Here is a 265674-nt window from a genome sequence, read left to right as displayed (position 1 = left end):
TGCACACCACATGCACCTGAGGAGACACATGCTCACACCACACACACCTGGGGAGACACACTCATACCACACACACCTGGGGAGACACACGCTCACCACACACACCTGGGGAGACACAAGTGTACAACACACACGCTGGGGAGATACACACTCACACCACACACACCTGGGGAGACACACGTGCACACCACACACACCTGGGGAGACACACTCATACCACACACACCTGGGGAGACACACGCTAGCCACACACACCTGGGAGACACACACTAACTACACACATCTGGGGAGACACACACTAACCACACACATCTGGGGAGACACACACACCACACACACCAGGGGAGACACGCTCACACCACACACACCTGGGGAGACACGCTCACACCACACACACCTGGGGAGACACACTCATACCACACACACCTGGGGAGACACACGCTCACCACACACACCTGGGGACCACCCACCTGCTGCCCTTCCCTCAGGGAGGAAGCGTGGGGCTCAGTGACAGATGTGCTGTGCTGACTCTGCCTCCCGGGGGTGAGGCCCCCGGACCCTCGCCCACCATTCAGGAGCAACACGACCCTGACATCCAGGGTCAGAGGCTCCGACTGACACCTGCTAGGCCACTTAGCCAAGTGCCAAAGGCCAGAGCCCCGGCCCACCCCGAAGCCCACCCTGGCCGAGCTGGGCCTGCTGCACCTCACTTCTCAGGGCAGAGTGGAAAAGAAAAGCAAAGCACAGAGAGAGGCCAGTGACAAGCGGGCTGTCCCGAGTGTGTCCTGGGGCCGGCTGCTGGGGGACGGGGCCCCTGCAGCTTCCCAGGGACAGACAAGCAGCCGGTGACCCTGCTGGATGCTCTCTGCAGGGCCGAGTGCCCTCCGTCAGAGGAGCCAGGGGCCTGGCACAAACTGCTAATCCTTCTGTCACGACTCTGCCACTGGGATGACTTCTGTGACCTCAAGAGGGGAGACAAGGAGGCCACAGGCGCTGGGCACAGGTCTCTGGCTCTGCAGTGCCGTCCACAGGTACCACAGGGACCTGCGAGTTCACCGGTCACTCACCCAGGCACAAAGGGCAAAAACAGGCACCTGCCCTGTGATCTGAATCAACCCATCATGAAACCAAGCTGCCAGAAGCCACCAAGCAGGCGCCAGACACAGCAGTGAGTGACGCCTTCTAGAAGGGGGCGGGGCCAGGGGCACTGGCTGCATGCAGGGTGCCGTGTCGGGGATGGGGAGAGGCACGGTGTGAACACAGGGGCCACACAAGCAGATCTGGCCAGGGAACACTGGGACCCTGACACACACATGGAGGTGGCTGTCTTTCCTGGCTTCTCTCGAGTGATGCCTGCCCCGGCAGAGTGCCTCCTGCTGCCAGGAGACCCCTGGGAGCACACGTGAGGTGAGGGACCCGGCTGCTGTGTGGGTGGACACACGGGGAGACAGAAGCATCGCTGCAGCTCCTGAGATGACCTGGCCTCCCGGGAAAGTGCTCACCCTCGGCTGGAGAGAATGACAGCCGGGCAGGCAGGTCTGTCCCGACCGAGCCACGAGCAGCCCAGCCAGGGACCCAGAGCCGGGAATTGTGGGGAACCGTGCTGAGGGACCCACCGCAGCGCTGCCGCTGGCCGGGGCGGGCTCAGGGCCCCCGTTCACGTCCACGCTCCTCTCCCGCTTGGTCTCCTCCAGGTCTGTCACCGTGCCGGGGCCTTTCTTCTTCTTCAGCTTGGCCAGAATGGAGGACTCCCGCTCGGGGAACGGCGGCATCTCCTCCAAGACCGTTGCCTTGTGGGAAACAAGACTGGTCAACCCCGCACAGAGCCCCACCTCCCAGCAGCCGGCGAGGGAGGACCACTGCGGGCAGTTTCCCAAAGGAGGCCGAGGCAGCGGCCCCACCCACCAGGATGTCGGTGCTGGCCACAGTGCTGAGACGCAGGTACTCCACGGCCCGCTGCTGCAGCTCCACATCAGCGTTCCGCAGCTGGCTGTCGCTGCGCAGCACGTCCTGGATGGTGGCCTTGACCTCCGGGAAGAGGTTCACGAACTTGATGTAGGTGGACAGCAGCAGCGCTCGCGTGGGGACACTGCACAGGTGGAACTTGGAGTGCAGCAGGCTGAACTGGATCAGGGGGCTGGGCAGGCAGAGAACACGGGCGGTGTCACCTCACCCTCCTCCGAGCTGCCAGGCACCACATGGCATGGAGGCCACGCACTGTCTACAACTGGGGGCTTCTACACCAGGCACGGAGGCCACGCACTGTCTACAATGGGGGGGGGGGGCTTCTACACCAGGCACGGAGGCCACGCACTGTCTACAACTGGGGGCTTCTACACCAGGCACGGAGGCCACGCACTGTCTACAATGGGGGGCTTCTACACCAGGAGCACGGAGGCCACGCACTGTCTACAATGGGGGGCTTCTACACCAGGAGCACGGAGGCCACGCACTGTCTACAATGGGGGCTTCTACACCAGGAACACGGAGGCCACGCACTGTCTACAATGGGGGGGGGGGCTTCTACACCAGGAACACAGAGGCTGCACGCTGTCTACGATGGGGGGGGGGGGGGTTCTGCACCAGGAGCCTCTTTGCGGCACATGTGTCTGGCTCCAGCTCAGATTCCATCCTCCCCCTGGCAATCTTAGCCATGCAATCCCACCTGCACTCCCAACCACAAGGAAAACACAAAGATGTGAATCCCAAAGGAGAAGTGGTGTTGGGACTCACACAGCCACCAGCACGTGAGACAGGCTGGCCAGGGGCGCCGGCAGCACAGCCCCTGGGCCCGAGGGCCCTTACCTGGATCTTGGGTCCCCAGCGATCAGGTTTCCAAACTCCCCCAGGATGTAGCCGCCCACTTTGACCAGGTTCTCATGGCACGCCGGGGCCTGCAGAGCCTGGAAACCATAGCCCCGTGAGCTGGGGCAGGAGCTCCACACGGCACAGGGGCAGGGACAGGGGCAGCCACAGAGGCCACCACAGCGACCGGACAGACATACAGAGCTCAGACCACCTTCCTATAGGGTGTACTCGGAGAGAGGACTCACTCCCCAAGCTCCCAACAGCCTGACGCTAGAGTGCGGGACCCAGGCCGCCACGCAGGCCCACTGCAAGGCGTGGGGAGCACCTACAGCGCCTCGCCAGCGGCTGGGGGACCAGGGTGGGAAGAAGCGGAGGACGAGCCGACGTCCAGAGCACAGTGGAGTGGGAAGGGAGGCGAGCGGTGGCCTCCTGCACCCAGCCCCCGGTTCTTGGAGGCCGGCGCGGCACGGGCCTCACCTCAAACACGGTCTTGGCAGCGTAGCCCTGCACATCGTCGCGGTTGATGACGATCTGGATGACGCGGTACCACACCTCCTCGCTCACGTAGTCGCCCGCGATGCGGATCAGGTTCAGGATGGTGTCCACATACCACGTGTAGTCCACCGCGTACTTCTCGGCCAGGATGGCCACCTTCAGCACCTGCGGGGGTGGGCAGGTCAGGGCAGGTGCCTGCGGACCCCCAGCGTCCAGCGGCTGGCATCCAGCCGGGCCTTCAGGACCATGTCTCGGCAGGGGTCTGGAGGCGTGCAGACAGCAGACACGCCTCACTGGTGCGACGGGGCGCGCACAGCAGGAAAGGCCACAATGGCAAAGGATGACACAGCCGTACCTGACACCACCTCCTCCTGAGCCCCACGGGGGCCTGGCCTCCAGCCACCCCTACAGCACACACAGATCTGAGGCCACGCCTACTTCTGGCCCCCACGGCACAGCACACACTCTGACACGCCTGGCACATCCCAGCACTGAATGAAACTCACCAAGCACTGTCACGTGCCATTCACACGGAAGTAAGACTTGAAAACCTCCATGACTAATCAACAACACATCACTCTAAAGCGGTCAGGTGCAGACAACCGCCCAGCTGTTGAGACGCCAGCACCGGAGGCCGGGGCTCAGTCCCACCGCCGGATCCTGTTCATGCAGCACGGGATGGCTCAGGATGGGGTCCCTGCCATCCACGCGTGAGACCACCTGGCTAGGTCCCTGGTCCCCGGCTTTGGCCTGGCTCAGCCCTGGCTGTTGTCGGCATTTGGGGACTGAACTGGTGAAAAGGAGCACCCTTTGCCTCTCAAATAACAAAACCCTTTAAAAATACCCCCGGGACAACCAGCCCCAGAGCCAACTCTGCCCACCACAGGCCTCCACCCCACACCCCACCTGTCCTGGAGCCTCCTGCTTTGGGCGCAGCCCAGCCCCTGGCTCCAAGTCCCATCCTTCCCAATGCACCCCTCCTGCAGCGTGAGAGTCGCCTCCTGCTCCCGCTGGAGCTCAGCCGATGTGGCCACGAGGCCCTGGGCACCAAGGCCCTCACTCCCGCAGTGACCCGAGGCCGAGTCCCACCCGGCCTTTCCCAGTCAAAGGCTCTCACACTGGCGTCCAAGGAGACAAATGAGGCGATGCTTCTCCCATAGTGGACAGGGGCTGCGGCTCCGGCAGCACTGACCACTCTTAAACCAGAATGGCACAGCAGGCTCCCCACTGACAGCCCAGCGTCCACCATCAGAACCGGGGAGCCCGCGGGGGAGCTGGCGCCATGCTGCACACGCCTGCCCTGCCTTTCAGACCCCACCTCGCTCAGTCTTCACCTTGAGCTGCCAGGCGTGTGCACCTGCTCCACAGACGGGAACGGCACAGGGCACAGAGCGCACACACAAACCACGGCTCACAGCCTCTGGGTCGCCAGAGACAAGGAAGACCCCAGGCCGCGACTGCGACAGACACACCCGGCGTCCACCACGGCAGCCCCATTCGGACCCAAGTGGCGCCCAGGACAGCTGCCGGGAGGGAACCCGAAGTTACGCTGGAGACTGACAACGCTGCTTAAGGAACTCAGCACACACACGGCTGCGGCCCGCCTGGCCCAGGCCACTCACGATCTCCTCTCGGATGGAGTAGTCGGCCGTCTCCAGGTAGCTCAGCATCTCGGCCACGATCTGCTGGGCGTTGCTGCGGTCACACATGGCGTACAGCAGGTCCACGGCTCGCTGCCGCACACTCACATCCCGCTCCGTCTGGGGACAAGGGCAGAGTCAAGGGCGCAGGAGCAGAGCACGACTCAGAGGACACGCCCCCTGAGGGACGTCGCCGACTGCCCCTACGCCCCCCGCCAGTCTAGACCCTCCTGACTCACCACCTCCTCCAGGAGCCCAGCAAGCTCTGGTCACCCCGAGGCCCTGCCCTCGATTTACTTGCCCCTCTCACTCTGTGCACTTGGACCAAATGGTCCGGACAGCCGAGACTCTGTGTCCCACCATTACTTCCCTCAAGGGCCAGTGCTTCTGCCGCCCCAGCCCTGGCTCTGCTAGTGGTGGGGGGAGGGTCTCTGCACTATGTGGTCACAGAGCTGGTCCCAGGGCAGGCTCCAGGCCCCACCCAGGTCATTGTGACCAGATCCCCCCCCGTCCCAGGAGCACCTGCTCGGCGGTGGGACCCAGAGGCTCACTAGTGAGCCCTGTCCAGTGTCTGACCTAGGAGGGACCAGAAACACAGCAGAACCAGAGCAGGGAGAGCTCAGATCAGCAAGAAGCTGAACCACAAAGCCGCCGTGTGGCCCGCAGACACCAGCCGGCCCAGCAGCTAACAGGCTGGCGCTAAGGCCCTGAGGTGCCCTGGGCGCTGTCCACCGGGGACAAGCCCTGGGGAGGGAGCACGGGACTCAGCTGGCTTCTTCCAAGCCCGAGACCGCAGTCCTCGGGCAGGAACAGGAAATGCTCGAGAAAGCACACTTCCCTCTGGAAAGGGGGAGTCTTCTTGGACAGGGGCAAAATATTTCCTTTCCACCAAAAACCACCACCTTCCTCCCTGAAGCACCTGCTGGGGCCGGCCATGCCACAGCAGGGCCCCGCAGGGCGAGCCCGGCACCCACGCTTGCCTTGAGGGCGGTGATGACGGTCTCGATGTGCGTCTTGACGGCCTCATGGGAGAACTCGGAGCTGGCCAGCGTGCACATGCTCTCCAGGGCCAGGTAGCGCAGGTTGGTCTCGCGGTGCTGCAGGAACTGGCCCAGCTGGTTGCAGGCACGGACGAGCAGGTTTGGCTCACTGAAAGGGGACAGTGTGATGGGAAGGAATTCCTCAGGCCTCCCACACAGCACCCGTAAACTCCAGGGGCCACCACTCCTCTGTCCAGTGCCAACACGAGCCATGCACGGCAGCTTTCCCAGGCCTATCTGGTGATGGGACAGGAACCTGCAGAAGCCAACTGCTGCTTCTGTCACACCGTGGCCTGTGTGACCGGAGCTGGAGGCGGCCAGCCTGGTGCCCAGCCCGACAGAAGGGTCTCACGGTGAGCAGGCAGGCGGCAGGAAGTCCTCGACGCCACAGATGTAGGTCAGGCCTCAGAGACTCTTCCTCCGCATGACCTGGCTCCTCCTGAGCTGACCTCAGAAGGTCACGGGAGGGGCCCGAGTTCCCACCAGCGCCCCGCTGATGCTCCTGGGAAAGCCGCAGAGGACGGCCAATGCTCGGGCCCTGCCCCACGAGGGAGACGGAGATGGAGCTCCAGGCTCCTGGTTTCAGCCTGGCCCAGCCCCAGCCATTGCGGGATCTGGGGAACGAACCAGCAGGGGCAAGATCTCTCTGTCTCTCTCTCTAGCTCTGCCTTCCAAATAAACAAATAAATCTTTAAAAAAAAAAAGTTAATGGAAAAATCTAAAAGATTTGTGTATTTTGGAGCAAGAAACTTTGAAACTCACACATAGCTTTTTCATAAAATCATTTTCTGCGAACTTTTTAGACCTTCTACAAGCAGAAGAGGCTTCGACGCTGGATATGAAATTTCTGCAGCTCCCAAGCGTGCCGACAGTAACCCTGAGTTCAGTCACCTGTCGGCTGGCTCTGAAGGCGCTGCCTCCCACAGCCTGCACGCAGGCCACGCTTGGGAACCAGCGGAAGGGCAGGAGGCAGCCCCAGTGAGTCCAGGACGCCTCTCTGCTGTGAGACACGGCTGGCTGCACACTGCCTGCGACCTCCAGCCGACGGTGGGCCCAGCCCCTGCAGGGCACAAGCTGGGGCAGCAGGACAAGGCCCCGCAAGGCAACTGGAGGGGAAGTTCTGACTAGAGGGGGAGTTCTGAGACCAGAGGGGGCACAGAAGCCGGGGGGGGGGGGGGGAGGTACAGAGAGACAGAGACCGGGGGGGGGGGCAGTGTCTCCCAGGGCGGGCAAGGGGCTGGGGGAGGGCAGGTGCACAGCCCCACCTGTCATGGTGGATGATGAGGCTGATGGCCTCGAACAGCACGGCGTTCTTGGCATTCGAGTGTTGCACCTTCTTGGACTTGGGCGGCTCCTGGGCTTTGTTCAGGATGCTCTCCAGGCCCTCGGTCAGGCGGCCACGCACTGCAGGGTCTTCTGGGCGGGACAGAGAGTTGCTGGCGGGCGCTCAGTCCCTGCCTGCCCTGCCAGCTGGCCACACAGCTCGGGGCTGAGGGCTCTCCCCACACGCTGCGTACTTTGTGAGCTTTCGGAAGAAACCACTCACACTGCACACGGGGTGGGCACTTACACTGGGCGGACAAGCGTGGACACTAGGAGCGGGCGAGTGTGGACACGGGGGTGGACGAGCTTGGACACTGGGGGTGGATAAGCATGGACACTGGAGGTGGATAAGCATGGACACTGGGATAGACAAGCATGGACACTGGGAGCGGGCGAGCGTGGACACTGGGATAGACAAGCATGGACACTGGGAGCGGGCGAGCGTGGACACGGGGGGTGGACGAGCCTGGACACTGGGGGTGGATAAGCATGGACACTGGGATAGACAAGCATGGACACTGGGATAGACAAGCATGGACACTGGGAGCGGGCGAGCGTGGACACGGGAGTGGACGAGCCTGGACACTGGAGGTAGATAAGCATGGATACTGGGATAGACAAGCATGGACACTGAGGGCGGGCAAGCGTGGACACTGGGGGCGGACGAGCATGGATGCTGGGGGCAGAAAGCGTGGACACTGGGGGCGGGCGAGTGTGGGCACTAGGGGCAGATGAGCGTGGACACTGCAATTGAAGCCCTTAGTGACCATTCGGTCAGTGTGGACGACAGAACTCTCTGTCCATAAAACCAAGAGAAATGAGACCTGAGAGACCTGGGCAAGACAGAAATGCTTGCGGGAAAGGGGACGTCACCCCACACTAGCTACCAAAGACCTGGGCAGCTTGCACACTGGGACACAAAGGAAAAACTGCTCAAACAGAGAAAGGAAAAGGACCAGAAAAGAGGGGGCGGGGGGAAGGAAAGCAGGAGTGCAGGGCAGAGGCACAGTCCGCGGACTCCACTTCCGCGCCCAGCTCGGCCGGCGCTGAGGGGCTCCACACCTGACCCCACGCACAGGGCTGCCCAGCAATAGGCCGGAATCGGCACCACAGCAGTCAGGGGGCTGGGGATCAGGGGCCGCACAGGACGCGCCCAGGGGCTGCGGCCCAGGGCGAGGCGGGGGGCCGGGAGGCGGAGGACCCGGGGGCAGGGGGGACTGGGAGCCGGGGGGCCAGGAGGTGGGGGACTGGGAGGCGGGGGGCTAGGAGCCAGGGGACCTGGAGGCGGGGGACCGGGGGGGGGTGCCAGGAGGTTGAGGGGCCTCTCCATCAGCGCTTCTCCTTCAGGGCAAGAAGGCGTTTATTCAGTACAGAAAGTCCCGCGGCCTGGACAGACGCCGGACACAAAAGGGAACCAAGTCAGAGGGGCAGAGGCCAGACGGCAGAGGAGGCGGCACATATTCGTCAGCCGGGAATCCTGCTGCTGCTGGCCCAGCTGAGCCCTCAAGGGACATCCTAGGATGAAGCGCGAACACAGAAACCCCTGCCTGTGTACGGTGGGGTCAGAGGTCACAGAGGCCGTGTGCGGCCGTGTACAGCAAGGTCACAGGTCACAGAGGTTCCAATGCTGGGATGAAGGACCTCCTGGCTTCAGGTTTTACCGTAAAAGATTATTTCCGAAAACCTGCACGGACCTGACACCGGACGAAACCCAAATCCTAAGCAAACTGAACACAGCACCGCCGACACAGACGGAGTCTGCAGCCCGAGGCCCCTCACCTGGGGGCGGGTAGCACTGCAGCAGCCGCAGCAGCTTGACCGACAGCCAGGGCGCCGGGACGAAGTAGTAGGTGTAGTCCTGCAGGTCGGCGGACGCCGACGTCACGATCTGGAAGACAAGGGCGGCTGAGCCGGCGGCCTCGCCCGCGGCCCTGCAGAGCTGGCTTCCATTTTCCAGAGACGAAGCTGCAGGGCCACCCCGGGTCCCCAGCGAGGCGGGGGCTGCCACCACGCTCTGGTACACAAGCTGGCCGGGACCGGTCAGCACCAACAGCTGAGTAGCAACCATCCCAGGCACAAGACGCTGCGGTGCCTGAACTCGGAACTGCAGACTTCCCTCGTGTGCTGAAAACGCAGGAAACATGGAAGCTCCTGGCCCTCGGGGGTGAGGAGGGCGCCTGCAGAATCCAGCATTCTGGCCGCCCCGTGTCCCTCAGCCCCCAGACACACCACTGCGGCCAGAGAGCACAGCCCCGGTCCCCAGCTCCCTCTCTGGCCCAGTGGGTGCTGACACGGCTGCCTCAGTAAGCTGGTAAATGACTCTGGTACAACGGAGCTTTCCCAACACAAACCAGTCTCTTGCCCATCTCCGCTTCGGTGCCTCCGCCACAGAGCGATGCATGGCCCCTCCAGCCCCTCCAGCCATGGGAAACCCACTCAGGAGACGCCCCCTGCAGTGAGGACAACTCCAGCAAGGACTGTGCGGGGCAGAGGAAGACAACGGTGAGGCCGGCGCCATGGTGCAGGTCAAGCTACAGCCTGCAATGCCTGCATCCCATATGGGCACTGGTTCAAGTCCCGGCTGCTCCACTTCCAATCCAGCTCCCTGCCAATGTGCCTGGAAAAGCAGCAGACAATGGTCCAAGTGCTTGGGCCCCTGCCATTCACAGGGGAGACCTGGATGGAGCTCCTGGCTTCAGCCTGAACCAGCCCTGGCCCCAGAGGCCATTTGGGGAGTGGACCAGCGGATGGAAGATCTCTCTCCCTACCCTCTCTCTCCATCTATGTAACTCTGCCTTTCAAATAAATAAATCATTTTTACAAATATTTATTTATTTGAGAGATAGAGCTACAAAGGGAGAAACAGAGATCTTCCATCTGCTGGTTCACTCCCCAAATGGCCACAATGGCCAGAGCTGAGCCGATCCAAAGCCAGGAGCCAGGAGCTTCTTCCAGGTCTCCCACGTGAGTGCAGGGGCCCAAGGACTTGGGCCATCGCCTGCAGCTTTCCCAGGCACATTGGCAGGGAGCTGGATCAGATGTGGAGCAGTCAGGACTCGAACCAGCACCCATATGGGATGCCAGCACTGTAGGCAGCGGCTTTACCCACTATACCACAGCACTGGTGCTAAGAAACAATCTTTAAAAAGAACATGATGAGGGCCGGCACACCAGGTTCTAGTCCTGGTCGGGGCACCGGATTCTGTCCCGGTCGCTCCTCTTCCAGTCCAGCTCTCTGCTGTGGCCCGAGAGGGCAGTGGAGGATGGCCCAAGTGCTTAGGCCCTGCACCTGCATAGGAGACCAGGAGGAAGCACCTGGCTCCCGGCTTCAGATCGGCACAGCACACCGGCCGTAGCGGCCATTTGGGGGGTGAACCAATGGAAGGAAGACCTTTCTGTCTCTCTCTCTCACTAACTCTGCCTGTCAAAAAAAAAAAAGGCCGGCGCCGTGGCTTAACAGGCTAATCCTCTGCCTTGCGGCGCCGGCACACCAGGTTCTAGTCCCAGTCGGGGCGCCGGATTCTATCCCGGTTGCCCCTCTTCCAGGCCAACTCTCTGCTATGGCCCCGGAAGGCAGTGGAGGATGGCCCAAGTCCTTGGGCCCTGCACCCACATGGGAGACCAGGAGAAGCACCTGGCTCCTGGCTTCGGATCAGCGAGATGCGCCGGCCACAGCGGCCATTGGAGGGTGAACCAACGGCAAAAAGGAAGACCTTTCACTCTCTCTCTCTCTCTCACTATCCACTCTGCCTGTCAAAAAAAAAAAAAAAAACATGATGAAAAACACAGAAAGTAATTGATAAATCGAGTCCATAATTAGAAATTTTCCCACAAAGACAATTCCAAGTTTAAATGGTTTTACTGTTCATGAGAAAATGTGCAGCCAACCAGACCTCGACCTAGAAGGGAACTTCCCGAGTGACAGACAAAACCAGCGGCAGCACATTCTGCAGCCAGCAGCGAGGCGGGAGACAGAACCGCGCCGGCAAAGGAAGACGGGGCTGGCTTCAGGCGCTGCAGTGGACCAGGGAGTCAACCCGAGGAGCCCCACATGCGACCACCGACCAACAGGACAGCGTCGGAGCGCTGCCAGCTCCAGCCAGGAGCAGCCGGTGTCCCCTGACGAGCGGGCTCCGCCAGGCGGGCCTGGGAAACTGGACTTCCACAGGCAGAAGGAAGCTGGGCTCTCACCAGACTCCACGCACAAAATGAGCTTGGGCTGGGTCCAGCACCACGCACGGCTGCAGCCCCACGCGAGACACCTGCACGTCCAGGCTTCCCGCAGTACTGTCCACAGCAGCCAGAGCGGCCGTGAGTAGACGAATAACAAAGACAGTGGCTCCCACACAGCGGACTCCCGTCCAGCCACAACGAAGCCAGGGTGCAACAACACAGCCACCTGCAGGCGCTGCCTGAGGTGAGGGGACACAGGCACAGGGACAGAGGCCTCACAGGGCAGAGCGGGGGATTCCAGGGGGCAGGGCGGACAGTGGGGAGCGCTTGGCCAAGGAGCCCAGGTCACAGTCAGGAGGGGACACACACTGCTGCCTGCCACAGCCAGTGACGGCCAGAGGTGACAGTGACGTCCACGTCACAGTGAGTGGCCAGAGGTGAGGGTGATGTCCAATGTCACAGTGAGTGGCCAGAGGTGACGGTGGTGTCCACATCACCGTGAGTGACCACAGGTGACAGTGACGTCCATGTCACAGGGAGTGGCCAGAGGGGACAGTGACATCCACTTCACCATGAGTGACCACAGGTGACAGTGACGTCCACTGAACAGTGACCAGAGGTGACAGTGACGTCCATGTCACAGTGAGTGACCAGGGGTGACAGTGAAGTCCACTGGACTGCAGTGATGAGAGGGTTTCTGATGCTCTCAGAGTCTGTGTGTGAGGCGGTGGACGTGCCGGCCACGCTAAGAAGCCACACAGCGTGCACAGCACCACGACCACGCCGTGTACTGCATATGCACACACAGTGTGTGTCCACCAGGAAGGAATACATAAAAGAGAGAGACAGAGAGAAAGGTCTTCCTTTTGCCGTTGGTTCACCTTCCAATGGCCGCCGTGGCCGGCGCGCTGCGGCCGGCGCACCGCACTGATCCGATGGCAGGAGCCAGGTGCTTATCCTGGTCTCCCACGGGGTGCAGGGCCCAAGTACTTGGGCCATCCTCCACTGCACTCCCTGGCCACAGCAGAGAGCTGGCCTGGAAGAGGAGCAACCGGGACAGAATCCAGTGCCCCAACCGGGACTAGAACCTGATGTGCCGGCGCCACTAGGCGGAGGATTAGCCTATTGAGCCGCGGCACCAGCCTAGACTCTGTCTTTCTAATACATAAATAAATCTTTGATAAAAATTTCTTTAAAAAGAGTGGCAGAGAGACAGACAGACAGACAGACACAGACACAGAGACACAGAAAGGTTTTCCCAAGTGCTGGTTTACTCCCCAAATGCCCACAACAGCTGGGGCTGGCTCAGGCAGAAGCCAGGAGCCCAAACTCTACCCAGGGCCCACGCACTTGAGCCAGCATCTGCCGCCACCCAGGGTGCACATTCACAAGAAGCTGGGTCCGCAGCAGAGCAGCCAGGACTCACGCTGGCTGCCGGCACTGCGGGCAGCAGGTTAACCACTGAGTCACGAGGCCCGCCCCAGAAGAAGGACTGTAGTGAATCAGAGATCTGGAAGTGAGACTTAAAACACAAGGGAGGGCCAACGCTGTTGCGCAGTGGATAAAGCTACGCGTACATCAATAAACCAATGCACACTTTACCAATGCACACGGCACCAATGTATACGGCACCAGTGCACACGGCACCGATGCACACAGCACCAATGTATACGGCACCAGTGCACACGGCACCGATGCACACAGCACCAATGTATACGGCACCAGTGCACACGGCACCAATGCACACAGCACCAATGTATACGGCACCAGTGCACACAGCACCGATGCACACGGCACCAATGCATACTTTACCAGTGCACACGGCACCGATGCACATGGCACCAATGCATACTTTACCAGTGCACACGGCACCAATGCACACGGCACCAATGCACACAGCACTAGCCATTAGGAAAACACAAGTCAAAGCCACAGTGAGGACCTGGGGTTGCAGCACAGGGAAGCCACCTCTTACAATGCCTGCATCCCAGAGCGGAACCCTGGTCAAGATCCAGCTGCTCTGTTCGGATACAGCTCCCTGCTACTGCAGCTGGGACGCAGGACAATACGGTCAAAGTGCTTGGGCCCTGCCACCCGTGAGGGAAACCAAGAGGGAGCTCTGGATCCTGGTTTCAGCCTGGCCAAGCGCTGGCTGATGCAGCCATCTGGGGAGTGAACCAGCGGATGAGACATCTCCCACCCCCAATCTCTCTTTTCAAATAAAAAATATATATATATATATAGGTGCTACTTAGTGAAATTAAACACAATCAAGGGGCTGGAGCTGTGGCACAGTGGGTAAAGCCGCCGCCTGCAGTGCCAGCATCCCATATGGGCACTGGCTTGAGTCCCGGCTGCTCCACTTCTGATCCAGTTCTCTGCTATGGCCTGGGAAAGCAGTGGAGGATGGCCCAAGTCCTTGGGCCCCTGCACCCATGTGGGAGACCCAAAAGAAGCTCCTGGCTCCTGGCTTCGGATTGACGCAGCTCTGGCCATTGCAGCCTATTGGGGAGTGAACCAGCGGATGGAAGACCTCTCCCTCTCTCTCTCTCTCTCTCTCTCTCTGAATCTCCCTCTATCTCTATGTAACTCTGACTTTCAAATAAAAATAAATCTTTAAAAAAAATAAACAATTGAAAGAAAAAGGCCTGAGCTGTCACCTGCAGCACCGGTGTCCCATGTGACCACCAGGCTCAAGTCCCACCTGCTCCACTCCCAATCCAGCTCCCTGCTCGTGTGTCTTGGGAAGCAGAGAAGATGCCCAAGTGCCTGGACCCCTGAAAGCCACATGGGAGACGCAGACAGGGTTCCAGACCCATGGCTTCAGCCTGGCCCAGCCCCAGCCATCGCAGCCATTCAGGGAGTGGACCAGCAGGTAGAAGATTCTCGCTCGCTCGCTCGCTGTCTCCTCTTTTCTCTAACAGCATGTTTACAAATGGAAAGAGACTGATTTAGATGAAAGACAGTCCCTATGGAACTCCAGTAGATGGCTGGGGCGGGAAACAGGCTGAGGGCCTGCTCCTCGTCTGACAGCACTCAGCAGGGAGACAGCCTGCACCTGCGCAGAGGGAGCAGCGCCCAGGGGACGAGGCAGTCTGGCCCCGCACCCTGAGCCGGCCCAGGCGGGCCGAGGGTCTAAGGTGGGGCCTCCAGAGATGTACAAACAGAACACGGAAGCATTGCCACTGCAGAAGGCCACCAAGCCCACTCACAACTGCAGCCGCCTGCCAGACAGCCACACTAAGAGCACAAAACACCAGGTCACAGACAAGGTAACACAGCTAAGACTGAACCATAGGGGCCGGCACTGTGGTGCAGTGGGTAAGGCCACCGCCTGCAGTGCCGGCATCCCATATGGGCACCAATTCAAGTGCCAGCTGCTCCACTTCCTATCCAGCTCTCTGCTGTGGCCTGGGAAAGCAGTGGAGGATGGCCCAAGAGCTTGGGCCCCTGCTCCTGTGTGGGAGACCCAGCAGAAACTCCTGGCTCCTGGCTTCGGATTGGCACAGCTCCGGCCACTGCAGCCATCTCGGGAGTGAATCAGCGAATGGAAGACCTCTCTCTCTCTCTCTCTCTCTGCCTCTCCTACTCTCTCTGTGTAACTCTGACTTTCAAATAAAAAAATAAATCTTTAAAAAGAAAAAGAAGTGAGGGTGAGAGTGACGGGGGGGGGGGGAGGGACAGTGAGCTCCCATCTCTAGTTCCCTCCCAAACACTCCCAGTGGCCAGGCCAGGACTGGGCCAGGGCAAAGCCAGGGACCAGGAACTCAACTGAGGCTTGCAGATGGGAGGCAGGAGCCCAACCATCGCAGCATCGCTGCCGGCAGCACGCTGGAGTCAGGAATGCAGACACCGTAAAGGGGACACGGGCAGCTTAGCACAAAGCTAAACATCAGGATTCACGAAGCAGGCCAAGGACCCTACCTTCTACAGTCTCATGTTAATTAAGCAGAAAACAGCTAGGAGAAAAGCCCACCGCACCCGTCCCGTGCCCACTCACCCGGCTCAGCCTGGAGACGGCCAGCGACACGGAGGCCTTGAACTCCTCCGGGTTCTTCTGCGCCAGGGTGGTTATCAGGCTCGTGGCAGCCGTGACCACGCCCTGAGGGGAAACAAACGACAGACGCTGTCAGCCCAGCCAACTTCTTGACGCCGCCACACATTTGAAGCCTGTTCTACACGAAGACCAACAGCCCAGCCGTCCCCGGGCCGCCTCAGCCCGCGAGCGGCCCCGACAGGCCCACTGCAGCGGCGCTCAGCATGCTGCACACAGGCTTCCTTTCTCCAGCCTCTCTGAAAACTGGGAGACACAGGGTGCACTTGGTGCAGCTGTCCAGGTGCTGCTGTGGACGCCTGCACCCCGTGTCAGAGCCTGGCTGCAGTTCTGGCTCCAGCCCCAACTCCGGTGTCCTGCTAACGCAGACGCCAGGAGGCAGGCGGGTGATGGGTCGGTGACGCCTGCCCCCCCACGTAGGAGGCCCAGATTGCACTGCAGGCTCCTGGCTTCAGCCCGGCCTAGCACTGGCGGTTGTGAACATTTGGCAAATGAACCAGTGGTGGAAGATTTCTATCTCTCTGCCTTTCAAATAAACAAATAATTATGGCCGGCGCTGCAGCTCACTAGGCTAATCCTCTGCCTGTGGCACCGGCACACCGGGTTCTAGTCCCGGTCAAGGCGCCGGATTCTGTCCCGGTTGCTCCTCTTCCAGGCCAGCTCTCTGCTGTGGCCCAGGAGTGCAGTGGAGGATGGCCCAAGTGCTTGGGCCCTGCACCCCATGGAAGACCAGGAGAAGCACCTGGCTCCTGGCTTTGGATCAGCACGGTGCGCCGGCTGCAGCGCGCCGGCCATGGCAGCCACTGGAGGGTGAACCAATGGATAAAGGAAGACCTTTCTCTCTGTCTCTCTCTCTCACTGTCCACTCTTCCTGTCAAAAAAAAAATAATAATAATTACAAGATTTTAAAAACAGAGCAACAGGGTCGGCGCCACGACTCAGTGGGTTAATCCTCCACCTGCAGTGCCAGCATTCCATATAGGCACCGGTTCGAGTCCCAGCTGCTCCACTTCCGATCTAGCTCTCTGCTGTGGCCTGGGAAAGCAGTGTAAGATGGCCCAGGTGCTTGGGCCCTGCACCCACGTGGGAGACCTGGAAGAGGCTCCTGGCTTCAGATTGGTGCAGCTCCGGCTGTTGCAGTCATTTGGGGAGTGAACCAGCAGATGGAAGACCTCTCTCTCCCTCTCTCTCTCTCTCTCTCTGTAACTCTACTTCTCAAATAAATAAAAAAAATCTTAAAAAAAAAAAAAAAAGAGCAAGCCGGGAGATGTCGCCCTGCCCAGTCCCTGCCGCTGTGCAGGTGGCGGCCCCTACAGGTGAAGTCCAGGACAGCAGCCCCTCCACGGCCAGATTCCGACCGCCCTATGCAAACAGCGTCTGTGGAGTCCTCTGATCCTTACATCCGGAAGGGGGTCTGTAAAATACAGCAGCTGGAAACATCCGCTCTCCCTGGCCTTGCTGCGAAGTGGTCCCAGCACGCAAGACCCTTCCCCACAGAGCTCCAAGGGCGGGGGCTGGGAGCCCAGGGCCTCCGTCATTCCTGGTTAATATGGACCTCAGACACACAGAGGAGACAGGCAGAACGGTACTTATCAGCTCTGTACCCCGGTGCCCAGCGCAGCCACTCCTGAGCTGAGCAGCGCCCAGAGGGAGCCCCGGGGACCCTGGCACAGGCTCCTCAGCTCCCGGGGCACCATGGGAATGGCCTCGCTGCACGTTCTCACAGGCAAGCTGAGTGCTAACAAGTCTCTCCCTGTCCTCAGAGAACGTCTACGAAGTGAGGACACCTGTGGCACGCGGTTCCCTCACAGCAGAGTTGCCCAAGCTGGGTCCTAACCGAGAGTCCTAACCAGGGAGGCCTGGTGCCTGCACTCAGCAGCCAGCTTCTCACAGCAAAGGGTCCTCACCCCCCGGCCACAGCTGGCTGCAGCCAACCAGGGCAGCCCCTCAGTGGCCTGCAGCCCCAGCCTGCCCCGGGGCTCTCCCAGACTCCAGCAGCGCCCTCTACCTGCTCTGTCCTGCTCTGTCACCGGGACGCAACTCTCAGGGCCCAGGACAACACACAGCCTCCCTCTTGGCCGGCGCAGCCCCCTGCTCCACAGACACCCAAATGACTGACCTTGACGCACCAGGTGCTGCCCACACCTCCCTGCCCGCTCCACAAAGCCCCTGGGGCTCTCGCGGTGCTGCCTGACAGGCCCGACAGCCTGCCCAGCCCAGGGTCTCACTGCTGGCAGACACTCAGGCACGCAGCCGACGGCCCCTGGCAACATCTCACCCCGTGGGTGGGGCCTGACCCTGGAGACCCCACGCTGCTCGTCCTCACCCCATCGGGGCCCCTCTGTGAGGTGGTGCTCTCCTCCTCTCCTCGGCCCCCTGTCCTGGCCCAGCCCATTTCAGATCTAATAAGCAGGGGTCATGACATGGGACGGCCCAGGTGGCCGCCGCACCACAGCAAATGCCAAGCATCATGGGTAATGCTCTTCTCAAGCACATGTCACAAAGTGGGGGCCGGCGCTGTGGTGCAGCTGCAGTCCCGACTGCTCCACTTCCATTCCAGCTCCCTGCTGTGGCCTGGGAAAGCAGTGGAGGATGGCCCAAGTGCTTGGGCCCCTGCACCCGCCTGGGAGGCCAGGAAGAAGTTCCTGGCTCCCGGCTTTGGTTGGCCCAACCCCAGCCACTGCAGCCACTTGGGAAGTGAACCAGCGGATGGAAGACCTCTCTCTGTTTCTCTACCTCTTTCTCTGTAACTCTTTCAAATAAATAAATCTTTAAAAACAAAAAGAATATGAAGAAAAAAAGTTTGTGGAAAATGGTATTAAAACATAAGTTTGCTTTGGTGCAAAAACATTGTGAATTCTATGCAGACCAGGGGTCTTCAAACAGTTCACGGAAATGCAAAACTACAAAAGACCTGCACACGGAGTTCACAACGTTTTGCACAAAATACTTGTAACTTAACTTTTAACTCCATTTTCCACGAATGTTTGAAGCCCACTCACACTTAATTTCTGAGGTGGGACTCTCTTGGGAGAGCAGGGGACTGGCCAGCACACGCCGCCCACCCACTCAGCAGTGACACATGGCTACCTGCTTCTCTCCTCTCGCTTGTCCCACAGACCCCGGGCAGGACAGGCCACCCTGACACACCCAGCGACCGGCCACCCAGGTTCACGGCCTCACAGGGTCCCTCCCACAGCACGTGTCACCTGCAGCCCATCACTCACTGAAAGTCTGTCTGCCGTGGCTGGTTGTGCAGAGTGACCACATGTGCAGCAAGACCGCATGTGGGGGCTCCGAGCTGCACACAGGACACGCCACCACAGCCCTAAAGCAGAGGGCCGAGGGGGCACTGCCTGCCACACGCCGGCCTTGGTCTCCGCTCCCCACAAGGCTCAGGTAAAGGACAGCCGGGGCAACCCCTGTTCCTTCCGCCTGGAGAGGCCTTGCCCCCGGCACAGGTGCAGAGTCTCAGGCTGTGCTGCACAGGCCGCAGTCCTGACAGGGCCCATGTGGGCCCCCAGCACCCAACAGCCAGCTCACTGTGCACCTGTGTGGGCCCCCAGCACCCCACGGCCAACTGCACTGTGCACCCCGTGTGGGCACCAGCACCCCAAGGCCCACTGCACTGTGCACCCTCTGTGGGCACCAGCACCCCACGGCCCATTGCACACTGTGGCCCAGCACTCCATGGCCCACTTGCACTGTGCACCCTGTGGGCCCCAGCACCCCATGGCCCACTGCACTGTGCACCCTGTGGGCCCCAGCACCCCACAGCCCACTGCACTGTGCACCCTGTGGGCCCCAGCACCCCACGGCCCACTGCACCCTGTGGCCCAGCACCCCATGGTCCAGTGCACGGTGCACCCTGTGTCCAGCACCCCTCGGCCTAGTGCACCCTGTGGCCCAGCACCCCACGACCCAGTGCACCCTGTGGCCCAGCACCCCACGGACCAGTGCACGGTGCACCCTATGGCCCAGCACCCCACGGCTCAGTGCACCCTGTGGCCCAGCACCCACGGCCCAGTGCACGGTGCACCCTGTGGCCAGCACCCCACGGCCCAGTGCACCCTGTGGCCCAGCACTCCACGGCTCAGTGCACCCTGTGGCCCAGCACCCCACGGCCCAGTGCATGGTGCACCCTGTGGCCCAGCACCCCTCGGCCCAGTGCACCCTGTGGCCCAGCACCCCACAGCCCACTGCACTGTGCACCCTGTGGGCCCCAGCACCCCACAGCCCACTGCACTCTGTGGCCCAGCACCCCATGGTCCAGTGCACGGTGCACCCTGTGGCCCAGCACCCCACGGCCCAGTGCACGGTGCACCCTGTGGCCCAGCACCCCACGGCCCACTGCACCCTGTGGCCCAGCACCCCACGGCCCACTGCACCCTGTGGCCCAGCACCCCATGGCCCAGTGCACGGTGCACCCTGTGGCCAGCACCCCTTGGCCCAGTGCACCCTGTGGCCAGCACCCCTCGGCCCAGTGCACCCTGTGGCCCAGCACCCCACGGCCCACTGCACCCTGTGGCCCAGCACCCCACGGCCCACTGCACCCTGTGGCCCAGCACCCCATGGCCCAGTGCACGGTGCACCCTGTGGCCAGCACCCCTTGGCCCAGTGCACCCTGTGGCCAGCACCCCTCGGCCCAGTGCACCCTGTGGCCCAGCACCCCACGGCCCAGTGCACCCTGTGGCCCAGCACCCCACAGCTCAATGCACCCTGTGGCCCAGCACCCCACGGCCCAGTGCACGGTGCACCCTGTGGCCCAGCACCCCACGGCCCATTGCACTGTGCACCCTATGGCCCAGCACCCCATGGCCCAGTGCACCCTATGGGCCCCAGCACCCCTTGGCCCAGTGCACGGTGCACCCCACGGCCCGGTGTACCCCGGCTGCTCGCACAGTGCTAGCTTACAACGGCTCCCTGGGGGTGAGGATGGAACTGAGCCTAGATTTACCAGATGCTGGTCATTGAGGAGGTGGACCACGCGGGACGTCCAGTCGCCCATGGGAACGAGATCGGGGGAGGTCCGGTACAGGCGCAGCAGACACAGGGCGGCGCTCTGCTTCACGCTGTCCATTGTGTCCCTGAAAGACAGACATCGCGGCCACTCAGCAACAGCCGTCACCAGGGAGCAAGCGGGGCCTCACAGGCAGGAGGTGGGGACAAACCCAGAGCGAGGTCACCGCAGGCCTGACCCCAAAGCAGAGGCGCGGGGCTCACAGCAGCCTGGGAATCTGCAGGCAAAGGCTTTACCACCAACGTCCGCACCCTACGGTGGCCCACGCCCACGCCCTTCCAGCTGCTGACGGCGGGCCTGGCCAGGGGGCTCTCCCAGGCCAAGATCCAACAGAGGAGCATCGAGGGGGGACAACACCAGGCACCCCCGTGACACAGGAGTCAGAGCCACTGCCACCCCCAGGAGTGTGCACACACAGTCTCCTCACAATCCCCTCATCCCCAGGAGTGTGCACACACAGTCTCCTCACACGTCCCCTCCACCCTGGAGTGTGCACACATAGTCTCCTCACACGTCCCCTCCACCCTGGAGTGTGCACACACACACAGTCTCCTCACACGTCCCCTCCACCCAGGAGTGTGCACACACAGTCTCCTCACACATCCCCTCCACCCCAGGAGTGTGCACACACAGTCTCCTCACACGTCCCCTCCACCCAGGAGTGTGCACACACACAGTCTCCTCACACGTCCCCTCCTCCCAGGAGTGTGCACACACAGTATCCTCACACGTCCCCTCCACCCAGGAGTGTGCACACACACAGTCTCCTCACACGTCCCCTCCTCCCAGGAGTGTGCACACACACACAGTCTCCTCACACGTCCCCTCCTCCCCTGGAGTGTGCACACACACAGTCTCCTCACACGTCCCCTCCTCCCAGGAGTGTGCACACACAGTCTCCTCACACGTCCCCTCCTCCCCTGGAGTGTGCACACATAGTCTCCTCACACGTCCCCTCCACCCTGGAGTGTGCACACACAGTCTCCTCACACATCCCCTCATCCCCAGGAGTGTGCACACACAGTCTCCTCACACGTCCCCTCCTCCCAGGAGTGTGCACACACAGTATCCTCACACGTCCCCTCCACCCAGGAGTGTGCACACACACAGTCTCCTCACACGTCCCCTCCACCCAGGAGTGTGCACACACACAGTCTCCTCACACGTCCCCTCCTCCCAGGAGTGTGCACACACACAGTCTCCTCACACGTCCCCTCCACCCAGGAGTGTGCACACACACACAGTCTCCTCACACGTCCCCTCCTCCCAGGAGTGCGCACACACAGTCTCCTCACACGTCCCCTCCACCCCAGGAGTGTGCACACACAGTCTCCTCACACGTCCCCTCCACCCAGGAGTGTGCACACACATAGTCTCCTCACACGTCCCCTCCTCCCAGGAGTGTGCACACACAGTCTCCTCACACGTCCCCTCCTCCCAGGAGTGTGCACACACAGTCTCCTCACACATCCCCTCCTCCCCTGGAGTGTGCACACACAGTCTCCTCACACGTCCCCTCCACCCAGGAGTGTGCACACACAGTCTCCTCACACGTCCCCTCCACCCAGGAGTGTGCACACACAGTCTCCTCACACGTCCCTCCTCCCAGGAGTGTGCACACACAGTCTCCTCACACGTCCCCTCACCCAGGAGTGTGCACACACAGTCTCCTCACACGTCCCCTCCACCCAGGAGTGTGCACACACAGTCTCCTCACACGTCCCCTCCTCCCAGGAGTGTGCACACACAGTCTCCTCACACGTCCCCTCCACCCAGGAGTGTGCACACACAGTCTCCTCACACGTCCCCTCCTCCCAGGAGTGTGCACACACAGTCTCCTCACCACGTCCCCTCCTCCCCTGGAGTGTGCACACACAGTCTCCTCACACATCCCCTCCACCCCAGGAGTGTGCACACACAGTCTCCTCACACGTCCCCTCCACCCAGGAGTGTGCACACACACAGTCTCCTCACACGTCCCCTCCACCAGGAGTGTGACACACACACACAGTCTCCTCACACGTCCCCTCCTCCCAGGAGTGTGCACACACAGTCTCCTCACACGTCCCCTCCTCCCCTGGAGTGTGCACACACACAGTATCCTCACACATCCCCTCCACCAGGAGTGTGCACACACAGTCTCCTCACACGTCCCCTCCTCCCAGGAGTGTGCACACACAGTCTCCTCACATGTCCCCTCCTCCCAGGAGTGTGCACACACAGTATCCTCACACGTCCCCTCCACCCAGGAGTGTGCACACACACACAGTGTCCTCACACGTCCCCTCCTCCCAGGAGTGTGCACACACAGTCTCCTCACATGTCCCCTCCTCCAGGAGTGTGCACACACAGTATCCTCACACGTCCCCTCCACCCAGGAGTGTGCACACACACACAGTCTCCTCACACGTCCCCTCCTCCCAGGAGTGTGCACACACAGTATCCTCACACGTCCCCTCCACCCAGGAGTGTGCACACACAGTCTCCTCACACGTCCCCTCCTCCCCTGGAGTGTGCACACACAGTCTCTCACACGTCCCCTCCTCCCCAGGAGTGTGCACACACAGTCTCCTCACATGTCCCCTCCTCCCAGGAGTGTGCACACACAGTCTCCTCACACGTCCCCTCCTCCCCTGGAGTGTGCACACACACAGTCTCCTCACACGTCCCTCCACCCCAGAGTGTGCACACACAGTCTCCTCACACGTCCCCTCCTCCCAGGAGTGTGCACACACAGTATCCTCACACGTCCCCTCCACCCAGGAGTGTGCACACACACAGTCTCCTCGCACGTCCCTCCACCCCAGGAGTGTGCACACACACACAGTCTCCTCACACGTCCCCTCCTCCCAGGAGTGTGCACACACGCACAGTCTCCTCACACGTCCCCTCCTCCCCTGGAGTGTGCACACACAGTCTCCTCACACGTCCCCTCCTCCCAGGAGTGTGCACACACAGTCTCCTCACACGTCCCCTCCTCCCAGGAGTGTGCACACACAGTCTCCTCACACGTCCCCTCCATCCAGGAGTATGCACACACAGTCTCCTCACACGTCCCCTCCACCCAGGAGTGTGCACACACAGTCTCCTCACACGTCCCCTCCACCCAGGAGTGTGCACACACAGTCTCCTCACACGTCCCCTCCTCCCCTGGTGTGCACACACACAGTCTCCTCACACGTCCCCTCCTCCCCAGGAGTGTGCACACAGCACAGTCTCCTCATGCAATTTCCCCGTTTCTACCCCCGCCCATGCCTCCACATCAGTCCAACCGTCATATTCCCTCCACCTTGGCGGTCTTATTCAGAGCACCCTTGTGTCTCAGATGCACAGCAGAGGCCACCAGCTGCCCACGGTTGCCCCAGCCCTGCCAGCCTACTGCTGACTGCCCACCTCCGTCTGGGCTCCGCGTGTGGACTGCTCGCTGTCAACCTGGCTCCTCCACCCCCCTCTCAGATGAAACGCCCCCACCCCACCTGCAGCTTCACTTCCAGGCCCCGCCCCTCCTGGGTGACTGGCAGGGGCTGTGGCGCCCACGGTGCCAGCAGCACCTCAGGGGATCCACAGAGGCCCAGACCCTGCCCAAGGCCCTCTTGGGGGCAACTTGAGCGAGCTGAGATCCTTGGACCAGACCTGTTTGTCCAAAACCTTCCGCCACCTTCACTCCAGCCCATCTCGCCACCTGAGGGCTGTGTCTGCCCACCTTCCCAGTCTGACGACCCTGCCGCCGGCCCACAGCCATCCTGCTCCCCTCTTCTGAGTCCAGGGTGTCGCTGTGCACAGGCACCTGGGACCCACAGGGCGGCCCGGGCTGTTCATGTTCCTGGTGAGCGGGCCTGGGCTTCGCTCTGGGTCAGAGGCGGGGGGCTCTCTGGCGCCCACCTCCTACAAGCAGCACCCGGGAAGGGCAGTACAGAACTGAGCTGAACTGAGGGCACCTGGAACTTCTTCCTGGGCACCGACAGCGAGCCCGGCTGTTGGGAACAGGCTTCCTCTTTCATCCATCTCCAAATCGCAAGTGGTGTTGGGCAGGAGAGCCCGAATGGACTTCCCTAAACTTGTACTTCTTGCTCCAGCCTCACCGGAGATGGGAGATTCAAATATTTATAAACCATGCAGTCACACACTGGCCCACAGAACACGAGAGCACGCCGCCAGCCAGTCACCCACACGTACCCGGCCACGAGGATCTTGGGGATCTCCCCGGCAAAGGCCTCGGCCATCTCTCGGCTGCCCACGTTGGCGATGCAGTGCAGGGCCAGGCCCATGAAGGTGGGGTTCCTGCTGGCCAGGTCGTTCTTGATGGCGTTGTTGATCAGGCGGATGAGCTCGCTGTTGGAGTTGACCAGCACGGAGATGAAGAGGTAGCCCTGTGTTCCCAGACATGAGGACAGAAAGCTCGTGACCACCAGAGCGAGCTGTGCGCTCCATGCAGCTGGGAGCTCCACACAGCTGTGCGCTCCACGCAGCTGGGAGCATCGCCACACTGAGGGGGGAGGAGGAGGAGGAGGAGGAGGAGGAGGAGGAGGAGGAGGAGGAGGAGGAGGAGGAGGAGGATGGGGGGGAGGCAGGAGGAGAAAGAGGAGGAGGAGTCCCAGGTCCGCGACAGGACAGCACTGCTCTGGGACAAGCTGGCTTTGATGTCCTTAGAGACCAGACCCCCACCACTGCTCAGCCCAAACCCACATCACCCAGTGACAAACTGGGATTCCCAGAAACCCTGCCTACTGCTGTCTGCCCTCTGAACCTGTGTCCCCAGAGTCACCCCACCTGCACGGTCACTGCCACCCCCTCGCATGCAGCAGCCTAGAACGGAGCCCGGCTCACTGACTGCTCTGCCACGTGGTCTCCTCCATGAGCAGCCTGTCAGATACATCTGCTGTGTCCACTCCGCGCTTCCCACCCATCGCCTGGCCACAGTCCAACAGGCCCACCCTCCTCCCTCGGGTCCCCCCTCACACTGCAATTCTACATCAATGCCGCTGTCCCCACTGCACAAGGGCGCGACCCCATCAGCCTTCAGTTACTGTCTAAGGGTCTCCAGGGCAGGCCTCTCGGTGCACTGCGGGACAGACAGCAACGCCACCAGTCCCGAGTACCACAGGGACTCGCTCCAGGGCTCCATCTGAGGGGCGCCAGCCCTCTGTAGCATGGCCGGGCACCTGCACAGCCCACACACGCCCTCCCAGCCAGCACAGTGCAAGCGCTACACAGACCTGCACGCCGCGCTGCCGGGCGGTGACGGCAAAGGGACTCTGCGGTGCTTGCCACAGGTGCGACTGCTTTTCCCAGGGTCTCCAGCCCCACACCCATGGACGCAGGGACCGACTGTACTGTACACCCTGAGGCACCTGAGTGTGCTGTAACCTCTGTGAGTTCAAGTTCTTCACAAATACGAAAACGTGACTTCATCACGTGGAAGACACGGAAGTAACAGGACTACAAGAGAACACGGCCGGCCAAGACTGCCAGCCCTGAGAAAGCTCCGGAAACATAAGCTGGCTGGGGTGAGGGCTGGAGCCGGGGGGCAACCTAACCTGGCACATGTTTCAGAAACAAACTGCCTGTGACCACGGAAGGGTGGACACACGAGGCACCCACGAGAGGTGGCTCCACGCCGCCCCAGTCCACATTCATCAGAGAGGAGGCTGCACAGTAAGTGGCCGCCCCAGCGGCCCCCGCGAGACACTCACGATCTGCTTCTCCGTGTATCTGTTTGAACTGAGCAGGTTCACGGCCTCCATGTGTCCAAAGTCAATGTCGTGACCAAGGAGAAAGATGAAGAGCAACTTGCAGACGTACTTTTTCTTACTGTAGCCGTCGAGAGCCTTGTCACCTGCAGAAGCGGAACAGATCGGAGCAGGCACAGGGCCCCGTCACACAGCTGCAGACAGGGAGCTGACCGCCACACGACTTCCAAACCAGTGCTGCACCGAGCACAAACCTGGCGCTTCCTTCTTAAAACCAGAAACCACAACACTTGGCACGGAGAGTTCTGCCTCCCAGACAACCCTGGGCCAAGGCAGTCCGCGGAGCCAGCCCGGCCTCCCTCACGCCTTCCGCAATCCCGCCTGCAGCCAAGGAATTTGCAAATCCGGCCGTGAACCAACATCTTTTCTTTTTTAAAGATTTACTCGTTCGTGTATTTTTTTGAAGGCATAGAGGGGGGAAAACAAAGAGATCTTCCAGCTGCTGGTTCACTCCCCAAATTGCCGTAACAGCTGGGGCTGGGCCAGGTCAACGCCAGGAGCCCAAGACTCCATCCAGGTCTCCCACATGGGGGGCAGAGACCCAAGCACGTGGGCCATCCTCTGCTGCTTTCCCAGGAACATTAGCAGAGAGCTGGATTGGAAGTGGAGCAGCCGAGACTCAAAAAGACACTCGGATATGGGAGGCTGAGCCCACCGCACCACACGCCTGCCACAAACAACATCTTTTTTTATTTTTTATTTTTTAAGTTTTTGTATTTACTTCGAAAGTCAGAGTCAGAGGGAGAGGCCGATCAGAGCCAGGAGCTTTTTCTGGGTCTCTCACGTGGGTGCAGGGGCCCAAGCACCTGGACCGTCTTCCACTGCTTTCCTAGGCCATAGCAGGGAGCTAGATCAGACCTGGAGCAGCCGGGACTTGAACCGGTGTCCACGTGGGATGCTGGCACTGCAGGTGGCAGCTTCACCCACTTCGCCACAGTGCTGGCCCTGCCACATCTTTTAAATACATTTATTAATTACAGCAGACAACCTACCCTAGACTATCTTCCATGTCAACAATTCAGGACAAGTCATGGGAAAGGAGGGGCATCTGCCTCCCCCCGACCACAGCAGGCCCGAGACCCCCGAGGCAGACTCATACGTCCCATTCCACAGAGGATGCTCGGCACTGCTGTCCCAAACACCAGGGGCCCGTGTCACCCCAAAACGCGGGCATCACACCCAGGGCAGTGGTCTGAGCTGGCTAGATCTCACAGTGACGCTGCTGTCCCCGCAGGAGCCTCCGGCCACAGCAGACACAGACGGGAGACGATGCCAGCCCCAGGCCTGCGGAGGGCTGGGCACCCATGCCTGCAGGACAGGTGCTTCTGGGTACCCATGACTCATCAGCCGGCCAGAGGGCCCCGCGCCCTGAGGACCCCCGAGAGCCCTCCTGCTTTCAGCAGCAACAACCCTGGGACCCAGAAGACCCCGCACACACCTGCTCCACGGACCCGCTCTTCTGCTTGCCGTGCCCCAGAGCCAATGCTGCCACTGACGGCAGGGTGTGCGGCACAGCAGGAACCCTCCCCGGGGGGCTCTGCATAGAGCCCCTCCCAGCATGCACCACACAGGGCTTCTCCCTCAGCCTGGACCTCCCACAGCCTCTCCCTACCCTGCACCCCTCCCACGGGAACTGCTCCGGGAACCACTGTCGTCAGTGCTGAGCCGACCCCGTGTCACACAGGTGAGCTGAAGTACGGGCACGGTGATGCTGACACCGTTCCTGGCTCCTGTGAGGTCAGGGCGGGCGGGGTCGGCACCCACCGAGCCTCCGGGGAGAAAGGCCCAGCTCGGCCGCAGGGCCTGCCCAAGGCCTCCGCCACTTCTCCAGCGGCCTCCGCCTGGACCTTACCCTTCAGCACGGTCAAGGCCGACACAGGCTGCTGTGCAAGGCCGAGCTCGCCGCCCCTCACGAGCACAAACTGTCTTCCAGAGGCTACAGTCCACTCAACGTCCGCTCCAGCTAGAATCTGCAGAAACCAAACTGACCCAACACCACGGCTGGGGCGGAGCTCAGTAAACCCACACAGACTGCCGTCAGCAGTTTCTTGGAGACAACAAAAACAAAGGTAGGAAAATAATAAACGAGACTGAATCAAAATTTAAAAGGTTTGTACGGAGCCAACACTGTGGCACAGTGGGTTAAGCAGCCACAGCCTGTGACACTGGCATCCCATACAGGTACCAGTTCAAGTCCCAGCTGCTCTGCTTCCGATCCAGCTCCTGCCAAAGCACCTGGGAAGGCAGCGGAACACGGCCCAAGTCCTCGGGCCCCTGCACCCACATGGGAGACCCAGAAGAAGCTCCTGGCTCCTGGCTCCTGGCTTCAGCCTGACCCAACCCGGGCCATTGTGGCCATCTGGGATTGAACTAGCAGATGGAAGAGCTCTCACTCTTCCTCTCTCTCTGTAGCTCTGTCTTTAATAAATAAATAAATCCTTAAAAATATAATTTCAAAATTTAAAAAATACAAGCAAGCAAATGAGGGCAGCAGAACCGACTCTGATGGGAGATGGACGAGCAGCCAATGGCGCAGAGCTCAACTGCCCACCCGCAGGAGGGCGCAGAGCAGACCCCACCAGCACCACCTCACACCTCTGGACGACCACGAGACCTACCAAGGGGCCTCTGGCCTGGCACCCGCAGCGCCCACGTCTCACACTGGAGCACCGGGTACTGGGCTCCACGTCCAGCTCCGGCACCATGCCCAGCTCCGGCTCCTACAGGCCTGGGAGCAGGGTGAGGGCTCCTGCTGCCCATGTGGGAGCTGCTGAGTCCCTGACTCCCAGCTTCAGCCCAGGCCCTCACGAAGCCCTCGCCAACTTAGATGTGGGCAGTGAGCCACAGACGGGGGAGGGGCACGTGCACGCTCCCCGTCTCTGCATCTCTGTCGCCCACCTCCCCCTAAAATAAGGAATAACAGTAACGAGCACAGGTGAGGATGTGAGAAACTGGAGCCCACGTGCCTGCTGGTGGGGACGCAAAGGGCACAGCCACGGGCACCAGCACAGCCGGGCCTCACACGTTAACACAAAAGCACTGCACGACCCAGCAATCCCACTGCCGTGTGTCCTCAGAACTTCCGCTCCCACACCCACGCTCAGCACACACACCGCGGGACCCGGATCCACGCTGAGACAGCGACAAGTCCTCAGCACCTTATTATTATCAACTTATTCAGGAAGTCAGGAAAGGAGGGCGCGCCAGCCCCGCAGACTTTCAGGGTGTATTAGCAGGCAGCTGGGACTTGAAGCGGCTCTCTGACATGAGCTGCCGGCCTCACAGGCGGCCACCACGCTGGCCCCAAATCTTCAGGACCTTCTGTTACGGCAAAGGGGTCTGATACAAAACGACAAGTAGGGGCTGGCGGGAGAGGTTAAGCCTCTGCCCACGGTGCCAGCACCTCACATGGGTGCTGGTCCGAGTCCTGCAGCTCCACTTCCTGTCCAGCTCCCTGCTGATGGCCTGGGAAAGGCAGTGGAAGACGACCAGGTTGGGGACCTAGCATGGAGCTCCTGGCTCCTGGCTTCAGCCTGGCCCGGCGCTGGCCATTGCAGCTCTCTGGGGAGTGACCCAGAGGACAGAAGAGCTCTCCCTCTCCCCTCTCGCTCTGTTCCTGACTTCTAAAACAAACCCATAAATCTTTAAAAACATGGAAGCTCACATCCTCACAACGGCCATGCACCCCAGGCGGCCGTGGTCGACGCCCGAGCACTGGTCTGGATCCGGAGGGGGCGCAGCCCCACACTCCCCCAGCTCAGCCGCTGTGGGAAGGGGGATTGAGAGGGGCCGGGACCCTGACAGCAGCTCACTAGATGAGAACTGAACTTCAGACGGTGCTGAAAAGCTGGCCCCTTGCTGCATGACGCCACACGCCACACTTCATGGAGAAGTTATACACACCGACCTTTGAACTTTGACCTGATGTTCGCCAGCTCCTTGTTGATCCTCTTTATCTCCGCCTCTTTGCTTTTGCCTGAAACAGAGCACAAATCACGTTTAGTTCACCTCCAGGGGGCGCCCCCTTGCTGGTAAGATACACACGGCGCAAGGCACAGACGGCACAGCCGCTGCTCTGAGGAGCGAGAGGCAGGGCTCCGGCTCAGCCGCTGGCTTTAAGAAGGAAAAGGAGGCCAAGGGAAGGAGAGCAGCAGCCTTTCTCCAGCCAGGGCCAGGGGCGCAGAGGCCACGGCAGAACCCAGGGCCCCGACTCTGCCCGCCTGGAATGCCCAGCTCAGGGCCAATCCACGGCACTCTCGGGCAGCCGCCCGAGCATGGGACGGGCCCACAGCACCTTTTCCTAACTCCACTGTTCTGGAACTGGAAGGCAAGCAAAATGTTTTCCATGGGGCCGGCATTGTGGCGCAGCGGGTAAAGCGGATGCCTGCGACACCAGCAGCCCAGGTGGGCACTGGTTCGAGTCCCGGCTGCTCCACTTCCCATCCAGCTCCCTACTAACGGCCTGGGGAAGCAGAGGAAGATGGCCCAAGTGTTTGGGCCCCTGCACCCACGTGGGAGACCAGAAGAGGTTCCTGGCTTCAGCCTGGCCCGGGGTAGCTGCTGCGGTCATCTGGGGAGTCCATCAGCAGATGGAAGACCCCTCTCCCTCTCTCCCTCTCTCTCTCTGTTTTTAAAACCTTTAAAAGCAAGTACTTTCCACAGTAATTCGTCATCATGGGGCACACGCTTGGCCCAGCAGGTAAGAAGTTCATGTTCCACACTCGAGCTCCTGCGGCCGATTCCTGCTCGAGCTCTGGACTGCAGCTCCTGCTAACGCGCCTGGGAGGCTGTGGTGATGGCTCCTGCCAGTCATGCAGGAGACCTGGGCTGAGCCCTGGCTCCCAGCCTCAGTCCAGCCCTGGCTGCTGCAGGCCTCTGGGAGGAGAGCTAGTGCGCGTCTCTCTCTCTCTCCCGCCCTCCCTCCGCATCTCAAATCAACAAACAAGTCGCAGAGCAGGTTAACTCACTGCGTGTGACACTGCCATCCCATATCAGTACCTGAGACCCAGCTATGCCATTTCCAACCCAGCCCCCTGCTAATGAGCCTGGGAAGGCAGAAGATGTCCTAAGTGTATGGGCCCCTGCACCCACGTGGGAGATACAGACGGAGTTCCTGGGCATTGGCTTAGGCCTGGCCCAGACCTAGCTGTTGTGAACTAGCAGTTGGGGAGTGAACCAGCAGGTGGAAGATGGCCCTCTCTCCACCTGTCCCTCTCTCTTTAGCTCTGCCTTTCAAATAAGTAAATAAATAAATCCACACAGCAGGCTCATAGAGTGACAATCACTTTAAGTAACACTCTGACCTCAGAATCAGCTCTTAAGGCTTCCTGGTCTGGCTGAAAAGCCTGTGAGAGCATTTCAGGCATGGAAAGCCAAGACACTGTGGCAAAAAAATGTTCTACATGAAGGCTCTCTGTGAGAGACCCCAGCAGAAAGAAGGGGCCCTGAAAGAAGGAGGTATTTTCTCTAAAGGGAGGAGAGAACTTCCATCTTGCTTAGGGCCTTGTCCAAATATTGACAGTTTGTGGACTCAAAAGGCTTCCATAGCCTGGGTAGCTCATGTCAAGAGCCTCAGGTGGTCACTGACATCATACGTAAGAGTGTAAGTTGTTAAAGTAACAACAGGAGTCACTGTGCACTAACTCCCCATGCAGGACCTCTGTCCTCAATGAGCTGTATTATGAGAGTTAACTGTGAAACTTGTTCTCAAACAGTCTGTGTGTGTGTGCTGGTGTGTGTGTGTATGTGCAAATTGTTGAAATCCTTACTTAGTATACAGTTGGTCTTCTGTATACAAAGTTAATTGAAAATGAATCTTAATGGAGAATGGGACTGAGAGGGGAGAGGGAGGAGGAAGTATGGCAGTATGGGTGGGAGGGGCGGTATGGTGGGAAGAATAACTGTAGTCCTAAAGTTGTGAGAGAAAGAAAGAAAGAAGAAAAAATTAAAATGTTTAAATTCTCTTTAAAAAAATAAATAAATAAAAGCTGGGGCCAGCACTGTGGCATTAAACATTAAGCCTTGGCCCACAGCGCCGGCATCCCACATGGGCGTCAGTCCGCGTCCCAGCTGCTCTGCTTCTGATCCAGCTCCCTACTGGGAAAGCAGTAGATGATGGCCCAGGCCCTTGGGCCCCTGCACCCGCATGGGAGACCCAGAAGAAGCTCCTGGCTCCGGATCAGCATAGCTCTGGCCGTTGTGGTCATTTGGGGAGTGAACCAGCAGATGGAAGACATCTCTCTCTCTCTCTCTCTCTCTCTCTCTCTCTTCCTCTCTCTCCCTAATTCTGACTTTCAAATAAATAAATAAAATCTTCAAAAAAATAAAAATGGTTATCAGCTACTCATAATTTCCTCCTAAAACTGACATTCACTGCACAGACGATGAAAACAGTTAGCCAGCACCCCATGAGCTCGGGTAAATCCTCTTCTGTGACATCCACACAGTGCACGAGGAGGAGGAATCTCTGACGTGGGAGAGACACGCCTCTGCTCCACACTGCGTCTGGTGGCAAATCCTCCCACCACCCGTGTGGAGCAGTCAGGCCACTGCAGGCCACCTCCTCCTGGGCCAAGGCTCTTACTGGAGGCCACAGCTTTTTTTCTAAAGTTTATTCTTTGTTTCAAAGGCAGACAGAGAACTTCCATCGCTGGTTCATGCCCCAGATGCCCTGGCAGAGCCAGGCCAGAGCCAGGCCAGAGCCAGAAGCCTGGAATTCAATCTGGGCCTCCCCTGTGGGTGGCGGACGCCCAGCCAGGACTCTGACAGGGACACAGGTGGCCCGAGCAGCACCTTAACCGCTGCACTGAGCGCCCATCCAGGAATCTGCAAACCTGACAGTCACGGCACGCAGAAACATCCCCACGCGGTGACAGGAGACTGCCGGGGGCACGGCACGCAGAAACACCCCCCACGCGGTGACAGGAGACTGCCGGGGGCACGGCACGCAGAAACACCCCCCACGCGGTGACAGGAGACTGCCGGGGGCACGGCACGCAGAAACACCCCCCACGCGGTGACAGGAGACTGCCAGGGGCACGGCACGCAGAAACACCCCCCACATGGTGACAGGAGACTGCCGGGGGCACGGCACGCAGAAACACCCCCCACGCGGTGACAGGAGACTGCCGGGAGCACGGCACGCGTTAAGAGCACCTAAGAGCTATTTTTCTTTTGAAGATCTATTTATGTATTTATTTGAAAGGCAAAGATACAGAGAGGCAGAGGCAGAGGTAGGGAGAGGTAGAGAGAGGGAGAGAGAGAGGGAGAGAGAGAGGGAGAGAGAGAGGGAGAGAGGGAGGGAGAGAGGGAGGGAGGGAGGGAGGGAGAGAGAGAGGTCTTCCATCTGCTGGTTCACTCCCCAAATGGCCACAACGGCTGGAGCTGCGCTGATCCAAAGCCAGGAGCCTCCTCTGGGTCTCCCATGTGGGTGCAGGGGCCCAACGACTTGGGCCATCTTCTACTGCTTTTGCTAGATGGGAAGTGGAACAGCCGGGACTTGAACCGGTGCCCATATGGCACGCCACAGCGGCAGCCCCTAAAGCTGACTACTGAAGGCATCCTCTCAAGCAAGTCCCTGGGTGAAGAGTCACTGCAGCATTGCGTTCTCCCAGAGACCCAGCCCTGCAGGGCCCAAGTCCAGCCCTGAGCTGCTGAACTCCACACCGCCCTCGAGGGCACCCCCAGAACACCAGTCTCTCACCACACAGCTGCTAACACACGGGGCTAATACTTGCTGAGCTGTCCAACATACCCTAGAAAACTCCAGACACAACGGGTGGTCAGGACAGGAAAAGTAAGGACCTGTGTGGACCTGGGCCACACGACAACACTGCCCTCTTCCCGGGGCAGGGGCGGGGGCGGGGGCGGTGAGGTGAAGGTTCCGCCAGCACAGGGCACAGCGGGCGCGGGGTGAACGCCAGCAGCCCACGCCCCCGCAGGCTAAGGGCAAACTCGTTCTCGGAAGCGTCTGAGAGCAGCATCCGCGCTGAGTGGGACTCTGGGTCTAGACCAGGGCCACGAGAGCGGCATCGTGCAAGCTCCTGCAGCCACGCACAGCCTCGCTGAGACGGGCAAAACTCGCCGTGCAGACAGCCTGCATGCCCCCGCATGTGCGTGACCCACCTGTGCCACGTGTGCCAATGTGCTTTTCACCAAGCCACGGCCATCTGGCAAACGGGCCTTTGAAGGTGGCCTGCGGCCTCGCTCACCAACCCAAACACCAGGGGGAGGTCGCTCTGAATGGGGGGAACCGTGCCTTCCAAGGTCAGAAAGGCTCGGGGGCAGGCGTCTGGACCCCACTTGACGCCACCTCCCACGCTGCGGTGCCTGGGCTTGGTTCAGCTCCACTCCCGACCCAGCTTCCTGCCACAGTGCACCCTGGAAGGCGGCAGTGCTGGCCCAGGTCCTCGGAGCCCTGCCAGCCCCACGGGCGTCCGCGCAGGGTTCCTGGTTCCCGGTTTCAGCCTGGCCTCGCCGAGCCGTTGTGGCTGTCTGGGGAGTGAACCAGCAGACAGAAGATCTCTCTGCACGTCTCCTCCAACCTGCCCCTTAATTCTGCCTTTCAAATAAATAAATAAGTCTTTAAAAAAAATCTCTCTCCTGCCATCTCTTTTTCAAACAAACAAAAAAATACATAAACATAAATACAATTTTTAAACGGTCATAGCTAAAGAACAACAAAAACACTGGGGGGAGGGGTGGAAATAACATTAAAGAAGTTAATAAGCCAGCGCCACGGCTCACTTGGTTAATCCTCCACCTGTGGCGCCAGCACCCCGGGTTCTAGTCCTGGTTGGGGCACCGGTTCTGTCCCGGTTGCCCCTCTTCCAGGCCAGCTCTCTGCTGTGGCCCGGGAAGGCAGTGGAGGATGGCCCAAGTGCTTGGGTCCTGCACCCGCATGGGAGACCAGGAGAAGCACCTGGCTCCTGCCATCGGATCGGCGCAGCGCACCAGCCGCAGCGGCCATTTGGGGGGTGAACCAACAGAAGGAGGACCTTTCTCTCTCTCTCTCTCTCTCTCTCTCTCTCTCTCTCTCTAATTCTGCCTGTCAAAAAAAAAAAAGTTAATCAATTTTCATAAACGAAATCTATAGATTTCATCCAAGACTTGTAAATCACCAAATAAAACTAAAGTAAAATGACCTTTTAATAAATTTTATTTATTATTTGAGAGACAGCTACCATCTGCTGATTTACTCCCCAGAGGCCCACAGAAGCCAGGGCTGGGCCAGGAACTTAACCAGGTCCCCCGTGTGGGTGACAGGGCCCCAAGAGCTGGAGTCCCCACTGCTGCGACCCAGGGCGAGCCCCTGCAGGAAGCTGGTGTCGCAGCCAGAGCTGGAAGTGGAATGCAGGTGCCCCCGCATGGCAGGCAGTGTCTGAACACCAGCTCCTTCAAACCGTGCCGCCGAGTCAGAGACCACGACCAGAGAAACAGGCAGGGAACTGCTCGCTGCTGGGAAGAGCAGAGGCGGGACGCTGTGGCTCCTCACTCACAGCTTTTGTTGTTAATTGGCTAACTCATAACACGAACCCACACATGCACAGGGAGACACATACATGTACACACACGCACACAGGGAGACACACAAGCACACACAGGGAGACACACATGCACACACAGAGACACACACATGCACACAGGGAGACACACGCACACAGGGAGACACACATGCACACAGGGAGACACACATAGGGAGACACACGCACACAGGGAAACACATGCACACACACAGAGACACACGCACACGCACACACACAGGGAGACACGCACACACATGCACACAGGGAGACACACGCACACAGGGAGACACCCATGTACACAGGGAGACACACATGTACACACACAAAGGGAGACATGCACACATGCACACAGGGAGACACGCATGTACACAGGGAGACACATACATGCACACAGGGAGACACACATGTACACAGGGAGACACATACATGCACACAGGGAGACACATGCACACACAGAGACACAGGGAGACACACACATGTACACACACAAAGGGAGACACGCACACATGCACACAGGGAGACACACACATGCGCACACACACATATTCTTTTTTAAAAAAAAGATTTATTTTATTATTTGAAAGACAGAGAGGTCTTCCATCCTCCAGTTCATTCCCCAAATGCCCGCAACAGCCGGGGCTGGGCCAGGCCGAAGAAGCCAGGAGCTTCGTCCAGGTCTCCCATATGGGTGCAGGGGCCCAAGCACTCAGGCAGTCTTCTACTGCTTTCCCAGGCCACAGCAGAGAGCTGGGTCGGAAGTGGAGCAGCTGGGACTAGAACCTGTGGCCATATGAGATGCCGGCATCACTGTCAGCAACTTAACCCACTGCACCAGAGCGCCAGCCCCCACGCATCATCTTACAATTTCATTTCTGTGCCCTTTTTCAAGTGCCCCGGACACACAGGCACACACTCTACTTATTAGGGGCAGGACGGGCTTCCCACAAGAGCGAGCTTGGAGCCGGGCACCTGAGGCCAGGGCCCCACAGCTGTCTCTCCCTCACAGAGGGAACCAGCGCGGCCCAAGGCCCCGGCACCTGAGCAGAGAACGCGGCGGGGTACGAGGTGAAGGGCGTGGCGGGCCCAGGTGCTCAGGGGGCTGCGCCCTGACTGTCCAGGAGAACTGCGGCACACAAAAACAAAGTACGAAAACACAGGGCGAATTCCCCGGGAAGGGACCACCAGACAGAAGGAGACGTCTCGGGCGAGGACGAGAGCCCCTGGGAATGAAGCCTCAGGGAGCAGAGCCGCCCGGGGACCCCAGGAAACTCAAGACAGCAGGTACAGCTCCAGGAAGTCAGACGCGGCGAATAATCTGTGAGCAACACAAGAGCAAACAGAACAGAAGACAAAAAGGAAGAAACCGCGGAAGCCACACGGCAACAGAGATGCAGCCTGCGGAGAGGACAGACACAGCCCGGCACCACACTCCACCAGAGGCTGCAGCCGGGCCATGGCACAGCAGCACACCCACACCCACCCTCACAAAACCCCTGGACGCCAGGGGAAAGCGCAGAGACCGCGAGGGAAGGAACCCTGAGACCAGGGTTGTAGATCCCGCAAAACCCACCTCCAGGCATAAACGCCACAGACCAACTCCGCCCACACGTGGGAGGCCAGGGAAGAAGGCAGCACTGCTCCCAGACGCCTGCAGGGCACCGCAGGGAGCGCGCGGCCAGGCCCCAGCTGTGTCATCCCCTTGCTCGAGATCCCCGCGTGGACGAAGGTGGCGGGGAAGGGCCAGCAGGGCGGTTACAGACAGCTGGGTGGGAGGGGCCACAGGACCTGGCAGGCCTAGGAACGTCCCAGAGGCAAGAGGCGTCCCCAGGACACAGACCACAGGTCCCTGGCTGTGTCCTGCTCAGGGGGGCCTGGTCACCCTAGGCCTGTGGGCAGCTCACCCCGCTCAGCCCTCCCAGGATACCCGGATGTGCTGGGGCCCCGCTCCTCCTCCCTCTGCACACAGTGCTGCGAGGGCTCACAGCTCTGAGCCACGCACAGCAGGATCCAGCAAGGTAGCGTCACAGGGTGCAAACGCCTGGTAACCCAAAAAGACCCCAACTCCTGCGTCCAAAATGACCACCTGGCTGCTCTCCTGCCGAGAATGCTAAGGGACAACTTATCCTGAAAACCGGCCACAGAGCCACCTGCCTTTCCCACAAGAACCGTAACCCTGGGAACAGGTCACACACGAGGGGAGGGTCTGCACCAAAGCAGAAAACAAACAAAAAAGGACGACGTTACGGAACTACAAGATCGCCACTTTGCAACCGCGATGCATTAATGAAGTGGGCAGGGACTAGGGACAGCGCCTCGTCTCACGGGGCAAAACCAGGGCAGGTGTGGGCCGGGGCGAAGCCCCCACCTGGGAGCTCCTCACCCTGTACCAGAGCGCCTGGTCCGAACCCCAGCTCCCAGCCCCAGGTTCCTCTAAATGGGCACCCTGGGAGGCTGCGGGTGACGGCTCCCACCCACCTGGGAGACCCGGACCCAGCTCCAGGCTCCTGGCTCCAGCCCGAGCCAACCCTGCCTGCTGCAGGCATTTGGGGGAGTAAACCAGCATATGGGAGGTCTGTCTCTGCCTGTTTCTCTGCTTTTCAAGTAAAAACCAAAAGGAAAGTCAACCAGACACAAAACAGCCAAGGGAAGCAGCCCCACAGACCCTGCAGCAGCTGCCGGACAGCAAAGGAGCCTGGGAAGACACCACCACCCCCAGGAGCCGGCGTCCCAACGCCTGGGGCGTCAGCAGACACAGAGGGAAGAAGGGAGGTGCAGAGGCAGGCCGGCCGACCGCGTGCAGGACGCAGCCCTGGCAGGAGACACCATCAAGGCCACCAGGAGCCTGCTGGGGGTGTCAGGTGGGATGGGCGGGCCGGGGCCCACAATCGGCAAGGAGCTGGGGGCAATGAGCTGGAGATCTCCCCACTCTTCCTGTCCACAGGGGCGGGCGCTGCGCACAGCAGGTTCAGCTGCAGTCTGCGACGCAAGCATCACTCAGAGTCCCTGCCGCTGCCCCGCTTCTGACCCGGCTACCTGCTGATGCCCCGGGACAGCAGCAGCTGTCCAGAGCTCCAGGCTCCTGGCCTTGCCCCGGCTCCACCCAGGCCAACAGGCAAGCAGAGACCCAGAGCTCCAGGCTCCTGGCCTTGGCCCAGCTCCGCCCAGGCCGTCGCAGCCATTGCGGGAGTGAACCAGCAGCTGGAAGAGCCCTCTCCGTCACTCTGCCTTTCCAATAAATAAAATTTCTGTCTCTAAGCCTGCACTCACCCCCCACCCCACCCCGCACACCACTCCAGGGCGCCCACTTCCTCATGAAGCTGAGCTCCGCAGATAACCTCCCCACCAAGCCCGCCCACACCCCACCCTGTCTGCCGTCCCACCAGGGCGCCACCCCTGCCTTCTCTGCGGCCTCAGGGGGCCACCGCACCCAGGGGAGGGCTCGCCCCGCCCTCCTTGAATGAACCTTCCGCCTCTGCTTCAAATCCCTCCCTCACGCAGCAAGGTCTGGACTGAAAGCCGGGAGCACCGTCCTACAGCCCTGTCGGTGGGGGCTGGACACAGCAAGTCCAGCCTGCGGCACGGCGGCCTGAGGCAGCCACCAGCCCTCACCCGTCCCTCAGGCTGTGCTCTGGAGACCCCACGCCTGCTTCACTTCACAGAGTCGGCTGCCTGGAGGCCAAGGACGCCCAACTCCAGAAGGGCTCCCGTGGAGGCTGGGTGGTCCCACACCGGACCACAGCTGCCCAGCAGAGAGGCCGGCTGTCGTCCAGCTGCTCCCCATCCCCCCGTACAAAATATGTGCAAAGGATGGCTTGGCGCCCCCCACCCCGTGTGCCCGGCCCGGCCCTGCCCCAGTGCCCAGGCCCATCCACTCACGCCCATCCACTGACCGCCAGGCTGTCACTCCCCTAGACATCTGCCCTGGACATCGGCTCCTGGACTGTCCAGCAGGACCGGATGGCAGAGGGCCTACAGGCCAATCCGCAACCGCGTCTGGAACTGCAGGAATGCGAGTCCTGCCCTGGTTCACGTCCCCATCCCCCACGATGGCTGCCGATCTGAGTTAGCGCTGTCCAGCTCAGCAGGTGACCCGGGGTGACTGCAGGGATGGTCTGCAATGGCAGACCTCAGGTAAGGGGGCTTCCAACTACCAGCGACAAATGGCCAAGCAAGGAACCTGAGAGAGCCCCACAACCGGCCACCGTCACCTCCCCAGCCTCCCCAAGCACCCCTCCCTTCAGAACCTGGGGCGCACGAAGTCTGCCCTGCCCCAGGAGCGCTCCCGACTCTGGCGCACTCACTGTCCACCGCCAAGCAGCCCGGGCCCAGCTTTCACCGTAACACGCCCTCCCCCGCCAAGCAACACGCCGCTGGAGGCACCGTTCTGCACCTGTGCGGGACAGGCCCAGGGCCCCCACTCAACTTCCTGGCACAGCACAGGCTCGCCAAGGGCTGCGGCTGCCCTGTCCAGCTAGGACCAAACCCCTTCACCAGAGAATGAGCGTCAGGCCAGGGGAGGGGCTCCCCGATGTGCCTGAGTTCAGAGAGGGTAAAGCCCCGGCCCCACACACAGCCGGCGCTGGCCCCACACACTGCTGGTCACTGGTCCCACACACTGCTGGTCGCTGGCCCCACACACTGCTGGTCGCTGGCCCCACACACAGCTGGTCACTGGTCCCACACACACTGCTGGTCACTGACCCCACACACTGCTGGTCACTGGTCCCACACACTGCTGGTCACTGGTCCCACACACACTGCTGGTCACTGGTCCCACACACACTGCTGGTCACTGGTCCCACACACAGCAGGTCACTGGTCCCACACACACTGCTGGTCACTGGTCCCACACACAGCAGGTCACTGGTCCCACACACACTGCTGGTCACTGGTCCCACACACTGCTGGTCACTGGTCCCACACACACTGCTGGTCACTGGTCCCACACACAGCTGGTCACTGGTCCCACACACAGCTGGTCACTGGTCCCACACACTGCTGGTCACTGGTCCCACACACTGCTGGTCACTGGTCCCACACACAGCAGGTCACTGGTCCCACACACTGCTGGTCACTGGTCCCACACACACTGCTGGTCACTGGTCCCACACACTGCTGGTCACTGACCCCACACACTGCTGGTCACTGGTCCCACACATAGCAGGTCACTGGTCCCACACACACTGCTGGTCACTGGTCCCACACACTGCTGGTCACTGGTCCCACACACAGCAGGTCACTGGTCCCACACACAGCTGGTCACTGGTCCCACACACTGCTGGTCACTGGTCCCACACACACTGCTGGTCACTGACCCCACACACTGCTGGTCACTGACCCCACACACAGCTGGTCACTGGTCCCACACACACTGCTGGTCACTGGTCCCACACACTGCTGGTCACTGGTCCCACACACACTGCTGGTCACTGACCCCACACACACTGCTGGTCTCTGGCCCCACACACACAGCTGGTCACTGGTCCCACACACACTGCAGGTCACTGGTCCCACACACTGCTGGTCACTGGTCCCACACACACTGCTGGTCTCTGGCCCCACACACACAGCTGGTCACTGGTCCCACACACACTGCAGGTCACTGGTCCCACACACTGCTGGTCACTGACCCCACACACACTGCTGGTCACTGGTCCCACACACTGCTGGTCACTGGTCCCACACACACTGCTGGTCACTGACCCCACACACAGCTGGTCACTGGTCCCACACACACTGCTGGTCACTGGCCCCACACACAGCTGGTCACTGGTCCCACACACTGCTGGTCACTGGTCCCACACACTGCTGGTCACTGGCCCCACACACAGCAGGTCACTGGTCCCACACACAGCTGGTCACTGGTCCCACACACAGCTGGTCACTGGTCCCACACACTGCTGGTCACTGGTCCCACACACTGCTGGTCACTGACCCCACACACTGCTGGTCACTGGTCCCACACACTGCTGGTCACTGGTCCCACACACTGCTGGTCACTGGTCCCACACACACTGCTGGTCACTGGTCCCACACACACTGCTGGTCACTGACCCCACACACTGCTGGTCACTGGCCCCACACACTGCTGGTCACTGGTCCCACACACAGCAGGTCACTGGCCCCACACACTGCTGGTCACTGGCCCCACACACTGCTGGTCACTGGTCCCACACACAGCTGGTCACTGGTCCCACACACACAGCTGGTCACTGGTCCCACACACTGCTGGTCACTGGTCCCACACACAGCTGGTCACTGACCCCACACACAGCTGGTCACTGACCCCACACACTGCTGGTCACTGGTCCCACACACTGCTGGTCACTGGTCCCACACACTGCTGGTCACTGGTCCCACACACACTGCTGGTCACTGGTCCCACACACAGCTGGTCACTGGTCCCACACACAGCTGGTCACTGGTCCCACACACTGCTGGTCACTGGTCCCACACACACTGCTGGTCACTGGTCCCACACACAGCTGGTCACTGGTCCCACACACTGCTGGTCACTGACCCCACACACAGCAGGTCACTGGTCCCACACACAGCAGGTCACTGGTCCCACACACTGCTGGTCACTGGTCCCACACACACTGCTGGTCACTGGTCCCACACACTGCTGGTCACTGACCCCACACACTGCTGGTCACTGGTCCCACACACACTGCTGGTCACTGGTCCCACACACAGCTGGTCACTGGTCCCACACACAGCTGGTCACTGGTCCCACACACTGCTGGTCACTGGTCCCACACACACTGCTGGTCACTGACCCCACACACTGCTGGTCACTGACCCCACACACTGCTGGTCACTGACCCCACACACTGCAGGTCACTGGCCCCACACACTGCTGGTCACTGGTCCCACACACTGCTGGTCACTGGTCCCACACACTGCTGGTCACTGGTCCCACACACAGCAGGTCACTGGTCCCACACACACTGCTGGTCACTGACCCCACACACTGCTGGTCACTGGTCCCACACACTGCTGGTCTCTGGCCCCACACACACTGCAGGTCGCCGGTCCCACACACACTGCAGGTCGCTGGCCCCACACACAGCTGGTCTCTGGCCCCACACACACTGCAGGTCGCCGGTCCCACACACACTGCTGGTCTCTGGCCCCACACACACTGCAGGTCGCCGGTCCCACACACACTGCAGGTCGCTGGCCCCACACACAGCTGGTCACTGGCCCCACACACACTGCAGGTCGCTGGCCCCACACACAGCTGGTCACTGGCCCCACACACACTGCAGGTCGCCGGTCCCACACACACTGCAGGTCACTGGTCCCATCTGAAGCATGGCAAGCCCCATCCCACACTTCCACCCACGGTTCCACAGCCAACTTGGGTGCTGTAGACGAGGCCAGGGAGTGACCTGGACCATCTGTGGCCACTGAGCAAGAGCAAGTTACACACTGCACTCAGTAAGAAGCTTCCCCACGGGCTTTGAAATCAACTCCTGGACTTTCAGAATCACAGCCTGGTCGGGGCTAGCGCCATGGCTCACTAGGTTAACCCTCCGCCTGCGGCACCGGCATCCCATATGGGAGCTGGGTTCTAGTCCCGGTTGCCCCTTTTCCAGTCCAGCTCTCTGCTGTGGCCCGGGAGGGCAGTGAGGATGGCCCAAGTCCTTGGGCCCTGCACCCGCATGGGAGACCAGGAGGAAGCACCTGGCTCCTGGCTTCAGATCGGCACAGTGCTGGCCATAGCAGCCATTTGGGGGGTGAACCAACGGAAGGAAGACCTTTGTCTCTCTGTCTATCTCTGTCAAAAAAACAACAAAAAAAGGAATCATGGCCTGGTCACCCCCGGGGACATCCTGGTGTTTAAAGATCTCCCCTGGCTTGTGGGCGGAGCCCTTTGGCTATGGGCCCTGGTATTCTGGAAATCCAAAGCCAACAGCACAGGAGTCCGTATAAAATAACAAACTACAAAAACTTGCAACTCGCTGAAACGCACGGCAGGACTCTCTCTAAACAAAGAGCTTCAGCCTTGTAGAGAACTATTTCTCAAGTAGGCAAAACACAAAAGTGACCAAACAAAAGTCTATTTTTGAAGGGAAGCACTGCTGCTAAAATTATACGGTTATGTGGTCAGCGAGTGCTCAGAGGGACAACGGGACCCACCACGCGGCAGGGCCACATCGCTCCTCCCCACCACAGGCCTCCAGGGACGGCCTGACACTCTCCTTACAACTGCGTGGAAAGGATGGACTCCCAGTACAAACTGAAACCAACGACACCAAGGAACATTAAAGGCTGTTCCCCTGGGGGCAGCCAGGATGCGGCTGCAAGCCACGGCAGGCAACACCAGAACGCCACAGGAGCGCCAGTTCAAGTCCCGGCTGCTCCACTTCCCATCCAGCTCCCTGCTAATGCACCTGGGAAAACAGCAGAAGACGGCCCAAGTGCTCGGACCCCTGCACCCACGTGGGAGACCGGGATGGAGCTCCTGGTTCAGGCCTGACCATCGCGGCCATCTCAGGCGGGAGCCGGCAGGCCAAGGCCCTCTTCCTCTCTGTCCCTGTTCTGAGACGCTCCGGCAGACGAGGCCGTGCTCCCCGCTGACGGCAGCAGCCGGGGTAGATGCCCACGCACTCACCCAGAACGTGCAACCCAGTCACTCTTGGTAGATGCGCAGATGGCCCACCACTGCCACGACTTCATCTCAGAACACTGTCGTCTTCCCAGAAACGCCCCGCGCAGGGCAGCCAGGTGGACGCCCCACACCCCACACCGCGCTGCTGGCTCATGGCCGTCACTCGGCTTCTGGCCTGGCTTCCGGCTGACGCACACCCTGGGAGGGAGCACTGAGGGCTCCATCGCTGGAGTCCCTGCCACCCACACGGAGGCCCAGGTGCAGCCCTGGGACCCGGGCCAGCCCTGGCTGCTGCAGGCACTGGGGACACACCAGGGAAGGGAGCTCTGGCGCTCACCTTTCAACAGAACAGACCTCACACCCAGGCGGCGCTCCAGTGCTCGGCCCCAGCCCCGGGCGCCTCCTGGCTGCCCAGACGCGTGGAGTGGCACCAAGGGGTGTGTGCTCCAGTCTCAGCACCATCTTTCAGACCACGTCCCTGTCTACACTGCCAGTGACAGCACACCACATCCCTGTCTACACTGCCAGTGACGGCACACCACGTCCCTGTCTACACTGCCAGTGACAGCACACCACATCCCTGTCTACACCGCCCAGTGAGAGCACACCACATCCCTGTCTACACTGCCAGTGACGGCACACCACATCCCTGTCTACACTGCCAGTGACGGCACACCACGTCCCTGTCTACACTGCCAGTGACAGCACACCACATCCCTGTCTACACCGCCCAGTGAGAGCACACCACATCCCTGTCTACACTGCCCTGTGACAGCACACCACATCCCTGTCTACACCTCCCAGTGACGGCACACCACGTCCCTGTCTACACTGCCCAGTGAGAGTACACCACGTCCCTGTCTACACTGCCTAGTAGTAGCACACCACGTCCCTGTCTACACTGCCCTGTGACAGCACACCACATCCCTGTCTACACCTCCCACTGAGGGCACACCACGTCCCTGTCTACACCTCCCAGTGATGGCACACCACATCCCTGTCTACACTGCCCAGTGAGAGCACACCACGTCCCTGTCTACACTGCCTAGTAATAGCACACCATGTCCCTGTCTACACTGCCCTGTGACAGCACACCACATCCCTGTCTACACCTCCCACTGAGGGCACACCACGTCCCTGTCTACACCTCCCAGTGATGGCACACCACATCCCTGTCTACACTGCCCAGTGAGAGCATACCACATTCCTGTCTACACTGCCTAGTAATAGCACACCACATCCCTGTCTACACTGCCAGTGACGGCACATCACGTCCCTGTCTACACCTCCCAGTGATGGCACACCACATCCCTGTCTACACCTCCCACTGAGGGCACACCACGTCCCTGTCTACACTGCGAGTGACAGCACACCATGTCCCTGTCTATACTGCCCAGTGAGAGCATACCCGTTCCTGTCTACACTGCCTAGTAATAGCACACCACGTCCCTGTCTACACTGCCCTATGACAGCACACCACATCCCTGTCTATACCTCCCAATGAGGGCACACCACATCCCTGTCTACACCTCCCAATAAGGGCACACCACATCCCTGTCTACACCGCCCAGTGAGAGCACACCACGTCCCTGTCTATACTGCTCAGTGAGAGCACACCACGTCCCTGTCTACACTGCCCTATGACAGCACACCACATCCCTGTCTACACCGCCCAGTGAGAGCACACCACGTCCCTGTCTATACTGCTCAGTGAGAGCACACCACGTCCCTGTCTACACTGCCCAGCCATCATGGGAACACAGCGTGCTGCTCAAGACCACCTGGTCCATAACCAAAACTTTATTCAAAGGCTGACAGCAAGACGGGAATACCGTCTCATTTAATAGATCATATATCGCCAGCACCGTGGCTCACTAGGCTAATCCTCTGCTTGTGGCACCGGCCGTAGCGGCCATTTGGGGGGTGAACCAACGGAAGGAAGACCTTTCTCTCTCTCTCTGTCCACTCTGCCTGTCAAAAAAAAAAAAAATAGATCATATATCCTCACAGGATATAAATTCCTCGTGAAACCAAACACAATCGCGTTTTCTTGGTCGGCCCCTCCAATTACTGAACCACCGACGAGGGTTTCTAATGAAAGTGCCGGTCAGGAAGTCGTCGGGTCACTGCAGGCGGCCTGCTCTGAATGCCACCTGCACACTTTCCGTCCGCAAAGTGAGAATCTGGACTTCGCGCCGCCGTGTCCTTCCCGAGGCTTCTCTCCCCCTCCAGGGACAGTACACGCATCTCTCCCAAGCAGGAGGCTGAGTCAGAAGCAGGGCAGCCACGGCTCAAACTGGCACCCTGGCCCCGGACACAGGTGTCCCAAGCGGCAGCTGACCCAGTGTGCCACACCCAGCCAGTGGCGACCACGTCCTTCTGCTGCCTTACGGGAAATGTCAGGGTAATGTCTTAAAATCATTCTTTTTTTTTTTCCATTTTATTTGAAATGCAAAAGAGAGACTGAGCTATCCAGTGGTTCACTCCCCGAATGCCTGCAACAGGCAGGGCTAGAACAAACCGAAGCCAGGAGCCCAGAACTCCAGCCTGGTCTCCCACCCGGTGGCAGGCACCCTGCACGTGGGCCATCACTGCTGCTCCCCCGAGCGCTCGTGAGCAGGAAGCTGGGTCAGAAGTGGATCCGGGACGCAAACCCAGGGACCCCACCACGGATGCAGGCGTCCCACGCGGCACCACAGGCCCATCACCTTTCTGCTTTAATATCTCCATTTGTTCATTTGAGACCAAGAGAGCTCCCACCCACTGGTTCACCCCCAAAATATCCACAGTAGCAGGGGCTGGGCCACAGTGAGGCCGGGAGCCAGGAATTCAACCTGGGTCTCCACGTGGTGGCAGGAGCCTGACTACCCGAGTTCCTGATGCCTCCCAGTCTACACTGCCAGGAAGCTGGGGTCAAACCAGGCCCTCCAACGTGGGGTGCGAGGTCCTAACCACCAGGCTGCTTGTCTCCCTCCTTCCATGCAGGCACGCACAGAGCCAAGCCTCCTCCTGAGCCCTGCTTTCACAGTGCCCTGCAGGTTCTGGTAGGTCCTGGCATTTTCATTGGCCTGCAAGCAGCTTTTAAATTTCCCTGTGTTTTCTTCTTTGGCTACTGAGAAAGGTCTATAATTTCCACATATTTATGAATTTCCCAAATTTGCCCTCTTGTCCCTGTCTTCTCATCCCATTAGGGCTAGAGAACAACTTTGTATCATCGACCTTTTTAATTTTTAAATATTTATTTAAAAACCAAAGTGACAGAGATACTGGTTCACTCCTCAAATTAACGCAGTGGCCAGGGCTGGACCAGGCTAAAGCCAGGAGCCTGGAATTCTATCTGGGTCTCCAATATGCATGGCAGGGACCCACAGACTTGGGCCATGACCAGCTGATTTCCAGGTGCATTGGCAAGGAGGCAGGTGGGACACAGAGCAGCCAGGACTTGAACTGACACTCCAGTACTAGACACCAGCATCACAGGTGGCGACTAAACCAGCTGTGCCCTGACGCTGGCCCCAAATAATTTTTGAAAAAGTAAAATAAAGAGTTTCCTCCGGATGGCCCAGGTGCTCGGGCCCTGCACCCACATGGGAGACTCAGAAGAAGCTCCTGGCTCCGGACTGGTGCAGCTCTGGCCGCTGCAGTCATTTGGAGAGTGAACCAGCGGATGGAAGACCTCTCTCTCTGGCTCTGCCTCTATCTGTAACTCTTTCAGATAAATAAAATAAATCTTTAAAAAAAAAAAAAAGTTTCCTCCATTCACTCAAGGGTCCTGACGCTCAGTTAGCGTCCGGGCCCGCCTCCGTGCCGTGTTCTCGGCGTCTTCCGCCTCGGTTTCTCTATGCCCCATCACCGTCTTCTATCTTAGACAAGCATTTTTTAGTGCACTGTGTTAGATCCCTTGGTATTTCCTTTTTGTTGTATTGTTTTCTTAGTGGTTGTCTGGGAGTTGAAATTAGCAACCTAATTTGAAACAACCACTTGGGTTACTAAAAACTTAGGTCTGGGCCAGCGCCGTGGCTCAACAGGCTAATCCTCTGCCTTGCGGCGCCGGCACACCAGGTTCTAGTCCCGCTCGGGGCACCGGATTCTATCCCGGTTGCCCCTCTTCCAGGCCAGCTCTCTGCTATGGCCAGGGAGTGCAGTGGAGGATGGCCCAAGTGCTTGGGCCCTGCACCCCATGGGAGACCAGGAGAAGCACCTGGCTCCTGCCATCGGATCAGCGCGGTGCGCCGGCTGCAGCGCGGCGGCCGCGGCGGCCATTGGAGAGTGAACCAACGGCAAAGGAAAGCCTTTCTCTCTGTCTCTCTCTCTCACTGTCCACTCTGCCTGTCCAAAAAAAAAAAACTTGGGTCTGCACTGTGGCACAGTAGACTGAGCCACACGAGTACCCCATACGAATGCTGGTTCAAGTTCCAGCTGCTCCTCCTCCAACCAGTTCCCTGCTAATGCACCTGGGAACTCAGCGGAAGATGGCCCACATGGGAGACTAGGATGGAGCTCCTGGCTCCTGGCTTCGGCCTGGCCTAGCCCCAGCATTGAGGCCATCTGGGGAGTGACCTGGCTTTCTCTCTCTCTCTCTCCCTCTGTGTGTGTGTGTGTGTGTGTGTGTGAGAGAGAGAGAGAGAGAGAGATTCTGCTTTTCAATTAAACAAGTACATCTTTTTAAAACATTTTTTAAAGAAATTCAGCTCTGGGTAGTTCTGTGCCCCCCTCCTCCCTCGTGCCACCGTCAGACAAAGCACATCTCTATTTACAGGCCCATCAGCACCATTACTTTTTTTTTTTTTTTTTTTAAACAGGCAGAGTTAAGACAGTGAGAGAGAGACAGAGAGAAAGGTCCTCCTTTTTCCATTGGTTCACCCCCCACGTGGCCGCCACAGCGCACCGCGCTGATCCGAAGCCAAGAGCCAGGTGCTTCCCCTGGTCTCCCATGCAGGTGCAGGGCCCAAGCACTTGGGCCATCCTCCACTGCCTTCCCGGGCCATAGCAGAGAGCTGGACTGGAAGAGGGGCAACCGGGACAGAACCGGCGCTCCAACTGGGACTGGAACCCGGGGTGCCGGCGCTGCGTCTCACTAGGCTAATCCGCCTGCAGTGCCGGCCCTCAATTACTTTTAATATCTCAGTTATTTAACTAGGTTCCGGATGAAAAATGCAGAACACAGACAGGTGAGGATAAATCCATCTGTCAGAGCACAATCACCGCAGGTGGCCCTGCAGCTGAGCGAGCTCAAGGCCCCAGCACCCATCAGGCCACGCTCTCCTCTGTGGACACCTCACCTTCTGTGTCCGCTCCCCAGACAGGTGTGACCCGGAGGTTTCCGGATTTCATTTTTCAGGGAAGTGTCAATGACAAGCTTCTTTTTTTAAAAGATTTATTTATTAATGTGAAAGGCAAAAATACAGAGAGAGAAGGAGACAGAAAGTTCTTCCATCCACTGGTCCACTCCCCAAATGGCCCCAACAGCCAGGGCTGGGTCAGGCCAAAGCCAGGAGCCAGAAGCTTCTTCCGGGTCTCCCACGTGGGTGCAGGGGCCCAAGCACTTGGGCTGTCTTCCACTGCTTTCCCAGGCCACAGAAGAGCTGGATCAGAAGTGGTACAGGGACTCAAAACAGCGCCCATATGGGATACCGGCACTGCAGGCAGTGGCTTTACTAGCTACAGTGCCAGCATCGGCATACAGAATTCGTGTTTTTTTTTTTTTTTAAGATTTATGTATTTACTTGAAAGTAAGAGCTACAGAGAGAGAGAGACAGAGACAGAGAGAGAGGAAGGTCTTCCATCCGCTGGTTCACTCCCCAGTTGGCCTCAACGGTTGGAGCTGCACCGATCTGAAGCCAGGAGCCAGGAGCTTCTTCCGGGTCTCCCAAGTGGGTGCAGGGGCCCAAGGACCTGGGCCATCTTCTACTGCTTTCCCAGGCCACAGCAGAGACTGGATTGAAAGTAGAGCAGCCCGTACTCAAACCAGCGCCTATATGGGATGCCAGCACTGCAGGCGGTGGCTTTACCCACTGCGCCACAGCGCCGGCCTCGGCACACAGAATTCTAACTGGAGCCCTCTTCCTTGTACACTTTGTCTGCGTCGGCCCGTGGGGGTCACACAGCCGACCCATTTTCCTCCTGGTGCCTGCAGGAGTGGCATTCCCTCTGCGCCTGTCTTGCCACAGCTTCATCTCCTTGAGTTCGGCCTCGGGGTCACGACCTTGGACGTGCAGACTGGCGTCCTGTGGTCTTCCTCTCTGCTCACTCCGTGGGGTCCCAGGGTCTCTGGGAGGCTGCTCGCCTTCCTCCCCGTGTCCCTCCCGCTCCCCGGGCAGTGCTCTCAGCTGACACACGTCCAGAGGCCGCCTCAGGTCGGAGCCCAATCAATGCTCTGTTTCTACATTTTTCAACTCCAAAATGTCTACCTCGCTTTCTTATCTTTACAATTTCTACCTCTTTACTAACGTCCCGATGTGTGAGGTACTGTGCCCCACTTTTCTTTACGCTCTACAGTTTTCTCCAGCCGCTGGAACACCAACAGTCACTTCAAGTTTCTGTTGAGGTGGCGCTTGGCACAGCGGGCAGACGGAATGGGACGCCCACATCCCAGATGGGAGCGCCAGCACAGGTCCTAACACTGATGCCAGCTCCTTGCCAACGCGCACCCTGCGAGGCAGCAGTGACGGCTCAAGTAGTCAGGCCCCTGCACCCACGTAGGAGACCCGGAAGAAGCTCCTGGCTCCCGGCTTCGGCCTGGCCCAGCCCCAGCCGCTGCAGCCATTTGGGGAGTGAACCAGCAGAATGAAGATCTCTCCCTTGCTCTGGTTCGCTCGCTCTCGCGCTCACTCTCCGCTCTCCGGAAGTTCAGCACCTGTATTCTCTCTGGGGCAGTCTCTGTGGATGACCTCCTGTGTGTGAGCCACGCTGTCCCATTGCTTGTATCTGCTCATTTCCAGCTGAAGTCCGGTGTTGAGGTGACACAACGTGGCAGCTGTGGCAACGCCTCCCCTCCCCGGGGCTGTCGCTGGGGCTGTTCAGTGACTTCTCTGGACTAGTACTGCGAGGCCTGCACCCCTGCACGCACAGCTGTGAGCCCGGCCAGGGACGCCCCCAGACACGGCCCTGGACCGTGCACTGGCCAAGGCATAGCCTGGCACTCAGGCAGGCAGCTGGCCTTGACCCTGACCTCTGATGTGCACAGGCCCTAACAGGTCCTTCCCAGGCACACATGTCCCAGTGCACGGGCAACCACCAGGCACACACGTCCCAGTGCCCGGGGAACCACCAGGCACACACGTCCCAGTGCCCGGGCAACCACCAGGCACACACGTCCCAGTGCCAGGGCAACCACCAGGCACACACGTCCCAGTGCCCCGGCAACCACCAGGCACACACGTCCCAGTGCCCGGGGGCCCACTAGGGCTCTTCAAAGCCTGCTGGAGGCGGCTCACTCCTCAGTGTCCCTGTATGTTCCGGCTTGTGTGCCGCCGACACCCCCTCTCCACCCCCCGCACCAGAACCAACTCAAGTGCTGACATAAAACAGTGCCACTGACTGTTTCCCACCAAAGCCCAAAAGACAGGGCTTCCCCGCGAACAGCCGAGTGAGGGCAGGGGACAGCACACTGCTCCCGAGAGCTGCGGCCACACAGCCACAGTGCTCCAGGGAGCCACACGCTCCTGGCTTTCCCAGCCACCTGGGGGTCATCCTGGCGGTTTCTTCTTTTTAATTAATTTATTTTATTTATTTGAAAGGCAAAGAGACAGAAACAGAAGACAGAGATCTCCCATTCACAGGTTCACTCCCCAAACGCCCACAACAACCAGGGCTGGGCAACAGAGGGCTGCCCGCCTTGGATCCATCTGCAGGCGACCGCCCGCCCACTCACGGGGAGACCCGGCGGAGTTCCTTCCCAGCCCTCTGGAGAGTGAACCAACAGAAGGAAGATCGCGCTCTCTCTCTCACCCTCTGCCTTTCAAATAAATAAATAATCTTTCTTTAAAAAAAGTCACGGTTCATCCGTGCCCTGCCTCCACTGTCCCCTGGCTGAGCCCCCATGGAGCCCAGGGCCTCATACATGTCATCGCTGCTCTAGAGCCCTGTTCCCAAGGCTGACCCTGCTCAGCCCACGGCGCTGCCGAGGGCCCAATGTCGGGAGCTTGGTCCTGGGGGTGGGGCTCTCGAAGAGGCAGGACCCAGTGTTAGGTCATGGGGGGCCACTCCCTGGCCCCTCCCTCCCTCAAGTGCCCCCGCCACTGTGGTGAAGCCTGGGCCAGGGCCAAGCCGACACAGGTGCCGCAGCCCGGAGGCCGTGCCAGCCTCAGGGCCTTCATCACGGTGGCACAAAGCCCACCTCCCCTTGGCCCCGACACTGCCTCCTCTGGCGCACTTGTCCAACGTGCCAGACTTAGCTCCATCTACAAACCACGCCCCACACCCCATCACTGCTGCAGAACCCAGGACGGCGGCACCCGTCTGCGTTCCCACAGGGCGAGGGGAAGCAGCCAGCTCGCAGAGCGGCTCAGCCCTGGGCTCACGTTGCGAGCGGCGTTCCCACCGCACTCCTGTCAGTGCGCCCTCCAGGCACAGCCTGCACTCACATCTGCGTGGCCAGCTTCTCCCGTGGGTGCTGAGCAGCCGCACCTCCCACCCCGGCCTCCTCCACCCGTCTTCCACACACAAGCCATTCCTTCACTTACTTAAAAGGAAGAGGGAAGGAGAAAGAAAGAGATCGTCCGTGTGCTGGCTCACTCCCCTGATGGCCACTGCAGCCAGGAAGTGGCCCGGGAGGCCGTAACTGGAGCTGCAGCGACAGAGAGGGGAAGAACGAGTATTTCCAACAGAGAGGGGAAGAACGAGTATTTCCGACAGAGAGGGGAAGAACGAGTATTTCCGACAGAGAGGGGAAGAACGAGTATTTCCGACAGAGAGGGGAAGAACGAGTATTTCCCGAGACAGACGGCAGCTGACAGGTGAAAACCGCACCCTGCTGAGCCCAGAAGCTCCAGCCCAGGCACAGGGACGTGGGAGCCATCGTGAACCACACTGCCTGAAACAGGAAACAAAGCAAACGAGCAGACGCAGCCGACACCGCACAGAGAAGCAGGCTGACGACGCAGCAGCCTCACTGCAGAGCAACGCAAGCCCGGGACGAGGCCCGGGGAAGCAGAGATCTCCGGGACGGACCCAGTGCCTCTCAATGCCTCCCCGGACCACGGCAGCATCCCTTGCCTCCTGTGCTGCGGACTAGAACAGATCGATGGGGCTGGCGCGATGCAGCAGCAGGTTAAGCCACCATGTGCAGCACCGACATCTCACATGGGCGCCAGTTAACAGTGCCAGCTGCTCCACTTCCGATCCAGCTCCCTGCTGTGGCCCGGGAAAGCAGTGAGAGATGGCCCAAAGCCCCTGCATCCACGTAGGAGACCCGGATGAAGCCGTGGCTCCTGGTTCTGGGCTTCAGCCTGGTGCAGCCCCAGCCATTGCAGCCATTTGGGGAGTGAACCAGCAAATGGAAGATCGATCGATCGATTTCTCTCTCTCTTGAAAAAAAGAGAACAGATTTACTTCTTGGGGTCCTGGAGGCCGGGAAGGTGCAAACTCCCACGGCAGAAGTGGCAGGGCCGTGAGCATGGAGGGGCCAGACTCTCCGTCCCTCAGGAACTCACTCCAGAAGTGACAGCGTGACCCACCCCACCCGACCAGGATCTGGGGGACTCTGCAGACCCCAGCAGACAACACCCATCTGAGCTGTCCAGGCTTCGACACCGGCCCCCACCACTCCTTCGCAATACGGAGCCAGAAAAACCTGACAAAAAGCAAAAACAGCCTGGATCAGACCATTGCTATGCTCCACGCCTCCAAGAATTCCAACAGGCCACACACGTCTGCTTTCACACCCGCCTCTCCACCCTCAACTCCTGCTCTGAGCCGCCCCATCACACACCTGCACTCCCACCTGGCGGCTCTGCCCCCGTTCCTGGGTCGCCTCCCCAGCTGCCTCACCCGACCACCTCCCCAACGTTGCAAACACCTTCCACAGCCGCTAGCGCTCTTCTCAGCGTTCTGTCTCCATGACGGACACACGCACACGCATGCGTTCTCCTCCACGGGGCAGCCTCCGAGTCCCCAGTGCCACAAAACCACAACAGGCTCTTAATGCACGCGCTGAGCTGAAGAATAAATTTACTGTGGATGCCACAACACCAGCCACACTAAACCCTTTTGAAAACTTATTATGGGGCCGACATTGCGGTAGCCACCTGCATTGCCAGCATCCCATATGGGCACCGGTTTGAGTCCCAGCTGCTCCACTTCCGATCCAGCTCTCTGCTATGGCCTGGGAAAGCAGTAGAAGATGACCCAAGTGCATGGGCCCCTGCACCCGCGTGGGAGACCCAGAGGAAGCTCCTGGCTTCGGATCAGCCCATTATGGCCGTTTGGGGAGTAAATCAGCAGAGAAGACCCTTCTCCCTCTGTGCCTCTACCTCTCTTTAATTCTGCCTTTCAAACAAATAAATGGATCTTTCAAAATAAATAAATAAATAAAGACTGGGGCCAGCGTTGTGGCACAGCAGGTTGAAGCCCTGGCCTAGGCGCCAGCAACCCATATGGGCTCTGGTTCTAGTCCCAGCTGCTCCTCTTCCAATCCAGCTCTCTGCTGATGGCCTGGGAAAGCAGTGGAAGATGGCCCTAGTCCTTGGGCCCCTGCACCCTTATAGGAGACCCGGAGGAAACTCCTGGCTCCTGGCTTTGGATCAGCACAGCTCCAGCCGCTGTGGCCATCTGGGGAGTGAACCAGTAGATGGAAAACCTCTCTCTCTCTGCCTCTCTGTAACTCTGCCTTTCAAATAAATAAAATAAAATATTTATCTTATTTATTTGAAAGGCAAAGTTACACAGAGAGAAAGGAGAGGCAGAGAGAGAGAGAGAGAGAGAGGGGGGTCTTCCATCTGCTGGTTCACTCCCCAGCTGGCCAAAACAGCCAGAGCTGCACCGATCATAAGCCAGGAGCCAGGAGATTCCTCTGGGTCTCCCACGCGGATGCAGGGGCCCAAGGACCTGGGTCATCTTCCACTGCTTTCCCAGGTCATAGCAGAGAGCTGGATCAGAAGCGGAGCAGCTGGGACTAGAACCAGAGCCCATATGGGATGCTGGCACTGCAGGCGGCGGTTTTACCAGCTACACCACAGCATCAGCCCCAAAAAAATCTTTTTTAAAAAAAAGACAGAGTTTGGGGCCGGCGCCATGGCTCACTAGGTTAATCCTCCGCCTGCAGCACCGGCATCCCATATGGGTGCCAGGTTCTACTCCCGGCTGCTCCTCTTCCAGTCCAGCTCTCTGCTGTGGCCCGGGAGGGCAGTGAGGATGGCCCAGGTCCTTGGGCCCTGCACCCGCATGGGAGACCAGGAGGAAGCACCTGGCTCCTGACTTCAGATCGGCACAGTGCTGGCCATAGCAGCCATTTGGGGGGTAAACCAATGGAAGGAAGACCTTTCTCTCTCTCTCTCTCTCTCTCTCTCTCTCTCTCTCTCACTAACTCTGCCTGTCAAAAAAAAAAAAGGCAGAGTTATAGAAAAGGGGAGACAGACACCACTCAGCATCACACCCTGTATTGCCACCAAAATGGATTTTAAAGGTAAAAACAAAACTCCACAAGGCAAACAAAAGCCAGGCCATCCTGGTTTGGTATTGGTTTCTCCAAACCTTGGGGTGTGTGGATAAAAGCAAAGATGAAAAATTCCTTGAGGGGCCGGCGCCATGGTGCAGTAGGTTCATCCTCTGCCTGCAGCACCAGCATCCCATGTGGGCGCCAGTTCTAGTCCCAGCTGCTCCCCTTCCGATCCAGCTCTCTGCTGTGGCCTGGGAAAGCATTGGAGGATGGCCCAAGTGCTTGGGCCCCTGCACTCACCTGGGAGACCGGGAAGAGGCTCTTGGCTCTTTGCTTGGGATCGGCACAGCTCCAGCCGTTGCAGCCATCTGGGGAGTGAACCAGCGGAAGGAAGACCTCTCTCTCTGTCTCTCCCTCTCTCTGTCTATAACTCTACCTCTCAAATAAATAAATAAAAATCTTTAAAAAGAAAAAAGAAAAAGAAAAATTCCCTGAATGTGAGAGGGATAAGAGGGATACAGAGAAAACCATCACCATTCTCAGTGCCTAACTCTCAGGCAAAAATGAAGACACCAGGCTCCCAACAGGGCCTCGTTTGCAAAGGTAAAGAAAGTGGAGCGGAGCCAGGACCTGACCCAAAGCCGGGCTCCAAGTTTCTTCCCAAACACACGCGCGGCAAAGCTCCAGTCACATGGTCTCCTGAGTGGGCACGCAGGGCCAGGGGGCACAGGCACACAGAGGTCGGGGGCACGGTACAGAGGACAGGGGGCACACAGAGGTCGGGGGGCACGGGCACACAGAGGTCAGGGGGCACGGGCACACAGAGGTCGGGGGGCATGGGTACACAGAGGCCATGGGGGCACAGGCACACAGTGGCGGGGAGGCACACAGAGCCCATGGGGGTACAGGCACACAGAGGTCGGGGGGCATGGGCACACAGAGGTCAGGGGGGCATGGGCACACAGAGGTCAGGGGGGCACAGGCACAGAGGACAGGGGGCACACAGAGGTCAGGGGGCACACAGAGATCATTGGGGCACAAGCACACAGAGGTTAGGGGGATGGGCACACAGTGGCGGGGGGGCACACAGAGGACGGGGGGCACGGGCACACAGTGGTGGGGAGGCACACAGTGGCCAGGGGGCACAAAGGGGCCTCCAGCTCTGCCAGGCGCCCTCTCCTCTGGGCACAGAGCAATGTGGGCACAACACTGCCCCTGAAAACCCTGCAGCACCCCACACCACCACTGCCCCCCCAGCCACGGAAGCCGTCACGATGAGGCCTGCAGACGCGCGTGGGCCTGGTCCTGCCCTCTGCCAGCACAGCTGGAGGGCAAGCACAAGCAGCAGCAGGCCCAGAGGGGGCTGCAGGGGCAGCCCAGGGACCCCGTCCACACGTGCCCCCCCACCCCGCACTCTTCTCCAGCCCAGCCCAGAGCTCACACAGTGCCCTCTCTGTGCCATGGCCCAGCCCCAGAGCCCCGCCTCTGGCCTTATCACGGCCTCACTCCTGCTCCACACGCCACCCCGGCCCCCACCCACCCTGGGGTTCTCACTGCAGCCAGCGCCAGGGAACTCACTTCCACAGTCTACACCCCAGACAACACGCGGCCGGCTAGAGGCTGCCTGTCTCTGCTTGTTCAGTGAGTGTCATTCGAGTTATTCTCCTTTAACCGGGGAAAAGTTGTTTAATTTATTCCACGTGGCACTGGGGGCTGACAGAAGCCATCCAACTTTCTGAATCCCAAACCCAACTCACAGTTAGAAATTAACCCTCAGTGTTGAGTCAGCCCGGACCTGGCGCCCGCAAGGCCAGAGGTGGGACAGCCACATGCCAGGCCCTCTGGGGAGGGGGCTCCGTCTTTCCTACACACAGGCGCGCTCGCTGCAGAAGCCACACGCCCACGTGAGGTTGCTCTCCGACATTCGGACGGTCACCTCCCTCTGCCACCCCCACAACCCCCACCCCCGGCCAGGGAGCTCCTGTCTCTCCAGCACCTGCCAGGAAGGACAGCGCCCGTGCTGCAAACAGCCCCTGCGTGAGCCAGGGACGCACACCCCCTTCTCCAAACCCCAGCACCGCAAGTAACAGGCTTGACCTCCCCCACCACAGTCCCGAGGCGGGGGAGGGCACCACGGACCGGCACTCAGGACGCCAAGAAAGCCGCTGCGTCCCTGCCCCGCTTCCAGTCCGATGTGCCCAGGAGGCAGGGGTGACGGCTCAGGAACCTGGGTCCCTGCCGCTCACATGAGGGACCCAGAGTCCCGGCTCCAGGCTTCGGCCTGGCCCAACCCTGGCTGCCTCGGGCATCTGGGAAGTGAACCAGCAGGTGGAAGATCTCCCTCCCTCCCTCTGTCTCTCTCTCTCACTCACTCTATACTTAAATAAATTAAACCGGTGGAGGGGGGGAACCCTGAGGCCAAATCATTCCCAACCTGGAAACCGTACAGACCTTAAAGCTTACAGCTCTCGGGATTCAAGCGAGGGGAGGGCGGCCCCACGCTCCACACTGACCAGGCTGCCAGGACCCCAGCTCAGGAGCACGCCGACTCAAGCCCACGCACATCAGTGCAAAACCTTGCCCAATGCCCCCACTGCAGCAGACGGCAACCTTCTTTCCCACACATGGCCTCCCGGCCAGGCAGCAGCGTGTAACCCACTGGTGGGGGCGCAGGGAGGCTCCGGCACCTGGGGAACACTCGTGTGCCAGGCAGCAGGGCTCCCGCCCTTCGGAGAAGCCGAACAGAAAACCTCTGTGAGGGGCGTGTTCCGAGAAGCAGCAACCTGGAGGCCCACCCCGCGCACGGCTCCGGCTCCCATCCTGAGAGCACAGACGAGGCGTGAGTGCCAAGGAAACCGTGCCGGCAGGGCGGGCGTTTCGGAGGCTGGCGGCCTGGTCTGTGGCCGAGAGGGCGAGATGCGCCCCAACAAGGAAGCCTCTGCGGACTCCACGGTGGTTTGCTTTGCTTTTTTTTTTTTTTTTTTTTTTCAAGATTTATTTATTTATCTGGAAGACAGAATTACAGAGAGCCAAGGGGAGAGAAAAGGGGGCGGGGGAGGGAGGTCTTCTATCTGCTGGTTCAGTTCCCAAATGGTCGTAAAGGCCGGAGCTGGGCTGACCTGAAGCCAGGAGCTTCCTCCAGGTCTCCCACGCGGGTGCAGGGGCCCAGGCACTTGGCCATCTTCTACTGCTTTCCCAGGCCACAGCAGGGAGCTGGATGGGAAGCAGAGCAGCCGGGACTCGAACCAGCGCCCATAAGGGGTGACGGCACTACAGGCCACGGCTTTACCTGCTCTGCCATAGCGCCGGCCCGGCTCATCTGCTTTTCACTTCCACACAGGAAAATCAAGAATCAACTTCATGTTTACTTTTTATGGATGTTTAAGCAAAATCTAAGTTTTTGTGTTCAGTTTCAGTGTCCACTTTATAATTCAGAGCCACTAGAAGTTCTATGAACAAATAAATTCTTTTAAACTTCAGTCACGGGTTCCAGTTTCAAAAACTTAACAGAAATGAAGGAGCCACGTCCTGTACCCTTGAGGACAGAGGCGGAGAGGCCTGGGCCGCTGCCCACCAGCCCTGTCCCCACACCCTGCTGCACACCGGGCCCTGTCCCCCACACCCTGCTGCACACCGGGCCCTGTCCCCACAACCTGCTGTACACCGGCCCTGTCCCCCACACCCTGCTGTACACCAGCCCTGTCCCCACACCCTGCTGTACACCGGCCCTGTCCCCACACCCTGCTGTACACCGGGCCCTGTCCCCACACCCTGCTGCACACCGGGCCCTGTCCCCACAACCTGCTGTACACCGGCCCTGTCCCCACAACCTGCTGCACACCGGGCCCTGTCCCCACACCCTGCTGCACACCGGGCCCTGTCCCCACAACCTGCTGTACACCGGCCCTGTCCCCACAACCTGCTGCACACCGGGCCCTGTCCCCACACCCTGCTGCACACCGGGCCCTGTCCCCACAACCTGCTGTACACCGGCCCTGTCCCCCACACCCTGCTGTACACCAGCCCTGTCCCCACACCCTGCTGTACACCAGCCCTGTCCCCACACCCTGCTGTACACCGGCCCTGTCCCCACAACCTGCTGCACACCGGGCCCTGTCCCCACACCCTGCTGCACACCAGCCCTGTCCCCCACACCCTGCTGTACACCGGCCCTGTCCCCACACCCTGCTGCACACCGGCCCTGTCCCCCACACCCTGCTGTACACCGGCCCTGTCCCCACAACCTGCTGTACACTGGCCCTGTCCCCACAACCTGCTGTACACCGGGCCCTGTCCCCACACCCTGCTGTACACCGGCCCTGTCCCCACAACCTGCTGTACACCGGCCCTGTCCCCACACCCTGCTGCACACCGGCCCTGTCCCTACACCCTGCTGTACACCGGCCCTGTCCCCCACACCCTGCTGTACACCGGCCCTGTCCCCACACCCTGCTGCACACCGGGCCCTGTCCCCACAACCTGCTGCACACCAGCCCTGGCCCCCACACCCTGCTGGTGGCACTCCCCACCCTCTCCCCTCACCCCGTACCTAAGGTTCACAGCTAACAGCTCCGGGCACAGGTTCGGTGCCCAGGTTCAGCCCCGCACACAAGTGAGCAGCGCTTCCTGTCTAGCTGCACACTGGTGTCTCACAAGGCCTCTGACCCATTCCAGCACCGTCACCAGGACTCTCCTAGGGTTGGGTCACGTCTGGGTGAAGCCACGGTGCGCTGCGAACACTGAGCGGAGCACACCTAACCTCTGAAGCACCCAGCTCAGCGCACAGCAGGCTGCAGTCGGCATGCGACCCCAGGGCGGGGCTGACTCACAGCCGCCCACGGCTGCAGCGCCAGCCTGCAAAGCACACATCGCGTCTGCAAACTGCCAACTCCGAAGCCTTAAGTCGGATCCCTGCACACTGGCGGCTGCTTCCCCAACACCATCGCGCTGGCACGCCCAGCGGGCGCAGTGCGTGTGGTCCTGCTACACTCGGCTCTCCTCACACGCGTCACCTCGCAAAGGCATAGGGAAGTCCAGGAACACCTGCCTGGTTTTCCCAATGTCGGCACTTTCTTCTCTTTTTTTCTTGGAATCCTCTGCTTGAACGTGATGCCCCTCTACAGAACCATGTGCAGTGAAAAGCCAATCACAAAAAGTCACAGGGCAGGCACTTGGCTTAGCTATCAAGAGACCGGGTGAGGGGCGGGAACTTTGGCACAGGGGTAAAGCCCCCCAACGCGTGCTGGCGTCTCCCAGCAGGGTGCCTGGTGCAGTCCGGGCTACTCCTAGGCACACCTGGGAGGCAGCAGGTGACGGCTCCAGTCCTTGGGTCCCTGCGACCCAGGCGGGAAACCTGACTGGAGCTCCTGACTCCTGACCCCCGCCCGGCCCAGTCCGGACTCCTGCAGGCACCTGGGGATGACCCCATGGATATCTGGGGCTTATCCTGTGTCTGTCTCTTTTTCTCTCTGCGTTTCAAATAAAAATAAATATATAAACTTTCGTTAAGGTTGAGGCCAGCGCTGTGGTGTAGCAGGTAAAGCCACTGCCTGCGGCATCCCATAGGAGCACCGGTTCAAGTCCTGGCTACTCCACTTCCAATCCAGCTCTCTGCTATGGCCTGGGAAAGCAGCAGAGGACGGATCAAATCCTTGGGGCCCTGCACCCACGTGGGAGAAGCTCCTGGGAAGCTCCTGGCTCCTGGCTTCAGCCTGGCCCAGCTCTGGCCATTGTGGCCATTTGGGGAATGAACCAGCAGGTAGAAGACCTCTCTCTCTCTCTCTCTCTCTCTACCTCTCTGTAACTCTGCTTTTCAAATAAATAAATAAATCTTTCAAAAAAATTTTTGCTAAGGTCATACAACTCCATGTATATGACAAGCGTGAGGTGAGAACAGATCAGCGGCCGCCGGGCAGCAGTGGCAGGTGCGGCTTTCAGGGGTAGCAGAGGCAGCTCTGTGTCCTGACTCGGGGGGCCACACAGAGCCACCTGTACTAACACCGCATGGAACTACCACACACGTGTGCACACATGCAACGGTGAGCGTACACGTGTGCACACATGCACACAAGACTAGAGGAATCTGAACAGACCAGTGGTTTGCACCAATGTCAGTTTCCTGCTGTTGAATCCATCCCGCAGTTACACAAGACGACCACAGGAAAGGTGGGTGAAGGATGCCAGAACCTCCCTGCTTTTTTTGCAACTTCCTGAGAATCTTCAATTATTTCAAAATAAAGAATTATTTATAGAGGCTGGTGTGGTGGCACAACAGGTTAAGTCTCCGCCTGCAGCGCCGGCTTCCCATATGGGCGCCAGGTCGAGTCCCAGCTGCTCCACTTCCCATCCAGCCCTCTGCTGTGGCCTGGGAAAGCAGTGGAAGATGGCCAAGTGCTTGGGCCCCTGCACCCGCGTGGGAGACCTGGAGGAAGCTCCTGGCCCAGCCCTGCCCACTGCAGTCATCTGGGGAGTGATCCAGTGGATGGAAGACCTCTCTCTCTGTCTCTTCCTATGTTAACTCAAATGAATAAATCTTTTTTAACAAAAAGGAAAAAAAGAATTATTTTAAAACTGGGATTAAATAAAAAGACTACAACTTTCTGTAAGCGGTCATTAAGAAAGGCAGGACAGGAGTGGGTGCTTGGTGCAACGGTTAAGACACCACTTGGGACACTGGTACCCTCCGCCCCGTGTGTGGGTTCAAGTCCCAGCTCCACTTCCAATGCCAGCGTCCTGCTCGTGGGCACCATGGGAGGCAACAGGGGGCGGCCCAAGCACTGGGGCCCCTCCCACCCACGTGGGAGATTTGGATGGAGCCCCCCCCGCTGCCGGTTTCAGAATGACCCGGCCCGGTGGCTGCAGGCACATGGGGTGAACCAGTGGATGGAGGTCAACCTTCCCCTCCCCACTGTGTCTTAAATGAACACTTAGAATCTTTAAAAAGAAAGAAAACTGGCCGGTGCCGCAGCTCACTAGGCTAATCCTCTGCTTGCGGCGCCGGCACACCGGGTTCTAGTCCCAATCGGGCCGCCGGATTCTATCCCAGTTGCCCCTCTTCCAGGCCAGCTCTCTGCTATGGCCCGGGAAGGCAGTGGAGGATGGCCCAAGTGCTTGGGCCCCTGCACCCACATGGGAGACCAGGAAAAGCACCTGGCTCCTGGCTTTGGATAGGTGCAGCGTGCCAGCCATGGCGGCCATTTAGGGGGTGAACCAACAGAAGGAAGACCTTTCTGTCTCTTTCTCACTGTCTAACTCTGCCTGTCAAAAAGGGAGGGAGGAAGGGAGGGAGGAAGACAACCATGAAAGTCCCACACGCGGTCACATCAGGCGAGTCCAGCGGCCCCTCAGGTGCAGCAGACCAGAGAGGATCGAGCGAGTTCACCGGCCCCTGAGCCCCGGGAGCTGCAGCCCGAGTGGCACACGCCAGGGCCCCTCTCGGGCCTGGGTGGACGCACTGCTGCCCATGCCACACCAGGCAGCCCAGCTCCCGTGCCCACCGGCTGCGTCCCCACTGCCCTGGGGCTGCACTGGGCCGAGGGTCACAGGGGACACTGCAGAAAGCAGTCCAAAAGGCAAGGGAGCCGCCAATGAGCTTCAGTGACTCCAGGCCAAACGCTCCACTCACCCCACAGTGTCCACTCACCCCCCACGGCATCCACTCACCCCACGGCGTCCACTCACCCCACGGCGTCCACTCACCCCACCGTGGCATCCACTCACCTCCACCACAGCATCCATTCACCTGACCATGGAGTCCACTCACCCCCACATGACATCTACTCGCCCCCATATGGCGTCCACTCACCCCACCGTGGCGTCCACTTGCCTCCCCTCTGGCCCCTGGCTCTGCATCACTGACCCCCACCATGGGAAACAGGATCCACACAAAATGAGCAGTGACCCCTCACCTGACACACGGGGCGGAGTCAGGCGGGCTCTGGCCCTGGCTCATGCTGCGAAGGCTCCTCCCACATCCTGGCTCCTGACTGAACGCCCTTTGGACAAAGCCAGCCCAGGACCTCCCCCAGCGAGGGCTTCCCAGCCAGGCCGCTCACGCAGGGCCCAGCACCCAGGATGGAGCCGCGTGGTGCAGGGACCCTGCCCCCGGGGAGGCCTCTGCCCGTCTGCCGGCAGTCCTCCCGAGGGAAGAGCGATCCCACCCTGGGGTCTCTTCCACAGGGACCCGGCCCCCATCTGCTGGCAGCCGCCCCCCCAGGGGTCCCACCCTGGGGTCTCTTCCACAGGGACCCGGCCCCCATCTGCTGGTGGCAGCCCCCCCAGGGGTCCCACCCTGGGGTCTCTTCCACAGGGACCCGGCCCCCATCTGCTGGCAGCCGCCCCCCCAGGGGTCCCACCCTGGGGTCTCTTCCACAGGGACCCGGCCCCCATCTGCTGGTGGCAGCCCCCCCAGGGGTCCCACCCTGGGGTCTCTTCCACAGGGACCTGGCCCCCATCTGCTGGTGGCAGCCCCCCCAGGGGTCCCACCCTGGGGTCTCTTCCACAGGGACCCGGCCCCCATCTGCCGGCAGCCCCCCCCCAGGGGTCCCATTCTAGGGTCTCTTCCACAGGGACCCGGCCCCCGTCTGCCAGCAGCCCCCCCCCAGGGGTCCCACCCTGGAGTCTCTTCCACAGGGACCTGGCCCCCATCTGACGGCAGCCCCCGCCAGGGGTCCCATCCTGGGGTCTCTTCCACAGGGACCCGGCCCCCGTCTGCCAGCCGCCCCCCCAGGGGTCCCATTCTGGGGTCTCTTCCACAGGGACCCGGCCCCCGTCTGCCAGCCGCCCCCCCAGGGGTCCCACCCGGGGGTCTCTTCAGTGCTGCCCCTCGGCCGACACCTGTCAACGTGCAGACCCAGTTCCGGTCATCACAGCACGGATGACCGGGCCCCGGACGTCAAGCCTGGTCTACGCAGCCAGCCAGCCAGGGCTCACCCAGGACTCAGCTCCGCCGCGCGATTCTCCCAGGGGGCGAGGCCTCCTCCCTCCCAGGGTCCCTCCCGGGCAGCACACACCTGCCCCTGCCCCTGTCCCAGCGGTGGCTCCGGGGCGGGGCGGGGCCGGCCTCCGCTGCCCCCAGGGGTGAGGGTCACGCTGCGCACGGACGCGCTTCCACCGCCCCGCGCCAAGTCAGAGCCAGGGGCCGCCCCCGGCCCCCCCGCCCCGAGGGGCACCCTGAGGCCGAGCCCGGCCCCCCCGGGGGCTGAGTCAGTGGAGCCGCAGCGGGCGAGCGCGCCAGCCGCAGGACCCCAGGCTTCGGGAAGCCGCGCACTCTGGAAAGCGCTGGGTTAAAAGCTCCATGACTACAGGAGCGAGATGACATCATGCCGGGAGGGGCGCCGGCCAGAACCCCCGGCCCCCCGCCCCGCGCCGGCGCCCGCCCCTCCCCGCCCGCCAGCCCTGCACCCCCAGGCTCCCGCCGCGGCCCCGGCCGCCGCCCCCGGCCCCGGGTCTCGCCCAGCCCACCCCCCGCCACAGGCCCGGCCCCGCGCCCGCGGCCACTCACAGTTGCGGATGTCGGAGATGAAGACCGCCAGGCCCCGCATCCCGTCCCCCTTGGACACGGCCGGCATCTTCGGGCCTGGGAGCGGCCTCGGCGGGCGGGCCCGGGAGCAGCAGCGCGGGGCGCGGGCGCCGTGACCGCCGCCGAGCAGCAGCCGCCTCAGGCTCCGAGCGCCGCTGGCTGCGCGGCCGCGCGCACGCACGCACGACGCTCGCGCCGGCGCGCGCGCGCAGGGCGCGAGGACGAGCACGTCGGGCGGCCCGGGGCGCCCCCTGGCGGCGGAGGCCGTGCAGGCGGCGGGGGTTCGCGGCCCGGGGCCGGCGCTCACGGGGTTGCCTCCTGGGGAGGGCCTGGCTCTAGGCTGGGCCGGCTCCGCTGTTGCGGTGGTGCCTGCTGGCGGGGGTCGCTGGCCCTGGGTGCGGGCCTCCCGTGGCGCCTCGCTCCCAGGTCTCCATTTCTCTATGAGTTGTGAATGCATTAACGCGGACAATGGCCCGGCCCGGCCCCAGGAGGGGCCCAGATCCTGTCGCTGGTGGAGCCGGCCCCTGGCGGAAGCTGGGGCCATGGGCTGCGGCTTCAACCTTTGGCTGTTCCTGGCCCCAGTGAGGAAATCCTCCCCCCGCCCGGGATCCTGAGATTGTAGGATTAGCTCGCCCCTCCCAGGCCTCAGGGGGCCAGGGCCCAGGGCTCCTGCCGCTTCTGAGCTGGGAGCAGGGGGACACACACCATCCCCGACCCAGCCTCTCCCTTTAGAAACAAGCCCCTGTCCCCCGACCAGTGGCAGCGTTGGGGAGGCCCCAGGGAGTCCATGGAGGGGGGGCAGACTGTCCTTCCCAGGGGCTGCGCAGGACCTGTGCCCAGACCCACCAGGGAGGCCTCTGTCCCCGCCCCAGCCCACCCGAACCTGCCTGCAGGAGGACCAAGCAGCCCCCAGGGGTGGGAAGCCAGGCCCACCTGCAGGGGAGGGGCTGAGAGACTGGTGGGGTGCAGATCCGCAGGGTGCAGAGGGCACACACAGGTGAGCCAGCCTCCCAGGCCGAGGAGGGGAGGCTCATGGGGCCCCCACGGCCACACCAGCACCCCTCATGGCGAGGGGACATTTCTCCTTTATCCCGTCCCCTCCAGCAGGACACCTCTGTGCCGTGACCCAAGAAGCACCAGGGCCCTGGACCCAGGCCGTGTCTGTGCCGAGTGAGGGGTCCCGGGCTGTGCTTGGTGGGCTCCCGGCCCCGGGGGCCTGACGCATGACCGTCCCCAGGACCCAGACAGGTGTCCCTCCTGGCCCCTCACAGGACAGGGCGCCGTGGGCAAGCCTGCCCCGGCTTCTCCCAGGAGGGACTGGAACTGGGCAGTGTGGCCTCGGGGGTCCCTGCAGGCATGCCCCTGCCTGGGGGGGTGGAGCGGGACAAAAGCAGGCGTGTGACCCTTCACCCTCCCCTGGCTTCTTCCCAGCCCAGCCCCGGCCGCTCCTCAGCCTCTGGCCGCGGGCAGTGCTTGGAAATGTTTCGTCAGTCCCAGGAATCGGTGGCTGTGGAGCTGCTCCCACCGGTGGGGGAGGGGCTGGGAGCCTGACAGGGTGCTGGGTGCACAGGTGAGCCAGCCTCCCAGGCCGAGGGCTCTGCACAGGCGGGTCACCGCCTCACCCTGCCCCGGCTGAACCTGCTCAGGCCCCCCGTCGGCCATACACATGACCCGGGGTCTCCTTGCCATCGTCTCTATAGTGGGCCACTTGTGCCAACCCTTCCAGGAAGCTTGGTTGGCGACGTGGCCTGGGTGTAGCCAGGGCCCGGAGCCCCTGAGTGGCAGGCCTCAGGGACCCCGTCGTCACCTGGGAAAGCCAGGCTCTAGGAACTGAGCGTCCCCTGCCGTGGACAGTGCACAGGGCGTGAGGAATCTTCCAGAACACTGGTGGACTACATGGGGGTGCCCGAGGAGGGAATGGCGAGCTCACAGCCTCGCCCGTCTCAGGGTGGACGGAAGCGGTCTGTGACTACAGATCTCATTTCCCAAACCACACACAGCTGGCTGCCGACTGTTGCGAAACAGCCGCGAGGCTGGGTTTACGGGAAAGCGGGGAGGCTGGTGGGCCTGAACTAGAATGGGGTAAACGGGATAAGCTGGGAACTCCACCCTCACCTCCCAAGAGCCGCACCACCACCACCAGGGCTGCAGGAAGTGGGGCTTACGGGCAAAGCCTGTAGAACGTGAGCAGGTGGATTCCGGGAGAACAGGCCCAGGACAGCGACTCCGTCCTCCAGGCACCCAGCGGGCCGCGGGGTCGGGGAGCCAGTTCTGGCAGCCGAGTGTCCAGCCTGACCCCGCAGGGCTCGGGGTGGCCCTGGGCAGAGGGCCTCGAGGTCTGAAGCTGCCCCGGAGCAGGCGAAGGAGCCCGTCCACTAGCCCTTGGGCACGAGGACCAGGGTCCCCCCAGAGCAGCGTCTCCCCGGGACCAGGGCCTCCATGGGCTCTTGGGGGCCATGCTCGGGCTGGCGGCGGTGTAGTGGCAGAAGCAAAAGCCCTGCTTTCCAAGGAGCAGGATGGTTAGGGCCCCCTGGGGCCCACAGAAGGGCGCCGTGGGGGCTGCCGCAGTCCAGGCCCGGGTGGGTGGGTGTTTGGCACAGGAGCGAAGCCCTCACTGGGACATCTGCGTCCCCTGTCAGTGTCTGGATTTGAGTCCCGGCTCTGCCCCCAGTCCCAGCTCCCCCCAGCACCCTGGGCGGCAGTGGTGCTGGCTGAAGTACCTGGATCCCTGCCACCCACATGGGGAGACCAGGCTCCTAGACTCCATCTGGCCCAGCTCTGGCTGTTGTGGCCATTTGGGGAGTGAACCACTGACAGAAGATCTCTCTCTCTCTCTCTCTCTCTCTCTCTCTCTCTCTCTCTCTCTCGTGCAGCCAGCCTGGAGCAGCGGGCCCGGGGAGGGCCGTGGCCATGGTGCCGGCCATTTCCCCAGGCCTCAGCACGCAGCTCGGGCTTCCTTCTCACCTGTGTGAGGTGGAGGAAGGCTGCTCCACAGAGAACCTGGGGGCACTGTGACCTGGGGTGACCTGCGTGGGACACTCACTCCCTGGATCTGAGCGCCTGGGCTGAGCCCCAGCTGCTCCACTTCCTGCTAACACCCACCCGGGAGACGGCAGGCGCTGGCTCAGGGGCTTGGGCCCCTGCCGCCTATAAAGCAGACTAGGATGGAGTTCTGGGCTCCTGGCTTCAGCCTGGTTCAGTAAAACCAGCAGACGGAAGCCCTCTCAGGCCCGGCGCTGTGGCTCAGTGGTTTAATCCTCCGCCTGCAGTGCTGGCATCCCAAATGGGCGCTGGTTCAAATCCTGGCTGTTCTTCTTCCCATCCAGCTCTCTGCTATGGCCTGGGAAAGCAGTAGAAGATGGCCCTAGTGCTTGGGCCCCTGCACCCATGTGGGAGACCCAGAGGAGGCTCCTGGCTCCTGGCTTTGGATCAGCGCAGCTCCAGCCATTGCGGCCATCTGAGGAGTGAACCAGCAGATGGGAGACCTCTCTCTCGCTCTCTTTCTCTCCTTCTCCCTCTCCCTCTTACTGTCAGTAAGTCTACCTCTCAAATAAATAAATAAAATCTTAAAAAAAAAACCCTCTGTCTCTCTGCCCTTCAAATAAAATGAAAATAAGTAAATACAATTTAAAAAATTTAAATAATAGTGAATTAAATGAGAAGAATTTTATCCTCCATTGTAGAACATTCTCCAGTCCACAGTGCCAGGCTGCTGGGGGCCCTATGTCACTCACACAACCCGTTCTGTGTCTCTCACACCGACGTATGTCACTCACATGTGACCTGTTGTATGTCACACGTGACCCGTTCTGTGTCACTCACACGCGACCTGTTCTGGGTCACTCACGTGCGACGTGTCATTCATGCGTGACCTGTTCTCTGGGTTCGGGACAGACCTACCTGTTCTTATTTGCAGCCAGCTCAAAGGGAAAAGGGGAACAGATGGAAAACAAGCAAGCTCTTCACACAACTCCCATCTGGGGGCCACCAACACTTCCACTCACGTGCCACTGGCCAGAGCGTCGGAATCTGGACAGATCCAGCTGCGAGGACTGGGAAGGGCGGTCTCCAGCTGGTAGCCTTGCGCCCCCAAAACGCGGGGCATCCTGGTGTGGGAGGGGAGCAGAGCAATGGCAGCAGCCTCTTCCATGCCCGACAGGACGCCAGGCGCCTGGCTGCACGGCTCGGCGGTGGGGCTGTGGTCACGCGGCACCCCTCAGCGGCCACACTCACCCACATGCTACGAGGGCCTGAGGGTGGCACGGCCCGCGGGCACTCTGCCCTGACCTGCGGGCACCGGCCGCTCGGAGTGAAGGCTACACTGCCCAGGCTCCTCGCAGCTCAGCACAGGCAGGTGACCGCCGAGCAGGAAGGAGGTGCAGTCGTGTCCCGGCTCGGCCACAAAAGCAACAGAAATGTAACCCCTCCCCATGCTGCAGGCCCCCGCGGCCCCCTCCCCGGCGTCTTCTCGCTGTGTCTTCACATGGGCGCCCCTCCATGTGCCTCGTCCCCATCTCTGGCCTAAGGGCTCCAGTCCTACAGGCTCCTAATGGCCTTGTCGGAACCGCTACATCTGCCACGACCCTAGCTCCAGACAAGGTCCCACCGTGGGGTACTGCGGCGAGAGCGACAACATAGGACTTGGGGTTTTTTAAGAAAATATTTTTTATTTGAAAGGCAGAGTGACAGAAACAGTTATTTTTTTAGAGAGAGAGAGACAGAGAGAAAGGTTTTGGTTCACCCCCCAAATGGCCGCTACGGCCAGAGCTATGCCGATCTGAAAGCAGGAGCCAGGAGCTTCTTCCGGGTCTCCCACACGGGTTGCAGGTGCCCAAGCACTTGGGCCATCCTCCACTGCCTTCCCGGGCCACAGCAGAGAGACGGACTGGAAGAGGAGCAGCCAGGACCAGAACTTGGTGCCCATCTGGGATGCTGGCGCCGCAGGCGGAGGATTAGCCAAGTGAGCCATGGTGCGGGCCCCAGAAGCAGTTATTTTAAAAAGGATTATTTATTTATTTATTTTGAAAGTCGGAGTTGGCGGGGGGGGGGGGGGGCAGGGAGGGATCTTCCGTCTGTTGGTTCGCTCCCCAGCGGCCCACATTACCCATAGCTGGGCCGCCCTCTGCTGCCTTCCCAGGAGCGGGAACAGGGAGCTGGGGGGGGGGGGGGGGGGCGGAGCTGCCGGGCCTCTGACCTGGGGTGGTGCTGTGTGCTGCACCACACAGCTGCCTGCTGGCTCTCAGGAGGTGACCTGCACACACCTGGGGACAGGATCTTGAATCCCAAGTGGGTCCACCACTGCCCTGGAACAAGGTCTGGAGAGCTGCGCTCCTCGTAGACCTCGGGGCTGAGCCGCTGCCGCTGCTGCTGGGGGCTCTGTCACACCCTAGACCCAGACCACGCCTAACCACGGCCATGCCTGAGGGTACAAAATGAACCCCACCAATGCCACAGGAGGGCCCGGGGGTCTGGGTGTGCCACGGTGTCCCCATATCAGTCCACACCAAGTCCTCCCTCAGGGGCCTCACAGGGGCTTAGCAGCACGCCTGAGCTTCAGTGAGTGGCCACAGCCAAGGACGCCGGGCGGCCACAGACACCAGCCAGGGGAGGGGGCGGGAGGGGGCGGTGATCACCGTGCCCCTCCCCTGTGCTCGCAGAGCAGGGGCCCTGGACCTCCAGACCCCCTGAGATACTTGCTGCAAACTGGCCTGGGGCTTGGACAGCCAGCCCAGCGTCGCCCAGTGGGCAGGCAGCCAGGCTGGGCAGACAGAACAGACTCCACCATTAAGATTGACCTGAGGCCGGTGCTGCAGCTCACTAGGCTAATCCTCCACCTGCGGCACCGGCACCCCAGTTTCTAGTCCTGGTCGGAGCGCCGGATTCTGTGCCGGTCGCTCCTCTTCCAGTCCAGCTCTCTGCTGTGGCCCAAGAGGGCAGTGGAGGATGGCCCAAGTGCTTGGGCCCTGCACCCGCATGGGAGACCAGGAGGAAGCACCTGGCTCCTGGCTTCGGATCGGTGCAGCACTGGCCATAGTGGCCATTTGGGGGGTGAACCAACAGAAGGAAGACCTTTCTCTCTGTCTCTCTCTCCCTCTCTCTCTCTCTGTCTAATTCTGCCTGTCAAAAAAAAGAAAAGAAAATTATGGGATAGATACACTCAGAACACCACCCATGCTCGGTGAAATGAGCCGGTCCCAGACACCCAGACCCCGTGTGTCCCCCCTGACGGAGGGCCCAGCATCCCGAGATGGGGCGTGCAGACCCCGTGTGTCCCCCTGACGGAGGGCCCAGCATCCCGAGATGGGGCGTGCAGACCCCGTGTGTCCCCCTGACGGAGGGCCCAGCATCCCGAGATGGGGCGTGCAGACCCCGTGTGTCCCCCTGACGGAGGGCCCAGCATCCCGAGATGGGGCGTGCAGACCCCGTGTGTCCCCCTGACGGAGGGCCCAGCATCCCGAGATGGGGCGTGCAGACCCCGTGTGTCCCCCTGACGGAGGGCCCAGCATCCCGAGATGGGGCGTGCAGACCCCGTGTGTCCCCCTGACGGAGGGCCCAGCATCCCGAGATGGGGCGTGCAGACCCCGTGTGTCCCCCTGACGGAGGGCCCAGCATCCCGAGATGGGGCGTGCAGACCCCGTGTGTCCCCCTGACGGAGGGCCCAGCATCCCGAGATGGGGCGTGCAGACCCCGTGTGTCCCCCTGACGGAGGGCCCAGCATCCCGAGATGGGGCGTGCAGACCCCGTGTGTCCCCCTGACGGAGGGCCCAGCATCCCGAGATGGGGCGTGCAGACCCCGTGTGTCCCCCTGACGGAGGGCCCAGCATCCCGAGATGGGGCGTGCAGACCCCGTGTGTCCCCCTGACGGAGGGCCCAGCATCCTTCGGGAGAGAAGCGGACTCTGTGCCCCACCCTGCATACAGCACTTTACTCAGTGGGCGGGCTTTCTCATCTCTAAGGAAACCGACAGAAGATCCTGGGAGGCGGAAAGGGGGAGGGAAGGGGGAGGGGGGAGGGGGAGGAGGGGGGAGCGTGGGTGGGTGCCACCGTGTTCCTAAATCTGTGTATGTGAAATACGTGAAACCTGTGTAACTTAAGTAAAATTAAAACAAGAAAAGACGGATGGAAACACATCTCCCTCCCCTTCCTCGGGTGAGGCCCCACCCTACATCCGGGATGGCGGCATCCTGGGACCCTCAACTTTTGGAGAGACCTCTTTCCAGATAAGGCCGCATTCATGGCCCCTCCGGCCCACTGGGGGTGGGAAGCTCCCGCTCGCGGGCTGTGCGAGGCCAGCGGCACCATCTGGCCTGGTGGGGCTTGGAATCCGGTAAGTCTACAGCAGGCTAGTTTTTAAGCTGACAATTTTGTGTGGCCCACACATGACGTCATCGAGGCCTGCAGCCACACAGGCCCCCCATTGTCAGGTGTCTCGTGTTGGTCAGGGGACAAGGAGAAGCAGGAGACCCCCGGCAGGTGCCAGAGGCTCAGGCCACTGCCCAGGCCTCAGACCAGGCGGCCGCCGGCCCAGCAGCCCGCCGAGGGGCGGGGGGGGGGGCACGTGGGAGGCAAACTGCTGTGCTGGCGCTGGAGCCGTATCCAGAAGCTTCCGTGCGCGTGAGCAGGCCTGCTTCCCCTCGTCGCCGGGATTTGCTGACCCTGCGTTCAGAGAGGATCCGGGCGCGCGTCCCTCCCTGGGCTTCCTGCCTCCGGTCCCAGCGCTCCAAGCCCAGGGATGACAGCACGGGCTCTGCAGGAGTGGCCGTGTCCTGCCCGCTGCTGACCGGGAACAAGGCCTTCCACAGGACACAGTCACGAGGTTGCCACTGGCCGGAAGGCCTGGCCTGTGCTGACTCGGCAATGAGGGGCAGGGAGGCGGAGGGGCCCGGCCCCACCCAGGGAAGACTCCAACTCAGCCCCCAGGGCCTGCAGCACCAAGGCCTCCAGCCCCAGGCGCGGTCACTCGGGGGCTCCCTGGGGGCCGTCCCCGGGGGCAGCCTCAGAGGGGACCCTCAGCTGTCCAAGTGTGGGCAGGGTGGGGCTCGATTGGCAGCTAGAGGCTCATCTCCACACACGGTCCCCACCCCCCACCCCCGCGCCTGCTGGGGACAAGACAGTCAGACCCAGGGCCCTGGCGTGCTGCCTGGGCCTCCCTGGGCACCCCCAGCCCCGCCTCACTGGGAGGGCTGGGGACGGGGCTCAGGGCTGGCCCGACACTCGGGTGGGGGCCTCACTCGGGTTTCCTTTCAGTTTATTTTTTATTTTTATTTTTTTTTTACAGACAGAGTGGATAGTGAGAGAGAGACAGAGAAAGGTCTTCCTTTTTGCCGTTGGTTCACCCTCCAATGGCCGCTGCAGCCGGCGCATTGTGCTGATCCGAAGCCAGGAGCCAGGTGCTTCTCCTGGTCTCCCATGCAGGTGCAGGGCCCAAGAACTTGGGCCATCCTCCACTGCCTTCCCGGGCCATAGCAGAGAGCTGGCCTGGAAGAGGGGCAACTGGGATAGAATCCAGCGCCCCGACGGGGACTAGAACCCGGTGTGCCGGCGCCACATGGCGGAGGATTAGCCTGTTAAGCCACAGCGCCGGCCTTCCTTTCAGTTTAAACGGGATTTGATTGAGGTTTACATCAGAAACCAGGCTCCTGGAGCCACTAAGTTGCTTCGCACACCAACCTCACCCCTCCCTCGGAGCCGTCGCAGCCATCGTGACTGGGCCCTCCTGGTCAGTGGAGGACTTTCAACATCCAGGCTGAGTCCACACATGGGATAGTTTACTTACGCTTCCCGTTCAGCTCCCTGCCCATGCACCTGGGGCAGCGCAGTGGTGGCCCAGGGGCTCGGGCCCCTGCACCATGAGGGAGACCCGGATGGAGCTCCTGGCTCCAGGGAGACCCAGATGGAGCTCCTGGCTCCGGCCGCTGTGGACACTCGGGGGTGAACCGGTGAGCGGGAGATCTCTATTTCTCCTTCTCTACCTTTTGCACAAATAAATCAATTTTTAAAAATATTTTTAAAATTACACAACTCAACAACTCATCTGCTTAACAGATGAAAATTTTAACTGTGGTAAACCAGGTTCTCTTGCATGTTTCAGGAAAATCAGACGCCAAAGGCTTCCGGCTTCGCCAGCTCAGAAACGCTAAGGTTTCCGTCCTGGTTCCTGTTCAGAGCCCCGCCTCACATCTTCCTGTGCCACCCAGTGGGGTCGGCCTCCAGCCCAGGTCCTGGGTCCCTCAGCACAGCCAGGCCAGCAGGGACGCTGGCCATTGACAGGGTCCGGCACTGCCCAGGGGGCCTCTGCGGAGAGCACCAACCCTGCCCCCTGCTCTGCTGTGCCAGGGGTCTGCACCCCGGAATGCTGCAGTTCCGTAGCTCAGCGGGCTCCTAGGGTGGCTAAGCGACCTTTGACCTGAGTGGCACTGCTAGGCCCGCAGGGCGCTGAGAGGGTGCGGCCACTGCACCCTCCCCAAGGCCTCAGCCAGCCACCCAGGGCGCGCCAAGCTGGCTGGGTGCGGGAAGGCACGCGGCTGGCATGAAGCTTCCCGCACCCACCCAGTTCCCAGCCCGGGGAAGAGAAAGGAGGAAATGTGCGGCTCAGGGAGAAGAGCAGAAATGGGGAAGTCGCCGCGCAGTGCGGTCGGCCCATTGTGCACCGCCCTGCGGGTTTTCTGCAGAAAGCTGCTGGAATGGGGGGGGGGGGCAGAGACGCCCAAGTCACCACCCATCCCCGCCTGGGGCCTGGGGCCTGGGGTGTCCCTGCCGCCCATCCCCGCCTGGGGCCTGGGGCCTGGGGGTGTCCCTGCCGCCCCTCCTCGCCTGGGGCCTGGGGTGTCCCTGCCGCCCCTCCCCGCCTGGGGGCTGGGGTGTCCCTGCCGCCCCTCCCCGCCTGGGGCCTGGGGTGTCCCTGCCGCCCCTCCCCGCCTGGGGGCTGGGGCCTGGGGTGTCCCTGCCGCCCCTCCCCGCCTGGGGCCTGGGGTGTCCCTGCCGCCCATCCCCGCCTGGGGGCCTGGGGTGTCCCTGCCGCCCATCCCCGCCTGGGGCCTGGGGCCTGGGGTGTCCCTGCCGCCCATCCCCGCCTGGGGCCTGGGGGCTGGGGGTGTCCCTGCCGCCCCTCCTCGCCTGGGGCCTGGGGGCTGGGGTGTCCCTGCCGCCCATCCCCGCCTGGGGCCTGGGGCCTGGGGTGTCCCTGCCGCCCATCCCCGCCTGGGGCCTGGGGGCTGGGGTGTCCCTGCCGCCCATCCCCGCCTGGGGCCTGGGGGCTGGGGGTGTCCCTGCCGCCCATCCCCGCCTGGGGCCTGGGGGCTGGGGGTGTCCCTGCCGCCCATCCCCGCCTGGGGCCTGGGGTGTCCCTGCCGCCCATCCCCGCCTGGGGGCCTGGGGTGTCCCTGCCGCCCATCCCCGCCTGGGGCCTGGGGCCTGGGGTGTCCCTGCCGCCCATCCCCGCCTGGGGCCTGGGGGCTGGGGGTGTCCCTGCCGCCCCTCCTCGCCTGGGGCCTGGGGGCTGGGGTGTCCCTGCCGCCCATCCCCGCCTGGGGCCTGGGGCCTGGGGTGTCCCTGCCGCCCATCCCCGCCTGGGGCCTGGGGGCTGGGGTGTCCCTGCCGCCCATCCCCGCCTGGGGCCTGGGGCCTGGGGGTGTCCCTGCCGCCCCTCCCCGCCTGGGGCCTGGGGGCTGGGGCCCCTGCCGCCGGCATCTGCAAGCCCTAGCGGTCACCGGGCCGGGGACGCGCCCACCAGGGAGCGGCGCGGGCGGGGCCGAGGGAGGCGATTCCCGCGCCCGTCAGGGAGGACAGCGCGGGGGGGACGGTCACACTCCGGACTCCCGCGCCTCGGCCCCCGGGCCCCGCGCCTGCCCGGAGCGTGCACCTGCGGCGCGCACCTGCCCCGCCCCGCCCCGCCCCAGCGTGCCTTGCGCCGCGGAGGGGCGGAAGCAGGCGTGGCGCGGCCGGGAGAGAGCGGCGGGACGGCGGGCGGGACTTCCGGCGAGCGCGGAGCGGCTTCCGGTCGTGCGCGAGGGGGTCCGGCCGGCCTCCCTGACATGAAGGTGAGCCCTGCGGCGGCCGGCGTCTGCTGCTCCCGCGGCTCAGTTTCCCCGCGGCGACGTGGGCGCGCTGGGCGGCCGGGCCCCGCCAGGGGCGCAGCGCGCGTGAGAGCCCGAGTGTGCAGGTGTGTGCGGGAGCGTGAGAGTGCGTGCGTGAGGGAGAGTGTGTGTGTGTGAGAGGGAGATGAGTGTGTGACAGCGAGTGTGTGAGGGGAGCGCGAGTGTGACAGTGTGTGAGTGTGTGAGCAGCTGTGAGCGAGGTGAGTGTGACAGCGAGTGAGTGTGAGGGAGATGAGTGTGTGAGGGGGAGCACGAGTGTGTGAGGGAGATGAGTGTGTGAGGGAGATGAGTGTGTGAGGGGGAGCACGAGTGTGTGAGGGAGATGAGTGTGTGAGGGGGAGCACGAGTGTGTGAGGGAGGTGAGTGTGTCAGCGAGTGAGTGTGTGAGCAGCTTGAGTGACAGCGAGTGTGTGAGGGGGGTGAGTGTGGGGGGAGCGTGAGAGTCTGTGAGGGAGTGTGTGTGATTTTGTGAGTGAGCCTGAGTGTGGGAGCAGGTGTGAGGGAGAGGAAGGAGTGAGCCGATGAGGGACAGCACGCGTGTGAGGGAGGGTGTGAGAGTGAGCAACGTGGTGAGGGCGTGTGCGTGTGTGAGCAGGTGAGAGGGAGTGAGTGAGCAGATGTGAGTGAGTGTGCGAGCAGGTGTGAGCAGATGTGATGAGTGTGAGAGGGAGTGAGTGTGCGAGCAGATGTGAGGGAGTGAGTGTGAGCAGATGTGATGAGTGTGAGAGGGAGTGAGTGTGTGAGCAGATGTGATGAGTGTGAGAGGGAGTGCGTGTGAGCAGGTATGATGAGTGTGAGAGGGAGTGAGTGTGAGCAGGTGTGAGGGAGAGGAAGGAGTGAGCCAATGAGGGACAGCACGCATGTGAGGGAGGGAGTGTGTGTGAGTGAGCAGATGTGAGGAGTGGGAGAGGGAGGGAGTGTGCGAGCAGGTGTGAGCAGATGTGATGAGTGGGAGAGGGAGTGCGTGTGAGCAGGTGTGATGAGTGGGAGAGGGAGTGCGTGTGAGCAGGTGTGATGAGTGGGAGAGGGAGTGCATGTGAGCAGGTGTGATGAATGGGAGAGGGAGTGTGTGTGAGCAGGTGTGATGAGTGGGAGAGGGAGTGAGTGTGAGCAGGTGTGAGCAGGTGTGATGAGTGGGAGAGGGAGTGAGTGTGAGCAGGTGTGATGAGTGGGAGAGGGAGTGAGTGTGAGCAGGTGTGATGAGTAGGAGAGGGAGTGAGTGTGAGCAGGTGTGAGCAGATGTGAGAGGGAGTGAGTGTGCGAGCAGGTGTGATGAGTGGGAGAGGGAGTGAGTGTGCGAGCAGGTGTGAGGGAGGGAGCGTGTGTGAGTGAGCAGATGTGAGGAGTGGGCGTCAGGGACGGTGCGAGTGAGCACAGGCGGCCCGTGTGAGTGCTCATGCGGGTGAGCGGGAGCGTGTGTGTGCACAGTGTAGAATGACCGGGTGAGAGCCGGCGTGCCTGGCCCCGTGCCCGGAGCGCGTGCGAGCGCGAATGCGGAGCCCTGAGGGAGGCAGTGTGAGTGTGTGCTGAGGTGGCGGCTGGGGGTGGCAGCGTGGTGGCTGCCGGGGCACGGGGGCACGCGCAGCCAGGTGGGCGCTGTCCTTCCGCCTGCACGCCCCCTGCCGCTCCGCTCCAGGACCGGTGGGGCCCGCCCACCCCCCAGACTGGGTCGGGGGCCTGCGGGCTGCCGACCGCACGGCCCTTGAGCCATCCGTGGCTGTCCCGTGTCCGTTGTGCTGTGGAATCGGTGTCGCGCCGTGGCCAGAGCCGGTGCCCAGGCTCGTGGCAAGAAGTGCGTGAGCACAGCCCGGCACACCGCGTGTCGTGACCGTCCTGCCTCTCACGGCGCCTCCGTGTTCCCGTGTACACGCACCCCTCACTGCAGGCACACGCTAGCTCCCAAAGCTCAGGTGGAAACCCCTGGACTTAAGAACCGCATTTCTGATGACAGGAGAGTCAGCGCAGGGACCCAGCCGGTGGCCTGGGACACTTCCGGCCGTGTTTCTCACTGTGGTGCCGAAGGGTGCCGCTGGGAAAGCCCGCTCTGAGCAGGGCGTTGGTGCGCTGCGGTCAGGCTGGCCCTGGACAGCACACGTCTGCACAGCCCAGGTGCTGGACTGTGGTGAGGGCGTTTCTCCCTGTGGCTCCATGAGAACGCGACAGCCCCTCTGTGACTTGTCCCCCATGAGACCAGGCTCCTGAGCTGCGGGACTCGGCCCTGGAAGGGTGGGAGCAGAGGGGACCTTCCAAGACCCCTGTGGGTGGCCAGAGTGGGGTCCACGCCCGGTCGCAACACTAGCCCCTCCGCTCAAAGGAGGGGCCTGGTGTCGGGAGGAACGTGCTTTGAAGCCAGAGCAGGGGCTGTGGGAGCCCACGGAGCTGTGCCACGGGAACAGCGTGCTGAGTTCATACTCCCAGCCTGGGGCAGCACGACCACCCCTCACACATCACACACGTGTCACCTCCCCGCCCCCAGCCTGGGCCGTTTCACAGCAGTCAGCGTGGCCCAGTGCCCAGGTTCCAAGTGCTCATCCCAGAGCTGGCCGGCCAGGTGCAGGTGCTCAGTGGGCAGCAGGCCTAGTCTTGTGCCCCAGCAGCCAGACAGAGGCTGGCGAGCCTGGCTCCCTCCTCCACATGTAGCCGTCTGGGGCTGGGGTCAGTACAGAGAAGAGAGGCTGGTGGGGCTGGGGGCCAGGGGCAGAGGGCAGCAATCTGGGCCTAGGTCTCGTGTCCGCGTTGGCCCTCTGCCGCTGCCCTGGCTGTGTGACCACTCACGGGCTTCACCCCCCAGCTCCGTGGGTCGCCTCCGGGGTCGGGGAGCTTCCTGGTTAGCTCCAGGGCTGTGTTCTTACTGCCCCCACGTGTGTTTCAGGTGCCAAAGCATGAGTGCTGCCCAGGGGAACAGAGGGGGTGAAAGCAAGTGCCTGGCTAGGGGATCGCCCCGTGGGAGGGGCCCTGCCATGGTCTAGAAGCTCCTCACAGGATACTGGGGTTCCTGGAGCCTCCTGAACCCAGGCCGTGGTGTCCTGAGCGCTGCCCGCCCGCTGTGCAGTGGGCTGTGTGGCCCCCTCGACGGGTCTGGAGCAGCACACGCTATAAGGCCTGGGACCAGGGGCCGGGCTGCCTCGCAGTCAAGGACAGGCAGCCCCGCTGTGCCGGGCTGAGGCTCCGAGGCGGAGGACGGGCGGAGGGAGCTTGGGGAGGAGGGGCCGCTGGCACCCGATAGTGAGCTGTATGACTGACAGCAGTCCGGGTGAAGCAGAAGGCGACATGACCTAGGCCACCTGCTCATTCACATTGCAGTTAGCTCCATGCGCACTTCTGCCTGTGGGTTACACACAGGTGTATGGGACCAGGCTGTGTGTGTGTGTGTGTTTTAAAGATTTATTGACTTACTTGAAAGTCAGAGTTACACAGAGGAAGAGAGGCAGAGAGAGGTCTTCCAACAGATGGTTCACTCCCCAGTTGGCCGCAATGGCCGGAGCTATGCCGATCCGAAGCCAGGAGCCAGGAGCTTCTGGGTCTCCCACGCGGGTGCAGGGGCCCCTGCTTCTGCTGCTTTCCCAGGCCATAGCAGACAGCTGGATATGGGATGCCGGCACTGCAGGCGTTGGCTTTACCCACTATGCCACAGTAGCGTTTTTATGGTTGAGTCAGCAGTGCTCGCCAGCGCCATAGTGTCTGTCTGCTGAGGGTCAGAGGTGCCAGGCCAGTGAGCACCCTCGCTCTCCTACACATGTGAGGACCTCCAGCCCCGCAGAGGGCAGCTTGCAAAGGAAAGGAAGTGGGGGGGCACAGCAGGATCCTTGTATTTCTGCTTCCCGACTCGACTTCCTGCCTCTAGCCCGAGTGGAGACGCTGTCTAAACCAGTGGCTGTCCTCTGAGCTGGTGCAGCCGAGCTGCTTACTTCTGGGGCTCTGGGAATCTGTCCTCTCTCTTCTTGTCCCCTTATTGTTGTAGTGGGATGTTCTCATCTTTCTTTTTTAAGTTTTTTTTTTAATTTATTTTATCTTATTTTAGTTTGAGAGGCAGAGTTACAGAGTCAGAGAGAGAGGTCTTCCATCTGCTGGTTCACTCCCCAAATGGCCCCAATGGCCAGAGCTGGGCCAATCCGAAGCCAGGAGCCTGGAGCTTCACCCGGGTCTCCCGGGCAGACAAGAGGCCCGAGCACTTGGGCCGTCTTCCACTGCTTCCCCAGGCCATCAGCGGGGAGCTGGATGGGAAGTGGAGCAGCCAGGACTCGAATCAGCGCCCACATGGGATGAGGTGCCGCAGGCGGAGGGTTAGCCTGCTACGCCACAGTGCTGGCCCCGGGATGTCTTTACATTGGCTTGTCTTATTGTAAGATTTCCCTACTTATTTTCAGTAGTTGATATTCCAGATGCTTTTTCTGGTTTGTTGCCTTTCATTCCTTAAGTGGAAGCCGCACGTTTTTGCGTGGCGTTTTATCGTAATCTCTCCTGAGGCTCCTCCTCCACGAGGCTACGTGCTTCCTTCAGATCCTTCCGTGGCTCTGTTGTACACGTACGCCCTACTGTGACCCAGGGTTTCCTTGGTTTCAGGGGCAGAGTGGGGGCGCCATTTCCTACGTGGCCGCCTGTGGTCAGGGCAGCCTTGGGCAGCTGGGAGGAGGGCTCTGTGGCTGGCACTGGGGAAAGCCCTGTCTGGGTGCTTGGAGGAACTGGCGGCGCAGCCGGGGTGGCCAGCGCAGCCCACGAGCACCTGGGCGCCACGGCCTGTCTCCTGTGCTCTGCCCTCTGCAGCCCCTGAAGCCTAGGGCTGGACTCCGCTGACAGCCCGCCATGCAGCTGCTCCTGCTCGTCCTCTGGCTCGCTCTGGCGTGCGGCTCTGTTCACACCACCCTGTCGAAGTCGGACGCCAAAAAAGCCGCCTTGAAGACGCTGAATGAGAAGGTAGGGGTCACCCCCCACATTCCTCCCTCTGCCTTGGGGAGAGAGGGGGGCTGTGGCAGCCGAGACCTCTGAGTGAGGGGGTCTGTGGCAGCCGAGACCCCTGGGGTGGGGGCCAGGGCTGTGGCAGCCGAGACCCCTGGGGTGGGGGGCAGGGCTGTGGCAGCCGAGATCCCTGGGGTGGGGGGCAGGGCTGTGGCAGCGAGACCCCTGGGGTGGGGGGCAGGGCTGTGGCAGCGAGACCCCTGGGGTGGGGGGCAGGGCTGTGGCAGCCGAGACCCCTGGGGTGGGGGGCAGGGCTGTGGCAGTGAGACCCCTGGGGTGGGGGGCAGGGCTGTGGCAGCGAGACCCCTGGGGTGGGGGGCAGGGCTGTGGCAGCTGAGACCTTGGAGTTGGGGGGGGGCTGTGGCAGCCAAGACCTCTGTGTGAGGCTCTGGACTTGGTTTTGAGGGTAGGCAGGCTCACCCTGGCGTCCCCGCCTGCCCGCTAGGCCATCTCCTGTGACAACGCCTGTATCTTCCTGCTGCTGTCCTGGTCTTTAGCATGCTCAGCCGTGAGCCGCCTCTGACGTGGCCTTTGTGCTATTCTGGGAACAGTCCCAAGGACGTAAATTCGCGGTGGTTCCCCAGCACACCCCTCAGCCCTGTCAGTCGCCCTGCTGCTGGCCAGACCAACCTACTATCGCAGGCCCATTTCTGAGACCCTGTCCTGGACAGATGGGCCCTCTCTCCATCCGCCCTGGGGCAGGCGGGCACCTCCGTCTGTCTCAGAGCCTGTGGGGCCAGGCTAGGGCATGGGCAGAGTCAAAGGGAGGCTGAACTGAGCGTGGACAGGACAGGCGGGGCAAGGTGTGGGTTCGCCTGCCACGTGGGACGCCTGCCTCCTAGTCAGAGCGCTGGTTGGAGTCCCAGCTCCTCTGCTTCTGATCCAGCTTCCCGCTGATGCATCTAAGAAAGGCAGCAAGTGACGGCCAAGGCTTGGGTCTCTGCCACCCACCTGAGACCCAGGTGGGGTTTGGCTGCTGGCTTTGGAGTCGATGTGAACCCGTAGAAAGACAATCGCTCCCTCTCTCTCTCCCTCCCTCCCTCCCTCCATCCCTCCATCTCCCTCTGTTGCTCTGCCTTTCAAATAAATAAATCTCCCCCCCCCCAAAAAAAAAGGAAGAAAAACAGGCGAATGAAGAATACACGGGGAGCTTCCAGGAGCAGAGGTGGGGAGGGGTGCGCTCACAGGGCACCAGAGGGCCCACACTGAGGGCCTGGCGTGCGCTCATCCCTCCAGCAAGGGGTGGCTCTGAGGTGCCCACGTGAGTACACAGTGGCCTGAGCTGGGTGCAGGGAGCTATCCTAGGTCCATGCCACCCCAGAGAAGGGTGGGAAGGGCCCCTCCCAGCTGTGGCCGTCTGCTCACTGCTGGCCAGAACCCAGAACTGTGCTGCCCGCGGGGACCCCTGGCTGGCAGTGTGGTGTTGATCCTGGGACAGACCCTGGCTGGAAAGAGAGGACTCGTGCTGCCACCACGGGGGATGCTGCACTGCCCGCCGAGATGGACCCCTGACGGCCTCCTTCGTTGCCCGTTTTGTTTTCTCAGACGCAGTTGTCAGACAGGCCCGTCCAGGATCGGGGTCTGGTGGTGACGGACCCCAAAGCGGAGGACGTGGTTCTTGAACATCGCAGCTACTGTGCAGCCAAGGCCAGGGAGAGACACTTTGCCGGCGATGTCCTGGGCTACGTCACGCCAGTAAGTAGAGCTGTCTGGGAGTGGGGGCCCACGGCTCCCACGCTGACTCCTCCTGGCTGAACAGTGACAGGAGCCTGTGTTCCACCTCCCGGCTGTTGCTCGGCCTCGGCTGCGGTGAGGGCGCCGCCGTCCTGGAGGCGGCAGCGTGGAGGGCACTGGGAGTCTGTGCTCTGCGCAGCTGCAGACGATCCTGTCGGTGCCCCCGAGGCGGGAGCTGGGCTCGCAGGCCTGAAGCAGCGTGTGTGCACTGGCTCGTGGCCAGGGTTCCAGGCTGTAGGCCGCAGTCCCGTGAGCTCTCCAGAGCGGGAGGGAGACGTCAGCCCGGACAAGAGCTGGCTGCAGGGCCGGCCTGGGGCGGCAGCACGTGGTGAGGCGGGTCCGCTCACCTGCTCACTGTCTGCTCCTCTTCCCTCTGCCAGTGGAACAGCCATGGCTACGAGATTGCCAAGGTCTTTGGGAGCAAGTTCACGCTCATCTCTCCAGTCTGGCTGCAGCTGAAGAGACGGGGCCGCGAGATGTTCGAGGTCACGGGCCTCCACGACATGGACCCAGGTTCCCACCCTCCCCGCTTGTCTGTGCGTCCTGAGAACTAGAAGAGTGTGATGGAGTGCAGGCTGGTGTGCAGGGGGGAGGGGAGAGGGGCAGGGCTGTCTGGAGGAGGTGGCCTGTGGTGCAGGCTGGTGTGCAGGGGGGAGGGAAGAGGGGCAGGGCTGTCTGGAGGAGGTGGCCTGTGGTGCAGGCTGGTGTGCAGGGGGGAGGGAAGAGGGGCAGGGCTGTCTGGAGGAGATGGCCTGTGGTGCAGGCTGGTGTGCAGGGGGGAGGGAAGAGGGGCAGGGCTGTCTGGAGGAGATGGCCTGTGGTGCAGGCTGGTGTGCAGGGGGAAGGGAAGAGGGGCAGGGCTGTCTGGAGGAGGTGGCCTGTGGTGCAGGCTGGTGTGCAGGGGGGAGGGAAGAGGGGCAGGGCTGTCTGGAGATGGGGCCTGTGGTGCAGGCTGGTGTGCAGGGGGGAGGGAAGAGGGGCAGGGCTGTCTGGAGGAGGTGGCCTGTGGTGCAGGCTGGTGTGCAGGGGGGAGGGAAGAGGGGCAGGGCTGTCTGGAGGAGGTGGCCTGTGGTGCAGGCTGGTGTGCAGGGGGGAGGGAAGAGGGGCAGGGCTGTCTGGAGGAGGTGGCCTGTGGTGCAGGCTGGTGTGCAGGGGGGAGGGAAGAGGGGCAGGGCTGTCTGGAGAGGTGGCCTGTGGTGCAGGCTGGTGTGCAGGGTGGGAGGGAAGAGGGGCAGGGCTGTCTGGAGGAGGTGGCCTGTGGTGCAGGCTGGTGTGCAGGGGGGAGGGAAGAGGGGCAGGGCTGTCTGGAGAGGTGGCCTGTGGTGCAGGCTGGTGTGCAGGGTGGGAGGGAAGAGGGGCAGGGCTGTCTGGAGGAGGTGGCCTGTGGTGCAGGCTGGTGTGCAGGGTGGGAGGGAAGAGGGGCAGGGCTGTCTGGAGGAGGTGGCCTGTGGTGCAGGCTGGTGTGCAGGGGGGAGGGAAGAGGGGCAGGGCTGTCTGGAGGAGGTGGCCTGTGATGCAGGCTGGTGTGCAGGGGGGAGGGAAGAGGGGCAGGGCTGTCTGGAGATGGGGCCTGTGGTGCAGGCTGGTGTGCAGGGGGGAGGGAAGAGGGGCAGGGCTGTCTGGAGGAGGTGGCCTGTGGTGCAGGCTGGTGTGCAGGGGGGAGGGAAGAGGGGCAGGGCTGTCTGGAGGAGGTGGCCTGTGGTGCAGGCTGGTGTGCAGGGGGGAGGGAAGAGGGGCAGGGCTGTCTGGAGGAGGTGGCCTGTGGTGCAGGCTGGTGTGCAGGGTGGGAGGGAAGAGGGGCAGGGCTGTCTGGAGGAGGTGGCCTGTGGTGCAGGCTGGTGTGCAGGGGGGAGGGAAGAGGGGCAGGGCTGTCTGGAGAGGTGGCCTGTGGTGCAGGCTGGTGTGCAGGGGGGAGGGAAGAGGGGCAGGGCTGTCTGGAGGAGGTGGCTCCTGAGGTGGCCACCACGCTGGGACCGTCAGCAAGGACACATCGGTGCCTGTGGGAGGTGAGGGTGTGACACAGAAGGTCAGGGCCTGGGGCCTGCGCTGTGGCCTAGTTGGTAAACCGCCAGCGACACCAGCATCCCATATGGGCCGTAGTTCACGTCCCCGCTGCTCCACTTCCCATCTACCTCCCTGCTAATGGCCTGGGAAAGCAGCGGGAGATGGCCCATGTGTTTGGACCCCTGCACGCGTGTGGGAGACCCGGATGGAGCTCCTGGCTCCTGACTTCAGCCTGGCCCAGCCCTGGCTGTTGCAGACGTCTATGGAGTGAGCCAGCAGATGGAAGATCTGTGTCTCCCCCTGTCTCTCTGTAACTCTAACTTTCAAAATAAATAAATTGATTTTAAAAATGGGGGTCCTGGTGGGTGCTGGTGCCTTTAGCTCAGAGACAGCCTGACACTCCCTGGGCCCTTGGGTAGTGGCTCGGTACACAGCAGTCTGACCTCTGGTTGGCTGTGGGCTCTGAGTTGTCCCAGGATAGGGAGAGTAGGTTCAGAGCTGCTCTCTGCGGCAGGGGGAGCTGGGTGCAGAGCTGCCGCTCCGCTACCCAGGGCAAAGTGGGTCCTACCCAGCTCCCCTCCCCTCAGTTCCCATCGTGGGTGCCATGTCCTCCTCGGGGCTGGAGGGTGTGGCTGGGTCTCCTGGCTGAGCACTGACCTGTGCTGACGGTCCCCTCATGCCCACAGGGTGGATGCGAGCCATCAGGAAGCATGCCAAGGGCCTGCGCATCGGTGAGTCCAGCGGGCCTGGTAGCTGCGGCCGGAGCCCCAGCCACACAGCGTCGGGGCCCACGCTGGCACAGTTCCTCTGTGGGTGAACAGGTGGGCCCTTGGGGACCTGGCGTGACCCTCTTATCCAGACTGTGTTGCCTTCACTGCCCACAGTCCAGCTGGAGTCCTGGGCTCTCCCACCTCCAGGGCCGTGGTCCAAGACCAGCACCTCCTTGGCCAGTGGCTCTGCCTGCCCTGTCTTCTCCCACACACCCAACAAGTGCTGTTGAGGTTCCCGGGACCAGTCCTTGAGGGTGATGCTGACCCTTCCCCAGCCTTGCGCCTAACAGCTCATGGCTGCTGAGGGAGGGACATGTGTCCCAGGGCAGTAAGAGCCTCGGGGACAGCAGAGTGGGAATGGAGGGTGCAGGGTGAGGGAAGCTCTCCCAGGAGGCTCGGGAGCAGCCACAGGCTGAACTGCTGCTGTGGGGGGTCCAGGCTGGAGTGCGGGTGGCCCAGCAGGCAGGCACAGAGGCCTCTGCAGGCCCGGAGTGGATCTGTAGCTGGGGCGACGGCGCTGTTGGGTCAGAGGGAGACCACTCCATGGGAGCCAGGCAGCCAGGAGCTGACCCTGCGGCTGGGCCCCCAGGGGAAGGGAGGCTGGTATGGGTGCGAGGGGCGTCACCATATCCTCGCTCCTCTTAGGCACACGGCTGCCTCAGTGGCTTCCCCTGCCCAGCACTGGCCTGACTGCTTTGGGGGCCCATGAGACACCCTTGGGGAATCCAGCCAGAGGCGCCCCTCGGTCTTGCAGTCACAGACTGTGTCCCCTGCAGTGCCTCGGCTTCTGTTTGAGGACTGGACCTACGACGACTTCCGCAACGTCTTAGACAGTGAGGATGAGGTGGAGGAGCTCAGCAAGACTGTGGTGCAGGTGGCAAAGGTGAGGCCTGGGGCTGCCCAGCCCCTCAACACTCTGGGAGCTCTGTGAGCACAGTCCCCCGGCCCCACCTCCTCCCCGGTCCTGCCTCCCAGGCCCCGCCTCCCCAGGCCCCGCCTTCCCACACCATCTCCCACCCAGGCCCCACCTCCACAGACCCCTCCCCTCTTCCCAGGCCCTACGTTCCCCACACCATCTTCCATCCCTGCCCCTTTCCTCCTCCCAGGCCCCACCTCCCCTCCTCCCAGGCCGAGTCCCCCCTCCCTGGCTGGGGTTCCCGCAAGGCACCAGTGGCTCCTTGCCTGGCTTCCTGCTCAAGCACGTTGCTTGACCATAGGGATCCTCTGGGGACCAGGGGGTGTCTCTTGCTGCCCTCCTGGGGTCCCCACCCCTGCTGGCTGCCAGTCTGGGCTGTGGGGGTAAGGAAGAGGGGTGATCAGTCCCTCTGCCCCTGCCTCCCGTGGGACCCCTGTGCTGCACCTTTCTGAGAGCCGCCTCTGGGCGCACAGTGTGGGCTTGGGTGTGGCTTCATGAGTGACTAGGCTGTGGCCTTGCCAGGTGGGCAGGGGCAGGGCTGCGTCTCCCTCATCCCTCCTGGGTCCCTGGGCCCCCCTCCCACATGCTCCCGTTTCTTTTTTTTAAGTTAATTTCTTTATTTGAAAGGCACTTAGAGAGAGGCAGAGGCAGAGGGAGAGAGGCAGAGAGAGGTCTTCCATCCACTGGTTCACTCTCCAGATGGCTGCAACGGCTAGAACTGCACCGATCCAAAGCCAGGAGCCAGAAGCTTCTTCCAGGTCTCCCATGCGTGTGCAGGGGCCCGAGGACTTGGGCCATCTTTCACTGCCTTCCCAGGCCACAGCAGAGAGCTGGATCAGAAATGGAGCGGCTGGGACTTGAACCAGCGCCCATGTGGGATGCCGGCACTGCAGGTGGCAGCTTTACCTGCTGTGTCACAGCACCGGCCCCTCCTGTTTGTTTTAGAACCAGCATTTTGACGGCTTTGTGGTGGAGGTCTGGAGCCAGCTGCTGAGCCAGAAGCATGGGTAAGTTGGCTGCGGTGGGCGGGTGGGGCTGCTCCTGCTTCCTGGGTGCTGGCAGAGCCAGAGGAAGACCGAGGGGAGAGGGAGTCTGGGTCTTTTGCCAGCAGTCTCTGCATCCGGAGTGGGGCAGGTCCGGCTCTGACCCCATGGCCAAGCTGGCCCCGAGGCTTTTCCCGGTGGTAAAGGGAATGCCAGGAGACGGCGGCCCAGACAGCATGACAGAGGCCAAGCTCGGGCCCAAGCAGAAGTTCCCCCTGACCGTGAGGTGCCGTCCTGGGATGTGGAGAAGGGACCAGCTAAGCATGGCCAGCACCTGTGGTGTGGACGGCCAGGCCACAGAGTGGCTGCCCAGGCCCACGGGCTTTGCAGCAGTCCACTGGGAGGTGGCCTCATAGCTCCTCACTGTCATAGCTGCAGTAGCCACTAGGACACCTGTGGGCTCCCACTGCCCGGCGCAGGGTGGGAGGGAGCACACTGGGACACCTGCGGGCTCCCACTGCCCGGCGCAGGGTGGGAGGGAGCACACTGGGACACCTGCGGGCTCCCACTGCCCGGGGCAGGGTGGGAGGGAGCACACTGGGACACCTGCGGGCTCCCACTGCCCGGCGCAGGGTGGGAGGGAGCACACTGGGACACCTGCGGGCTCCCACTGCCCGGGGCAGGGTGGGAGGGAGCACACTGGGAGACCTGCGGGCTCCCACTGCCCGGCGCAGGGTGGGAGGGAGCACACTGGGACACCTGCGGGCTCCCACTGCCCGGGGCAGGGTGGGAGGGAGCACACTGGGACACCTGCGGGCTCCCACTGCCCGGGGCAGGGTGGGAGGGAGCACACTGGGACACCTGCGGGCTCCCACTGCCCGGGGCAGGGTGGGAGGGAGCACACTGGGACACCTGCGGGCTCCCACTGCCCGGGGCAGGGTGGGAGGGAGCACACTGGGACACCTGCGGGCTCCCACTGCCCGGGGCAGGGTGGGAGGGAGCAGTGCAAGTGCTGACAGCCCCTCCCGATCCAGCACAGCCCTCCTTGGGCCACCTTCCCTGGTTCTGCCCCACAGATGGTGTAGGAGGGGCTCCAGAGGGCCTATTCATCCTAGACCCACCTACGAGGGGCTGGTGTAGCCAACACAGCGCGTGTCCAGGGCAGCCCTTCAGCCTCCTGAGCCAGCCACGGTTGTAATCTGTTGTTGACCGACCCCTTCCCTTTCTTTTTTTCTAAAAAAAGATTTATTATTTATGTGAGAGGTAGAGTCACAGAGAGAGAGACAGACAGAGGGAGGGGTCTTCCATCCAATGGTTCACTCCCCAAATGAGCGCAACACCCAGAGCTGGGCCAATCAAAGCCAGGAGCCAGGAGCTTCTTCCAGGTCTCCCACGTGGGTGCAGGGGCCCAAGGACTTGGGCCGTCATCCACTGCTTTCCCAGGCCACAGCAGAGAGCTGGATTGGAAGAGGAGTGTCAGGGACACGAACTGTATGGAATAACAGCACTGCAGGCGGGGGCTTAGCCTACTGCGCCACAGTGCCACCCCTGACCCCTTCCCTTTCTTGCCTCAGGGAATTCCAGGGGTGTTTTAAGGCCCAGCCCTGAGCAGCTGAGCCCCCCTCCTTCCATGCACCCCGAGCTGGGGTCTTGGGCGCCCACGTCCCTTCCATGTGGCTGCTGCAGGTGCGGGAGCTGCAGGTCTCCCTCTGCCCACGTGGCGGCAGCGTCCCCTCACGGAGAGGGGTGGGTGGAGCTGGGAAGAGGTGAAAGGAGGGCCCTGCTCGTGGTGGGAAAGTCTAGCCGCAAGCCCCAGGGCCCAGGCTGCCCAAGGCATAGCTGCCCCCACGCCCACGCTGAGTGCTGCGGAGAGTGTGGCATCCAGACCAAGGCAGGGGACACCTCTGAGGTGCTGCCTGGAGCCCTGCTCCTCGGCCTCAACCAGGCCCCGCCTGCTCCACACTGGTGTTCTGGGGGCCCCTCCTCCATCACTTCTCCCTGGGAGGGCCGATGGGAGGGCAGCAGACGGAGGACAGCCGGACTGAGTGGAGGGAGGACAGGATGGACACTGCAGTGGGTGAGGGTGCCCTGAGCCCAGAGGGCCTCCGTCTGCAGGACCTCTGGGCACCCCCAAGCCTTGCGCTGGACCCTTGCTGTGCAGTGGCCAGGGCCCTGACCTGGCATCTGAGGAGGGACAGGTTCACCAGGTCCCCTCCTGCCACGATGCTGAGGGAACGGATCCGTTATCAGAGGTTTGCTGGGATTCATTTCCGTTTTAGAAGCACTGAGTAGGCCGTGAGACACAAGCTCTTTGTGTCTGGCTCCTGAGGGGTTGTTCATATCTGGGTGGGGGATGGGGAGGTCGCCATGCCTGGGTGAGGGGGCTGTGGCCAGGAGGGGGAAGGAGCAGCTGTGCGGTCCCTTGTGCTGGGGGACATTGAGGGCTGGTCTGAGGCTGGGGGGCAGGAGCCCATTCCCGGGTAGCAGTGACCAGCTGGTGCAGCCGTAGCTTTGCATGTTCTGCAGCCCTGACGCACCTGGCCCCCTGTTCTGCCCCCACCCACCCCCCTCATGGGCCCCTTGCCAGGGTTCTGAGGGCCTGTGTCCTTCCAGAAGTACCAGGTCAGTGGGAAAGGCCACTTTGGCAAACTTAAGCAGGCACGTGCACGCTGGCTGGCCTTGGCCCACCGTCTGCAGACATGGGCTCAGCTCCCCAGGAGGACAGGGAGGTGTCCAGGAGCCTCCTGACCAATCTGGGGGCTTCTCATCACTTCTGAGGGCTGTCCCTGGGTGCCCCTTGTCTGCTCTGGTGTTTCAGGGATGTCAACCTCAAGGTGGCCCCTCTGGCACCCCTCAGGCCTTAGACAGTGAGAGAGAGAGACAGAGAGAAAGGTCTTCCTTCTGTTGGTTCACCCCCCAAATGGTCGCCATGGCCGGCGCACTGTGCCGATTCGAAGCCAGGAGCCGGATGCCTCCTTCTGGTCTCCCATGTGGGTGTAGGGGCCCAGGCACTTGGGCCATCCTCCACTGCCTTCCCGGGCCACAGCACAGAGCTGGACTGGAAGAGGAGCAACCAGGATAGAACCAGGATAGAACCCGGCGCCCATATGGGATGCCAGTGCCGCAGGCGGAAGATTAACCAAGTGACCACGGCGCCGGCCCCTCAAGCATTCTTGACACAGAGATGTGAGGGTGGCTTGTCTCCCAGTTTCTGTTCTGTGTGCCACGGATGCTGGGCCTCAAGGGTCCTCCCTCGGTCGCTGGTGGCCAGAGTTCTCACCTAGGGTCCTGGTGCTCAGCCTGCAAAGTGGTGGCCTGATCTGGACCAGGTCAGGGAGACTGAGAATTGCCTGGGCTGGGGTCCTGCACCACTGAGAGGACAAGGCCTCGGGACCATGGCCAAGGACCAGCAGCCCGGGTGGCCTGACCCAGCCTCGGTCCATCTGTTCCCCGGATGGGGCGGCTTCCCATATACAGGGGTGTTGAGGCCCCCCAGAATTGCCTGGGCTAGGGTCCTGCACCATCGAGAGGACTAGGCCATGAATGGCAGCCCGGTGTCCTGACCCAGCCACAGCCACAGTCCATCTGTTCCCCGGATGGGACAGCTTCACACGCACACGGGTGATGAGGCCCCCCAGAGTTTGCACTCCCCGGCCAGTCTCTGTGAAAACGTCCACCGGCATGGTAGACTTGGCACTGCTTCCTGCCACGGGCACTTGTTGGTAGATCACCTGCTGCCCATGCTGGCCGAGGGATACAAGCAGGCCTGGGAATGCTGGCAGGTGCCCCAGGGCCGTGTGGGGAGAGAAGCTGGGGTCTGTTCCTTGCAACACACTATCCGCCGGCTCCTAGCTGCCCTCCACCTCCAGGGGCCAGAGAAGGCCCACCTGCCACCTTCTCTTTGGGCTTCTCTGTCAGGTGGGCCCTGCATGCCCAGTGCCCTCCCCAGGTGCTCTGACCTCGCCTTCCTTCCCCAGCTGGCACCTAGCTCAGCCCTGAGTGACCTGTGGTGTTTCATAGTTGACCAGACCACCCTGGGGTCTGTGCTGGGTCCTCTGGGGTCCCAAGGCATGATGGGTATGTGGCTCTGTACTGCTTGAGCCTTTTTCTGGGGTGCTCCTGGACCTCTGTACAGACCCCCTGCTCTAGGGGAACCCTGGGTGTGATAAAAGGGAAGGGCTTAGCTGGGGTCCAGGCAGTCTTTGTCCCTGTCCCCTTGCCAGGGTCAGCGGGGCCCTGATGCTCACCCAGAGGCAGAGCCGGGAGCTCCCTGGAAGGCACTGTTGCCTGCCCTGGTGGGGACCAGCCCACCCCATCTCCCAGAGGGTGGGCGCAGAGCCCCCCAGGCACTCACGGTGACCATGTGTCTCCGTCCTTTGCAGGGGCCTCATCCACATGCTGACCCACGTGGCTGAGGCGCTGCACCAGGCCCGGCTGCTGTCCATCCTGGTCATCCCTCCCGCCGTCACTCCTGGGTAAGTGCTGCTCTCTGCTCGGTGCAGGGCCGGGCCTGTGTCCACCCGGTGACCCTGGATGGGGGGGGTCTCTTCACTGCTGGCCTCACATGCTCTTGCCTGTGAGCAGGGGACAGCTGTGTCCATCAGTACAGATGTGTTTGAAGATTGGAGAATTGAGTCATCTCCCTTGCTCTCAGTGGGGCCCTGGAGCTCCGAGTCGTCTGGTGTTTTAGGTCAGATCTACATGTGCTGCCCACAGGGGTGAGGCCAAGGCAGGGGTGAGGCTGTGCCATGGGACACTGTTCATCTGGGATGGAGTGGAATGGCCCAGCCACTAGCTATGGGAGTCAGGGCAGCCGATCCCTGTGTCCACCCTGCCTGAGGTAGGGTGCTGAGTGCAGAGAAGGCTCCCAGGCAAACCCTGTGTCCACCCTGGCTGGAGCAGGGTGCCGAGTGCAGAGAAGGCTCCCAGGCAAACCCTGTGTCCACCCTGCCTGGAGCAGGGTGCCGAGTGCAGAGAAGGCTCCCAGGCAAACCCTGTTTCCACCCTGGCTGGAGCGGGGAGCTGGGTGCAGAGAAGGCTCCCAGACAGACCCTGTGTCCACCCTGGCTGGAGCAGGTGCTGGGTACAGAGAAGGCTCCCAGACAGACCCTGTGTCCACCCTGGCTGGAGCAGGTGCTGGGTGCAGAGAAGGCTCCCAGACAGACCCTGTGTCCACCCTGCCTGAGGTAGGGTGCTGAGTGCAGAGAAGGCTCCCAGACAGACCCTGTGTCCACCCTGCCTGGAGCAGGTGCCGGGTACAGAGAAGGCTCCCAGACAGACCCTGTGTCCACCCTGCCTGAGGTAGGGTGCTGAGTGCAGAGAAGGCTCCCAGACAAACCCTGTGTCCACCCTGGCTGGAGCGGGGTGCCGAGTGCAGAGAAGGCTCCCAGACAGACCCTGTGTCCACCCTGCCTGAGGTAGGGTGCTGAGTGCAGAGAAGGCTCCCAGGCAAACCCTGTTTCCACCCTGGCTGGAGCGGGGAGCTGGGTGCAGAGAAGGCTCCCAGACAGACCCTGTGTCCACCCTGCCTGAGGTAGGGTGCTGAGTGCAGAGAAGGCTCCCAGACAAACCCTGTGTCCACCCTGCCTGGAGCAGGTGCCGGGTACAGAGAAGGCTCCCAGACAGACCCTGTGTCCACCCTGCCTGAGGTAGGGTGCTGAGTGCAGAGAAGGCTCCCAGACAAACCCTGTGTCCACCCTGGCTGGAGCGGGGTGCCGAGTGCAGAGAAGGCTCCCAGACAGACCCTGTGTCCACCCTGCCTGAGGTAGGGTGCTGAGTGCAGAGAAGGCTCCCAGGCAAACCCTGTTTCCACCCTGGCTGGAGCGGGGAGCTGGGTGCAGAGAAGGCTCCCAGACAGACCCTGTGTCCACCCTGCCTGAGGTAGGGTGCTGAGTGCAGAGAAGGCTCCCAGGCAAACCCTGTGTCCACCCTGGCTGGAGCGGGGAGCTGGGTGCAGAGAAGGCTCCCAGACAGACCCTGTGTCCACCCTGGCTGGAGCAGGTGCTGGGTACAGAGAAGGCTCCCAGACAGACCCTGTGTCCACCCTGGCTGGAGCAGGTGCTGGGTGCAGAGAAGGCTCCCAGACAGACCCTGTGTCCACCCTGGCTGGAACGGGGAGCCGGGTGCAGAGAAGGCTCCCAGACAGACCCTGTGTCCACCCTGGCTGGAGCGGGGTGCCTGGTGCAGTGAAGGCTCCCAGACAGACCCTGTGTCCACCCTGGCTGGAGCAGGTGCCGGGTACAGAGAAGGCTCCCAGACAGACCCTGTGTCCACCCTGGCTGGAGCGGGGAGCCGGGTGCAGAGAAGGCTCCCAGACAGACCCTGTGTCCACCCTGGCTGGAGCAGGGTGCCGGGTACAGAGAAGGCTCCCAGACAGACCCTGTGTCCACCCTGGCTGGAGCAGGTGCTGGGTGCAGAGAAGGCTCCCAGACAGACCCTGTGTCCACCCTGCCTGGAGCAGGGTGCCGGGTACAGAGAAGGCTCCCAGACAGACCCTGTGTCCACCCTGGCTGGAGCGGGGTGCCTGGTGCAGTGAAGGCTCCCAGACAGACCCTGTGTCCACCCTGGCTGGAGCAGGTGCCGGGTGCAGAGAAGGCTCCCAGACAGACCCTGTGTGCACCCTGGCTGGAGCGGGGAGCCGGGTGCAGAGAAGGCTCCCAGACAGACCCTGTGTCCACCCTGGCTGGAGCGGGGTGCCTGGTGCAGTGAAGGCTCCCAGACAGACCCTGTGTCCACCCTGGCTGGAGCAGGTGCCGGGTACAGAGAAGGCTCCCAGACAGACCCTGTGTCCACCCTGGCTGGAGCGGGGAGCCGGGTGCAGAGAAGGCTCCCAGACAGACCCTGTGTCCACCCTGGCTGGAGCAGGTGCCGGGTACAGAGAAGGCTCCCAGACAGACCCTGTGTCCACCCTGGCTGGAGCAGGTGCCGGGTACAGAGAAGGCTCCCAGACAGACCCTGTGTCCACCCTGGCTGGAGCGGGGTGCCGGGTACAGAGAAGGCTCCCAGACAGACCCTGTGTCCACCCTGCCTGAGGTAGGGTGCTGAGTGCAGAGAAGGCTCCCAGACAGACCCTGTGTCCACCCTGGCTGGAATAGGTGCCGGGTGCAGAGAAGGCTCCCAGACAGACCCTGTGTCCACCCTGCCTGAGGTAGGGTGCTGAGTGCAGAGAAGGCTCCCAGACAGACCCTGTGTCCACCCTGGCTGGAGCAGGGTGCCGGGTACAGAGAAGGCTCCCAGACAGACCCTGTGTCCACCCTGGCTGGAGCAGGTGCCGGGTGCAGAGAAGGCTCCCAGACAGACCCTGTGTGCACCCTGGCTGGAGCGGGGAGCCGGGTACAGAGAAGGCTCCCAGACAGACCCTGTGTCCACCCTGGCTGGAACAGGTGCTGGGTGCAGAGAAGGCTCCCAGACAGACCCTGTGTCCACCCTGGCTGGAGCAGGTGCCGGGTACAGAGAAGGCTCCCAGACAGACCCTGTGTCCACCCTGGCTGGAGCAGGGTGCCGGGTACAGAGAAGGCTCCCAGACAGACCCTGTGTCCACCCTGGCTGGAGCGGGGTGCCGGGTACAGAGAAGGCTCCCAGACAGACCCTGTGTCCACCCTGCCTGAGGTAGGGTGCTGAATGCAGAGAAGGCTCCCAGACAGACCCTGTGTCCACCCTGGCTGGAATAGGTGCCGGGTGCAGAGAAGGCTCCCAGACAGACCCTGTGTCCACCCTGCCTGAGGTAGGGTGCTGAGTGCAGAGAAGGCTCCCAGACAGACCCTGTGTCCACCCTGGCTGGAGCAGGGTGCCGGGTACAGAGAAGGCTCCCAGACAGACCCTGTGTCCACCCTGGCTGGAGCAGGTGCCGGGTACAGAGAAGGCTCCCAGACAGACCCTGTGTCCACCCTGGCTGGAATAGGTGCCGGGTGCAGAGAAGGCTCCCAGACAGACCCTGTGTCCACCCTGCCTGGAGCAGGTGCCGGGTACAGAGAAGGCTCCCAGACAAACTGGGCCCTCTGGGCAGGAGAAAGAGGCGGGGGCCGGGGAGGGCTGGGGCTGCAGAGCCTGCGTGTCCAGCCAGGGACATCCAGCCATCAAGGTGGGAGTCCAGGGGCTCTGCCAAGGTACAGCCCCTCAGATAAACTGGGCTCCCAGGCCCACCGCTGTGGAAGTAGCTGCTAGCCCATCTCATGTGCTCTGCCCAGCAGGGCAGTGAGAGTGGGCCTCGAGGGTCCTCAGCCACCAGTGGGCCGTGGCTGGGTGGGCTTCCAGGCCTGTGGTAATGGTGCTGGTAGAGAGGTGTGCAGGAGACCCTGCAGCGCACCTGGGCAGCTGAGGGCCTGCCGACCCAGCGCACGTCCCTGGGACAGCGCACGCCTGGCTAGCCACCTGCCCCGAGCCCCCAGCACCACAGGTCTGCAGGGGTGGGCTCCAGGTGGCTCCCTGTCCTGACGCTGAGCACCAAGGGTCACGTCTTGTGTGGCCTGGGCTTTCCCACGTGTTCAGGCATACGTGTTCATGCGTGATACACGTGTGGGGGGTTTTGCATTTCATTTGTCCTTGGTTTTTTGCTCAGCACTGTGGAGAGACGTGCCTCCTCCTGCCTGTTACTGAGCACTGGGGGTCCTGCCAGACGGCCCTGGCAGAGCCCCTTCCATCCCTGGGACCTGTGGGCACTGCTGCCCCTCCCCTCCCCCGCTCCTCTGCTGTGCCACTGGCCTGACCTAAGTGAGGGACCGGGCAAGGGCTGAGCCGCTCTTCCTCGGTGGTGCCCAGGCCAGCGTGCCGCAGCCCAGGGAGCCTGCGTCGCCGGCAGAGGGCCCAGGCCTGTGTCCTCCCGCAGGGGCACCGTTCTGCTGTGACCTGAGCGTTTACAGTGTCTGACCTGTCCCAGGGTTACCTGCGAGGTGACCAGGGGCTGCTGTGGGGACAGTCCTCCCTGAGCTGACAGGCGCGGGAGGTGGGGCAGAAGGCCGGGGCCACAGGCACTCCCCGGGGCTCCCTGAGCCTGGGTGCGAGCTGCCTGCACACCCTTACTTCCTGAGCCCCCGGGGTCTGTGGGTTGGTGGGGTGTGGCTAGGGTGGCTCAAGAGCTGCTTGCGGGAGGGTGCGGGAGCAGCTGTGGTGGGGAGCAGCCTGCAAGCTCTGCCTAGGAATCTTTCCCGGCCCTCGGCAGGAAGTGGTCATTCAGAGCTGGACACAGTCCCTGTCGGGTGGGACGGCCAGAGGGCAGCGTGGACAGGCGGGGACTGCAGGGGAAGCAGGACCTGGAGCTGGCAGAGGGCCCGGTACTGCTGTGTGCACTCTGCCTGCCCACTGGGCTGAACCCCCCCGCTCCTGTCCTCCCACCCTTGTCGAAGAGAGGCTGCAGAGGGCCTGCAGTGTGCCCGTCCGTCTGCGGGGGGCGCCTCAGTTCACCATGCACCTCACAGAGCTCCAGGAGGGAGTTCTGTGAGCAGCAGCAGCACCCGGGAACCGGGGAGCGCACCCAGCAGGCCCGAGCGGCCCAGCCTTGCCCCACAGTGCCGCGGGGGCTGCTGCCTCTCTAAGAAAAACAGCGCGTCCGTGGATTGGACTTGTCTGACGTCCATTGAAAGCAGAGCCACAGAGAGGCAGAGAGAGAGGTCTTCCATCCGCTGGTCCACCCCCCACCCCCACCCGCCACAACAGCGGAGCTGGGACAATCCAGAGCCAGCAGCCAGGACATTCTTCCAGGTCTCCCATGTGGGTGCAGGGGCCCGAGCACTTGGGCCATCTTCCGCTGCTTTCCCAGGCCATAGCAGAGAGCTGGATGGGAAGTGGAGCAGCCGGGACTAGAACCGGCGCCCATATGGGATGCTGGCACCACTGGCAGCAGCTTTACACGCTGCACTACAGCGCCTGCCCTTCCGTGCCTCTTGACTGCGTGGATCCCTCTCTTGTCCGATCCCGTGGGTCTCAGAGAACTCGACCACAAGGTTCTTAGGAGGGGGCAGGGCAGGGGACAGGCTGGGGCTGGGGGAGGCTCAGCAGCGGCTTCCTCAAGCACAGAACCCAAGGGGATGCCCGGAGCTAGAGCGAGGTGGGTCAGGCTGGGGGCACGCCGCCCTCACTCCCTGGGGCTGCTCCTGCCTGGGCAGCACTGGCCGAACTCCTCTTTGCTCTGTTACACTCTTTAAAATCGAAGCCGGCCCCTGCCTGGGGCCAGTCAGTGCTCGTGGCCTATGGCCTGTGGTTGTTGGGCTGGCACGTGTCACATGTGCACATGCCACACTGAGGGGCATGGCGCAGAGCCACCCACGCCGAGGGCATGACCATCCTTCAGCTCGGGGACTGCGTGGGTCACATCCTTGGAGGAGGTGTGGGGGTGTTCCCAGGTTTCTGTGCCACTTTCTGTGGTTAGTGGGAGTCACACCTGCACAGGTGGCCACACCTGCCTGAGCTTCAGTGGGCGCGGCCCGCTGTGCCAGGCACACCTGGGGTGAGTTGGGCCACAGGGTGGTGGGGAGACCCATGAGGGGGAGGGGACCTGGACGGAGGCTGCACGTCCAATAGGGACAGTGACGCTCCCAAGCCTCTGCTGCCAGGGCACCCACGCAAACACTGGGCCCTGCCTGGGGGCAAGGGCTGGGCACAAACCAGGCTCTGTGTCTGTGGTGGAGCGGGGCTGAACCCCAGCAACCCCACTGGGCCGTGTTCTCGCATGTGGCCAGTCTGTCCAGGGCTTCATCACCAGCCTCTGGCACCCAGCTGAGATAGGAGGGCACCTTTTTTTTTTTTTTTAAGATATATTATTTGAAATGCAGAGTTATAGAAAGAGAGAGAGGGAGAGATAGAAATCTTCCATCCGCTGGTTCACTCCCCAAATGGCTGCGACAGCCGGGCTGGGCCTGCTCAAAACCAGGAGCTTCATCTGGGCCTCCTGCCTGGGTGCAGGGCCCAAGCACTCGGGCCGTCTTCTGCCGCCTTCCCAGGTGCACTAGCAGAGAGCTGGACTGAAAGTGGAGCAGCCAGGACTTGACCTGGGGCCATATAAGATGTTAGGGTCACAGGGGGAGGCTTGGCCGAGTGCGCCGTAACGCCGGCACGGAGGGTGCTTCTGAAAGGGTGGAATTAGGGAACTGGAGAAGGCAGCTGTCCCGTTTTCGGGGACATTGGAACAGCGGGCACTTAGTTCTCACAGTTTCCAAGGCCGGAAGCCTGAGACCTGCGTGCCTGCAGCGTCGGCCTCTGGTGAGCGCCCCTCCTGGCTGCAGAGGGCCAGGTGTCCCCTCTCTCTGTCCCCTCTCTCTCTGTCCCCTCTCTCTGTGTCCCCTCTTTCTGTGTCCCCTCTCTCTCTGTGTCCTCTCTCTGTGTCCTCTCCCTCTGTGTCCTCTCCCTCTGTGTCCTCTCTCTGTGTCCCCTCTTTCTGTGTCCCCTCTCTCTCTGTGTCCTCTCTCTCTGTGTCCTCTCCCTCTGTGTCCTCTCCCTCTGTGTCCTCTCTCTGTGTCCTCTCTCTGTGTCTCCTCTTTCTGTGTCCCCTCTTTCTGTGTCCCCTCTCTCTCTGTGTCCTCTCCCTCTGTGTCCTCTCCCTCTGTGTCCCCTCTCTGTGTCCTCTCTCTCTCTGTGTCCCCTCTCTGTGTCCTCTCCCTCTGTGTCCCCTCTCTGTGTCCTCTCCCTCTGTGTCCTCTCCCTCTGTGTCCTCTCTCTGTGTCCTCTCTCTGTGTCCCCTCTCTCTGTGTCCTCTCTCTCTGTGTCCTCTCTCTGTGTCCTCTCCCTCTGTGTCCTCTCTCTGTGTCCTCTCTCTGTGTTCTCTGTGTCCTTTCTCTCTCTCTCTGTCCCCTCTTTGTATCTTCTCTCTCTGTGTGTCCTGTCTCTCTGTGTCCCCTCTCTCTCTATGTCCCCTCTCTCTATGTCCCTTCTCGGTGGCCTCTCTCTCTCTCTGTGTCCCCTCTCGGTGGCCTCTCTCGATGTCCTCAGTGGTGGAGTTTCCTGGTCTCCTTGCAAAGATAATCCCATCATGAGAGCTCCGCCCTCAGGAGCCCCTCTGACCTTGGTCCCCTGCCCAAGGCCCCACCTCCTAGCACACGGGGGTCAGGGCTCCGCAGGAGAACTCGGGGCACACACCCACCGGGTCTACGGCGATATTTACTACAAACAGGTGGAAGTTGAGAACAGCCTCTCTCTGAGTGCAGGGGGAGCCGCCTGTCCCTCTGCAGGGGTCCCACAGCTGCCTGTCCCCTGCCCCTGCGCTTGGCCCTGACAGACAGAGGCTGAGGGAAGAGCAGTCTGTGCCCAAGCCGGTGGCTGCAAGGTCTGGGCCTGAGGGTGTGAGTGGCACCTGCAGCAGTGAGAGGTGGCGGGGACTGTGCAGTGCCTTGGAGCCCCTCAGCCTCCCACCCTCTCCCAGAAAGGGGGTATCTGGGCTCATTTTGCCGGGGCTCTTCCCCCTGGACTGCTGGTGCGTGCTGAGCTCTGGGCCCCAGCGTGGGGAGCTGTTCTCCTGAGGGAGGGGCTGGGTTCAGCAGGGGACAGGCCCCGGGACAGAGGGACAGAGACTATGCTGTCCACAGGGCTGGAGGAGGGGCTCTGGCTGGAGCTGCCTCCTGCACTGGTCCCCAGCTGGACACAGTGCAGGACTGCCAGGCCCCCACCCACCATGGTGCCCTGCAGGCGGCCCTGTCAGCCGCACAGAGCCTGGCTCCCTATCCCCGCCGTTCCTGGGTCCCATTTCTCCCCACTGCTGGGCTGCCTGCCCCTTTGGGGGGTGGAGTCTCTGACCTTTCACCTTGGTTTCAGGGCTCCACACACCCCTGCCCTCAGCCCTCATCTTCTCCCCCTCCCCACCTCCCAGCCCCTGCTGCACCCGTTGTCCACAAGCTCGGTGACAGCAGACAGCACTGGCGCTGGAGCCGGCGCTAGACATGGACTCTTCAGAGTTCCCAGGGGCCCCACAGGCCCGCAGGCGCCGGGTGGGTGGGATCAGGCCTGTGGCCCCTGGCCTAGAGAGCATAGCTGGACTTGGGGTCCCACTGGCGCCTCTCAAAGCCCGACATGGGTCAGAGCCTGAGTTTGCCCAGAGAGCAGCAGGCCTGGCCCCAGACGTCTGTCTGCAGCCCCCTGCGGGCTCCCAGCCAGGGGTGGGGGAGGGGGAGCTCTTCCAGGCCAGGCTGTCCTCCCAGCAGGAGAGGCCTGGGCCCCCCAGGGGGCAGCTCCTTCCATTCCCAGAATGGCCGGGTGCTGCTCAGAGCCCTCCCAGCCCCCACTGCACCTCCACTGCACCTGCTCTCTCAGGGCTTTCCACCCTGGAGCCTGGAGACCCCCAGGGACGGGAGTCCTGGGGCTGATGGGAGGGAGGTGAGAAGCAGCCCTGGGTCTGGGCAGGACTTGAGGGCCGGAGGCTGCAGGGGCCGCACCTACGACCACCCCAGCAAGGCCCCTCCCTGCCTGATCAGACCCTGAGCTGGGGAACGTCGGGGCCGCGCACACCCCGCGTTCCTCGTGACGTCGTGAAGCTTTGAGGAGAGGTTGAAGCCCAGCCCCGCCGTCCCGGGTGGGAGTCTGTGGCCAGGCTTCCCCTGGCAGAGCCCACGTGGCCTGAGTCGCATCCTGCAGTCTGGTTTCCCACTTGGAGCTGGCGGCAGCTGGCACGGTGGGACTACGGTGTGAGGGTCTGGGGCTCCCGAGGCACCCGCTGGGCAGGTGGGCTTGGGGTCCTGGTGTGGGGGGAGGGGCAAGATGTGGGCATAGCACAGGGAAGTGTCCTGTCCAGGAGCCGGGGCAGCCAGAGAGGTTGAGCCTGAGGGGACCCTGCCTGGTTCCCAGCAGGGGCCTGTGGGAGCCGGGCCCGAAACTGCCAGCCGGGTAGGGCTCCTGGGTGAGGGAAGTGGTGTGGTGCCTCCAGCCTGCCCGGAGCACGTGTGCCCACTCGCAGCAGTTACCCTGAGTGGCCGGGGCTCAGACTGCCTGCCCTGGCTCCTGGGAGCTCGGCCCCTTCCCCCTGGTGCCCCCACCCATGCCAGGCCCATCTGCTGTGGGGACTCTGCACCTCAGCAGCGTCGTGCCCCACCTGCCAAGCTGCAGGACCGCTGGACTGTCCCTGCGCCTGGCGGGAGGGGCTGTCCCAGGCTGTGCCAGGAGATGAGGTCTGGTGGGTCTAAGTCGAGGAGGAGGTGCCTGAGGGAGGTGCTGGGCTCGTCCACGGGTGTCAGGTGGCGGCTTGTGCGGAGACTCCATCCTTCGGCACCTGGGGCCCCCCCACACCCTGACCTGCCCTTTGAAGCCTGGCGTTTGTCCTTCCCGCCTTTGCCTGGCCGATCGCCACCACAAGCCAGATGAGCAGCTGGGGCAGGCTGAGCGGCTGTCAGGGAAAGGATGCGCAGTAGCCACTGCCGTCCCTGTGTTGGTGACCCGGCGTGGTGGGTTCCTGGAGGGCACAGTGAAGGGGGAAGGGGCCACCCCCGTCAGCCTCAGCCACCGTCCAGGCTCTGTCCTGTAGGTGGGCCTCTGGCCACACAGAACGGATCTGACCAGGTGACGAGGCCTCCCCAGACCCTCCTGCCTCTTCCCCTGTCACGTGGGTTGTCAGCTGGTCTCCCCACTGATGCCAGGCCTATGCCCAGCACCCCAGAGGCTCCCTGAAGCTGTGCCGGGGACCAGACGTCCCCGGGGAGCCCATGTGGAATGGTTGGAGCCAGTGGATGTGTGCGGGCTGCTGAGTGTCTCACCTGGGGACAGGTGGGCCTGTGCCAGGTGGAAGCTTTTCCTGGGGTGGTGAAGCCCCTCCTGAGGCTCCCCGGGTCCTCGCTCGTCCGGCGTCCGTCTCCCTTCCGCTGGGGTCTCGTGGCCTGTGTGTGGCCCTGAGGAGTGTGGCTGTCCCCGCCCCAGCCAGAACGGTTGCTTTGCAGACATGTCCCTCGAGCTCCCTGCTATGGCTGTGCCTACCTGGGAAAGGTCTGGGCCCACGGTCATTGTCTGCTCGTGCTGGACGGCCCCTGCTGGTGTAGCTGCCCCATGGCCCTGGGTGCTTGGCTGAGGCGTTGTGGCAGCTCCCGGGCAGGTCTCGGGCATGGCCTGAGCCCCTGCAGGGGGGCATCTTGGGGCTGTTCCACATGTGAGGTCCTGGCCCGGGGGCCCCCTACCCCTACCTACGGCCCTGGCCAGCTGAGTTCTGCTTAGGGCCCACTTGGGGGTGTGAGTGAGTTTCAGGGCTGCTGTGGACAGAGCAGGTGGGCCTTCCTGGGTCCCCTGAGAGCAAGAACAGGTGCTCCAGCTGCAAGGCAGAGCCCAGGGAGGAGTGGTGTCCTGTGGGCAGCAGGGGCCTGGGGTGAGACTGGCCTGGCCCACGTCTGCCCACCCCTTTGGGATCGTCCTGCTGCACTGTGCAGTTCCCAGCCCTGCCCTGCAGAGGCCACCTCAGGGGCAAGCAGAGAGAGAGCTCTGCCCCGCCCGCCTGCAGCCCTGCCAGCCCCCGAACCGGTGCCCAGCCTCTGAGCAATTGCAGGCCAGCACTGTCTGGGAAAGTGACCCAGGACCCTCACAGAGGGGAGGGCAGGGAGGGGCAGTGGGTCGGTAACCCCCACAGCTGCCTGGGATCCTGCTGGACCCGGGCAGCAGTGGAGCTGGGGCAGCCCCGGGAGAGGACCGAGGACCACGCCCAGGAGCCCAGGTGGTCGTGCTGGTCTCTGCAGGACTGACCGGCTGGGCACGTTCACGCACAAGGAGTTCGAGCAGCTTGCCCCCGTGATGGACGGCTTCAGCCTCATGACCTACGACTACTCCACGTCGCAGCAGTGAGTGCACGTGCGGGGCCTCCACGAAGCTTCTGGCCAGCGCCCTGGCCTCCCGGGCGGACACCCTCCCGGCTGTGGGCCCCACCGCTCGGCACTGGTGGTCACCCCTGGAGGAAGCTGTGGCTCTGTGGCTCTCTCCCCTGCCTGTGAGAGGTGGTCTGGGGGCAGGGGCGGGGGGCTGCGCACCTGAGGGAGCTATGAGAAACACGCAGGCAGCTGTCCTGGAGGAAGGAGGCTGGAAGGCCGGGGTGTGCTGACCCCCTCCCCACCCGTGTCCGGACCTGGCCTGTGCTCCAGGGAGGGGGAGGCTGCTCAGTGAGCACCTTAGCCCAGATGCAGCGGGAGCTGCCCGGGCCCCCCTGCTGGCTGCCTGGTCTCTGGGGAGAAGTGCCCTCTGAGGTGACACCTCAGGGACCAGGTCAGGTGCGGGGCTCCCTGCCTGTGGCTGAAATCCACTCCTTGTCGCTCCTGCAGGCCTGGCCCCAATGCCCCCCTGTCCTGGGTTCGAGCCTGTGTCCAGGTTCTGGACCCCAAGTCCATGTGGCGCAGCAAGATCCTTCTGGGGCTCAACTTCTACGGCATGGACTACGCGGCCTCGAAGGACGCCCGCGAGCCCGTCACTGGGCCCAGGTGAGCGCAGGGCTGGCCTCGCCGCGCTTGGGCTGTCGCGCTCCAGAAAAGCACGGTGGGGTGTGGGCGTCCAGGTTCCGCCAGTCAGTGAACCACAGGGTCGGAGACGAGCACTGGACGAGGGGTTCACCGTGTTGCTGTCCCCTGCACTGCAGGGTTTGGGGAAACCTGACCCAGGGCTCGTGTGTCCTCTGGCCAGCCGCCCTGCCTGGCCACATGGCCCAGGCTGGGACCCCTCTCGTGGCCCTGCTTTGCCGGGCGGCGCTCGCCTTGGCCTGAGCCTCTGACGCTGTCTGTGAGGGACGCTGCGCCTGTTGTCAGGGCGGTGAGCTGAGGCTCGGCCACCTGCCCCAGGTCGATGGTGGTGGCCTGTGCTGCCCCACTGTGGTGTCTCCCTGCAGGGTGGGGAGCTGGGGCGTCAGTGAGGAGAGTGCCGGGCAGCTCTCCTGCCTGGTCTGAGGGACCCCTCAGGCCCAAGACTGCCCTCACGTCGGGCCGGCCATGCTCTCAGGTCAGGGGACAGAGGGAGGGCTGGCCACGGGGCAGACTGTCTCCCACTCCATGTCCACAGTCCTCCGTGTGCACGACTGGCCCTGGGGTCTGGGGTCCAGCACAAGCATGGCCGCCTGCCCGTCTCCTGGGCCCTGGTGCTGGGTGTGCTGTGTCGCTGAGCCTGGGCCTGACTGTGGTAGGGGACGGGGGACGGTCTGCTGGCTGAGGACGACCTGGGGAGGTGGCGTGTGTAGCACACGGGGCTCCAGTGGCCCGAGGCTCCTGGCTGCTGTTGCTCAGTGGGTTAGGGAGTCAGCTAACAGCTGTGGTGCCGCACTGGGAGACCTGGTGGGGCTGCCCGCCGGCCCCTCCCTTCCACCCCAGGACCCCCGGTGTCCCTGCACCTCGGGGGCAGCGGGTGCTGAGATGGAGGCCGGGTCAGTCCCTGGGTGTTCAGCCCAGGACCCTGCAGCACACAGTGAGGTGCTGGGTGCCCAGCCACCCTCCCTGTCTGTCCGCCCATCCCAGTCAGCACTGCTCAGCCCTGTGCTGCGACCCCCCTTCCACAGCCATTCTCTCTCCTGGGATCTCGGGAAGGTCCCCCTGCTGCCCCCCCACGTCCCTGAAATGGCGCCTGGCTCAAGGGGGTGGCCGGGGCCTGTTCGCAGGCTGCCTGGCCACGCGCCTGCTGACGCCGGCACAGTGCGGAGGGTGCTTCCTCCTGCCGCAGAGGGAGCCAGGCGCCCCCGTCAGGCCTTTGGAAGTCTGTCTTTGAGTTACCATCCGTGCATGGGCTCGGGCAGGCATCCTGGGGGGCTGAGAGCTGGAGGCCACGTCCAGGTGTGCGGGACTGACTGTTCCCAGGACCTCCGTCCGGGCAGCAGGTGCTCACGTGGTCGCCCCTGGGTGTCCGCGTGCTCATCTCTTCTCAGAGGCTCCCTGGCTATGTGGTCAGAGGCACCCTTGTTCTGCCAGGAGCCCTCGGGTACTTTCAGCATCTGAGCAGATTGATTGGATCGCGAGTCCCGCTTGCTGTTGCCTTTTTGGGGCCAGAACAAATGGTCTCATACGTTCCCCAGCCCTGTCCTAGGGGTCTGGGGGACACGACTCAGCCCCGGCACTGCTGTGGGGGGAGGAGCTGTGATTCGGGGAACTCGGCCGCGCAGGAGCTGAAGTTCAGTTGTTGAAGCCTCCACCCCCACCCCAGGCAGCCACGCAGCGCACGGCTTGGCCGGCCCGCCCGCCCCTGGGTGCTCCGTGCTCATCTGTTCTGAGGAGGGGCTGGGGCTGGGGGTCACGGAGTTGTGAGGATGAAGACATGCGCGAATCTGGCTGCGCGGACCTGCAGCGCACATGCAGGTGCACACACGGGCTGCCCTCAGGCCTCCTCCACAGCCCTGCCCTGATAGGGTTCTGGATGCCCCAGCCAGGGAAGGGAGCCACTGCTGTCCTGCCTCACCTCCCAGCCGGCCCTCCTCTCCCATCAGCTCCTTGCCCGGGGTGCAGGGGAGGGCCCTGGGCCCAGACGCACAGGAGGGAGCAGTGGGCAGAGTGAGCGGAGCCACACTGGGTGGCCAGCAGCTCTGCCCTGTCTGACTGCAGTGGGCGCTGCCCACCTGCCTCACCTCGGTCAGGACAGCAGCACAGACGCCAGCTCAGCAGAGCGGCCTCCCATGAGGCCGGAGACTCACGTGTCCACTCCTGTGGCCGCAGAGCTGGGCAGGAAGTGCTGACAGCAAGGCTGTGTCTCCTCCCTCAAGGGCACAGCAGGGGCATGCTCCCCGCTGTGTTCTGGCCAGTGTGGCTTGTCCTGCGGCCACAGGGATGGAGGGGACACAGTGGGGACAACAGGGAAGGCGCCCACAGCCGCCAGTGTCCTCGCAGATGGCCCTGGCTCAGAGTCACGCTGGCTTTCCCTCCTCGCGTGGCCACGCTCCCTGAATATCTGAGGGGAAGGAGGAGCCGCGCCCGGGGCCACGCACTCGCCCCCAGGCCAGAGATCCTTAGAATATTCATCCTGATGGCCCTAGGGACATCCGACCTCCATAGGCTTGCCCGAACTGACTCTCCTCCGAGGTGCGTGAGGTTAGGTGAGCTGCTTGCTCTCTTTGCCTCTTTTTTTTTTTTTTTTTAATTTGAAAGGCATTTATACAGAGAAACAGAGAGCCGTCTCCCATCCACTGGTTCACTCCCCAGATGGTTGCAATGGGCAGGGCCGGAGCAGGCAGAAGCCAGGAGCCAGGAGCTTCATCCCAGTCTCCAGCGGGGGTGGTAGTGGGGACCTGAGCACTGGGCCGTCTTCTGCTGCCTCCCCAGGTGCATTAACGGGGCTGGGCAGCAGCACCGCGGCTGGGGCTCAGCTTCGCGGCACTATGGGTGCTGGTGTCGCCCACGCGGCCTCGCCCGCACCGCACGCCTGCTGCTTCCCTCTCTTGTGTTGGTGCCGCATCTGCTTTTCTCTCCGACATCTCCCTTGAGGGCCATAGCTGCCCCCTGGGACCCCAGGAGCGCGGAGGGAGCTCTGAGGGTCCTGCCGGATTCCACACCTGGATGTGAGGGCCCCACAGAGAGGTCTTGGAGACCTGGGAAGCCCCAGTGTCAGCTCCATCCCCCTGCCTAGAGAGGGCTTGGCCTGAGGGTGGGTGAGGGTCCTCAAGTGCCTACAGGCAACCCAGGGGCTGACTCCGGAGCCCTAGGATCCCAGACAGGGCTTCTCCCTGCACAGCCTGCACCCAGAGCCAGCCCAGACTAGAGGTCTTGAGCCTGGCCCTGTGAGGCAAGCGCACGGCACTGTCCACTCACTGTGGTAACCAAGCCCCTCAGCCCCCAAGGCCTCTCTGCAGCTGGGTTCTCCTGGTTGGTGTCTTACGAGCGAGAAGGGTCCAGTGCCTTTCTTGTGCGAGTCCAGAGCTCCGTGGCACTGCCTTGGCTCCAGGTGTGTGCGTTTAGTCCAGGTTAGTGGTATAGCAGCCTCTTGGGCAGCTTGGCGGGCAGCATCCGTTGGCCCCAGTGTGTAAGTGGTGGCAATGGGGCAAGGCGCCAAGCACACGTGAGTGAGAGAGACCAACTCCCACACCTGGGTCCGCTTGCCCGAGACACACAAGCCAGTGCTGACGTCCGGTGCTGGAAGAAGGAGGTGCTTGGTAGCTCTCACCTGTTCCTGACTCCCCAGGGTCAGAGGTGAGGGGTCTCATGGGTGCGGTGGAGGGGTGACAGGTGCATGTCCAGGACCCTCGCTGGTCAGCGGAGCTCCTGGCCCTCCTTTGACTGGTTGGCGATACTGTGTTCTGTTCGTTCTTTCTCTTTCTTTCTTTCTTTCTTTCTTTCTTTCTTTCTTTCTTTCTTTCTTTCTTTTCTTTTTCTTTTTTTAGATTTGTTTGTTTATTTAAAAGAGCTACAGAGAAGGAGAGGCAAAGAGAGACAGATCTTCCATCAGCTTCATCCATATCTCCCACGTGGGTGCAGGGACCCAAGCACTTGGGCCATCGTCCACTGCTTTTCCCAGGTGCATTAGAAGGGAGCTGGATCGGAACTGGAGCCACCAGACACTGCCCAGCACCCATGTGGGATGCCGGCACTGCAGGCCGTGGCTTTACCCACTATGCCACAGCACCGGCCCTGGTAGTTAATTTCTACCCTGGGTCTGGAATCCCCCAACAAGAAGCCTCTCGAGACTGCCAATCGCGAGCTTGTGTCCTTGGAGAAGCAGTGACCTCACGAGCCCTGTGACGAGGACTCGTAGTGAGGCTGCACCACTCCCTCAGGGCAGTGAGTGCAGTTTTGTGAGTGGTTGATTTGCTACCAAAAAGGCAGGACAAGGGCCAGTGTTGTGTTGTGGCATAGTGGCTGAGGTCACTGCCTGTGACGCCGGCATCCCATGTGGGTGCCAGTTCAAGTCCCAGCTGCCCCATTTCCCATCTAGCTCTCTGCTATGGCCTGGGAAAGCAGTAGAAGATGGCCCAAGTCCTTGGGCCCCTGCACCCACGTGGGAGACCCAGATGGAGCTCCTGGCCCCTGGCTTCAGCCTGGCCCAGCCCCAGCTGTTGCGGCTATTTGGGGAGTGAACCAGTGGTTGGAAGATTTCTTTCTGTCTCCCTCTCTCTTTCTGTAACTCTGCTTTTCAAATAAACAAATCTTAAAAAAAAAAAAAAAAGTGCTGGCAAGGACACTGAGCTAAAGAGGAGGCTGGTGCCTGGGGCCGGCTGGTGTCACGCATCTGTGTTCAGAGCTGTGTGCAGGGGCTCAGGTCCTGGAGCCTCCCCTGTCCCACACCGCAGCTTTGCTCCGGCCGCTCCCAGTAGTGAGTGGTCCACCTGGAGTGACCGCACCCTCCCTCCCGTGGCTGGCCCTCGCCTGCTGCCTGCCCTGGGAGACCCTGCATGGCTGAGGGATCCAGCACAGAGCCTCCACCCAGCCTCACGGGGCCCGTCAGCTGCCTTTGTCCGCTGCCCACTTTCTGCTGTCCTCTGGCCTGCAGAGGGGGACCTGAGGGCCCTGGGTTCACGGGTCAGGACCAACCCTCCCAGGAGTCCCTTTGATGCGGGCAGCCCCGTGGCAGCCCAGTTGCGGGGGCCCCTCTTCCTACACAGGTGTTGTTCGGATGCCCACAGCACCCCCCCCCCCAGCTTTCAGAATGCAGCTGCCTTTGGGTGACACGGCCAGGCAGCCTCTCCCGGGATTAGCTGCCGTCCCTCAGCCTCCAGCACGGAGCCTGGGCCTCTCCACGGGTTGAGCACGGTCAGCCACCTCGCCATCTGCTCAGCGCAGGCAGAGCCAGAGCCCTGTGGTGCAGAAAGCTGCCGGCTCAGGCCAGTGGCCGTGCTGTATCCAGCCCGTGCCAGCCAGGCCAGCCATCTGTGCCTGCCCGAGGGGGCTCTGCGAAGCAGTGTTCACTGGTCATGACCATGACCATGGTCAGGGTTCCCCAGGTCATGGCCAAGTCATTGCCCATCTCTAATGCAGTCTGGGCAGCGGGGAACATCCCAGAAGGGACTGCATCAGGCCTGACCTGGTTCCCTCCATTCCTGGGGTGCGTGACCCTCGCAGGGGGGACTGGGTGCCGATCTGTGGACCCCTGTGGCTGCCCTACTGCCCTGGTGGACCCAGACATCCCTCCTGCCCAGAGGCTCTGCCCAAGCCTCAGCAGGGCCCCCTCCAGAGGAGAGATGGCTTGGGGGGAGGAGACGCCGAGGAGGCCAGAGAGGCAGCTCTTGGCAGTGCCCCAACCCAGGGGCTGTTGGGAACACATGGCCCCAGCCCTCTGTGGAGGCCCCCATGGGAGGCACTGGTCTCTCTGTAGTGTGTCTGTGGCCCTGTTGGCACTGTGGCCCAGCAGGTGGGCACTGCTGTGGCCGACACTGTCCTTGACCTGGCCTCCTTACCTCCTGCTGTGGAGATGGCTGGGCGAGGGGCCTGGGTCTCACCAGAGGGGCTCCAGCCCTGCAGAACCTCTGTTTGCAGCACCAGCCAGGCATTCGCCAGGCCTGCACACTCATCAGCCTGCCTCCCCGGCCCCCGCCCCGCCCCTCCCGGCTCTGCCTCCCCGGCCCGGCCTTCCCTGCCATGTGGTGTCCTGGGCCTCCCAGGAGTGCCCCCGTAGCCCAGCCTTTCCGATGGTCCAGGGCCTTGGCTGCCTCTTTTCCCGCCGCTAGCATCCCCTGGCCTTGGCTGCCTCCTGGCCGGGGACAGAACTGAAGGGGAAAGCGTTTTCTAGAGAGCTCTGCTCCTCCGAAGCTGCTGTGTGTCGCCCGCATGGGGCCGCGGGCCCTGGCTTTGTCTCCGTCCTCCCCCGGCAATGTCCCCTGCTCTGTCCTCCTGCCCCCGTTGGATGTGGTGTTTCTGCTGTCCTGGCCAGAGCATTTTCTGCCTTGTGTCCAGTCCCTGCTCTCACCTGTGCCTTGAAGGATTCCCCTCGCTGGCGCCTTCAAAGTGGACACGAGTGTGTCTTGTCTGATACCCCCGTGGGCCGACTTTGTCCCACTGCTCTGCCCAAAGGTGCAAGTCCCAGGTTCCAGAGAGAGCTGTGTCCGTCCTGCCTCGTGGCCCCCAGCTGTGCAGCCCCGGGACTCCTCCCACGGTGCCCCACAGGGAAGGGGACCACACACTCCAGGCTGTGCCTGGGACCTCAGGTCATCCTAGGCATTTCACCCTGACAGGAGCAGCCGGGGCTCGGAGTGGCCGTGCTGGTCCCTGTGTGCAGCTGACCCCGCACAGGCCTGCTCTGGGCCACCTGCTCACTTCCCCTCTCTCCCAGTGTACCTGCAGATGGAGCCTGCTGGCTGCCCCAGGACCCAAGGTCTTTCCTAGTGGGCGGTGGCACCTGTCACTGGTGGGACAGACCCAGGAAGCGTGTGGGACCCTCCGGCCCTGGTCCTTGAGCTCACCCCAGGTTGGTCCAGGGGGCACAGGTGGTGGCCTCAGGTGCCCTGCCCTGTTCCTATCTGGTGACTGCCACTGTGCCCTGGGAAGAAGCTCTGACAAGGCACAGGCACTGCCCCTTGGCGCGGGTGAGGCGCAGGTGTGTGGCCGTCACCCCGCCTGCCCCACGTTTCCTCCATCTCTGTCGGCCTGGAGTGAGGGAGGGGTCTTCACACCTCTCCCTGTGGAGGTCCCGGCGCCACCTCCTACCCCGCCTGGCTCCGTCCACGCTGGCTCTGCACATGGGTCAAGATGCCATAGAACATTCTGGGCTCTGCTCTTGCCCAGCCCTGCTCCTCAGGAGACCATTTGAGCAGAGCAAGGAGCAAGGCGGCCATCTGCTGCCACCAGCACCCCACGTGCAGCATGACACTGGCCTCAGGCCACGTCCCCCAGAGCTGCCGCGTGGCTCGGCTGCCAGGTGAGGGGCCCCCTGCTTCCGGGCTCTCAGGACGCAAGCCGCCTGCTGGGCCGAGGCTGTCACGCCCGCCCGCCGCCCTCCCAGGCATCCCGAGCCCGGGTGCCCAGGCCAGCTTGGCAGCAGTGGCTTCTGCTGGGAGAGCGCCCACCGCGGGCCAGTCCAGGTGGGCCCTCCCCAGCTGGTGTGCCTGGCTACGGGGCGTGGTTCAGGGCTGGCGTCTCCACCTTCCCTGGGTACCTGTGTCCTGTCTCTGCCTTTTCAGCCTGGGCCATCCCTGATTCCTGCCTTTGTCCCACAGAAGCTTCCGGGCTGCTGTCCACACAGCGATGGCCAGAGCCCTGGGGCCCGGGAGCCCTGCTCTGCGGTGGTCGCTGTGTTTGGCGTCTCTGTTCTGTTCTTCCTGACCCGTTCATTGGCCCTTACGTTCCGAGACTGGTTACTTTTCCTAAGGGGGGTACAACTCCTGAACCTGAAATCCAGTGGCCGTCCACAGCCTCCAGAAGGCCTTCATCACCCACAACAGAAGTCCTGGCCCTTGCAGCAGTCGCCCCGCGTCTCCCTCCCCAGCTCTGCCTGCCTGTGCCGAGTGCCGGCTGCACCTGCAGTTCTAGGTGCTCGGTTAATTGGCAGGGAGCCCCGGGCCCGGTGAGTCCCCCTCTGGCTGCCCGGGGCGCCCTGCTGGCAGCTTCCTCCCAGGCAGCCCCTGCTCCCATGAAGCAAGTGTGGCCCTTGCTGCTCCCCAGGGTCGTACTCGGGCCCTAGGGGAGGGGTCCAGGCCCAGGCCTTGCGTGCCTGGAGTTGGGAATGCTGCTGGGCAGGAAAGCACCAGTCTGGGTGGCTGCCCCTGCTCCGCTGGGCATCGTCTATCCCGTGGCCTCCTGCAGACTGCCCGCCCTCGGCCGTGTTCCTCTGTGTGGGCCCGGGAGGAAGGGTGAGCAGGAGCCCCTCCAGGGTCCCTTCCCAAGTTCCCGGGAGCAGGCTCACCCTGCCCAGCCCAGGGCCCGTGTGTGGTGAGCATTCCATGGGGTCTGCACTCTGGTTGTGTCTGCCCCCAGACAGGGACCCGGTACCCCTGGGAGTCCTGGCTGAGACAACCCTCAGCTCCAGGAGGCAGCGGATTCTGGAGGCGATACACCCCAGGAGGAGGCCTGAGTGTGCCGTGTGGCCAGAGCTCCCCACGGGGCCGGGGTCACCTGCCCCCACCCTGCAAGGCTCAGGTTCCTCTCACAGAGCCATTAGCGGTCATCAGACCTGCACAAGGACCCCTCGAGGGCAGCCCAGCACCTCAGGTGGTCCGAGCCGGCGCTGGGCCAGGGCTGTGCCCTGGGCACCTGTGGCAGGCTCTGGTCTGGAGGGGCTTGTGGAAGGGACCAGGAAGGTCTGGGATGGGCTCAGAGACAAAGCAGGGCCGTGGCACCTCGGTGGCTGCAGTCTAAGCAGAAACTGCCATGGAGCCGTGCGTGGTCACTCACAGGGTGGACACAGGGCCATGCATGGTCACTCACAGGGTGGACGTGGGGCCGTGCGTGGTCACTGACAGGGTGGACACAGGGCCATGCATGGTCACTGACAGGGTGGACGTGGGGCCGTGCGTGGTCACTCACAGGGTGGACACAGGGCCATGCATGGTCACTGACAGGGTGGACACAGGGCCATGCATGATCACTCACAGGGTGGACACAGGGCCATGCATGATCACTCACAGGGTGGACACAGGGCCATGCATGGTCACTGACAGGGTGGACGTGGGGCCGTGCGTGGTCACTCACAGGGTGGATGTGGGGCCGTGCGTGGTCACTCACAGGGTGGACGTGGGGCCGTGCGTGGTCACTCACAGGGTGGACACAGGGCCATGCATGGTCACTCACAGGGTGGACGTGGGGCTGTGTGTAGTCACTCACAGTGGACATAAGGCTGTATGTGGTCACTCACAGGGTAGACGTGGAACTGTGTGTGATCACTGACAGTGTACATGGGGCCATCTGTGGTCACTGACAAGGGTGGATGTGGAGTCGTGCATGGTCACCCATAGGGTGGACGTGGGGCCATGTGTGGTCACTGACAGGGTGGATGTGGGGCCGTGCGTGGTCACTCACAGGGTGGACGTGGGGCCGTGCGTGGTCACTCACAGGGTGGATGTGGGGCCGTGCGTGGTCACTCACACGTGGGGCCGTGTGTGGTCACTGACAGGGCGGACGCGGGGCCATGCGTGGTCACTGACAGGGTTGACATGGGGCCGTGCGTGGTCACTCACAGGGTGGACGTGGGGCCCTGCGTGGTCATTCACATGTGGGGCCGTGTGTGGTCACTCACAGGGTGGATGTGGGGCCGTGCGTGGTCACTCACACGTGGGGCCGTGTGTGGTCACTCACAGGGTGGACGTGGGGCTCTGCGTGGCCGTGACAGTGGGCACAGCTCATGCTCCAGGTGCCGTGCAGCATCGGTCTTGGTGCTGGGCAGCAGGGTGCCCTTGTCCTGCACTAACCCAGCACTGGGCCCCACTGCTGCCCCTTCCCCAGCTCTCCCAGCCCCCCCCGGCGTCCTGGCTGGCCATGGTCTGCACGTGCCCACTGGGACGTTCCTGGGCCAGGGATGCTGGTGCAGCAGCCGCAGGCTGGCTCATGACGGGCATGTGGGGGCAGGGCAGCTTGGCGCAGGAAGCTGGTGCTGTCACTCGCCCGCCTGTGCCCTGTCGGGGGCTGGGAGGCCCTGATGCCGCAGAGCAGCCCCCAGCCAGGGCTTCCCGCAGGCCGTGCTGCCCTCGGGCGTTGCTGGACAAGGTGACCGCCGCTCTGGTCTGGAAGAGGCCCAGGGGTGGGGGGCTACCGCCTGGCTCAGGACAAAGGCCCTCCCTGTTCCGGAGCCTGAGATCTGCACCTCGGGGTCCCCGCAGTGAGGGGACCTGCTCTGTGCTGCAGGTGTCGGTCCTGGCTGGTCCTTGGCCGCCCGCCAAGCCACCTGTTCACGCTGCCGACGGCCACGGCCCCCAACACTGTGGTCTCACACGTGCAGTGAGACTGTGAGGGCTTGGGTCCCCCACAAACCTCAGGAAGCCTCAGCCCTGGCCAGCACCTGGGGACTGAACCTGTCCTGGGGAGGGGACTCTGATCAGGCCCCTGGAGCTGAATGGGGCCGCAGTGCCCACAGCAGGGATCCAGCCTCTGGCGGCTGGAAACCGCCGCCCCTTCCGCCGTCCCCACGCCTGGGCCCGCGGCAGGGCCCGAGCAGCCTGCGGTCTCTCCAGCGGACTGCTCTCACTGGGCTCTGAGGAGAGTGTGTCCAGCTGCCACCCCAGGTCGGGCCACTATCGGGAGGACTCGGGGTGACTTCCCCCGAGGTTCTGCCTCCTGGGGTGCGAGGTAGGGCCTGGGGAGACAGTGGCTCCAGTTCCTGCCGCCCCCAGTGGCCCTGTGCCCACAGCCTCGCCTCGGCCCTCCCAGGTACATCCAGACCCTGAAGGACCACAAGCCGCGGCTGGTGTGGGATGGCCAGGCCGCAGAGCACGCCTTCGAGTACAAGAAGTGAGTGGGACGTGGGCGAGGGGGTGGCGGCCGGGCAGAGGCACTGCGGGGGGGGGGGGTGGCGGCCGGGCAGAGGCACTGCGGGGGGGGGGGGGCCTGGGGCGGGCGGAGGCACAGGGCGGCCATGGGTCCTTCTGTCTTCCAGGAGCCGAGGTGGGAGGCATGTCGTCTTCTACCCCACCCTGCAGGTGAGTGCATGGTGTCTGCCGGGGACCCTCGCCCTCCGTGGGGCAGTGGGAGTGCACCCCGCGGCCCTGGAGTCCAGGCTGCCGTCCCTCACCTCTGTCTGCCCACAGTCTCTGCAGGTGCGGCTGCAGCTGGCCAGGGAGCTGGGCGTCGGGGTCTCCATCTGGGAGCTGGGTCAGGGTCTGGACTACTTCTACGACCTGCTCTAGGCAGGCAGGTGCGTGCTGCTAAGCCATGGAATGACTGGGTGTGCAATACAGGCTGTGCTGTCCGCTGTAACACGTCTGGCTGCGACACCGCCCCTCTCAGGGCCCCGCCCCCAAGGGCCCCACCCACTCCGCAGCCCTGCCTCACAGGGCCCCGCCCACCCCGCAGCCCCCCCCCACAGGCCCCCCCCACAGGGCCCCACCTACCCCGCAGCCCCCCTCACAGGGCCCCGCCCCCACAGGGCCCCACCCACCCACAGCCCCCCTCTCAGGACCCCACCCACCCCGCAGCCCCCCTCACAGGGCCCCACCTACCCCGCAGCCCCCCCCACAGGGCCCCGCCCCCACAGGGCCCCACCCACCCCACAGCCCCCCTTACAGGGCCCCGCCCCCACAGGGCCCCACCCACCCACAGCCCCCCTCTCAGGGCCCCGCCCACCCCGCAGCCCCACCCCCACAGGGCCCCACCTACCCCGCAGCCCCCCTCACAGGGCCCCGCCCCCACAGGGCCCCGCCCACCCACAGCCCCCCTCTCAGGGCCCCACCCACCCCGCAGCCCCCCCCACAGGGCCCCACCCACCCCACAGCCCCCCCATAGGGCCCCGCCCCCACAGGGCCCCACCCACTCAGCCCCCCTCACAGGGCCCCGCCCACCCCGCAGCCCCCCTCTCAGGGCCCCACCCTCACAGGGCCCCGCCCACCCCGCAGCCCCCCTCTCAGGGCCCCGCCCCCACAGGGCCCCGCCCACCCCGCAGCCCCCCTCTCAGGGCCCCGCCCCACAGGGCCCCGCCCACCCCGCAGCCCGGCCCAGGCTCTTCTGGCCGCTTTGCTTCCTGTGGCTTGGGGTCGCATGGGGGTTGGAAGCTCTGGACCAATCCCAGGCTCCACACCTGGACTCCAGGGGCCCCGTGTGAACCCAGGAGCTGGTGAGAGCAGAGCTGAGGCCCCTCTCACCCATCACAAACCTCCTGGCCTCAGGCACAGGTGTGTGCAGGTGCCGGACACCTGACAGCCACAGAAACGGCCCCAGGAAGCCCAGCAAGGCTGGGGTGTGGGGGTCACACAGGACGTTGGGGCTGAGACCCCAGCCCAGCTCTGCCTGGTCCCAGTGCGGAACAGAGCAAGGGGCTGAGCCCGGGGCAGGTGCCTGGAGCTTCTGTCCACCCCCTCCCACCCCCATGCAGTGGCTGCGGCCACAGGCCAAGCTCTACACCCTCAGAAACAGCTGGGACTTCTGAGTCGCGAGGCGAGGGATGGTTGACCCTCGCTGCTCCCCATCCCCCTCACCCCTGGCCCTCTGCAGGCCTCCGGGCCATCAGTCTCCCCAGGGTGCTGTCTGTCCTGCTGACCCAGAGCAGGCGGAGCCTCTGCAGTCCACGGACCATGAAGCCCCTAGGTCCGGGTCCCGGGCTGGGGGGCAGGGCTCTCGGCCCACTCACCAAGGGGATGGGAATGGGAGAGGCTTTTAGGGGGTCTCTAGTCGGGGCCTGGCCTGGCGAGCTAACGGCTGTGCCAGGTGGGAAGGAACCGTGGGGCAGGACAGGCCTTGACAACAGCCCCTTCCCGGTCCTGCAGGGCCCCAAGGGCCATGCTGGCCCCGCTGGTTTGGGCGTCAGAGACTGGGATGAAGCCTCGCAGGTGCCAGGTGGGGCAGCGCTGGGTTAAACAGGAAGATGGGGGTGCGGCTGGGGCCAGTCCATCTCCCTGGGGAGCTCAGCCCCCTCCCACAGGTGAGGGGGCAGGGGAGCCCCCTGCACCCAGCACACCGGTGCCGAGGGCGGCAGAACAGGATGTCCACATCCGTGTGGTAGGGGAAGCAGAGGGCAGCTTCCTCCAGGGAATGCCCCCGCACGTGGGCCGGAGGGGACTCCGGTGGGAGTGCTCGAGCCCTGGAGGGGCCCTGGGTCCTTGAGAGTGGCCCTGTGGGAGGGGGAGGCCCTGGGTTCTGGGGCAGTCGCTGAGGGGCATGGAGAGGCTCACAGCTGGCAGATGGGGGCTCTGGGGTCTGGCCAGGGGCACCTGCACACAGGAAAACAGGGCTGAGCGAGCCGTGGGACCCTGCCTGCCGGGCTTCCTCCCGGGCAGTGGCACTGCCCTGACACTGGGTCTGGCGCGTTACCATGGAGATCTCGGGTCCTCTGGCCCCCTGGGGTCAGCAGGCCGTGTCTGAGTCTCCCTGGCTCGCAGGGTGACAATCTGAGGGGGACCCCAGAGGCGGCAGGAATGGAGACGGCTGGAACTCAAGCCCGTGGGGTGCACCTGAGCTAACAGGGCTCTTGGGAGGGGTGGGAGGGCCCCCACCCCCACCCTGGACCCCTGGTTGTCCCTGCGGCAAGCAGCTCCCCCAGCTGGGCGCCCTGGCAGTGCTCGCGAACCTCCCTGTTTCTGTAGTCCTGCGTCCTGGGATCCCCATGATTTACAGGAAGCCACGGGGCAGAGCGCCTAGGAGCGAAACAGGAAGGGAGGGCGGCTGTGGACTCCAGGGCCAGCAGCCGCTGACCCTCTCCTGGGAGACAATGGAAGGCATTTGCTTGGCTGCCCTTGGTGGGCTCTGGGAGCCCTGTGGCTGGCACTGGCCACCACAGGGGCCCCGGGCAGGTGTCCTGGGCCTGGAGACGCGGGGCGGGGAGCCGCTCACACACTTTATTAAGATGCACCTGGGCCTGCGCCCGCCGTGGAATGTGAGTAATGGGGTCAGGCCCCACCCGGAGCACCAGGACCGGTGGGCAGGCCTCCAGGGTGTCCGTGGGGGGCTGGGGACCCCACCAGTGTGAGCGCTGCCCTGGAGAATACATAGATATAAAAATGCCAGAAGCCCCTCCCACCCCAGCCTGGACATTGCGGCCAGCACCTGTCCGCCCCTCTGTCCAGTCCAGAGACCCTGCAGCTGCCGGAGCTGGGGCCCCCCAGGACAGGCTCCTGGGCACTTGCTGCTCCTCCCCGTGCCAGGTCCTGTGGCGGGAGAGTGCTGGGCCGTGGCTGTCTCCCTGGTAGGGGTGTCCTTTGGCAGAGAAGCAGGGGTGTCGGCGGGCTACGCGCAGTAGGTGTCCGCCTTTACCACCTGGCAGTACATGGTCATGGCGAAGGTCAGGCCCAGAATCTGTGGGAGGAGGGGCTGCTGTGGTCAAGGCCCCAACCCCCAAGGTCTGCCTAGCAGGCCCTGCCCACCAGAGACAGGGTGTCCACCAGATAGGGCACCCACCACAGGTAGAGCGTCCACCAGATGGGGCATGCCCAGTTGGTTTCCAGACCCCAGGGGTCCCCAGGCTCTGCTGGCAGCTCCCTGGGTCACAGCCCCCCACCCTCAAGCCGGGGGCCCCAGTGCCTGCCCCCCTGTGACCACCCGAGTACATCCTGCGACCTGGCTGTGACCCCAGCTGTCCATCAGTGCGCCCCAGGCATGGAGCAGGCTGCCCTAGCAGGGGTGGTCTCTCACTAATGCTGGCATCAGGAATCAGGGGCTGAGGTGGGGAAGCAGGGTGGGGCCAGTCCTCTGGCCACCAACCAGCACAGCCTGGCCCAGCCTCAGTCTCCCCTCTGGACCTGGGTTCAGGAGCCAGGATGTCCCTACCCAAAGCCCTCCCCTCCGTCCGCCAGAAGCAGCCGTCTGTCCCGCCGTCCTCACAGCCTGCACTGCCACCAGCTTTGTCCCCTGGGGTCCAGGGACCTCCCAGCCCCACCCTGCATACCTGCACGAGCGCCGTGCACAGCCCAAAGATGCCCACGGCCAGCAGGTTCTCCTGGAGCCAGACCTTCACCGTCTCATAGCAGGGCTGTGGGGGGGGCCAGGGGCAGGTCAGCAGGCTGGGGAGGCCCCACCCAAGGCCTGCCCTGCCCCCAGCCCGCCACGCTCACCGCCTTCCACCAGGTGCCGGGTGCGTGCAGCCCGCAGCTCTCGCTGAACTCCAGGCAGCAGGAGTCGGGCACGCGCGTGGCATTGTACACCTCGAACCAGTCGGTGTAGTTGGAGACGCCGCAGCAGCGGAACTGGGGGAGCCAAGCACAGGGCTGGGGCGGAGGGCACATGCCTGGGCCCCGCCCCTCCCGCAGCCTGCCCCACCCCGCCCCAGGCCAGGCCCGCCTGGCCGCGCCTCACGTCGGTCTGGATGATGCTCCAGGCGTTGGTGAGGCCCACGTTGCCCTTCGTGCCAAACAGGTGCAGGCCCCTCTTCAGGTCTTGCTGGGCATACCTGTCAATCTGGGGGTGCAGCGGGGTCAGCAGGGGCCCCGACTGTGGCCTCCAGCCAGGCACGCCCTCCCTCACCCAGGCCCAGGATGGTCCTCTTCCTGAAGTCATTCCCTGAGCCCCCAGCCTTATGTCCCCCCAGAAGCTCCCCCAGGGCCGGCCCAGGCCCCTCTCATCGCCATGCCCCATCCGTGGGCTGGGGGAGACCCATGGGGTCCATGCAATTGTCAGGACACACGCATGTCTCCTTGGGGACAACCAGGCCCAGACCCCAGTCTATAAAACCAACTCCCCAGGAAGGAACCAGGCTCCTTGAGGACCCCCTGCTGGGGCGGGAGAGGACAAGAGGAGCCCGGGGTATCTTGGGGGGCCAGAGAGGCTGTGCTCTGAAAAGGGAGGCCCCCATGGGGTGCGGCAGGAAGGTGGGGCCAGGAGGGGGCTCCCACAGCCAGCGTGATGCCCCCGAAAGCGAGCTACCGTCATAACAGGAACAGTTCAGCGTTGAGGGCATTAAGAGCCAGACAAGACCCTGGACAGCAGGGGTGCCCGTGGGCGGCCGTACCTGGTCCGTGTAGGCCAAGAACAGCACCGCGATGGTGGCTTCCAGCAGGAACACCAGCAGCAGCAGCACGAAGAACTGCGGGCAGCGGGGCTCGGTGAGGGCAGACAGGGACCCCGGACACCACCCAGGGCCGCCCCCTCACCCCAGAGCCCTCGGTACCCTGCCCAAGCAACCGTGCATGGAGCCCAGCCCCCGTACCCCCACCACCCCTGTGACCACAGGTCACCTCCACTAGTGCACTTGGAAGGGATCCCAGGCACAGCCAGGGCAGGGCTGTGAAATCCCTGTGTGGGATAGGGGCCGGGCCGGGCTGCAGGGGTCCCTAGGGCAGCCAGCGGCCAGCACGTACGTCCTCGGGCAAGACCATGGTGAGGGAACAAAGACCCTGAGCTGCAAAAGCCCCGCCGCCGACCACACGAGCCCTGAGGCCCAGGGACAGCTGTGTCCAACCCAGCCCTGGGTGCTGCCGGCTGTGTCTGGCGTAGGGAGGCAGCCTTAGCTCGCCATGCTCCCAGACCGGTCACTCCTGTGTGTGGGCAGACGGTGGACAGGAGCCAAGATAGATCACGGGGCCCGGACAGAGGGGGCATGAGCAGGGCAGGCACTGTCGCGTCTTGGGGTCCCCCTTCCAGCCTTGCTGCCCCCGGGGCCTGCACACAAAGCTTCCTCGGCTGTCAGAGGAGCTCTGAGCCCCGACTGAGGAGGGGAGAGGCCCTGCAGGAGGGGCAGAGGGACTCTGAGGCCAAGGAGCCACTCGGGGCTTCCTGATCGGAGACCTGTGGTGCCCCAGGTCCGGGGCTCACCCAGGACCCGCCCCCTCTGTAATCACTGTGACTCATGGGCCCACATCCCGCGGTGGTCGGAAGGACTTGGCAGCCCAGCAAAGCTGCTCATGCGTGGGGCGTGCCTGCTCACGTGTGCACACGTCCCACTGGGGTAGGCCCCAAGCCCTAGCGCGTCTCCTGACATCAGCGCCTCCTGCACTCAGGCCCGGGGGGCTGCCACCCCAGCCTCGCCCTCCGGCCAGTGCCCCCAGGTCAGGCTCCGGGGCCCCCAGCCGTCACTCACAGTGAGCAGGAGGCACTTGTTCTCCTTGATGGCTCCGATGCAGCCCACGAAGCCGATGGCCATGACGAAGGTGCCGGTGGCAATGAGCAGGTTGGCAGCCGACAGGGACGGGAAGGAGGAGGACAGGGTGGCGAAGTTCCCCTGTGTGGCGGCCAGCCAGATGCCGACGCCGAGGACGCCGCAGCCTCCCAGCTGGGACCGAGGCACAAAGGGCTGAGGGGCTGGCCTGGGCAGAACCCAAGGCTGCACCGACACCAGCCTGAGCCCCCCCAGGCAGGCCCCTGCCCACCCCACCTGCCCAGTGGGCCCTCAGGGGTGCCTGGGGTCACCAGAGCTGGACACCCCGCCCAGTCTTGTCCTGAGTCCCTGGGCTGGTGTCCCCTTCCACACAGCCCACAGCCACAGAGGGCGATGACCTACAGTGACCCCCACCCCCCACCCCCTCACCTGCAGTGGACAGGGACAGGGCTCCAGAGCCTGGCCTGCACCCTCCCCAGCAGAAGTGCCTGCAGCCACCAGGGGTACCTGCCTGCTCCCCTCCATCAGGCCACTTGGTCCCAAGGACCCCACACACCAGGTGCCCTGCCCCTCCCCCGCAGCCTCTTCACCACTGGCGGGGGCTCCCCGGAGACGGCGTGGCCTGGCCCGGTGACCGGACGCTCAGTGCCCCACCCCGGCCGTCAGGGTTCAGCATGACAGAGCAGGGTGGGTTCTTGGCTGGACTCCAGGCCGTGGGCACAGGCCCCGGGGGAAGGCTGGGCAGTCCCAGACCCGACTAGAGGAGCTCACACAGCACCCACCAGAGCCACCACAAGCCCCATGTCACCCCCACAAAGGCCTCCCTACCCCGAGGCTGGACTCAACCCCCACCTTCCCCACAAGAAGCTCCGGCCCCCAGCCCCCGCCCACCACAGAGGTCATCACCCCCACAGGGCGCCAGGACCCTGGCAGCCCCAGGAGGCCGGGGTGGGGAAGAGGCCACCCCTCCCCCCACCAGCAGCCGGGGTGAGCTGGTGGCCGCTGACTGCCCAGAAACACCATGCCATGGTCGGGGGGGCAGCCCAAGGGCAGCAGCTGCTCCAGGCCCCCGGGACCAAACCTTGCCGAGAGGGAAAAGCCACCCCCACCTCTGCGTCCACTCTGCCACTCTGGATGCTGCAGCTGCAGGAGGAGGTGGGGGCCCTGGGGGCTCCTGAGCAAACTCCTCAAACCCAGAGAGGCCACTCGGGGGAGGGCTGTGAGCCCGGGTGGCACAGGCACCGGGGACACGCCTCAGTAGCGTCTGTCGCCCAGCCCCGGGTGGGGCGAGGGTCTCCAGCTCCACAGAGATGCCCGCCTCCCCGTGGGACGCCGGCTGCTCGGTGGGCATAGCACTGTCCACGGTGCTGACTGGGTGAGGCCGTGGGCAGGGCCGGTGCCTTCAGGGAGGGGCACTCCCTCACTTGAGGGAGCAGAGCAGGGGCTGGACAGGTGCTGGACAGAGGCCTGCCTGACCCTGCGGGTGGCCCATGGGGGAGCAGAGGGGCAGTCTCTCCTGCCCTCGGGACTGGGGCAGGGGGACAGCAGAGGGTGCCCCCCAGAGGGATGGGCAGAGCCCTGGGCTGACAGGCTCTGAGCAGGTCCTGCTGCCAAGGAACCAAGCCGCCCGGGGCGCAGTGGGCCCCTCCCGGGGGGGCACTCCTCTGAGCTGTGCACGCACTGGCCAAGCTTCCTGCGCAGTGCACGCCCACCCCAAGGTCGGCAGCGGCTCCGTCAGCAGGAACCTCGTCCCTTGGGACTCCTGGAAGGGCTCGGTGAGGACGCGTGTGAGGCAGCTGGCGCCGCGCAGGTGGGGGCCCGGGAGGGGAGGCACCTTCCAGCCCAGCCCAGCCCCTCCCCAACTGTGGGCGGAAATTGACGCTCCTGCAGCCCAGCCAGGGAGGGAGACCCCGCCCCCGCACTGCCACACAGCCAGCCTGGCCTGTGACCTGCCGCCCCCCCCCCCCCCGCCCCGGCCCTGCGTGTTCTTGCAGATCCGCCACGTGCAAACTCGCACGCACACACATGTGCCCGCTCGCCACGTGAACATTACCTGCAATTTTGAAAATGCTTCTGTGCACGCAGCTTTTAAAACACTGGCAGGAAAATTACAGCCTCCAAGCGCGGGGGGAACGGGCCCATCAGACAGAGACGGGCTTCAGACGCAGGGAGCGGCGACTGGAGCCACCCAACCCCAGCACCTGCTCCCTGCCCCTCCCCTGCTGCCGCACCCCCAGCCAGCCAGAAGCCCGCGGGAGGCTCCACCCAGGAGAGAGTCCACCCTGCTGCCCAGGTCCTCCACCCTGGGCTCAGCTCTGTCCACCGCTCAGCCCCTGCCTCGGACCAGCTCACCAAAGGGCGCACCCTTTGCCCCGTCTGCCGGCACACAGCCCCGCTCAGCCCCGTCTCGCTCACTCGGAGCTCAGTGGCGACCACTCAAGCCTGCAGTGAGGTGACAGCCCCCAGGAGCCCTAAGTGGGAGGCAAGACGAGCCCCAGCCCAGCACCCGCCACCACTGACCCCTCAGCCGTGCACTTCCTGGGCCCCACAAAGCCTGGTGACTGCGGGGGCAGTGCCGGCTGGCCCTCTGCCCAAGGCCCCTCCAGCCACATGGCTCAGAGTGGCAGATGGCTGGGCAGATGGCCACATCCTGGGAGCGGGGGAGAGGGCTGGGTCCCCATGGGGGGCCAAGGCTCTTGTCCAGAAGCCCCACTCCTGCCTGGCAGGGACCCTGTGGCTGGCAGAAATGCTCGGGTCTCTCCTGGCTGGGATGTTGGCTCTGCGAGCAGAACGAGCCCATCCACTTACAATTCTGTCGCCTTAAACATGCCAGGCTCACCCAGCGTGGTGGCAGAGCTGCCGGGAGCCCACAGGGGGCAGGCGTGCCCCACAGCCCTCCCCCCAGTCTCTGGGAGCCAGGAGCTCCGCCCAGCAGAGCACGGGGTGCTGCCAGCAGCCAAGGGAGCTGTGGGGCTGCACACAGAGCCGTGGCCATCCTCGGGCCCCCTCCCCGTCCGGTCTCAGGGCACCCAGCTCACCAAAGGGGCAGACCCGTGCCTCTGCCCCGGGGGTCTGCAGCCCAAGAGCGGGCGCTGAAGCTGTGAGGCTCAGGGGATGGGCCCTGGACCACTGGACTCTCACAATGCCCTTCCTCCAAGGGGGTCCACATGGGGCCAGCACAGATCAACCAGGCAAGTGCTGGGGGCTCCCACAGCTCCGTCCACCTCCCGTGCCAGGCCAGTCTGCAGTACGACAGGAAAACCGGGCCTGGAGGAAGACTTGCTCCGGCCATCCCGAGCCTGACTGCACCCCTCGGGAACCAGTCCTGGCTGGGACCAGGAGGGGCACCTGCCAGGGGGCCCAGCACAGTGGAGGCCCTGAGCTCGGCCACGTCCATGTCTGGGAGGAGCTGGGCAGGCACCAGGCCACAGCAGAGCCACGGAGTCCTCACCCTGCCAGAGAGCTCGGGTCCCTCTTCCTCCCTGGACCACCTGCGTGGGGCGGACAGACCTCCAGCACAGGGCAGGGAGGTGGGGTGCAAGGGAGTGACCCCGCCCTCTCCCTCCCCAAAGGGCTTCAACTTCCATTACTGCTGGGGGCAGAGGCCCAGCTGTTGATGCAGCCACAAAGGGCTGACAGCAGGGGTTCCGGGGCGGCACAGCCCCCAACACAGGCCCCACCCCCAGCCCCCCCAACACAGGCCCCATGCCCACCCACAACCAGCCCCCTGACACAGGCCCCATGCCCACCCCCACACCCAGCCCCCCGACACAGGCCCCATGCCCACACCCCTACACCTAGCCCTTTGACATCCAGTCCCCCAACACAGGCCCCATGCCCACCCCCACACACACTCAGCCCCCCGACACAGGCCCCACGCCCACCCCACACACCCAGCCCGCGACACAGGCCCCATGCCACCCCCCATGCCCAGGGCCTGCACTGGGTCCCGGGGCTGCACAGCCCCCCACCGCCGCGTGCCCACTCCCCGGCTCCCAGGCCCTGCACTGGGTCCCGGGGCTGCACAGCCCCCCACTGGCCGCGTGCCCCACTCCCCGGCTCCCAGGCCCTGCACCAGGTCCCAGGGCTGCACAGCCCCCCACCGGCTGCGTGCCCTGCTCCCCGGCTCCCAGGCCCTGCACCGGGTCCTGGGGCTGCACAGCCCCCCACCACCGCGTGCCCCGGCTCCCCGGCTCCCAGGCCCTGCACTGTCCTTGCTCAGCAGGCAGAGCCCCAGGATGCACCCCAGGCCCATCACAGGGACCCAGGCCCCAACCTGACCCCAGCTGTGCAGACCCCAACAAAGCTGCCCTTACCCAGTGAAGGAGGGCGGGCACGGCCCCCAGGGCCCCCCAACACCTCATGAGAGACGCCCCTGCATCCTGCCTCCCACGGGACCCAAGACCCTGCCTGGCAGCCCCACCCTCACCCCCTCAAGCATGGGCAGCCCCCTGCAGCCCCCTCCTCCCAGCCCCAAGTGCGACCTCGGGGCCTCGGGCACCCGGTCCTGCAGTGGGGCTGCTGGGGGGTCCGGCCTCAGCCCAGGACACAGGTGTCAGCCTAAGGGCCCCGGGGGACTAGGGACTCGGAGGCGGGTCCCCAGTGGAGCCAGGAGGGAGGGGTCAGGCCGGTGGGCAGCAGGAAGCCACGCAGGTCACTTCCTCCTCACCTCCCTGGGCACGGCACAGGCCCCAGCACCGCCCACTCGGAAGCACACCAGACGGGCACTGCTGCCCTGTCCCCACTGCCACCCCTCCACCTCCACAGGGCGACTTCCAGCCCTGTGGGCCAGACAGATCCTGGACCCAGCAGGCACAGGCCGGGCAGGGCAGGGGTGCAACTGGGCATCAACACCCAGGAGGCCCCCAGGGCGTCTGGGTTGGTGTCCTGGGGTGGAGGCATTGTGCAGGGACAGTGAGGCAGGTGCCTGCTGCTGCCGCGGGCTTCTGTGGGGTCACAACTCTTCCTGGGGACCCCGTTAAGTGGGCTGCTCCGAGCAGACAGATCCCCTTGAGGGGCCCCTTCTCCCAGCAGGCAGGTGTCCAGGTCACCAGGAGGGCAGGGGAAGGGAGAAGAGGACCCAGCCCCTCCCCCACGCCCCATCCCCACCTACGCTGGCTGGGAGCTCCACCCTCACAGCCACCCTGAGGCATGGGATCCTGCCCACCTCTGCCACCCCCTCCCGGGTCCTGGGCCTCAGTGCCCATCCAAGTGACCACCCCTGGGGGTGGCCATGAGGGGCAGGAGCCCCCTCGGGTCACTCCCCACGGAGGCCCAAGCTGGCTTCACTCCCAGTGACCCCCAGCCTCTGCCCCGAGCCGAGGAGACCAGGCCAGGGCAGGGGCAGCAAAGGGCACACAGGACCACAGGACCACATGCAGGAGCCCAGCAGGGCCAGCGCCAGACCCCATCCCAGCACAGGGCCGGGGGGCTGGAGTGACTGTGGGCAGGAGTCCTCCACCAAGCTCCCCACCCAGCTAGGGGAGCCCCGGGTACAGGCCCCGAGCAGGTCATAAGGGTCGGCCCCAGGGCCAGGCCTGGAAAGTTCTCCCAGGAGTCAGGTGTGAGACGTCCCGGGCCACCTCCACACACAGGTCCCACCTGGATGCCCTTCCCCCGGGTCTGAGCAAACCCCAGGCTCCCACAGACAGCAAAAGTTCAGACCCCCCCACCTCCTCACCACAGCCCTGCCTGGTGTCCCGGACAGGCCCACCAGCCCTCTTCCATCTCCTGGTGCCTCTGGGCAACAGAGAAACCCCCTGGCCTCGGGAGTCCCGGGGGGTTGGCAGGGCTGAGGCCAGGACGGAGGGGGCGCAGGGGGCGCACGTGCCGGCCAGCACACTGCTGGCCCCCACCTGGCCTCCGGGTCTGGAGTGGTGCAGTGCCCAGGCGGCCCTGTCCAGCACACGCGCCTGTGCGGAAGCCCGCTGGACCCCGCGCGGTAGCGGCATCGTCCCGCCCCGTGCACCTGCCGGGTGCGCGCGCACTCACCCAGAAGAGCAGGTTGAAGGCGAACATCAGGTACTTGACGCCCTGCAGGCAGCCGCGCGCCATGCTGCAGCGCTTCAGCTCTAGGAGGAAGATGAAGGAGAGGTCCAGGTAGAAGACCACGTACTTGCTGCCCTTGGGCGACGTGGAGCGCGCCTGGGCCGCCTTGGGGCCGAAGAAGGCGCCCGCGCCCGCGCGCCCGCCCAGGCTGCTGCCGCGCCGGAAGGGGCCGCCGCGCGCGAAGCCCGGCTCCTTGCCCTCGGGCGACGGACTGCGCCGGTACGCGGACTCGTCCGTGCTGGAGCGCCGCATGGTGCCGGCGGCCGGGGGGCCCGGAGCGCTCAGCGCCGCGCGCCCGCCGCCCCGGAACGCCCCATCCCGCCGGCCCCGCGGCGGCCGCGGGCGCGCGGCTGCTCGGACCCGCCGGGCCCCGGACCCCTGCCCCGCCGGCCGCGGCGCCTCCGCCCGCCCGCGCGCAACCAATCCGAGGCGGCCCCGCCCCAAGCGGACCCCCCTCCCGCCCCGCCGGCCAATCGTGGCGCCGCGCCCCCTCCCCGCGGCCCGCCCACCTGCGAATGCGGGCGAGCGGTGCAGCGCGGTGCCAACCCAGAAGCGACCCAGTTGCGGTCGTGGCTGCTCGGGGTGGGGGGCGGGCGCAAGGCAGGGGGCGTGGGGGCCTGGTGGCTCTCGGGCGCACAGCAGGGTCCGGAACCCAGGCCCCCAGGCCCGCTTCGAGGGCAGCCACACAGCGCCCAGCCGGCGCCATGCCGCCGTCAGCACTTTCAAGTGCTGGTCACTTGGGACCAGGGGCTGGGTGTTTCCTGGGGCGCCAGGCCAGGAGGACCCCCACGCCGCCCAGACCCAGGCAAAGGCAAAGGGGACATGCGCCGGTGACCCTCGAATTCGTGCGTGTGCACGTAGACTCTCAGACGAGGCTCGGGGGCGGAGGGCCCAGTGGTGGGGGGACACGACCGGGTGACCCGCAGCACCGAGCACGGGGAGGGCTGGGAAGCTCCACGCTCAGGGCGGCAGCCCGGCTGGCATGGCCTTCCTGGTCAGCATGGCGGGAGGCTGGAAGTGCCCACCCCTTGGCACAGCCCCCAGAATACAGTCCAAAGAGGAAGGGACACACGCAAGGTCCCCGGGGGTCGGGCAGCAGAGGCCGTGAGCCATGGCCACTAGCACAGCCGTCCAGCCCTGGAGACCTGAGGGGTCCCCCGAGTGACCGCCCAGGAGGTGTCGGGGGTGGCAGGGTCGGGAGGGGCTGCAGCTGCGAGCGGAACCTCTGAGTGCCTGAGGGCCACCCTCTCTCTGCTGCCCCCCACGGCTCCGTGCAGAACTGCAGCCCCAGCCCCCAAGGCGGTGGACCACTCCCTCCCCAGGTCCAGCCCGGCCCACGTGGCCCTTGTGCCTGCATCAGCCGAGGGCTCTTTGGCGTGCGTGGGCCTCAGGAAAGGGGGGAGGAAGCACCACCCACGGCTCTTCCCAGGGAGCAAGTGCAGCCATGGGCCCTGGAGACCCCTGCGTCCCCCAGCCCCCCTGGCCTCCCAGCTCGGTGCCTGTGGGCCAGCTGAGGGGGAGGAATCACAGGAGCCAAGGGGGGACCAGAGCTGACCGCTCCGGCCGCCTCACCACGCACAGCAGCCTCACCCTCCTGGACCACCTGGGGGGGGGGGAGCGGGGACAGAGCTGCTGGGCTGACGGAGGCTGGTGGGGGCTGCCCCAGAGCCACCCCTGCATGGGGACAGCCAAGGCTGGGATGGGGCAGTGATGGGCAGGGGTCCCCAGTGAGTACAGGGAAAGACGGGGTTGAGGGGAGCCTGACAGGACACCTGCCCAGGATGCCACCAGAGTGCCCACCCCCACCTGCAGATCCCTGCACACACCACCCCCACAGAGCAGAGGGCGCAGCCAGGGTGACGGCCCCCAGCCCCTCCCCCACAGGAGTCCCCTCCCGAGGGAGATGGGCTCAGGAGGTCCAGCACCAGGCCCGGTTCGTGGGGGAGAGCTGGAGGCAGGTCCACACACGGCAGGAAGGAGGCCAGCAGGGAGGGTGCAGCTGGACACGAGGACACAGGGACAGCTCTGTCCCCTCCCCAGCTCAGAGGGGGCCTCAGGGGCAAGCCTTGCCCCTAGGCTCATCGACCTGCGGTCTGTCCGGCCAGCAGGGGCTCTGCGCTCCCCCTGCCCCCAGGACTGCTCACCTGGGGTTTCTCCCAGCCCTGTCAGCTTCACAGTGTCCTGGCCATGTCCCCTCACACACAAGGGCTCCAATCCCACCCTGGCTGGCTGGTCAGAGGCCCCGGGAGTTCAAGGCCACAGCCCTGTAGGGGTGCACGAGGGAAGCAGGGAACAGGGACACCCACCTGGCCAGGCTGCTCAGACAGAGCCCCCCAGATGGCGAGACAGAGACCCACAGCGGCTGGGAGCCTCGGCGGCGTGGTGGCAGCCTGGCCAGCCCGCCCACGGAGGCCCCAGGCTGAGCCGGCTTAGGGGCGGCTTGGAGGAGGCGGGCAGCGCCTCCAACACAAACAGACCGAGGTGTCCACTCCAGGCCCTCAGGGGCGGGCACCACAAACCCGGGGCCCAGGCGGCCTGGCGCCTGCACACAGAGGCTGCACACATGGCCTGGGCGGGACCCGGCCCATCTGGAGGCTGAGACGCTCTGCCACCGCCTGTCCCACGGGAGGCCAGCTCCTGGCCCAGCACCCTCGGATCCCGTGGGAGTGGGGGCAGGGCGGGCCCGGCCCCCACACGCCTCTTGGCCCAGGCAGCTCACTACATCTGCAGACGCCACAGCGCAGGGCTGCGAGGGGCTCTCAGCGAGCAGCACGTGTGAGCTGTCCACACCCGTGTTCCTGGCCCCGTGCGGGCGGCATGCACACAGCACACACCAGCGGGCACGAGTGGGGGCGGAGGCTGGGGTCCCGGCACGCGCGTCACCACCCCCCTGGCCAAAGCTTTACAGACGGGGAAACTGAGGCTGCATCCTGGGGACGAGGGGCAGGGTCTGCGAATCCCGCCTGGTCCCCGCGCACTGCCCCTGGCTGCCCAGCACCCACCCGGCCCTGCCGCTGGCCTGCTTCCAGGGCAACGCCCGGGGGGCGGGGCTTGGCAGCTGAAACCTGTCACGAGTTTCCCCCGGTCCCCTGCCCTGACGTGACCCCCTCCTCTGGCCAGCACCACCAGGAAAGCCCCCCATTCTCCCCAGAGAGCCCAGCTGCTGCCCCCCACGCCGCCGGCCACCACGGGCCAGGCCAGGGCTGACCCCTCGAGGCCCCCCCAGCAGGGGCAAGTGCAGAGGGGGGCGGGCGCGCTGGGCTCTGGGGGACATCCGGGAGCCGTGGGGGGACGCCTGCCCCCCCACCCCAGGTCGGCACACACTCGGAATCCCAGGAATGCCGCCTTGGCCAGGCCCCCGCAGGGGAGGGAGGCTCACTCCCCCACTCTCCCACAGTAAACAGCGGCGCCCAGTGGGAGCAGGGGCGGGGCAGGCCCCTGACCCCTCCCCCAGGAAGGCCCCACTCACGCACTGGGTGCCCACCAGGCTGGCCTCCCGGCCCCGGGCTCCCTCTCCACAGCCACGGCCGCCGAGCCTGGGTCTGACCCCAGGCCACGGTGACTCACGGCCCCATCCTGCCCCCCTGGCCAGGGCAGGATGTGCGTCCACTCAGCCTGGGGGAGGGAGGCAGAGAAGGGAAGTGGCCAGGGCTCGTGGCTCCGCACGTGGCCGAGAGGGCACTAACCCTGGCAGGGCAGTGGCTCTGGGCAGCCCCACTCCGGAGCTGAGACCCTTCGTCCCCGTCCCTGTCCAGCGTCTGCCCTGAGCGGGCACTCAGCAGATGCCGGGGTCCCGCGTGAGGACCCCACCCCAGCCACACATCCAAGGCCAGCAAACCCGGCCAGAGCCCCGCGGGGGCCACGGGCAACACCCCCACAGCCCTGCGGCTCCCCAGCCCGCCTGGGGCAGCCCGGGCACCAGGCTCAGCCCGGTCCACCCGGGAGGCAGCAGCCCCGCCCGTGGAGCCCCTGAAGGGGACGCACGGCTGGGGCTGCCCCTCCGCGGGGGCCCCGGCCTTCGAGGGTCAGCTCAAAGGGGCTGACCACACGCCCGGCCCCAGGCCCGGGAAAGAGCGAACAAGACGCCGACAGACTGCCGTCGGGGATCCCAGCAACTCCCCGCGGGGACCCGAGCCTCGGGCAGGGCTCGAGGGACAGCGACCGGGTCCAGGCCGGGTGGGCCGGGAGGCGGGAAGGTCCGTCCGCGGCCTCCCGCCCCGGGGCCAGACCCTCTCGCCGGGCCCCTCACCCGGCCCCACTTGTTGCTGCGACCGGCCTGGGGCTCCGCACTGGAGGTGGAGCTCGCGGGCCGCGGTTGACGTCCGCGTCCGGGTCCAGCCGGCGCCCGCGTAGTACCTGGGCCGCCGCCTCCCGCCGCTCGCACCGCGCCGTCCGCTCCCGCCGCGCAGCTGTCAGTCAAGCGGACACGAGAAACGCGAACCGTCGCCGCCGAGCCCTTTTGGCCGAGCCCAGTCGCCGTAGCGCGGCACGTACCAAACCGCCGGACGGGGGGCGCCGCCGGACGCGGCCTCCAATCGGCGCCGAGGAGCCCCGCGCCAGTGGGCGCGCCCGGGGCGGGGCCTGCAGCGCCGCGGGACCCGGCCCGGCAGTGCGCGGGGCCGCCGCGGAGTGCGCGCCGCCATGATCATCCCGGTGCGCTGCTTCACGTGCGGCAAGATCGTCGGCAACAAGTGGGAGGCCTACCTGGGGCTGCTGCAGGCGGAGTACACCGAGGGGTGAGGCGCCGGGCGCGTGGGGGCCCGGGGGCCCGGGGGCGGGGCGGGGCCGGGAGGCTGGAGCCCCTGGGTGGGGAAGGGGCGTCCTGGGGCCGGGCCCCTCCCCGGTGCATCCTGGGGGGACCTGTCCACCTGGCCTGGAGCAGAGGCCGAGGCCGGCGCAGGCCGCCCTGTGCTGTCTGGTCGCGGGGATGCTCTGGCCACTGTGGGCCCGGGCTGGGCCGGGAGGCTGGAGCCCCTGGGTGGGGAAGGGGCGCCCTGGGGGCCCGGCGCAGGCCGCCTCACTGCTGTCTGGTCGCGGGGATGCTCTGGCCACTGTGGGCCGGGGCTGGGCCGGGAGGCTGGAGCCCCTGGGTGGGGAAGGGGCGCCCTGGGGCCCGGCGCAGGCCCCCTCACTGCTGTCTGGTCGCGGGGATGCTCTGGCCACTGTGGGCCGGGGCTGGGCCGGGAGGCTGGAGCCCCTGGGTGGGGAAGGGGCGCCCTGGGGCCCGGCGCAGGCCGCCTCACTGCTGTCTGGTCGCAGGGACGCTCTGGACGCCCTGGGCCTGAAGCGCTACTGCTGCCGCCGCATGCTGCTGGCCCACGTGGACCTGATCGAGAAGCTGCTCAACTACGCGCCCCTGGAGAAGTAGCCCCTGCCCACCCCCGCCCCCGCCATGGCCCGCGGCGTCCTGCCTTGCGTCCTCGTGGCCGAGCTGTCAGATGCCGGGAGCAGAGGCCGGCCGCGCGCACGCATGTCGCCAGCCGCCCAGTAAAGTCCTTGCACAAACACCACTGGTCCCCTCCTTGGCCTCGCTCCGCGCCCCCCCAGTCCACCTGACCCGGCTGTCTCGGGGGTCCTGCTCCCCGCCCACCCCGGGCTGGCATCCTGGGCCCTGTGTCTGCACAGAGGTGGACCCGCCCCGGCCCCATGCCAACCAGGGCACCGGGAAGGCACCCAGCGTAGCTGCTCGTCCGAGCCAAGAACCAGGCTCCGCGGGCCTGGACTGCCTGCTGTGGTCAGCGGCTGCCCTGTCCAGGTCCCCCGCCCGTGGCCCTGTTGGGGTCGCAGCAGCCCTGAGTGCCCTCAGGCTCCCAGGGGCCCTTCCCGGCGCGGGCCCAGGCTGAGGGCCAGGAAGCAGCTGCTCCCAGGAACACACAGGGCCTCTGCCTGAGCCCGCGGTCAGCTGGGGACAGGGGCCAGGGCAGAGCAGGGCCATGGTGGCCGAGCCGCTGCTGTCCCCAGGGTGTCGGCCGCATCGCAGAGCTGCCCCCAGCTCCTGGCAGGCCCTGCAGGCCCCTGGTCTGCTCACTGCCTGTGCCGCAGTGACACAGCGGGCCCAGGGCCCGCTGCAGACGCCAGCACCCCTACACTCACACAGGCCCCCGGCGCTGCCCCCTGCCCTGCCTGCGAGCCGGGCCCACCCCTGCTGGCCTGCGCGTGCCTGAGGCAAGAGCTTCACTGTGCACGAACTTTATTGAGCCCCTGTCACGTGACAGACTGGGGTACAGCAGTGAGTCCCACACAGGGACCTCCTGGGGAGGGGGCGGAGGAGGGGCCCAGGGCCCGGCCAGGCCCCCCGCCTCTGACCACCAAGCATGCAGGGCCTGGGCTGGGCAGACCCAACACAGGCATCCAAGAGTCCCCCAAGACCTGCAGGAGGGGGCGCTGGTAGAGCTGTACAGTGAAAGGCACTTGGCCGCCCTCTGGGGTGTGGCGGGCACAGGTGGGGGCAGGGGCGTGGCTTCCTCAGTAGTCTCCACTCCGGGTCAGTAGTCTCCACTCCGCAGTGGGAGGCGGGAGCCCAGGCCCCCCAAGCAGAAAGCTGAGCAGTGAAAGGCACTGGGGTGTGGCCGGTGCGGTGGGGGTCTGGGCGTGGCTTCCTCGGGGTCAGTAGTGGGAGGCAGGGAGCCCAAGCCCCCAGACAGCTGAGCAGTGATGGGCGTGGCCGGTGCGGTGGGCGTGACGGGGGCGTGGCTCCCTCGGGGTCAGTAGTGTCCACTCAGCAGCGCGAGGCGGGGAGCCAGGCCCCCTCAGTAGTGCTCGAGCTTCAGGCTCCGGTACAGGCAGCAGGTGAAGAACATGCCGAAGACCTGCGGAGCGGGGCTGTGAGCAGGGGCCGGGGCCGCGGCTGCAGTCCAGCCCACCCCCCACCCCCGCCACCACGGCCCCGGCGGGCCCGCACCTGCACACACGCGATGCCCACGCCCACCGCGCCGATGACGCGCAGGTGCTCCTGGATGAAGGTCTCCAGCTTGGTGATGCAGCCGCCCTGGGGTGGGGACGGGTGCTGAGGGCGGGGCCCGCCACCACCTGGGAGATGGGAGCGTGGTCCCGAGCCGGCCATCCGCGCCCCCATCCCGCCCACCTCCACCTGAGAGATGGTGGGGGCGTGGTCCCGCTCGGCCATCCGCGCCCACCCACCCCACCGGGCCCGCCTACCTCCACCTTGTAGATGTTGGAGGCGTGGTCCCGCTGCCCGCAGTTAGGCACCACGGTCTTGCAGCAGCTGTCGGGGACCACGCGGCCCCCGGCCTCGCCCGAGCGGATCCACTCGCTCTCCCGCCAGTCCCGCGAGCTGTTGCTGCCGCAGCAGTGGAACTGCGGGGCCGAGAGCGGGGTCGGCTGAGCCGCCACGCCGCCCCGGCCGCCAGGCCCTCCCTGGGCCCCCACCCACCTCCTGCTGCAGCTTGTCCACCGCGCTGGTCACTCCCTCGTGGCCTGGCTGCCGGTACTGCCTGGTCATGGTGCCCTTGAGGGTCTCCTTCAGCTCTGCGTTCAGCTGGTGGGGGGCAGCTCGGCCAGGTCAGGCTGAGAGCACTGGGGGCTGGGGCCGGACGCCTGCCCCCCCCCCAGGCCTGCTGTGCGCCGCGGGGCGGGGCCGCCTGTGCCCCCAGGCCCTCACCTGCTGGTAGTAGACGTAGGCCAGGATGCCGGCGATGATCTCCAGCAGGAAGATGAGCAGCAGCAAGATGAAGTACTAGGGGACAGACACCCCGTTCTGGGCGGAGCCCCGGGAGCAGCCCCACCCCCCAGGGCCCCCACTGACCAGGCGCAGCAGGTTCCTCCGCTCCTTGAAGGTGGCGCAGCAGCCAAGCACGCCCGTGACCATGACCACGACGCCGGCCACCACCAGGATGTAGGCCGTGGCCAGGTAGGTGCTGGAGGCCAGCAGGCTGATGTAGTCACTCTTGAGGGCCAGCGTCCAGACCCCCACGGCCATGACGGCCAGGCCGGCCAGCTGCGGACAGAGTGCTGAGTCAGGCCCGGGGCGGGGGCGGGGGCGGGGCGGGGGGGGGGGGGGCGGGGGGGGGCGCCGGCAGCCCCTCCCTGCTCACCCAGAAGCAGCAGTTGTAGGTGAAGAGCAGGTACTTGAGGCAGACGGTGCCACACGTGGCCTTCTTCTCGCTGAACTCGCCCATCCTGGGGCTGGCGGGGAAGGATCGGAGGCCCAGAGCACACGCCTGGCCGGGGGACCGGAGACGCCCGGGCGCAGGGGGCAGGCAGGACGTGAGTCACTTCCCAGGGAGAACGGCTCAGGGGCCCAGGACCCGGAGTGGGCTCCAGGAGGACCCGGGCCGTCTCCCACTGACTCACTCCTGCCCGCGGCCCCACAGCACGGCACGGGCTGCAGGCCCAGGACAGGCCCGCAGAGGCACCCCAGGGGCAGAGGGGACAGGGCTCTGCCCACCCTCACCGAGGCTCAGGAGCTGGAGGGTCAGCAGAAAGGCGGGCGGGGGGGGGGGGCCGCTGGGAGGCAGGCAGGGCAGGGAGGGAGGGGCACTGGGAGGCTGGCGGGGGGGGGGGGCACTGGGAGGCTGGCGGGGGACACTGAGAGGCTGGCGGGGGGGAGGGTCACTGGGAGGCTGGCGGGGGGGGGGCACTGGGAGGCTGGCAGGGCAGGGAGGGAGGGGCACTGGGAGGCTGGCAGCCGGGGGGGGGGCACTGAGAGGCTGGCGGGGGGGCAGGAGCACTGGGAGAGGCCTCCGGGCGCAGACTGGGGCTGGGCGCCCGGGGCCAGGTTTCCAGACGGGAGCCCAGCTGCACTTTCACCTCCAGCCCCGCCCAGCACTCACCCGCCGGCGGGAACCACACCTCTGGGACTGGGACAGGTGGACGGAAGCTCCTGCGCTGGGCTGCAGGACAGGTAACAGGTTACTGGCCTGGCTCCCGCGGACAGGCAGAACCCTGCCCCAGCCTGCTAGCCACCAAGGCCGTGGCCAGGGCCCCCGGGAAAACTGGCCAGCAGTGGCCAGGCCCGGTATTTTTGTCTGGACAAGGGTGGGGCAGAAAAGGCATCCGGACAGTCCGATCCTGGGAGGGGCTTCGCCCCACCCCTGCCCTCTGCCCACGGAAGAGCAGCTAGCGGGGCACAGCCCCCCAAGTCCCACCCACGTCGCTGGGGACTCAGACTCCCCCCATCAACTCCCGGGGCCACGCACAGCTGTGCCCCTGGGGCCGGCTCAGAGGCCCCAGGCCTTGTGAGGCTGCTGGGGTTGGCCCGGATCCCCGCCACCCGGCCAGGCAGGGCGGCCCCTCCAGGGCCTGCTGGTGGCCGTGAGCCCCCGGGGACAGGAGCGTGGGAGCCTGGGTGGCCAGAAATAGATACAGCGGCCGCGCGCAGAGCCGTCCCGGGCCTCGCCCGCGCCCCAGTGCGGGGGCTCCGGGGCTCTGCAGCAGGCGGGTTCGGGCGCAGTCCGCGGTGAGGTCACCCCTGCCGCCGGGGCCCGCCCATGTGCACGGGGCAGGGGCGGGCCTGCGGGCGGAGGGAAGGGGCCGGGGTCGGAGACGATGCGTGGGGCGCTCGGGCTGGGAGCTTCAGGGCGCCGCGCACGGCGGGGACGCCCGCCCGTCCCAGGGTCCGGGAGGCGCCTCCCCCACCCCGGCCGCCCGGAAGGGCCTGCGGCCGCGTCCGGTGGGCGCAGCCTCCCGCGCGCAAACGCCGGGCCCCGCGACCAGGCGCGCAGCGGCTGCGGGCCACCGGCTTCGCTCGTCCGGCCCGGCTCGGCCGCGCACTCACCAGCCACGCGTCGGAGTCGGCCCGGGCGGCGGCGGCTGCGGGGGCGGCGGCTGCAGCGGAGAATGCGCGGCAGGGGCCGCCGGCGAGACGCCCCGCCCCCGACACGAGTCGCGGCCCCGCCCACGGCGCCAGGCCCCGCCCCTGGACGGGGCCACGCCCGCGGCCCGCAGGCAGCGCCAGGCAGGTCTGAACCAGCTTCGCGAAGTGCGGGCCTTGGCGGAGGGGCTGGAGAGGAGGCAGCGACCACCGCGCGGAGGTCCCGGACTGCGGCGAGATCCGGCGGCCTCCCCGCGCTTAGGGGGTCGGCGGAACCGAGGCCGGCCCGGGGCGGGAGAGGGCTGGGGGCTTCGCGCCGGTGCGTCTGGCTCCCACCCCCGGGGGCCTGTCAGTCTGTCGGTTCGGTTGGCAGGGCTGCGTGCGGGGGTCGGGAAACGCACTCGGGGTTGGCTGGTGAGCGTGGGAACCTCCACTGGCCGCCTGGTCCCACGGAAGGGACGGTGAGGGCTCGGGGACGACCCGCGGCCGGAAGCCGCCCGCCCCGCACCAGGGCCACGTGCCCCGCACAGGTACCGCGCACTTGCACGAGGCCGAGGCCGAGGCAGTCCCTGGACTTTATTTGCAGAGTTTTTATGATTTTTTTCCCCGCTGGATACCGATGCGGACAGGAGGAAGACGCCCCACTGCCCCCCAATCCCTACTCTGCCCCTGCGCCCTGTCCAGCTAACGCCCTGTGCGTGGCTCGGGCCGGTCACCGTGCACTGGGAAGGTGGCCAGAGCCACGTCTGGGGGGACGAGTCCAGCCGCCGAGCGTGGGCCCAGGCGGGCAGGCGGTGGCCGGGGCCTTCCTGCGGCCGGGGCCCAGCAGCCGGGCCTCACAGGCGTCCCTCGCGTCGCGGAGCCGCGTGTTCAGCTCCCTGGGGAAGGCAGAAGGCGAGGTCGGAGGGGTCCCTGCCCTCCCGGAGGGGCCGGGGCTGCGTGGCGCCCGCCCGCACCTGAGCAGCTCCAGCTGCCGCAGCAGGCTGCGCTTCTCCTTCTGCATGTTCCTGGACACCGCGACCACGTCTCTGCGGGCGGGGAGGGGCGGCCTGGAGGCGGCGGACCGCGGGGGAGACCCCTGCCCTGCCCCGCAGGCCCTGGGGGGTGGAAGTGGCCCGAGCCCGCGCCTGCCCCGCCCGCCGCACCTTTGCGTTTGCTCCTGGCGACCCCGCGCGTCGCCCTCCAGTCTGCGAAGCTGCTCCTGCGCCCCCTCGAGCTGCGCCCGCAGCGCCTCGTGGGCGCGCCACAGCTGGGCGTTCTGGGCCTGCGCCTCCAGCTGCTCCGCGACCCGGGCCTGCAACTGCTGCTCCAGCTGCGGGTGTCGGGGGCGGAGGCTGGCGAGGAAGGCCCGCCGCTTCGCGGGGAGCCGCGCCAGGGACCTCGGCAGAGCCGGGAGCACTGGGGAGGGGGCGCGGGCTCACCTCCCGCTGCCGCAGCCCCGCGCGCTCCAGCTCCTGCTCGCAGCTCTGCAGCTCCACCTCCAGGCGGCCCCTCCACTCCTCCCGCGGCGGGTTCTGGAACGCACCCGGCACCTGAGCCTCCGCTGGCCACGTGGTGCGCGGGGGGCGGGGCGAGGCGGGAAGCTGGCAGGTGTGTCGGGGACCCGGGGGAGGGACGGGGCGCGCGCCCACCTGCGTGCGAAGGCGCTGGCGCTGCTGGCGGAGCTGCTGCTCCAGCTCCTCGTACAGACAGCGCACCTCCCTCTCGTGCTCTCTCTCCCGCCTTCGGGGACGGGGCCGGACAGCCGATGAGAACCTGCGGGCGCTGCGGCCCCCGCGCCCGGCTGCTCCGGGAGCCCCTCCGCCCGGCTCCCAGCCCTCACCGCCGCAGCGCCTGCTCCAGGCCGTCGCGCTCCCGGGCCGCCTCCTCCAGGCAGGCAGTCGCGCTCATCAGCACGTCCTCGAAAGAGCCCAGCAGCTCCGGCCGCTCGCGCTGCAGCCTGGCCCAGAGCCCGCGCACAGCGCGCTGCCTAGAGGGAGCGGGTGGGGACAGAAGCTGGAGCGCTCAGTGCCACTGGCGAGCCCCACCCTCGCCCCTGCGCCCAGGACGGCCAAGGCGCGTGTGCCGTGCGCGGGGCTCCCCTCCCGCGGGTGCTCTGGGGGCCACGCCTGTGCTGTGGCTGCAGGGCGTCCAGTGTTCCCTGGGCTGTGCCCCGCCGCCCCTCCTCCCTGCAGCCGCCTCCTGGAATGCAAATTCCGCGGGGGGTGGTGGTGGAGCAATCTCGGTGCCTCCCAGCTGTGGGAGAGGCTGGGCCTGACAGCCAGGGACCCAGTGTGGGAGCAGTGGTCGGGGCCGTGCCCCGAGGGACAGCAGAAGGGGTGGGTGGGTGCGAGTGCCCCAGGAGACAGAAGAAGAGGGGACAAGGGGGCCCGCGGCACTCACCCCCCCAGGGCGGGGGCCACCCCCAGCTGCTCCAGCAGGGCTGAGATTTGCTCCTGGCCCTCCTCCTCCTCCTCTTCCTCCTCTCTGTCCTCCAGAGAGCCCCTGGCGCCCCGCGCATCTGACCAGCCCGACTCAAAGGTTTCCTCTGGCGCTCGGGAGGGGGCCGTGCCCTGGGCGGGCTCCACCCCCACAAACTTCCCTGTGGGCACGAGGGGGGACAGCAGGACCAGGGTCATCAGCCCACTGGCCCTCTCCCCTCCCGCACACGTCCTGCCCACTCTCAGGGCCGAGTTTCCTGTTTTTCTTCCTCGTTCTGGTCCTGTTGGCCCCGGCCCCACCTGGGGCTGCCAGGGAGGGGCTGGGGGGCAGAAAGGCCAGCTCTCCGGCCGCCTGTGCGCCGGGCAGTCTCAGGAGGGCAGGCAGGGCCTGGGGCTCACCCAGGCCGAGGCAGAACTCCCGGGCGGTGAGGAAGCCGGCGTGGGCCTGGTCGAGACTCTCAAACACCGCCTCCAGCTGCTCGGGCGTGAGGGGCAGGTCGCTCTGTAGGCCCTGCGCGGGCAGGGGCAGCGGGGATGAGTGCGGGCCGGCCTCCCGGACGCGGGCGGGGGCTGGGGCTGGGCTCACCTGCAGGTCGAGCCGGGTGATGAAGCCCTTGGCCTCCTTGTCGCAGAGCAGAAAGAGCTCCCGGGCCTGCTGCAGCACGGAAGCCCGCCGCCCCGCCGGGGTCCCCTCCTCTTCCCCCTCCTCCTGGGCCTCCCCAGCCCCAGGCTGCCCGGGGCTGGCCATGGGAGCAGGGGCTCCGCTGTACTGTGAAGCCAGGAGGGGGAGGGGAGGTGAGCTGGGGACCAAGTGGAGGGACCTGCCCAGCACCAGGTGACAAGGCAGGTGGCAGCGGAGTGCCGCCCCGTATGTCACTGGGGTGGGTGAGGCAGGCTAGGGCCTGTGGGGGCTGCCCAGGGTGGCACTGGCCAATAGAGACCAGAGGGAGCCAATGCAGGGTGGGGGTGGCAGTCTCAGGGGCCTCTTGGGTGTAGAAGAGGGATGAGCAGAGAAGCCCACCGGAGACTGGAGCCAGGGGTACCCGTTAGGTTTGACCCCTGCGAAGACCCAGCCATTCCTGGCCAAGCCCTAGGCCTCTGCACTGGACCTGCTCCAGCCCTGGCCCCTGACAGCTGGTAGACAGGGCCAGGCCCTCCCTCCGGGGGCCAGGCCCCACCAGGCACAGGTGCAAGGTCCCAGGGCGCCCCAGAGCCTCCCATGGCTTCTCTAAGAAGGCCTCCAAAATTCTGGGTTTCCCATCCCTTCCCCCCACCCCCAGCGGCCCCTTTCATGGGGCCTCGGTCCTCACCTGAGTGCCCCACCCCCTAATCAGAGCCACCTGCCTGGCCCCCAGCCTGCACCAGCGGCCCCCCACCTGGGACCCTCCCCCGACCCATATGTCGGGAGGAGGGGGCCAGCTCCAAAGAGGCAAGTCTCAGGAAGCGGTGGGAGAGGGCGGGTCAGCAGGGATCAGGCATCGCGGCCAAAACCGAAGCGCTGCCACCCCGCCGGCGACTGCCGGGCTCCAGGGGACTGAGGTGCGTCCCAGCCGGAAGCTGCGCGGCGGCCGGCCCCGGGCTCCCGGAGGAAAAGCTGGCGGGGTGGGGCTGCGAGCCGCCTCCGCTCCCCGCACCCCCAGGGCCAAGCCGGCCCCTGCCCCGGTGCCCCCCCTCCCCGGGCACCACTGCAGCCCCGGCGGGCGGGCGGGGACCAGGCGAGCGCGGCGGAGGGACCCCGGCGGCTGGACCTGCGAGCGCTTACCTGGGACGGCGCCACCGCAGCCGCCGCACCTGCCGCGAGCCAGAGCAGCTCCTCCCGGAAACGCGGCGCGCCCCGCCCCTGCTCAGACCCCGACTGCCTACCGCGGGGCGCAGGGCCCCGAGCCGCCCCCACTGCCCCGCAGACACCGAGACCCCAGCAAGGCCCGGTCCCGGGCGGAGCCGCCGCGCGGTGTCCCCGCCTCTCGGCGCTGCCCTGGACGGCCCGACCCCCGGAGGGCGCGAGTGGCCAGCGGAGCAGCGACATGCCCCAGAGGGAGACCGGGCGACCCCCTGTAGCAGGGTCACGGCTCTGCGGGGCCGGGGGTGCAGACACGGGAGTGCGGCGAGTAGGACCCCCGGCCCCAAGGATCTGATGCCGGGTCCCCCGCGCCTGTGTGCAGGAAGCCGGCAGGCAGGAAACAGAGCAACTGCTTCCCGCGCCGGCGCTCTCTTTGGCGCCTCGCGATCTCGGCTCTCCGATGGCAAGCGCCAAGCCGGGACACTGGCAGCACCAAGTGCAGGCGGGGGTGGGGTGGAGGGAAGACCCCTCCACCTTTTGGGGCACCCCCACCTGCACCTACCTGGAGGGCTCCTCTCCCCTCACCAGCAGCACCTGGGGCTCCTGGGTGTCTCCCTGGACAGTCCAACCACAGCAGGCTGGGCCCCAGAACGACCTTGACAGGGACAGGGGGGCGGCCCCTGGCACAGGGCACCTGGTACCTGCCTGGCCGGCTCGCCCAGTCTTGTGGCCCCAGGTCTAGGACCAACCGTTATTGTTGGCTGGGGGGTGCCGCCACAGCCACCCCCCACCTTCTGGGAGGAGCAAGCAGGGGTGGGCCCAGTTGGACTAAGCGCACTGGAGAGGCACCCAAGCCCACAGCCCTTCTCCTGTTCCCCTGGCGCCAAGGGGTGCTGGCCTTGTCCCCTCGGGTCACCAGCCCTGGGCCAACAGAGCTGAGTTCCCGGCACCCGGGATCTGCTCTGCTCCCAGACTGCAGACCCCTGTGGTCTCCCCTGGCACTGGCAGGAGCAGAGTGTGAGGGAAGGCAGGGCCTGGGGCGCCAGAGAGGACCAGCTGTGTGGCAATGCCCAAGGTGCAACCGGACCCGGAGCGGCCCCACACCCCCGCTGCGTCACCCTGAGCTGGGAGTGCCATCGCCACCTTCTGTAAACATTTTGGTTTCATTTAGCAAGCAAGGATCCTGAGCAGAACGCTCCCAGTGGCTCTCGGGCAGCTGTGCCCTCGCGTGGACCACACAGATGTGGGGCCTAGCCAGAGGCCTGAGTGGCATTCCTGAGTGCCCACGGGGTGGGCAGCAGGCTCTGTGCACGTGGAAGGACACGTGGAAGCGAAGTGGCCGAAGCCAAGCTGTGCCATTTATTACGTCTGCCTTGGCGAAAATAAATAATTGTTCACACAGTTCTGTGAAGCGGGAAAAGCCAGGAAGGAGGCGCAGGTGCACGGTTCTCAGGGGGGGTGGGAGGGGCGAGGCGCCAGGGAGGGTGCTCCGCCCCCGCCCCACTCGATGTGGCCAGCAAGGGGCTGTGGGGGCTTCACAGCAAAACTCCCGCTCTGGAGGAGGGAGTGCCGGCTCAGCAAGGGGGCTGGGGCAGGCCGGGGGCGCTCAGAGAGGGCTCGGGGTCCGCGGGCTCGCGCAGGCGCAGGGCGTCGGGCGGGAAGGCCACGTTGGTGCAGAAGAGCCCGAGCAGCAGCTGGCGCTGGCACTCCTCCCACTTGGCCAGCGCGTCCCCCAGCGAGAGGTTGTTGCGCATCCAGCGGGGCAGCGCCTGGCTGCAGGACAGCGGCACGGAGGGCAGGGACTGTGCACGGCGCAGCTCCCCCTGCTCCGCCAGCCTGCGGGGGGGGGGGGGGCACTTCAGTGGGGCTGCGAGGCGGCGGCGGGGCCCACGGGCGCTCACGGCGGCTCACCTGGCGGGCAGGTGGCTGCCCAGCTTCCTCTTGGCGCGCATCATCAGGTACTGACAGATGCTGCCCGTCTGCTCCTTCATCCACCGGATGTCCTCGGGGACGTCGGGCAGCCACTCCAGCAGGCTGCGGAGGGGCGAGGGGCTGCGTCTGTGCCCCTGCGGCCGCCCGCCCGCCCTCCCACAGTGCGGGGCCCGGCGCCCCCTCGCGCGACCCCGTGCCCCGCCACCCACCGGATGGTGAAGGAGACGGCGCTCTCCAGCGGCAGCGTGTAGGGCACCATCATGGCGGTGGCCAGGCGCACGGGCAGCATGTTGGACAGCGTGGCCATCAGGTCCTTGGGCTCCACGCAGGCCTCCAGTAGGGCTGAGGTGGGGGGTAGGAGGTGGGCGCGGGTCGGAACAGCAGAGCCCCGCCCGGCGTGCCCGCGCCTCGGGCCTCAGTTCCCTGCAGGCCAGCTGGGCCCCTCCATGCCCCCGCGCCCCTGCCCGCGCATGCGCACCCTCATTGAGCCGTGCAGGCAGGTGCTCCAGGATGTGATCCTCCTGCCCCCGTGGCGGCAAGGGGGCCTCTCCTCGAGGCGTCTCCTCGGCTGGCTCGGGGTCGCGGGGCTGGGCGGCGGGCAGCGCCAGCAAGGGGTTGGGCCGGTTCAAGAGGCCTGCGGTGGGGGAGGGGGTGGGAGCGGGATGGCAGGGCTGACCAGCGCGGCCACCGCCGCTGCCGGCCGGCAGGGGGCAGCACCAGCCCGGTACAGCCCCACCCCCACCCCCCGCCGCCGCGGGCCGCGCGCACGCACCGTTCCGCCGCAGGAAGCGCAGGCCGTCCCTGTAGCCCTGTTTGCACATCTCCCGCAGCACCTGCGGCGGGGCAAGGTGAGCACGCGTGCTCTGTCCCCGCCCCTCGTCCGCCCACCAGCTCCAGGCTGGACGCGTGTCCACCCCCGCCCCGGCACGAGGGCGCGGCTCACCAGGGGCTCGGGCGGGAAGAGCGCCTTGGACAGGCGGTAGAGGTTGCGCAGGTTGAACTGGATGCTGGTGTTGGTGACCCTGAGCTCATGGATGTTGGTGGAGCTGTCCTGGGGGCAGATGTCGCTCTCGCCCGAGAACGGCGACACGGTGATGGTGTTCCTGAGCTCGTACAGCGGCAGGTTGTCCGAGATGCCGCCGTCCACGTAGCGCTGCGGCGGCGACACACGCACGGTCACAGGTGCGGCCCGCGCCCGCCCCGCCGCTACTGGCCTCTTACCCAGTGGGCTCTGGCCGCGTGCCGGCCTGGGCAGCTGGGGGTGGGGGTAGGGGGTGGGACAGCCACCGGAAGTGCGGCTCCTTGAGTGGCACCAGAAGTGAGGCAAGGGGTGGGGCGGGCGCCCTGCACCCTTGCCGCCCCTCCCCGGGGCCCCGGGTACCCCGGGTAGGGGCACTCACCACGCCTTGCAGGGCAGGAGGGATGAGGCCACAGTACACCGGGATGAACGTGCTGCACACGTTGGCCTGCAGGGCCGGGCAGGACCATGAGCCAGGGTGGTCCGCCCTGCCCCTCCCCCCCCCCCCCCGCGCGCCCCGCAGGGCCCACCTGGATGAGCTCCTCTTTGGAGCTGAAGTGGGACAGAATGACGTTCTGGCCGTCGGAGACGCGGGTCAGCGAGATGCCCAGGCGCCCGCTGGCGCGCTCATGGCCGTCGTCGGGCAGGGTCTTCAGCAGGCAGCCGCGGATGGTCTTCACCAGGTTGAAGGAGGGGTGCAGGGGCCCCAGGAACCGCTTCCGGGCCTCCTTGGACACTTCGATGATGTTGGCACCTGCCTCACCTGGACGCCAAGGCCAGGGTCAGGGGCCCCCGCCGAGACGCCCGTCACCACCCCCGTGCGGCCAGCAGCGACCAGGACTTGCCCTCTGCCTGGTATTTCCCAACCGCCCGTCCCCGTGAGTCACGGCTCCGGGGTGGCAGCCAGCCCAGGACAGGGGACAGGGCACGGGCTTCACCCACTTGGCTGGGCCCAGACCACAAAGTCCAGCACAGCCCGGGGCACAGGCCACAGACATCAGGCTGACGTGTGGGGGGCCCCGTGGGGAAGGCAGCCCAAGGACAGCGCCGGGGTGAGGCCAGTCTCTCTAGGGGGCATGGCTGAGGACCTTCCTGGACACGCGTGGGCCCTCCCTCTCGGCCGGGGGGCTCTGCCCACTCAGGGACAGCCTCTGCTCCAGGAGTGTTTGGGGGTCGCTGGGGGACACGCATTGGGCATGGCACCCCCATGACGAGCAGGCGGGCTGCGCCACCCTGGCCCTGTGGCCTGTGTCAGTGGGAGGAGGCAGGACTGGGGGGCCAGTAAGCCTTCCACCCCACGCCCTCCAGGCAAAGGTTCAGGAGGGGTCAAGGAGAACCCTGGACATGCGCCTGCTTGGCATGGCACCCAGGCCGGGGCCCTCGTGGTCCTGGCGGGCTGGGGGCTGGGCAGCAGCCCCCGGGGACTCCTGAAGTGGCCTTGTGCAGTAAACACGGCTCCCCACGTGGCAGCCGGAAGTGCGTGTGTGGACAGGCCACTAGGGTACTGCTGACCGCAGGGCTCCAGAGTCCAGAAACACCCCAGGGAGTCCAGCACACGGTAAGCAAGAGCAGGAAGAAGTGCCGGCCCTGCCCACCAGACCCGCTGACCCCTCCCCCAAGGTCCCCGGGGCAGAGCGGGGCCACACCAGGGCCTGGCCACGCAGCCTGGACCCGCACAGCCCCAGGACGCAGTGACCGCTGGCCCCCAGACCGAGGGCCGGGAGGGGGGTGGACCCGAGTTCCTCCTCCCCCGCCGCGGCCCCGCCCCCGAGTTCCCTTTCCAATGGAACAGCTCGGACTGCACCTGCCGGCCGGCCGGGCCCTCCCCAGTGGAGCCCAGCACCGTCCGAGCAAAACACACCAGGCCCCGCCCGCGGGCCGCCACCCCGCACACCCTGCGCCCGCCGCCCGCCCGCGGGTCCCCGCTCACCCAGGCAGGCGCCCGTGACGAGCGCGGTGGCCGTGAGCGCCCCGGCCGAGGCGCCGTAGATGTGCGTGGCGTTGGCCACCAGGAAGGGCGCGTGCTCGCGGAGGCAGGAGGCCACGCCGACGTGGTAGACGCCCAGGAAGCCGCAGCCCGCGAACGAGATGTTCCACTTGCTCTCCCGCGGGAACATCGCGGCGGGCGGCCGGCCGCGCGGGGCTCGGCTCCGGGTCTCCGCCGGCGGAGGCGGGGGCGCTGCCGAGGGTGGCGCGGGAGGCGCTTTTAGCGCGGGGCGGGGCGGGGCCGGCGCGCGGGGCCAATGGGGGCGCGCGGGGAACGGCCGCGCCCCGGGCCCCGCCCCCGGCGCCGAGATGCCCGCAGCCCCGCTGGAGCCGGCCGCGGGAGCCGCCGAAACCCGACGAAGCCCCGGACGCGCGGGGGTGGCGGCGCGGGCCGGGGGCACTCTCGGAGCCTGGTGCGGAGCCGGCGCCGCGCGGAGCCGCCTCCTCCTCCGGGGCCGCCCCCGACACCGCCCCGGAAGCCGAGGAGCACGGCCCCGCTGCCCAACTCGGAGCCGCGCCGAGCCGGCCTGGGGTCCGAGGACCCACACGTCCCGCGGCGAGCCGCGCAGATTCCTCCCGGGCCCACGCGCCCACCTGGGTCCGTGCCGGGGTCCGACTGAGGCTCCTAAGGCCGCCTGGTCCACCTGGGGGTGACTGGCCCCCGCCCTGCCCCGCCCGCTTCCGGGCGCTGCGCCTCCCGCCCCTTTCCGCATTTTTCTCCGTGATCGTGGCCGGCTGGGCTGACCGGGGCCCAGGATCGGTGTAGGGGCCCCTCCAGGCTGGGGCGGCGGCAGGTCGTGGCCACCTGCCTCCTGGCAAGTCGGCGGGCACGTACACCAGGGATCGTGCCCCTGGCCTGGGGACCAGAGCCACCGAGCCCGAGGCCTGCTGGGCAGGCCAGCCGGCCCCAATGGGCCTGAGGAGTGAGCCGTGTCACAGGTGCGGGAGGGCTCCCCTGAGGCGGTAACTGCCCAGGGTCAACAGGAAAGGGGTGCACGGTTGAGAACGGGGTCCTGGAGAACCGAGCCCGACCGAGGTGGGAGGGTGTAGCCAGACTGGTGTGGCCAGGGACTGCCAGGAGACCCTCAGAGGGAGGGGCCAGCTCCCCAGGGCCACCGTAGAAGGTCCAGGAGGCTCACAAAGAACTGGAAGTCCTCCCCAGTATCTGTTCCTAGGAGGCCGGGAGGCAGGCCTTGGCCCTCCGCGGCCACCGGGCACACCTCTGACCCGGTTTCCACAGCACCAGGGCCATTCTGGGGACAGACCCCTCCTCCAGGAGGCTGGGAGCCAGGGACAGGGCGGGCGATTCCTGGAATCGTGGCCAGGGCTGGGAGCCGCTCTCCCTGGAGGCTCGGGTCACCCCTGCCCCCACAGCCCCTGGTGAGCTGACCCCGGCCCCTCCAGCCTCCTCCACTAAGGGGCTTTCCGGGGGGCTGCCCTGGAACCCGTGCCCCTCCACCCAGCCGAGCCAGGCGCAGCCACGCACTGACTCCTCCGCTGGGCACAGCGGGTCAGAGCCACGGCCCCCACAGGCTCCAGCTCGAGTCCCGGCTGCTCCACTGTGCCCTGCTAACCCGTCAAAGTGCCTGGGCCCCGCACCCGTGGGAGCTGGGGACACAGCTCGGGGCGCTGGCCGCGGCCTGGCCCAGCTCGTCCTCGCGGCCGTCTGGGGAGTGACCGGCAGATGGAGGCTCTGCCCCCCTCAGCCTTTCACACACAGCTTAATAAAGGGCAGAGAAACCTCGGGGTTCAAGTTGCCCGCCGCGAGTCCCCGCGGCCCGCAGGGGGCGCTTCCCCGCACAGAGGCTCAGCAGATACACAAGGTACAAAGGCTTTATTGGGGGCGCGGGGCTAGTCGAAGAGGCCGAATCCCATGTCGTCGTCCGACTCCTCGGACTCCTCCTTCTTCTCCTCCTTCTTCTCCTCGGCTGCGGGGACAGAGGCAGTGAGCGGCCGCCCGGCGGAGACCCCAGCCCACACCCCCGGCTCCCGGCCACTCACCTGCAGCGGGCGCCGAGCCGGCCGCGGGGGCCGCGGAGCCCGGGGCGGCAGAGACGGCCACGGCCGTGCCGGCGGGCACACTGGCCAGCTTGCCGATTCCTGGGGGGGGGGGGGGGAGTGGAGCGATGCCTGGAGGACCCCTCCCCACCCTTGCGCTTCCAGGACCTGACTGCGGGGCTCCGGGTCGCACGGCCGGGCCAGGAGCCCCCCACAGCGAGCCCGCCCGCTCCCCGCCGGCCTGGCCGGCGCAGCCCTAGGGGAGGGATCCCGCGGCCCCAAGGCCCCGTCTGCTAACTCGGCTTTTAAATTACCAAGTCTCAGCATGCTAGCCACGCGCTCCGACCACCCCAGGCCCCGCCCCGCGCGCGGGAGCGGAGCTGTAGGAGCGCCCCCGCCGGGACCGCCCCGCACCCCGACCACCCCGCGCGAGCGGAGCTGTAGGAGCGCCCGCGCCGGGACCACCCCGACGCCGACCCCGACGCCGGCGCCCGCGCCGCTCCGCCCTGCTCTGGTCCACAAGCGAACCCTGGCGGGCCACGGGCCGGCCGGCAGGGATTAGGATGGACCCCGGCCCGCGGCCCGCGCCCCCGCTCACCCTGCGCGATCACGTCCTCGATGTTCTTCCCGTTCAGCTCGCTGATGACCTGGCGGGGACACGCGCGGGGCGCTCAGCACGGGCGCGGGGGCCCGCACCCTCGGCGGCGGCGGGACCGGCCCAGCCCTCCCGCGCCCCCACCTTGTTCAGCCGGTCGTCATCCGCCTCGATGCCCACGCTGTCCAGGATCTTCTTGATGTCTTTGGCGCTGGGCGAGGAGTTGCCCCCGAGGGCGGCCAGCAGGTAGGAGGCCACGTAGCGCATGCTGCGGGCGGCGGCGGCGTTACCGCGGCGGCCCCCGCGCGCAGGCCGCGAGCCGCCCGGGGAGGCCCCAGCCCCGCACCCCTCCGACCCCGCGCCCGCTCCCGCGGCCCGGCGCTCCACTCACGCGGCGGCGGCGGCGGCGGACGGGCCTCACGCGTGCGACCTCGGCGGCGTCCGGGGCGGAAAGGAAGGCGCCGGCGCAGTGGGCGGGGGTAAACCGCTACCCAGAAGCCTCTGCTCCGGAATGCGAGGCGCCTCCGGATGACGTCGGCGGCGCGCAGCCAATGACGGCAGGAGAGGCGCCATCGTCCGCTACCTACCCAGGCGGTCGCCGTGGCAAAAGCGAAAGGTTGTTCCGGGACTGGCTTCCCGGATACCGTGGGGGCGAATGTCCCTCGATATGGGCGGGTTGGCGGGCGAAGTAAGGCCGACCGGGACTTCATCTGCCTTCCGCGCCTAGCGCTCCCAGCATGCCACGCGGCGCCTACAGAGCCCAGCATGCAGCGCGGCCGCCACGCGCGTGCGCATCTGGTGCCGCGAACCACAAGTCCCATGATGCACCGCTGCCGGAGGTCGCGACCCCTGCCGGCCCGGAGCGGCCGCACGTGTGCGCGGCGCGGCCTGCGCTCCCAGCCGCTTCGCCTGGGCCCCGCGCGCGACACGAGGTCTGCGTGACCGGCCGATGGCCTCCGTGTTCTCGCCCGCGCTGGCCGCGCGCCCCGGCACGTGTGGCTCAGTCACCCGCTCGGGCCCGCGACCCTGCGGTCATGGCGGCTCACGCTTGCTGGGGTAGTGGAGACGGGGCTTGGGCGGCCTGGGGAAGCGTCCCTGAGCTGAGAGGGCACAGGGAGCCAGCCCGGCGCGCGTCCTGATGGGCTCCGACCGGAGCGCAAGCCCCCGCGCGTGGGCCAGGGCCCGGTGTGTGAGCGCGCCCCGCCCCCGCCCGTGGGCCAGGGCCCGGTGTGTGAGCGCGCCCCGCCCCCGAGCCCCCGCCCGTGGGGTCAGGGCCCGGTGTGTGAGCGCGCCCCGCCCCCGAGCCCCCGTCCGTGGGGTCAGGGCCCGGTGTGTGAGCGCGCTCCCTCTCTGAGCCCCCGTCCGTGGGGTCAGGGCCCGGTGTGTGAGCGCGCCCCGCCCCCGAGCCCCCGTCCGTGGGGTCAGGGCCCGGTGTGTGAGCGCGCCCCCTCTCTGAGCCCCCGTCCGTGGGGTCAGGGCCCGGTGTGTGAGCGCGCCCCGCCCCCGAGCCCCCGTCCGTGGGGTCAGGGCCCGGTGTGTGAGCGCGCTCCCTCTCTGAGCCCCCGTCCGTGGGGTCAGGGCCCGGTGTGTGAGCGCGCCCCGCCCCCGAGCCCCCGCCCGTGGGGTCAGGGCCCGGTGTGTGAGCGCGCCCCCTCTCTGAGCCCCCGTCCGTGGGGTCAGGGCCCGGTGTGTGAGCGCGCCCCGCCCCCGAGCCCCCGTCCGTGGGGTCAGGGCCCGGTGTGTGAGCGCGCCCCCTCACTGAGCTCCCGCCCGAGCCCGTGTGTGAGCTTGGACCGCACGGCCGTCCCCTCTAACGCACCAGGACCCTGGGCACACGGGAAGCGGGAGGGCCGAGTCCTGGCGAGGGCGGACTCCGGTGCAGTCCCAGAAGCAGCTGTCTGATGCTTCTTGGAGAGATGGGTGCGTTTCTGGGTTTTGGTGATCACAGTAGCGAGTTTCCCGTCTCAGCCTTTCTGAACCGTGCAGTTCGCGGAGGCCGCATCACCGGTGTGGCCTCACAGCCCCTCCTGGTCCCTGGGGCTGCACCCCCAGACTTGGCGACCCCCACACACTCACAGCAGAGCTGCAGAGCCAGGGAGAGACAGAGGTCTTTCATCTGCTGGTTCACTCCTCAAATGGCCACAACTGCTGGGGCTGGGCCAGGCTGAAGCCAGGGTCCTGGAGTTCCATCCCGGTCTCCCACGTAGGTGCAGGGGCCCAGGTGCTCGGGCCGTCTCCTGCTGCCTCCCAGGCCATCAGCAGGGAGCTGGATCGAAAGTGGAGCAGCCGGGACTTGGACTTGAACCAGTATGCATGTAGGGTGCAGGGGTAGTTGCACTGCACCAGCCCCTGGATCTCTGTGTGTGTCGTGTTAAATACGTATTTATGTGGAAAGCAGAGCGACAGGGAGACAGCAAGTTCTTCCACCCGATGGTCCATTCTCCACATGGCTGCCTCGGGGAGGCCAGGCTGCAGCCCGGGTCCAGGAACTCTCTGAGTCTCCCCTGTGCGGGGCGGGGCCCGGAGCACCCGGGGGAGCTGCATGGGAGGTGGAGCAGCCAGGACCCAACCAGCCCTCCTGGAGGGCGCACCTGCTGGATTTGAAAGGCAGAGAGAGGGGCGGGCGCTGTGGCGTAGCAGTGAGGCCGCCATCTAAGAAAGTAGGTGGCCCACTTCTGATCCAGCTCTCTGCTGTGGCCTAGGAAAGCAGTGGAAGATGGCCCAGGTCCTTGGGCCCCTGCACGTGTGTGGGAGACCGGGGAGAAGCTCCTGACTTTGGATTGGCCCAGCTCCGGCCGTTGCAGCCATCTGGGGTGTGAACCAGTAGATGGAAGACCTCTCTTGCTCGCTCGCTCTCTCTCCCTCTCTCCTTTTCTCCTCTCTTTCTCCTTCTCTCTGTGTAACTCTGAATTTCAAATAAATAAATATTAAAAAAAAAAAAAGAAAGAAAAGAAAAGAAATGCAGAGAGAGATCCATGAACTGGGTCAGACCCCAGCTCAGAACAGCCAGGGCTGGGCCAGGCCAAAGCCAGGAGCCTGCAGCTCCATCCAGGTCTCCTGGGGGCGGGGACACCCGCTGTCTCCCGGGGTGCAGCTGGGCCGGGGAGCAGAGCTGGGGCTGTGGTGTCCGCTGGGGGCTTTCTGTGGGTGGGGTCCCTCTTCCAGGGGAACATTCCCAAGGTTCCCTCCCTAGCACCTGTCAGATTCACTCCTTTTCTCTCTTTTTTTCCCAAAGTGGTTATTTTATTTTTAAATTTCTGTTTTCATTTTATTTGAAAGAGACTGAGATGTCCCAGAGACAGGCTCACTCCGCAGACTCCTAAACTGCCAGGGCGGGCCAGGCCACAACAGGAGCCTGGAGCTCAGTGGGTGCCCCGCCCCGTGGGGCAGGGGCCGAGAGCTTCAGGGTGCAGAGCCAGGACCCTAAGCAGCCTCTCGGCTGTGGGCTCAAAGGGTACACCGAATGCCCACCCCAAATACACTCCATGAGGCTCAGAAGTACCCCTGATTGGGCCTATGAAGGATCCCCCATTCAAATGGCCCAAGAGGCGGGCACTAGGAGGGAGGCCTGGCGGGAGCCGCGGGTCCACCTCGGGGCGGGCAGGGGCGGGCAGGGGCGGGGCGGCGCGGGGAGGGCGCACAGGCCTGGCTGGGAGCACTCAGGCACCTGTTCTGCTGGGTGACAACAGCCCCGCGTGCGGTGGGCGGGGGGCGTGTCTGGAGGGGCGGGGCCCAGAGTCCCCGCCTGCCCGCCCGGAAACGCGCCGGCGGGAAGCGGGAAGCGGGAAGCCCGGCGGGCGCCTGGACCCGGGTGCGCGGCGGCGCCGCGAGCCGGCCGGGGTGTGCAGCTGCCCCCCGACGCCCGGGACCGCGATCCTTCCCTAGCGGCGGGGCCGCGCGGTAGGTGCGGGTCCTAGGCACCCCGGTCCAAGCCGATGCGCGAGAGGGTCGAAGGTGTGCTCTTAACCCCAGGACTGGGGCAGACTGGGCTCCCCACCCCAGGCAGGGCTGTCCATGCTCGGTGCCCCTCAGACGCTGGACCACAGCCCCCAACAGTGACCCTGCAGAGCCCAGGCTGATGGGGAGGGGCGGGGAAGGGGGGAGAGACCCAGCCCCCATCACACTCAATCCTCTCCCCGCCTCTGCAGCTTCCCAGGGCCTGCCTGTGCAGGCCTGCCCTGCGAGCTGGGACATGCCTGGCCCCCAGGGACGGCCGGGGGGTGACGATGGCCACAGTGGCGGAGGGGCTGGAGCCCGAGGCAGCTGCCACGGGAGATGCTGCAGGAGCGGCGGCGGTGGATGCCGGGCCCGGGGCGGCTCCTCTCCTGGCCGGCAAGCAGCTGAGCTTGGACCTGTACCCCGCGGGCTGCCAGCGACTGCTGCACCTGTGCGCCCAGCCGTCGCAGCTGCTGCAGGTGGAGTTCCTGCGGCTGAGCACCCACGAAGACCCTGGGCTGCTGGAGGCCGCCCTGGCCCGGGTGCCTGCACACCTGCCCCGCCTCCGCTCCCTGGTCCTCAAAGGTGAGCCCGGCCACCGCGTCTGACCTCTCCCCGTCCCCTGCTGCCCTGCCTCAGGCCCCGCCCCACCCATCACCTGCCCCGGTCCAGCCATACCCAGCGCTCTGGCAAGCTGAGGCTGGCTGGGCCCCAGCTCCTGGAGCCTGGCTGCCCCGGGGGAGTCCCTGAGCAGATCCAGTGTGGACGCCGCTCCTGGGGTAGGACGTGGGCGGCGCTGGCTGGGGGCGGGGCCATGGCTCCATCCCTGCGCCCTGCGCCTGCAGCACCTAGCCCGGTCTGCCTGTCCCCGTGCTGCGCCAGGTGTGGGGGCCAGCAGGGCCGAGCTGGCAGCCAGGGCCCTGGCTCTGAAGGCCATGTCTGCCCCTCCCCGTCCCAGGAGGGCAACGCCGGGACAAGCTGGGTGCCTGCCTCCCGGGCACCCTGACCTCGCTGCCGGCCGGGCTGAGTGGCCTGGGCCGCCTGGCCCACCTGGACCTGAGCTTCAACAGCCTGCAGACACTGCCGGCCTGCGTCCCACACATGCGCGGCCTGGACGCCCTCCTGCTGTCCCATAACCGCCTCTCGGAGCTGCCTGAGGCCCTGGGAGCCCTCCCTGCCCTCACTTTCCTCACTGTGACCCACAACCGGCTCCGGGCGCTGCCCGTGGCGCTGGGGGCACTGTCCACCCTGCAGCGCCTCGACCTGTCTGAGAACCTGCTGGACTCCCTGCCCGCCGCCATCGGGGGCCTGAGCCGCCTCTCTGAGCTCAACCTGGCCTCCAACGCGCTGCAGAGCGTCCCGGCCTCCCTCGGTGAGTGGCAGCAGAGGCCCTGGGCTCCCGGGGCAGCACCCTGCAGCCTCAGTGGGGCTCTGGCCCCCTCCCCTTCTGTAGGGGCCCCTGCACCGCAGCCTGCCCTCAGCCCAGCCTTCAAGGCCTCCATGAGGCCCACTGAGGCCGCAAGGGTGGCCCCCGCCTGCCTGCAGCCCGCCTCCGGTGCCTGCGGCTGCTGGTCCTGCACAGCAACCGCCTCACCTCCGTGCCCGCTGACCTGGCCGGCCTCCCGCTGCTCACCCAGCTTGACCTGAGGGACAACCAGCTCCGGGCCGTGCCCCCTGAGCTCCTGGACGCCTCCTTCGTGCGTCTGCAGGGGAACCCCCTGGGCGAGGCCCCAGCAGCCTCCCCGAGTCCCCCAGGTAGGCCTGCTGCCGGGGAGGGGCACCACAGGGGAGACGTGGGCGCTGGCACCCCCCCAGGATCCGTCTGCCCCTCCCGCAGGGACCCCCACGGATCCGGAGATGCCTAGGCTGCTCCTGACCTCGGACGCGGACAGGTACCCGGCAGGGCTGGAGGAGCGGCCGGGACGTGCCCTGGGGGTTCTGGCGTCCACGGGGGCCCCGTGTGTGTGACCGACGCTCCTCCACCCTCAGCTTTCCCGTCACCCCGTGGGGCTGCTCCGTGACCCTGGCCCGTGGTGTCCGCCTGCTGTTCCCGGCCGGGGCCACCACCGCCCCCGTCACCATCCACTACCAGCTGTGGCCGCCGCGGCCGGGCCTCGTCTCGCTGGGCCCTCACGACTCCCTGCTCAGCAGTGTCCTGGAGCTGCGGCCCCATGGGCTGACCTTCTGGCAGGCACGGCCAAGGCAGGAGGGGGTGGGCGTGGAGCCCCCAGGCCCGGCCCCAGCCCTCACACGGCCCGCTGCCCGGCAGGATGTAAGCCTGTGGCTGCTCGTTGTCCCCCCACGGACCCGGCTCTGCCGTGAGGTGGTGGTCAGGACCCGGAGCGACGGCAGCTGGAGCGACCTGGAGACCTTCCTGGAGGAAGAGGCGCCCAAAGTGAGAGCTTCCCAGGCCTGGCCTGGTGCTGTCCACCCCTGCCCGCTGTTTCTGCCTGGGCCCCCGGCCTGACTCAGCCTCTCCTCTGACCCCTCCCCGACCCAGCGGCTCTGGGCCCGCTGCCAGGTGCCCCACTTCTCGTGGTTCCTCGTGGTTCTGCGCCCTGTGTCCAATGCCTGCCTGGTGCCGCCAGAGGGGACCCTGCTTTGCTCCTCGGGCCACCCTGGGGTCAAGGTCACCTTCCCCCCAGGGGCCACCCAGGAGCCTCGTCACGTGTCCATGCAGGTACGGCCAGCGTAGGGCCACGGGTGGCTGGGGCACCTCCGTGCACAGTGGATGCTCAGGCGGCCCCTCCGCCCCAGGTGCTGCGCATGGCTGGCCGGGAGCTGCGAGCCCTGCTCGGGGAGCCCGAGGCCGCTGTGAGCCCCCTGCTGCGCCTCTCCCAGAGCGGCCCCACGCCCTTCCTGCGGCCCGTCACCGTGCAGCTGCCCTTGCCTCCTGGCCTCACAGGTGAGAGGCGGCTGTGTGGCCCCCAGGCCGGTGGCTGAGCAGGGGCTCAGCCTGCTGTCCCGTCCTGTCCAGGCCTCGACCTGGACCGTTCCCGCCTGCACCTGCTGCACCGGGCCCCCCCTGAGGCCACATGGGATGACATCACGGCTGCCGTGGCGCTGGAGGTCACCCACCTGTATGCACGCTTCCAGGTCACACACTTCTCCTGGTCAGTGCCCCCCCACGCCCTCAGCCCCATCCCTGTGTGCCCAGCCCCAGGTCACTCACTGCCCCTGGTCAGCCTCCCCAGCCCCAGGTCACTCACTCCTCCTGGTCAGCCCCCCCAGCCCCAGGTCACTGCTCCTGGTCAGCACCTCCCCCAGCCCCAGGTCACTGCTCCTGGTCAGCACCTCCCCCAGCCCCAGGTCACTGCCCCTGGTCAGCCCCCCAGCCCCAGGTCACTGCCCCTGGTCAGCTTCCCCCAGCCCCAGGTCACTGCTCCTGGTCAGCACCTCCCCCAGCCCCAGGTCACTGCTCCTGGTCAGCCCCCAGCCCCAGGTCACTGCCCCTGGTCAGCCCCCCAGCCCCAGGTCACTGCTCCTGGTCAGCACTTCCCCCAGCCCCAGGTCACTGCTCCTGGTCAGCCCCCCCAGCCCCAGGTCACTCCTCCTGGTCAGCACCTCCCCCAGCCCCAGGTCACTCACTGCCCCTGGTCAGCCCCCCAGCCCCAGGTCACTGCTCCTGGTCAGCCCCCCAGCCCCAGGTCACTGCCCCTGGTCAGCCCCCCAGCCCCAGGCCACTGCTCCTGGTCAGCCTCCCAGCCCCAGGTCACTCACTGCCCCTGATCAGCCCCCCAGCCCCAGGTCACTGCTCCTGGTCAGCCCCCCAGCCCCCTCAGCCCCGCCCCTGTCTGCCCAGCCCCCAGCTCACCTGCCCCCCAGGTACTGGCTCTGGTACACCACCAAAGCCCGCGTGGGGGACCTGGCCCGCAAGGCCTGGGAGCGGCTGCGGCTGCACCGCGTGAACCTCATCGCACTGCAGAGGCGCCGGGACCCCGAGCAGGTCCTGCTGCAGTGCCTGCCCCGGAACAAGGTGGGGCCGCGGAGGGGGCGGGCAGCATGGGGCGGGCATGGCACAAGCTTCGGGCTGCAGCGCGCCGGTGCCCGCAGGTGGACGCCACCCTGCAGCGGCTGCTGGAGCGATACCGAGGCCCCGAGCCCTCCGACACCGTGGAGATGTTCGAGGGCGAGAAGTTCTTTGCAGCCTTCGAGCGGGGCATCGAGGTGGACGCTGGTAGGCTCTGTGCCCCCGGGGAGGGGCGGGTCCCTGGGTGCGCCCCTGCTGAGCCCCCTGGCCCCCAGACCGCCCTGACTGCGTGGAGGGCAGGATCTGCTTCGTCTTCTACTCACACCTGAAGAACGTGAAGGAGGTGTACGTGACCACCGCCCTGGACCGGGAGGCTCAGGCCGTGCGAGGACAGGTGCGCCGGGGCAGGGACGGTGGTAGGGCCCCGGGCTGCCCGGACACCCGCCGGAGCTCTGAACCCTGCCTGATCTCTCAGGTGTCCTTCTACCGGGGCTCGGTGCCCACGGAGGTGCCCGAGGAGGCCGAGGCCGCCCGGCAGAGGAAGGGCGCGGACGCCCTCTGGATGGCCACTCTGCCCCTCAAGCTGCCGGTGAGGCCAGGGGCAGGGCGTGGCCCGGGGGGCACAGGGTGTGGAGTGGCGTTAGGGGCTCACTGCACACTCTCCCTGCCACAGAGACTGCGGGCGCCCAAGGGGCGGGGGCAGGGGGCCAGCCTCTCCCTGGCACCTCTGAACCTGGGTGACGCTGAGAACGGCTTCCTGACTCAGGCCAACCTGCTGAGCGTGGCCGGGCGCCTCGGTCCTGACTGGCCCACCGTGGCCCTGCACCTGGGCCTGCCCTACAGGGAGCTGCAGCGCATCCGACACGCCTTCCGGTGAGGGGAGGCGGGGTGGGGCCGGCGCCAGGCTGGGAAGGGAGGGTGCCGCCGTCTGGGGCCCAGGGAGCACGGTGCCAGTGTCTCTCTGCCCCCTCCCAGGGATGACCTGGACGGGCAGATCCGACACATGCTGTTCTCCTGGGCGGAGCGCCAGGCCGGGCAGCCAGGGGCCGCGGGGCTGCTGGTGAGGGCGCTGGAGCAGAGCGACCGGCGGGACGTGGCCGAAGAAGTCCGGGCGGTCTTGGACCTTGGCCACCGCAAGTACCAGGACAGCATCCGGCGCACAGGCCTGGCCCCCGAGGACCCCCCGCTGCCGGGCCCTCCAGCGTCACAGGCCCTGGCCTAGGCCTGGCCGGCTTGGGCTGGACAGAGCCCCCAGCGCCCGGCCTCTCTGTGGTCGTGTGTGCAACAAATACAGACGGTTCCATCTGCCTCCCAGAGCTCCGTTCATGTGTGGGGCAGAGGGGGGCTGGAGGGCAAGGGGTGGCTGGGTGCCCAGAGGCCGGCAGGGGCCTGTGTGCCTTGGCTGCGCATCTCCCCAGGGAGCGGGAAGAGGCTCTGCTACAAAGTACCCGCAGTGGCTGACCGGATACAAAGTTGCCCTGTGGCTGAGCTGTGTGTCCCTGCCTCGGCCGCCCGCTTGGCCAGTGGTCCCCAAGCGCGCCCACGTGTCTGGCTCGGGACCCCCCCCCTTCCACAGCACCCCCACCCGCGGCCCCTGGGGCCTCGGCGTGAAGAAGCCGCTGCCTTGGGGGCCCGACTCCGGGCTCCCAGGTGCCGGCGGGCGCGCGGCGGCGGCAGGGCTGGGCGCAGTGGCCGCGGCGGCCGGGAGGGGGAGCCGAAGCCCGCGTGCGGGCCGGGGCCGGGGCCGGGGCCGGGGGCGGAGCGCGCGCGGCGCCGAGCGGACGCGCCTCCCCGCCTAGGTGCAGGCGGGCGCGCGGCGCGGCGCGGTGGGGAGGCGAGCGCGGCGCGGCTCGGCGGAGCGCGGTGAGTGCCCGGGGGCGGCCGCGTGCGCCCACTGGGGCGCGGCCGGGGCGCCTCGGCGCGGGGAGGTGACAGCGGCCGGCCAGGGCGCTGGGCGGCCGTGGCAGGGCCTGAACCGGCGGATGCTGCGGCCGCGCTGTCGCCCGGGTGTGGGAGGCCGTGCTCGGCCCCGGCGGTGCCGGGCGCGCTCCCCGTGCACACGTGTCCTCGAGGGTGGGAGCCTGGCTCCTGAGCTAAGGAGCGGCCGGGCCAGGGGCGCGCTCGCGGCCCCCCGCAGAGTGTGTGGACACGTGCGTGGCCGGAGTCCCGGCAGGGCCTGAGCCGGCAGCGGGCGCCCCCGACGCTTCTCCTTTGTCCGCCGATCGGGGCGCGGCGCCATGGGAGACCCTGTCCGAGCCTCTCCAGCCGCGGGACAGAAAGCGACTGAATGGGGAGGCAGCGGCCAGCCCGGGCTCCGAGCCTCACCCCCCACTGCCTTTCTTGGGAGTAGGAGGAGCCGGCAGCCTCCTCCGTGGGAGAATTCACCCTGCAGGCCCGGGAGAAGCAGCGCCGGCCCGGGCTCTGCTGCTGTCCCCAGCCGGCCCGGGGCCTCGGTTTACCCAGCGGGGAGGGAGTGGACATCGAGGGCTGGCTTAGCCCTGGGGCCTTTGTGGTCTGGCCAGGACCGCTGGGTTTCTGAGGCAGCGTGGGTGTCCCTGAGGGCCTGTGACAGCTGTCTCTCCCGCAGGGGTGGGAGCCTCCGTGGAGGCAGGAGGAGGGGGAGAGTCCCGGAGGCTGCTCTTTGCTCTGTTCCAGGGCAGAGAGCCTCCTTCGCTCTGCTGACTGGCCCCTGCCATGTGGGTGCCCCCACCCCAGGTGGGACCCGACCTCGCCCAGAAGGCCTCAGGGCAGCTGGAAGAGCCGGGTGGGGCTGGGGGGAGGGAGAGATCAGGTTGAAGTTCAGAGGTCGTCCGGAGGCCCCTGGGTGGGGCTGAGCCAGGTGAGCCGGAGCCTCGGTGACACTCAGCCAGCCCTGCCTTCCCTGCTAACCCTGTGTGCTCCTGCCCCTAAGGGACACAAAGGCACGGGTGGGCACCGACTCATCTCCCCACGGGGCACAGGGACAGACCACCCTCCCGGTCCTGGGGCCCTGGACAGATTCCGGTTGGGAGGCATGCTGCACTCGGCCCAAAGCTACAGACAGGACCCCTGCTTTCCGTGGCTGCGGGTGTGGTAGCCGGGGGCTGCAGCCCTGGGGGTGGGTTGGACCACTTCCCCCAGCCCTGGGCGCCCAGGCCCTGCTGGGCTCTGAGAAATGTCCCACCTCCTCTTCCCTTAGCCCCAGCTCCAAAGTGAAAGAGAAAGTTGCCCCCCCCCACGGGCCCGCCCCACCCCGCCCCTCGGCCAATCCCTGAGCCCCCCTCGCCTCCTCCCCCAGCCTCCCGGCTGCCGGCTTTATCTGCCAGGGGAGGCGGTTTTCTGGAGTGCTGGAGGATCCTGTGCCGGCACCTCCGTGCGGGGGCTGGGGGCAGAGGCACAAGCTTTCGGAGGCACCTTGGGTGCGAGCCAGCGAGCGACCCCGGGCGGCAGGCTGCGGTGTGAGTCTGTGATAGCTGACCCCTGACGGGACGGGGGTGGGGGCGACACGGGAGAGGATCCAGGGCTCCAGGACCCCCCATTTCACTTCTGATGGCTGCCCTCCATGGAAGCCCCTGAGGCTGGCTCTGGCCCTGCGCTGATGGGAGGCGCCCCTTCTTTCTCGCCTGCAGAGGATGGGGGGCCCAGCCATGGGGCGCCCCAGGCCAGCCCCCCCGGCTGCCCACTTCCAAGGCCCCCCGAGGTCCCGGTGGCCACGGCCCCCTTGGCAGCCCTGAGCCAGGTGCTGGGGGGCTCCTGGGGCGCCAGCCCCCATCCTGGAGAGGCCGATGCCAGCGCGTCTGCTCAAGGGCAGGGTAGGGGTGACGGTCACCACAGCCGGGTCGGTCCAGGGGTCAAGGTGCACGGGCAGCCACGCTGACCCATACCGCTGTCCCCCAGAGCTGCCTGGCCCTTTAAAAGCTGGAGCTCAGCCCGTGTGCACGTGAGCGCCAGCGTGTGCGTGTGGGAGGCCAGCCGGGAGGACACGGGTGGGGGGTGAGGGGGCAGACACGCTGGTGGCTGCAGCCCGGGCGGGGGGCGGGGCAGACGCTGCCTCCCCTCTCCAGGCCCTGCTCTGATGCCCGCTCCTCTCCGCAGCAGCACAGAAGCGCAGCGGCAGGCGCCTGCACAGTCCCTGCAGGTGGGAGGCCAACACCTCCCCCTCGGCCCCCTCCACCCTCTGGCCAGCGCCGACACCGCCTCCCCTCCCCCGCCGCGTCTCCCGCTCCCACCTGGCTCTGCCGAGTTCAATGGCTGAGAAACAGATCAGGTCAGCGGCAACCCCCAGCGCAACCCTCAGGTCTGGGCCGCCTCCCCCACCCCCTGCCCCAGGCCCCGGCTGTGGTCCTGGGGGCAGTCCTGACGGCCCCCTGCCCTCACAGCCTGCCCGCCAAGCTCATCAACGGCGGCATCGCCGGCCTGATCGGGGTCACCTGCGTGTTCCCCATCGACCTGGCCAAGACGCGGCTGCAGAACCAGCAGAATGGCCAGCGCATGTACTCCAGCATGTGAGTGCCCGGCGGCCAGGGGCAGCTCCGCCCACACCCTCGTTCTTGGAAAGGGAGAACCCTCCTGGGGCAGGGCAGGGGCCCCAGGTCACCCCCTCCCCTTGGCTGCAGGTCCGACTGTCTCATCAAGACTATCCGCTCTGAGGGCTACTTCGGGATGTACCGGGGTGAGGCTCGGGACGCTAGGGACGGGGCAGCGTGCTGTGAGTGGTGTGTCCCCTGGGGCTGGCTGCACCTGCTGCTGGCAGTGGAGACTGGGATGAGGGAGGGGAGGGCTGGGTTTATGGTGAGTGGCGGCTCCCGGCCGCTCACCTAGGCCTTACCCCCACCTGCCCTTGGTGCTGGTACTCCCCCCACCGCCCTCTGGCACAGGCAGGAGCCCATCTGTGCCTAGAAACAAGGGGGGGCTGTGGCTGCAAAGCAGCTTAGACGCAATGGGAGCTGGGATTTGCCCAGAAGCCACGCAGCCCTGAGCCGTTGGCACTGGCGCACGGCCTCCCCAGGGCTCTGCCCCCATGGACCTGGACCTGTGTCCTGCCAGTGTGAGCACCCGTGTTCCCCCTGGAGGCCTCCCGGTGGGCTCTGGGCTCCCTGCTTCACTGCCCCATAGCAGAGAGACCAGAGCCAGATGAGGGGGGCTAGCGGAAGGCCCCGCCCTGTCTCCACCAGTCCCGCCCCACCTGGCACAGCCCAGGCCCAAATGTGGGTAAGAGGGCAGGAGGAGGCAGCCGAGAGCGGCTGGGATGGGGCTGTGCCAGCCGGAAGGCCACGCTGGCTGCCAGCCTCCCAGCCCAGGCCACCGAGCGTGTCCACTGCGCCCCACCCTGTCTGAGCCCCGCGCGCCCACAGGAGCTGCTGTGAACCTGACCTTGGTCACCCCTGAGAAGGCCATCAAGCTGGCGGCCAACGACTTCTTCCGATATCAGCTCTCCAAAGACGGGTGAGGGGCCTTGGGTGCCAGGGGACAGGAGGCCAGGGCTGAGGTCAGTGTAGCCAGCTGGGTGCCCCCCACCCGCCTGCAGGCCTCACCTGGACTGTTTGACCTTGTGGGGGCAGCCCCCCACACACATACACAGGGGCCCAGGGCACTGCCCTCAGCCCCCACCCTCAGCCCCCACGGCAGCCTCACCTGCAGTGGGAGGGACACTGGGCACCCCAGCTCCCTGCACGGGGCGTGTCCGTGGCTCGGTACCCCTCCCTGCCCTCTGTCTCACCTCTGGGGTGGGGGCCTCCCCCTCCTCACTGGGCCCCGCCCCTGCGTGACAGGCAGCCGCTGACCCTGCCCAAGGAGATGCTGGCGGGCTGCGGGGCTGGCACCTGCCAGGTGATCGTGACCACGCCCATGGAGATGCTGAAGATCCAACTGCAGGACGCAGGACGCCTCGGTGAGGGCGGGGCTTGCGGGGGGTGGGGCGGCCGCCGGGGCCCCTCCCCCTCCCCAGGAGACTCAGCCGCCCCTGTGCCACCAGCCGCCCAGAGGAAGATTCTGGCCGCCCAGGCGCAGCTCTCGGCCCAGCCCTCGGTGGAGGCCCAGGCTGCTCCCCGGCCCACAGCCGTCCAGCTCACCCGGGACCTGCTGCGGACCCGCGGCATCGCAGGCCTCTACAAGGGACTGGGGGCCACGCTGCTCAGGTTGGGGGGCCGGGCTGGTGGGAGGTGGCGGGCCCCGCCCCCCGCCGCGCCGCCCCCGCCGCCAGCTCGCTGCCCCTCCACAGGGACGTCCCTTTCTCCGTCGTCTACTTCCCTCTCTTTGCCAACCTGAACCAGCTGGGCCGCCCGGCGCCCGAGGAGAAGTCGCCCTTCTACGTGTCCTTCCTGGCCGGCTGCGTGGCCGGGAGCGCGGCCGCCGTGGCCGTGAACCCCTGCGATGGTCAGTAGGGGCCAGGGCGGGGTGCGCGGGCTCCGGGGCGGGGCTCCGGCGCTCACCCCCGCCTCTCCTAGTGGTGAAGACGCGGCTGCAGTCGCTCCAGCGCGGCCTGAACGAGGACACCTACTCGGGCTTCCTGGACTGCGCCAGGTGCGCGGGGCGGGGCGTGGGGGCGGGGCGGGGCGTAGGGTGGGGGGCGGCTCCCGACCGCCTGACCTGCCCTCCCCCACAGGAAGATCTGGCGGCACGAGGGCCCCTCGGCCTTCCTGAAGGGCGCCTACTGCCGCGCGCTGGTCATCGCCCCCCTGTTCGGCATCGCGCAGGTGGTCTACTTCCTGGGCATCGCCGAGTCTCTGCTGGCGCTGCTGCAGCGCCCCCAGCCCTGAGCCCTCCCCCGTGGCAGGGGGGCTGGCAGGGGATGCAGGGTCCACGTGGGTGGCACACACCCAGGGCTTCGCCTGCCCAACCTTTGGGATCAATGTCTTATTTATGTAGAAAGTGCGGAGATTCTTACATTCCTCAAGCCGGCCCCTGCCCCAGTCCTGTGCCGGCCTGAACGCCCCCGGGGACGGAGCTGGTCTCTGGGCTGGGGGTTCCCAGGCCTGGGCTGGGCAGACTGGACCCCACCCCCTCCAGTCCACCGCCTCTCATCTCTGAGGCCCTCCTGGTCCACGGAGGGGATCCATACAAACCTATTTATTGAGTCTGCTGCGCCCACGTGGCTCTGCCATCTTCCCGTCCGTCCGTCCGTCTGTCCGTCCGTCCGTCCATCCATCCATCCATCCATCCGGCCCTGCTGCCTAGCTCACCTCGGCCGGGACTCAGTCGATCCCCCTCCTGGCCAGCACTGGGGGGGGGGGAGCCACACCCACCCCGTGGGACCCACACATTGTGAGGGGTGGGTGTTTGGGGAGCAGCTCCCGCCCACCAGCCCTCAGCTGCCCCGTGGGCCCATGTGCTGTCAGGCTGTCCAGAGAAGCCTCCACCCGGCCCCTCTTGCTGCATCTCCTGCAGACCCCCCCGCCCCGTCCCTGCCCTGGGATTGGTCGGCCAGAGAGCAAGCAGGAAGACCAGCGCGAGCCTGGGACGCCCTGCCCTGCTCCAGGCGGCCGGGCTGTCCCTCCCCCAGGGTCCACTGTTCTTGGGACCTCCACCGGAGGCCCCTGGCCACCCCCAGGCCCCCAGACGCTGGGTGGAGGCCTCTCCCCACCCGTCCCTGCCATGTGAATGTGTTGGTGATCGATCTGACGTGCTGGTGCTGTGTCCCCAGACTGGGCGCCCCAAGGCCCCCCCCCACACTACCTGGGCTCAGTTCTCGGTTTCCCCATCACGTCCGTACCTTGGAAGCTGTGCTGCTGCTTACAGAATTATATTTTTTTTCCTTTGAAGAGTTTTAAAAGTAATTTTTTGTGTCTTGTCATGTAAGAGGATAAATAAATATTCTACCTAGATGCCTCTCTGGGAGTCTGTTTGGGGGAGGGGCTGGGGTGCTGGGCTGCTGCCCGCGCTAAGCCTCGCCCCGGCCGGGGGCGGAGCCGCGGTGGCCGCGAGGGGCGGGCGCTGAGCCTGCGGCCCCGCCCCCCGCTGGTCCTCTGCCCGGGCGCGGTGCATTGTGGGCATCTCCAGGCTCTCCGCATCGCATCGCATCGCATCGCATCGCCTCGGCAGCCGCCGCCCGCCGTCCAGAGGGAACGCAGCGCCGCGGTGCGAGGCCCGAAGGACGGCGTAAGGCGGCGGGGCTCGCGGGTGGGCGGAGGCCGAGTGTGGTGCCCGGGGGTGCAAGCCTGCCTGGTGCTCTCCTGAGCACTGCGGCTCTGGGAGGGGGAAGAAGCGGCTGGGAGGTGAGAGGGCTCAGAAATAAGGGAGGGGGAGACCACCTGCCCGCTGCACACGTGATGCCCAGCGGCTGGCACCCCCCTGCCAGGGGCGCTGGGGGTGGGAAAGGGAGGCCCTCGCTCCCTGGGATGTGGGGCAGTAGCTGGACCTCTCCCCGGACACCCTCCTCATGCGGTGACCTTCAGATGACCTTCAGGGAGGTCACTGCACCAGGCCCAGGGTGGGGAACCTGAGCGGCAGCCTCCGGACTGGCTCCCTCTTCCTTCCCAGCTGGGGGACCCCTCAGCCTTCCCCCAGGGGCGACAGGCGGCCCCAGGTCTCCGGAGCCTCTGTGCCTGCCGTGCTGTCCCCGCCCTCACCTGGGCCGCTGAGATTCTGGGCGAGGCCGGGCCCCATCCTCCACCCGGCCTGCAGGCTTGTTCAGGGACACCTGCTGTCCCCAAGGCAAGCACTGCCCGGGGGCAGCAAGGACTCAGTGTCCTTGAGCTGCCTGCAGAGGGGACCCAGGCCCTGGCGGCCTCCAAGGAGCAGTCTCAGTGTCACCTCCAGGTCCTTGCAGTCCCACTCCCAACCCCAGCAGCCGCCTGCAGCCGGCCCCGCCCTGCCCTTCCCCACCTGGGCTGAGTGCTCAGGCCGGATTCTTCCCCCTCGGTGCCTCCCTGCCCTGCGCCAGCGGCAGGGGTGTAGCCCAGATCTGCAGGAGGGCCCTGTCTGCCCACCTGCGTCCAGCCAGAGGGCAGGAGCCGGTGGAGGCCAGGCCAGCAAGAGGAGGGTCTGACACCCACAGGAAGCTCCTTAGAGGGGACTCCTGGGGGCAACATGAGCCGGGCAGGGGTGGGGGGTGCCCAGGAGCGGAGCCCTTGCCCACCACCTCCCTGGTGTCTGCCTGCAGGCCCATATCATGCCCAGGGACCAGCTGCGCTGACCGTCTGCCTGTCCCACACGCCCAGCAGCCCCACCCGCCATGGAGTCCAGAGGGAAGGGAGCCAGCAGCCCCAAGCCCGACACGAAGGTGCCCCAGGCTGCCACTGAGGCCAAGGCCACCCCAGCCAGCGACGGAAAAGCTCCCTCCGCCAAGCCCGTGAAGAAGGAGGCCCAGGCGGAGAGGCAGGAGCGGCCGGCAGCCCCCGCCCCCGCGCCCGCCAAGGCAGCCCCCGCGGCCCCCGTGGCCCCCGGCAGTCCCGACGCAGCCCCGGAGCCCAAGGATCCCGGGGACGGGGCCGAAGAGCACGCATCCACGTGCGGGGGCCCCGGGGGCCGAGGGCCCTGGCCCTTGGAGAACTTGACCCCCTTGCTGGTGGCCGGGGGTGTGGCCGTGGCAGCCGCGGCCCTGGTTCTTGGAGTGGTCTTTTGGGCCCGGAAAAAATGATGCCCGGTGCCCAGCTCGGCGCCGGGAGCCACTTTCTGTACAGAGCTGGAGAGCAGTGCATGCAGGGCTCACAGTCACACATCCGTGTGCACACGCACACACACGCACACGCAGTCCCCCTGCCCCGCCCCCGGCTGCACAGCTGTAGGGCCGTGGAGAAGGACGGGGCACTAAAGGGCGTGGTGTCCCACTCTCCCCACCCCTGCTCTTTGTGTGCGGCTGGGCGGGACACGGGCGGCTGACCAGAGGCAGGCACACCTGCAAAGGCCTCCTCCACCAGTCCCTGGCCGGGCTCTGCCCAGTGCACCTCTCCCAGCTTGTGCCCGGGGAGCCCCTGGGGCTGGGACCGCCTCACCCCCTGCCCAGAGTGGTGACTGTCCTGGGGGCAGCCGAGAGCCCCAGGGAGGGGAGGACCCTGAGGACCCGCCCTGTCTGCTTCCAGCGCCCCCTGTCTAACAAGCGTATAAATGCAATAATACCGGTAGAGTAGAACCACGCGGCGGGCGAGCGACACCGTGCTCCGCCCCATCCTGCCTGCAGGGAGACTCTGGCCCTCGGCCCTGCGGCAGAGGGCTGGCTCTGTGGGAGCAAGGTGTGCCCACATCTGGGTGGTGGCCGTGGGCACCCCGGGCCCGAGGAGAGGCCGAGTCTGAAATAAACTCTGTTATCCGAAGGCTGGGCTGGCGTCTCACCCTGCACTCTGCTTGGGGGTAGGGGGTGGGGGGCCATGAGGCCCAGTGGGGGCGTCTCACCTGCACTGGGAGGGGCGGGGCGTCCATGGGGGAATGAGGAAGGCACAGCTGCCCATGCTGGGCTTCCCAGGGACAGGTGGGGAGCCCCAGGCCCCCTGGCCGGCCCCCTGCCACCCCTATGCCCCTGAGCCTGATGGGTTGACTCACAGACCCTCAGCCTTCCGGGAGCCCTCACACCAGATGGACACTGAGCAGTGGGGCCATGGGATCAGGAACTGTGGCCTTATTCCAGGAGGGGCCCTGCTGTCGGCCTCTCAGCACCCCTCCCTGGAGGCACTCAGGCCCCTGAGCCCACCCCGAGCAGCCTCCGGCTGACCAGGCCTCCATGTAGCCCCAGAAGTGCTGTGGGCTCTCCTCCTGGGCACCTTCCCCTAGACCTGCTCTACTTCCCATGGGCCCTGCTTGCGCCCACCCCCACCCAGAGACACAGCCCGTGTCCGTCTCTGGGCCCCCAACCCAGGCCCAGATGGGGTCAGCGCCCATGGTGCAAACGTTCGAAGTGGACCCGCTGCCCCGTCCCAGAACACCCCTCCAAACCTCCATTTTTGTCCATATATGTATAAAGATTTATTTGAGAAGCAGAGTTAGAGAGAGAGAGAGATCTATCTGCTTGTTCACTCCACAAAACAGCCACAACTGCCGGGGCTGTGCCAGGCTGAAGACGGGAGCCAGGAGCTTCTTCTGGGTCTCCCACGTGGGTACAGGGGCCCAAGGACCTGGGCCGTCCTCTACTGCTTTCCCAGGCCAGAGCGGAGAGCTGGATCAGAAGTGGAGCAGCCGGGACTCAGACTGGTGCCCCTGTGGGATGCCAGTGCCGCAGTCAGAGGCTTGACCCACTACACCACAGCGCCAGTCCCTGTCCACATGTTTTTTGAGATTTATTTTATTTATTTGAGAGACAAAGAGAGATCTTCCACCCACTGGCTCACTCCCCAAATGCATCAGCCAGGGCTGTGCCAGGCCGAAGCCCGGAGCCAGGAGCTCCTTCCGGGTCCCCAGCTCTGGCCATCACCGGCTGCCTTCCCAGGCCAGAGCAGGGAGCTGGACTGGAACAGGCACTCTGATTGGGGTGCTGCAGCCTCTTAACCTCTGCACCCCCTGCCACCGGCAAGTCCAGGAGGCCGCCAGCGCGAAGGGCGCTGGGCACGTGCGTGGCTCCAGCTGCCAGCTCGCCAGCCCCTCCCAATCCCGCCATCCCGGCAGGCAGGCAGTCAAGCCATTGCTGGGCGTCCGGAGAGGGAACTGCTGAGTCCCCCAGCGGCTGGCCCTGGACGCTGCGGCCCTGGCCGAGTCTGAAGGGCGCTGAGGCTGTGCCGGCCTCGCGGGGGCCCCTGCGGCACTGGGAGCAGGACAGCACTTCTTTTGTTTATTTTTTGTCTCCTAATTGTTCACCCACCTGAGAGAGCATCGCCGGCTGGCTCACTCCCCAAATGCCTGCAAAGGCTGCAGCTGGGCCAGGACTCAAACCCGGCACTCGGGAGCAGCACAGGCACCAGCCTGGCCCCTGTACCAACACCTGCCCGCTCCCCTCCTTTTTAGGGGTGAAGAAAGCAACATCCCAGGAAGATTGGGGGGTGCCCGTTCATGTCCCGGACGCGGGACGCACGCTCAGCCTCTCGTCCACCCTGTGCTCACATGGACTGCCTGCCCCCAGGGGCCGCGACTGCATCTTTCCCACCAGGACGTCCCAGGGCCCCGTGCACCCCCGCCCGGACACGGGTCCCATCCCCTGCCTCCTGGCACGGCCCACCCTGAGCTGGCCGCCTGCCCCTGCCCAAGACCCCTTCCTCACGTCACTGTGCAGCGGCCTTGTTTCTCTGACTTGGCGTCATTCCCAGAGACCACCCAGGGCTTTTTGGTTTTTTTAAGGATTTATTTAGGGGCCTGTGTCGTGGCACAGCGGTCAAGCTGCCACTAGGACACTTGCATCCCACATGGGCACCGGTTCCGATCCAGCTCCCTGCTAATGGCCCAGGAAAGCAGCGGAAGATGGGACAAGGGCTTGGCCCCTGCGCCCGCGTGGGAGACCAGATGGAGCTCCTGGCTTTGGCCTGGCCTGGCCCTGGCCGCTGTGGTCATCTGAGCAGTGGACCAGTGGATGGAAGGCTGCCTGGTCCCAGGCCTGCCTCCACATTTTTTTTTTAAGCGGGGAGCTGGATTGAGGCGGCCAGGGCTCACACTGGGGCTCCTGTGGAGTGCCGGTGTCACAGCCGTGGCTTAACCCACTGCACACGGGATGGGGCCGGCCCTCAAAAAAGTGTTTTAATTATTCTATCCCAGAACTACTCACGGGTAAGGTCGACACGACCTTACCTTGTCAATGTAAAAAGCACCCAGTGCATAAAGCAAAGGCCAAAAACCTCGGAGCAGAGGGGGTCCCCGCGGCAGCTGCACCCCCACCCAGCCTCCTGCCTCCTCCTCACCCCCACCCCTCCCCCACACCCGGGACACCTGCCCCAGTGCTCAGGCCCTGCCCCGGCCCAGGGCGAGACCCACGTGTGGGGGCTGCCACTCACTGCCTGGTGTCCCCGCCCTGGGCAGCCCTGCCCCTGCCTGAACCCATCCACATGGCACCCCCACCCCACCCCGCCTGATCCCGTCCACACGGCACCCCCACCCCACCTGATCCCATCCACATGGCACCCCCACCCCACCCCGCCTGATCCCATCCACACGGCACCCCCATCCCACCTGAACCCATCCACATGGCACCCCCACCCCACCCACACCTGATCCCGTCCACTCGGCACCCCCACCCCACCCCGCCTGATCCCGTCCACACGGCACCCCCACCCCACCTGATCCCATCCACATGGCACCCCCACCCCACCCACACCTGATCCCGTCCACTCGGCACCCCCACCCCACCCACACCTGATCCCGTCCACTCGGCACCCCCACCCCACCCACACCTGATCCCGTCCACACGGCACTCCCAACCCCCACCCCCACCCTACCAGGACACACACCCAGGGGAGGACTCTCCTCTCCCGGTCCAGGTGCCCACATCCAGGATACCGGGTTGCTAAAGCATCTCGGTGAGGGGATGTTCCTGGGAAGGCGGCGCTGGGCGGACAGCGCCTACTGCTGCCCAGGGGCTCTGAGGGAGGGCGAGGAGCAGGCAGGGGCTCCCGGTCCAGGGAGGCCTCACCCAGAGACTGGAGATGCTCCCCACCCCTGGATCCCAGCACAGCAAGGGTGAGAGACATGCAATCTCTGGTGCAAGACCCCTCGGCCCTGACACAGCAGAGCCCTGGTGCCCCCGCCCAAACCTGCTCCAGCACCCATGTCCCGAGTAGCCACGGATGACCCCAGCCCCACGCCGGGGCCCGAGTAGCCCGCGGATGACCCCAGCCCCCACACCCTGGTCCCGAGTAGCCCGCAGATGACCCCAGCGCCACGCCAGGTCCTGAGTAGCCTGCAGATGACACCAGCCCCACGCTGGGTCCTGAGTAGCCCGCGGATGACCCCAGCCCCACGCCGGGTCCTGAGTAGCCCGCGAATGACCCCAGCCCCACGCTGGGTCCTGAGTAGCCCGCGGATGACCCCAGCCCCCACGCCCACCAGGTCCTGGCGGGGGACTGCCCAGCAGGTGCAGGCCTTCATCACCCAGACCCGGGACTCTTTTTTTTTTTTTTTTAAACAAGCACTCTTTTTTTTTTTTTTTTTTTAATTTATTTTTTTTGACGGGCAGAGTGGATAGTGAGAGAGAGACAGAGAGAAAGGTCTTCCTTTTTGCCGTTGGTTCACCCTCCAATGGCCGCTGCGGCCGGCGCACCGCGCTGATCTGATGGCAGGAGCCAGGTGCTTCTCCTGGTCTCCCATGCGGGTGCAGGGCCCAAGGACTTGGGCCATCCTCCACTGCCTTCCCCGGCCATAGCAGAGAGCTGGCCTGGGAGAGGGGCAACCGGGATAGAATCCGGCGCCCCAACCGGGACTAGAACCCGGTGTGCTGGCGCCGCAAGGCGGAGGATTAGCCTGTTAAGCCACGGCGCCGGCCAGACCCGGGACTCTTCCCAAGAGGCGCCCCCCAGGGCCGGGCCTCTGGCTGCAGACCTGTGTGGGCCCTGGGACCCCCCTGTGCTTTGCCCAGCTGCCCAGAGCAGACCTGGTCCTGTCCAGATGTGTCCAGTCACTTGGCCCTAAGCAGCACCTGCTCCCCTCCGGGGGGCAGGGGCCACGGGCCGGCCACCAGAGTGGGAGGGGCCCCTGCCTGCAGCCGCTGGGGCCCGTGCACTCCAGGGCTTGCCCAGGCCTCTCCCCAGGGCCAACGCTCTGCCCCGCCCGTGCGGGGTCACAAGATTTCCCAGGGCTGCAGCAGAGGCTGCTGGGACCTCCACGCCCCCAGCATGATGCTCAGAGCCCCTTGGCCTCCTCAGCCCCCTCCAGCCCAGGCCGTCCTGAGTGCTGGTTAGCCGGCTGAACTCCCCACCCAGCAGCTTCGGATCCGCCTGGCCCCAAGCCCAGACCCTTGACGCGGGACGCCCCCAGCAGCCCGGCCAGAACCCGGTCGTCTGCCCACTGTCCTGGGAGGCGGAGCCCACCCGCCCCTGTCCACCCCTCTGGACGCCTGCGGAAAAGCCCCTACCCCTGGTGCACAACTGCGCGGTTACCTGCCCGGACCCAGGAGGCGCCCCCGGGGCAGGGACCCGCGCCCACGGGAAAGGACCCTCGTGCACGGGGCAGGCACCCCTGCCCGGCGTTGGCTGGAGGAGCCCCTGGCCAAGTTAGGGACAGGAAAGGGGGAACAGAGCTCCCGGAGTGACCAGCACCAGGTGCGGGCCGGGGTCTCCTCGGGTCTGCGGGCATCCGGCCGGGGAGCGCGCTCTCGCCGCTCTCCGGAGCAATCCCCGCCCCCAAGCCAGGGCAGCCGCGGGCCCTCGGGGCCACGGAGCAGCGGAGGGAGCCGTCCGCTAGGTGCCCAGACCCCCAGCCGCAGGACGGACACCGCCCCGCGAGGAAGGCGACGGCGCATGCGCCCAGCCGCGGCCCCGCCCCGCAGCTCGCGTCCTTCCGGGAGCGCGCGCCCGAGCGCCCCGCCCCCCGGCGCATGCGCACGCCCGCCCCTGCCGCCATGGCTGCCGAGAGGCTCGCGAGCCGGCCCGCCTGTCTTCTCGTGGCCAGCGGAGCCGCGGAAGGTGGGGTCCCGGGCAGCGGGCGGTCGCTCGCTGGGAGGCGCGGGCCGGGGTCCTCGGGGCGGCCCTCTGCGGCCATGCTGCCCGGGCTACCCGAGACCCTCGTCCTGCAGGTGTGTCCGCCCAGTCCTTCCTCCACTGCTTCTCGCTGGCCAGCGCCGCCTTCAACCTGCAGGTGGCCACGCCCGGGGTGAGTTCCGCCAGCGCCCCCGGGGTCCCGGCCCCGGCTGGGTGACCCCAGGCGCTGGCTCGGCCCAGGGCACCTCTGTTGCCTGCGGGGGCGGGCGTGGCCGTGGCCCTCAGGCGTGGACAGCGCCTAGGAGGGCCGCGTTGTGCGTTTGTGGCTGTGCAGGCTGGGACCGAGGACTGTGGGGTCAGGGGACCCCGGGCTGTGTCCACTCGCGTGTGGGACTGCCCTGGGCCGCCACACACAGGGTCCACCTCCGGCCCCCTCTGCCAACGCGGGATGACCAGCGCTCGCCTTGCGTGGGCAGGGGAAGGCCGTGGACTTCGTGGACGTGACCGAGAGCAACGCGCGCTGGGTGCAGGACTTCCGCCTCAAGGCCTACGCCAGCCCTGCCAAGCTCGAGTCCATCGACGGTGGGCGGAGGGCGTCCCCCAGAGCCGGCCCCGACCCACCCCCGGGGGGAGGGAAGCGAGGGGAGCCTGGCCCTGGCCCCCCGGCGGCCGTGCTGGGGCTGACCGTGGTCTCCTCCCAGGCGCCAGGTACCATGCTCTGCTGATCCCCAGCTGTCCCGGGGCCCTGGCCGACCTGGCCAGCAGCGGGTCCCTGGCCCGCATCCTACAGCATTTCCACTCTGAGAGCAGTAAGTGGCCCCGGGGGCCGGGCGGGTGACAGGGTGGCCCGGGCTCCGTGGGGCTTGGGGGGCTGTGATGAGCTCGTCTGGCCAGGGTTGGCACTCATGAGGACAGTGTGAAGGGTGTGGGGCCTCCCATGGTGTCCCTGCAGCACCTGGGGTTGGCAAATAGGCCTGCGGCCCACCAGACCCCCTCAGCCTCCCCGCGGCCCTCTGAAACCCCGTGGTCCCCCTAGACTCCCACTGGCCCCCCTGGGTCCCCGAAGCTTCCCGGGACCCGCAAGGCCCCCTTCTGGCCTCCCCGGATCCCTGCAGCCTCCCCATGGCCCCCCAGGTCCCCCTAGACTCCCACTGGCCCCCCTGGGCCCCCGAAGCTTCCCGGGACCCCCAAGGCCCCCCTCTGGCCTCCCTGGATCCCTGCAGCCTCCCCATGGCCCCCCAGGTCCCCCTAGACTCCCACAGCCCCCATCTGGCCTCCCTGGATCCCTGCAGCCCCCTAGACCCCCATGGCCTCCCGGACCCTTGTGACCTACTGGACAGTCGCAGCTTCCTGGGACCTCCGTGGCCCCCCTCTGGCCTCCCTGGATCCCCACAGCCTCGTGGGACCCCACTGGCCCTCGTGGGTGTTTCTGGGCCACCAAACCCTGCAGGCCCCTCCCGAGCACCTCCTGGGTGTTTCCTGGGGGGGAGGGTGTCCAGGCCTCAGGCTCCGCCTCACTGCTTTCAGAGCCCATCTGTGCCGTGGGCCACGGTGTCGCCGCCCTGTGCTGTGCCACCAACGAGGATAGATCCTGGGTGTTCCGGGGCTACAGCCTGACAGGGGTGAGTGCCGTGCGCCTGCCCCGCACTGGGGCTGCTCGGCTGGGCTGCCATCCCATGGGGTGGGGGCCTGGGACCCGTGCGCCTGCCCCGCACTGGGGCTGCTCGGCTGGGCTGCCATCCCATGGGGCGGGGGCCTGGGACCCGTGCGCCTGCCCCGCACTGGGGCTGCTCAGCTGGGCTGCCATCCCATGGGGCGGGGGCTGTGCGCCTGCCCTACATGGGCTGCTCGGCTGGGCTGCCGTCCCGTGGGGTGGGGGCTGCGCGCCTGCCGCTGCACACGGCCCCTCCAGCAAGAGTGGGTGCCTCGCTCGGCGCGGGGGCTATGAGGGGTCTGGCCCCGGCTGAATGACAGCCTGGGGTGAGGACGGGGTCTCCACCTGCCAGGGCCCGCTGGCTGTGGGGTAGAGGAAGAGGCCCTGAGGTGGGCGGCAGTGCAGCCTGTGACTGCCTGCCTCCTGCCACCCCCAGCTCAGCCGTCCTCCCTCCCTGTGGGACCCCGGCCCCACTCTCAGGCTGGGTGGCCATGACCCCTCCCCCAGCTTGGCCTGACTCCGCCCTGTCTGGCCTCTCCCTGCTCCGCTTGGCCTCGCTGGTATCTGCGGCAGCCTCGGGTGGCGGTGGGCGCTGGGAGGGGCAGCCGGCTCAGCTTTGCGCCCCCACCCGCCCCCAGCCCTCCGTGTGCGAGCTGGTCCGGGAGCCCGGTTTCGCCCGCCTGCCGCTCATCGTCGAGGACTTCGTAAAGGACTCGGGCGCCAGCTTCAGCGGTGAGCCTGCTGGGATGGGTGGGGCTGGCCAACCTGGGCCACGTGTCCTGTGGCCGGCTGACCACCAGAGCCCATGTCCTTGGTCCTCAGCCAGCGAGCCGGGCGCCGTGCACGTCGTGCTGGACCGCCACCTGGTCACCGGCCAGAACGCCAGCTCCACCGTCCCCGCCGTGCAGAACCTGCTCTTCCTCTGCAGCCGGTGAGGGGCCGCGGGGGGCGGGGGGGGGGCGCGCCACGTGCCAGAGCTGGCTCTGAGCCTGACCAAGTGCCTGTCCCGCAGGAAGTGAGCCAGAGGCAGCCGGGAGGCCACCTCGTCCTGGAGCCCCCACTGGGTGCTGGGCGCAGGCTCCTCCCACCGTGGCCACTGGGGGAGCCTGGGGGAGGGGACGCTCGGATGGAGGTGAGCAGGGCTGTTCTGGAGCTGCAGCCCAGCCCCTGGCTGGTGCTCCCACTGAACCCTGGCCTGGCCTGTGGCTTCAGATGTCAGAGGCCTGGGGCCCGGAGCTGGTGCCGTGGGGTTCCCAGCCCCCCTCCTCCCTCCTGCGGGGGTGTGGCCTGGCTGCAGCCTCGCTGCCTCCGCCCCAGGCAGCATCCAGCTGTCCGGTGTGGGGGACCCAGCCCCACCCGGTGACCACGGCCTCCCTGGCCCCTCCTCGGGTGCTGGTGGGGGCGCAGGACGTGGGGGAGACGCGGAGAAGCAAACCGAGAGCAGCGTCCCTCCACCCTGATGCCCGGAGTCCGGGCTGGCTGGACAGTGCCCAGCCGGGGGCCTCCTGGTCCCTGTGCCCCCGTGAGCTCGGGGACTTGGGGCACACGTGGTGTAGTGGTGGGCACCTGGGGGAGAAGCCCCCCAGGCACAGGAGCCCAACAGGGCCTGGGTGAGCGAGGGTCCCCCAGGGGTGGCCCAGAAGAGGAAGCGCAGGAAGTGTCCCTCAGGAGGGCCTGTGTGGGGGGCAGGGTCAGGGCAGGACTGCACTGCCCCCCGGGGAGGGGAAGCCCCAGGGTCAGGGCTCCCCAGGGAGTTGAGTGCAGGGAAGGGCTGCCCACAGGGCCTGGCCTCCGTCCTGGGAGACTTGCAGGACAGCCCACTGGTCAGCTCCCAGGGAGGGGGCTTGGCTGCTGAGGGAGGGACCAGGGCGGGTGGGCGGGTGTGGGATGGTGAGGCGCTGCCCACTGCTCAGCCCTGCTGTCCCCACAAGGTGGCGCCACTGGGCTGCACAGGAGCCTGAGCCTGGCCTGGCCCCAGAGGTCAGCGATGACTGTTCCCGGCACCCCAGAGCTGGGGCCTAGGGCAGGACCCTAGAACCCCAGGACCCCGGCACCAAAGCCCACCCTTCCGAGCCCCACCACTGCAGCTCTGTGACGGGCAATGGCTGGGGCAGGCGGTGCCACGGGAACGGGAGGAGACCACAGAACAGTAAGGAAAGTGACTGCTTTAATGCGTTAGGCAGAATTTACATAAAATCAGAAACCTGTGTCCATCCCCGCTCCGATTGCTACAAAACGATTCGCCAAGCCAGGCGTCCGGCCCGTCCTGGAGGGCGCGGCTCGGGTCCAGCCGGGGTCTCACTTGCCGTTCTCTGAGCCGTTCTCTGAGCTGAACATGCGCTCCTGCGGTGGAGCGTGGGGTGAGCGCCCCCCCCCCACTGGTGTCTGGAGCAGGGCAGCCAGGCCACCCCACCCCAGCACTCACCATGAGCATGCGCTCCAGCTTCACGGCGTCGGCGGCGAACTTGCGGATCCCGTCGGAGAGCTTCTCCACGGCCATCTGGTCCTCGTTGTGCAGCCAGCGGAAGGCCGCCTCGTCCAGGTGCACCTGCTCCAGGTCGCTGGCCTGGGCTGCAGGACACACACGCACCAGGGCCCTGCAGGCCTGCCCCGGCCCACGCCCCGCCGCCCCTCCCCCTGGGCGCCAGCCTCACCCGCCTTGACCGAGAGCACAGGCGCCAGCTTGGCGCTGTCTCTCTGCAGCTCCCCCAGCAGCTTGGGCGAGATGGTGAGGAAGTCGCAGCCGGCCAGCGCCTTGATCTCGCCCGTGTTGCGGAAGGAGGCGCCCATGACGATGGTCTTGTAGCCGAACTTCTTGTAGTAGTTGTAGATCTTGGTGACGCTCCTCACCCCTGCAGGGGCCGGGCGCCGGGTCAGCCCGCTCGCTGGGTCAGCCCGCCCCACCCTGCAGCCCCACGCCCGCGGCCTCACCAGGGTCCTCGAGGGGCTCGTAGGCCTTCTTCTCCGTGTTGGCCACGTGCCAGTCCAGGATGCGCCCCACAAAGGGGGAGATGAGTGTCACGCCCGCCTCGGCGCAGGCCACAGCCTGGGCGAAGGAGAAGAGCAGCGTCATGTTGCAGTGGACGCCGTGCTGCTGCTCCAGCTCCCTGCGGGCGGGGACAGCGGCCTGAGAGGAGCCCTCGCCCTGTGGTCACGGAATGGACACGGCCCCCACCAGCAGCCCCGCCGCAGGGCAGGTGCCGCAGCCTGCATGTCCACGGGGGTGGCAGCCACACGCGCACACCCTGACCTGTGCACTGTGCAGGGAGGCAGGTGGGGCCGTGCCTGGTTTAGGTGGCCTGGCCACAACAGGCAGATCCCCCAGGGCCCCGCCCAGGCCTGTCCTGGCTACAGCCGTGCCACCCCAGGGGCTCCAACCGTTGGCTCCTGTCCCTTCTGCACTGAGCACCCACGTGTACACATTCACTTAAATAATTTATTTTAAAAGACGTGATTTACTCCTGTCCATTTATTTGAAAGCCAGAGGTGGCCATAAGCACACACACAGCCCTTCTGTCCGCTGGGCCAGGCTGAAGCCAGGAGCCAGGAGTTCCTCCGGGGCTCCCACGTGGGTGTAGGGGCCCAGGGACTTGGGCCATCACTGCTGCTCTCCCAGGCCGTGCAGTGGCCGGGGGCTGGAGCTGGGACAGAGCTGGGACTTGAACCCACGCTGCCATGGCGTCCCAGGCAGCACACGCCGGCCCTGACCGGTCACATTTAAAACCATGTAAGACCTCTGCTGACTGCCTTTCCGAGAAACCAATCATCTGAGTGGGGGGGTGGGGGGGGGGCTGGTGCTTGTGACGCCCCCATCTGAGCGCCAGCTGCGCCACTTCGTCCAGCTCCCTGCTCATGGCCCCAGGAGGCTGTGGAGGTGGACCCAGAGCCTGGGCCCTTGCACCCACGTGGGAGACCGGACGGAGCTCCCGGCTCTGGCTTCAGCCTGGCCCAGCCCTGGCCATTGGGGCCATCTGGGAGTGAACCAGCAAGTGGAAGGCCCCTCTCTCCCGCTCTGCCTTTCAAATCAGTAACTAAGCCTTACACGGCACACCCACTCAGGCCTGCGGGGCCAGGCGGGCACACCTACTTTCCTGCCTGGATTCCTTCCCAGGTGGACGACAGCTTTATCAGAATCCTGTCCTTGCTGACGCCGGCCTCCTCGTAGAGCTGGATGAGGCGCCTGGCTCGGGCCACCATTGCGTCCTTGTCGAAGGAGAGCCTGTGGGAGCGAGGGGACCCTTCCAGGTGGAGGTCCCCCCAGACGGTGCAGGGAGAAGCCAAGACCCCGCGCTCCACCGAGTGCCTGCCCACGTCCCCAGGGGCCAGGGGCCAGCCTGGCTAGGGCCAGGAACGCACGCACCTCGCGTCCACTTCTGTGGACACACGGCCCGGAATCTTTTTCAGTATCTCTGCTCCAAACAACACAAAAAGCTTGTCCATGGCGTTTTTGATCTGGTCCTCTTGGGGCCTGAAATTCCAGAAAGAAAAGGACGCTCAGGCTTGCAGGGGTCTGCGAAACAAGTTCCGCTCACCCCAAGGACGCAGGGTGACGGGCGGGTGACGCGGTGCCTGCACCCTGCGTGCGGGTCCCTGCCCGAGCACCTGGGAGGCGGCACGGGAGGGTCCAAGTGCTTGGGCCCCTGCACCCACGGGGGAGACGCGGATGGAGCTCCTGGCTCCCGCCTCGCCCAGGCCTGGCTGCTGCAGGCATCTGGGGTATGAGCGAGGACCTCAGTGCTACACCGTGGGGTGGGCGTGTGGGACGCACGCTGCAGACGGAGCCCGAGTGTGGCAGGTGCACCCGGCTCAGCAGGCACTGGGGACGCCCCAGAACCCGTGCCTGAGGGAGATGAGGCCTGGCCGGCACTCACCCGCCCAGTGCCTTGCCGTAGGCCATGGCCTCCTGCACCAGCTCCTGGTAGGCGGGCATCTGTGCTGCGGCCAGGATCAGCGACGGGTTGGTGGTGGCATCCTGAGGCTTGAACTCCTCGATGGCTGGGGGGGGCACGATTTCCACACACCGGAGGTTCAGAAGGCGGCCGTCCTCCAACCTGCAGCCCGACCAGGGTCCCCCCGGCCCCACACCCCTCGCCGTTCGTAGCCAGGGCTGGCCAAGAAGCAGCCATTTGCGCAATGGCAAAAGCACCACCAGTGCCGAGCGCCTGAGGCCAAACGCACTCGGCAAGAGCCAACTTCTGGCCCTGTGGGAGCGGGCGGGGGCAGCAGGCTGGGTGCCCACTGGTGCAAAGTCGGCAACACAGCAGGCTGCCGCCCGCAGGCCCCATCTCGGCGTCAGCCCATTCTCAGGAACCCAGGGAAACCAGTGGCGCCTTGTGGCCAGGCTGCCCCAGCGGGGCATCCACGTGAAAAGCAGGCCGGTGTCAGGCGCAGCGGGTGTGACCGCCTGCAGCACCAGCACCCCACACGGGTGCCTGCTCTGTCCCGGCTGCCCCACCTCCAATCTGGCTCCCTGCTGACGGCCGGGGAAGGCTGCGGAAGCTGTATCAGGTGCTCGGGCCCCCGACCCGCGTGGGAGACCCAGAGGTCCTGGCTCCAAGGCCATCTGGGGAGAGAACCAGCGATGGAAGACCTCCCTCTCTCTCTCTCTGTAACTCTGCCTTTCAGGTAAATAATAAAACTTTACAAAGAAGCACAGCAGGTACACAGCCCTGGTGCCACCCAGCGCCAGTCGCTGCAGGTGGCCGAGGCAGGAAGTTCCCTGAGCAAAGCACGAACGTTGGTGTCTCTGACGGGGGGGACCCCGTGTGCCCTCCCAGGGGCGACGCCACACAGGAGCCCGACAGGCGGAAAGGGACGCCTAGCTCCTGGGGCCGGACACCTCCCCAGCTGTTTGTTTTAAGATTCGTTATTTACTTGGAGGGCTACCTGCTGGTTCACTCCCCAAATGTCCACAGCGGCTAAGGCTGGGCCGGTCAAAGCCAGGAGCTGGCAGCTCCCTCCGGGCCTCCCACACAGGCGCTCGGGCCATCAGAGCAGCCGGGGCTGCAGCCGGCACTGATATGGCTGCTGGCCCCTGCGGTCCTCAGGATGTCAGCACCGGGGCACTGGAGCGCTTCTTGGACTCGCACGGCACGGAGCCGGCAGTCGGCCAGAACCCAGAGTGCCGAGCCAAGGCGGAGGCGTCCTTGGGAAGCCGGCGCTGGTCACCTCGTTTCACAACGCGAAGCAGGAGCGAGGCCCGGCCGGGGCAGCAGCCGGCTTCGGGGCCCAGGGACCCTGCACACGAGGGGGCTCCAGGAAGAGCGCCACAGCTTTGATCTCGTTCAGCGTCTCTGACCCAAGAGCTGGGCCCCTGCACCCACGGGGGGACCCGGGTGGGCTCCGGGCTCCTGCTCCAGCCTGGCCCAGCCCTCGTGGTTGCAGGCGTTTGGGGAGAGCTTTCTCCTCTCCCCCGACCCTGTCCCACAGCGGGGAAGGCATTAGGACACTGCTGGGTGCCTGCACCGAACAGAGGGCCTGGGCTGCAGTCACAGCTCCACTCCCTGCCCAGCCTCCTGCTGGACACGCCCTGGGGGGCAGCAGGTGGGGAAGACCCTGGCAGAGACCTGGGCTCCTGGTCTAGTCCCAGCCCAGCCCCAGCTGCGGCGCCTATAGGCAGAGCTGTCATCTGTCAGTCATCAAATTAAATTAAAATACCATCACTTGTGTTTAAAGACAGCTGGGCCCTGCCCATAGCCCCCAGCTCGGCCCCGCCCACAGCCCCTTGGGCTCCAGCTCGGCCCCGCCTACAGCCCCTCGGGCTCCAGCTCGGCCCCGCCCACAGCCCCCCCATCCAGCTCGGCCCCACCCACAGCCCCCCCCCGCCGGGCTCCAGCTCGGCCCCGCCCACAGCCCCCAGGCCCCAGCTCGGCCCCGCCCACAGCCCCCCAGGCTCCAGCTCAGCTCTGCCCACAGCCCCCCAAGCTCCAGCTCGGCCCCGCCCACAGCCCCCAAGCTCCAGATCGGCCCCGCCCACAGCCCCCCAAGCTCCAGCTCGGCCCTGCCCACAGCCACCAGGCCCCAGCTCAGTCCTGTCCCCCCTCTAGCTCGGCCCCGCCCACAGCCACCAGGCCCCAGCTCAGTCCTGTCCCCCCTCTAGCTCGGCCCCGCCCACAGCCCCCCCAGCTCAGCCCCGCCCACAGCCCCTCGGGCTCCAGCTCGGCCCCGCCCACAGCCCCCAGGCCCCAGCTCGGCCCCGCCCACAGCCCCCCAGGCTCCAGCTCAGCTCTGCCCACAGCCCCCCAAGCTCCAGCTCGGCCCCGCCCACAGCCCCCAAGCTCCAGATCGGCCCCGCCCACAGCCCCCAAGCTCCAGCTCGGCCCCGCCCACAGCCCCCAGCTCGGCCCCGCCCACAGCCACCAGGCCCCAGCTCAGTCCTGTCCCCCCTCTAGCTCGGCCCCGCCCACAGCCCCCAGCAGCCCGGGTCCCCCCGGTGGGTGGCCGGGACCCAGGGACTGGGCCGTCCCCGCCGCCGCCCAAGGTGCACACGGCAGGGAGGGGACCGGACGAGGGTCAGCACCGAGACCGGCCGGTAAACAAGGCGCCCGCCCGGTTCCTCAAGTCACCGTGAGAAAGCAGAAAGGAGAGGAAGTCGCCTCCTCTTCCTCCTCGCGGGCCGACTTCCCCGAAAACCCTCCCTGTCCCCAGCACCCACGCACGCTGCGAGGGCGCGCCAGCCCCTCCCCGCCCCACAGCACGACCACCCCCGGGCCGACCGGCGGGAGCAGGGGGCAGCGACCCTGGCCCGGCCCGGCGAGCCCCAGGGCGCACGGCCTCCGCAGCCCAGGGGCTCTGGACGCCGGCCCCCCCTCTGCCCGGTCCTGAGGGGCTCCCGGGGTCACCAGGAGCCCCGAGGCCGGGGTGTCGCGGGGACGCCACGGAGCCGGCGGCCCTGACTCGGGCTGCGCTCCCCGGATCGCGGCTGCGGCCCCGCCCCTCGCCCCTGGCCCCGGCCCCCTCGCCCCCGGCCCCCTCACCCCTGACCCCGGCCCCCTCACCCCTGGCCCCGGCCCCGCCCCTCCCCCTGGTCCCGGCCCCCTCGCCCCCGGCCCCCTCACTCCTGACCCCAGCCCCCTCGCCCCTGGCCCCGGCTCCCTCACCCCCGGCCCCCTCGCCCCTGGCCCCGGCCCCGGCGCCCCTGACCCCGGCCCCCTCGCCCCTGGCCCCAGCCCCCTTACCCCTGGCCCCGGCCCCCCGCCCCGGCGCCCCTGACCCCGGCCCCCTCGCCCCTGGCCCCAGCCCCCTCACCCCTGACCCCAGCCCCCTCGCCCCTGACCCGGGCCCCCTCGCCCCTGACCCCGGCCCCCTCGCCCCTGACCCCAGCCCCCTCGCCCCTGACCCCGGCCCCCTCGCCCCTGACCCCGGCCCCCTCGCCCCTGACCCGGGCCCCCTCGCCCCTGACCCCGGCCCCCTCGCCCCTGACCCCAGCCCCCTCGCCCCTGACCCCGGCCCCCTCGCCCCTGACCCCAGCCCCCTCGCCCCTGACCCCAGACCCCTCGCCCCTGACCCCGGCCCCCTCGCCCCCGGCCCCGGCGCCCCTGACCTCAGCCCCCTCACCCCTGACCCCAGCCCCCTCGCCCCTGACCCCAGCCCCCTCGCCCCTGACCCCGGCCCCGGCGCCCCGCTCGGGATCCGCCGAACTTCCACCCCGGGCTCGAGGCCAGCTCGGGCGCCGCGCGGGCGGAGGGCGCGCGCACCGCGGCCCGGCCTCACCGTGGAAGTCGCCTGTGTCGGCCACCACGGTGGTGAACTGCTTGAGCTGCTCCAGCGCGGACTCCATGCGCTGGCGCTTCACGGGGGACCCCGACATGGCGCGGCGGCGGCGGCGGCGGCGGCGGAGAACGCGGGCGGCGCAGGCCGGGCCCACAATGCCCCGCGGGCCCGGCCAATCGGAGCGCGGGACAGGAGGGAGGGGCGGGAGGCCCCGCCCCTGGAGACGGGGCCCCGCCCCTGGAGACGAGCTCCGCCCCCTTGCATGAGGCCCGCCGCTCCGGTGCGTGGCCGGCCCTGGCGAGAGTGGGCAGGGCCGCGGCGGGGCGCGGCGGGGGGTTCTCTGCAGCCGGCGCTTTCTGCACGGCCGGTTCCGTGGACGCCGACCAGTGCCGTGAACCGGGGTGCGGGGCTGCGCGCCGTTCCCTGGCCTCGCGTCTTCTTGCGGCTAGTTTTGAACATTGCGGGTCGTGCTCGCCTGGTGCCCTTTGGGGCGCCCGGTGGGGACCCACCCGCCGCAGTGGTGCAAACTAGCTGCCAGGGGCCCCTCCCCACGGAGACGGAGGTGGGACGCGGGGCGCCTCTGCCGGTGCGGACGCTCCGGGCCCGCTGGGACCCGCACGTGGGCTACCCGTGCCTACAGCCCCGCACAGGGCGAGGACCGGGAGGGGCTGGCTCTGGGGGTGGGTGGGGTGGGGAGGGGGTCGACCCAGAGGGTGAACCCGAGCGGGAGCTGAGCGCTGGACCCCAGAGCCCAAGCTCTTCTCTCCTGCCTCTTGGTTTTCTAAAGTTATGTGTTTGAAAGGCAGAGAGAGAGAGAGAGTGAGCAAGAGAGAGAGAGAGCGCGAGAGAGCGAGGGCTTCATCGGCTGGTTCACTCCCCAGGTGGCGGCGACAGCCAGGGCAGGGCCAGGCCCAATCCAGGAGGAGCCAAGAATCCCCACTGGGTCTCCCTTGTGCGTGCAGGGCCCCAGCCCTGGGCGGCGTCCTCTGCTCTCCCAGGCGGTCAGCGGGCGCTGGATGTGGACCAAGGCAGAGCAGCCTCTGGAGCTCGGTATCTGCATCCAAGAGCCCAGCACAACCCGGTCCCCAGCCGGGCCGTCTAAGTGACTTGTTTATTTAGAAGATTGAGGGAGGGAGAGAGAGAGAGAGAGAGAGACAGAGGGCGACAGCACGAGAGACAGCGAGTGAGAGACAGAGAGAGAGACAGGGAAAGAGCCGTGCCCACAACAGCCTTGCTGATTTCAGATTGGAACTCGCTCCAGGTTTCTCCCTGCAGCTCCCTGGCAGGGAGCCGGGGTCAGGGCTGAGCAGGTGCCCCCCGGGCTGGGGGCTGCCCACCAGCTGGAGGGGCGCACACCCTGTTCCCTCACCCTCCTCCCTCCTGCCCAGGGCTGGCAGCTGCTTCCCCTGGGGCCACAGGGCATCCGCACAAACCAACTTCCCCGTGCCGCCCTGGGCACAGCAGAGGCCCCCAGGCCCTGGCCCCGCCCCTGGGCTCCCCGTGAGCACCGGACAGCTGCTGCTGTGGCACCAGAACCCCACTTGGCCTGGGGCCCCTCAGACGCTCCCACGGGAGGTTCCAAGGTATGGTCAGGGTCAGCAGCGGCGGCCACTCAGCCCTTGGGAACGTCTTTGTGGCTGTGTCCCTGACCCCCGAGCTGCCTGTGACTGGGCCGTGTCTTTATGGAGGATGGAGCCAAGACCTCCAGCTGTGCCGCGTCCTGGGTGGATTTTACCTGAGAGGGGGTGGGCCTTGTGGCTCAGCAGGTGCGGCTCCAGGTCCTGTGACCGAGTGTCTGCTCCTGCTTCCATCCAGCTTCCTGCCATGGCCTGCGTGGCACCAGTGATGGCTCAAGTCCCTGGGCCCCTGCACCCACAGGGGCCCCCGATGATGCTCCTGGCTCCTGGTTTCAGCCTGGCCCAGAACCAGCAGTGGAAGACTTCTCTCTCATTCTGCCTCTCAAATCAATCAATCATCATTTTTGAAAAACCAAGTATATGAAAATACTAAACTTTTAAAATAAGATTTATTTTTTTAAAGATTTATTTATTTATTTGAAAATCAGAATTACCCAGAGAAGGAGAGAGAGAGAGAAAGGTCCTCCATTTGCTGGTTTACTCCCCTATTGGCCATAACAGCTGGAGCTACGCCAATCCGAAGCCAGAAGCCAGGAGCCAGGAGCTTCCTCTGGGTCTCCCACATGGGTGCAGGGGCCCAAGGACTTGGGCCATCTTCTACTGCTTTCCCAGGCCACAGCAGAGAGCTGGGTCGGAAGTGGAGCAGCCGGGACTCAAACTGGTGCCCACATGGGATGCCAGCATGGCAGGTAGAGGCTTTACCTGCTACGCCACAGCGCCAGCCCCAGGTTTATGTCTTTATTTGGAAGCCAGACTTGGGGAGAGAGAGAGAGAGAGAGAGAGAGAGAGAGAGAGAGAGAGATCCAGAGCCCAGCCCTGGCTGTTGCAGCCATTTGGGGAGTGAACCAGTGGACAGAAGACCTCTACCTCTTTCTTGCGCGCTCTCTCTCTCTCTCTCCCTCCCTCTCTGTAAATCTGCCTTTCAAATAAATAAATAAACCTTAAAAAAATGGGTAATTCGGCTGCATCCCAGCAGAACAGGAATACACTTCCCAGATCAGGAATTCGTCCGCAGAACTCAGTGTGCAAACAGCTGCAGGGAAGGGGTGCAGGTGTGAGGCGGGCACCCCCCGAAGGCCACACGGTGGGGCCTGGACACCCATGTGCCACGGGGCTGCTCCCTGGGACCCCCAGGCCAGCAGCCTGAGACCTAGAGCAGGCAGCGCCCGCGCTGGGGGACCCTCCTGGGCCTGTCCCTGGGGCCACCGCTGACCCAGGCTCTGGTGGATGCAGCACCCGGCCCCTGCCTTCCCCCTTTGTGAGGGGGGCACCGTCGGAGCTGACAACACTGCAGGAGGCAGCTCCCGGCCTCAGGAAGGGGCCACTGTGAGGGCCTCGGTGCCCTGTGCTGTCACCGTCACCAGGCTGTCCTGCCACACCCCTGACTCTGTGTGAGGTTCCCGGCGTCCCAAGTCCTCCCCTGCACTCCCTTCCGTGGACGCCGAGGCTGGGCCCCCTCACGTCTGGGGGGTGGGATGAGACACCTGACAGCCCCCCCAACCTCTTCCCAGAAGAGACAAAGCCCTTCCGGAACGGCACGGGCAGCCCCTGGTGTCCTGGCTGGGCCTGGATGGGTGTGGGTGGCCAAGGCCGGCTGCTGGGAGAGCCGGGAAACGATAGCCACAAAGACACACTTGTCCCCAGGACAGAGCCGGGCCTTGTCCAGCTTGGGCCTTGCCACCCCATCCCCCACCTCCGAGGTCTGCGGCCAGCAGCTCAGGCCCCTCCCCCAGGCCCCAGGCGGGCACTGCTGGGCAGCCCATGGGGCGAGTGGTTGAGGACACACTCGCTGGACCGGATGAACGCACCTGAGCCCAGGTCTGGGGCCTGGCAGGAGGCCCCGGAGGCCAGTGCTCAGTGGGCGAAGGTTGCATCCTGTCACCCCCTGACCTGCAGCCCCCGGGAGGCGACCCTGGCAGCCAGCGCTGTAGGAGCCGATAGACCTGGGGGCCGGGGTGTGGTCGGCCGTCCAGGAGGCACAGAGAGCAGCGGCCTGGGCGTGGGAGGGCTCCGGGGCTGAGCAACCACTGCAGGTTCTGGGCCCTAGCACTGAGGCTCCAGCTGGGAGGGGAGCCCTGCTGTGGGGTGGTGGGCGATGGGGCTGGCCCCTGGTCAGCAGAGGCCGCTCCTGGAGCAGGTGGAGCCCTGCGTCCCCACTGGTGGCCCCAATTCCCTACCGGCCAGAATGCAGGTCGCAGGGGGCCCAGGGTCCTGCCCAAGGGGAGGGGGACCCTCGTTCCCTGTTCTGGGGCACTGGCCAAGGGGCTGCAGCTCAGAGAGGGGACACCCCAGCTCCGCTGGATCTGGGTTGGCCAGTCTGGGTGTCGATGGCAGAGGCCCACGAGGTGCAGCCCCCACTGCACCCCCGGACACCCCACCCCCACCCTGGGCTGCTTCGGAGACACCTCGGCCGGCCGCTCCGCCCGGGCTGGGGCCCCCCTGGCGGCCGCTCGCCGCAGCTCGCAACGGGGCCAGCAGAGGGCGCCCTCGGCCTCCCTCGTGGCCCGGGAGGCGGGGCCCAAACTCGGCTGGACTCAGGCCTCTTCCCCGCCCGCTGCCCGTTCTGGGGTTTGCGTCCCCGCAGAGGAGCGGGCAGCCGGGGAGCCAGGATCATCCCGCGATCACCCCCTCCCCGAAACAGACACATGGCTGCGGGGAAGCTGAAGGTTTAATGACAGGGAGCCCCCGCAGCGCCCGGGGCGGGCACACCAGCCAGCGGCCAGGGACAGGGCCCTGCGGCCTGAGGCCGGGTCAGAGCAGGCTCCGGGCTCTGCGGGGAGGGGCGGGCTCCGAGGAAAGGACTTGTGTCCAGTCCATCCTCGGCCCTTTAAGGGGCTCGGGGCTCGGCGTGCACCCCACCCTACCCTGCGCCCAAGTCCTGTCCGGGAGCCTCTGCCCGGGCTGCCGCTGGCCGGGGTGCAAGGGCGCATCCGCAGGGGAGGCTGGGGGGGGCAGGGGAGGCCACAGGAAGAACCCCCCACTTCCGGGGATTCTGTGGTCTGCAGGGGCTGGCACCGCCCAGCGGCAGCTTTGGCTGAGGCCCGCTGGGGCTGGGGTGGCAGAGCCGCTGCCCACGGGTGTCGCTGGGCGGGAGGTCACATCGCCTGCAGGCCCTCGGCCAGGGGCAGAGCCCGGCTGGGCACCGCGCCCCATTCGCGTCCTTGGTAGGAAATACACGTGCGAAAACCGCGCAGCGCGCACGGCTCGGCCCCTGCAGACGCGCGCCCCGCGCCACAGGTGTCTAGCTGGCGCCCCGCCGCTGGTTCTTGGAATGGAACTTGCTCATGAGCTCCTCCAGCTCCGACCCGCTCTGCTGCTTCTACGAGAAGAGACGGGGTGGCCTCGGCGGGGGCGCGCGCGCCGGGGAGCCCGGGAGAGCCCGCGCGGGGCGCGGGGCGCGGGGCGCGGGGCGCGGGGCGCGGGGCGCGGGGCGCGGGGCGCGGGGCGCGGGGCGCGGGGCGCGCGCTCACCTCCAGCACGGCCTTCTGCACCGTGAGCTGGCTGTACACGCGGGCGCCCTCCTCCCCGCACACCTTCCTCAGCTCGTCCTTGTTGAGCGAGAAGAGTTGCGGGCCCGTCAGGATGCCCAGGTTCTCCACGACTCTGCGGGCGGACGGGCGGGGGACAGTGAGGGCGGGCGGGGGCGCGCCCGCCGCCCCCGCCGCCCCCCGCCCCCGCCAGCCCCGGCCCGCCGCTCACCGGGCGCTAAAGGCCTTGGCTTCCAGCCAGGCGCGGACCTCGTCCGGGCCGGAGTCGAAGCTGAGCGGTGGGTGCACGGGGGCGCTGCGCTCGGCGCGGGGGTGGCGCGGAGGCTGCGCGCGGATGTGGTTGATTTTGCGCACCAGCTCGTCGTTCACCTCGTCCATGTGGTGGATGAGCTCTGGGGGGGGGGGGGGCAGCGGGCTCAGCCGCCAGCCCGCCGGCTGCTCCCCTCCCCGACCCCCCCCCCCGCCCCGCACAGCACCCGCTCACCGTCTTTGTTCCCCGCAAAGCTCGGGGGCAGCTTGTGGGTCGGGCTGGCTGGACCCCAGTACTTCTGTCCAGCCTGCGGGGTGGGGGTGGGGGTGTCAGGCGCTCCGCCCACCGCTCCTCCCGCCCTGCCCCGCCTCCCGCGCCCGGGGGCCGGATCCCCAGGCCAGCCCGGGACAGTGCCTGGAGCGGCAGGGACTCCAGCGCAGACGTGGCTGCCCCTCCCCCGCCCCTGGCAGGGGAGGGGTAGGATGGAGCCCCGGGCAGGCGGTCACCTCGAGCGGGCCAGCCGCGTCCTCGGGCCGGGCCTCGGCCAGGATGTTGCAGGGCACGTAGCCGGCCTGGCCACTGCGATTGCGTAGCTTCCACCACTGCCGGCCGTCCTCCAGCACCTGCGGGCAGCCGCGTGTGAGGCCCGCACACCCCACCCCGCCCTGCCCACAGCTCCCACAGGTCCCCGAGCGGGCCCTGCAGTCCGGGGCCTTCCCCACTGGCCAGTGGATGGAGACCCCTGCCCCGCCAGCCCCCAGCTCACAGGGAGCACTCCCGGGGCCCTCCGCAGCCTGGCCTAGCCCCCTGCCGGCCCTGTAGCCCGTGCCTCCCCTCCCCCGCCCCTTTCCCTGGGGGCGGGCCGGCCTGGATTCCACCGGGTGGGAAGGGGCTCCTGCACCAGTGAGTGACAGCCCGGCCAGGTCCCCTGGAGGGTCCCCACCTGCCAGAGGCTGCTCAGCCAGGGGCCCGGGCTGGAGCTCGCCCGTGGGGGCCCGTGGGGGTTGGGATGCAGCCCCTCACCTCCAGGACCTCATCCTTCAGCACGGACAGCTCGCTGGCGTTGCGGGCGGTGAAGTCGTAGAGGATCCTGACGTACTTCGCCATGGCCGGCGTGGGCTGGTGGCCCCTGCGTGGACAGGAGGGGCTCAGCGCAGGGCTGGGCCGGGCCTTCCTGGTGCAGCTGCCTCAGCTGCACAGCGGCCCAGGTCACAGCGCAGTGAGGCTGCGCTCCTCCGCCCGGAATGAAAACTGTGACAGCCCCAGAGCGCTGGGCCGCGGAGCTGGGCGGGGCTGGCCCCAACCCAGGCCACCTGGGGGCCTGGGGGGGGGGCGGGGATCTGGAGCCCACAGGGTCACGGCTGCGTGCTGAGAACCCCGCACCTGCACCCCACACAGCAAGCCTGGGCTGCCCGGTCAGTGTGGCGCTGGCCACAGGGCAGCTCCCTGGGGAGGGGGCAGCAGACAGAGTGAGCATGCTTCTCACCGCTGCCCTGCCGGGGCAAGCGGCGTGGCGGGCCTGGTTACCACGTGGGAGACCTGGACAGAGCTCCCAGTCTCTGCCAGGCCCAGCTACTTGGGGATGGATGGAGACCTCTCTCTCCCTCTTTCAAGAAAATAGTCAGCAAATCACAAAGGAGGGCCGTGTTGTGGCACAGCGTGTGCGCCTCGCCTTTGCGTCCCGGCTGCTCGGTCTCCCCGCTAACACTCCTGGGAAAGCAGATCTCGGCCAGGTGCTTGGGCCCCTGCCGCCTACGTGGGAGACCTGGATGGAGCTCCAGGCCCCAGCCTGGCCCAGCCATGCCCACTGTGGCCATTTGGGGAGTGAACCAGCAGATGGAAGATCTTTCTCTCTGTCTCTCCCTCTCTCTCTCTCTGTCATTCTGCCATCCAGATAAATAAATAAATCTTTAAAAAATAATGAAATACAATGTAGGCTGTGGCCCCTGCCCCTGGAACCGAGTGCTGGGGTCTGGTGGTGAGAGACGCTCCCCAGGCAGGCCCTGGACCAGGCCCCAGAGCAGAGTGGGTGTGAGAGAGTGTGTGGGGTGGGGCAGGGAGGTGAGGGCCAGGTCAGGTAACAGGAGTGACGGCTCTGGCGTGGGCACATCCTCGCCCTGGGACCTCCGTGAGCTCAGCAAAGCCCTGTTTACTTCCAGGTCACCTGCTCCAGGTGTTTTCTTACAGCACCAGGGAGGGACTAAGGCAGGAACCTTCTCCCCTTGACTCACAAGGAAGCGAGGAGGCAACGAGGGCTGAACCCCCACTGGTACACAGCGCTGTGGCAGCTCCCCACCATCAGCGGCGAGGGCTGAACCCCCACTGGTATTCTGCGCCATGGCAGCTCCCCGCCATCAGTGGGCAGGGCTGAACCCCCCACCAGTCCACAGTGCCATGGCAGCTCCCCGCCATCAGCGGCGAGGGCTGAACCCCCACTGGTATTCTGCGCCATGGCAGCTCCCCGCTGTTGGCAGCCTACACACGGGAGAGCCCCTGTGCTTTCGAGAGTGAGGGTTGTGCCCTGAGGGGGGCTCACCTGTGACCATGTGTGGGGCCAGCGGCCAACAGGGCCTCCCCCGGGGGCGTGGGCTCAGGGGCAAGGCTGTGTTTCAGGGAGTTGCGGAAGGACAGTCGGCTCCCTGGAGTCAGCTGTGGGGAAAGCAGAGGCTGTGGGTGTGCAGGGCCGGGAAGGAGGGAGGGACCAGGCCAGGGCCAGGCCGGGGCCGCAGGACCGGGGACTTGGGGAACCAGCTGTGACGGAGGCATCACCAAGACAGAGCCAGACACCCGGGCGGGGCCATAGGGACATGGATGGGGCTGGGGGCAGAGGAGCAGCCCAGCTCTGGGGAGGGGTCTCAGCCGGGGTGCAGTGGGGCTGCGGGGACTCTGACCTCAACATCCAGGGCCGGGGCCAGCCCCTCCACCTCCTGGACACCCAGGAAGGGCCGTGGAGACGTGGACAGGGGCTGTGGGCAGAGGAGCCAGCCCCAGCTCTGGGGAGGGGTCTCAGCCGGGGTGCAGTGGGGCTGCGGGGACTCTGACCTCAGCATCCGGGGCCGGGGCCAGGCCCTCCACCTCCCAGGGGGCCTCCTGCAGCACGTCCAGGGGTGGCTCCCAGCCGCTGTGGAACTTGGGCACGTAGAGGAGCACCTGTGGCTCCCGTGGCCACTCGGCACTGGGCGGAAAGTCCTGGGGGTCAGTGGCAACCCGGCCAGAACCCCCATCCGGGTGTACCCACTCCTTCCCCGCCACACGGTACCGGGGCCTTGTCCAGGTCTCGCCCAGCGACTCCCACAGTGCCATCTCTTTGGGCACCAGGTGGCCGCGCAGGAAGCCCACGGCATCCCTGGACAGCAGGGGGCTGGACACAGAGCGGGCGATGTCGGGGCCCCCGCAGGTGTTCACGATCTGCGGTACAGCGGGGTTCAGATGGGCCCCAGCCCCTCCACCTTCTGCCTGCAGCTCCCGGGGCCTCAGCCCTCCAACGATCCGCCCCTGCGCCCCCAGCACCAGGTCCAGGGGGGCCTAGCTCCTCCCACGCCCCGCCCCCACGCCCCCAGCACCAGGTCCAGAGGGGGCCCGGCCCCTCCCACGCCCCGCCCCCGCGCCCCCAGCACCAGGTCCAGAGGGGGCCCGGCCCCTCCCACGCCCCGCCCCCGCGCCCCCAGCACCAGGTCCAGAGGCCCGAAGAGGAAGTGCACAAGCTCCGCTGCGCTGGGGTTCTGGATGTGTTTCCGCAGCTTGGCCTGGGCGGGGACAGGGGGCAGGAGGACAGGTGAGGGCGGGGACAGGGGGCAGGGGGGCAGGTGAGGGCGGGGACAGGGGGCAGGGGGACAGGTGGGGGCGGGGACAGGGGGCAGGGGGACAGGTGAGGGCGGGGACACGGGCGGGGACAGGTGAGGGCGGGGACAGGGGGCAGGGGGACAGGTGAGGGCGGGGACACGGGCGGGGACAGGTGAGGGCGGGGACAGGGGGCAGGAGGACAGGTGAGGGCGGGGACACGGGCGGGGACACGGGCGGGGACAGGTGGGGGCGGGGACAGGGGGCAGGGGGACAGGTGAGGGCGGGGACAGGGGGCAGGGGGACAGGTGGGGGCGGGGACAGGGGGCAGGGGGACAGGTGAGGGCGGGGACAGGGGGCAGGGGGACAGGTGGGGGCGGGGACAGGGGGCAGGGGGACAGGTGAGGGCGGGGACACGGGCGGGGACACGGGCGGGGACAGGTGGGGGCGGGGACACGGGTGGGGGCAGGTGAGAGCAGCGGGCCGGAGGCGCCGCGCACCAGCAGGTTGAGCGCCAGCTTGGTCTTCTGGAAGCAGTCCACAAACTCGCTCTCGGATGGCGGCCGCGCCCGCAGCGTGAGAACGCCCTCTGCGGGTGGCGGAGCCGTGAGCCGCGGGCGCTGCGCGCGGTGCGGGCGCTGCGAGCACAGCCCCGCGGCCCCTCCACGCCCGCGCACCTGCCGGCCCCTCCCCGCCCGCGCGCACCCGCGGCCCCTCCCCGCCCGTGCGCACCTGCCGGCCCCTCCCCGCCGCCCGCGCGCACCCGCGGCCCCTCCCCGCCCGCGCGCACCTGCCGGCCCCTCCCCGCCCGTGCGCACCTGCCGGCCCCTCCCCGCCGCCCGCGCGCACCTGCCGGCCCCTCCCCGCCCGCGCGCACCTGCCGGCCCCTCCCCGCCCGCGCACCTGCCGGCCCCTCCCCGCCCGCGCGCACCCGCGGCCCCTCCCCGCCCGCGCGCACCTGCCGGCCCCTCCCCGCCCGTGCGCACCTGCCGGCCCCTCCCCGCCGCCCGCGCGCACCTGCCGGCCCCTCCCCGCCCGCGCGCACCTGCCGGCCCCTCCCCGCCCGCGCACCCGCGGCCCCTCCCCGCCCGCGCGCACCCGCGGCCCCGCCCCGCGCGCACCTGCCGGCCCCTCCCCGCCCGCGCGCACCTGCCGGCCCCTCCCCGCCCGCGCACCCGCGGCCCCTCCCCGCCCGCGCGCACCTGCCGGCCCCTCCCCGCCCGCGCACCCGCGGCCCCTCCCCGCCCGCGCGCACCTGCCGGCCCCTCCCCGCCCGCGCACCCACGGCCCCTCCCCGCCCGCGCACCTGCCGGCCCCTCCCCGCCCGCGCACCCACGGCCCCTCCCCGCCCGCGCACCTGCCGGCCCCTCCCCGCCCGCGCACCCACGGCCCCTCCCCGCCCGCGCACCTGCCGGCCCCTCCCCGCCCGCGCACCCACGGCCCCTCCCGGCCCGCGCGCACCTGCCGGCCCCTCCCCGCCCGCGCGCACCTGCCGGCCCCTCCCCGCCGCCCGCGCGCACCTGCCGGCCCCTCCCCGCCCGCGCACCTGCCGGCCCCTCCCCGCCGCCCGCGCGCACCTGCCGGCCCCTCCCCGCCCGCGCACCCGCGGCCCCTCCCCGCCCGCGCGCACCCGCGGCCCCGCCCCGCGCGCACCTGCCGGCCCCTTGCGGCCCTTCTTCTTGCCCCTCTTGCGCTGGTTCAGCTGCTTGAACGCCTCGGACGCCTTCTGCAGCCGCGCCACGAACCACTCGATGTCGTCCAGGGCGCAGTTGAGGATTTGCTGCGGTGCGGGGGCAGGGGTCAGCGGCCGGGGCCCCCTCCGCGGCAGGGGGACCGCCCCGCAGGAGCCCGGCCCGCACCCACCGTCTCCTTCTCGATCTTCTGCGCCAGCGCGGCCCGGGGCTCCTCGTCCTGCGAGTCCTGGCGGCGGAAGCCTGGCGGGGACAGGGCAGCTGCGGCCCCCGGCCCCGACCCGCCCCGCGCGCGCCCCGCCCCCCGCCCCCCCCCCGTCGCGCACCTGGCTCGCCGGCGGGCGCCCAGGCCCCCACGCGGTTCCTGGCCTGAGCCGACTCCCCGCCGAGGCGCTGGAAGGGCACGGGGGCCGGGCCCTGCGGAGGGGGCAGGATCGACTGCCGCTGCCGAATCTTCTCCTGGTGGCCCCTGGCGGCACAGAGCCCGCCCCGCTTAGCCGGGCCGGCAGACCCCGGCCCCGCCCGTCCGCCCCGCGAGGCCCCGCCCTACTTGAGGGTCTGCGGCCGCGTCTTCTTGCCCAGCCGGCAGTCGGCCAGCGCGCTCTCGATGTCCTCGTGCACCAGCTCCGCCTGCGGGCCCGGGCGCGTCAGGGCGGCGGGCGCAGCGCGGGGCCCACGGCCGCCGCCCCCCCGCGCGTCCTCACCTCCACCTCGTCGCAGTGGAAGAAGTGGACGTCGGGCTTGGTCTGCTCGGGGTCCTGGCACACGAGCAGCAGCACAGACGCGTAGCGCAGCTGGTTCAGCACCGTCTGGCTGAGCTGCACGGTGGCCAGCGGGAAGTTCTCCAACTCCTCCTGCGGGCGGGCGGTCAGGCGCAGCGGGCACACGGCCACCCGCGACTCGCGGCACAGCTGTGGGCCCCACCCCTCCCCCTCCTCTGCCCCGGGCGGCGGCCGCACCTGGGACTCAGCGTCCAGCAGCCGCACGCAGCGGTCGTCCACCTGCAGTAGCATCTCCTGCGTCCAGATCTTGTCCTTGGAGCTCAGCTGCACCAGCTTGCGGATGGCGTCGTCCACAGACGCGATGGCCTCGCTCTTGTCCATGATAAACGTGGCGAGGTGCTGGGGAGGGGCGGGGCCACTGCTGGGCTCAGCCCTGCCTGCGCTGAGCCTTAGGTGGACATCAGTGGGGGCCGTAACCAACCCCCTGGGCCGTGCTGTGGGCTCCACTCTCCCAGCCCCCTCCCCACTGGGCTCCCGGTGACCACTGGCCTTTGCCAGACCAGACCCTGCTCCTGTGCCTCGGCAGGCACAGCCGCAGCCCTGGGGGCGTTCGTGCCTGCTGGGGCGGGGCTCTGCAGGCTGGTTTGCTGCTGTCTCCCAGCTCTCCCCGCGGCCCTGAGCGTCAACCTGGGCCCTCACTGAGCCACAAACCCGACACAGACTGGGGCACTCAGACACTAAGCTCGAACACGACACCACGGAAAGGCCCCCGGAGGACACCTGGGCAGCTCCCCACGGCCTGCTCCGTGGGTGCTACCTAAGCAAAAGCAAAACCTGACACCAACGAAGCTGCAGGAGACAGGATCTCTGCCCGGTCCCTAAGAAACGCCACGGAGGGAAGCCCAGCCCGTGACGGTGGGCGGACACAGGCAGCAGGAAGTTTCCTCACAGAGGGGACAGCGTTCACCCCAAGGCCGCAGAGGGCAGGAAGCGTGGAGAAGCGGCCCGGGCTTGAGCGGCGAGGCCACGGAAACGGACTCGGTGACTCCACTCAGGAGCCTGCGCCCCGGGCCCTGCGGCTCTGCTGTTTGGGCATGGATTGACCGACACAAAGAGGCCTGGTGTCACCCCCGCGGGCTCCCACCCCGCACCTGGCCGGCCTCCGCCGGACAAGGCGGGGACACACACCTCCCCCCCAGCTCCCACACGTGTCACAGCCAGGCCAGCCAGCCTAGGGGCCAGCAAGAGGGGACAGAGAGAGTGGACAGGAGCTCCCAGGGGCTGTGTGCATGAGGCCAGACACACCTGGAACACACACTGTTGGGAGAGACCAGCACAGCCAGGGGGATACAGCCAGGCCACTGGACACAACCAGAAGGCAGAGCCAGGCCCCTGACCACTGGACACAACAGGAGGACAGGACCAGAAGCTCCTGGCTCCTGCTTTGGCCTGGCCCAGCCCTGGCCATTGTGGCCATCTGGGGAATGAACCAGTGGGTGGAAAACCTCTCTCTCTCTCCCTCCCTCTCTGTAACTCTGTCTCTCAAATAAATAAATAAATAAATCTTTTTTTTTTTTAATTTTTTGACAGGCAGAGTGGATAGTGAGAGAGAGAGAGAGAGAAAGGTCTTCCTTTGCCGTTGGTTCACCCTCCAATGGCCGCCGCGGCTGGCGCGCTGCGGCCAGTGCACCGCGCTGATCCGAAGCCAGGAGCCAGGTGCTTCTCCTGGTCTCCCATGGGGTGCAGGGCCCAAGCACTTGGGCCATCCTCCACTGCACTCCCTGGCCACAGCAGAGAGCTGGCCTGGAAGAGGGGCAACTGGGACAGAATCTGGCGCCCCGACCGGGACTAGAACCCCGTGTACTGGCGCTGCAAGGCGGAGGATTAGCCTAGTGAGCCGCAGCACCGGCCATAAATAAATCTTAAAACGAAACAGGACACTGCCAGGGACGCCTGCATCCCATATCGTAGGGCCTGGGTTCAAGTCCCAGCCCCGCTTCTGAATCAGCTCCCTGCTAGTGCACCTGGCAGGCAGCAGTGAGGGCCACGTGCTTGGGCCCTGCCACCCACAGAGGAGACCCAGAGGGAGCGCCTGGCTCCTGGCTTCAAGCTGGCCCAGCCCTGGCTGTTGTGGGCACTAGGAGAGTGAACCAGCTGTCTGTCTCTCGCTTTCTGCCTTTGAAATAAATAAAATAAAGAAATACAAATTGGGGCTGGCATTGTGGCACAGTGCAAAGCCAGCTTCCCGTAGGAGAGTCGGATCAGGTCCCGGCTGCTGCTCTTCCGATCCAGCTCTCTGCTGTGGCCTGGGAAGGCAGCAGAGGATGGCCCACGTGCTGGGGCCCCTGCACCCGCGTGGGAGACCTGGAGGAAGCTCCTGGCTTCTGGCTTGAGCCCGGCCCAGTCTCAGGGTCATCGCAGCCATTTGGGGAGTGGACCAGCAGGTGGAAGACCTCTCTCTCCTCCTCTATCTTTGTAATTCTGGCTTTCAAACAAATAAGTCTTTTTAAAAAAGAAATAAAAACTTAAACGTGAAAGGTGCAAGGGCAGGCATTGGCCTAGAGGCTAAGGCCCAGGTGAAGACACCTTTATATACTTGAGAGGCAGAGTTACAGACAGAGAAGGAAGTCTTCCATCTGCTGGTTCACTCTGCAATGGCCAGGGCTGGGCCAGGCCGAAGCCAGGAGCCAGGAGCTTCCTCCGGGTCTCCCACGCGGGTGCAGGGGTCCAAGCACTTGGGCCATCCTCCACTGCTTTCCCGGGCCACAGCAGGGAGCTGGGTTGGAAGAGGAGCAGCCAGACTTGAACCTGTGCCCACATGGGATGCTGGCACTGCAGGCAGTGGCTTAGCCCACAGCACCACGGTGCCAGCCGCTTGACCACAGCTTTCTGCCAGTGAGGACCCTGGGAGGTGCAGTGGTGGCTCAAGTGTCAGGGTCCCTGCCCCCCACCTGGGAGCCCTGGGCTCTCACCTGGCCCATCCTGGCTATGGGGAGTGAACCAGAGGATGGGCGCTCTCCCTCCGTCTCTATTTATTCAAATAGCATAAATGAATAACTAAAAAAACCAAAGGGGGTCATCACCACAGATCCTAGAGACGTGAAGGGAATTCGTAGCCAGAATCTCCCTACAAAGAACGCTGCACCCCCAAAGGCCCCCAGGGGGCCCTAGAGACCACGTGAGGAAGAAGCAACGGCAGACGAAACAGCGAGGCCCTGACACACCTGCCCAGGTCTGTCTGTTAGCACAGCAAGGGGTCAGACACCTCCAACGAGCCAGCCCGACCGACGCCCCAGCGGTCAGCCCTGCCCCACCAGCGCCAGTCCCGGCTGCTCCACTTCCTGTCCAGTTCCCCTCTGATCGCCTGGGAGGGCGGCAGAGGTCGGCCCAGCTTCCTGGGCCCCTGCACCCACGTGGGAGACCTGGAGGAAGCCTGGCCCAGCCCTGGCTGTTCCGGCCCCCTGGGGAGTGACTCAGCGGATGAAGGCCCCTCTCTCTCTGTCTCCCCGCTCCCCGGGTCTCTGGCTTCCAAGTCAGCAGGTCTGGTGCTGCCCTGAGCAGAGGCTGGTGGGCGGTGGGCGGAGCAGCCCCACGAGGAGGCTGTGTGTAACGCCGTGGACGCTCACACGGGCGAAAGGCTGTGCTCTCTGCCCCACACCGTGCAGAAGCAGGGGTTCCAGCGGGCCACGGCCCCCACGGCGGGACGGCAACGGCCTCTGAGAACGGAGGGCGACCGAAGGCCATCAAAACCGGACCACCGAGCGGCTGGAGGCCGCCCACTCCCGCCCCACTCCTGCTCACGCTGACCCCGGGGGCCCTGCCACCCCCGCGGGAGACCTGGACGGAGCTCCCGGCCCCTGGCTCGGGCCTGGCGCGGCCACTGCGCCGGCAGCTGGGGGCTCTGTGTGGCTCAGCATTTCGGGGCGACAGTGGTGGTGGCACAGCTGCAGGGTACCCCGCTTGACTCACCGCACAAGACGAAGGAAGCTCACCCACAGACACGGGCCTCGGGGATCAGGGTGGGCCTGGCCCGCGCCCTCGGGGCCCCGGGCGGGAAAACCCCACACACTGCCCATCCCTGCTGGCCTCTGGGAGGGCAGAGCCAGGCCAGCTTGGAGCAAAGTCCAGGCGCCCGGCCAGGAGACCCCAGGCGGCTCCTCACCTCTGAGGGCAGAGTCCCGGGCAGAGAGGTGCTGGCATTGCTGGGAAGGACCCGCAGGGCACCTCTATTCCCGGGCCACAGGCTCCGAGCCGGCAGCCGCCGCCCACTGGGCCACACAGCCCAGCAGGAGGGCCCTGGTCACGGCCCAGGCTGCGAGGCCTTGGGGACTCCTGGAGGCTCTTTGTACCCATTCCACAGAGGAGGAAGCCGAGGTGTGGGAGAGACGCCCCATCACTGCAGCCGGGGCCACGCAGGCTCCCCTCTCCCACAGCCCCTGCCCCAGGCCGGCCAGCTCCCAGGCACAGGAGGGCTGTGCCCAGTGGGAGGCAGACCCTGGACTGGCGGCGACAGCTGAAGGGATTGAGACCTGGGTGGAGTTGCCGCTCCTGGCTTCCGCCTGGCCCGGGAGCCTCCCCGCCCTGTGTGTCCTCTGCCTCTCAGGACTCTGGTTATAAAACTCGGACAGCGCCTCCTTGGCTGACCACAGAGGGGTCACCTCCACATCCAGGCCCCGTCCCGGGGACACAGTGCCCAGGAGTCTCCAGTACTGGTCAGTGGCGCCCGGGCGGGATTCCTGCGGCCCTCACCAACAGCGCCCCCTGGGGGAGGGAAGCGGCTGCCGCAGGTGTCAGCCTGGGCCTCCCCTCCCCTGCGGGCCCGGGGGGCCTCACCTGCACGTGATACTGGGAGGTCTCCTGCATGATGACGTTGGAGTTGGAGTATTTCTTCCTCTGTTCTGATGTGGGGAGACTCAGTCAGTCCAGGGGACGGGGCCACCACAGGGGACAGAGTCAGGGTGAGGGGTCGGGAAGCCCCCCAGGGTCCTGTGGGGGGGCAGCGGCCGCCTGTGCCTGGGGGGCTGCCCCCACCGTCCTCACAGCTGCCGGCTACAACCCCCCCGCACCCCTCTTACTTTCCAGATGGGGGTGTTCAAATGGGGGGTGTGGTGGGCTGGGGGCAGGGACTCAGGCTGGGGCACGAGGCGGGGCTGGGGGAGAGTGGCCAGCCAGCCCCCCCCCCCCGCCGACACCTGGCGGCTCACCACCCCCCGCCCGCGATCAGGTTCCTGTGAGCAGCACGGGATCAATATTGATGCTCCCTGAATTATTTGTGAAGGCCGCTTCCCTTACGGGTGGGGGAGGGGCATCTTGCGGCCGCCTGGAGCACCAGGGTAGCCGGGGTGGGGGAGCCCCGAACCTCACTCACCAAACAGGTCCTTGGCACTCATCTTGGCCACGCCATCGGACCGGCCCAGGCTGCCACTGCGGGGGAGGGGCAGGTGAGGCCACAGCCGGGGCAGGGGCACCCCTCCCTGGGGACCCGCGGTGGGCATGGGGCTCGGCTCACTTGGTGGCACCCGGGCAGCAGCTCACGGACCCTGAGTGGCTCATGGCGTCCTCGGTCCTCAGAGGCGGCGGCCGGCGGTGCAGACCTCAGCCCGGTCCAGTCTGGAGCCCGGGGCCCTGCTCACAGCTGAGTGGACAGGGGAGACAAGCTGACGCCTCCTGGCCTGGCTGGGGCCTGGGCAGGGGTCCTCAGGAAGCAGAGCCCCTGCCCTGGGCCCCGCCTTGCCCCAGACCCTCTGGGTCTAAGCGGGCTGGGGGGTGCTGGGATGACAGCGCCCAGGTCCTGGGGGGCCAGCGGGGCAGGAGGGCGGGGCTGTGGAGAAGCAGCCTGGAAGAAGTCCCCGCCCCAGGCCCCGTCCCTGCTCCCCCAAGGCCTCTGCCTCCGTTGGCCCTGCCCAGGGATCGTGCCCCTACACAGACTGGCCCCTGGCTCCCTCTTCAGCCTGGGGACCCTCGGGGGGCCTGAACAGGGTGTGTGCACGGAGTCCTGGGGTCCCAGCCACCCAGAAGGCTCCCTGCGGGGAGGGTCCCGGCCAGGACAGGACCCCTGACGGGAGGCCCAGCAAGGGGGAGTGGGCGGGGCCAGCACTGCTGCCCAGAGGGGTGTCTGGCCCCTCCCTGGGGTGTAGCGAGCCTGTGTCCCCAGCTAGACTGATGTCCTGTGGGCTGCTGGGCAGGGCTCTCCTGGGGTGTCCGGGCATGGCCCAGGGGGCTTGGCCGGATTCCTCTGTCCACCCGTCCGTGCAGTATGTCCGGAATGTTCATGACCTCAGTGGGTGAGTCCCGGTGTTTGCTTAATGAAATTCCTGGCTGGCTCAGCCAAGGTGCTAGCACGTGGGGCCAGTGTGCACGTGTGCGCGCACGAACACGCACACACACGCGGCAACACAGCAACACCACAGATACACAGACACCACATACAACACACAGACACCACACACATACACACAGACACCATACACAACACACACACAAATACCACACACAGCACACACAGACACGGTACCCTCACATACACACAACACACATCAACATCTCACACAGATACAGACACCACAAACACACGCAACAACACAGCAACACCATGTATACACAGACACCACACACAATATACACACACAGACACGATACACTCACATACACAGAGCAACACCACAGATACACAGACACCACATACAACACACAGACACCACACACATACACACAGACACCATACACAACACACACACAAATACCACACACAGACACGGTACACTCGCATACACACAACACACATCAACATCTCACAGACACAGATACAGATACCACAAACACACGCAGCAACACAGCAACACCATGTATACACAGACACCGCACACAATATACACACACAGACACGATATACTCACATACACAGAGCAACACCATAGATACACATACACAGATATAACACACAGACACCACACACATATCAACACACACAGCACACACATACACAGCACATACACGTGCAGACACAAACACCATACGCACATGTACACGTATCACATACGTCAACACATACAGACACAGCACACACAGACACCATACACGCACATACACACATCACAACACAGCATACACACACACCACACACTACACACAACACAGATTCTCTCAGATACATGCACACACGCGGGCACACGCACGGGATCACAATACAGTCTTGTGCACACTTCTCACAGGCACACCCCTCCGCCCCCCCCCCCACGGCACACATAGGCTGAGACTTGCGCATGCTGTGCCTTCTGCTCCCTGGGGAGGGGCAGGGGGCATCAGGCCCCAGGTGGGGATCAGGCCCTGGGGTGGGGGTGGGGCCCCAGGGGCTTGGGCCGCGCTTTGGCTCACGGGTCTGCAGGCAAGGCCAGGCATGCACGGTGCCCAGCTGGCCCCACGGGCTCCAAGTTCAAATTCCAGCTCCAAGCTGGGTGACCTTGGGGAGGGGTCAGCTTACTCACAGGGGCTCCTGGCTGCCCTCCAGGAGCTGGGCGGGGCCCTGGGGTAACCCTGGGAGGCTGTGAGTGGAGAGACCCCCGAAGGGCCTGGGGGTGTGCCCGGTGGGCCCAGGAGACACGCCTGGCATTCGGTGGCCTGGGGCAGCCGTGGGAGGGGAGGGGTGGGGCAGAGGTGGTCTGGGGTGGGCCTCAGGGGATGACCAGTCTGCCTTCTGTCCCCTGCCGCCAGGGCCTGGGAGCCCTCGGGATCCTCCCTGAAGCACCGGAGGCCCAGCCCGGACCGGAACCTGGTCCTGGAGGCCCTGCCTGGCTCGGACACCCAGGAAGTGCCAGGTCGGGCGCAGGAAGCCCCTCTCCCTACCACCCGCGAGCCGACCCGGGGGCTGGGAGGGGGCGGCCGCGTGGGTGAGTCACCGCGGCTGCCTTGAAGACGTCGGTGCGCCCGGCGCCGCCCAGCACCGACGGGCAGGCCCGGCCCGGCCCGGCCTGGCCCCCAGCGCACCGCGAGCCCCGCGCCCGGCGCCCCCGCCCGCGCGCCTCGGCCGAGCGCTCACCTGCTGCCCGCGAAAGTCCCTCGGCCCCGCGTCCGCCGCCGTCCCCGTCTGTCCGCGCCTGGGCCGCCGCGCTCGGTGTCCGCGGACGGGCGGGACGCGCGGCGGGGCGGGGCGGGCCGGACGGGGCGAGGTGGAACCTGAGCGACAGGTTCGGAGTCAGCGGGGTGCACGGGGCGGGGCCCAGAGCCTCGCCCCCGCCCTCCGGCCCCACCCCCAGTCCTGCGCGGCCCCCGACCCAGCTGGGCCCCTCGCCCCCGGCGCGGGCGGCACGGGACCGGCAGGGTCGCCCCGCAGGTGTGGGGGCCCCGGGGTCGCTGCTGGCACTGGCGGCCCGCTGAGGGCCCCAGCCGCGAGGAGGCCACAGGTGTCCCCCGCGGGCCCCAGGTCCAGGGGCAGAGGGATCCCTTTTGGGTTCAGCCCAGCCCCGACCCCCATTGCTGGGGAGAGGCCCGGCTCCGGCTGTGCTGGGGTCAGAGGCGGTTCTGAGCGCCTCAGATGGGCGGGGCCACGCCAGCAGCCTCCAGCCTGGACACCTGAGTGAGGGCGGGGCTCGCCCCCCCCCCCCCGCAAAGGCCCACATCTCTGGGACCCCGGGGACAGGTCGGGCCCCGAGGAGGGCAGGTGCCCCGGGCTGGTAGGCGAGAAGGAAGTGCACACGGGCAGAGGTCAGGCCCAGGCCACGCTGGACCCGCCCTAGGGACCCACAGGCTCTGACTGCTGCTAGGGAGGCCAGGCCAGGTCCAAGGTCCCAGGAGGGCCGGTGGCACCGCAGCTGGGCTGTGCAGACAGACAGGAAGTGGCCCGGGGCCTGCCCGGGGCCGGTGGGGCCTGGCTTCCTGGTTTATGGCCTTTGTGGCTGATCTCCTGGAACACACCTGGATCCCGCTGCCCACGTGACCTCACCCTGCCCCAGCAGCCCGCGCCCGCAGTGGGCAACGTCCACGCCAAGTCAGCGGTCTCATTTGTGCAGCTGTCTCTGCCCCCTCCCCCGCAGGGGGACACTGCCTCCTGCAGGCGGGGGCGGGGCGTGCAGGCCAGGCCTCCTTGGACTGCGGGTGGGAGGAGGCCTCTCCAGCCAAGAGCAGAACGAGCCTGAGCTCCCACCAAGGCCGTGGGGAAGGCGGGGGAGGGGGGGGCAATGACGAGCAGACATCCAAGGGCTCCAACGTTTATTGAAAAAGCGCACAGAACAAGCTCACGGTCTGAACAAGAGGCGCTGGGAGGGGTCAGCTCCGACACCTTCCTGGGGCTGGGGAGGGGTCAGCTCAGACGCCTTCCTGGGGCTGGGGAGGGGTCAGCTCCGACACCTTCCTAGGGGCTGGGGAGGGGTCAGCTTGGATGCCTTCCTGGGGGCTGGGGAAGGGTCAGCTCCAACACCTTCCTAGGGGCTGGGGAGGGGTCAGCTCCAACACCTTCCTAGGGGCTGGGGAGGGGTCAGCTTGGATGCCTTCCTGGGGCTGGGGAGGGGTCAGCTCCGACACCTTCCTAGGGGCTGGGGAGGGGTCAGCTCAGACGCCTTCCTGGGGCTGGGGAGGGGTCAGCTCTGACACCTTCCTAGGACCTGGGGAGGGGTCAGCTCAGATGTCTTCCTAGGACCTGGGGAGGGGTCAGCTTGGATGCCTTCCTGGGGCTGGGGAGGGGTCAGCTCGGACACCTTCCTAGGGGCTGGGGAGGGGTCAGCTCAGACGCCTTCCTGGGGCTGGGGAGGGGTCAGCTCTGACACCTTCCTAGGACCTGGGGAGGGGTCAGCTCAGATGTCTTCCTAGGACCTGGGGAGGGGTCAGCTTGGATGCCTTCCTAGGGGCTGGGGAGGGGTCAGCTCGGACACCTTCCTAGGGGCTGGGGAGGGGTCAGCTTGGATGCCTTCCTGGGGCTGGGGAGGGGTCAGCTCCAACACCTTCCTAGGGGCTGGGGAGGGGTCAGCTCCAACACCTTCCTAGGGGCTGGGGAGGGGTCAGCTCCAACACCTTCCTGGGGGCTGGGGAGGGGTCAGCTTGGATGCCTTCCTGGGGCGCGGGGAGAACCCGGGTCAGCTCAGACGTCTTCCTAGGGGCCGGGGAGAAGCTGCAGCTGGGGGCCCAGGCCCGAGGGCCGCCCGCTTCCTCCACACCTGTTTCTTTAGGAAGCCAGACAGGGCCTGGCCCAGGGCCCCCAAAAGCCCCTGCCCTGGGCTGTGCTGTCCTGCAGGGACCCTGGCCGCTGTGAAGGCACCGGAAACCAGCGAGGAACCACAGGCCTCCCAAAGGGCGAAGCCAGCAGGAAGCGGCCTCTCTGAGCGGCCACGGGGCTCTGTCCTCCCTCGGCCCGAGGGTCAGGGGTGCCGCCCTCAGTCCTGGGCAGACGCTCCCCATCAGCAGCAGGTCCTGGACGGAGGCAGAGGCCTGGGGGGCAGGGGCTCCTCGGTGGCGGCAGCTACCTCACCAAGGCGGCGATGACCACCAGCTGCAGGACAGCCTCCAGGCCGTGCAGCGCCAGGCGTGCGGCCCCGAGGGCCGAGTCCGCCCACAGCACCAGCGTCTGCCGGAGCAGGAAGTGGACGGCCAGGAGGGCGCTGATCGCTGTGAGGGCCAGGCTGGCAGCCAGTGGCCCCTCGGCCTCCGTCAGGTTGCCCTTGGTGCCTGGAGAGCAGAGCGAAGGTTGAGGGAGGCCAGGACCCCCGCTCCTGGCTGGGGCTGGGGGGGGGGGGGCTCCTGCCCGAGCCTCAGCGCCTCTCAGCTGAGACTGGAGATTTGGTTGAAAACTCCTGAAGTACCTGACCCTGGGCTCAGGTCTGCTCTGGACAATTTCAGGAACACCCAAAAACCAAACTGCACATTCACCTGCCTGTTGGGCAGGCCACACCCTCCTGGGATGGCCCAAGGCCCCGTGGAGGAGCCGAAGCGGTGACAGTGAGGACGCTGGCTCGCTCCCCTACACCCCGCGGGGTCCCAGGTCCTAGGACAGGGAGGGCAGGGGCCCCGATTTCTTGGGTTCCTCGCTGGACCCTGGGCCTCACGGGTGGACGTGCGAGGGCCAGGGCCTGGCAGTGGCCTTTGCAGCAACAGGGCCAGGTGCGGTCCAGTCTTGTCTGCAGACAGAGGGGTGTGAGGCCAGGGCTGCAGGCCGGGGCAGGGAGGCATCCACACTCACCTCTGGGCCCCTGGTCCTGGACAAGAATTAACCCCTTCCTTCATGGGACAGCACCTGCAGCTGGGTAGGGGGCCCAGGCCAGGCCCCTCCTCACACGCTGAGGCCCAGGCAGGGGGCTGGGAGCCAGGCCAGCCCCCTCCTCACATGCCGAGGCCCGGGCAGGGGGCCGGGAGCCAGGCCAGCCCCCTCCTCACACGCCGAGGCCCGGGCAGGGCCCTGAAGGCCCCAGGACCCCTGAGCGGTGACCCGAGCAGGTGCCGTGGGTGGCGTCCACTCACCCAGGTGCAGCCGCAGGGCTTCCAGCAGCCCCATCAGCAGGAGCAGAGCCGCGTCCAGGAGCAGGTGGCCGGGCGGGCAGCTGAAGGCCTGACCTGCGGGCACACAGCGGGGCTGCAGCGGCCGGGCGGGCGGCCCCCACGGCGCCCGGCGGGGTGGGGGGGGTCTTACTTTTATAGAGCAGCATCAGGAACGTGGCTGGGAAGTAGAGGGCGCAGAAGGCCTGGCTGAGGCGGAGCAGCGCCTGCAGGGGCGCGGAGGACAGCTGCGCGGTTAAGGGCCTCACTCAGAATGGGGGGGGGGGCCTTCTGCCGCCTGCCCGCAGCCACAGGCACGCAGGTCCGGCCCGGCTGGCCATGGAGCCCGGCGGCCGGCACCCCACCTGGGCTCCCAGTCCCGGGTGGACCCCCGAGGGCAGGAGGGCGGGGCGGCTGCAGCCGGAGGGGAGGGGCATCGGCAGGCCCTGCTGTCCTGCCCCTCTTTGGAGAAAGCTTGTTCCTCTCCGCTTGGGGCAGCTCAGCCCCGGTGGGGGGCGGCGGGAGAGGAGCCCCTGCGCCCCCTCACCGGGAGCTGAGCCTGCCCGGAACCCAGCGCTTAACAGCGGAATCGCGGCCTGGAGGTCTCCGCACCCGCCTGGGGAAGGCAGCAGGTGAGGACCCACGCATCGGGCCCCGGCCCTGACCTGGGAGACCTGGATGGAGCTCCTGGCTCCCGCCGGCTCAGCCCTGGCCGTTGTGGTCACTGAGTGGAGAAGCTGATGGAAGGCTTCTCTCTCTGTGACTTCAATCCATCTTTTAAAAAGATGTATTTGAGAGGCAGAGTTACAGAGACAGAGAGTTCCTCCATCGACTGGTTCACTCCCCAGATGGCCCCAACGGCTGGGGCTGGGCCAGGCTGAAGCCAGGAGCTTCCTCCGGGTCTCCCACACAGGTGCAGGGGCCCAAGCACCTGGGCCATCTTCCACTGCTTTCCCAGGTCATAGCAGGGAGCTGGATGGGAAGAGGAGCAGCCGGGACTTGAACTGGCACCCATGTGGGATGCCGGCACCGCAGGCAGAGGCTCAGCCGACGACGCCACAGCACCCGCCCCCGTCAGTCAATCAGGAAAAGGCAGCAAGGCCGGCAGCTTCCTGGCCGGCAGGTCCCGCGGGCCTTGTGGCAGGATACCACCTCCGAGGAGCCGCTCCCTGCAAGACACAGCGTCCACGGGTGAGGCTGGACGCCCGGTGGCCTTCTCAACACCGACAGCGACCCCCCCAGCAGGAAGCTCCTGTGGGCCCCCTGCAGGCCCCCTCCCGGGCCTCTCACCCGTCCCTGGGGCGAAGCAAAGGTTCGTCCTGGGGCAGACCCAGAGCAGACAGGACACGGAACGAGGGCCTGGAGACGGAGCCCGGACAACCTCTCGCCCGCTCTCCTCTGCACCCATCACCCAGAGCACCCCCCCCCCCCACGCGCTCTGTCGTTTTTATTGAGAGGCAGAGTTACAGACAGAGGGAGAGACACAAAGAATCTCCCATCCCTTGGTTCACTCCACAGTTGGCCACAACAGCCGGAGCCGGGCCAGGAGCTTCCTCGGGTCTCCCACGTGGGTGCAGGGGCCCAAGGACCTGGGCTATCGTCCACTGCATTAGCAGGGAGCTGGATCGAAGTGGAGCAGCCGGGACTCGAACCGGTGCCCATACGGGATGCCTTAGCCCTCTCCACCACAGCGCCGGCCTCTGGGCGTGCCCACCCCACAGGGCTCCTGCGGCCTCTCGCCTCGGTCCTGAGCCCGGTCCCGGGGACGGCCGCCAGGGCGCGCTCGCGTGCACGCCTCACGCCAGCGAAGCGGTCTGGGGGGCGTGCGGGGCGCCGGGGGTCCCTGCGCCCTCCCAGGGCAGACGGCGGGCACTGGGGGTCTCCCTCCCTCCCAGGCTGCCACTGCTACAAAGGGGGAACCCGCTGGACTTTCCGACCGGGCGGGGGCGGGGCAGGTGCTGGCGTAGCGGCTGGGGACCCGGGTTCGAGAACCAGTCGCTCCACTTCCCACCGGGCCGGGTCCCAGGCTCCTGGCTGCCCGGGGGCTGTGACCAGCGGATGGACGCTCGCTCTCTCCCCCTGTAACCGCCTTTCAAATACATCTCAAGCAGCAACAAGAACAGAGCCGGTGAGCGGGCAGCGCCAGGTCGGTCACCCCCGGCCGCCCCAGCCTCACTGCCCAGGCCGCTGTCCGGCTCCGCGGGCCCCGCACCTGCCCGGGCGGGGACCCTCGCGCGCGCCCACGAGCGCCCGACGCACGGAGCGCGTCCCTCAGCCTTAAAGGAGCCGCGCCGCGGGCGGGCCCGAGGGCGTCCGGCTCGGCGGGGACTCCGCGCCGCGCGGCCTCCCGTGTGCGGGATCCGGGCCGCTCGCGGGCTGCTCCCGGGGGCGGCTTTCCGCGGGGGGCCACGGCGTGTCCCAGGCTGGCGGCCTCGCGGGCCCGCTGGAAGCCCCAGCCCGGGACGACGGCGAGGCCCGCTCAGCCGTCACCTCACGCAGCCGCTCACCTCGCCGCGCGGCCGCCATCTTGCCCCGCTCCCAGCGGCCCCTGCGCGGCCTCGGCCATTTTCGCTGCGACCGAAGGGGCCCGACCGCGCCGCGCTTCGGGAGCGGGCGTCCGAGCCGCGACCGAGGCCTGACTCGTCGGTCCGGCGGCGCTCGGCCACTTTCGGACCGGAGGAGGCGGGGAGCCGAGGTTTGGGAGGATTTGGACTCGGGGGCGTTCGGCTCAGATCGGCTTGGCCTCGGGCCATCGGCTCCGTCCGGGGCCGCAAGCGTCTCCCGGAGAGGCCGAACTGCGTCGTCGAAGGCCGGCGAGAGCCCGCCCGGAGCCGGACGTCGCCGTCGGCCGCGGGCCACCGTGGGCAGGGCCTCGCAGGCAGAGAGGAGGGCTCGGGACCGAGCCGCTCGGAAACGCCCGTGCGGCCTCGGAAGCGTTCGGACCGGGCTCGTGCGGCCTCGGAAGCGTTCGGACCGGGCTCGTGCGGCCTCGGAAGCGTTCGGACCGGCTCGTGCGGCCTCGGAAGCGTTCGGGCCGGCTCGGCGCCTCACTTCGGGCTGCTTCGGCTCTCCTCGGCTCCAGGCTCCTGGTACAGGCTCGGCTCGGCTCGGCTCGGCCCGGCCCGGCCCGGCTCGGCTCGGCGGACGGCTAGGCGTAACTTCGGGCGGCCTCGGCCCGCTCGGCCTGCCTCTTCGGGCCCCGCTTCGGGCTCGGCTCCCAGAGCTTCGGGCGGCCCCGGACGCAGCCTTCGGGCGGGCTCGGCGGAGTCCGGATGGAGGACTCGGACTCGGCGGCAAAGCAGCTGGGCCTGGCCGAGGCGGCGGCGGTGGCGGCCGCGGCCGCTGTGGCGGCGGCGGCCGCGGCCGCAGCGGGGGGCGAGGCCGAGGAGCCGGTGCTGAGCAGGGACGCGGACTCGGAGGAGGACGCGGACTCGGAGGCCGAGCGCGAGACACGGCGGGTCACGGCCGTGGCGGTGATGGCTGCCGAGCCCGGGCACATGGACATGGGCGCCGAGGCCCTGCCCGGCCCCGACGAGGCGGCCGCCACCGCCGCCGCCTTCGCAGGCAAGTGCGCCGCGCCGGCTCCCGCGCGCCTGCCCCGCACACCGGCCCCGCAGGGACACCTGCTTCCTTCTGCATCTCACGTTATCCGTGTTCTGGAACCTTCTGCACACCTGCCTGCCCCCCGCGCCGTGCATGCTGGGTGCTGGTGGCACAGGAGGGCGCCGCGGATGCTGCAGCGCGGGTGGCCAGCTCCCCGCCCCGGCCTTCCCGTGTGTCCGCTCGCTGCTCGACGCCTGAGCCTTGGGCTGTGCGGCCAGTGCCCTGCAGAGGGGTGCCTCACCCCCGCTGACCACTGACCCGCAAGGCTGCTGGCCCCGAGCAGTTGTGGGCCGGGTGGCCAGCAGGAGGCGCCACTGTGGCTGTTTGAGGGACGCTGGTTTGGCGATGTGTTGGTGCCCTGAGGTCCTTTGTGCCTGTGTTACAGGGTGTGGGGCACGTGCAGGCCAAGTGGCTGCTGGTTTGTGACTCCGTGGCCAGCGGTGCCTCTGTCCACTCGTGCGCTCGGACACCGGCCCTGCCCGGGCAGCCCCGGGGGCTGGCCGCATGGCCTCTGAGTGGCCACTGCGTGGTCAGCGCTCCTGCTGGGGGCTGGTGGTGCAGGTGGATGGGGCCCTGTCCCTGCAGCTTGGTGGGTGCCGGGCGAGGCTTGGGGCGGGAATCTCGAGTCCTGCCCTGGCACAGAAGGGAACTGGCTCAGCTGAGGAACCCAGGGAACGCCAGGGTGCGAGTGCACGTGTGGTGTCACGTGTGTGCCTGCACATGTGTGTGACATGCGTGTCCCCACGTGGTGTATGTATGGTGTGATGTATGTAGTGTGCGTGCGTGTGTCTGCTGTGTGTGCACAAGCGTGTGTGATGTATGTGGGCATGCGCACACGTGTGTAGGTGTGTGGAGGACACTGGTGGAGGCGGGAGCTGGCACGGGTGGGGTGGGCGGCAGCTGGCAGGTGAGCTGAGCCATTCTGGGGGAGGGGCTGGGGCGGGGGGTGTGGCCTGCTGGGCGGGGCCGGGCCTCGTCAGGGCGGGGGGGCTCTGTCGGGGTCCCCGCGCTCTCTGGCCTGAGGTGGCCTCGTCCTGTTGCAGAGGTGACCACGGTGACCGTGGCCAACGTGGGGGCCTCTGCGGACAACGTCTTCACGACCTCGGTGGCGAACGCGGCCTCCATCTCGGGACATGTGCTGGTAAGCCGCCCCTGGGTCCGCACACAGCCGAGGAGGGGGCTGCCCACGGGGCTGGGGGCAGGGGCCCGGCTGAGCGACGGGCGGTGCACAGTGGACGTAGCTTCATGAGGTGTTCAGGATGTGGGGGAGCTGGAGGGAGCCCTGGGCAGTGGGCTGAGGCCGGGGCTGGGGCCAGAGCTGTCGGCCTCCGGGCAGTGGGCTGGGGCCAGGGCTGTCGGCCTCTGGGCAGTGGGCTGGGGCCAGAGCTGTCAGCCTCCGGGCGGTGGGCTGGGGCCGGGGCCAGGGCTGTCGGCTTCTGGGCAGTGGGCTGAGGCCTCTGGGCAGTGGGCTGGGGCCAGAGCTGTCGGCCTCTGGGCAGTGGGCTGGGGCCAGAGCTGTCGGCCTCCGGGCGGTGGGCTGGGGCCGGGGCCGGGGCCAGGGCTGTCGGCTTCTGGGCAGTGGGCTGAGGCCTCTGGGCAGTGGGCTGGGGCCAGAGCTGTCGGCTTCTGGGCAGTGGGCTGAGGCCGGGGCTGGGGCCAGAGCTGTCGGCCTCTGGGCAGTGGGCTGGGGCCAGAGCTGTCGGCCTCTGGGCAGTGGGCTGGGGCCAGGGCTGGGGCTGTCGGCCTCCGGCCTCCGTGCAGTGGGGTGGGGCTGGGGCCGGGGCTGTCGGCCTCCGGGCAGTGGGCTGGGCCCAGCTCCCAGGCTGCTGCTCACCTTGGGGCAGGGACCCGGTCTGCACTCCCGTGGTCTCCGGCTTCTCCCCACCCTCCCTCCTTGGGGGAGCCCGGAGCCTGCTGTGGCCGCGCTGACCACCAGGGGGCCCCCATGAGACGGTGGGCACAGCCTGGGAGCCAGGGCCAGCTTCCTCCTGCGTTGCCGGCTGGTTCCCCACTGCTGAGATGAAGGCTCAGCACCGAGTGCTGCCTTGGGGGGGGCGCCCTGGGGCAGCAGTGTGGCCAGGAGGCGCCTTGCCAGGCCAGCCGTGGCTGTGGGTGGGGCCGGGCCGGCTGTGTGCATGGCTGGGGCCCGGCGCGGGGCTCGGCTGGGCAGGTGCCCTCGGCCTCCTGCTCACACTGGCTCGTGGTCAGCACACGGACGCGGGTGCCGGCCTCGCCCTGCCCTGTCTCAGGCCTCGGCCGCGCAGGCCACGGCCGTCTTCCGTGGTCACTCAGCGCCGCCACTTCTTGCAGTCGGGCCGCACGGCCCTGCAGCTCGGCGACAGCCTGAACGCGGAGAAGGCCACGCTGATCGTGGTGCACACCGACGGCAGCATCGTGGAGACCACAGGGCTGAAGGGCGCGGCCGCCCCTCTGGCGCCAGGTGAGGCTCCCGAGCTGGGTCTGCAGAGAAAGTGTGGAGTGTCCGGCAGCGCGGCCGCCGTGTGACCGCAGCTCGCGTCCCTCACCAGGGCCTCAGTCTCCCCCGCTCCTCTCACCCCTGGCCAAGAAAAGACCGGCACCAAGTACAACTGGGACCCCTCGGTGTACGACAGCGAGCTGCCCGTGCGCTGCAGGAACGTCAGCGGCACGCTGCACAAGAGCCGGCTGGGCTCGGGTGAGGGCGGGGCGGGGCGGGGGGAGGGGAGGGTGGGGGGAGAGGCTTGGGCGGGGACTGGAGGAGGGCGGGGGAGGGGCAGTGCGGGGGCGGGGCTCGGGTGAGGGCGGGGCGGGGCTCTGGGAGGGCGGGGCTGGGGAGGTGCTGGAGGAGGGCGGGGGGAGGGGCGGGGCTAGGGGAGGGCGGGGCTGGGAGGTTCTTGGGGGAGGGCGGGGGGAGAGGCTTGGGCGGGGACTGGGGAGGGGCGGGTCTAGGGGAGGAGGATGGGGAGGGATGGGGCTGGGGGGGAGGGGAGGGCGGGGCTCGGGGGGGAGGGCGGGGGCTGGAGGAGGATGGGGGAGGGTGGGGCTGGGGAGGGGACTCGGGGAGGGCGGGGCTGGGGGAGGGGGCTCGGGGAGGAGCTCGTGGGAGGATCCTGGGTACCAGGGCTCAGGTGAGGGGGCCTCTGGGGAGGGACTCGGGTCCTGGGCAGGTGGGGAGAGAGCAGGTGGGGGTGGGGCTGTGGCTGAGGCGACCCTGGGAGTGGGCAGCCGGAGGTCAGCACAGCCTGGCGGGGCCTGGGCTGGCCAGTGGGGGGCAGAGCGGCCCCGTGACTGCTGCTGCTTGGCCCAGGCGGCCGAGGACGCTGCATTAAGCAGGGGGAGAACTGGTACAGCCCCACCGAGTTCGAGGCCATGGCCGGACGCGCCAGCAGCAAAGACTGGAAGCGCAGCATCCGCTACGCAGGGCGCCCCCTGCAGTGCCTCATCCAGGTACGGTGGGGGGGGCAGGGGGCCTGCAGCGCCTCCTCCAGGTGAGGGAGAGAGGGGAGAGGGCAGGGCGCCCCCTGCAAGGCCTCATCCGGGTACAGGCAGGAGGGGGGAGGGGTCTGCAGTGCCTCCTCCAGGTGGGGGGGCCGGGGCCAGCCCTGCGGTCAGAGGGCCCCTGGTCACTGGTCCTCTCCGGAGCAGGTCTGTAGGAGAGTAGGAGGGTGGGGGGAGCTTCCAGGGCCACACACCTCCAGGGCCCCTCCCCAGGAGGACGGGCAGGTGGACAGGCCCTGGACGCCAGGGTCCTATTTCTCAGGGTTCCAGAAGGAGGGAGACTGCGGCGCCCGGCTGGCCACGGCGCCCTAACCCGAGCGTTGTCTGGGTTCCAGGATGGGATCCTGAACCCCCACGCGGCCTCCTGCACCTGTGCCGCCTGCTGTGACGACCTGACCCTGGTAGGTTCCTGGGGAGCCACCGCCCCTGCCCGAGCCCGGGGGCGCCTTGACTGACGGCAGCTCGAGCCGGGCACGCAGCAGTGCGGCTGCGGGCCTCGCTGTGTGCTGTGTTTGGGGTTCTGTCCCAGACGCGTCACGGAGCTCGCTCGTGTCTGAAATTCCGCCTCGTGAGAGCCGCTTGGCGAGGCCCCTGTTGTGTGACAGAACTGGGGCGACAGGCGCGCGTGGGCGTGGAGCCGACGCAGGCGGGTGACAGATGGGTGACAGGCGCGCGTGGGCCTGGGGCCGACAGACGTGACATCGTGGAAGTCAGGCTACAGAGTTCTAGAAGTCCACAGCCCTGGGTGTGCAGGGGGGCCTCCGTCCACAGCCCTGGGTGTGCAGGGGGGCCTCCGTCCACAGCCCTGGGGGCACAGGGGGGCCTCCGTCCACAGCCCTGGGTGTGCAGGGGGGCCTCCGTCCACAGCCCTGGGGTACAGGGGGACCTCCGTCCACAGCCCTGGGTGTGCAGGGGGGGCCTCCGTCCACAGCCCTGGGGTACAGGGGGGCCTCCGTCCACAGCCCTGGGTGTGCAGGGGGGCCTCCGTCCACAGCCCTGGGGGCACAGGGGGACCTCCATCCACAGCCCTGGGGTACAGGGGGACCTCCATCCACCAGCGGCAGCCTTCTAGAACAAGCCTTGTGGATTTGCCCCCACGGCCTCTGTCCAGAGTGATCAGCTGGCTGGGCCGGGTAGGGCTGCCCGGTGGTGTACGGTCTTCCTGCTGGAGTCCTGGGGAGGGTCAGCTCCCTGCCGCCCCTGCCCCCCGCTCCCCTGCGCCTGCCCCGGCCAGTGGTTCTGTCTCCGGGGAGCCCCAGCAGCCCCTGGATCACGGCTCAGTCTCCTTCCCGACATTTGGTGGAATTTGCAGTCTAGAGAGGGCGTTTTTGTTTTTGTTTTTGTTTTTTTTTTAATTTATTTATTTGAAGAAAGCATTACACGGTGGCGGGGGGAGGTCTTCCGTCTGCTGGTTCACTCCCCAGATGGCAACAGCCAGAGCTGCATGGATCTGGTGCCAGGAGCCTCCCCCGGGTCTCCCATGCAGGCGCAGGGGCCCAAGGACTTGGGCCGTGTCCTTCTGCTGTCCTAGGCCGAGCAAGAGCTAATGGAGCAGCCAGGATTTGAGCTGGCACTCGTGGGGTGCCGGCATGGCAGGCGGCAGTTCAGGGCCACGCTCAGCATCCCGACGCGGTCTCTCACCACACATCCAGGGCTCGCGCCAGGAGTGGAGGCAGGGCGGCCTCCCTCACGCCAATGTCACCACCGTCCGGCTTTGCTTTCCCCGCAGAGTGGGCCGGTCAGGCTCTTTGTGCCTTACAAACGGCGCAAGAAGGAGAACGAGCTGCCCACCACCCCAGTCAAGAAGGACGCGCCCAAGAACATCACGCTGCTGCCGGCCACTGCCGCCACCACCTGTGAGTGCCCAGCGCCGCGCAAGGGGAGGGGAGGTGGCCTCCCGAGATCCGGTGCTGCCTGGGCAGACGGCTGCAGCCTAAGTCTTTTGTTTGCTTGAAAAGCTGAGGAGTTCAGTGCCCAAGTCCGTAACAGCCTGGAGTTCCGTCCAGTTCTCCCACGGGGGTGCAGGGACCCCAGCACCGAGCCGTCCCTGCGGCCTCCCAGGCCATCAGCGGGGAGCTGGGCGGGGAGTGGAGGAGGGGCAGCAGGTCCCAGGCAGTTCTGACCCAGGCGGTGGGCGTCCGAACAGTGAGCCCCGGCAGTGCACCCACCCTGACCTCCTGACCAGACTGGCTGGGCTCACGGCTGGAATGCCGGCGGCCTGAGCCTCGCTCCGCCTTTGCAGTCACCGTGACGCCCTCGGGACAGATCACCACCTCTGGGGCCCTGACCTTCGACCGGGCGTCCACCGTGGAGGCCACGGCTGTCATATCCGAGAGTCCGGCCCAGGGAGATGTGTTCGCGGGAGCCACAGGTGAGCCCCAGCCCCGCCTGACACATCCCCGGCCGCCTGCTCACCCTGGCCAAGCTGTGGGCTGGGCTGACTGGGGCCCGATCAGGGCAGGACCCGAGTGACTGGCCCGGCTCTGCAAACTGGCTGTTTGCCAGCTCCTGCCGCTGCCCAGGGTGTGTGGAGCCGGCCGGAGGCGCTGGCGTTGGGGACCGGTTCCCCTGCCTCTGAGTGGCTGGGGTCCCCGCACGGGCAGGCTCCCAGTCTGCTGGGCCCGCGCACGTCCCAGCCAGCCTCCCTCTCCCCTCCAGTGCAGGAGGCTGGGGTGCAGCCGCCGTGCCGCGTGGGCCACCCCGAGCCCCACTACCCCGGCTACCAGGACGGCTGCCAGATGGGCCCGTTCCCCGAGGCCGCCCTGCCCACCTCGCACCCCAAGATAGGTGAGTGTGAAGACTTGGTTCATCTGTTTCATCTCGCTTGGAGCGGAGCCCCCACGGGCTGGCTCGCTCCCCACACACCCACAGCAGCCAGGGCTGGGCCAGGCCGAAGCTAGGAGCCGAGCGCTCCGTCCCGGTCTCCCGTGTGGCTGCTGCCTCCCGGTGTGCGCTGGCAGGAAGCTGGAGTCAGGAGCCAGGGCGGGGACTCAGGCCAGGCCCTCCGACGAGATGGGGTTTGCCCGTGGCTTCCCCCGGCGAAGCCCCCTGCCCGTGTCCGCAGAGGGAGACCTGTGAGCACCGGCCCCCACGGGGAGTGAGAGCAGGGGCTCAGGGGGTGGAGCTGCGTGGGGCCCCTCCCCCGCTGTGGGGCGCTGGCACTTTGGACCTTTCTGCCCCTCAGGCAGCACAGAGGCCTGGCCCTCGTCCACGCTTCCTGCACGCGGGCTGTGATGCTGCTGCCTGTGTGCGCCCGTGTGTGTGCACAGCGTGTGTGTGTGAGCCTGTGTGTGTGCCCACAGTGTGTGTGTGTGTGTGAGCCCGTGAGTGTGCACAGTGTGTGTGTGTGAGCCCGTGTGTGTGCCCACAGTGTGTGTGTGTGAGCCCGTGTGTGTGCACATCTGTGTGTGGGCACATTGTGTGAGCCCGTGTGTGTGCCCACAGTGTGTGTGTGAGCCCGTGTGTGTGCACATCTGTGTGTGTGTGGGCACATCTGTGTGAGAGCCCGTGTGTGTGTGTGTGAGCCCGTGTGTGTGTCATCTGTGTGTGTGTCCGTGTGTGTGTCATCTGTGTGTGTGTCCGTGTGTTCACCTGTGCTCACCTGTGTGTCCGCACCTGTGAGTCCTCACCTGTGCACCTGCGTTCCAGGTCCGGCTGCAGAGCCTGGTTCGGGTCCAGGCCCTCTGTCCTGCCCCCCACTTCCCAGCTCTGTCACTCCTCTCTGAGCTCAGACCTGAGCCCCGCTGTGGCCGCAGGGCTGGGCTGCTCTAGCCAGGGGCTCCTGGTTCTGGCCCCGGCTTGCGTGCAGGGCTCTCATGGGGCTGCCGTCCAAGGGGCCAGCTCTGCTCTTGCAGGACTGGTACAGCTGCCCGAACCTTAGCCCAGCTTCCGGGTGCTCGGGTCCCTGCCCTGGGAGGCCCGGTGGGCCCTGCCTGCCCAGCGCTGGCCTCTGTGCGCGTGGGGCGGGCAGCCGGCAGGGGGAGGCTGTGTCGGCCCCTCGTGAGGCAATGGTGGCGGGCGCTGGCTCTGTGGGGTCGCCGCTGCCGTGCCGGCTTTCTTGGGGAGTCACGTGTGGGGCTGGGCGGGCCTCCCCATCGCCCTGGCGCTCGGTCTGTTCCAGTGCTGACGTCCCTGCCCGCCCTGGCCGTCCCTCCCTCCACGCCCACGAAGGCCGTGCCCCCTGCCGTGGTGAACGGGCTGGAGCCTGCGGAGCAGCGGAGCTGGCTATACCTGGAGGAGATGGTGAACTCCCTGCTGAGCACCGCGCAGCAGCTGAAGACGCTGTTCGAGCAGGCCCGGCAGGCCAGCTCCTACCGCGAGGCCGCGGCCACGCAGGCCAAGGCCCAGGCTGACGCCGAGCGCAAGGAGGTAGGGCAGGCCGGCCGGGGGGCGGCGCTACACCCACGCGCCTTCCTCTGCCCTGCTGCAGCAGCGGGGCCTGGGTCTCCTTTGGGCTGAAGCAGGGAGAGGGTGGGAAGTGGGGCAGCCAGGATTCGAACCCGTGCCGCGTGGGATGCGGGCGTCAGGGGGCCACACCACCCCCTGGGCCACGGCCCCGCCCCGGGGGAGGCGTTGTCCCAATAGGGAAACATCAGAGCCGTTTTATGGACAGGGTTTGGGCTTCCCGGTGGTCTTGGCTGCTGTGGAGGCTCCGGGAGTCTGGGGCAGTGCTGGGGGGGGGGAGGGGGACCCCCTCCCCGTCCTCACCCCTCCCCGTCCTCACCCCTCCCCATCCTCACCACCTCCCCGTCCTCACCCCTCCCCGTCCTCACCCCCTCCCCGTCCTCACCCCTCCCCGTCCTCACCCCTCCCCGTCCTCACCACCTCCCCGTCCTCACCCCTCCCCGTCCTCACCACCTCCCCGTCCTCACCCCCTCCCCGTCCTCACCCCTCCCCATCCTCACCACCTCCCCGTCCTCACCCCTCCCCGTCCTCACCCCCTCCCCGTCCTCACCCCTCCCCGTCCTCACCTCTCCCCATCCTCACCACCTCCCCGTCCTCACCCCCTCCCCGTCCTCACCCCTCCCCATCCTCACCACCTCCCCGTCCTCACCCCTCCCCGTCCTCACCCCCTCCCCGTCCTCACCCCTCCCCGTCCTCACCTCTCCCCATCCTCACCACCTCCCCGTCCTCACCCCTCCCCGTCCTCACCACCTCCCCGTCCTCACCACCTCCCCGTCCTCACCCCTCCCCATCCTCACCACCTCCCCGTCCTCACCCCTCCCCGTCCTCACCCCTCCCCGTCCTCACCCCCTCCTCATCCTCACCCCCTCCCCGTCCTCACCCCTCCCCGTCCTCACCCCCTCCCCGTCCTCACCCCTCCCCGTCCTCACCCCCTCCCCGTCCTCACCCCCTCCCCATCCTCACCACCTCCCTGTCCTCACCACCTCCCCGTCCTCACCCCTCCCCATCCTCACCACCTCCCCGTCCTCACCCCTCCCCATCCTCACCACCTCCCCGTCCTCACCCCTCCCCGTCCTCACCCCTCCCCATCCTCACCACCTCCCCGTCCTCATCCCTCCCCATCCTCACCACCTCCCCGTCCTCACCCCTCCCCATCCTCACCACCTCCCCGTCCTCACCACCTCCCCGTCCTCACCACCTCCCCGTCCTCACCCCTCCCCATCCTCACCACCTCCCCGTCCTCACCCCCTCCTCGTCCTCACCCCTCCCGTCCTCACCCCCTCCTCGTCCTCACCACCTCCCCGTCCTCACCACCTCCCCGTCCTCACCCCTCCCCATCCTCACCACCTCCCCGTCCTCACCCCCTCCCCGTCCTCACCCCCTCCCCGTCCTCACCACCTCCCCGTCCTCACCCCTCCCCGTCCTCACCCCTCCCCGTCCTCACCCCCTCCTCGTCCTCACCACCTCCCCGTCCTCACCTCCTCCCCGTCTTCACCCCTCCCCGTCTTCACCCCTCCCCGTCCTCACCCCCTCCTCGTCCTCACCCCCTCCCCATACTCACCCCCTCCCCATACTCACCCCTCCCCGTCCTCACCACCTCCCCGTCCTCACCCCTCCCCGTCCTCGCCCCCTCCTTATCCTCACCCCTCCCCGTCCTCACCCCCTCCCCATACTCACCTCTCCCCATCCTCACCCCCTCCCCGTCCTCACCCTGTCCTCACCCCTCCCGTCCTCACCGCCTCCCGCAGCTCTGTGTGCTCCCTGTCCTCAGAGTGGGTTGAGCCAAGGTATGGAGGAGGTGTGGCCAGGGCACGGTGTCCCCCCGCCCCCAGGTCCCTGGCCATTGTGGGCCAGGGGCTCCGGTGGCTCAGGGCTGACCACGTGCAGGGCTCACAGGCAGCGCAGGGGCAGGCGGCTCCTGGGCAGGTGCAGCGAGCGCCGTGGCCTGAGCCCTTCCAGCTGTGGTGAACGTGGACTTCGGCTTCTAAACGAAGCTCGAGGTGAACTTTTTCTCACAAAATCTGCGAGATTTAGACGCGCCTCTCGGTTCTTCGTTTCTGTGGTGACTTTTTTAAGATCTGTTCGAGAGGCAGAGTCAGAGACAGGGAGGTCTTCCCTCCAGGTGCCACAGCGGCCGGAGCTGGGCCAGGCTGCAGCCCAGGGCCTGGAGCTCCATCAGCGCCTCCCAGGCAGGTGCAGGGGCCCAGGGACTCAGGCCACAGCGCCGGCCCCTCCGTGATTTCTTCGTGTGGGCCGCATCAGTGTCCAGGAGCGCCGTGTTCCCACGGCTGCAGGCAGAAGGTGGCAGGCTGGCATCAGATTGCCTGCCTTCCAGCTCCGGTGAGGACCGGGGAGCCTGGGCCTCTGCACCCACGTGGGAGACCCGGGTGGAGCTACTGGCTCGGGCCTGGCCCAGCTGCGGTGTCTGGGGAGTGAGCCCGTGGGTGGAGCTCTCTGTGTGTGATTCCAAATTGGCTCCACGCTGAGAGTCAGAGGAGAGAAAAGCGAGAGTAACCCAGCTCACAGAGGGCCAGCGCAGTGCCCCCTCCTGCCGTCGCCAGCACTGAGCCTGGCTGACCGAGGGACACAGGGTCCTGCTCCCACAGCCTACATGCGGTCCCCACGGTCAGCCGGGGCTCAGCAGAGCCCACTCCCCTCCTTGCAGCCCGGGGTGGGCACACCGCCTCCTGCTGTGAGGGAGGCCAGGGAGCCCCCAGCCCCCCGCCCCACTCGCTGCCCCTGCCCCTCAGGTTGGCCACATGTGAGCATGGCCACGCTGTGGGATGTGGGTGGGGAGACGGGCTGGGCCTCCCCTGCGTGGGTGGCTGAGCCACAGGCCGGGTTCCCATGCTGCCGTGGATGCCGGGGAAAAGGGCTCAGCGCCTGGCCGAGTGCCATGGCTCCTGCAGGCTGTTGTCTAAGACGGGGCAGAAATATTCTTTGTTTTCTTTTCTAAAACATCATTTATTTAAAAGTCAGGGAGAGACAGAGAGAGCTTCCATCCACTGGTTCACTCCTCAGATGCCCACAACAACCAGGGCTGGGTCAGGCCAAAGCCGGGAGCCTGGAGCTTCTCCTGGTCTCCCACACAGGGGCAGGGGCCCAAGCACTTGGGTCGTCCTCCACTGCTTTCCCAGGCCACAGCAGGGAGCGGCATCGGAAGTGGAGCAGCCGGGACTCGAACCAGTGCCCACGTGGGATGTCGGCACTGCAGGCGGTGGCTCGGCCCACTACGCCCCAGGCGCGCCACCCCTGGAATTTTTTTAAAGATCAAATTTAGGGCTGGCGCTGTGACACAGCTGGTGAAGCCGCACCTGTAATGCCGGCACCCCGTGTGAGCACTGGGTCAAGTCCTGGCTGCTCCATGTCTGACCCAGCTCCCCACCAGTGTGCAGCAGTGACTCCCAAGTGAGAGGCCCGGATGCAGCTCCAGCTCCTTGCTGTGGCCCGGCCCAGCCACAGCCCTGACGCTGCAGCCATTTGGGGAGTGAACAGGGGTAGAGGATCAATCTCTCTAACTCTCTAACTCTGCCTTTCAGATAGATAGGTAGATATGGCCGGCGCCTCGGCTCACTAGGCTAATCCTCCGCCTGCGGCGCCGACACACCAGGTTCTAGTCCAGGTTGGGGCGCTGGATTCTGTCCCGGTTGCCCCTCTTCCAGGCCAGCTCTCTGCTGTGGCCCGGGAAGGCAGTGGAGGATGGCCCAGGTGCTTGGGCCCTGCACCCCATGGGAGACCAGGAGAAACACCTGGCTCCTGCCATCGGATCAGTGCGGTGCGCCGGCCGCAGCGGCCATTGGGGGTTGAACCAATGGCAAAGGAAGACCTTTCTCTCTGTCTCTCTCTCTCACTGTCCACTCTGCCTGTCAAAAAACAAAACAAAAAAGAGGCCGGTGCCGCGGCTCACTAGGCTAATCCTCCGCCTTGTGGCGCCGGCACACCAGGTTCTAGTCCCGGTTGGGGCACCGATCCTGTCCCGGTTGCCCCTCTTCCAGGCCATCTCTCTGCTGTGGCCAGGGAATGCAGTGGAGGATGGCCCAAGTGCTTGGGCCCTGCACCCCATGGGAGACCAGGAGAAGCACCTGGCTCCTGCCATCAGATCAGCACGGTGCGCCGGCCGCAGTGTGCCTGCCGCGGCGGCCATTGGAGGGTGAACCAACGGCAAAAGGAAGACCTTTATCTCTGTCTCTCTCTCACTGTCCACTCTGCCTGTCAAAAATAAAAAAAAGAGAGAGAGATAAATCTTTACAACAAACAGCTTTGCCCAGCTGCAGCCATTCTGGGCCGTGGGCGTCTGCTCTCTGGGGACGCCCTGTGTCCCCAGCTGCCCGGCCGCCAAGGGCACAGTGTCCGGGAGAAGCAGCTGAGTGGCCGCAGGGCCCTGGCCAGCTTCCAGGCCGGCTCGGGGCCGGAGTGGCCGTGGAGGAATAGCCGTGGGAGGGGCCTGGTGCCGGGGGCTCCGCCACCTCCTCCCTGCAGCCAGAGCCCAGCCCCGCCGCGTCCCACCGGGGTCCCCGAGCTCGCGTCAGCTGGGCGTGCGGGCCTGAGGGAAGGTCGGGCCGTGGTCACCGCCGCCTGGAGCAGCAGGACCAGCTGCTGTGGTTTCAGTGGTTTGTCAGTGTGTTAAATTGTTACTTATTTATGTTTATTTGGAGGGCAGAAGGGGGGAGAGAGAGACCTCATCCTCTGGTTCACTCCCCCAAACGCTCACAACGGCCAGGGCTGGGCCAGGCCAACACCAGGGGCCAGGAGCTCCATCCAGGTCTCCCGTGTGGGTGGCAGGGACCCAGGAACCTGGGCCGGCGCTGCTGCCTCGGGGTGGGTGTGAGCAGGGAGCTGGCTCGAAGCAGAGCAGCCGGCACAGGCCCCAGGCTCTGGTGCACAGTGCCGGGCCCCAAGCAGCCGCGTCGCCTGCTGCACCATGGTGCCACAAACGAGGGCATTTCTGTGTGCGACTCAGCAAGTGACCAGCAGCCCTGCCACTTCCGCCGCACCGCCCTCCCCCACCCCCGCAGCACAGCTGGGCCCAGCCCCTCCCACACCGCTGCCCCTGCCCCCAGACCCACAGCTGTGGCTGCTGGCCTCGCCCATCTTTTTTGATTGACTTTTAAAAGATTTATTTGTTTATGTATTTGAAAGGCAGACATACAGAGCCAGAAGGAGAGAGAGCCTCTACCCGCTGGCTCACTCCCCAAATGGTCGTAACAGCCAGGGCTGAGCCAGGCCAGAGCCAGGAGCTTCTTCCTGGTCTCCCACGTGGGTGCAGGGCCCAAGCACTCGGGCCGTCTTCCACTGCTTTCCCGGGCCACAGCAGGGAGCTGGGTGGGAGACGGAGCAGCCGGGACTGGAACCAGCGCCCACCCGGGATGCTGGTGTCAGAGGCAGTGGCTTTAGCCGCTGGGCACAGCACTGCCACCCCCACCAGTACCAGAGACCGCGGTCCCCCTCTGGGCCTCCTGTGCACCAGCCGCCCTGTCTGCTTGCGCCTCCGGCAGGGGGTGCTGGTGTGCAGGGGTTGGGGAGGCCACTCAGCTGCCCTCTGAGGGTGCGGTACTCGCCACGGCGGCCCGGGCCCAGCAACTTCCCACAGCCACGTGGTCAGAGCGGTCCCCGCGGAAGCAGTGGGGGCTGTGTCCCCCAGGTGACCCGTGGGGGCCGCTGCTCTGTGCAGGGCGGGGCCTCTGACCCCACGGCCCGGGTGAGTTCCGGGGCAGCCGTGGGCGTGGGGGCTGGCACGGGCCAGGGCTGGACGGCCGAGCGGGGCCTGACTGGCTGTGTGTGCTGGTCCCAGCAGGCCGCTGCCCCTGCCCCCGCCCGAGCCCGGGCCCCGGAGCCCGCGCTGACCGCCCTGTGCTCTCCTTGCAGCAGTCCTGCGCCAACTGCGGCCGGGAGGCCCTGAGCGAGTGCACCGGCTGCCACAAGGCCAACTACTGCTCCACCTTCTGCCAGCGCAAGGTAGGGCCCACCCCGCCCACTCCCTACAAGCCCCGCCCCCTCTGCCCATCCCACCCTGTCTGGGGGCCCCACCTCCTCTCTCCCCACACCGCCCCTGCTCTGCCTGCCCCACTCTGCGAGCCCCACCCCACTCTCTGCGAGTCCCGCCCCTCTGTGAGCCTCACCCCCTTTTCTGCCCCGCCCCTCTGCTCCACCCTGCCCCTTCTCTGCCTGCCCCGCCCTGTCTGTCCAGGCCCCTCCCCTGGGCAGTTCATGCCTGTGAGGCCTTTGACTTCGTGGTGGCCCCCAGCTATTACCCAGTTCTAAGATTAAAAAGCATTTTTTAAAATTATTTTTTTTTTGACAGGCAGAGTTAGAGAGAGAGAGAGAAAGGTCTTCCTTCTGTTGGTTCACTCCCCAAATGGCTGCTAAGGCCGGCCAGGAGCCAGGAGCCAGGTGCTTCTGGTCTCCCATGTGGTGCAGGGCCCAAGCACCTGGGCCATCCTCACTGCCCTCCCGGGCCACAGCAGAGAGCTGGACTGGAAGAGGAGCAACCGGGGCAGAATCCGGCACCCCAACCAGGACTGGAACCCGGTGTGCCGGCGCTGCAGGCAGAGGATTAGCCTAGTGAGCCGCGGCGCCGGCCTCTTTTTTCTTTTTTAAGGACGTATGTATTTGAAAGGCAGAGTCACAGAGAAAGGGGGGTGGTCTCCATCTGCTGGTCCCCTCCCCAGATGGCTGCGCCAGGAGCTCCGTGCAGGTGCGGGGGCCGGGCCGGCACTCTGCTTCCGTGCTCGGCAGGAACCGGGCCGCTGTTCCGTTACCGACTTCACAGCAGGAAGAGGGGCTGCTCCAGTCCCCAGAGAGCAGGAACGGCCCTAACACCGTAACTGCGCGGGCCTCGGCCTGGCGGAGCACGTGTGTAACACGTGGGCCTGGACACACGCAGGCGCAGGCCTGGACGCCTGGACATTGTCGTCCTTGGCCTCCCCGAGGTGGGCACGGCTGCCCCCTGTCTGGGTGCAGTGCCGCTGCCCAGCTGTGCCCGCCTTCCTGCAGTGTGGCCAGGTCTGGCTTTGGCACCGGCTGAGGGAGGGAGGGAGGGAGGGAAGTCCCCTGGCCACCATGGAGCTGCTGGGGTGTTGGCTTCGTGCCTGTGCCGGCCTCGCCCCCACCCTGCCTCCGGGTGCCATGGGAGTCCCCAGCCATTTTAGGTCAGATTTGGATTATTTCTTTTTTTTTTTTTTTTGACAGGCAGAGTGGACAGTGAGAGAGAGACAGAGAGAAAGGCCTTCCTTTGCCGTTGGTTCACCCTCCAATGGCCACCGCGGTAGGCGCGCTGCGGCCGGTGCACCGCGCTGATCCGATGGCAGGAGCCAGGTGCTTCTCCTGGTCTCCCATGGGGTGCAGGGCCCAAGCACTTGGGCCATCCTCCACTGCACTCCCTGGCCACAGCAGAGAGCTGGCCTGGAAGAGGGGCAACCGGGACAGGATCGGTGCCCCGACCGGGACTAGAACCTGGTGTGCCGGCGCCGCAAGGCGGAGGATTAGCCTAGTGAGCCGCGGCGCCGGCTGGATTATTTCTTAGTGGGATTTTTGGGGTTTTTAAAAATCCATTTACTTATTTTGAAGTCTACTGTTAATGGACCACCCACTGGTCCATCCCCAGGTGCTAGTGACAGCTGGGGCGGGGCTGGGCCAAACTGGGAGCCTGGACCTCCCCGGGTCTCCCCCACACTGGGCCATCTCCCCACGCCTTCCCAGGGAGCAGCCGGGACTTGAACTGGCGCCCGTGTGGGATGCGGTGCCGTTGCTGGCGTGGCCCCAGACCCTACAGGGCCACAGGGCGTGCCCCCAGCCCCCTGGCCGTGTGTGTGGAGCAGAGACTCGGGTGTGGTCCCGTTCTCTTATTTGAGAAACAGCCCCCTCCCCGGGTTCGGTCCCGGAGCCCACAACGGCCTGGGCTAGGTGCCCAGAGGGGCCCCGCGAGCGCTGACCCGGTTCCCTCCCTCCCCCCCCCCCCCCCGCAGGACTGGAAGGACCACCAGCACCTGTGCGGACAGGCGGCGGCCGTCACGGTGCAGGCCGGCGAGGTGCATGTGGCCGAGGGCGCCATGGAGAAGGTCACGGTGTGAGGCCCTGAAGGTCGGGAGCTGCCGCTGGACCACGAGGACCGGGCGCCGAGGACCAGGGGCCGTGGACGGCCAGGAAACTTGCTGGCCAAGTGAGACTGCTGCGGCCCGAGCCCAAGCCGCCGCCCGCCACCGCCTGGGCCCTCGGGGGTTCTGGTCACCCCCGGACCGCGAGCGTCGGCTGCCCGCGGAGTGCCTGTGTTGTGGCGCATGTGCGCATGCGCTGCCCTGTTGATCAATAAACTGTAAATAAGGCCCGGCCCTGTGCCTGTCCCCGGGCCCTGGGGGCCTTGGCTCTGTCCTCGCGTGCTTGTGGGAATGGGGCGCCAGGCACGGCCGGCGCACACTGAGGGCCTGTGTGTGGCACCCACACCCGTGAGAGCGGAGGCCACACCCCCACGCTCTGTCCATGTGTCCACGGGAGCCAGCGAGCGGGGAGGGCTGGGCCTGCGCGGCTGGCGCCATCTCTTCCTGCTCGCGCTGCACACCCAGGCCAGACGCCCGCACGTTCTGGAAGCTTCTGCGTTTCCACACGCCCCTCCTGGTCCCTGAGCCCCTGACTGAGGGAGGAGCTCCCCACGCCCACGGCCCACTGTTCCCCAGCTGCTGTCTCCTGAGCTTCCAGCTCCTTCTAAAGCCCCGCCCCTCGGGCTCTCGCACACACACTGTGCACACACACAGCCGCGGTGTCCCCGCCCCTTACCTGGTAGCGCCCCAGCACAGCGGGGCCCAGCCGTGGCCAGTGCGGAGGGCTCCAGGGTCCAGGGCAAAGCCTAAGGGGCCACTCCTGCCACTTGGGTCACAGGAGCCCCCGAGGTTCCTGGGAGGCTGGTTCTGGGTGGACAGCAGGGCCAGCGGCGTCCAGGGGGATGGGGCAGCTCCCTCTATGCAATGTTTTTTCTTATGGGTTTTATTTTCACTTGGGTGAAGGGCAGAGCAACAGCTCTCCCATCCGCTCTCCCATCCACTCTCCACTCCCCCAAGGGCCCACAGCAGCCTCGAGCCTGGGTCCCCCTCCCCCGGCTCTGCGTGGGGTGGCCAGGGGCTGCACCTGAGCTGTCCCTGCTGCCCGCCGGGAGCACATGAGAGGAAGCTGGGTCACGGCAGGGCTGGGAGCTGGGCCCGGGCCCTCCCACAGGGGACACGGGCCCGGAGCTGGCGTCTGCCTGCACCACACCGGCGTTCCGGATGCTGTCGCCGGGAGGCCTGTTTGTGGTGTGGAGGGTTGGGTGCCCTCTCGAGCTTTCCCCCGTCCACAGCGCAGCTCTAAGGGGTGGGCAGTGCAGCCCTGCGCCACCCCCCCCCCCCCCCGGCCTGGCCACAGGAGGCGGTTTCTGGGCAGGGAGGGTGTCCCGTCTCGTGGCCAGAGGGGCTTGGGCAGCCCTGTGCTGATGCCAGAGCAGCCTCCAGAAAGACGGGTGGAGCCCTCCTGGCTAGATTTTGGTTTTTTAAAAAAACGATTTTATTTGAAAGGCAGAGTTACAGAGAGGGATCGTGTGTCTGCTGGTTGACTCCCCAAATGGCCACTCCAGCCGGAGCTGGGCCAAGCTGAAGCCAGGAGCTTCTTCCGGGTCTCCACGTGGGTGCAGGGGCCCAAGCTCATGGGCATCCTCCACTGCCTTCCCTGGGCAGGCTCATCAGCTGGAAGCTGGCGTGGAAGTGGAGCAGCCGGGACACGAACCTGGGGAGCAACCATGAGGAGAACAGCACCAGCCCCCTGTGGGCGGGGTCTTCCCACCCTGGGACCCTCCTCCACCCCAACCCCAGGGCCAGCAAAGGTCCCCTCCCTGCAGGCCCAGGGAGCAGATGCGCCCCAGACGGGCCGCTCTGCCTGGGGTGACCGGCGGGCGAGGGCCCTCAGCGACACTGGCGCAGGGCCCTGCGGAAGACGCGGCGGAACTCGGCGTTGAAGACGGTGTAGATGAGCGGGTTGAGCGCGCTGTTGACGTAGCCCAGCCAGGTGACGGCGCTGACCAGCCGCGGGGGCACGGCGCAGGCGGGACACAGCGCGCGCGTGATGTGCACCACGAAGAAGGGCGTCCAGCACACGAGGAAGGCCCCTGCGGGCGCCCAGAGCCGTGCGCTGAGCGGCGCTCGCTGCCCAGCCCTCCCCACCCCTCCGGGACCGCCGCCCGCGTGCGGGAACGCACCGACGACCACCGGCAGGACCCGCATGGCCTTGCGCTCGCGGCCCGGGATCTTGGCGCGCCTCCTCTTGCGCGCCTGCGGCTCGGGCGGCGGCGGCGGCGGCGGCGGTGGCGGCTCGGGGGCGGCGGCGGCGGCGGCGGCGTCCGGGGGCGCGCAGTCCGGGCCCTCGGGGAGGCCGGGCGCCGGCGGGCCGGGGCCGCTGGGCCTGCGGGGCTCGCGGCCGTGCAGCTTGGCGCGCCGGGCCTCCTCCCAGCGCCGCAGGCCGCGGAACGTGGCCCAGTACAGCAGCAGCATGAGCGGGCAGGGCAGGAAGAAGGAGCACACGGACGAGTAGACCACGTAGTCGCTGTCCTCCAGGCGGCACACGGCGGGGTCGCGGCCTCTCACGTCGTTCAGGCCGCACAGCACTGGCGCGGCCACCGCGGCCGACAGCAGCCACGTGGCGCCGATGAGCAGCAGCGGGCGGCGGCCCCCGCCCTGGCGGTTGTAGTGCAGCGGCACGGCCACGGCCACGAACCTGCGGGGGCCGGGAGCGCGTGAGCGCGGTGCGGCGGGGGCCCGGGACCGAGCGAGTGCATACGGCGGGGCGCGCGCGCGGCCCACCTGTCCACGCTGATGGCGCACAGGTTGAAGATGGAGGCGGTGCACAGCATGACGTCCATGGCCATAAGCGCGTCGCACAGGCGGGGGCTCAGCAGCCACACGCCGCCCTGCACCTGGGCACAGCGGTCACACGTTGTGACCCGGGCACGGGGCCGGGGCCCGGGGCCGGGGCCCGGCACTGGTCTCAGGGTGGGTCTGGGCTCCGGTCGGCAGGGATCCCGCCGGGCCCGGAGCCTGCCCCGGGGAGAGCCGAGCGTCCCCATCGCAGCCGTCCTGGGATGAACCCTGGTGAAAAGTGTGAAGACCGCAGGAGGGCGGCCGCCGGGGCGGGAGGGGGGTGGGGGGGTGGGGGCTCGGTCCCCAGGGGCTGGGAGCGGACGGCGCCCCCTGTAAATCCCGCTGCCCGGAGAGGCTGAGCGGCTTAGGCGGCGTCACGGTGACGTCCGTGCGGCCGGGAGCCGCGGAGGTCGCGCGTGTCCGGCGCTGCCCAGCGGCCCCTCCCCCGCAGCCCAGGACGCCGCGTCCCCAGCCCTAAGCCGCTTTGCTCCGGCCACACTCAGAGCAGAAGCGTTGACACCAACGTGGACCCCTCCCGGGCCAGCACTGGCCTGGGGCGGGGACCCTCGCTCGAGCTCCGCAGTCCGGCCCGGGTCTCCCCTCCGTCCACCCGCTCCTGACCCGTGGGTGCCTAGGCTGGAGGCCTCCCTGCGTGCACGGTGCGCCTGCGTGACCTGGCAAGGGCCTACGGGCCCTGACGGGAGTGTGTCCGTGCCGGGGGACCCTGGGGCATTCCCCCGCCCCCTCCCCGCCCCTGGGACCTCCCGGGTAGCGGACCCCCAGACGGGAGGGAGGGGAGCTCTGGGCGGGGAGCAGACGGCCGGGTCCCGGGCTCACCTCGGAGTAGACGAAGAGCGGCAGCACCAGCAGGGCGAGCAGGAGGTCGGCGGCCGCCAGGCTCACGATGAAGTAGTTGGTGGGCGTCTGCAGGGCGCGCTCGGCCGCCACGCTCGCGCACACCAGCGAGTTCCCCGCCAGCACCGCGCCGATGAGCAGCACGCCCCCCGCCAGCGCCGCCGCGCCCCCGGCCCCCAGCCCCGCAGCCGCCCCCGGCGCGCGCCCGGCCGCCAGCCCGCCCGCGTCCGCGGCGCTGCGGTTCCCCATGGCGCGCGGGCCCCACGCGCCCCGGCGGGCGCCAGCACCGCGGTCAGCGCCCCGCGCGGCCGGCAGGAGTCCCGCCCCGGGCTCGCCCCGCCCGGCCCTAGTCCCGCCCCCGCCCGGCCCAGCCCAGCCCCGGCTCGGGGCCCCTGCGGCCTGGGGCCCGCGCTCCGTGCGCCGCCCGCCGCACAGAGGGACGGGGATTCGGCGGCAGCGCCCGTCCACACGTCCGGGAGGCCCGCGAGCCCTTCCCGACACCCGGGCGACACAGAACGACTCCGCGGACGCTGCCCGCCCCGGCGCTCCCCGGGGCTCGCCTGGCCGACCTCCTCGCTCTCCCCCTGGACGGCCCCGCAGGCCCTTCGGGGCCGCCGCCTCTGGCCCGGGCTGGTGCTGCGCCGCCCAGGTCGCCTCGCCAGCCGGGCCGGACCCCCGCCCGTCCCTAGGAGCCGTGAAGGAAACGCGGGAGCGCTCCCGCCAGGGGAGGGTCCCGGACCCCCGGGAAGACAGCCGGTGGCACGCGGATGAGGAGCGTCGGCAGGGACGCAGCCTGGGTGCGGCTGACATGGGAGCCGTTCTCTGCACAGAGCGGTCTCTGCTCTCGCCCCGGGTGGACGACCGGGCGCGGTAGAGAACCAGGGGCAGACATAGACCCTGGACGGCGCTCGGAGGGCCAGATTCGTGTGAGAGGCGGGCGCGGGCCGCGAGCTCCCACCCCCACCCCGTGCAGCTCCGCAGGCGGAGCCCTGACTTCGCTGTGTGGGGGCGCAGGAGCCGAGCTGGCGCTGCGGTCCTGGGACTGCTCAGGTCTGCGTGGAGCCCCCTCCTGTACCCCCCAGAGTCCACCACTGCTTTTTTATTATTATTATTGTTTTCAAGATTTACTTTCTTATTTGAAATTTGGAGTTCCAGAGAGAGAGAGAATGTTCCATCCACTATTCACTCCACAAATGTCCGCAATGGCCGGGGCTGAGCCAGGACCCACGAGCTTCTTCCAGGTCTCCCGCGTGGGTGCAGGGGCCCAAGCACCTGGGCCACCTTCCACTGCCTTCCCGGGTGCCTTAGCAGGGAGCTGGATGGGAAGTGGAGCAGCCAGGACTCGAATCGGTGCCCGCGTGGGATGCCGGCCGCTGTGTCTCTCACCGTATTTGGAGCTCTTTGGACTGGTGCCAGCACGCACAGTCTGACGGATTCTGTCAGACCTGCAGCTGAAGCAGCGCAAGTTTTCTGACTTCGCTGTGGGCAGCTTTGGGCTTCGTGGTTACGATGCCGGTTGGGACGCCCACAGCCCGTGTGAGACCGCCTGGGTTCCTGACCCAGCTTCTTGCTAAGGTGAACCCTGGGAGGCAGCAGTGACCAGTGGAGTGACTGGGTCCCAGCCCAGTTCTGGCTGCTGGGGGCAGAGGTGGATTGGAGGATGGGAGCCCTGCCTGTCAATCAATCAATCAGTTTTAAAAGGACGAAGAAGCAGAGTGGACCATCCTGGCAGAAGGGTGCCCAGAAGTTGGTCTTGGAGGTTGGAGGCGAGGCTCAGGGCTGTGCCAGGGCTGGGAAGGGTGTGGCCTCTGGGAGGGGCAGCAGGTGGCGGGGGCCTGACCCTGCCAATGGTTTTACCGCTGCTGCAGGGCCACTTTTGCAGAGGTCGCTGGGACGCCCAGGTCACCGGAGTGGGTAGTTGGCACAGCCACTTGGAAGCCGTATCCCAGATCTGAGGGCCTGGGCTGGAGTTCCAGTTCCACTCCTTTTTTTTTTTTTTTTTTGTTAACTTTAAGAAAATTAATTTTTTTCAGCCTTTAACACTCAGTATTGGGTTAGCAGTTGTTAAACCATAACACGTGCATTATTTGTTCAAATAACAATTTAAATTTACATTATAGGGGCTGATGTGTGGCTCACTTGGTTAATCCTCTGCCTGCGGTGTCGGCACCCCATGTGGGTGCCAGGTTCTAGTCCCGGTTGCCCCTCTTCCAGGCCAGCTCTCTGCTGTGGCCCGGGAAGGCAGTGGAGGATGGCCCAGGTGCTTGGGCCCTGCACCCCATGGGAGACCAGGAGGAAGCACCTGGCTCCTGGCTTCGGATTGGTGCAGCGCCAGCCGTAGCTGCCACTTGGGGAGTAAACCAATGGAAGGAAGACCTCTCTCTCTCTCTCTCTCTCTCTCTCTCTCAACTCTGCCTGTCAAAATAAATAAATAAAAACCTTTAAAAAATTTTTACATTATAGTCAAGGGCTTATTGGTTCCACTCAGCTCGCTCTCTCTTTTTTTTTTGACAGGCAGAGTTAGTGAGAGAGAGAGACAGAGAGAAAGGTCTTCCTTCTGTTGGTTCACCCCCTAAATGGCCGCTATGGCTGGTGCGCTGCGCCGATCCTAAGCCGGGAGCCAGGTGCTTCTCCTGGTCTCCCATGCGGGTGCAGGGCCCAAGCACTTGGGCCATCCTCACTGCACTCCCAGGCCACAGCAGAGAGCTGGCCTGGAAGAGGAGCAACCGGGACAGAATCCGGCGCCCCAACCGGGACCAGAACCTGGGGTGCTGGTGCCGTAGGTGGAGGATTAGCCAAGTGAGCCACGGTGGCGGCCCTCCACTCAGCTCTTTTTTAATAAATATTTTCTTTTTATTTAAATATTTGTTTATTTGAAAGACAGAGTTATAGAGAAAGAGAATCTTCCACCTGCTGGCTCACTCCCCAGATGGGGAAACAGGGCTGGGGCTGGGCCAGGCTGAAGCCAGGAGCTTCCTCCGGGTCTCCACCTGGGCCATCCTCCACTGCTTTCCCAGGACATAGCAGAGAGCTGGATCGGAAGTGGGGCAGCCGGGACTCGAACCGGCGCCCACATGGGATGCCGGCCCTGCAGAGGGAGGCTTTACCGGCTGCGCCACAGCGCCGGACTGAACAACACATCTGAGCGATCCGCGCCAAAGAAGTCCCCAAGAGCGAGGACAGGGCGCGGGGCACAGTGAGCCCCTGGGGGGGGAGCCCCTCCGCGCCGCGGGGGAGCCGGCCCGGACACCTGCCACGCGGATGGCGTCGAGGCCCCGTCCCCTTGTCCTGGACGCTGACCCCGAGGCGGGTCCACACTGGCCGCATATGCAGTGAATTTGGCAAAATGCTAAAAAAGTGTCAAATCTCCAATTTAAAAATACTTCAGTGGGCACAGAGGAAAATTAGCCACAGTGTAGCCCACAGATGTGTGTGCTTATTGTTAATAAAGTATCTTAAATTTTAAAAGGTTGACGTTTCAAGTTGTACCACGCATTTCTTTTGCTTATTCGACAGGCGGGAGACAAAGAGGAGGGAGAGGGGAGAGCGCGAGCCTCCGTCTCCCGGTTCACTCCCCGAATACCGGCAAAACCAGGGCTGGCCCGGCCGAAGCCCGGGCTCCATCCGGGGTCCCCCGTGCGTGGCAGGGTCCAAGCACCTGCGCCGGGGAAGGCTCGCCCTCCCGCTCGCCCCGCGGCCCCGCTCTGCGCCAAGGGGCGCCGCCGTGGCGCAGGGGGCGGGCGCCGGCGCGCGCGACAGCTGGGGGGGCGGCCCCGGCCTGCGGGGACCGATGGGCGCGGCCGGGCCGCGTGGAGCCGGGGCGGCGCTGGGAGCCCCCGGTCCGCCGGGCGCCGCTATAAAGGGCGGCGCGGGGCTGCGGGCGCCGGAACTCGGCCTGCCCCGCGCCCAGCATGGCCCCCCGGCCCCTGCTGCTGCTGCTGCTGCTGCTCCTGCTGCCGCTCGCGGGTCCAGCCGCGCCCGCGCCCGAGCTGGGCCAGCTCCCCAGGCTGCGAGGCGCCCCTGCCCCCGGCCGCGCGCGCCGTCCCCCGCCCCGGGCCCCGCGCCACTCGGACGGGACCCTGACGAGCGAGCTCAGCCGCTTGCGGGACCGCGCGCGCCTACAGCGCCTGCTGCAGGGCCTCCTGGGCAAGCGCAGGTGAGCGTGGGCCGGTGAGGGCGCGACCCGCGCGGGGGAGACCCGGCTGGGACGGCCGGCCCCCTGCGCCCCCGACTCCAGGACTAGCGCTAACCGGGTGTGTGTGTGTCTGTGCAGCCTGCAGGACTCCAAGCCCGGCCCCGCCTCCTGGTCCAGGCCCTGCCCGAAGTGGCCCCACTGCCCACCTGCAGGCCTGGTGAGCGCCCTGCTCCTGCCAGCTCCTGCCCCCTGGGACCCTGTGTGCGGGGGTGGGGTTATGGGGAGTCTCCAGCTCCCAGGCCGCAGCCCCCAAGGTGGCTGTCTCCGCAGGAGGCTCCTCGGGCCACCCCTGGGCCCCGCCTGATCAACCCTGCTGCCTCCTGGGCCCGGGGCTGGGGTCTCGGTTTTGGAGCTGGCCGGCGCCAAGACTGAAGCAGCGCCTTGGACACCCTGATGGTGACCACAGAGAAGGAGGGGGTCCTGCAGGGGGCAGGCGGGGGGGTTGTCCTCGCACTAATAAAGGAGGAACTGGGACCCCGACCCGTGGCTGCCGTGTGGGAGCAGGGCCCCAGGGCTCAGACCACGCCCAGCTGCCCTTTACCCCTGGGAGCCACCGGGCCACCTGCTGTCCATCCTCTGACCTCCCTGGGGCCTGCCCCACCCCGGGCCTTGGAGCAGGGATGTGGGGGTGAAGAGGGGTGGGGAGAGACGGGGTGGTGGCCCAGGGCTCCAGGGGCAGCACCAACATGCCCAGGCCCTGTGACTGCCGGGCTGGCCATGGCGTCCACGCTGGGTGGGGTCCCACTGCAGGCCAGGGGATGGACCCGGTCCCTGAGTTCCTCCCTCCTTTCTGGCCTCTCCCTGGCCGCTGGAGGTGTGGGGGTCCCAGGAGGAGATCAGGACCCTCAGAATCCTGTGGGATTTAGATGGCGAGGGAGGGGAGGTGGGCCTGGAAGGGAACCCTGGACCCCCGCCTCGCTGTGGGCCTTCCAGCCCCCATCCCGGCGCCCCAGGCCGTAGCCCCAGCAGCTCACACCTCGTTTGTGGGTTGAGCCCCAGGTGACCCTGGGGTGGAGGGGGGGCAAATGACCACCTGGCGTCCCCCTCCTGGCTGCAGCCAGCCCGTGCCCAGCCGGCCGGCGGGATCCCCCCTGGCAGAGGCCGGCTGTGAAGCCATAAAGCGGGGCGGTGCCTGCCGGGGCAAAGGTCGTGCACGGCAGGAACTGGGCAGTTCAGGACCGGGGGGGGGGGGACGGACGGACGCCAGACGGACGCCAGACGCCAGCCGGCCGGATGACGGCCACCAGGACGGGGGCCTGGCCCCTGCTGTGGCCTCCCCTGCTGCTGCTGCTCCCGGGGCTGCCGGGCCAGCCCTGGGGGGCCGAGGCCCAGGCACAGGGTAGGTGCCGGGCAGGGGCGGGGCGGGGCGGGGTGGGCGGGGGTGCTGACCGTGCTGCCCGCTGCAGTCTGCTCCATCAACAAGACCCTCTTCGAGGTGAAGGAGAACTCGAACGTGTCGGAGCCCCTGGTTGACATCTACGTCCCCGACGGCCTGCAGGTGGCCCTCGGCCCCTCGACCACCCCCTCCGCATTCCGGATGCAGGGGACCCAGCTGTTTCTCAGCTCGAGTCCAGACTACGAGGTGGGAGCAGCGGGGGTGGGGTGGGTGTGACCGGAGTCCCTCCCCCCCACCCCTCCCGGGCACGTTTCTGCCAGGCACTGGCTGATCTGGCGTCGGCCCTGGGCTTGGGGGCCGTGGCCGGCAGCCGCCCTCCTGCCTCGGGCTCCTGGCCCGTGCCGTGGGGACCGTGTGCTGGGCGCTGGGCAGGCGCCTCCCAACATCCCCCTGCCTCCGCAGGCCACGACCTTCCTGGAGGCCGACCTGGAGTGCAGGAGAGGGACCACGGTGGTGAGTCCGCCCCTCCCGGCCCCTCCCACGCCAGGGTCCAGGGATGAGCTCACCCAGGGCATGCTTCGGCCACACCTGAGACTGCCTTCTCGCCAGGATGCCCCAACCCCCGCGGCCTGGCGCCCTGGCACCCACGCACACCCTGGCCTCTGCCACCAATATGTCCTTTCTGGAAACTTCCGACTGGCCCACTTGCTCCCTTTTACCCCCGGCCCACCTCAGCCCCTCTGCTCGTGCCTGGGCTTCTGCATACTGGGTGAGAGGGATGGCGATTGGGATGCCGGCCACACCCAGGGCCGGGACCCCACAGGGGTTCACAGCGCCCTGGCCCCAAGAGTGAGGGAAGGAGGGAGTGGGCTGGGCACCCCAGGGACCCTCAGGGAGACGCCGGCCACGCCTTGCAGGTGACAAGGCTGCGAGTGTTCGTGACCGTGCTGGACGTCAACGACAACCCCCCCAGGTTCCCCTTCGACACCCTGCAGAAGGGTGTGGAGGAGGTGAGCCCGGCGGAGCCTCGGGGCCGGCCCTGGGGGCTGGGGGCTGGGCCAGGGGCTTGCCCCTGGGGTCTCCAGTGTGGCCCACCCCAGCCCACCCCTGTCCACGTCCAGGATACGAAAGTGAACTCCACAGTCATCCCCGAGACAGAACTGGAAGCCAAGGACCTCGACGAGAGCGACACCTTGTTCTACACACTCCAGGAAGTGACCCCGGTCAGTGCTGCCCCAGCGCCCGGCAGACACCAGCCCTGTGTCCACCCCCCAGCCTCTCAGGTCGCGTCCCCCTCTCTTCAGGGTGCTGGGGTCTTCTTCTCCCTGGCGGGCGCAAACCACCCTGCCCTGAGGCTGGACCGGACCCTGGACTTCGACAAGTGGTCAGAAATGACCTTCCGGCTGCTGGTGCGGGTGAGCAGGCCCCACCGGCCCCGGGTGCTAGACACTGGGGCCCCAGTGAGGCTGCTGCCCGCCTGACCAGTGGCTACTGCAGGACACCCAGCAGGAGGACAAGCAGCCCAGCCACACGGCCACGGCCACCCTGATCCTGAAGGTGCTGCCCGCTGACCTGCGGCCACCCTGGTTCCTGCCTTGCAGCTACTCAGATGGCCATGTCTGCATACAGGCCCAGTACCAGGGGGCAGTCCCCACGGGGCACACGCTGGTAACGGGGCGCTGCAGCCGGCCTGGGCGGGGTCAGGGCGGGCTTGGGTCCTCCCAGCTTTGGTGACATCCAGCCATGGGCACTGGGTCCTGGGACCTGTTGGGCAGTGCCGAGCAACTCCCTCCCCAGCCACCAGGGGGCAGTGGGCCCTGGCTGGGCAGTGCATGGGAGGCAGGAATCCAACTTCCCTGTGAACATTCCTGCTGACCCAGCATTCAGATGTCCCTGGAGACTCGGGCCTGGCAGGGACATGTGGCCATTGACCAACTGGGCCCCGCCCCAGCCCCGGCTGGCCACCGCACCCGTCCCACAGTGTCCCCTCCCCTGGCCATCCCCGCAGCCGGGTCCCCTCATCCTACGCCCTGGACCCATCTATGCAGAGGACGGAGACTCGGGCATTGGCCAGCCCATCATCTACAGCCTGCTGGGGGGTGAGTGAGGCCCCGTCCCCAGCCCCATCCCCACCTGGGCCAAGCCTGGATGTGAGGCTGACCACCCGATCGCCCTCCCAGGAAACCAGGGTGGTGTGTTCATCATCGATGCCAACTCGGGCAACCTCACCATGGCCAGCGGCATCCCCAGCCCCACAACCTTTGTCCTGCTGGTGAAGGTGGGCGCCGGCACTGTGTGGGGTGGGGTCCCCCGCTTTCCTGCACCCTGACCCACGCACTCCCTGTCCCCCAGGGTGAGCAGGCCGACCTGGCCAGGTATTCCGTGACCCAGGTCACCGTCGAGGCCCGTGCGGCCACGGGCAGCCCACCCCGCTTCCCCCAGAGCCTGTACCAAGGCACAGTGGTGCCTGGCTCCGGCGCCGGCACGGTGGTCAGGGACGCAACTTCCCCGGCTCAGCCGCTGAGGATCCAGGCTCAGGACCCCGACTTCCCGGTACACAGAGCCGCCCGCTGGCTCGGGGGGGTCCCTGGCCTTCCCCAGGTGGGTTGGGGTGGACACTGGGACAGCAGGTGCACGACTGACTGGGGCCGTGGCAGGACTTCAACTCGGCCATCACGTATCGCATCACCAACTGCTCAGAGTTCCGGATGGAGGGCGAGACCGTGCTGACCACCACCCAGCTGCCCCACGCTGTGGTCTTCTATGCAGAGGTGCAGGGCGGGGCATGGCCAGCGAGTCCTGGGGGGGGGAGGTAAGGAGGGTCTCAGGCAGGACCAGCCCCTTCCTGTGCCAGGTGGAGGCCACCAACACAGTGACCACGGCCATGGCCACCACTGTTGCCGAGATCCGTGTCTCTGAGCAGGAGGCCCCCTCCACAGGTGAGCTCCAGAGAGCCAGGGCAGGCTGTCCCCGCCCCCAGGGCATGGGTGCCGGGGAGCTGAGGCAAGCCCATTGCTGCCCCTGGCCCCTCAGGCCGCCCAGAGACGGGAGAAACGACAGTGCCCTCGCAGGGGCCTCCCCAAACCGCTTCAGCCATGCCTGGGGGATCCCCCTCCCCCACGCCAACCACGACCTGGGGCTCAACACAGACCCTGACCCCAGGAACCTCTCGGCCGACATCCCCGGATACGGGGTCCCCCTCCTCCACGCCAACCACAACCAGGAGCTCAACACAGACCCTGACCCCAGGAACCTCTCGGCCGACATCCCCGGATACGGGGTCCCCCTCCTCCACGCCAACCACAACCAGGAGCTCAACACAGACCCTGACCCCAGGAACCTCTCGGCCGACATCCCCGGATACGGGGTCCCCCTCCTCCACGCCAACCACAACCAGGAGCTCAACACAGACCCTGACCCCAGGAACCTCTCGGCCGACATCCCCGGATACGGGGTCCCCCTCCTCCACGCCAACCACAACCAGGAGCTCAACACAGACCCTGACCCCAGGAACCTCTCGGCCGACATCCCCGGATACGGGGTCCCCCTCCTCCACGCCAACCACAACCAGGAGCTCAACACAGACCCTGACCCCAGGAACCTCTCGGCCGACATCCCCGGATACGGGGTCCCCCTCCTCCACGCCAACCACAACCAGGAGCTCAACACAGACCCTGACCCCAGGAACCTCTCGGCCCCCAACACCAGGAACCTCTCAGCCAGCATCCTCAGGTGTGGGGTCCCCCGCCCCCATGCCAGCCACAACCAGGGGCTCAGCACAGACCCCAACTTCAACAACCCTGCCTAGGCCCAGCAGGAGCCCCACCCCCAGGCAGCCTCCATCCCAGGCCAGGGAGAGCAGCAGGGGAACCCTGGGCCAGCTGCCCCACACAGGCATCCTGGGGTGGTGCCCGGGGTGTGGGGAGGTGGCAGGTAGACAGCCGTGTGCAGCAGGAGGCTGACCAGGGCCCCTTCTGGTCTGAGAAGGAGTAGTTGCCGGCACTGGGCATTGAGCCAACAGCATATCGGTCCACCGCAGGGCTGGGGCGTCCTTGTGGCCCTGCCCACCGTGCTGGCAGCAGGTGGCACCACCCCTGCCCGGTAGCCCAGCCTCGCTGGCGCCCCCTAGTGCTCTGCTCCAGGGATGGCTGGCAGCTGGCTTGTGCTCAGGGCGTTGCTGAGCCTGGCACGCCGCGGCCCTGGGAACCCTGAGTGGCAGTGGTGTCTCCCACAGGGGCGCCAGTGGGCGATGGCCAGTTGTTCTCTGTGGTGGACATGGCCGTGCTGGGCGGCGTGCTGGGCGCCCTGCTGCTGCTGGCCCTCCTCGGCGTGGCCTTCCTGGCCCACAAGCTCTATGGCCCGTGGTTCAAGTGCTGCTCCGACAAAGTTCTAGTGAGGCCCGGGGCAAGGTGTGGGGGGAGGGCGGGGGGGAGGGGGATGGTGGGGGCAGGGCAGCAGAGGCTGGGACCCAGGGCTGTGGTCACACCAGGGCCTCCAAGAGGGGGAGCCCACCGGGCTGCATGACGCCGACGCTGCCACCCCCCTGTGCCCCAACCTAGGAGCCTGCGCCCTCCGACTTTGACAACCAGGCCTTCCTGCCCGGCCCGGACGACGCCAACCGGGCTCCCACCCCCAGCGCCGGGCCTGAGCCCCCGCCCGCTGCGCCCCCCAGCCCCGCGCCCTCAGAGCACGCCCCTGGGTCCCCGGCCACCACGCATGCTCAGGGCAGCCCCGAGGCCGTGAGGTCCATCCTGACCAAGGAGCGGCGGCCCGAGGGCGGCTACAAGGCCGTGTGGTTTGGCGAGGACATCGGGGCCGAGGCGGATGTCGTGGTGATCAACACGCCGGGTGCGGATGGCGCGGGCGACGAGGACGTGGGCCCAGACCCGAGTCCCCACGATGCGCCGGGCACGGAATACACCTACATCTAGCGCCCGCGGGTCCCCGCCAAGGGACAGAATAAAGCATTTTCCAATCATGCCGGGGCCGAGGTGTCTGTGGGCGGCCGGGGAACCCCAGCCGCTAGCCTGCGTCCGGACCGCGCCCCCAGGCTCCACATCGAGGCTGTCGGGGTCGGGCTGAGCTAAAGGGCTGGAAGGGTGGCCGAGCGAAGCAGGGATGGGGTCCCTGCCGGGCTGGCCTCCACAGGCAGTTTCCCCACGGTCATGGGCGATCGGAGAGCGTCGGACGCCGCCCGCCCCTCCCTCGGGCCAGGTGGTTTGGGGCCCCACTGCGCCCTCGCCCCCGGCCCGTTCCGGGAGCTTCCCGGGGAGGCAGCCTGACCTGCAGAGAGCCGGGCAGGCGGCCCCAGACCGCCCACTTCCGCGTTGCGGTAACCGGCCCGCCCCCACAGAACGCACGTGACCCCTCTGCCCCGCATAAAAGTGCGCGCTGGCCGCAGCGCTTCGAGACCACTCTTCCGTCCCGGCGGCTCCGGCGTCCAGGTACACGGGGCCCCCGTCGGAGCGGTGCCGGGGAGGTGCCGCACCAGGCCGGGCGCCCGCAGGCTCAGGCGGAGCGGGGGCCTGGGGCTGAGCTGGGACGGGGTGGGGGGTCGGGTGGCTGATGGCGCTGCGGGCCGGGGGCTGAGGATCGGGCCGGCCGGGGCCGGGAAGCTGCCGGGGGCCGGGAAGCTGCCGGGCGCTCGGCCCGCCTTGTAGGTTTCGTTTCCCGGCGACTTGTGGTTTCGTTTTCCTGGGCGGCTGCGGGCCCGCCCCCTTCATGCGGCCTTTCCCGCGGCCTCTGCAGGGTCCGGCCTGCGACCACCGTGCAGACCTGACGCTGGCTCAGACCTGTGACTGCACGTGTGTGCCTCGCCACATCTGCAGTCACAACCTGTAGCCACCTCGCCGCGCTGACGTCGTGGCTACAAGCCCTCAACCCGCAGCCGTGACCCCCGGAACACCTGGGTCACCTGCGGCCACCCCTGCCCGGACCGGACCGCGCACCCTGTCCCTGTGTCCGAGCGATGGCCTCCGCTCCCGAGGGGTGAGCACCCGGCCGCTCCCCGGCTGCGCGGCCAGCCCTCCCTCCGCCCTCCCCGACCTCACGGTTCCTCCGCCGCAGGCGGGCCCCACGCGTGCTCTTCGGGGAGTGGCTCCTGCGGCAGGTCAGCAGCGGCCGCTACGAGGGGCTGTGCTGGCTGAATGAGGCCCGCACGCGCTTCCGCGTGCCCTGGAAGCACTTCGCGCGCAGGGACCTGAGCGAAGCCGACGCGCGCATCTTCAAGGTGGGACCCCCGCCCCCGGCGCGCGCCCCGTCCGAAGGGGAGGGGCTGCTCCGGACTCCCCGTTCTCTCTCTGCCCAGGCCTGGGCGGTGGCCCGCGGTAGGTGGCCGCCCAGCCGCCTCGAAGGGGACCGGCTGCCCCCAGAAGCGGCTGAGCGCGCTGGCTGGAAAACCAACTTCCGCTGCGCGCTGCAGAGCACGCGGCGCTTCGTGATGCTGCGCGATAACTCTACGGACCCCGCAGACCCGCACAAGGTGTTCGAGCTGAGCCCCACGCCGCGCGGGAGAGGTGAGGAAGGCCCCAGGGGCCAGGCTGCCGGGACAGGGTTGCGGCCAGGCTGCCGCAGGGTTCTAACGCCCCGCTCCCTCCTCAGAAGACCCAGGCATGGAGGAGGAGGAAGATGCTCTCCAAGATGCCCCACCCACACAGGTGGTCTGGCCAACCGGCTCCGGGGGTGGGACGGGGTGGGGCTCCGGAGCTGCTTACGTGGTGTTTTCCCCGCAGGGTGGGGCCCCCACGCCACTCCTGGCCGGCGGAGCAGCGGCCGCTGCGGCCCCGGCCGGGCCCTGCGGGGACATCCTGCTGGAGGCTCTGCAGCAGAGCTGCCTGGGGGAGGAGTGGGGGGCAGACCCAGCCCCTCCGCAGACTCTGGGTGAGGAAGCCCTTGGGTGTCGCTGCCAGGGGGAGGGGGCCGCCTCAGTGGGCGCAGTGCTGGCCATGGCTGGGTCAGAGCTGCTGTTCCTACCATAGTCTTCCTCAGGCCCAGGGCTCCCTGTTGAAGTGTACCCAGCATGCACTGCAGAGGGCGCTCTGAGCCCACAGCCCCCGGCGCGGGCCCTAATGACAGGTGAGCACCCCACACAGCACCCCCAGCCCCTGCCTCCCACAGGCCCCCAGTGCTCACAGCGAGTTCTGCACACAGAGCCCAGCCCAGGGGTCCTGGACGTGACCATCATGTACAAGGGGCGCACGGTGCTGCAGGAGGTGGTGGGGCACCCGAGCTGCGTGTTCCTGTATGGGCCCCCCAGCCCCGCTGTGGCAGGGGCGCAGCAGGTGGCCTTCCCCAGCCCGGCCGAGCTGGCGGACCAGAAGCAGCTGCGGTACACGGAGGAGCTGCTGCGGCACGTGGCGCCTGGGCTGCAGCTGGAGCTGCGGGGCTGGGGGCTGTGGGCCCTGCGCATGGGCAAGTGCAAGGTGTACTGGGAGGTGGGCGGCCCCCTGGGCTGCGACAGCCCCTCCAGCCCCGCCCAGCCCCTGGCGCGGAACTGCCACACTCCCATCTTCGACTTCAGCACCTTCTTCCAAGGTCAGTAAGACACAGGGGGGGGGGGGGCTGTCTTCAGTGGCCCCCTGGGCTCACCACAGCCATCTCTGGCAGAGCTGGCGGAGTTCCGGGCACGGCGGCGCAAGGACTCCCCACGCTACACCATCTACTTGGGCTTCGGGCAGGACCTGTCGGCCCGCAGGTCCAAAGACAAGAGCCTGGTCCTGGTCAAGGTGAGCCCCGGTGCTGGAAGGGACGCCCAGGGCACAGCCCGTGGACGCCAGCCCCTGACGTGTGCCCTCCCTGCAGCTGGAGCCATGGCTGTGCCGTGCATACCTGCAGGGGGTGCAGCGGGAGGGCGTGTCCTCCCTGGACAGCAGCAGCCTGAGCCTGTGCCTGTCCAGCACCAACAGCCTGTATGACGACATTGAGCGCTTCCTCATGGAGCTGGGGTAGCCCGCCTAGGCTGGGCCCCAGCCGGCCCCCAATAAAGAGAACCTGAGAACCAGTGCTGTCCGACTCGGGTGTGCAGGGACCGGCGGCCTGCCAGGCCCCAGACAGAACAGCCTTGAGCGAGCGTGCTGGCTTCCCTGGGGGCCCCACAGCCAGCTGCTGTGCGTGTGCGCAGACCGGGCGTCTTCCACAGCCGTGCAGGGTGACGCAGGCCCCCTCCGCCCGCCCAGCACTGAGGCCTCCACAGACAAAGCAGAAGCCACATGGAAACAGTGTATCTATAATATACACGTTAAAAAGCCCAGTCCGCGTGAGCACACAGGAGCAGCCCAGGGCGGCAGTGCTGCTGTCCCCGGGCCTCAGGCCTCGGCGCCCTGCGCGGGCGGCTCCTCGGCAGCCTCGGCCCTCCGGTGCCTGCGCATGTGCCGGTACTTGTCCACGTAGGCCTTCACCAGGTTGGCCACCTTCACGGGGTTGATCTCGCCACTCTTGCTGTGGCAGATCTGGGGAAAGGGGCAGTCACCGGGCGCCCTCTGCACCCCCCCGCGGCCCCGGCCTCGGCCCCAGCACCCACCTTCTGCACCGCCTTGCGCAGGATGTCCTTGTACTCCTCCTTGGTCACCTCCCTCTTCTGGTAGAAGGGTTTGATGGCCAGCTTCACCTCCTCCACGGCCCGCTCCTGCATGTGCAGCTTCTTCATGTACTGGGGCGAGCACACAGGTGTGAGGCCCACGCTAGGTGCCACACAGGGCCACCGCCACCCTGACCCCAGGGAGGGCCGGGCAGCTCCCACACATCGGAGCGGGAGGGGGGGCACTCACTTCTTCCTTTTTGGTCTTCTCTGGGGCCGGCCTGAGTGACGCGGTCCCCTCCTCCGAGTTGTTGGTGGTGGCCTGGCTGGCTGGATCTGAGGCTGTGGTCAGGAGGGTGGGCACTGGGGCCAGGCTCTGTGCCACCCCACAGCCTGCCAGGGGCAGGCTCCCTTGCAGGACAAACTGGACGGTGGGCTGGCTGGCTGGCACGCAGGGGAGCACGCTTGAGGGCTGGGCCAGGGCGGGAGGCACGTAGGGACTGTAAACCTGGGAGAGAAACCCCGCTGAGTGCAGGGCCCAACAGGACCCGGCCCCGCCCAGTGACCCGCGGGCCCCGCCCCATGCCACACCCACCTGAGAGGGGTCTCCGCTGAGGAACACAGGATCTGCAAACTGGTGGCTGGGAGGCGGTGGCTCAGGAAACGCTGCCATGGTCACCATAGCAGGGGCCCCGTCCTCCACATCCCAGGCCCCCTCCCGGGGTCTCTGTGGCCTGTGAAGTGGGGCCCCTGAGGGCCCACACACAGGGACCGTGAGACAAGGCGGAGGCTGCCCTGTCCACCTCACCCCCAGGGACCAGGCGTCTGCCCACACCCCCCAGGGGACGCCCTACTCACTCGGGGCTCTGTCCTCAGCCACAGCACTGCTCTCCGGCTCCTGGAGGTTCCAGGTAACTCTCTTCACCAGGGCTCGGGACCGCAGCAGGGGCGTCTGGGAGGCCTGCTCAGGCCCAGCCACCACTGGGACACCCCCTCTCTCCAGGGGGGCTGCACCCAGGGAGTCCTGTGCCCCGTCGGTCCCAGCTGTGTCCTGCACAAGTGATTGCTCTTGGGGGCCCCCCACGTGGGACGGAGGCTGGGATGTGTCCTCCCCGCGGGTCAGCGGTGCCTCCCCTTGAGCAACGGCCACGGCCAGGCTGTTGTCGGGCAGCCAGCTGGCTGGGGGCTGCCCAGGCCTGGGTGGGAAGTCGCGCTCAGGGGAGGAGTCGGTGCTCTCAGGGGAAGGTGGTGAGCTCATGTCGTCCAGCTGGGCCAGAACAGTGTCGCTGGAAAAGTCCTCAAAGATGTGGCCGGCCTCGACAGAGTCCCCGTAGTCCAGGTCATCAGGCGTGTCCAGCACGGGGGCATCCTGCGGAGGGGCCTCACTGCCCACAGTGCCCTGTGGAGCGACATCCGCCTGCACCGGGGCTGCTGGCCCAGCTGGGGGGTCTTCCTGGGGGGGAGGTGCTGGGGAAGCCTCCCGCACGGTCACTTTCCTCTCTGGAGACCTGGCCGGGGGCCGTTTCTCGTGGGAACGTGGCTGTGGGGGCTCTCGGCCCCTGTGCTCAGCACTCGGGGACCGTGACCTCCACTTCCTCCTCTCTCGCGGCCTGGAAGCACTGTCCTTCCTCTCCGGCCGCTCGCGGCTCCTCTCCCGCTGGTGCTTATGCCTCCAGCCCCTCTCTAGGCTGCTGGGGGGGGAGTACTCCCGCCCCCGAGACCTGGACCCCGACCGCCGCCGCTTCTTTCTCCTGCCATCACGGTGCTCATAGGAGGAGCTGCCGGGGCTCCCCGAGCGTGACCGGGTCCTTCTGTGGCCTCGGCCCCAAGAGTCTCTCCTGCGGTCCTTGCCCTTGCCCTTGGCCTTCTTCCTCTTGGCTCTCTCGTGGCTGCTCGAGCGCTCGCTGGAAGACCTGCGGCTCTTGGCCTTGGCTCGGTGCCTCCTGGTGGGGTCCTCACTTGCCGCTGGTGACACTGACCGCGAGCTCCTGTCCCTGGAGCCAGAGCGGGTCCCAGAGCGTGTCCTCCGGTGCTCCCGGGCCACCCGCTTCCTCTTGGTTTTCTTCCTGCCACGGGAACTGGAGCGGGAGCGGGAGCGCGACGGGGACCGGAGCTCCACGATCCTATGGGTGGTCTCCTGTGGCACAGCGGGGCTGGGGGGACCCTCTGGCTCCAGGACAGTCACACAGGTCACCGTCCGCTCCTCAGAGCCAAAGAAGGTGTCGCAGGGCCCCCTGTCCTCGTCCCAGGGCTCAGGGGCTGGGGAGGCAAGACCCCGGCTCCCCGTGGGCTCCTCCTCGGCAGCCCCCGCGCCCCTGAGCCTGAGCAAGGACGGCCCACGGGAGGCCTCGGCCTCCGTCTCAAAGACCTTCTCCACGGTGTAGGAGGTGACACAGCGCACGGCCTGCAGCGGGGGTGCCTTTGGGCTGCGGATGGAGATGGTGCGCGTGATCTCAGAGGGCAGGAGGCTGGCGCCCAGGCTCTCAGGGCTGCTGCTGGGGGGGCTTGAGTCGGAGCCAGTGGGGTCAAACGGGTCGTAGATCTCGCTCTTGAGCTGCTTTGTCTTTTTGATGGAGAAGAGGGGTGAGGGGCTCTCCTTCCTCTGCACCTTACTGTCCACGGGCCGGAATGTGTTGCAGAAGCCAGGGCTGGAGAGCCTACTGGCCTGCGCTGTGTTCCCGGGAATGTTGATCCGGAAGCTCTCGAAGGTCGAGCCGACCCCCTTCCCTCTGGAAGGCCCCAGTGGGGACAGGCTGCAGTGGGAGCTGGGGGCGGGGGGCCGGGAGCTGCCTGTGTGCGAGCTGGGCTCCTGGGGGCCCCTGTTGCCAGGCTCGCCCTCTCCCCGGGTGCCCTGCCCTGGCTGCCCGGGGCCCTCCCTCCCCGTCAGACGGCTGATGCAGGCGCTGGGGATCTCGACCCTCTGCCCGGGGGCTGGGGCCGAGTCCTGGCTGGGGCCACTGCCGCCCCGTCGGATCTTTGGTATTCGGGGCAGGTCAGCGATGCTGGCTCTCCTGGGGGCTGGCTTCAGAGGATGTCCTGGGGCTGTGCTTTTGGGTGTAGAGTTAGAATGACTCCTGCAGGGCTTGGGTGAAGCCGACACCTGCTTACTGGAGCCGCTAATCTGGGAGCTGCCAGTCAGTCTCAAGCCAGGCCCTGACCCAGGGATGGCAGAGGAGTCCGGCCCTCCTGGAGGCCCAGTGTGGACCGGAGTGCAGGGCAGGGCTGGGCGGCTTGGACCACTCGACCCCAGGCTCTGTGGCCTGCTTCCTAAGAGGTGATGGGCTGGGCCCCCTGAGGAGGGCAGTCTGGGCAGCAGACTGCCTGTAGGCCTGGACCCTCCTTCCGCTCTGGCTGGACCAGCCGAGTTCCGCTGAAAGGAAACTGGGGCTGAAAAACAAAAGTCCAAGGCAATCACCTCCTACCTCCTCGCTGGAGCTTGGGTGCTCACCACACCTCTACCAGACCCGCTCCGCGTGGTGCACCCAGGGCTCCTGGCGGCCGGCGCAGTGAACGCACAGGCCCGTGGTGCCACAAATGGCCACTGCCGCCCCGACACCCTCTCCTGCTTCGTGAGGGTTACTTGTGTCTCAGGTGCCCAACAGGGTAGACCGTGATCGAAGGGGCTGCCTGGCCAGAACACAGGGCAGGGCTGACAGCCTGGATGGCTCAACCCTGACGCCTGACCATGCTGGCTGTGGCCGAGACGTACAGGCGAGGAGGCGCCAAGGGACCTGGCAACGCCGTCAGCACCTGACGCCTGCCCAGTGAAGGACACTGAACACTGACATCCTGAGTGCCAGCGCCCAGTGGCACGTCAGCACTTGCCACTCGGGCCGAGCCTGGGACTCTGGGGACCCTGCCGCACCTGCCGTCCTGGCGCTGAGGGAGCCGTCCCGGTGGATGAGGACGTCAGCGCTGTTCAGCATCAGCAGGCTCTGACCCGAGAGGATGCTCCCCAGGAGGTCGGGCGTGGGTGCCGCCTCTGTGTCTGGCTCCAAGGTCCCGACAGGGAGGTGTGTCCTGTGGGCACAGACCCCGGCAGGCCCTGCCAACACTGCCTCTGCACTGTGGCCCTCAAGCCTGGAGCCCACGCAGAGCCTGGCAGGAAATGGGTGCACAGGAGTGGGGGCGCCTGGCCTGTGGCCCCAACTGCCATCCCCAGTATCTCCCAGAGGAAAGCACCCAGCAGCTCCCCCAGGTGGGGACAGGAAGAGGAGCCCTGTGACCTTCCGGAGCTTTATGGGGCCACAAAGGAGACCTTCAGGGGTTCCCCGGGGCTGCCCCTGCCCAGGCAGCTTTCCCCACGGCTAGGGCAGGGAGCTCTGGCTACTTGGCTGCAGCTCTGTCCAGCAGTGCTTCCTCACTAAGAGGCGAGGGGAGGTGCTCAGACCAGAGACTGCCAACATGGCGGCCTGCCCTGGGACCACCATCCCCTCCCCGGTTCCCCCCATATACCTGGAGGACCCCAGGGAGACCGGCCTGGCCACGGGCTGGTGAGACTGCAAGGCGGAGCGGGACAGAGCCCTCCTCTTGGCGCTCAGAGGCGACGGGGGACTCACAGATGGCTCCTCATTGCTAGAAGGAAGACAAGGACCAAGGGAAACAGGTGACCTGGGTGCTGGCCCTGGCGGTACAGCCTTCAATGTACACAGTCTGCGGCCTTGGTATGCCCACGTGCCATCCTGTGCAGTCACCTGTCGAAGGGGTCCAGCTCGTAGGGGTCCCCAAACACAGAGAGAGGGGCTGCCCCGATGTCTGCTGGGATGAGACTCGGCGAGGGCTCCAGGGGTCTGGCCAGCGCCGGCGTGCAGGTGCCGCGGGCCGGCCTGCGGAGGCCCAGTGTCCGTGCGATGCGGGAGCGCGTGGTGACTTCCTTCTGCACCGAAGTGGGAGAGAGACAGCAAGTGACGCCGACAGCTCCGGAAAGGCTGCACACGGACCAGAAGCTGCCAGTCCCTGCAGGTCCCCAGCGGGCAACCGTGCCAGCGTTTCCAGGTGGCATTTTGTGTTCAGAGGCAGACAACACAATTAACTGGTGACTGACAGCCGGCCACAAAAACCACCTGGGCAGATAGGGATTCCAATCATCGTCCTGACTGTAACGAGTCCCAAGTTACTAAAAGACGCCCTCGCTGACCACCCGGCTGCTTGGACCGTGGTCCCCAGAAGGAACGGCAGAAACAACACGTCAAGGCAGATGAAGAAGATAACCCTAAAACAGAGCCCAGGAATATTCTGGAATTCCAGGGCATGAGGATAAGGGAGGGGACATCAACACATCACCAGGCCCCATCAGGCTGAGGGCCCAGCGTGCACCCAGGTGGCCACAGACCTGGGAAGCCAGTGCACCTGGGGCACATACCCTGCTCACTGCAAGGATTCTGTCTAAACGAATCATCAGACCACACGCTCAAAACCCCACTGCAACTGAAGCGTGTTCTCATATCAAGGCATGCTTGGAACATCATTACAATTTCTTTCTTTCTTTCTTTCTTTTCTAAGAGGCAGAGAGACGGATATAGAACCAGAAAGAGAGAGCTCCCATCTGCTGGTTAACACCACAAGTGCCTAACAGCTGGGGCTAGAGCTGGGCCAGGCCAAAGCCAGGGGCCCAGAACGAATCCAGGTCTCCCACCCAGGTGGCAGGCGCCAGTCACCTGTGTGTGCTCTGCAGCAAGCTAGCACTGTGAGCAGAGGCGAGGCTGATGTGGGAGGAGTCGGACACTGGCCTCCCTGTGTCCACTGCCTCTGACAGGAAGAGGACGAGGCCCGCCAGCAGGAGTCCACACCGGCACTGTGGCGTGGCAGGCCAGGCTGCCGCCTGCGATGCGCCATTTCCAATCCATCTCCCTGCTGGTGCACCTGGGAAGGCAGCGGGAAACGGCCCAAGAACCTGGACCCCTGCCACTCGTGTGGGAGACCCCAGTGGAGTTCCAAGCTCCTGGTGCTGCCCCGGCTCAGCCCTGGCTGTTGCAGCCATCTGGGGAGGGAACCAAAGGATGGAGAGCTCTTTCTGTAATTCTGCCTTTCAACTGAATACTCAATAAACAAATGAATTCAGGGCTGGCATTGTGGCATACTGGTCCAAGCCACTGCCTCTGATGCTGGCATCCCACGTTTGACAGTTTGGGTCCCAGCTGCTCCACTTTCCGTCCAGCTCCCTGAGGAAAGCAGGGGAGGAAGGCCCCAAGGGTGTGGACATCCAATACCCACGTGGGAGACCTGGAAGAAGCTCCTGGCTCCTGGCTCCAGCCTGGCCCAGCCCTGGCTGTCGCAGCCATTCGGAGTGAATCAGTGGATGAAGATCACTCTTTCTCTCCCTCTTATTTTCAAATAAATAAATAAATAAATAAATTTCTTAAATACATAACTTTTTAAAGGCTTATTATTTATTTGAGACTGAGTTACAGAGGGAGACAGAGAGAGGTCTTCCATCCACTGGTTCACTCCCCAAATGGCCACAACGGCTGGAGCTGGGCCAATCGAAAACCAGGAGCCAGGAGCTTCCTTGGAGTCTCCCACATGGGTTTTGAGGACCAAGGGCCCGGACCATCAGCTGGCAGAGAGCTGGATCGAAGTTGGAGTAGCAGGGATACAAACCAGCACCTACTGGGATGTTGGTGCCTTACCCTCCTACACCACAGCGCCAGCCTTCAAATAAATCTTTAAAAAATGAATGAATGGGGGCTGGTGCTATGGCATAGCGGGTAAAGCCACCGCCTGCAGTGCCGGCATCCCATATGGGCTCCGGTTCAAGTTCTGGCTGCTCCACTCCTATTATGGCCATCTGGGGAGTGAGCCAGCAGATGGAAGACCTCTCTCTCTCTGCCTTTCAAATAAATAAATATATATATATATATTTTTAAGTGAATGAATGAATTCACATAAAGATGCAGGAGTGGGCTTTGGCTCAGTGGTTAAAGACACTGCTTGGAGGCCGGCACCATGGCTTAACAGGCTAATCTTCCACCTTGCGGCGCCGGCACACTGGGTTCTAGTCCCGGTCGGGGCGCCGGATTCTGTCCCGGTTGCCCCTCTTCCAGGCCAGCTCTCTGCTATGGCCCGGGAGTGCAGTGGAGGATGGCCCAAGTCCTTGGGTCCTGCACCCGCATGGGAGACCAGGAGAAGCTCCTGGCTTCGGATCAGCGAGATGCGCCAGCCGCAGCGGCCACTGGAGGGTGAACCAACGGCAAAGGAAGACCTTTCTCTCTCTCTCTCACTATCCACTCTGCCTGCCAAAAAAAAAAAAAAAAAAAAAAAAAAGATTAAGCTGCTGCCTACAACACCGGCATCCCATACGGGCGCTGGTTCATGTCCTGGCTGTTCCACTACTTATCCAGCTCCCTGCTGTGGCCTGGGAAAGCAGTAGAAGATGGCCCAAGTGCTTGGGCCCTGCACCCATGTGGGAAACCTGGATGAAGTTCCTGGCTTCCGCTTGGCCCAGCACTGGCTACTGTGGCTATCTGGGAACTGAACTAGTTGGATGGAAGACCTCTCTTCCTCTATGTAACTCTTTCAGAATAAATAAACTTGGGGCCGGCGCCGTGGCTCAACAGGCTAATCCTCCGCCTTGCGGCGCCGGCACACCGGGTTCTAGTCCCGGTCGGGGCACCGATCCTGTCCCGGTTGCCCCTCTTCCAGGCCAGCTCTCTGCTGTGGCCAGGGAGTGCAGTGGAGGACAGCCCAAGTGTTTGGGCTCTGCACCCCATGGGAGACCAGGATAAGCACCTGGCTCCTGCCATCGGAACAGCGCGGTGTGCCGGCCGCAGCGCGCTACCGCGGCGGCCATTGGAGGGTGAACCAACGGCAAAAGGAAGACCTTTCTCTCTGTCTCTCTCTCTCTCTCACTGTCCACTCTGCCTGTCAAAAATAAAAAAAATAAAAAAAATAAATAAACTTGGGGCAGGCACAGTGGCGCAGCAGGTTAAGGCTTAGCCTTTGGTGCCAGCATCTCGTGAGTGCTGGTTTGAGGTTTTGCTGCTCCTCTTCCAGTCCAGCTCCCTGCTGTGGCCTGGGAAAGCAGTGGAAGATGCCCCAGGTGCTTGGTCCCCTGCACCCATGTCGGAGACCTGGAAGAAGCTCCTGGCTCCTGGCTTTGGATCGGCGCAGCTCTGGCCATTGTGGCCAATTGGGGAGTGAACAGGTGGATGGAAGACCTCTCTGTCTGTGACTCAGCCTCTCAAATAAATAACCTTAAAAAATTAAAAATAATAAGTCTTTTTTAAATAAAATTTAATTTATTTGAGAGGTAGAGTTATAGACAGTAAGAGGGAGAAACAGAAAGGTCTTCCATCCGTTGGTTCACTCTCCAAATGGCCGCAATGGCCGGAGCTGTGCCAATTCAAAGCCAGGAGCCAGCTTATTCCAGGTCTCCCACATGGGTGCAGGGGCCTAAGCACTTGGGCCATCTTCCACTGCTTTCCCAGGCCATGGCAGAGAGCTGGATTGGAAGTGGAGCAGCCGGGACTAGAATAGGCACCTGTATGGGATGCCGGCGCCGCAGGCGGAGGATTAACCTATTGCGCCATAGCGCAGGCCCCAAAAATAATGTCTTAAAAGCCACCTGAACAATGGGTACGTCCAGCATGGGACAGCTTTATAGGTGAGCATGTGTTCATGTGCACCCCAGGATCCCGTCGGGGTACAGGATGAGGGACTCCCACAGCCCAGCAAGGGCAAGTCTGAGGAAGCAGTGTCCAGTCGGACCCCCGCCTGCGTGGCCTCTCTACTGGGAGGCTCAGGCTGGCCAAGACTCAGCGTCACGGGCACCCTGTCAGCTGTGACCACAGGAGGGCAGCTCAGCCTCCAGCCCAGCTGCAGTCCCAGCAGGTTATGCATATACAGCTTCCAAGGGCCTAGAACACATCTTGTCGCAGCCCCATCTCTGCTACACAGTGGCCACTTGTGCCACTGACCTGCTGCCCCCCACCCTTGCCTCTATCCCAGGAAAGCACATGACTATGCGCGGCAGCAGCCCACCCCCGCATCCCTCCTGGGAACAGCACACCACCACCACCACGCGTGGCAGCAGTGGAGCCCCCTCTACCTTCGTGGTCCTCCCTCTCTTCTTCACGCGGTGCTGGCGTTTCTTGCTCCGCACCGACGGCCGGGACTGGGTCTTCCTTCTCCCTGGCACTTTCTTCCGTCTTCCTACAAAGAGGTCATTGAGGGCCTGCGCTTCACCACGAGCTGGGCCCTGCCCGCCCCGCCGGAGAGCACAGAGGATGGGGGCTGGGGAGGGGCGAGGGCCACGCTGGTGTCCCCTGCCGTGTCCACGCAGACAGCAGCTGCCGGGCACGTGCGGGGTGCCAGCGTGAAGAGGTGGGCGTGTGGTGCAGGGGCCATGTCACCACTTGGGACCCCTGCACTCCTCCAGAGCCCGAGTGCTCAGGCTTGCTCACGCGCACCCTGGGAGGCAGCAGCAGCTGGTGTCTCAAGTACTTGGGTCCCTGCCACTCAGGGGGAGACCTGGACACTGCTCCAGGCTCCTGGCTCAGGCCTGGCCCAGTCCCAGCTGCTGTAGGCATTTGGGAGTCACCAGTGGACTGGAGATTTGTCTCTTTCAAATAAAGTGAAAACAACAAATAAAATGTCAAAGGCTGGCATTGTGATATAGCGGGAAAAGCCACTGCCTGCAATGCCGGCATCCCATACGGGCACCAGTTCATGCCATGGCTGCTCCACTGTTAGACGAGGCAAACAGTCCACATATTTAGCACAGGTGCAATTTCTCCTACCCAAACACTGCCAACCCTCGGTGGGCTGGCAGCCAAGGGATGACCACATTTGGTTGAGAAAATCACGTTGCAGGAGGATGGGGATGACCACAAGCCTGGCCTGCAGGGCAGGGCTGCCGGCGGCCACCTGCTGCACCAGGCTTACCTGTTTTCCGTCTCCGCTTAGCAGGGGCCCGTGGTGTCAGGGGACGCTGGTACACAGCGGTGCTCAGACCGGTGGCCACGGCCTCAATGGTCTCCTCCAGCAGAGAGGACATGAGGTGCCTCGGCACGTGCTGCACAGCAAGGATGTGCCGGTCAGTGCACCTGCCAGCCCGGCAGAGCCCGAACCAGGCCCCCTGGGCTTAGCCAGAGCAGCCACAATGCCCAAGCTCTGGCACCAGTGCCCGCTGGCACCACCTTCCTCCCCTGGGAGGGGCCCAGGACCACCATGGGGACAGCGGGGCTGGGGAGGCTTCAGGGAAGCAGGTTCGGATGGGCACAGCTCCCGAAGGCTATGCTGGACGTGCTGGACACAGGCGTCAGGTGAGGCGGGGCTTCCCACCCACTGGTGGACACCTGACCTCAGGGAAGAAAGCACCCCTCCCCTCCTACTCCTCCGGGGGAGGGTGGGAGCAGCAGCCCTGCGGGAGGAGCCACAGAGAACTTTTAACTCTAAGAGCCTGGAGCAGCGGGCACAGAATGGGGCTTACGGCACCCAGGAGACAACAAAGAGCCAAGCTCAGGCCGTGGCCCTGTGGTCAGCAAGCTGGGCGGGGCTCAGGCTGCCACACGTGGGAGGAGCTCCCAGCCCTGCGGCTCTGAGGCGAAAGCCCCACCCTGGGCTTGCTGAGCTGTCCCTGGCAGAGGTGACAAGGTGTGCCATGCTGCTCCCCTGCCCACAGCAGTCCCTGAACCCCTCCCAGCTCTTCCACCAAGTCCATTCTGGCCAGGGGAGGCCTGGGGTTGGGGTCAGCCCACCCACCTGAACTCTCCTGGCCGTGGAGATGCGATTCCGGTTTACAGTCGCTCTCACTCTCTCACTCTGCCTTGTCCTGGCAATGGCCCGGGTCCTGCCTGTGCGAGGCCGCAGCCGGCTGGTGGTGGGCACCACGTCGGCCAGCAGCAGGGAGACCTCCTCCTCGCTCACAATACCCGCATCTTGGAAGAAAGCAAGCCCTGGCTTGCAGTGCCAGACGAGTGGGCAGAGCACAGCCGCCCCCACAGGGCAACGGGACGAGGGCTTCCCGGCCAGGCCCTCCGGACCCGACGCCTGGAAGCCCAGAGTCCATGACCCCAGGCAGCAGTGCAACGGCAAGACCTGCAAGTGCTCCACACCACCTCAACCCTGAGCCCGACATCCGCCCTGGGGGTGTAGACGCAGCGACAGGGAGGGCAGGGCCTCACCAGCGGCAGGGGCAGCAGCAGCTCCGGGGGCAGCACACTCTGGACAGAACCACTCGTCCACCGGCACTTCCTGGAGAGGGGGCTCCAGACACTCCATGTGGTACCTGTGAGAGCAGAGGGACAGGAGTCCTGCGTGCTGGCCAGACGAGCCTCCCAGTCCCCGCTCAGAGGCCTGGAGCCAGGGCCCCCAGCAGGACGTGCCCTGAGGAGAGGACAGCAGGCGCCGCACAGGCGGGGCCCTGGGGGACGACCTGCACCTCCTCTCGCAGAGGAGCGAGCCCCGAGCTCTGCGCGAGGCAGGTGCTCCACGGGGTCCGACCACGTGAGGGCTCTGCTGAGACCTCCCACCACTCACCCACCTGCTGCCACTCAGAGAGGTCCTGGGAAACTCAAAGGCCAGCGCCTCACTATGGGCTAAGGAAGAGTTTTTTGGTCTGGTTTGGTTTTTGCAGGAAGCAAACTCAGATGCTGCCTAACTATGGGTTTTTTAAATGATTTTTTTTAATAGAAAACTTTTATTTAATAAATGTAAATTTCAAAAGTACAACTTTTTTATAGAAGTTCTTCCCCTCGGCCGGTGCCGCGGCTCACTAGGCTAATCTTCTGCCTGCAGCGCCAGCACCCCAGGTTCTAGTCCCAGTTGGGGTGCCGGATTCTGTCCCGGTTGCTCCTCTTCCTGTCCAACTCTCTGCTTTGGACCAGGAGTGCAGTGGAGGATGGCCCAAGTCCTTGGGCCCTGCACCCACATGGGAGACCAGGAGAAACACCTGACCCCTGGCTTCGGATTAGCGCGGTGCGCCGGCCACAGCGGCCACTGGGGGGGGGTGTGTGTGAACCAACGGAAAAGGAAGATTTATCTCTCTCTCTCTCTCACTGTCCACTCTGCCTGTCCAAAAAAAAAAAAAAAAGTTCTTTCCCTCATAACCACCCTCCCACCCGAAAACCATCCCATCTCCTAACTATGGTTTTATTTGTAACTGTTTCAATCCAGCATGGCAGGAAGTGGTCTGAGAAGGGCACCCCTAACAGGAGTCTGTCAGAATACTTGAAATTCCACTCCAAAAATCAAGTACGGGGCCAGTGTGGTGGCAGCAGGTTAAACCACACTCAGAACACCCGTGTCCCACAGGGGAGCGACGATTCAAGTCCTGGCTTCTCCACTGCCAATCCAGCTGGAACCGCGGAAGACAGCACAAGGGCTCGGGCCCTGCTACCCATGTAGCAGACCCAGATGTGGCTCCTGGTTCCTGGCTTCAGGCTGGCCCAGCTCTGGCTGCTGTAGCCAGTTGGGGACTGAACTAGTAGATGTAAGATCTCAGTTTCCCTGCCTTTCAAATAAACCTTTTAAGAGGAATAATGAGGGGCAGGCGCTCTGGCGCAGTGTCCCGAGCCCCGGCCTGCGGCATAGGCACCCCATGTGGGCACAGGTTCGAGTCCTGGCTGCCTTCCTCTGATCCAGCTCCTTGCTTAGGGCCTGGGGGAGCAGTGGACGGTGGTCCACTTGTGCCCCTGCACCTGCGTGGGGGACCCGGAAGCAGCTCCTGGCTTCAGATCAACCCAGCTCCATTGTGACCATTTGAGGAGTGACCCAGCAGATGGAAGGCACCTGCCTGTCTCTCCCTCTACCTGTCTGTAACTCTGCCCCCAAATAAAAAAAAGATCACACTGAATATTTATTAATTTTCACGGTTTGGGATCATCGGGATTTCCTTGTACTTGAATGATTTTATCCATTAAATAATTCAAGTACATAAAATGAACATACTAATTTCTACACAAAGCTGTAAAAATCCAAGAGTCACTGTAGAAAGTTCCAGAATTAAGACACTGACTGAAGGAGTGAAGAGTGATACCCAGGGGCTCAGTGTAAAGGGCAGCTCAGCCGCTGGTGTGAGCCCACAGCCGCCCCTGCCGTCTGGCAAGGCCGAGCCCCGCGGGCACAGGCCCTCAAGGGGAGTCCAGTTGCGCAGGCCCGGCGGCTCCAGGGCCAGCGACAGCAGGGAAGGCCTCATCTGCTGTGAGAGCAGCGCTCTGAGGGCTGACCACCCTTGGCCAGAGCCCGCAAGAACACTTCAGCTCACAGCAACAGCAGCACAGCCGGCGGCTGCGGGGCCCTGGCTGAGCCCGCTCGGGAGACAGCAGGAAGGCCGCTCTGCCTACTGGAGTCCGAGCACAAGGGCTGACGAAGCCCAGGCCGAGCGGTCAGCCAGTGACCGGCAACAAGGGCAACTCAGCAGACCAACGTGGCAGCCACTTGAGGACATAGGCCCGTCCGCAGGGGGCGTGCTCACGGCAGAAGCACAGGAGGCAGGTGTGGGGGGCCCTCCAGGCCAGCGCCAGGCTGCGTGCCCAAACCCTGTCACAGACTGCTTGTCTGGGAGAAGGTTCCAGACCCTTTCAGCACACGCGGGAGGCAAGCCCTGAGGGGAAGGCCCTGACTCTCTGGCCACAAGTTCACAGCAGGAAATTCCTTCAGATCCCCGGGAAAGGCCCCAGGAGGCGACAGGGACCACACAGCACTGCAGGGCCAGCGCTGGCCACCGCGCAGCTGTGGGCAACTCACCCCTGGCAAGCATGGCGCAGGCACCCAGCCCCACCTGGAAGCCCTCCGCGCCGGCCCACCCTCCTCCTGGCCAGCCCCACAGCCCCTCTGCTACTTCTCCTTTTGTGATGTGGTATGTGCATGGTTTCTGGGGAAGGGGAAGTGTGAGTGGCAGCTGTCAGTCTACGGGACTTGACAACCTGGAGCCCCTGCACGCCCAGCCCCACGGCCGTGGCCCGGCAGCGCCTCACCCAGCATCACAGCCATCGCACAGCAGAAGCCTGTCCTCACGGTCGCTCCTGCCGCACACCTCACAGAAGGTCGGGTCCTCCTCCTCCTCCTCTTCCAGGGCCTCTGGGCGATCCACCGGGATCTGAAGGCGGAAGTGCTGGTCACGCACCAGACCCTCCCCACGACCCGGGCAAATTTACATCACAACCAGGGAGCCCTGCGCCAGCTGCACTCGGCCATCTCTGGCTTTCTGCTGTGCCACGGTGGCTGGGGCGGGGAGCCCGGGCCCCAGAGCAGCACGCAGCAGGCACAGACCCTGCAGGTGTGTGCCAGCCCCCCCAGGCTCTGTGGGACAGACGCCGGTGTGCAGCACAGAAGGCAGCGGGGAGGCTACACGCCCTCGGCATCCCAGGAGCTCACAGGCTGAGGCTGGGATGCAGAGCACGGCTCCCACGTGGGCGCTGGTTTGAGTCCTGGCTGCTCCACTTCCCATCCAGCTCCCCGCTGATGGCCTGGACAGATAGTGGAAGACGGCCCAAATCCTTGGGCCCCCGCACCCACGTAGGCTCCTGGCTTCAGTCTGGCCCAGCCCTGGCCACTGTAGCCATCTGAGGAGCGAACCAGAGGATGGAAGACCTCTCTGTCCGTCCCCCTCTGTGTAACTGTGCCTTTCAACTAAATAAATAAATCTCAAAAAACAAACAAACAGGCTGTGGCTGCTGCTCTTGGAGGCACAGCCCCTGCCTCGTGCCTGCTCTTACTCCACGGACCCCACCCACAACACGGCCCCTTCTTTCTCTAGCACCCATCAACCAGATTGCTAGATCCGCTTTTCTCCAGAGCCGGGCGGGGACGGGGAGTCTCTCCCCAGGGCTGCATCTGGAGTCACTGAGACCTTTTCCAACAGGCAATGAGCCGCGCACCACAACCAAGCCAACACTGCGGCACAGAATCCAGGCCTCCAGGACAGAGTGCACGTGACAGAGCCATCTGCCTACTCCGCGGCCTCCTGTACTCTGCAGGGAGGCCGGCGCTGTGGCACAGCGGGTTAGGCGGCTGTCCTTGATGCCAGTAACCCACATGGGCACCACCATCTGAGTCCCGGCTGCTCCAGTTTGGATCCAGCTCCCTGCTAATGCACCTCGGAAGGCAGCAGCGGAAGATGGCCCAGGTGCTTGGGCGCTGCACCCACGTGAGACACCAGATGGAGTTTCACGTTCTTGCTTGAGGCCGTTAGGGGTGTGAATCAGCAGATGGAAGATCTCTCTCTCCCCGCTCTCTAACTCTGCCTTCCAAGGTAGGGAATCAGCAAACACACATGCACGGAGACAGAGGCCGTCTTCCTGTAGCACCAGCGAGGGGTGGCCAACCAGACACGCCCAGAGCTTCTCTCTGTGCCCCTCTTCCGGCCCCCTGTAGCCACCAGGCTCCAGAGAAGCCAGGAGCTGCCTACCTGTCTCACCCGGGACCCACAGCCCACCCCCGGCTGTCAAGGGTGCTGCAGTCTGCCCCTGGAGGGTGGCAGCCAGCACTCCCTGCAAACAGGGCCGGCACACATGGCTGCGGGGCTTCTCCATGCCAGCACCTACACTCACCTTCTTCAAGACTTTGCCACCAAACCGGGCTCGAATACAGATGCACTTGAACGTGGTTCGATCAACAGGACAGGAATTGGCATTCTGTAAGAAACAACAATCCTATCAGGACCCTGCAAATCATCGTCTGTTAATTCTGAAGACAGGGGCCGGCGCTGGCATAGCGGGTAAAGCTGCCACTTGCAGTGCCAGCATCCCACATGGGCGCCGGTTCGAGTCCCACCTGCTCTCTAACTCTACCTTTCAGGAAAAGTAAGTAAATAAGACCCGGCCCCACAACGACACAGGACCTCAAACCCCAAATCTTCAGTTAATAGCACTAAGAAGGCGGAGACCCAACCCAACCAGCAGGAGGTCGGGGGGGGGGGCTGTCACACAGGCCTGTGGCCTCCTCAGCACCCACCCACCCACCTCACTCTCCTCAGAGGCCAACCCAGGGGAGCCATCCGACCGAGGCCTTCAACCTCCAAAACCAAGACACCTCCATGTTCCACTACAGTAGGGAAAAGCTGCCTACCACAAACGTCCAACACAGTTTTTTGGTAAATAAAACCAATCTTTATTTGCTGCATATCCAGCCACCTTGCCAAATTAGCATTCTTCCAAACCAACGCGTCTGTAAAATGGACTGATGAGCTGACCTGTGGACGCCTCCTCAACACTGTGCCTCTGTCTTCTGTCCTCCTACCAGATGGCCAGAGACACTGAGCGCCCATCCCTCTGTGTATTTACGAAAAAGACTTACTCACTTACTTATCTGAAAGTCAGGACAGAGGGAGAGACAGACAGACAGACAGGTCTTCCAACCACTGGTTCACTCCCCACATGGCCTCAAGGGCCAGTGCTGGGCCGATCTGAAGCCAGGAGCCAGGAGCCAGGAGCCCCATCTGGGTGTCCCACGTGGGTGCAGGGGCCCAAGCACTTGGACCGTCTTCTGCTGCTTTCCCAGTGTATTAGTAGGGGGCTGGATCAGAAGTGGAGCAGCCGGGACTTGACCTAGCACCCACACGGGATCCTGGCACTGCCGACGCGGCTTCACCGGCTGCACCAGCGCGCGTTGTGAATGAAAGCTTCAGGGCGGGCACTGGGCCCAGCAGGTAAGATGCAGCTTGGGACACTCGCATCGGCGCTGGCTCGAGTCCCAGCTCTGCCGGTGTGCACGGGCAACACCAGGTGATGGCTCAGGCACACTCTGGTGTAATGGGTTAAGACACCACCCATCTGCAAGCAGCCCATCTGGGCGCCAGTTCAAGTCCCAGCTCCCTGCTATGGCCTGGGAAAGCAGCGGAGGATGACCCAAGTGCTTGGGCCCCTGCACCCACGTGGGAGACCCAGATGAAGTCCTGGCCGTTGGGGCCATTGGGGGAGTGAACCAGCAGATGGAAGACCTCTGTCTCTGCCTCTCTGTAACTTTGCCACTCAAATAACTAAACAGAATCTTAAAAAATAAATAAGTTTCTTTTAAAAACGATCAAATAAAAGCTTTGCTTGCCACAAGAAAACCATCAGCTTGAGTCCAGCCTGGACCATGTGCCACCACAGGCTGGGGTCAGAGACGCAGCCCACACAAGGCTTCGGCACGCCATGCTCACACATGTGGGAGGCATGGATGAGGTCTGCACCTCAGCCAGACAAGCCTCTGGGAACCAGAACACAGAGGACACAGCACTGGAGTCCCGCTGGGCGGGCACTCACCGCGTGTTCTCTGCACACATCTCCCAAGGCTACAGCAACCCCACTGCAGGCTGAGACGGACACACGCCTAGGGTGCCTTGGGGACAGCTCTCCCACGGCTGCTCTGCACCTCCTGGTCACTGACGTCCACAGCACCCTGTGTGTGCGCGGCCACGCGGGACCATCTGAATGGTGCTTTCTCCACAGCGTGCTCTTGTGCCTCTTCACCCGACACCAATCCACGGGGAGGCCGAGAGCCTGCGGCACAGGGTGGCCCTGGACACCCACGGCTCCCTGGAGGCCGAGAACCACGGTGGGGGCCACCTTACCTTGGACCACTCGACGATGCAGTCAAGGCAGAAGTAATGGGCACAGTTCTCCGGCGTCCCCACAGCCTGGTCTCTGAACGCGTTGAGACAAATCGGGCAACTCTCCGCATCGTCGTCGGAACTGAACGCGCCACTGGCTTCCAACTTCCCCTGAGCAGCCGCTGCGGCCACTGCCGTGTCCGCGTCTTCCTCGGAGCCATCGGAATCTTGAGAAAGAGGAAGCGTCACAGCCTGCGCGGACAGGACCGCCCACGTGGACGGCCCCAGAGCTCCCAGACCTGCGCTGGGCTCGGGAGCCTGGGTCCTGGTGGGCACAGAGCACACTGCGCACCTGCAGGACCACGCTCTGCCCCTGAGCCGATTTCCCTGCCGAGACACGGGAACAGGGACCTTGGCTGGGCAGTCACACCAGGCCCTCAAACCTGAGCCCGGGAGCAAGGTCAGGACTCCGGGGGCTAGCACAGGTCCCCTCCACACCAACAGCCAGGCAGGACACACGTCTCTGCCTCCTGTTCCTCCCAGGTGTGGAGAGCAGGTTCCTAGCATGGCTGCCCTCCCCCACACCCCACCCAAAAACACCAAGAAGGATCCACAGGCAAATGCATGAGAGGTGGCTGTGACTCCTGGCTGCACCAGGGTGCTGGGATGTCACTCCAGGGCCCTGTTACCCGGCAACAGGGACCACCCCAGGCTGGCCCGACCCCATCAAGAGATTTCCTCCAGCCACTTGTGGAGCGTCCTGCAGGTCCAGAACAAGGCACAGCACCCAGCTGCCGGATGGTCCCAGGACAGGAAACCGGCCCGTGTGGGGCCAGCCAACTCCACGCAGAGCCACGGCGGCCAGAGCAAAACTTCAGAAGGTCTGAAGCGACACGAGGAAGGCGGCAGGTGCAGCGGGGAGGCCCTAGGAACCCCTCCCTTCACCAAACACACACGCGGGACCACCCCAAGAAAGGGGCAGACAGGCCCGGCCGAACACCGCCACCTCACCGTATCTGTCTCCCAGGTCTTCCTCCTCTTCCTCCTCAGAGGCCCCTGCCTCGTCCTCTCTGCCACTGCTGTCCCCGTGCTCGCTGCCTGTGTCGTCCTCGGAGCCCTCGCTGCTGCCATCGCTGCCTTCTGCCAGGTGCCAGGGAGAAACAGGCCCAGGGCCACGTCACAGCCAAGGCCACAGCGCAGGCTCGTGTTCAGCAGGGTCCCTGCCCCAGGTGTGTGTGGGGGGACCTGCACCAGGTGTGTGTGTGTGTGGGGAGCACCCGGCCCAGGTGTGTGTGGGGGGAACACCCGCCCCAGGTGTGTATGGGGGGAGCACCTGGCCCAGGTGTGTATGGGGGGAGCAACCGTCCCAGGTGTGTGTGTGTGTGTGGGGAGCACCCGCCCCAGGTGTGTGGGGGGGGGACCTGCACCAGGTGTGTGTGAGGGGGGACCTGCACCAGGTGTGTGTGTGGGGGGGGAACACCTGCCCCAGGTGTGGGGGGACCTGCCCCAGGTGTGTGGGAGGAGCACCTGCCCCAGGTGTGTGTGTGTGGGGGGAACACCTGCCCCAGGTGTGGGGGGGACCTGCCCCAGGTGGGGGGGGACCTGCCCCAGGTGTGGGGGGGAGGCACCTGCCCCAGGTGTGTGTGGGAGGAGCACCTGCCCCAGGTGTGTGTGTGTGGGGGGAACACCTGCCCCAGGTGTGTGTGGGGGGGGGGAACACCTGCCCCAGGTGTGGGGGGACCTGCCCCAGGTGGGGGGGGACCTGCCCCAGGTGTGGGGGGGAGGCACCTGCCCCAGGTGTGTGTGTGGGGGACCTGCCCCCAGGTGTGTGTGGGGGGACCTGCCCCAGGTGTGTGTGGGGGAGCACCTGCCCCAGGTGTGTGGGGGGGGAACACCTGCCCCAGGTGTGTGTGTGGGGGGACACCCGCCCCAGGTGTGTGTGAGGGGGGGGAGCACCCGCCCCAGGTGTGTGTGAGGGGGGCACCTGCCCCAGGTGTGTGTGTGGGGGGACCTGCCCCAGGTGTGTGTGTGGGGGGGGAACACCTGCCCCAGGTGTGGGGGGACCTGCCCCAGGTGTGGGGGGGACCTGTCCCAGGTGTGTGGGAGGAGCACCTGCCCCAGGTGTGTGTGTGTGGGGGAACACCTGCCCCAGGTGTGGGGGGACCTGCCCCAGGTGTGGGGGGGACCTGTCCCAGGTGTGTGGGAGGAGCACCTGCCCCAGGTGTGTGTGTGTGGGGGAACACCTGCCCCAGGTGTGGGGGGGACCTGCCCCAGGTGTGTGTGGGGGGAGCAGGTATAGGAAGAGCTGCCTCCTTTCACTCTATGTAGCTCGTGTGAGAACAAAAAGGAAGCTATGCAGTACCTCTGCAACCCAAAATCAGTTTTCTAGGGAATAAAAGTTGAAAATGGACACAGACAGACGAGCTCGGGAGACTCCCTCCCCTGTGCGGGGCTCACCAGTGTCGCTGGCTGGCGGGCGTCCGGCTGGCCCCGGGCTCCGGGTCACGAGCTCATCCAGGGATTCGTCATCCATCGCTGTACATTGGAGTCCAGCTCTGAAGGGAAACCGAGCCAGCTAAGCCCCAAGCTGCCAGCCGCAAAGCCCCCTGGACGGCAGCACTCGAGGAGCAGAACCCACCAGGGCTGAGGGCAGAGCAGTCCTGGCCCTCGGCACACGGCTCCAAACGCTCTAAGCCGCCACCTCCCCGGCACACCGCTCTGCGCTGGGGCCGGCCAGCCTGGCCTCCACTCGCCTGACCAACACACCCAAGGTTCTGCCCAGTCCCCTGGGTGCACAGCGGGGAGGTAGAGGCCAAGCCCACCACACTGGGGCTCTGACCTGCTCTGCGCGGCCAGTCCGTACAGGGGACACCGACAGTTGCAGCCCAGCACTGCCCCTGGGCCCAGCCCTCCCGTTGCAGGCCAGTCCAAGACTTTGGTTCCCATCCCGTGAACGCTGTGCATCTCATCTCCAGGTGGCCCTGAAGGGAGCTCTGCTCACCAAGGGGTCAGGACATGAGCCTGGCACCGGCTCAGACGTGGAGGGGCTCTGGCTTGGGGTCCTACCCCTGGCAGGCAGCGCTGGGCTCAGGCCAGCTCCAAGGACTCCAGTGTCCTCCTGACACAGAGGTGCTGCCCCTGCTGGCTGGGGACGCCCCACTGCACGGGGTCTGCACACCTGCTGCTCTGCGGTAGGCGGTGGGCACAGCCCCTGCACTCGGGCCTGCAGCCAGGGCCCATCCGGGCGGCACCGAGGGGAGAACCAGCAGTTCTCTAAGAGGATCTGCCAGTCTCTGGCCACCTGCTCCCCACCCTGGAGTGCGACAGCGGAGGGAGGCAAACACACTCCAGCATCTAGCAGGGAGCTCTGGAGACCACGCAGGGGGCAGAGCTGTGGAGTCCTGGGGCCTGGCCGGGGTGCGCCCCACAAGGTCAAAGCCACAGCACGTGGCCGCTGGCTCCTCTGCCTCAGAGAGCTGCCAAAAGGTCAGCAGGGCAGTGATGGGGTCTGGGACCCGGGCGGGTGGCCGAGCCCCACGGCACCCCTGCGGCACAGGCTCCCCTGCGCCCTCAGCGGGACAGCAGCCAAGTGCCAGCGCCTGGGGCAGCCTCCAGGAGCCAGCACCGAGGACGAGCGAGACCACCACTGGCGCCCCCAGGAACTCCATGGCTCCTGGGAGCCCCCACAGCCCCCACAGCCGGGCCAGGGACCCTCAAGCTTTTTCTGAGCAAACCGCGGTCCCGGCCTGCTGCAGGGGAGGGGCTGCGGGAGAAAAAGAACAGGGCATTTCCCTTCTCCTCCCCGGGGGAGCCGAGCCACCAGGAGCAAACAAGGCCGCCGGCGGCGCGCCTGCGCCAGGACCGGCCGAGCGCCCCGGCGCGCGCCCCTCCCCGCCGCCACCACACCCCGCGATCGCGAACGCCGACTTCGGCAGACACTCGGGCCCAGCAAGGTCACACGGGGCCGCGACGAGCCCCGAGCCGCCGCGGCAGGGAGCCACCTACAGCCACTCCGAGTCAACAGCCGCCGCCGCAGGGCGAAGCGACGCCAGGGCCCGGGCCCAGCCTCGGGCCAGCCCCAGCGCCCGGCCAGGTGGCCAGCAGCCAACACGCGGCCCGCGGAGCCGGCCACCACGCCGCCGCTGCTGCGACCAGACACGGGGCCCGGCGCCGCTCGCCCCGCTCCGCCCGTGTGCGCAGCACGGACGGCCGAGCCCGCTCCCCGCTCCGCGCACCGCCGGGGCCGGGCCGGGGCAGGACCGGGCAACGGCTTGGCCGGAGGCTCCCGCACGTCCCCGCCAGCTCGGACCCGGGGCGCGGCCAGCCCCGCACCCGCCCGCGGTCTCCCCGCGCCGCCCGCCCCGGGCCTATCGCCCGCCGCCGCGCAGGCCTCGCCGCGCCGGGCAGGCCGCACACAAAGCGCCGCGACGCCCGCGGGCGGCCGGCGCCGCCGCGACCCGGGGGCCGCCCGGCCGCCGCACCTACCCAGGAGCCTCGCAAGTCGCGGCCGCTCCAGCGCTGGCCGCCGCCGCCCGAGCGAGAGGCGCGACTAGGCCCGGTCGCCACTCCGGCCGCCGCCGCCGCCGCCGCCGCCGCCGCCGCCGCGCGCTCCCCGACCCGGAAGTGCTTGTGCCGGCTTCCGGGGCCGCCGCCCCGCCCGTTGGCGGGAACCACCGAGGCTGGGGCGGGAAGAAAGGTCTGGCGCGGAGGCGGCGCCGCGCCCCGCGGTCTGGGGCGCCGAGGCGCGGGGACAGCCCTTTCGCCTCAGAAACGCGGCTCGACCCCGGCCCGCGGTCCAGGGAGCCCGGCGTTCCCTCAGAGCTCCCGCCCGACGCCCGGACGCCCGCTCGCCGGAGCCACGCCCCGGCCACGCCCCCGGCCACGCCCCCGCCCGCCGGGGGCCCGCGGACGCGGACGGCCCGCTGGCTCCGTCCATCCGCTCAGGGAGCGCGCGCAGGGGGACGCGGAGTAAACTGTCAGCACCCGAACTACGGGGTGACTCGTGCTCTAATCAAAAGACAGGGCGGGGCAGGGGTCAGGAGGCCGGACGGAGTCCAGCGCAGGCAGGCTCTGTCCCGGGTCTGGGCAGGTCCTGCCCTCAGCGGCCCCGTGCTGGGGCCACTGCGGCGTCGGCCTTGGGCGGGCCAGGATGGGGCGGTCGGCTCTTGGCCAATTTTG

General features: G+C 66.0%; 20 protein-coding genes across 44 annotated transcripts in view; 9 read left to right on the top strand and 11 right to left on the bottom strand.

Annotated features, from left to right (window-relative positions):
• Positions 1 to 65675, bottom strand: part of AP2A2 (adaptor related protein complex 2 subunit alpha 2) — an 80508-nt gene extending 14833 nt beyond the window's left edge. The window contains exons 1-14 of one of the 2 annotated variants that reach the window (XM_062195632.1): positions 65543 to 65675; positions 30211 to 30279; positions 26247 to 26389; positions 24730 to 24923; positions 20491 to 20620; positions 15480 to 15581; positions 9086 to 9194; positions 7249 to 7399; positions 5924 to 6092; positions 4926 to 5063; positions 3286 to 3468; positions 2806 to 2903; positions 1906 to 2137; positions 1617 to 1790 (exon numbers count right to left, since the gene is read on the bottom strand). In XM_062195632.1, coding sequence (XP_062051616.1) covers positions 1617 to 1790; positions 1906 to 2137; positions 2806 to 2903; positions 3286 to 3468; positions 4926 to 5063; positions 5924 to 6092; positions 7249 to 7399; positions 9086 to 9194; positions 15480 to 15581; positions 20491 to 20620; positions 24730 to 24923; positions 26247 to 26389; positions 30211 to 30279; positions 65543 to 65609 — 1959 coding nt within the window. In that variant the 5' untranslated portion in view covers positions 65610 to 65675. The remainder of the gene's footprint in view (positions 1 to 1616; positions 1791 to 1905; positions 2138 to 2805; positions 2904 to 3285; positions 3469 to 4925; positions 5064 to 5923; positions 6093 to 7248; positions 7400 to 9085; positions 9195 to 15479; positions 15582 to 20490; positions 20621 to 24729; positions 24924 to 26246; positions 26390 to 30210; positions 30280 to 65542) is intronic. The other variant, XM_062195633.1, reaches the window with a different exon arrangement.
• A 10850-nt stretch (positions 65676 to 76525) lies between these two features.
• On the top strand, positions 76526 to 115696 carry CHID1 (chitinase domain containing 1). The gene is made up of 13 exons (XM_062197705.1): positions 76526 to 76599; positions 81421 to 81570; positions 83158 to 83307; positions 83727 to 83859; positions 86037 to 86081; positions 86897 to 87003; positions 87982 to 88043; positions 92402 to 92494; positions 103649 to 103750; positions 104225 to 104380; positions 115151 to 115231; positions 115377 to 115419; positions 115528 to 115696. Exons 2-13 carry the CDS (start codon positions 81460 to 81462, stop codon positions 115624 to 115626), a joined length of 1182 nt encoding a protein of 393 aa, XP_062053689.1. The 5' UTR covers positions 76526 to 76599; positions 81421 to 81459; the 3' UTR covers positions 115627 to 115696.
• Positions 115697 to 118252: 2556 nt separating this feature from the next.
• Positions 118253 to 131953, bottom strand: TSPAN4 (tetraspanin 4). 5 transcript variants are annotated; one of them, XM_062195628.1, is made up of 8 exons: positions 131862 to 131953; positions 127449 to 127528; positions 121440 to 121631; positions 120372 to 120446; positions 119720 to 119821; positions 119479 to 119610; positions 119313 to 119396; positions 118253 to 118723 (listed from the first exon to the last, which is right to left on the bottom strand). In XM_062195628.1, the coding sequence occupies exons 2-8, from the start codon at positions 127509 to 127511 to the stop codon at positions 118655 to 118657; spliced, it is 717 nt and encodes a 238-aa protein (XP_062051612.1). In that variant the 5' UTR covers positions 127512 to 127528; positions 131862 to 131953; the 3' UTR covers positions 118253 to 118654. The 5 variants fall into 5 exon arrangements, with proteins under 5 accessions (XP_062051612.1, XP_062051613.1, XP_062051614.1 ...); XM_062195629.1 differs by lacking the exon at positions 131862 to 131953 and adding an exon at positions 130979 to 131083; XM_062195630.1 differs by lacking the exon at positions 131862 to 131953 and adding an exon at positions 130975 to 131021.
• A 140-nt stretch (positions 131954 to 132093) lies between these two features.
• POLR2L (RNA polymerase II, I and III subunit L) lies at positions 132094 to 133012 on the top strand. The gene is made up of 2 exons (XM_062195631.1): positions 132094 to 132241; positions 132765 to 133012. The coding sequence occupies exons 1-2, from the start codon at positions 132147 to 132149 to the stop codon at positions 132871 to 132873; spliced, it is 204 nt and encodes a 67-aa protein (XP_062051615.1). The 5' UTR covers positions 132094 to 132146; the 3' UTR covers positions 132874 to 133012.
• A 666-nt stretch (positions 133013 to 133678) lies between these two features.
• Positions 133679 to 137323, bottom strand: CD151 (CD151 molecule (Raph blood group)). Of its 3 annotated transcripts, none has more exons than XM_062195625.1 (9): positions 137242 to 137323; positions 136298 to 136357; positions 135560 to 135650; positions 135271 to 135462; positions 135127 to 135201; positions 134899 to 135003; positions 134664 to 134822; positions 134407 to 134493; positions 133679 to 134314 (listed from the first exon to the last, which is right to left on the bottom strand). In XM_062195625.1, exons 3-9 carry the CDS (start codon positions 135641 to 135643, stop codon positions 134255 to 134257), a joined length of 762 nt encoding a protein of 253 aa, XP_062051609.1. In that variant the 5' UTR covers positions 135644 to 135650; positions 136298 to 136357; positions 137242 to 137323; the 3' UTR covers positions 133679 to 134254. The 3 variants fall into 3 exon arrangements, with proteins under 3 accessions (XP_062051609.1, XP_062051607.1, XP_062051608.1); XM_062195623.1 differs by having other exon boundaries at positions 135560 to 135685; positions 137242 to 137322; XM_062195624.1 differs by lacking the exon at positions 137242 to 137323 and having other exon boundaries at positions 135560 to 135685; positions 136298 to 136615.
• A 132-nt stretch (positions 137324 to 137455) lies between these two features.
• Positions 137456 to 140924, bottom strand: CRACR2B (calcium release activated channel regulator 2B). The gene is made up of 9 exons (XM_062197703.1): positions 140284 to 140924; positions 140097 to 140208; positions 139660 to 139858; positions 139100 to 139246; positions 138909 to 138999; positions 138699 to 138791; positions 138423 to 138589; positions 138234 to 138305; positions 137456 to 138155 (listed from the first exon to the last, which is right to left on the bottom strand). Exons 1-9 carry the CDS (start codon positions 140443 to 140445, stop codon positions 137990 to 137992), a joined length of 1209 nt encoding a protein of 402 aa, XP_062053687.1. The 5' UTR covers positions 140446 to 140924; the 3' UTR covers positions 137456 to 137989.
• Positions 140925 to 142813: 1889 nt separating this feature from the next.
• On the bottom strand, positions 142814 to 146606 carry PNPLA2 (patatin like phospholipase domain containing 2). Its single transcript, XM_062195622.1, has 9 exons — positions 146358 to 146606; positions 144958 to 145190; positions 144810 to 144875; positions 144353 to 144562; positions 144182 to 144242; positions 143888 to 144043; positions 143619 to 143751; positions 143389 to 143511; positions 142814 to 143313 (listed from the first exon to the last, which is right to left on the bottom strand). Exons 1-9 carry the CDS (start codon positions 146542 to 146544, stop codon positions 143052 to 143054), a joined length of 1431 nt encoding a protein of 476 aa, XP_062051606.1. The 5' UTR covers positions 146545 to 146606; the 3' UTR covers positions 142814 to 143051.
• Positions 146607 to 148228: 1622 nt separating this feature from the next.
• Positions 148229 to 149482, bottom strand: RPLP2 (ribosomal protein lateral stalk subunit P2). Of its 2 annotated transcripts, none has more exons than XM_062197701.1 (5): positions 149398 to 149482; positions 149151 to 149274; positions 149010 to 149058; positions 148415 to 148513; positions 148229 to 148341 (listed from the first exon to the last, which is right to left on the bottom strand). In XM_062197701.1, the coding sequence occupies exons 2-5, from the start codon at positions 149271 to 149273 to the stop codon at positions 148265 to 148267; spliced, it is 348 nt and encodes a 115-aa protein (XP_062053685.1). In that variant the 5' UTR covers position 149274; positions 149398 to 149482; the 3' UTR covers positions 148229 to 148264. The 2 variants fall into 2 exon arrangements, with proteins under 2 accessions (XP_062053685.1, XP_062053686.1); XM_062197702.1 differs by having other exon boundaries at positions 149401 to 149474.
• Positions 149483 to 149921: 439 nt separating this feature from the next.
• On the top strand, positions 149922 to 158221 carry PIDD1 (p53-induced death domain protein 1). Of its 5 annotated transcripts, none has more exons than XM_062195618.1 (16): positions 149922 to 149938; positions 153155 to 153527; positions 153901 to 154314; positions 154488 to 154697; positions 154780 to 154834; positions 154932 to 155133; positions 155212 to 155337; positions 155443 to 155622; positions 155700 to 155847; positions 155920 to 156055; positions 156768 to 156918; positions 156996 to 157119; positions 157188 to 157306; positions 157388 to 157501; positions 157586 to 157785; positions 157888 to 158221. In XM_062195618.1, exons 2-16 carry the CDS (start codon positions 153233 to 153235, stop codon positions 158132 to 158134), a joined length of 2721 nt encoding a protein of 906 aa, XP_062051602.1. In that variant the 5' UTR covers positions 149922 to 149938; positions 153155 to 153232; the 3' UTR covers positions 158135 to 158221. The 5 variants fall into 5 exon arrangements, with proteins under 5 accessions (XP_062051602.1, XP_062051603.1, XP_062051599.1 ...); XM_062195619.1 differs by lacking the exon at positions 149922 to 149938 and adding an exon at positions 150806 to 150926 and having other exon boundaries at positions 157679 to 157785; XM_062195615.1 differs by lacking the exon at positions 149922 to 149938 and adding an exon at positions 150806 to 150926.
• Positions 158222 to 160210: 1989 nt separating this feature from the next.
• Positions 160211 to 164717, top strand: SLC25A22 (solute carrier family 25 member 22). 2 transcript variants are annotated; one of them, XM_062195614.1, is made up of 10 exons: positions 160213 to 160349; positions 160987 to 161158; positions 161271 to 161396; positions 161508 to 161563; positions 162246 to 162336; positions 162663 to 162781; positions 162866 to 163028; positions 163112 to 163266; positions 163338 to 163413; positions 163496 to 164717. In XM_062195614.1, the coding sequence occupies exons 2-10, from the start codon at positions 161139 to 161141 to the stop codon at positions 163647 to 163649; spliced, it is 960 nt and encodes a 319-aa protein (XP_062051598.1). In that variant the 5' UTR covers positions 160213 to 160349; positions 160987 to 161138; the 3' UTR covers positions 163650 to 164717. The 2 variants fall into 2 exon arrangements, with proteins under 2 accessions (XP_062051597.1, XP_062051598.1); XM_062195613.1 differs by having other exon boundaries at positions 160211 to 160349; positions 162663 to 163028.
• Positions 164718 to 166063: 1346 nt separating this feature from the next.
• Positions 166064 to 166468, top strand: CEND1 (cell cycle exit and neuronal differentiation 1). The gene has a single exon (XM_062195621.1). It carries the CDS (start codon positions 166064 to 166066, stop codon positions 166466 to 166468), a length of 405 nt encoding a protein of 134 aa, XP_062051605.1.
• Positions 166469 to 172281: 5813 nt separating this feature from the next.
• Positions 172282 to 175894, top strand: GATD1 (glutamine amidotransferase class 1 domain containing 1). The gene is made up of 8 exons (XM_062195612.1): positions 172282 to 172358; positions 172469 to 172545; positions 172850 to 172955; positions 173075 to 173182; positions 173901 to 173995; positions 174666 to 174759; positions 174850 to 174958; positions 175040 to 175894. Exons 1-8 carry the CDS (start codon positions 172295 to 172297, stop codon positions 175044 to 175046), a joined length of 660 nt encoding a protein of 219 aa, XP_062051596.1. The 5' UTR covers positions 172282 to 172294; the 3' UTR covers positions 175047 to 175894.
• Positions 175895 to 176176: 282 nt separating this feature from the next.
• On the bottom strand, positions 176177 to 182878 carry TALDO1 (transaldolase 1). Its single transcript, XM_062195611.1, has 8 exons — positions 182740 to 182878; positions 178899 to 179022; positions 178388 to 178495; positions 178115 to 178246; positions 176959 to 177134; positions 176682 to 176879; positions 176453 to 176598; positions 176177 to 176370 (listed from the first exon to the last, which is right to left on the bottom strand). Exons 1-8 carry the CDS (start codon positions 182834 to 182836, stop codon positions 176326 to 176328), a joined length of 1026 nt encoding a protein of 341 aa, XP_062051595.1. The 5' UTR covers positions 182837 to 182878; the 3' UTR covers positions 176177 to 176325.
• A 4148-nt stretch (positions 182879 to 187026) lies between these two features.
• On the bottom strand, positions 187027 to 202456 carry EPS8L2 (EPS8 signaling adaptor L2). 3 transcript variants are annotated; one of them, XM_062195609.1, is made up of 21 exons: positions 202343 to 202456; positions 199817 to 199942; positions 199676 to 199731; positions 199141 to 199205; positions 194545 to 194706; positions 194290 to 194439; positions 194136 to 194215; positions 193912 to 194054; positions 193758 to 193828; positions 193548 to 193674; positions 192395 to 192483; positions 191786 to 191860; positions 191374 to 191522; positions 191157 to 191289; positions 190651 to 190763; positions 189138 to 189243; positions 188621 to 188737; positions 188349 to 188421; positions 188076 to 188256; positions 187847 to 187979; positions 187027 to 187695 (listed from the first exon to the last, which is right to left on the bottom strand). In XM_062195609.1, the coding sequence occupies exons 2-21, from the start codon at positions 199858 to 199860 to the stop codon at positions 187618 to 187620; spliced, it is 2145 nt and encodes a 714-aa protein (XP_062051593.1). In that variant the 5' UTR covers positions 199861 to 199942; positions 202343 to 202456; the 3' UTR covers positions 187027 to 187617. The 3 variants fall into 3 exon arrangements, with proteins under 3 accessions (XP_062051593.1, XP_062051594.1, XP_062051592.1); XM_062195610.1 differs by having other exon boundaries at positions 199847 to 199942; XM_062195608.1 differs by having other exon boundaries at positions 194290 to 194706.
• Positions 202457 to 203494: 1038 nt separating this feature from the next.
• TMEM80 (transmembrane protein 80) lies at positions 203495 to 208602 on the bottom strand. Of its 4 annotated transcripts, XR_009866350.1 has the most exons (6): positions 208272 to 208602; positions 206696 to 206933; positions 205919 to 206012; positions 205750 to 205842; positions 203997 to 204960; positions 203495 to 203962 (listed from the first exon to the last, which is right to left on the bottom strand). XR_009866350.1 is itself a non-coding variant. In XM_062195607.1 (5 exons), exons 2-5 carry the CDS (start codon positions 206777 to 206779, stop codon positions 204755 to 204757), a joined length of 477 nt encoding a protein of 158 aa, XP_062051591.1. In that variant the 5' UTR covers positions 206780 to 206933; positions 208272 to 208602; the 3' UTR covers positions 203495 to 204754. The 4 variants fall into 4 exon arrangements, 3 of the variants coding, with proteins under 3 accessions (XP_062051591.1, XP_062051589.1, XP_062051590.1); XM_062195607.1 differs by having other exon boundaries at positions 203495 to 204960; XM_062195605.1 differs by lacking the exons at positions 203495 to 203962; positions 203997 to 204960 and adding an exon at positions 204974 to 205409.
• Positions 208603 to 209036: 434 nt separating this feature from the next.
• On the top strand, positions 209037 to 225594 carry DEAF1 (DEAF1 transcription factor). The gene is given in 13 exon segments (XM_062195604.1): positions 209037 to 209328; positions 210411 to 210508; positions 211678 to 211807; positions 211896 to 211910; positions 211913 to 212041; positions 212654 to 212793; positions 213180 to 213245; positions 214574 to 214700; positions 215087 to 215215; positions 215503 to 215631; positions 216965 to 217212; positions 223114 to 223203; positions 225213 to 225594. Coding segments are annotated over 13 exon segments (1698 nt in total). The 3' UTR covers positions 225318 to 225594.
• A 1577-nt stretch (positions 225595 to 227171) lies between these two features.
• On the bottom strand, positions 227172 to 229226 carry DRD4 (dopamine receptor D4). Its single transcript, XM_062198503.1, has 4 exons — positions 228960 to 229226; positions 228066 to 228178; positions 227465 to 227979; positions 227172 to 227374 (listed from the first exon to the last, which is right to left on the bottom strand). The coding sequence occupies exons 1-4, from the start codon at positions 229224 to 229226 to the stop codon at positions 227172 to 227174; spliced, it is 1098 nt and encodes a 365-aa protein (XP_062054487.1).
• Positions 229227 to 234371: 5145 nt separating this feature from the next.
• Positions 234372 to 239486, top strand: CDHR5 (cadherin related family member 5). Of its 3 annotated transcripts, none has more exons than XM_062197700.1 (15): positions 234372 to 234511; positions 234579 to 234754; positions 234971 to 235021; positions 235426 to 235518; positions 235630 to 235731; positions 235813 to 235923; positions 236006 to 236176; positions 236517 to 236607; positions 236689 to 236786; positions 236861 to 237061; positions 237166 to 237279; positions 237363 to 237447; positions 237671 to 238240; positions 238743 to 238900; positions 239068 to 239486. In XM_062197700.1, the coding sequence occupies exons 1-15, from the start codon at positions 234406 to 234408 to the stop codon at positions 239437 to 239439; spliced, it is 2499 nt and encodes an 832-aa protein (XP_062053684.1). In that variant the 5' UTR covers positions 234372 to 234405; the 3' UTR covers positions 239440 to 239486. The 3 variants fall into 3 exon arrangements, with proteins under 3 accessions (XP_062053684.1, XP_062053683.1, XP_062053682.1); XM_062197699.1 differs by having other exon boundaries at positions 237542 to 238240; XM_062197698.1 differs by having other exon boundaries at positions 237658 to 238240; positions 239068 to 239181.
• Positions 239487 to 239867: 381 nt separating this feature from the next.
• Positions 239868 to 242507, top strand: IRF7 (interferon regulatory factor 7). Of its 4 annotated transcripts, none has more exons than XM_062195601.1 (10): positions 239868 to 239952; positions 240257 to 240496; positions 240575 to 240737; positions 240816 to 241023; positions 241112 to 241164; positions 241240 to 241387; positions 241496 to 241582; positions 241658 to 242041; positions 242114 to 242232; positions 242309 to 242507. In XM_062195601.1, exons 2-10 carry the CDS (start codon positions 240477 to 240479, stop codon positions 242453 to 242455), a joined length of 1329 nt encoding a protein of 442 aa, XP_062051585.1. In that variant the 5' UTR covers positions 239868 to 239952; positions 240257 to 240476; the 3' UTR covers positions 242456 to 242507. The 4 variants fall into 4 exon arrangements, with proteins under 4 accessions (XP_062051585.1, XP_062051584.1, XP_062051587.1 ...); XM_062195600.1 differs by having other exon boundaries at positions 241109 to 241164; XM_062195603.1 differs by lacking the exon at positions 241240 to 241387 and having other exon boundaries at positions 241486 to 241582.
• Positions 242508 to 242717: 210 nt separating this feature from the next.
• PHRF1 (PHD and ring finger domains 1) lies at positions 242718 to 265078 on the bottom strand. 2 transcript variants are annotated; one of them, XM_062195599.1, is made up of 18 exons: positions 264982 to 265078; positions 262954 to 263051; positions 261508 to 261636; positions 260518 to 260723; positions 258515 to 258598; positions 256940 to 257061; positions 254147 to 254250; positions 253725 to 253900; positions 252906 to 253035; positions 252070 to 252173; positions 247718 to 247899; positions 247479 to 247598; positions 246889 to 247043; positions 243882 to 246410; positions 243619 to 243773; positions 243274 to 243531; positions 243027 to 243155; positions 242718 to 242955 (listed from the first exon to the last, which is right to left on the bottom strand). In XM_062195599.1, exons 2-18 carry the CDS (start codon positions 263027 to 263029, stop codon positions 242812 to 242814), a joined length of 4803 nt encoding a protein of 1600 aa, XP_062051583.1. In that variant the 5' UTR covers positions 263030 to 263051; positions 264982 to 265078; the 3' UTR covers positions 242718 to 242811. The 2 variants fall into 2 exon arrangements, with proteins under 2 accessions (XP_062051583.1, XP_062051582.1); XM_062195598.1 differs by having other exon boundaries at positions 243274 to 243773.
• Positions 265079 to 265674: the final 596 nt, after the last annotated feature.

This window comes from Lepus europaeus, chromosome 7 (genome assembly GCF_033115175.1).
Source record: "Lepus europaeus isolate LE1 chromosome 7, mLepTim1.pri, whole genome shotgun sequence".
Classification (NCBI taxonomy): Eukaryota; Metazoa; Chordata; class Mammalia; order Lagomorpha; family Leporidae; genus Lepus; species Lepus europaeus.
This window is presented reverse-complemented; position numbering and strand designations above follow the sequence as displayed.

Coding starts and splice junctions, on each gene's coding strand:
- CHID1 (XM_062197705.1), top strand. CDS start 81,460: ATGCAGCTGCTCCTGCTCGTCCTCTGGCTCGCTCTGGCGTGCGGCTCT. Junction 103,751..104,224: donor GACTACTCCACGTCGCAGCA/GTGAGTGCACGT, acceptor TCGCTCCTGCAG/GCCTGGCCCCAATGCCCCCC. Junction 115,420..115,527: donor TCTTCTACCCCACCCTGCAG/GTGAGTGCATGG, acceptor GTCTGCCCACAG/TCTCTGCAGGTGCGGCTGCA.
- TSPAN4 (XM_062195626.1), bottom strand. CDS start 127,757: ATGCGGCGCTCCAGCACGGACGAGTCCGCGTACCGGCGCAGTCCGTCG. Junction 121,632..127,448: donor CCTTCAACCTGCTCTTCTGG/GTGAGTGCGCGC, acceptor CCTCGGTCCCAG/CTGGGAGGCTGCGGCGTCCT. Junction 120,447..121,439: donor ACAAGTGCCTCCTGCTCACT/GTGAGTGACGGC, acceptor CGCTGCCCGCAG/TTCTTCGTGCTGCTGCTGCT.
- POLR2L (XM_062195631.1), top strand. CDS start 132,147: ATGATCATCCCGGTGCGCTGCTTCACGTGCGGCAAGATCGTCGGCAAC. Junction 132,242..132,764: donor CAGGCGGAGTACACCGAGGG/GTGAGGCGCCGG, acceptor GTCTGGTCGCAG/GGACGCTCTGGACGCCCTGG.
- CD151 (XM_062195625.1), bottom strand. CDS start 135,643: ATGGGCGAGTTCAGCGAGAAGAAGGCCACGTGTGGCACCGTCTGCCTC. Junction 135,463..135,559: donor CCTACAACTGCTGCTTCTGG/GTGAGCAGGGAG, acceptor CTCTGTCCGCAG/CTGGCCGGCCTGGCCGTCAT. Junction 135,004..135,126: donor CCTACGTCTACTACCAGCAG/GTGAGGGCCTGG, acceptor GCCCCCCACCAG/CTGAACGCAGAGCTGAAGGA.
- CRACR2B (XM_062197703.1), bottom strand. CDS start 140,445: ATGGCCAGCCCCGGGCAGCCTGGGGCTGGGGAGGCCCAGGAGGAGGGG. Junction 140,209..140,283: donor TCACCCGGCTCGACCTGCAG/GTGAGCCCAGCC, acceptor CTGCCCGCGCAG/GGCCTACAGAGCGACCTGCC. Junction 138,590..138,698: donor CGGGGCTGCGGCAGCGGGAG/GTGAGCCCGCGC, acceptor CGACACCCGCAG/CTGGAGCAGCAGTTGCAGGC.
- PNPLA2 (XM_062195622.1), bottom strand. CDS start 146,544: ATGTTCCCGCGGGAGAGCAAGTGGAACATCTCGTTCGCGGGCTGCGGC. Junction 144,876..144,957: donor CCAAAGAGGAGCTCATCCAG/GTGGGCCCTGCG, acceptor CCGGCCCTGCAG/GCCAACGTGTGCAGCACGTT. Junction 143,314..143,388: donor GGCAGCCACCTGCCCGCCAG/GTGAGCCGCCGT, acceptor CCCCCCCCGCAG/GCTGGCGGAGCAGGGGGAGC.
- RPLP2 (XM_062197701.1), bottom strand. CDS start 149,273: ATGCGCTACGTGGCCTCCTACCTGCTGGCCGCCCTCGGGGGCAACTCC. Junction 148,514..149,009: donor CGAGGACGTGATCGCGCAGG/GTGAGCGGGGGC, acceptor CCCCCCCCCCAG/GAATCGGCAAGCTGGCCAGT. Junction 148,342..148,414: donor CGGCTCGGCGCCCGCTGCAG/GTGAGTGGCCGG, acceptor CTGTCCCCGCAG/CCGAGGAGAAGAAGGAGGAG.
- PIDD1 (XM_062195618.1), top strand. CDS start 153,233: ATGGCCACAGTGGCGGAGGGGCTGGAGCCCGAGGCAGCTGCCACGGGA. Junction 153,528..153,900: donor CCGCTCCCTGGTCCTCAAAG/GTGAGCCCGGCC, acceptor TCCCCGTCCCAG/GAGGGCAACGCCGGGACAAG. Junction 155,134..155,211: donor ATGGGCTGACCTTCTGGCAG/GCACGGCCAAGG, acceptor GCTGCCCGGCAG/GATGTAAGCCTGTGGCTGCT.
- SLC25A22 (XM_062195613.1), top strand. CDS start 161,139: ATGGCTGAGAAACAGATCAG. Junction 161,159..161,270: donor ATGGCTGAGAAACAGATCAG/GTCAGCGGCAAC, acceptor CTGCCCTCACAG/CCTGCCCGCCAAGCTCATCA. Junction 161,397..161,507: donor CAGCGCATGTACTCCAGCAT/GTGAGTGCCCGG, acceptor CCTTGGCTGCAG/GTCCGACTGTCTCATCAAGA.
- CEND1 (XM_062195621.1), top strand. CDS start 166,064: ATGGAGTCCAGAGGGAAGGGAGCCAGCAGCCCCAAGCCCGACACGAAG.
- GATD1 (XM_062195612.1), top strand. CDS start 172,295: ATGGCTGCCGAGAGGCTCGCGAGCCGGCCCGCCTGTCTTCTCGTGGCC. Junction 172,546..172,849: donor TGCAGGTGGCCACGCCCGGG/GTGAGTTCCGCC, acceptor TTGCGTGGGCAG/GGGAAGGCCGTGGACTTCGT. Junction 173,183..173,900: donor GCATTTCCACTCTGAGAGCA/GTAAGTGGCCCC, acceptor CACTGCTTTCAG/AGCCCATCTGTGCCGTGGGC.
- TALDO1 (XM_062195611.1), bottom strand. CDS start 182,836: ATGTCGGGGTCCCCCGTGAAGCGCCAGCGCATGGAGTCCGCGCTGGAG. Junction 176,880..176,958: donor CGAGCCCCTCGAGGACCCTG/GTGAGGCCGCGG, acceptor CGGCCCCTGCAG/GGGTGAGGAGCGTCACCAAG. Junction 176,371..176,452: donor AGCTGGAGCGCATGCTCATG/GTGAGTGCTGGG, acceptor GCTCCACCGCAG/GAGCGCATGTTCAGCTCAGA.
- EPS8L2 (XM_062195608.1), bottom strand. CDS start 199,860: ATGAGCCACTCAGGGTCCGTGAGCTGCTGCCCGGGTGCCACCAA. Junction 199,732..199,816: donor TGCTGCCCGGGTGCCACCAA/GTGAGCCGAGCC, acceptor CCTCCCCCGCAG/TGGCAGCCTGGGCCGGTCCG. Junction 187,980..188,075: donor GCCAAGGCCTTTAGCGCCCG/GTGAGCGGCGGG, acceptor GTCCGCCCGCAG/AGTCGTGGAGAACCTGGGCA.
- TMEM80 (XM_062195605.1), bottom strand. CDS start 206,779: ATGGGTGCCAGTTCAAGTCCCGGCTGCTCCTCTTCCCATCCAGCTCCC. Junction 205,843..205,918: donor CCTGATGCTGCTCTATAAAA/GTAAGACCCCCC, acceptor GTGTGCCCGCAG/GTCAGGCCTTCAGCTGCCCG. Junction 205,410..205,749: donor AGCCCTGCGGCTGCACCTGG/GTGAGTGGACGC, acceptor CTCTGTCTGCAG/ACAAGACTGGACCGCACCTG.
- DRD4 (XM_062198503.1), bottom strand. CDS start 229,226: ATGGGGAACCGCAGCGCCGCGGACGCGGGCGGGCTGGCGGCCGGGCGC. Junction 228,179..228,959: donor CGCTCTTCGTCTACTCCGAG/GTGAGCCCGGGA, acceptor CGCTGTGCCCAG/GTGCAGGGCGGCGTGTGGCT. Junction 227,980..228,065: donor TGCGCCATCAGCGTGGACAG/GTGGGCCGCGCG, acceptor CGGCCCCCGCAG/GTTCGTGGCCGTGGCCGTGC.
- CDHR5 (XM_062197699.1), top strand. CDS start 234,406: ATGACGGCCACCAGGACGGGGGCCTGGCCCCTGCTGTGGCCTCCCCTG. Junction 234,512..234,578: donor GGCCGAGGCCCAGGCACAGG/GTAGGTGCCGGG, acceptor TGCCCGCTGCAG/TCTGCTCCATCAACAAGACC. Junction 236,177..236,516: donor TCCCCACGGGGCACACGCTG/GTAACGGGGCGC, acceptor CCATCCCCGCAG/CCGGGTCCCCTCATCCTACG.
- IRF7 (XM_062195600.1), top strand. CDS start 240,477: ATGGCCTCCGCTCCCGAGGG. Junction 240,497..240,574: donor ATGGCCTCCGCTCCCGAGGG/GTGAGCACCCGG, acceptor CCTCCGCCGCAG/GCGGGCCCCACGCGTGCTCT. Junction 240,738..240,815: donor CCGACGCGCGCATCTTCAAG/GTGGGACCCCCG, acceptor CTCTCTGCCCAG/GCCTGGGCGGTGGCCCGCGG.
- PHRF1 (XM_062195598.1), bottom strand. CDS start 263,029: ATGGATGACGAATCCCTGGATGAGCTCGTGACCCGGAGCCCGGGGCCA. Junction 252,174..252,905: donor TAAGCGGAGACGGAAAACAG/GTAAGCCTGGTG, acceptor ACCTCTTTGTAG/GAAGACGGAAGAAAGTGCCA. Junction 247,044..247,478: donor GTCTCCCTGGGGTCCTCCAG/GTATATGGGGGG, acceptor CTGTGCCCACAG/GACACACCTCCCTGTCGGGA.